This window comes from Cynocephalus volans, chromosome 11 (genome assembly GCF_027409185.1).
Source record: "Cynocephalus volans isolate mCynVol1 chromosome 11, mCynVol1.pri, whole genome shotgun sequence".
Taxonomy (NCBI): domain Eukaryota; kingdom Metazoa; phylum Chordata; class Mammalia; order Dermoptera; family Cynocephalidae; genus Cynocephalus; species Cynocephalus volans.
This window is the reverse complement of record NC_084470.1, coordinates 125,936,736-126,225,093: the sequence shown is the minus strand read 5'-3', so window position 1 is coordinate 126,225,093 and position 288,358 is coordinate 125,936,736. Positions and strand designations below refer to the sequence as shown.

The window sequence follows — 288,358 nt, the reverse complement described above, 5'->3', positions numbered from 1 at the left end:
ACAATGCATAGGACAGTAATGTAATAGTGGCAATGCAGGGAGAAGTGTGCAAGAGACCAAGCAGGACACCTGCACAGGACAGCAGGAAACAGAAGGAAGCAAACACCGTGGGGTGCCACTGAGGACCGGGAAAAAGGGCCCCTCCCTGCACATGAACAGTACGACTGATGTAATTGGCTGTTGTTAAAAACAATTTGATTTAACGTGAGTTATCCTGTCTTAACATTATCAGTGTTCAACTCCCAACCACTCAATCTGCAAGAATAACATAACCTTATTTAGCTCAGTTATTGTGCAGATAAGTTCCTGGTCACAGCACTGAGTAATTGCTGCTCTTGCTGTTAGTAACATATTTGGTGATGAGAAAGAAGAGTAATCCTGTCAGTTTAATCCCTGGTTTGAGACAACAGTGGACTTACCAGTGGAGGACATTTTAGCAAAAAAAGAAAAAAAAAGTGTGCTTTCCTTATATCATAGTTTACAGGTAAATTGTTTGGCAATATCACAAATTTTTTAATGTCTATTCTGGTTTAATTTTGAAAATTAAAAAATAAATGATGTAAAACAAAGGAGGTTCACTTATGATGCAAATTTTAAAATTAATCATTATAAAACAAGATAAAAATAATGTTTTTTCTTCTTCCTCATCACCAAAGACAGTTCCCTATTGTCCTAGCCTTCTGAAGGTGAAACATAGTGTCCATGGAAAATCACTGTATTAATCACTTTAAACATGACCTTCCTGTAGTGGATGAAAATAAGAGAGAGAAACTCTTGTATAACTCTTTTATGCTCAGACTCAAATAAAAGTGCTGATTTTTTTCCTACTGAATACTTGATGCCCCTCTTTACTGAGGAGCTTTAAGTAGGAAGGGAAGCTTATAGACATAAAATCGTCAATATATTAACCATGAAGGAGTGGTGGTAGGGTTTGTGCATAAGTTACACAAGTACAGAGTAATTAAGTATATCTTACACATGTACACTCCTACACATACATATCTTTTATAGATATAAAAGTGTCTAGGAAAGCATGTTCTTTCCAGAATATGGATAACTCCGCAAAGCCAGATAGCAAATATGTTCAGATAAACAATAAGACAGCAGCAAAGGACATGGTTTCTATCCAAGCTAAGAAAAAACTCTTCTGAGTTTTTCTTGTGAAGAAATCCATCAGCTGGGTGCTTGACCCCTGTGCCCCAAACAGTGTTATGGAGATTAGAAAAATAGAGTGTGGGACGTATTTTGAGCTCTTGGAAAAAAAAAAAAAAAAGGATATGTAAATATATTGTAGAATTGATTACACTGGTCAAGCAAAATTGAGACCATTTCAGCAAATTTTAAGGGGAAATTCCCAGCTGAGTATTTCAGGCCAAAGTATGTTTTTCCTGAATTATGTGAATGTTGTTTCAGCTTTCCACCTGAATGGCTTCTGAGTGCTCTATCAGATTGTCAACAATAAGAGTCCCACTTCCTAATTTACTGACTGGAGATCCGAGCAATACATTGTGAACTTGGTAAGGCAACTTCCTCGTCAGTGTATACAGAAGCAGTAAAATTCAGTTCCCCTGGTAATAGCACAACCAGTTGAAAAGCCTGTGCGTTTGGCTTTTGAGGAAATACCTTGCAAAGTTGGGAAAGATGAACCTAAACCTCAACAATAATACCAATGTTATTACTGAACATAGCAAAACTGTGAAAACCTATTTTCTATGTTCAGCACACTAATAGATCATTAATAGTTCAATTATAAATAAATTTGCCAACATAGGTAGACTAGGAAAATAACTTGGTAATTGTCATAAACTTACTAACATATGCAGTTCAAAGTGCACCATCTGTTTAAGAAGCTTTAAGCAACTGCAAAATATTTGGCTCTAATCTAAAATTCCAAGAGTCAAAGCTGAATTTAGTAAAATTATAAAAGTACATAATTATGGAAATACATATCTATTATTTGATCTTTTTTCAGGTGAGATTTTATTAAAACTCTGTTAAGGTGGAGAGATCAGAGAGAATCAGATAATATTATTCTAGAACTGCCTCAAGAGCTAAGAAGCCATAGGACCTTGTTAGTTAGCCTTTCTATAAAATAAAAGGAATGGATTAATAAATCAGTAGTTGCTTGGGACTGGGGCTGGAAGCAGGGGTTGTCTACAAATGGGCATGGGAAATCTCTTTGGAGTGATAAAAGTGGATTGTGGTCGTCTTTTACTCTTCGGATTTTGAATCTCAAATGTCAAGAACTCTTGAATTCTACAAGAACCACTGTCCACTGAGGTACTGAGTGCCATTGACTAAAAAGGAGACGGTTAGGTAGCAAAAGAAATCGCCAGAAAAAAACAAGAACAACTGAAAGTAGAAACATATATGTTACCCTATTTCACGTGTACATTCCGAGATTGGGTCATCAGTTGTCTGATTCTCTGTCACTACTTTAGAAACATTTTTCCTAGCTACTTACCAATGTCACAATGTACATACCTTCGTTTCTTTTCTGGTCATAAGAGACTTAACTTTAAGGTTTTTTTCCCCTACTAAACGAGGTGTGTATCCTTGGTTCACCTATATTGATCCCTCGATCTGCTATCAGTTCTGGTGACTGGTGGTAGACACTTTCCTCACAAGGAGACAGAGGTGAATATTAGAACTTCAGATGTTTTATTAAAATAATGGTTTTGTGTATTAAATGTTACTCAAATTACTCTCGTCTGAATCACTTCCTCCATCTCCAGCCTTCTTATCACAGTGCCTATCACAACTACATCTGGCACAAATACACAAGAAAAAGAGAGAGCAATATTTTCCTCAACTGAAGACCAAAATGTCCACATTCAATGTTTTATCTTCAACAGCTATGAAAGTTTCCATTTGTTGCAGGTAGCATGTACCCCTTTAGTTTTCATGAACAGATTAGAGCCCAAGTCTCCCACCTCATGCTGACAGCCTCCATCAAGGCTGATGAATGCAATGCCCGTAAGATTAGCATATTCCTGAGTAAACCCCTGAATCAGCTCTGAAGACAGCCCATGTGTCATAGTAAGGAGCATTTGGAAAAAAGCTACCCACAAGACCGATTCTGCCACCAAATCAAGACAAAACAAAACCTGAGCTAAAAGCCATTAAGGAGAATCTTTCCACTCTCCTTTTTCTATGAGAAAAGAGAGGCCCAGTGATTGAGCGATTTGTGCACAGCATCACCCAGTTCAGTGCTGGAGACAAGACAAGGCCCAGGATTTCTGCTGACTCATCTTCTGTTCTTCCACAGAATATTTCCAAAGTAGGCGATTTCCTCAAGATGGGGGGACCTACAGAAGATCATGTGGACAGAAATTAACTAGAACCATTCAACTTCATCTGTTTGTTTTTATTTTGTAATCGTCTTTATGCTTGTATATAGGGGATAAGAAGAGCCTCTAAAAGTAATATGGAAAATTAGATTTATGTGAATCATCTGCAGGCTGTGTTAGACAGATCATTTGCCTGTCCTAAATTAACTCTTTTCTTCAAAACTGATACTTTTCAAAATAGCCAATGCTTTTATTAAATTTATGCCTTACTACCAACATTTAGAAAATAAGAACTTAACAAAAATGATGACTGGGTTTTCTATTCCGTTTCAAACAAGCAAAGAAGCCCAGTTCTACACCCAGACCACCAAACGTAACTTCAGGTCTACAAGGAAGAATATTCTACAACCTGCTTCATTATATTTTGTCCATGTTTACTATTGGGTCATTTTTTCTTGTACCTAGTTTATGTATCTCCAGCTTTCATATTTATTTCTTTTGAACATTCAAGATCCAAAACTTAACATGTTTGATTTATGTCCTTTGAACCACTTTAAAATTGGGGGTTAATAAATAAATAGCTAAGAATCCTTAATTATAGAAGTATATGTGTACATGTTTGTGGGTTTACATACACATCCACACATACACATATGTGTGTGTGCATAACATACATACAGTTCTTATTAATAAACACTTATGACCTTGTCATTTGGGGAAGAGCTCACGTTTTTATTTTAGAAATAAAGTTTGGTACTGTCTTGATTCCTTATATGCAAAACCAAAAGAAGGGTATTGTGTTCTATATAGATTTTGAGCTTTTTTCCCCGAGAATTCCTCATTCCATTTTCTGATAACTGTTCTAAAGACATACACTCTTTCTAAGGACATAGAATAGTCCAACTTGAAAAGAGATCGAAACAAAATAACCAATTTTTTAATCATTAACTAGTCTCATCATTTACATCTAGGGTTCCTAGTTTCTTTGATTTTATACCATGCTTCCCAAAGGCTTCTCCATTAATATTAACAGCTTTATGAATCTCATTACTCTGATTTATGCCTTTTCAATTTATTTAAGGTTGTGTCAATATTAAATTATCAGTCTCTTGTGAACAACTTCAATAATGTTTAGACGCAAAATAGTCTTAAGCATTACCTAGCAGGCAAAAATTCATGTTATTACTTATAATGCCATCCTCCATAACAGAATTAACTAATAATTAGTAAGCAGTATACTGAAGAATCCAGAGCCCATCTAAATACTATAATAAAAGTGCCATAAGCTGTCCTGCAACTTTTGCCCTTACTTAACTTCAAATGTACTTGTTCTTGAAAAAAAGGGGGGGTGAGGTGTGCAGAGATCAAAAGATGAATTTCAATGTTTGAAACTACTGCCCAGATATCTAGAGGAAGTTGTACACAAAATTAAATGAATGTTTGGGCTAAAATTTACGTTTGAGGAGACTTCCACTTCTAGGAAGATGGAATAGACATACTTTTCCCTATTCCTCCCACTAAGTACAGTTAAAAGCCCTAGACATTATACATAAAACAAACGGATGAAGACTGAAAGGCAGAGAGAAGAGTCAGGCAAACCAGCGTGGAAACTTAGGATCCAAAGGACAACATAGTAGTGAGTTTCCCGAGTTGTCTTTTTGCCTCATATATCCCAGACTTGCCAATGAAGCCAGCAACCTGAAAATGCCAATGTAGACCAAAAACAAAAAAAAAGGCCCAAGAAGAGAAAAGCTTCCCCCAAAAGCCCCAAGATTTTGGCTCCCTCTAGTCAAAGGAACGGAAGAGGGTCAGCGTAGCAAGACACAAAACTTTTAGACAATAACTGCTCTACTTGAGTCAAACTCCATCAGAAAAGCTGCAAAAACTGCGGACCCACTCATGCCAGCAGAGGCCAAGTGTGGAGCCTAGAGTGCACACCTATGAGGCTGTAATAAGGCACTCTAACATGCCATCTGGAGTGGCATAAGAGAAGACCGAGTAGAGAGCTGGGACTCTCAGCCCCACCTGGGAAAAACAAGCCCCACTCCCGCAAAGTCGGTGGAGGCCATGTGGGAAGCCTGGGCTCACACCTCCACCTGCAGTCATGAAGCATCTTTCTCCCTCCCCACCAGGGTGGTGTTAGCAGAGGCCCAGTAGAGAGTCAGGACTTTCATCCTTGCCCAGCAGTAACATGGTTGAATGCCCTCTCTGCTCCCCCATTCCCATGGTGTCAGTGGAGGCAAAGTGGGGAGCAGCAATGAGGTGCCCCTACCCCTCCCAACTAGGGAGGTATCAGTGAAGGCCTAATGGGGAGCCAGAACTGCCAATCCCCTCTCAGCAATAACAGGGACCATTTCCCCCTCAACACCTTTAATAGTCAAGAGAGACCAAGTGGGGAAGCTGGACAGACTTCCACCTCAACCTAGCATTAAAGAGGCAGTGCCCCCCTTCCCCTACCTGAGTAGTATAAAGAAACCTAATTAAAACAGAAAATTTAAATAAGACCAGAGTCTCATAACAGTGATATCCAAATGTCCAGGGTTTTTTTTTTTTTGTGACTGGTAAGGGGATCGTAACCCTTGGCTTGGTGTCGCCCACACCGCACTCAGCCAGTGAGCGCACTGGCCAGCCCTATATAGGATCCAAACCCACGGCCTCATTGCTCCCAGCGTGGCACTCTCCCAAGTGAGCCACAGGGTCGGCCCCAAATGTCCAGGTTTTAATCAAGAAGCATTTATCATACCAAAAACCAGGGAGGTCTAAAACTGAATGAAAGAAGAAAATGAATGGATGCTAATACCAAGATAATAGAGCTGTTAGAATTATCTGACACACTTGAACAAATAAAGACACTGAAAGTTTCAGCAAGAAACAAGATTCAAGAAGCTGAGCTTAAAAAGATAGATCCAAGAAAACTTATACCAAGACATCACAGTCAGACTTCTGAAAACAAAAAATAAAGACAGAATCCTAAAAGCGGCAAGCAAAAAAATAACATCTTATCTATAAGGGAAAAATAACTCAAATAACAGAAGATTTCTCATTAGGAACTGTAGGGGGCAAAAGGAAATGGCACAATATTTTTCCAATGTTGAAAGAAAAGAACTGTCAATCCAGAATCCTTCACCCAACAAAAATACCTTTCAAGAATGAAGGGGAAATCAATATGTTCTCAGATAAAGAAAAACTGAGAAAATTTGTTGCCAGCAGACCTACCCTTAAAAGAATGGCTAAAGGAAGCTGTTTAAACAAAAAGAAAAATGATAAAAGAAGGTACTGTGGAACACCAGGAAGGAAGAAAGAATACAGTAAACAAAAATAAGGGCAAGTACAATAGAATTTCATTTTCCCTTTGAGTTTTCTAAATTCTGTTTGAAGGTGGAAGCAAAAATTATAACATTGTCTGATGAGGTTCTAAATGTATATAAAGGAAATATTTAAGACAATCATATTATAAACAGGAAAGGGTAAAGAAACATAAAGATAATAAGGCTTTCACACTTCACTCATACCAATAAATAACACTAGTAGCCTGTAATATAGAACCTAGAACAACCACCAAGAAATCTACACAAAGAGTTATACACAAAAATACTATAGATAAATTACAATGGAGTTCTATTTTTAAAAGGTGAGGGAAAGAAAATAAGAAACAGAGAACAAAGAGAAAGCAAAAAAAAAATGACAGACTTAAGTTCTAACATATCAATAACTATATTAAGTGTAAATGGCCTAAATACATCAGTTAAAAGACAGACAGTGGTAGAGTGCATTAAAAAATGTGACCCAAGGATATTCCTCTACAAGAAATCACTTCAATATAACCATATAGACAGGTTGAAAGTAAAAGGATGGAAAGAGATATATCATGCAAACATTATCAAAGGAAAGAGGAGTGGCTATGTTAATATCAGATAACATACACTTCATAGAAAAGAAAATTATGAGAAACAGGAAGAGATGTTATATAATGAGAAAAGGGTCAGTCCATCAAGAAGACTAAATGCATACATACCAAACAACAGAGCTGCAAAATATGTGAAGTGGAAACTGAGAGAACTAAAAGGAAAAATATACATCACCACCATTATAGTTAGGGATTCCAACACCTTTCTGAACAATTGATAGAACAACTAGACAGAAAATCAGCAAGGATATGGAAGAACTCAACAACATCAACCAACAGGATTTACCCAACATGTATAGAATATTCCACCCAACAACAAAAGAACACACATTATTTTCAAATGCCTGTAAAATTTATGGCAAAATAGACATACTCTGGGCCATAAAACAAGCCTCACCAAAATTTTTAAAATTGAAATTATACAGCATGTATTCTCTGAACACAATGGAATCAAAGTATAAATCAATAACAGAAAGGCAACAGGAAAACACCAAATTTCAAAAGAAATCTAAAAATCTAAAAACTGAAAGAAAATTAAAATACATCATATCCAAACTTATGTTATATAGCTTAAGCAGTGCTGAGAATGAAATTTGTAGCATTAAAGCATACATTAGAAAAGAGACAAAGTTTCAAATCAATAATCTAAGCTTCGATCTCAAGAACCTAGAAAAAGAAGAGTAACATAAACCCAAAGCAAGAAAATAGAAGAAAACAGCAGAAATCAGTAAAATTGAAAACAGATAAATAATAGAGAAAATCAATGAAACAAAGAGCTTGTTTTTTGAAAAGATTAATAAAATCAACAAAACTCTAGCAAGACTAACAAAGATAAAAGAGAGAACAATGTCAGTACTGAAACATGGTACATCACTACAGATCCTGCAGACATCAAAAGAGTAATAAAAGAATACTACAAACTACTTCACATATATAAATCTGAAAATTTGGATGAAATGGAAAATTACTCAAAAAATGCAAACTACAACAACTCATTCAATAGAAGATCATTTGAATGGTTCTACAATTATTACGGAAATTTAATTTGTAATTTAAAAACTCCCAAAGAAGAAATCTTCAGGCCCAGAGGATTTCACTAGAGAATTCTACGAAATGTTTAAAGATGAATTAACACCAATTCTATACAATCCCTTCAGAAAATAGAAGAGGAAAGAGTACTTATTTTATAAAGCTAGCATTACCCTGGTACTGAAACTAGACAGACAGTACAATACAAGCATACTTCAAAACGTTCATGAAAAAAATACAATTAAAAGATAATATAAATTTTTCCATGAACTTTTTGAAGTACCCTTGTATATATGTAAAATTCTTTAATAAAATATTAGCAAATAGTATTTAGCAATATACAAAAAGAATTACACATGATGACCAAAAGAGATTCATTCCAGGGATGCAAGGCTGGTTTGATATTCAAAAATCAATCAGTGTAATCTGACATATTAACAGGCTAAAGAAAAATCACATGGTGATATCAGTCAAAGAAGAAAAATTATTTGACACAATTCCATAGGACACTATTGAAAAAATACTCATGATAAAAATTCTCAGAAAAATAAAAACAGAGTGGAACTTCCTTAACTTGATAAACAGCATATTTTTTAAAAAATACACTCAATGGTATATTTAATGGTAAAAACTAAATGCATTTCCTCTAAGACTGAAACAAGACAAGGGTGTCTGCACTTACTACTCTTATTCAACACAGTGCTGGGCGTTCTGGCCACTGCAATATGTTAAGAAAGAGAAATAAAAAGCAAATAGATTGCAAAGAAAGAAATAAAACCATCCGTAATTGTAGATAATATGATTGTCTATGTGGAAAATCTCGGAATCTACAATAAAACTTCTGGAACTAAGAAGTGAGTTCAGCAGGATTTCAGGATACAAGATAAATAGATTAAAATCAATGGTATTTCTATACCAGCAATGAACACACAGACTTAAAAATTAAAAATTAAAAATACAATAGCATGTCCATCACTCAAAAAAATGAAATACTTGCATGTAAATGTGACAAAACATGTACAGGACTTGTATGGGAAAGCACAAAACACTAATGAAAGAAATCAAGGATCTAAATAAGTGAAGAGACATTTGGATTGGAAGATTCAGTATAGTACAGACATCAATTCTCTTAAAACTGATATACAGGTTTTACACAATGCCTATCAAAATCCTTGAAAATTTTTTGTAGGTATGGATAATTTATTCCAAAATTCACATAGAGAAACAAAGAACTAGAATATCCAAAGCAATTTTGAAAAAAGGAGAATTGAGTGAGAAGAATCAGCCTACCTGACTTCACGACGTATTACATAGCTACAGAAATCAAGGCTATGTGGTACTGGTGGAGGGGTGAATTCACAGTTTAATAAAACAAGAGGATATACAGATGGCATGTAACCACATCACGTAATGAGACTTTAAAACCACAATGAAATATCACTACACTCCTAAAAGAATGGCTAAAACATAGTGACATCACCAAATGCTGGATGCAAAAAATCAGTATCACTCTTACACTGCTAGTAGAAATATAAAATCATACAGCCACTCTGGAAAACATTTTTCCAGTTTCTTAAAAAACTAAACATGAAACTACAATATGAACCAGATATTGCACTTTGGGGCACTTATCACAGAGAAATGGAAGCAAAAATATGACTGTTTAAAGCAGTTTTTTCTTTGTTTGTTTTAGCTTTGTGCAGTAGCAGTATCACAGCCAATGAGGTGTATCTGAAGCATGATTATTGCTAAATAAAACAAAATAATTTTTTTTTTAAAAAAAGCAGTTTTTATTCATGCTAGCAAAAAGAGTAGGGGGAAAAAACAGATTTCCTATGATGGGTGAGGGGTTAAACAACCGTGGTACATTCATACCATGGAATACTACTCAGCAATAAAGGAATGCATTACTGACACACTCAATAACTTGGATGAATCTCGAAAGAATTATGCTGAATGAAAAAAGTCACTCTCAAAAGGGTGCATTATACCATATGCTTCCATTTGTACAATATTCTTGAAATTAAAAAATTATAGAAATGGAGAACAGATCAGTAGTTGCCAGGGGTTAAAGAGGAGTGGGAGTGGAAGGGAAGTGAGCATGGCTGTAAAAAGACAACAGGAGGGATCCTTGTGGTGATGGAAATGTTGTATGTCTTGGCTCTGTCAGTGTCGATATCCTTGTGGTGATGTTGTATGAGACTTTTGCAAGATGTTACAATTTGGAGAAACTGGGTAAAGAATGCATGGGCTCTCTCTGTCTTATTTCTTACAGTGGCATGTAAATCTACTATTATCTCAAAATTAAAATAAAAGTTTGATTAAAAAATCAGGTTTTTCACATCCCTCTTCATTCTCTTTCTTTTTTTTTTTTTAATTGAAGCAAAATTGGTTATATGTATTTTTGAGGTACAGCATGGACTGCTATCACCTGTGTAAAATATGCGCCGAACAAATCAATATTATTAGCATATTCATTATTACAAATAATAGCTATTCTTTATTCCCCTTACCCAATTTCTCCCCAACCCCCCTCTTCCCCACCAACTCCACTTCTGGTAACCACAGACTCCTTCTCTGCTTCTGAGAGATCAATGTGTTACTGCGGGTCCTTCCCTCCTTCCTTCTTTCCTCCCTTCCTTCCTTCTCTCTTTCCTTCCTTCTTTTTTCTTTCTTTCTCTTTCTTTCTTTCTTCCCTTCCTTCTTCCTTCCTTCCTCCCTTCCTTACTTCCTTGCCTTCCTTCCTTCCTTCCTTCCTTCCTTGCCTTCATTCCTTCCTTCCTTCCTTTCATTCCTTCCTTCCTTCTTTCCTTCCGTCCTTCCTTTCTTTTGTTCTTTCTTCTTCCTTCTATCTTTCTTCCCTTCCTTCTTTCTTCATACCCACTTATAAATGAGCACATGCAGTATCTATCTGTGTCTGTCTTATTTCACTTAACATAATTTTGTCTAAGCTCATCCATGTTTCTGCAAATGGTAGAATTTCATTTTTTGTTTAGTGGCTGAGTAGTATTTTGTTGAGTATATATACCACATTTTTCTTATCCAGACATCCATTGATTGACATCTGAGTTGGTTCCATATTTGGGCTATTGTAAATAAAGCTGCAATAAACATGGGAGTGCAGGTATCACTCCAAAATAATAATTTCCATTCCTTTGGATATATACCCAGCAGCGGGATTGCTGGATCATTTGGTAGTTCTATCTGCAGTTGTTTCGGAAACCTCCATACTGTTTTCCATGGTGGCTGTAGTATTATGGAAAACATAATGGTTTACGATTATTGTGTGTAGGAGGGTTCCTCTTTCTCCACATCCTTGCCAGCATTTGTTGTTCTCAGTCTTTTTAATAATGGCTAATCTAACTGAGGTAAGATGGTATCTCAATGTGGTTTTGATTTGCATTTCCCTGATGATTAGTGACATTGAGCATTTTTTTATGTGTCTGTTAGCCATTTGTATGTCTTCCTTTCAAAAAATGTCTATTCAGCTCTTTCACCCATATTCAATCAGGTTATTTGTTTTTTACTAAGTTGTCTGAGTTTCTTGTATATTCTGGATATTAATCCCTTGTCAGATGTATATTTTGCAAATATTTTCTTCCACTCGGTAGGTTGTCTTTCCACTCTGTTGATTATTTCCTTTGCTGTGCAGAAGCTTTTTAGTTTGATATAATCCCATTTGTTTATTTTTCCTTTTGTTGCTTGTGCTTTTGGGGTCTTATTCATAAAGTGTTTGCCCAGTCCTACTTCCCAAGTGTTTCCCCTATGTTTTCTTTTAGTAATTTTATGATTTGGGGTCTTACACTTAAGTCCTTAATCCATTTTGAGTTGATTTTGGTATATGGTGAGAGGTACGGGTCTAGCTTCATTCTTCTGCATATAGATGTCCAATTTTCCATGCACCATTTATTGAAGAGGCAGTCTCTTCCCCAAAGTATGTTCTTGTTGCCATTGTCAGAGATCAGTTGGCTATAAGTATGTGGATTGATTTCTAGACTTTCTTTTCTGTTCCATTGGTATGAGTGTCTGTTTTTATGCCAGTACCATGCTGTTTTGGTTACAATAGCTTTGTTATATAATTTGAAGTTGGGTAGTGTTATGCCTCTAGCTTTATTTGTTTTTGTTCAGGATTGCTTTGGTTATTTGTGATCTTTTGTTCTACCATATGGATGAAGTCAACTGTCCCTGTTTGCAGACAACATGATCCTATATATAGAAAAACCTAAGGATTCTACCAAAAAACTCTTAGAGCTGATTAACAGCTTCAGTAATGTTGCAGATACAAAATCAACACCAAAAAATAAGTTGTGTTTTTACACTGCAATAACTAACTAGCAGAAAAAGAAATCAGGAAAGCATACCCAATTACGATAGTCACCCAAAAAAATAAAATACCTAGGAAATGATTTAACCAAAGAGGTGAAAGATCTCTACAATGACAACTACAAAACACTACTGAAAGAAATTAAAGAGGACACAAAAAGGTCGAAAGATATTCCATGCTCTTGTATTGGAAGAATAAACATACAACCAAATGTCCATACAACCAAAAGCTATCTACCAATTCAATGCAATCTCTATGAAAATACCCATGACATTTTTCACAGAAATAGAAAAAATAATCCTAAAAAATTCATATTAAACACACAGAAGTCAATGCTTGGCTCACACAAAATGCACAGTAGATTTTTAAACAGAAGTGAACAGTAATTCAATATGACACAGTGATAGAGTTTGGATGTGTTGTCCCTGCCAAAACTCATGCGGAAATCTGATCCACAATGTGGCAGTGCTGGAAGCTGTTTGAGTCATGGGGGTGGATCCCTAATGAATGGATTAATGCTCTACCTAGGTGGGGGGAGGAATGAGTGAGTTCTCGCTCTATTAGCTCCTGCAAGAGCTCATTGCTTAAAAGACCCTGGCACCTTCTCTCTCTCTCTCGCCATGTGATCTGCTTGCATCCACCAGCTGCGTGCCACTTTCCACCATGTATAAGCCAAAAACTCTATTCTTTATAAATTACCCAATCTCAGGTATTTCTGTTATAGCAACACAAATGGACTAATATACACAGTATTTTAATTGTAGAACATCAAATATCTAGAATGTTTGTCATATTTTACCAAGTCTATTTTTTATTAGGTAATAAAAAAATGAGACAAAACAGAAACTGAAAAGCTGAAAGAGTTAATAAAGAAAGGTTCTCTTCTTTTAAGTCTTTCTCTCTCCCTCCCTAGCTCCTTCTGTTCCTTCCTCCCTTCCTCCCTCGCTTCCTTCCCCTTCCCTTCCCTTTTCCGTCTTTCCTTCTTCCTTCCACCAATCATTCTGTTAGAAGAGCCACTACTCTTCATTTGGAGTGAGACAAATCCACAGTCACAATTTTAAATTGAGAAAGATAATATCATTAAAGAATAATGGATTTAAGACTTAAAACTAGGGAAGAATGAAGAAGGGAAATGAAAAAACAAATAAGTGAAGAAAGAAAAGATGAAGGAAGGAGGAAGCTTTTTCATGCAGGGCTGCTCCGTGCCAAGCATTGTCACACTGTCATCTTCTTCTGTTCCCACAGCCTCCCCGTGAGGGAGATATGACGCCTGTTATATGGATGAGCACACTGATGCCCACAGAGAAAGAGCCAGCTGCCTGGAAGAAAAAATTCAAGGCGGCAAGCATGAAATAAAAGTAAGGTGCTAAAAACTCCACCCTAGTGGTATTTCAGCATATTATATAAATATTTTTAGATTAAATATTAAATATTAAAAAGCAGCTATTTTAACAAACTCAAAAGAGGAAAGAATAAGTCAGAAAATATGTTATTGCTTGGGATCCTTAAAATGACTGAACAGACAGACATGTCATATGTAACTATCTTTGCTGATCTTTGTTGATCTGTCCTTAAATTCTTGGCATTACGGTTATTAATCATTTACTGACTGTGACTATTGTTTTTAAACACTTCCTTTCTCAGACATTTTTTACTTCATACTTTCTTGAACTCTGAATAGTTGAAGCAAAGAGAACTTTCCAGGAATAATCTTCCCTGCCTTCTGCACAACCAAATAAATGCAAGAATAACTGTGCAGTAAGTATGCAGGGAAAATAAATCTCAGTCACCTCTTGACCCACTGCCTAGCCTCGTTGTGAATGCTATATAGGCAAACATATGTTCTGCTCTTTTATTTATGCATTAATAAATATCACAAGCACATGTCAGTCAACACCACATTTGAGGTGAGAAGAAAGCATTGTCGAATCTTTTTATCCACATGGAAATTGTAAAATAACCTGCACTAATCAATTGCTGTACTCCAAATGAAGCATGTGTCCAAAGAGACCATTTGAAGTATTTATTGTCATTGAACATATGGCTTGCTTTCAATATCTTCCTGATTATTTTCAACACAAACATAAATAGGAGAGTAGGGGAAGTTTGTTCTACCAGATTTTAAAACAGATGTCAATTATATTGAAGTGTTCCATAAGGGGCACTAACTTGGTTATTGACATTGTAATGGAGACAGCCAACTACTGTAATTAGCAATCGATCTTAGCAGTATGCAGATTTGTACTCAAGTGAAAAGAACTTGGATTCCACTCACAAGATACATAGCATCAGGACTAATTTGTACTTGTCCAATGTGCCACGTGCTTTAAAAACTACATACGAAACATAATCATAAATAACAATCCTGGTAATTAATTACTAAAGCTATCATTGTAAAGTGGTAAAGAGCTAAGTTGGATGGTCGGGGGGAGAAAGAAAAAGGAAATATGTATCTAGTAACTTAACTGATAAAAAAAACTTTGTTTTCAAGAGACACACCATTATTTCTGAATATTGTCTTTAAACATAAGTAAATTCAATGACAGTAAGAATTTTAAGGATGGATAAAAGTCTTGAGAAAATGGCTGTTGTGGTACAATATATATTTACAAGTAGGGTGAGATAAGTGTACGTTTAGACTTAGTGTCTTGATTATTAAATAATAACCTTTTTCTGAGTTTTTTTTCAATTTTGTTAAGAGGATTGAATAGGATAACAGAAGTAACTTTTTTTAATTAGAGGAGCTGTACTATTATTTCTTAGTAGACTTAAACTTAAGACTTTTAGCTTCAAGAGAAATCTCACAGAAGTAAGACCTTAACTACACCTAATCATCAGAGGAGAGACAAAGAGACAGAGACAGAGACAGAGAAGAGAGAGACAGAAAGAGAGACAGAGAGAGAGAGACCAATTTCATTTCCCGTGGGAATAAAGACAGGCCCTAATGGTTCAGTTGTAACCACACCTTGGAACTACGCCTGCCCCTCATTTCCACCCTCCAACCACATCTCTTCCTGTAGCTCCTCAGACTTGCCTACTTTCCATCATAACTTGATCCTTTCTCAGTCTTCTCCTTCTCAGTAAAAGGCAATATCACCTTCTAGTTGCTCCAGCCAAAGACCCAGGAAGCATCTTAAAGTCCACTGCTCTTGCTCCCCACATAATCCAACAATGAAACCCACCAGCTCCAGCTCCAAACTAGACCCTGCACCCATCCTCTCTTTTTTGTCTAAGTCAACATCATGGATCCTCATGATTGTCATTCTGCTTTCATTCTTGCTACCTGACTCTTCATTCCCAGCAGTCAAGTTATCTTTTGCAAGTATTATGTCTGTCGTGAAGGTGCCAAAGTACACTGAGTGTAACTTAGGTGTGCAGAAGCAGAATCTGGTCTATCTAATGTTGTGTGCAAACCACCCCCATTCACTATCACATCGCCCATTTAATTCTCTTCATAGCACTTAGCACAATTGGTAATTATTTCATGTATCATCTGACACCCCCCACTCCGCCCCCACAACTGGTTTACTTCCATATCACCAGTATCCAGACCAATGTCTGTAGATTGCAAATGTAAAAAAAAAAAAAATTACATGAGCGTCCTTCCCTCTGCCTGTCATCCTCTGTGCTCCCCTTTTCTGACTTGCACACCGCTTTCAGCACCACTTGCTTGAGAGAGTCTTCCTGTCTGCCAGGTCTAGTTAGCATTCCTTTGTCATAAGCCTATGCAGGGATGTGCCTTTGCCTTCACGGTACTCACTCTGGCTGTTGATCATACGCTTATCTGTGGGTCTCTCCACTAGAATGTGAGCTTCTCGAGAGCAGGGCTGTGCCCCTTTTTTGCTCATTGTGTTTTCTCAGTAAAATGGCTGGCACATACCCTATCAATAGTTTTTGAGTGGACGAAAGAAAGAATGAACGTAAATAACGAACATTACTAAGATTCACTCACTTGAAATTCATCACAAGTTTGGGGAGCCCCACCCTCAGGTCCACCAGTCTTTCAGGAATTTATATTCATTTATACAACACAAGCCCATGAGTATCAGTTATTTGAAGGTATCCTATTGAGGGCAGAATGATTGGACAAAAGATAAACAAAAGCCAGTGGCAAAGCCCCAGAAGGAGGCTGAGACCCTTGGTGGGAACAAAACCAAGATCTTCACCTTATTAACACCATGTATGAACCACCTAAGACAACTAGCAGAACCTATTTCTTTGGGTTGAGGATGTCAGATTTTAGTGGCATCTCCAATTTTCCTGTCTCATAACCTCACAAAACTGTTAGCTCTGTGGGTATTTCCATTGTATCTCTATATTCTTTCCTTTGATGTGAGTAATGCATTCACTGCACAGGCCACTAAGTATCAACAGGACAGCCAGCAGGGACCCAACTTCCGAGGTCCCTGAACTATAACAAGAAAGAAATTTTCATTAAAAAAAAAAGAAAGAAAGAAAGAAAGAAAAAGAAAAAAACTACTGCCCTGCTTTGTCATGATTTGTTTTCTTTGGATTGGTTTTCTTTTCAGAGCTTTTGAATTAAGTTGTTCCCTGCCATTGCCCTTTCTAATAAGCCCTAAACTCTGAGCACACCTGCTATTTCTTAATGTGATTCTTCTCTTTCAACTAGGACAGTGGATCCTCGATCTCTTAGCATAATGCTGCAACATTATAAATTTTCTCCAAGCATGTCACAAGTGCCTTGTAGGGCATTTTGTGCAGATTTTTCGGAATGACCCTCTAAAAACAAACTCCTGTGCAGGACGATTAAAAATCCCTCAGGGAACTTCCTTCCTGTAACAGATTTTCCAGAAAACAAGTAAATAAATAAATAAATGTGCTGCGAGCTCTTGATTTGATTTCCTGACCCAGTTAAAATTATCATGGTATAGGACTCTTTTTAATCCCCATTTTTCACCTAATGAATGAATGCCTAAAATGAATGCCTATAGGGCCGAGCCCGTGGCGCACTTGGTAGAGTGCTGCGCTGGGAGCGCGGCGACGCTCCCGCCGCGGGTTCGAATCCTATATAGGACTGACAGGTGCACTCACTGGCTGAGTGCCGGTCACGAAAAAACGACCAAAAAATAAAATGAATGCCTATATTGGCTCCAAAACAAAATAGCTAGTGATATTGGCTGGACTGTCACATCCACATTCATGTCGACTAAGGAAGAAATTGTCCTTTGGTCCAGTCTAAATTGCTGAATTAGAATCACAGAAGTGCTGAATCTTCTGCCTGTTACTCACTGGCTATGTGAACTGGGTAAAAGGTGTTACAGCAGAGATAAGTCGAAAGACTCCCAACAACACAGATGCTTTCCTTCCTTCCCAGGGATGAGATGTTGACTGTTGTTTCTTACCACTCCCCCAAATCAGCAAGTGGCCGCCAACACTTTCCATGGGGACAGACATGCGTATTTTCTTAGATAACAACCGGCCACAGCAAATAGATCCTTATTACTTCAAGGTTGGCACAAGATTTTATCCTCTACTGTTTTCCTATAGAAAACAATGACAGCCATGATGGATTGAATTTGGTCCCCCCAAAAGATATATTTTAAGTCCTAAACCCCAATCTCTCTGAATGTGACCTTATTTGAAAACAAGCAATCAAGTTAAAATGAGGCCATACTGAATTAGGGTGGGCCCTAATGCAATGACTGGTGTCATCATAAGAGAAAGATATAGAGAGAGGAACAGAAGCTAGGACGGACACAGGTACAGGGTTTCCCTCAGAGCCTTCAGAGGGACCATGACCCAGCCCACACTGATTTCAGACTTCTGGCCTCTAGAACTGTGACAGAATACATTTCAGTTACTTTAAGTCACCCAGTTGGTGGCAATTTGTTGCAGCAGCCTTAGAAAACCAATACAACAGCCATTAGGAAATTTTCTTTTTTGCCATTTTTTCTGTCTCTATAACACCTTCAAACACCAGCTGATAAACTAATTCCTCTGTCTTCAGTCCACCATCCCTAAATTAGAAATAATGCTCTTTGACATTGTAATGCTCCTCTTCTTATATAGATTGGGACGTTATTTGACCCAGGATTCTTCCTATTGAGGACCGAACATCACCCTGTTTATGGAAAGGGGTTAGTGTCTGTTATTTTGAATTTTCATCCCTTGAAGGCCCTACCTCAGGATAGGGGAATCAAAAGGTCTAACAGGTAACATTCAAATAAAGATGAGTGAAAACAATCTCTACAGTATGTTTATTTGTAATTTAGGTATTTATTTCAGGCTATCTCTATGATATATGTATGTATATCAACAGGTCAGACCTTAAGGATTCAAATTCTTTGCAGATTATAAAAAACTTGGGATATGAAGATTATGCGATTCTTAGGATTTAATTCTAAAGCATTATCTCAGAAATGAATTATACATTTCTTTTATATCCCACATAGTACAGTACAAGAAACACAGTGAGACAAAAGGATAAATATTGTATGATTTCACCCACGTGCAGTACCTAGAATACTCAAATCTATAGAGACAGAAAGTAGAATGGTGGTTGCCAGAGTCTGGGGAAGGGAATATGGGGAGTTACTGTTTAATAGATTTTATTTTGGGTAAATGAAAAGTTCTGGAGTGATGGTTGCCAGCAATGTGACTGTACTTAATGCCACTGAACTGAACACTTAAAAATCATTAAAATGGTAAATTTTATGTTATGTATATTTCGCCACAATAAAAAAGAAAAGAAATATGTCAGAATCAGTAAATGCAATTTAAGTGGAAATTCTGGATAAAATGGATAGTGTTTTAAGACATTATAATTTTTTTTTAAATTTTATTTATGTTTTCTTTTGAATCGGTAATATCTCCACAGTGTTAAACAATATGTATAAAAATGCACTGTAAAGTCTAGCTCCTGTACCACCCGTGTCCTCTCCATGACCCCTCAAGCCTCCCTGGGTTACCACTCTTGCTAGTTTCTTGCATAGCCTTCCAATCCAGGGTGATAGTCACAAAAGTCAGCAGCTCTCTGACACAGGCATGGACTCAGCAAAATGTCAGCCCTGGTTCAGGTATTTCCTTATGCTGTGAAAACCAAATAAAAATACATTTCCTCATTTTCTCTCTTTTCTCACACCAAAGGTGGCATGCTCCACACACAGTTCTTCAGTAGGCTACCATCTTAAAGAGTCCTACTTTTTCTTGTTTAAGCCAATTATGAGCATAGGAAGAGTACCACATACTGGATGCATAATATCCCATTTCAACCCTGTGAGGTGGGCATTGTCATCTCCATTTTACAGAAGAAACTAAGATTCCACAGCCACAACACAAGTGAGAGGCAGCCTTGAAACAAGTACCCCAGTCAGATTAACTCAAGAAGCTGCCCCCTTCTCAACTAAGTGCAGGGAATTCTGCAAGTAGCTGCAAATGCATAAGTATCTGGATAAGTTCAAAGACTGCTTCACACCTGTTTCCAAGGTAATTTATGTATATGTGAAATGAACAGTGCATGAATAAGGGGGGGTTTTAGAACTTATTTTAAAATAATTTTAGATTCACAGGTAGTTGCAAAAAATGTAGGAGATCCCATGTAGCCTTCGCATGGTTTCCCCCAATGGTATATAGCTAAAATATAATACCAAAAGCAGGAAACTGACATTGGTACAATCCACAGCATTTATTCTGATTTCACTAGTTTTACATGCACTCATTTGTGTGTGTGTGTGCATGTGTGTGTGTAGTTAAATGCAATTTTATCAGATGTGTAAACTCATGTAATCACTAACATCATCAAAATACAGAACTGTTCCGTCAGCATAAGGCTCCCCTAGCAGACCCCTTTATAGCTGTAACAACTCCTTCCCCCCATCCCTAAACTCTGGCAACCACTAATCTCTATAATTTTGTATCAAGACTGTTAAATGGAATCCTACAGTATGTAATCCTTTTTTAATCAGAAAAATTACCTTACGATCCATCCAAGTTATTGTGTCAATAGTTTATTCCTTTTTATTGCTGAGTAGTATTCCACAGGACAGATGTACTACCACAGGTGCTGTAATCATTCACCTGTTGAAGGGCATTTGTGTTATTTCCCGTTTAGGGCCATTACAAATAAAGCTGCTATGAACATTCACATGCAGGTCTTTGTGCAGATAGATGTTTTCATTCTCTGGGATAAATGCTCGAGTGCAATTGTTGGGCTCTATGATAAGACCATGTTTAGTTTTATAGAAAACTGCCAAACTGTTTATAAGTGCCAGAGTGGAGGTACCATTTGACATTCCCACCAGCAGTGTGTGCAGTCAATTTCTCCTCATCTTTACAGCATTTGATGTTATCGCTATATTTTATTTTAGCCATTTTGGTAGTTGTGTAAAATCTCATTGTGATTTTCACTTGCATTCCCCTAATGGCTAACAATGTGAAATACCTTTTAACTTGCTTACATGACATCTGTATATCCTCTTCAATGAAATGTCTGTTTATATCTTTTGTTCATTTTTAAATGTATTGCTTGGTTTTTTGAGATTTTTTTATTATTGAGTTTTCGGAGTTCTTTACATAGTCTAGATACAAGGCACTTGTCAGATATGTGAGCTGCAAATATTGTCTCCCAATCTGCAGTTTATCTTTTCTTCCTCTTTATAGGATCTTTCACAGAGCAGAAGTTTTTCATTTTTATGAGATCCAATTTCTCACTTTTTCCTCTTATTAATCATTCTTTTGGTGTCAAATCTATATACTCTGTGACTAGTCCTAGAATCTAAAGATTTTCTCTTTTTTTTTTTAATCTGAAAGTTTGATAGATTTGTATTTTCTGTTTTGCATGATCTATTTTGAGTTGATCTTTGAGGCTTGGTTTCAGGTTCATTTCTTTACCTTATGCATGTCCAATTGCTCCAGCGCCATTTGTTGAAAAGTCTGTTCTTCTTCCATTGAATTACTGTTGCACGTTTGCTAGGCATAGAGCAATGAACAAAACAAAGTCCATGCCTTGAGAAGTTTATAATCTAGGAAAGGAGACCAACAATAAACACATAAGTACGAAAAGTGTTTATCATAAAGTGAAATAGCGTTAAGCATTACAAAGAAACATAAATTAGGGTAGAGTGATGGAGTGGAAAAGTTTGTTCTTTTAAACAGGGTGGTCTTTGAGGATACAAGACAAAATAAAATGACAAATTAAATTCTGCAAATAGCTGGAGGAAAATTATTCCAGACAGAGAGAATCAAAAGAGAAAAGGCCTCTGTGATAGGAATGTGCTCAGTTTGTTCAGGAACAGGAACAGGACCCTCTGGTTTGAGGAGTGATCTAAGAGGAAGAATGGAAACAGGAAACCAGGGCCTTGTAGAGGTCATAGCCTGAGGCCGAACACCCCAATTTGTCTGTGTATTTTGACCAAGATAGCCAAAGAAAGGCAGCATAATAAAACCCATCATTGTACTTGGTTTTATTGGTTTTGTCCATAACTTGCAACATGACTTGCGAAATCGTTCATTCACTTGATAAAATTTGTTGTGTACTTACCGTGAACCGTGTACTGTGGTAAGTGTCTAGAATGCAAAGCGAAATAGAATATGATACTTAACATTTACCAGTTCACAGGATAGTGGGGGTACAGGGACATTCAGTGCCAGTATAATGCCCGCAATGTGATAATTAGATATTTGTGAACATAGAGTATCTTACATAGAATAAGAATGCCGTGAAAGCACTAAAGAGAAAGTCTTGGGGGGTGTAGAGTCAGGCTAAGGGCACCAGTAACTGTTCAAAGAAATATTTGAATTGGATCTTGATAGGGTGACTATGAGTTTAGGAGAAAAGACAAAGAATATTTTATAGAGAGGCACGTTAGTGGCAAAGTCATGTAACCTCAAGGCTTCATCCTATCTCCATTACTTAACCGAGAGTATTATTCATCTTCCAGTCATGGAAATGTGACTCTGATGACTGGGATTACCTATTCAGCTGAACATGGTTCAATAGAAAAGAAGGCCACGAGAATTAGAAATCCTAACAACATTATCACTCTGAGTTGCATTATCTCAAAATGTACTTAATGTACTCAAAATGCTCTAACCATAGATATAAGCCTACCCATTCTGCTTCGTGTCACCCAACCGCTCATTCATCAGGCAAATTTGCCTGATGTTTCTCCTCTAGACATCGTCTGTGTGATGTATGCCCTGGGAGTAGCACTATAAGAAACATCCTTTCATTGCTGCGACTAACCATGTTCTGTGATCTCAGATTTGAGGGTCCTATCTAACCATTCAAATTAGGTAAACTGCTTTAAAATTATTATTGTTATTATCATTACTATTATTATTATTATTACCTGCAATGTGCCAATAATTGTGCTCTGCTTTGGGCAGGAACAAGTAAAATTTCCTTCTCTGGTCTTACACGGAAGAAACTGACAACATTACTGGAGAGACAAGCCTCAAAATTATGAAATAATTCGGAAACAGTTATGGCCCACATGTTGACAGAGTCGTGCATCTCCTCCAAATGATGCAACACATATGCTGAGGACATGCTAAATAAAATTCTATGAGAGATTCACTTCTCTACATTTTCAGTACGGTTTCTGAAATTCCAATATCCAGGGAAGAATAGGCTTTCTCAGGAAAGTCCTGAAATAAAAGCCCCGGTTGCGTCCAGGAGAAAGACTTGATTTTCAAGTTTCAGATTGCACTGGAAGAGGTGAGCCAGAATGGGCTCCCCACGAGGGTGCTGTACGTGCTGTATGCCAGGATAAGATGAGGTGTCAGAAAGAACTAAGTTGGTACCAGATACAAAATATGCCTTACTCACAATTTTGCATTATTTCATAATAAAATTTACAACTATTTTTAAAAGTCAAAAGAATTTACCCTTTGGACAAGTAACCAAAGTTATTTGTATATAGAATATATGTGCAATCATTATCAATCAGAACTTAAAATATTTCATGACATGGAAAACCATTCATGATAAGTAGGGGAAAACAACTAGAAAACTAGTGCACAACAATCATAATCCAAAGGAAGGAAAATGAGAGGGAAAAAATATATCACAACATTACTGGTGATATTCTATAGGGTATGTTTCCCACCCTGTTGCATTGTTTAAGTTTTGTACAATAAACATGCTTTACTCTAATATTAAGAGAAATAAAAATTATTTAAGTGGAAAATAACAACAAAACATTCTTTCTGACATTCATCCTTATGCCAGCTTCCATGGAGTCTGGAAATAAACCATTATACCCAGTCCCCACTGCTGTGCTGAAAGGTCACCGTAGTGTAGGTTGCTTTACCCCAAGTCAAGGTGTTCCTGCTCCTGGCTGTTCCCCACACATCCTGGGTGCTGGCTGTGACTCAGGGAAGACATGTGACTTGTACTCTGTGGCCTCACTATCTAGCCTAGAATACACACTATGTTCATGATGGAAAGGAATTTTTAAGACTCGTGGTTTAAAGTGATATGATGAAATATTCTAAGGGAAATAAATGAAGGGTGGACTGAATGTTTCTGAACCCTCAAAAGAGAACAAAGTTCAAAAAATAAGTTTCTTTTTTGGTTAAATCTATTATTTATTTTTCCTGAGTATGATATAAATGAGAACAGGAGATTCTCCCAAGCACAAGATATAAAAAGATCTGGAGATCTAATGAAATTTGTAGTATTACAACTCTTTCAGCATATTTTTAAATATTTTAAATATCCAGTGAAAAAGAGTTATCTTACCTAACTTTTTAAAAACCAGAGGTAAAAATAAAGATGAAATGTAAGGTAGTATTTGATGCACATGGTAAAGGAGTGAGCTAAAATTGTTTTGAGGGGTTTGTATAATTTTTAATATCTACATCTCCATAAATATGTATACACACAAACATACACATGTACATATAATATACATACACATATGTATGAATTTAATATATCCACATTACCAACCTTCCATCTACTTTTTCTTTTTTATATGACCAACGAGCACCTGGGCCTACTTAGCAAGTAACTTCAGAACCACTCACAAACACAGACAGTCATGAACAATCTAAGTGAAATGCACAGACATAGCACCATCTGAAAGCCTGATTGCCATTGGGTTCAATCTGACATTGCTCCCACATAAATCAGTGCCTCATTTTGGCTTATGTGCATAATATAGTCAGATTATGCAAAAGGTACACATGGTGCTGTGGCAATAGTGATAAAATCCTATCAGTAACAAGAGACCACAGTAACCTCAAATGAGTAATGCCACGAAACGCAGATCATCAGCATGACTTAGCTTCTCTTCTGGTCTCACAACAATAATCCGCAGTGTTCTGAGTTCTAGATAAACATCGCAGCAGGGGACCTGGCCACAACGATCGTTTGTTCTGATAATCTCCGGTGTGTGCTGTTAGAATCTTCTTCAGGCAAGAAGCCAACCCAAATTTAGGATGATCGGTCATGTAAACAATAACCATGGAAGTAAAGTGCAGAAGGAAATTTACAACAACTCTACAGAGAATATGTACGTGACTGAGAAACCAAAATGTCCCAGGAAAGAAGGTCAGCGCGCCCATCTGTAAAGACAACATTGCACACAATTTTACATAAATGTAAGGTAATTGAAACGTTTTGTTAAATTTGCAGTAGTTGTACAGCATCATACTTCTATTGAGTGGTTTATACTTCATTTCAAATCATGCAATGCTGCAGCAAGTTTATTTTAAAATCAAGAAAAATAACATTAGCGTGAGTCACATATGCTCTATGAATTTTCAAATGTGTTCATGCTTTTCCACTGGACCTTAGATTTTTCTTCAGAAATCAGAATTTGAAATCACTGAAGAGCAAGGAATGGTGAATATGTTTCCCCAACCACTCTCACCTCAATGTTTCCACCTCCCCCCTTCCACACCCACTGCTGTCTTAGTTGGATCAACTTTAGTCCTTATTTGAGATTGTGAACGCTAGGAATAAGAAAAATGACATGAATTAAAGGAGCATAAAATGAGTTCTGGAAATATCCATAAATGAGTCTAATTTCCTAATGGTTAAAAAAGAGAGAGAATACCAACATGACACATCCTCTTTAAAAAAGATGTATTTTCGTTTCTATTTCTTTTTAAGTTTTTTCTTGTTTTTAATTGACATAATAATTGGACATATTCATGGGGTACAGTGTGATGTTTCAACACATGTACACAAGGTGTAATGATCAAATCCGGGTAATTAACTTATCCATCACCTCAAACCTTCATCATTTCTTTGGTACAACAGTCAAAATCCTCTCTTATAGCTATTTTGAAATATGCAGTACATCATTGTTAACTATATTCTCCCTGCTGTGCAATAGAACACCAGAACTTATTCCCCTGCTTCCATTTTTTGAAGTTTTTCCCTCTTTAAATTCTGAACTTCCTATCTTCGAAATGCAGAACATGTTCATGTCCTCTGCTCGTCTCTTATTTTGTAAGAATCATCAAGTTTATTATCCTCTTTCTTAAGCCCAGAAATGAGAAAGGAGTTGCTTTTATGTTTGTTTTAATTTTTTTTTTCTTTTTGTTAATTTCGAGTATCTGTTGGGAAACAAAGCCATGATAAAAAGGAAAAACAGGAACCCAACACCTGACAACAATAAAAAAAAATCTTGGTTTCAAACCTCACACAATTGGCTGACACATTTTTTCCTGTGGGCGACAGCTGCACGGCCCACGGATGCACGTTTTGCCTGCCCTAGCACTGAGAGGGTTGGTGTAAATAGGAAGTGATGAGGAAAATCAATTGGGGGCAAACACGTTTTTTCAAGGCTGTAACAGGAAGAGATAGGAAGCCCAGGAAGATACTCGACAGACATTCCACTCTGCAGGACGGAGGAAGCAGCACGCTGAAGCGCCCGGCCGGTTGTTTTGAGTTGTTGAACGGAAACGGGATACAACAAGGGACGCAGATAGGATGCGTCTTGTTGCATAGCAACGCGCAGGACAGAAGCTGCTGGAAGTGCTGAGACCGTTTGTCTGTACGGAGACCGACGAGAAACGGCTTAGAACAAAGGAAAAGAAGAACAAGGTTAATGAAATAAGTTTGCAACGTATATATGAGGTTCCATATTTCCTTTTAAAAGCATATACTTGTATCTTTCCATGTTATTTCACAGAGTCGGTTTTAACACATGGACTGTGACGCCTGTACTTCCACCTGCCTTCGTACTGCACGCCTCGCTTTGCATCCACCACTTGCCTAGAACTTTCCAGAAAGGTTCACAGGTGGTTAGGCTGGTGTGGCGGGTCGTGTTTCTGAACTCTGGAAGAACTAATTCAGCCCGAAAAGCCAGTGACTCATAAAAATTAGTGGTCAGTTAGCTTAAAAACTATGAGTAGGGTGGGGATGACAAATGGGGGGGCGAGCGAGAGTGCTCGGGCCCCACAGACAGGCACAGTCCACCTCCCGACGCCCACCCCAGCCCCGTCTCCTGTCCACTGGGCTCCCCCAGGGGACTTCCTGGGCAGTAGCTCCTATCAACGACCCCTGACCGAAGATAGAGACGGGGAGCCACATGCAAGAGTATTTCTTTCTTAGGACGCTCTTAATACAAGCAGGGAAATGTGCAAAGTGGAGAAGTTCATCCTCTGGGGGCAGGAAGCTCTCTCCGGAAATAATGCCCAGTTTCCTGCTGCCAGAGCCCGTCAGCCCTGTGGCTGATTCTGCTTCCATAGACATGTAACAGCCTGCTTCCTTCCCTCTACCCCCGATGTCCCTGAAACTTGTCTCTTTCTTCACGTCGAACCATCGAGCTACACTTCTCCAGAGACTGTGCCTGCACTGCCTCTCTTGAGCTGGTTGGCAGCCACAGCCCCACGTCTCTCCTGCAGAGGGGGAACAGGGGACCCATGTGTTCACCCACCAGTGGCACCACTAGGCATTATTTCAGGAAAAATCATGCCCTCCCAAAAAAGAAAGGATGTACTTCATAGAAACTTTCACTTTGGCAGTTCCCAAGGCAAAAACCCACCACCAGCAATACTCTAGACGGAGGATGTCCTTGTATGATATCCTGTGGGGTTGAAGACTTCAGGGAGAATGCCAGAGAATGCAAAAGAGCATGAACCAACGCTGACCTAGGGAAGGATGAGAAGTTGGAGTAAATGTTAGCCTATGTCCCACTGCTATTTTCTGTGGGTAATGTTTTTGTTGTGCAATATTTTTTGAGTATTAACTTTTTGCACAGTGATGTTATAGATACACATTATGGTTAAGACCATGGACTCTGGAATCAGAATACTGGGCTTCATTCCAGTCTCCCCGCTTAGCCAGCCTGATGGCCTTTTGGTTTTCTCATCTGTTAAATGGGGATAATCACACCAGGTATGTCATTGGGTGCTGAGCATTCAGAAAGAAAACTCACTTGAAGCATATAAATGGTACACATACAAATATACAGTAAGCACTCATTAAATATTAGTGATGAGCGTTCTGGCAAACCAATTTTGGAAGATCAAAACCTTAAAAGATCCTAATCCAGATCACCTAAAGTGATGCATAATGTACACTAATCTCTGCATAAAAAAAAAAATGTGGGGGCCGAGCCCGTGGCGCACTCAGGAGAGTGGGCGCTGGGAGCGCCGCGACGCTGCCGCCGCGGGTTCGGATCCTATATAGGAATGACCAGTGCACTCACTGGCTGAGTGCCGGTCACGAAAAAGACACACAAAAAAAAAAAAAAAAAATTTGGAAAATAATTTTCTTCAATGAAATATCAGGAAATCAAGATTACATGATGTGTGCTATTTTTAAAATATATACATACTTAAATTGATAACTGTATACACATATTGAAATTTTTTGTTTTGTTTTGTTTGTTTTTTGGCAGCTGACAAGCCTGTACACAATGCAAACCCTTAACCTTGGTGTTATAACACTACATGCTAACCAACTGAGCTCACCAGCCAGCCCACATGTTGAAAACTGAGCTTCAATTTTTCCTATTTTTTTCTTAATCAAAAGTTGATTTATTATAATACATTATAATCATTTCTTTTTTTGTTTTGTTTTGTTCCTTTTTATTGAAATAGAGTTGATCGTACATATCTGTGAAGTACCGAGTTGAATATCAAAACCTGTATGCAATATGTGATGCTCAAATCACAATAATTATTATATGCAACATTGTACAGTGTAATCATTTTTCTGGACCCTTTATCAATTCTTCCTCTACACACTGTCTTCCTTCCCGTCTCCCACATCTGGTGACCTCAGTTCTGTCCTCTCCTTTTTAAAGTTCAGCACATTATTGTGACTGTTGTATCTTTCTTTCTTTCTTTTAAATGTATTTGTTTTTTAGCTCCCACTTATGAGTGAAGACATGAGGTATTTCTGTGTTTGGCTTATTTCACTTAACATGATTTTCTCCAAGATCATCCATGTTGCTGCAAATGGCAGTATTTCATTCTTTTTTATGGCAGAGTAGTATTCCATTGTGTAAATGTACCACATTTTCCTTATCCAGGCATCTGATTATGAACATTTAGGTTGGTTCCTACTCTTGACTATTGTAAACAGAGCTGTGATAAACATGGGAGTGCAGGTATCCCTTCAACATGATGATTTCCATTCCTTTAGGTATATACCCAGCAGTGGGATTACTGGATTGAATGGCACTTTTATCTATAGTTGTTTGAGAAACCTCCATACTGTTTTCCGTAATGGCTCCACTAATTCACAGTCCCTCCAACAGTGTAGGTGGGTTCCCCTTTCTGTACATCCTCACCAGCATTTGTTATTCTGTCTTTTTGATAATAGCTGGTCTAACTGGGGTGAGAGATCTCAATGTGGTTTTGATTTGCACATCTCTGATGCTGAGTGATGTTGAGCATTTTTTCATGTCTCTTCTGCCTATGTGTATATCTTCCTATGAGAAATGTCTATTCAGCTCCTTTGCCCATTTTTTAATCGGGTTATTTGTATTTTTACTAAGTTGTTTTAATGCCTTATATGTTCTGGATGTTAATCCTTTGTTGGATGCATAGTTTGCAAATATTTTCTCCCACTCTGTAGGTTGCCTTTTTGCTCTGTTAATTACTTTTTCTGTGCAGAAGACTTTTAGTTTGATGTAATCCCATTTGTTTATTTTTTTCTTCTATTGCTTGTGCTTTTGGGGTCATATTCATAAAGTCTTTGCCTGTTGCTTTGCCCCCCACAGATTTGTCACCCATGGGTGATGGAGCCGCAAAGGATTACTCAAAGCCCATCTCTTCTGAGCAGTGAGAAGCCCCAAAGCAGTTAACTTCCCCAGAACCCTCAAACAAGAGGCATTCCTTCCTTGGGAAATTAACCACAAATTGGGGTTTTCTTCCTGCATTTATTCTTTAGCCCAGGAAGTTATAGTAAGAGACATAGGTAGGGTTAAAGTTTTAACAAGCTTAACAATAGAAGCTAGTAACATTCAGTAAAGACAAGTCAGATGACTTTCCATTAAGGCAATTAAGTGATCCACCAACAAAAGCTTAATCTTAGCAAACATTCCTTCTTACAGCAATTTCCCAGTATCTTTACATATTAGTCAGTAACTAGTCTGTCTTTGAGCCAGCAACCTTGCTGTATTCGAATTATTTATCTTACACCAGAGACTTTATAGCCTGAGGAAAATTTCCTGTCCTTTGCAAGGTCAATATTTGAAACTGCAAGGCTTTGGAAAACCAGGCCCTGTGAAGTACATTTGCTTTATAGTGTATTCCACATTTGCCCAGTCCTACTTCCTGAAGTGCCTCTCCTATGTTTTCTTTTAGGAGTTTTATAGTTTCAGGTCTTATATTTAAGTGTTTAATCCATTTTGAGTTGATTTTGGTATATGGCTAGATGTATGGGTCTAATTTCATTCTTCTACATATGAATGGTGCTTTCCCAGCACCATTTAATGAAGAGACGGTCTTTTTCCCAGTGTGTATTCTTGGTGTCTTTGTTGAAGATCAGTTGGCTGTAAGTATATGGGTTGATTTCTGGGTTCCTTATTATTTTCCATTGGTCTGAGTGTCTGTTTTTAGGACAGTACCATGCAGTTTTGGTTACTATAGCTTTGTAGTATAATTTAAAGTCAGGTAGTGTTATGCCCCTGGCTTTTTTTTTTTCCCCCTCAGGATTGCTTTGGTTATCTGGGGTCTTTTCTTTTTCCATATGAATGTCAGGATTGTTTTCTCTATTTCTGTGAAGAACATCATTGGTGTTCTGATGGGAATTGCATTGAATCTATAGATTGCTTTGGATAGTATGGACATTTTCACAATGTTAATTCTTCCAACCCAAGAACAAGGAATGTCCTTCCATCTTTTTGTGTCATCTTTAATTTCTTGCAACAGTGATTTGTAGCTCTTGTTGCAGAGATCTTTCTCCTCTCTGGTTAAATTGATTCCTAGACATTTTATTTTGGGGGTGACCATTGTAAATGGGCTAGCTTTCTTTATTTCTTTTTCTGGTGGTTCCTTGTTGGAGTATAAAAACAATACTGATTTTTGTGTTTTGATTTTGTATCCCACAACTTTTCTGAAATCATTTATCAACTCTAATGTATAGCCTCTTATTTTTGCTCAATATAGTTATAAAGTTTATATGTTATAAAACTCTCATAAAATGGTAAAGGCAACTGAGATACATTTACTGCAGGAGAAGCCACAGGAGAGTACCCAGGTCCCAATATTGGACCGTGCCAGGAAACAGGGCATGGTGTGGTCTAATATTACAAACACTTCTCTTTCTTGCAGGCTAGGATAATGTAAAGAGCTAGGTGCTGGCAGTCCAGAGACCAAGCCTGAATACCAGCTCTACCACCTTTAGCAGAGAAACACTGGTCCCTCTGCCCAAACTCCCGGAATCTCAGTTTCCCAATTTTAAAAATAACATAGGAATACAACTTTGTAGCATAGAATTTTTTTTAATAAAAAATGTTTGGGCATATGAAGGTACCTGGCTCAAAGTAGATGTTCAACAAATGATCGTTTTGTTCCATCCTCCAGTTAATAAAAAGAATTCCCTACGTATTTTATCAGATCCTTAAGTGCAAGGTACTCTGTCCTCTCAGTCCTCAAATGACAGAAATGAAGTAATGATGAATGAGTGAACTGTCTTGGCAACCATCTCTCCACTGCAGAGAGTAGGAGAATTAGTCTTGGTAAAATTCCACATGACTGTCCATACTCTATGGGGAACAGGCTCTACAGGGAACACTCCATGTGTCTAAGTCCCCCAGGTTTAAAGATGAGACAGACATTAGTTTCCATGCACAGTTCCAATCTACGCTTTTTTTTTAAATGTGTTTTTATTCACGAGACATTCCAAAGGATGGCTTGAAAAGTTAGGCTCTTTTTATACATATTTGCTAGTTGCACATGACAAGCTCTCCGCCACATATGTAATACTCTAGTTACATAATTTGCAGACCAATTTATGTCAATATAAATGTGTAGCCCATAGGGAAATCTAGGAGGTTCATACCTGGCATTTGCTAAAAATCCTCACCTCTATCATATACCTTATTCCCCATCCCAAGTTGTAAAGTAATCAAAAAAAAGCTGAAGCTATTACATCATATTGGCTAAGTATAAAGTCATGATTGAATTACTAATTAATAAATGGTATCTGTGTTCCAACAATGTTCATCCTGCCTGGTTAAAAGAAAGCTATACCCCTATTGCTCTGAATAACACTCTCAGTAAGAAGCATGTTAAACATACCTGCTGTCACATGAAGAAATTTTAGTTACAACTCAAAGGCTTTTATTTCTGTAACAAAATTTTTATTACATGAATAACCAAATATTTCAAAGATTTAATATAACATTGAAAGAAATAGGCTTAGTCCACCCAGCCAGTCATATTTTTAAAGTATAGATTTGACGTTGGATCCAACAATGTGTGCACTAAGAAGTTTTATTTGAAACATTCATAATTTATAGCACCCTGAATATCTCAGTTTTAAAAGAGGATTTTTATAAGTTGGCAGGAAAACTCTAATTCCAGTTGGCTAATAATGATAAAACTGTGCTTAATTATAAATACAGGATGGCATATCTGTAAGAGAAAGAAAGATAAACAGTAGAGAAGAAGGAGGAACGGAGTGGACAGGAGGGAAAGGGAGACTAAGAAGTGGGGAGAAAAGGAGAGTGAGGTTGTGGATAGTACAGGCACGGGTCAGTGCTCTGGCTTTGAAGCCAGACAGACAGACATGGGTTCGAGTCCTGACTCTGACCCCTCCAAGCTTCATGACCCAGTGCAAGTCACTGTAAACTCTACATGCCTGAGTTTTCTCTCTTGTAATGGGAAAAATTGGTTCTACTTTGTAAAGCTGCATGAGGATCCCTCATTTTGGTGGCTGGCACAAAAAAAAAGAGGCTCAACAAAGCCAATAGCAGCTACCAGTATCTTTGCATATTGCTTATATACATGTATTCACATGTATTTATCTCAAGTGTCCATTAGATTATTCACCTGTTGAATACATTGTCTACCAATCCCACTCTTCCCCACAGAGCCTAAGATAGTCTTCCATGCACAGTGGGCCATCACAGAGTGATTTTGTGCTTCACCCATATGGTAAGGTAATATGCAACTGAAGTATGCATATTTTTCAAATACTTACGTAATAAAAGCTTGTGTTTGTTCAGAACTTTATAATCCTGTACATTATGTGATATGAACACCTTCCCTATGGGATTGAGTCCCGACATCCCCACTGTGAAGAAAGCAGAATTAGGTTAGTATCCTCATTTTACAACTAGAAAACAGAAGGCCCCAGAGGCTCAGGGATTCGCCTTAGATCTTGCTGCCAGCAAGTGGTCCGGTCTTCTGCCCCTAAATTCTTGCTCTTCCTGGTACAGCCTGGGCTTCTCCTGAGAGTGTGAGTTTTACAGAAGTCGATGCTGCTTAGCACCCAATTTAATCTCCTTCATTTCCGCAGATAGTGTGCATGTGAATAACAATTATCACTATGTACAGTGTAATGGAGCATTTAAAAAAGAAGATACCGTCTTACTCTAATGATCACCTTTCTGCCTGTGGTCAGATTAAAATCTCCAGGAAAAATAGAGTATTTCAGAAGATGAAGCACTAATAGCTTCCCTTGTTCTCAACATTTGATTCCATTTTATTTCCTTTCCCTAATACTGTTTGAAATGAGCATACAGCTAAGCAGTCATTTTCTGAGACATCCAGTGTGTAATTGTTGAGGAAATAACTGTGTTGAATCTGTCTTTGCTAATTTATTGTCATGCACTGTGCTGGGCTGAATTGCTACAAATGGTGGCATCGCTGGGTTCCTCTTGCAGAGTGCTGGGCTCCCCACCCCCACTCCACCAGGGCACCTCCACTTCTGGTGTATATATATTGGGCTTTTACATGAGGATGGTTCGAATAAAAGACTTTGTGGTTTTTCTAAACAAAAGGTGGGCAGGGGGTAAAAACTATTCTTCTGGATGATTATAGGTTTAAGTAAAAAAGAAAGGAAACGGAAACGAGAACCTAAGGATAAATGAGAACAGGACACTGGACGTTAACAAGAATAAAATTTTGCATTTCTAAATAATTTGCTTTCTGGAATAGTTCATTAAGATTTGCAGATATTTAGTTATTTCAGTTTCTTTTAGATAACACAGAAGTTTTATTTCTCTGGTAGAGTTGTGGAAACTGAGGGACTGTGGATGGCAATAAACCTGCAGGAGTGTTTAGGAGCAGCTGTCTGATTCCTGCCCTGCAGGAGATAGAGATCTCTGGAAGAAGAGAGGAGAAGAGTCAGCATGGCAGAAGTGGTCCCCACTCGGGGCTGTAGCCCTAGACAGAGGCTTGACAAGCGCCGTAGAAATCTGCACAAACAGGCCTACCACTCACTGTGCGAGGGAGGGGAGAGCTGATCCAGACATCCACCTACTGGGCGGAGCAGTCTCTACATCCGTTTCCTGATGTGTTAACAATGTCTCCCTGCACTTCCTGACTTTTGCCCTTAATGTCAATGATTTCGCATTCTCATTTTTAACGTTGCCTATAAGAAAAGTTAATAAAAGATAAAATTAAACACAAAAATAAATCCCAGAGCAATGAATTTTAAAGAAAAAAATTATATACAAATTAAATTCATTTATTTGCTGTAGTGGACTGAATTATGTCCTCCCAAGACTCACTGAAGCTTGAACTGTGTCTCCCAAGTGTTATGTATTAGAAACTTAGCCCCCACTGTGACTGTTAAGAGGGTGGGAAATCCTATTACAATAATTGAAAGGTGGAGCCTTGAAGAGGTGATTGGATTGTAGGACCCTGCCGTAGTGAGTGGATTAAAAATGGTGGTCAGGGGCCTGGTTCTGAGGCTTTAAAAGAAGAGGAGAATCTGCCTCTCTCTCTCTCTCTCTGCTTCCACCATCTTGCAATGTGAGACCCCTGGGTCACTGTCACCACCACCAGATGGACTTTGGACTTCCCAGCCTCAGAAACTGTAAGGAATAAATTTCATTTTTCTTTATAAATCACCCAGTCTCAGGTACTCTGTTATAGCAACTCAAGACGAACTATACCATTTGCTCATTAATGTTATCAAGTAAATTCATTTATTTTACTTAACAAATACTCCCTGAGCACCTGTCACATACCAGCAGTGTGTGCCAGCTTACGGCAGTGGACTAAGCAGAGAGAGCCCCGCCTTGGTGGAGGAGTGATGTTTGTGCTAGGAAGGTAAGAGGCTGCAAACGTTAGCCTTGCTTTTGTTTTTTAAGAAAAATCCTTTTTTTAGAATCAAATTGATATGTATCTTACCTATATCAATGGATATTGGCAGAAGAGTTTAAATTTTCACTATGTACTCAAAGGAATTCAAAAGCAACAGGTTCCCTGGGGTTCTTTCTTCTTTTCAATGGAAGAAATTCACCCAATCATGGTGCCATAATAAGATCCTAAAAACTTCCATTATCGTACCATTAGCATTTTTGATACTGTAAGACAGGGGTATTCAAGGAGTAATCCCCAGACCCGCATCATCAGCATTACTTGGAAACTTGTTAAAAATGCATAGGATACTTCAAAAAGTTCGTGGAATAATTGGAATAAAAGATAATACGAATCCTTCCATGAACTTTTTGAAGACCCCTCATACTATCAGGCCCCAGCATAGACCTACCAAAACAGAAACGACAGGGATAGGGCCCAGCAATCCTTGTTTTAATAATTCCTCTACGTGATTATGATACCTATTAAAATTTGAAAACTATTTCTATAAGATAATGTTAGTCAAAGCCACCCTTCATGGCAAGGCTCTATGCCTCAACACTTTGCTATTACCTACACAAACTGCTTAAACGTCATTTATAAGCCAATTTTTAGCACCTCGTCCTTAGGCAAGAAAAATATGAGGACACACTTGAGCTTTGGTAGGATTACCCTCCGAGCTTTGAGTTCTGCTTTGAGCAACACAGCTCTTGGTGTCTGCTCTTGACCAAGCCTGTCCTTGTCACTCAGTTCCAGTAACCCTACTATGTTACCCTTTGTTGAGCCTCTGCCATTGGTCCTACCTAATATCTTGGCCCCCTAAATATTCTAGGTGATTAACCTCCTGGCCCTGAAAACCAGGCTCAAGGGCTACCATTTCACGCTGGGCTGCCAAACTTCAGTCTGACTCCTACTGGCTATAGGATCCTTTGCCTCCTGCCTGCTGGGCAATCTCTGTGATTGGTGTTGCTTCACTTGTTAAATTTTCTACCTGCTGATCCAGCCACTGCATCCCTGCTCACTTGGGCAGGCTCCTGCCTGTGCCCTGCACTGTGACTCTCCTGAGGTCACAGGTATTCATTACAATCAGTTGAAAAATCCACCTGGCCCTTGATGAGAGACCTGAAGTATGTTCTATTTCCAGATCTTAGGGACTAGTAGACAAACACCTTCTTATAATTTTATTTGACAAATAATATTGCATTTTAGGTGACGCATAGGAAATCAGAGGAAATTTCATCTCAGATATCTAACATTCTATAATATACGAAAATCTTATGGGTAAAACAAATGTTGACAATTCAATAATTGACATATTATTGATGGAATAAATATTATCTTCAAAGTACCACCTTGACTCAATTACCTAGACTGAAGTCCCCACAGTCACTGATAGGGCTCATGTCTGTGTCATCCTCTGCAGTATCTCAGTGTCTAGCACAATACATGGCAACATAGCAGGCACCCTAAAAATAGGTATTGAATAAATGAAAGCATAGTCTATTTTCTTTCTCTTGCTTTCCAGCAATTCTATAAATTGGCTTAATTATCTTCACCATGTATTTATTAAATATTATTATAAGAAACATTAGAGCTGAGAATGACTGCTAACTAGACAAAAAGAATAAAGAAAAGGGACTGGGTTACATTAAAACACATGCACACAGTATGTCCCAGGAGTCAGACAACCTAGATTCATCTCCCGCTGATTAACTAAGTTACCTGAGCAAGTAATGTAATCCCTGGGGGTCTCAACTTGCTCATTTGAAAAAGAACGAAGTTAGACTCTTTCTGGCCCTATCATTCTAGGATCTTGCAGTGGACCAAAGCCCCCTGATTTTTCATTGTAGTCCTTAAATAAAGGTAATTATTATAAACTGGACTACCAGTGTTCTATTCAGTTGAGAAAATCATCAATAAAGATTTCTTTAATTTTGAACATTTCTGATACACGTAAGCAAAGTAGAAAACTCCCATTTTTTCTAGCTGCTCTCTAATGCTTATGCATTCTAATTGTTCCAAAATGAGAAGCCAGCCCGATATACATCACCGTACCTAATGCAAGTAGAGATACAGAGAGTACAGGAAAAGGGGAAAACAGAGACACCAAGGATAAGAATTAATATTATTTGGTTTTGATCGCAAAATTTAAAATCAGGTCAGGACCACCTATTATACAATCAAAGCCCTTTAATATAACCTGTCAGGCTCCATACAGTTCGGCTGCTCCTACTTAGCCAGCCTTGTCTCCTACCCATTGCCCTCGCACACTCTAGCCACACTGACCTGCAAGTCCTAGAGGCACCACGCTCGCTTGCACTCCAGGGCATTTGCACGAGCTCTTCCCTCTGCCTGGAACGCCCTTTTCCCTGCACTTGGCATGGCTCACTCCTTCACATTCAGGTCTCTGCTCAGACGTCACCACCTCCTGTCTACATGATTCAATATAGCCTGCCCATGCCCAATTCAGTCACTTTCTATGCCCATTCCCTGATTTATTTATCTCCATAGCACTTATCTGAAATTATAGTATTTGTTTATTTTTAACTTTTTTATTATCTGTCACTCAAAGCCCAATGTATATTCTTTAATGAGAGGGTATATGTTCATCTCTGTATCCACAATAGCATCTGGCACAGAGAAGGTAATGCATAAATATATTTTAAATGAATGAATGAGGGTCTGGGGCTCTGCCTCTCCCACCCTGTCGCCCCTTTGGTCTCTCTCCAGCCTCCACCTCTGCCTGGGGACCGCGGGCTGGTGTTCTCAGAACCGGTGGAGTGGGCTTCGCCTCCTGTGCTGGGCCGAGGCGCCAGTGAGACTTCAGCCATTGTCCCCCACACAAAGTCATTTTTAGAGCCGCGATCAACGAAGAGGGAGGAGAGGGGAGGAGGTGGCTGCCTGAAAAACTGGTTGCACGTGAACCCAGCCCTGTCGCTGTGGGGGGGTGGTGGTGGATATTTTGGAAATAGCCCGCGGATGTCTTAAGGACGTCCCCAACTAGCGTAAATTCCACAGTCGAGTGTCCCACATGTGGGGAATTCAGAGGGATCAGTACATCTGAAGTACGATGGAAAGCCTGGCCCTGGGAGAACCACCTTCATGATCAGGATATCTTCCCTGCCATAAGGATGTCTCAGAACCGCCAACCCATACTCCTGTGAACAGCAACCCTACTAACTAGAGTTAAATACCTCTTCATCCTTTTTTAGCTGGCCAGTATGGGGATCAGAACCCTTGACCTTGGTGTTATAACACCACGCTGTAATCAGTTGAGCTAACCATCTACCTCCACAACTTTTATTTTTAAGCAGAAGCAGACAACTGTTAAATAAGATTGTCTACGGGAACCGGCAGCAGCAGCAGGGGAAGCGGCAGCAGGAGGGGAAGCGGCAGCGGCAGGAGTGACACCCTGCGGTACCGCCCCGTCACCCAGCAGCCCGGCAGAGTCCAAGCTGACCAGAGAGGTGGCTCCCGGGAGAGGCCCAATACCCGAGGCAACCACACACACAAGGCACTAGTGGCCAACTGAGCAGTCACTGAGGTAGCCATACCAAATTGGCAACCACAGCAACATCTTAGTCAGTCAATAGTGTCAAACCTGTAGACTGTGAAACCCCCTGCCACAATGAATAAATATCAAAGAAAGGATACCAGAAATATGAAAAACCAAGAAAGTACACCACCCAAAGATAATAACACTCAAGTTCTAGATCCTATAGAACTCTCAAGCTCTAGATCTCTTGACATGACTGACAAGAAATTTCGAGTGATAATTCTAAGGAAACTGAATGAGATACAAGAAAACTCAGCTAGACATCATGATGAAATGAGGAAAAGTATACAGGACCTGAAGGAGGAAATGTACAAGGAAATCAATGTCCTGAAAAAAAATGTAGCAGAACTTGCCGAACTGAAGAAGTTATTCAGTGAAATAAAAAGCACAACAGAGAGTTTAACCAGCGGGCTTGTGGAAGTTGAAGAGAGAACCTCTGAACTTGAAGATGGGCTGTTTGAAATAACACAAGCAGACCAAAGAAAGAAAAAGAAAAAAGAATCAAAGGCATGAAGAAAATCTGAGAGAGATATCAGACAACCTTAAGCGCTCAAATATCTGAGTCATGGGTATTCCAGAAGGGGAGGAAAAAGGAAATTGCATTGAAAACATATTCAACAAAATCATGGCAGAAACCTTCCCAGGTATAGGAAAAATCACAGATCTTCAGATCCAGGAAGCTCAACGATCTCCAAAGGTATTCAACCCTAAAAGGCCTTCTCCAAGACATGTTATAGTCAAATTGGCAAAACTCAGAGACAAAGAGAGAATCTTAAAAGCTGCAAGACAGAAGCATCAAATCACCTATAAGGGAGCTCCAATCAGGCTAACATCAGACTTTTCATCACAAACCCTAAAAGCCAGAAAGGAATGGGATGATATATTCAAAATACTAAAAGACAGAGATTGTCAGCCAAGAATACTCTACCCTGCAAGGCTATCCTTCCGAAACGAAGGGCAAATAGTATATTTCTCAGACAAACAAAAACGGCGGGAGTTCACTACCACACAACCACCCTTACAAGAAATTCTCAAGGGAATACTGGGTTTGGTTCCTGAAAAATAACTACCACTGCCATAAAAACCCAAGAAAAATCTAAACCCACTAGTATAATAAAAATGTCATTCACGAAGAGAAAACAAGCAAACAAAAAGGCTATCTACAACCTAAGGAACCAACAAACACAGAAAACAAACAGTAAATCAGAAAGCAAGGAACAAAAGACACCTAAGACAACCAAACAACAATCAATAAAATGCTAGGAATAAAACAACACTCTTCAATAACAACTCTTAATGTAAAAGGTTTAAATTCCCCAATCAAAAGACACAGACTGGCTGACTAGATTAAAAAGGAGGACCCAACTATATGCTGCCTTCAACAGACCCACCTCACCCATTAAGACTCACATAGACTAAGAGTGAAAGGATGGGAAAAGATTTACCATGCAAACAGAAAAGAAAAATGAGCTGGAGTAGCTATTCTTATATCTCACAAAGTAGATTTTAAACTAAAAACCATAGGAAGGGACAATGAGGGACACTAAATAATGATAAAAGGACTGATCCATCAAGAAGACATAACAATCACAAATATGTACGCACCCAATGTTGGAGCAGCCAGATTTATAAAACAAACTCTATTAGACCTAAAGAAGGAAATAGACACTAATATCATAATAGCAGGGGACCTGAACACCCCACTGTCAATATTGGACAGATCATCTAGGCAAAGAATCAGTAGAGAAAAACAAGATCTAAACAAAACTCTAGACCAATTGGACATGGCAGATATCTACAGAACATTCCATCCAACAACCTCAGAATATTCATTCTTCTCATCAGCACATGGATCATTCTCCAGGATAGATCACATATTAGGTCACAAATCAAGTCTCAATAAATTCAAAAAAATTGGAATTATCCCATGTATTTTCTCAGACCACAATGGATTAAAACTAGAAATCAATAAAAAACGAAACTCTGGAAACTATACAAACACATGGAAATTAAACAGCATTCTACTTAATGACATATGGGTCCAAGAAGAAATCAAGCAGGAAATCAAAAAATTTATTGAAACTAATGAAAACAATGATACATCATGCCAAAACCTATAGGATACTGCAAAAGCAGTATTAAGGGGGAAATTTATTGCATTAAATGCTCACCTCAGAAGAATGGAAAGATGGCAAGTGAACAACCTAACACTTCACCTTAAAGATCTAGAAAAACAAGAACAATCCAAACCTAAAGTTAGCAGACGGAAAGAAATCACTAAGATCAGAGCAGAACTTAATGAAATTGAAACCCAAAAAACAATACAAAAGATCAATGAATCAAAAAGTTGGTTTTTTGAAAAGATAAATAAAATTGACAAACTATTAGCATGGCTAACAAATAAAAAGAAGAGAGAAGATTCAAATAACAAAAATTAGAAATGAAAAAGGTGATATTACAACTGATTCATCTGAAATACAAGGAATCATTCGAGACTACTATAAACAACTATATGCCAACAAGTTTGAAAATCTGGAGGAAATGGATAAATTTCTGGACACACACAAGCTCCCAAAACTGAACCATGAAGATGTAGAAAATCTGAACAGACGAATAACTATAAAGGAGATTGAAGCCGTTATCAGAAAGCTCCCAACAAAGAAAAGCCCGGGACCAGATGGATTCACAGCAGAATTTTACCAAACATTCAAAGAGGAATTGACACCAATTCTTTACAAACTATTCCAAAATATTGAAACAGACGCAAATCTCCCAAACTCATTCTATGAAGCAAACATCCTCCTGATACCAAAACCAGGTAAAGATATAACCAAAAAAGAAAACTACAGGCCGATATCCTTGATGAATATAGATGCAAAATTCCTCACTAAAATACTAGCAAACAGAATCCAGCAACACATACGTAAAATTATTCACCACGATCAAGTGGGATTCATCCCAGGGATGCAAGGTTGGTTCAACATACGCAAATCAATAAATGTGATACACCATATTAATAAAATCAAACACAAGGACCATATGATCATCTCTATAGATGCTGAAAAAGCATTTGATAAAATTCAACACTCATTCAATGCAAAGACCCTCTATAAGTTAGGCATAGAGGGAAAGTATCTCAACATAATTAAAGCCATATATGATAAATCCACTGCCAATATCATCCTGAATGGGGAAAAGCTGAAAGCTTTTCCTTTAAGAACAGGAACTAGACAACGATGCCCACTCTCACCACTCCTATTCAACATAGTGTTGGAAGTACTAGCCAGAGCAATCAGAGAAGAGAAGGAAATAAAGGGCATCCAGATTGGAAAAGATGAAGTCAAACTGTCCCTGTTTGCAGATGACATGATCTTATATATCGAACAGCCTAAAGCCTCTACAAAAAAACTCTTGGAGGTGATAAATATTTCAGCACAGTAGCAGGATACAAAATCAACATAAAAAAATCAGTAGCATTTCTATTCTCCAATAGTGAACATGCAGAAAGAGAAATCAAGAAAGCCTGCCCATTTACAATAGCCACCAAAAAAATAAAATACTTAGGAATTGAGTTAACCAAGGATGTGAAAAATCTCTATAGTGAGAACTACAAACCACTGCTGAGAGAAATTAGAGAGGATACAAGAAGATGGAAAGATATCCCATGCTCTTGGACTGGAAGAATCAACATAGTGAAAATGTCCATACTACCCAAAGTGATATACAAATTAAATGCAATCCCCATCAAAATTCCAATGACATTTTTCTCAGAAATGGAAAGAACTATCCAGACATTTATATGGAATAACAAAAGATCACGCATAGCCAAAGCAATGCTGAGCAAAAAAAATAAAGCTGGAGGCATAACACTACCTGACTTTAAGCTATACTATAAAGCTATAATAACCAAAACAATATGGTATGGGCATAAAAACAGACACACTGACCAATGGAATAGAATAGAGAATCCAGAAATCAACCCACACACTTACTGCCATCTGATCTTTGACAAAGGCACCAAGCCTATACACTGGGGAAGAGACTGCCTCTTTAGCAAATGGTGCTGGGCGAACTGGATATCAATATGCAGGAGAATGAAACTCGACCCATACCTTTCACCATACACTAAAGTCAACTCAAAATGGATTAAAGAATTAAATATACACCCTGAAACAATAAAACTTCTTAAAGAAAACATAGGAGAGACACTTCAGGAAATAGGACTGGACACAGACTTCATGAACACGACCCCAAAAGCACGGGCAACCAAAGGAAAAATAAACAAATGGGATTATATCAAACTAAAGAGCTTCTGCACAGCAAAAGAAACAATTAACAGAGTTAAAAGACAACCAACAGAGTGGGAGAAAATATTTGCAAAATATACATCTGACAAAGGATTAATATCCAGAATATACAAGGAACTCAAACAACTTTACAAGAAAAATACAAGCAACCCAATTAAAAAATGGGCAAAAGAGCTAAGTGGGCATTTCTCTAAGGAAGATATACAAATGGCCAACAGACATATGAAAAAATGCTCAACATCACTCAGCATCCGGGAAATGCAAATCAAAACTACACTGAGATACCATCTCACTCCAGTTAGGATGGCTAAAATCCAAAAGACTCTGAACTATAAATGCTGGCGAGGTTGTGGAGAAAAAGGAACTCTCATATGTTGTTGGTGGGACTGCAAAATGGTGCAGCCTCTATGGAAAATGGTATGGAGGTTCCTCAAACAATTGCAGATAGATCTGCCATATGACCCAGCTATCCCACTGTTGGGAATATACCCAGAGGAATGGAAATCATCAAGTCGAAGGTATACGTGTTCCCCAATGTTCATCGCAGCACTCTTTACAATAGCCAAGAGTTGGAACCAGTCCAAATGTCCGTCATTGGATGAGTGGATACGGAAAATGTGGTACATCTACACGATGGAATACTACTCAGCTATAAAAACGAATGAAATACTGCCATTTGCAACAACATGGATGGACCTTGAGAGAATTATATTAAGTGAAACAAGTCAGGCACAGAAAGAGAAATACCACATGTTCTCACTTATTGGTGGGAGCTAAAAATAAATAAATAAATTCACACACACAATAAAAAAAAAACGGGGGGGAGGGAGAAGACATAACAACTACAGTTCCTTGAAGTTGATATGACAAGCAAACAGAGGGGACATTGTTGGGTGGGAGGGGGGAGAGGGAGGAGGGAGGGAGGTTTCGGTGATGGGCCACAATAATCAACCACAGTGTATATTGACAAAATAAAATTAAAGAAAAAATAAGAAAATAAATGAATGAATGAATAAATATAAAGTTTTTCATTATATAATGTAGGGGGGAAATTGTAGACAAGCTTTAAACAAGAGGAAGCAAAATAATTTAGATCAACTTCATAAAATAGAGTCTATAAAGATAGATTAGAAGTCTGGGAGTTGCACTCAGAAAAGGTGAAGACAAATTCTATTTTATGAACAATCTTTTCAAGGCTGTGTTTCAAGCTACCAACATTGTTCCAACTTTCTAGAGTCAAAATCTCTGTTTTATTTATTTATTCGACAATTACTGAGCATTTATTATTTTCAGATACTGTTTTAGACACTGTTACTACAGTGATAGATAAACAGACAAATTCCTGCTATCAAAGAGCTTACATTCTAATGAAATATACAGGTCATTCGCAAGTTAAAAATATAGTAAACAAATAAATAAAAACATAACTTCAGATAAGTGCGATAGAGAAAAATAGCAAGCAGCACATGTTACCTATTTATTTCATAGTTATTGAATGGATGGACGAACGGACGGACGGACGGATGGATGGATGGATGGATGGGCATTTGAAAACACTAGGAAATTGCCATCATGAGGGAAGAATCACCTTCAAGCTCTTGTCAAATTTGTCGTCAGCCCATGACAGTTCAAAAAGTTCTGCTCCACCCAGCACTTTGCGTTATTTTCAAGTAGATCGTGTCACGTGACAATTCAATGCAACAGAATGAATTGAAAGGAGAGAACAGAACTGAGGCCACCAGAGGTGGGAAGGGGGGAGACAGAAGGAGGATTAGTAAGAAATTGGTAAAGGGCCACAGAAAATGATTACACTGCGTGATTTTGAATATACTAATTACCCTGATCTGAGCATCACATATTGCACACAGGTACTGATATTCAACACGGTACCCCATAGATAGGTACAATCAACTATGTTTCAATAAATAAATAAAAGCATGGTTTAAAAAAAAGGTTCTGCTCTATACATTTCCTCATTGCCTGTCTTTCATTCTCTCCTCTCCACCTCTAGTGGAGCCAGAGGCAACCTGGAAAGTGGGAGGTGGGAGCTGGTGCAACAGGAGAAGCTGAGCAGACCCTCTCTCCTCACTGTGCGTGGCAAGCCTGAAGTACACCAGACCGGAGGAAAGAGGAATTTTAGCATTTCCCTGAAGTTCAAGATGTTTGATTTTTATAGTAGATTCAACAGATAAGTTGCTGACGTGCTACACAATTTACTTATCTATTTTTTTATTGCCTGTCTTATCTAATAGAAAACAGGCTCTTTAAAGATAGGAATGGGGCTATGTCGTTTGCTCATTTATCCCTGATGCTAGAACAGTTCCTGTTCCATATTAGGTGCTCAATAGACATTTGTCAAACTGAAAAAAAAACAAAAAATCCTGTTCATCAATAAGACGCCATAAAGAAAGCTCAAAGCAAAAGTCCCAAATGGTAAAATATATTTGCAACACATCGAATAAAGGATTAGCATACAGAATATATGGGGGGAAAAAATCATCCTGCAAATGAATGACACAAAGACAACAAATCCAATAAGAAATATAATAAAAATACTCAAATGGGCCCTTGACAAAAGAGACTTATACTCTTTAGTGACGAAGGAAATGTGAAGTAAACGATGATATTCTATAACACATTGTAGAGGACTGAATTATGTCTCCTCAAAATTCATTGAAGCTTGAATTGTGCTCCCAAGTTTTATGTATTAGATACTTGACCCCCACTGCGACTGTCAAGAGGGTGGGAAATCCTATGACAGTAATTGAAAGGTGGAGCCTTGAAGAGGTGATTGGATTGTAGGACCATGCCATAGTGAATTCATTAAAAACGGTGGTCAGGGATGTGGTTCTGAGGGCTTTAAAAGAAGAGGAGAGTCTGTCTTTCTCTGTCTGCTCTCTCCACTTCCACCGTCTTGCAATGTGAGACCCCTGGGTCACTATTGCCACCACCAGATGGACTCTGGACTTCCCAGCCTCAGAAACTGTAAGCAATAAATTTTGTTTTTCTTTATAAAATACCCAGTTCCGTGTATTTCATTATAAGCAACACAAACAGACTAATACGCACACCCACCAAGAGTGACATAAATTTAAATTCCTAACACCACCAAGTGTGGGCCAGGATGGGAGGCAGGGACTCCCCTATACTGTTGGGGATGGGGATGGGGGTGTGATTTAGTGCAACCACTCTGAAAAATATTTGGCATTTGCTAGTAAAGTCATTAATGTGTATGTCCTTTGCCCTTGCAATTTCAGCCTTAGGTATATACCCAAGAGAAACTCTTACATCAGGCCCCATACTGTACACTAGAGGGGAGAAGGGAAAGAGGGAGGGGAGTTAAGGTGTAATTGGGTAAGGGACACAAAGAATAATTACAATTTGTCATGATGAATATGCTCATAATATTGATTTGACTATCACATACTGTACACAAATACTGATAGTCAACTCTGTACCCCATAAATATGTATAATCAATTATGTTTAAATTCAAAATATAAATTTTTAAAAATAAATAAAAATAAAAATAAAAAACAATGTTCATAGAAGCCTTGTTAGCAATAATCCAAAAATGAAAAAAATCCAAATGTTTATGAGCCACAGACTAAATAAACAAATTGTAGTTTATTTATACAATGGAATACAGCAATAAAAATAAATGAACTACAGCTGCACACATCAACATAGACCAATCTCAGAAACACAATGTTAAAGGTGCAAGCTATAAAAGAATACTTATAATATGATTCAATTTACATAAAGACAAAAATCAAGCTACTGTACATTTTCAGGTTGATTTAGGGATTGTTTAGGGGTCACTAAAAAGGGATGTGTCATTGTTTTCTTTTCCTTCATCCAGGTAGAGGGTTCAGAGGTGTTCCTTGCTCAAGGGTGTGGGGGTTGGCTGGTGGTGGCTGCAGACTGTGGGTTGGGTTTGGATCTGCTCCACATGTCTCTTTGTTCTCCCTGGACCAGCACCTACCTGGGCATGTTCTGACAGTAGTTGGCAAAAGCACAGGAAGTCAAGTCAAATCACACAGGAAGATTTAAAACCTCTGCTCACGACACAGCCATTAAGATTCCTCTGACAAGCACATGAAAAGATGTGCAACATCATTAGCCATCAGGGAAACAAAAACCAAAACCACAGTAAGTTACAACTTTACACCCACTAGGATGGCTAAATCAAAATGACAGACAGTAATAAGTGTTGGCAAGGGTGTGGCGAAATTAGAACCCTCATACATTGCTGATGGGAATATAAAATTGTTCATCTGCTATGGAAAACAGATTGGTAGTTCCTCAAAATGTTGAACGGAGAGTTACCATATGACCCAATTCTACTAATAGATATACCCAAGAGAAATGAAAACATGGTCCTGTAAAACCTTGTACACAAACATTCATGACAACATTATTCATAATAGCCAAATAATGGAAACAACCCAAATGCTCATCAACTGACAAACTTATAAACAAAATGTGGCATACTCATATAATGGAAATAATATTTGTCCATGAAAATAAATGAAGTATTGATACATGTTACAACATCAACAAACCCTGAAAACATTGTACTGAGTGAAAGAAGCCAGACAGGAAAAAATCACAATGTATGATTCCACTTATATAAAATGTCCAGAACAGGCAAATCCACAAAGACAGAAAGTAATGTTCACTTGGGATACAGGGCAGGGGGACTGGGGAGTGATTGCTAATGAGTTCGTGGGTCTTTTTGGGGTGATGAAAATGTTCTGGAATTAGATAGGGGTGATGGTTGCCCAACCTTGTGAATATGCTAAAATCCACTAAATTGTGTGCACCTTAAAATAGTGAATTTTATGGCATGTAAATTATATCTCAACAAAAAATAAGATGCTGTTCACCGAAGTAAGTGGACGAAATAAGAAAATATGTATGTTCTGCCTATTTGAGGAGGGATGGCAAAATGAGGATGTAGGATAAATAATCCAACCCAGTAAAAATAATTTTCTGTATCTTCTATGAATTCCAAACATGTCTTCAAAACTTAGAAAGCAGGGAGGGATTCTTACCAAAAAGAAATTTGGGAATGTCTTATCTTAAGTATAAGTATGTAAATATAAACATATATATATATCTCCATATATAAACATAGCACCTGTAGAAATCCTTGTTTTATGAGCTTTTTGAAACAAGAAGGAGATAAACCATAAAACCTCATTAATTAGGGATGAAAAATAATTGAAATTTTTGAAGTAACATTCTTGAAGTTCAGTTTTATTCCTTCCAAATACAAACAACAAAAATTAATCTAGGAGGGAAAAAAAAATCATCTGACAGAGATCTTTAGAGAATTAATTTAGTGAGAAAAATTTAAATTGCAATTAGCACATAGATTATCCACACATAAATTGTGCTTCTGAAGTGCATAGTGGAATTTTTTAAGTGCCTCAAATCATTTTGTTCCATTTACAACTTAAAAATCTCTTCCTACCCTGTGGTCTTATTTACATATTTAATGTGTGTTATCAATCAATTAAATGTTTGTTTGGCAAAATAAACCTCGATACTGCTGCTGACTCAACCATCACCAACTGGAAATTACTCAAGCTCCAATTCCATTTGGTTTTACCCAGAGTAGACCATTGTAAAGCAGTGAATGGGGAAAAAAAGGGATCCTAAATTCAGCTTTCAGAATGAAGGTGCTTGGTTATTCTAATTCCTCACGTAGTGCTCGCTTTCATACACCCAGCTTATGCTGGCCAATGTTTTGGGTTTGGGGTTTTGTTTTGTTTTTTTCCAAGAACATTTATATATCTTTTTAATTAGACTAGCTTTACAAGCAACTCAAGAGCTCTTTCATAATGAAATACTGCTGTTCAAATTACATGACTTCATAGTCTATCTGTATACGAATCCTGAAATTCTTTGCCTACTATTGACAAAGATCTGTGTTTTACAGCTGGTTAATGTGTTGAATAAAAACAGCATTATGAAGCTTTATCTCTAACCAGGATTAAACACATATCGTTTTAATTTTCTTTTAAATAGAGTCCAGCTTGGTGACAAGTTATGGTCCCACTAACATGAAATATATAGATTTTAAATGGATATTAAAGAAAGGGCTATCCTGGTTTCTTGGCCTTTTTACAATAATCTCCTAAGATGTATATAAACTTTTCCAACAAATATACAATTTACCACCTCTCTGGCAAGCACAACCCACAGACAGTAGAATCTGAAACTTTGCACGACTGCAGAGGTACGTATTTGAATAACAACAGGGGCTGCCAAGGTAAAAGGCTGTTGCTGTACATCTGACAATTGAACGAGCCTCCCATCAGCATAAAACAGTTTCTAACCCTAAAAGTGACAGCACTTTTGAGCCGTGGTCTAACGCAGTGTAGACAGATGGCAAAGAGAGCCTGTGCTCCTGGCCTGGCTGGCAGAGGCACTTACTGTAGAGATGTTATGTTATCATCTGGATCGAAGAAGGGGCAGTGCCCCAAAATAACACTGGCATGGAAAAACAACAACAAAGCATCACTTTCTCCTTCAAGTTCTCCCTAGTGAGATCACAACACTGAACATTTAATCCCCACCTAAGTCCACCCTGTCAGTTTCACTAAACAATTTTACATGTTTTACATGAACAACAGCAATCCTTTCATAAAAATTACTGAGCTTTCCATAGAAAAGGTCTCTAACTGAATACAAACTATACAGATGCTGAAACTGTCATAAGTTGAAATACACAGAAATATTTCCATATACTCACATTTTGGCAACGAAGATCAAGGACAGAGATAGAAAACCTAAGTGCGCACTGTCTTTATACCCATAATTCATGCAAATATGGTCACCACCCTTCGAGCTTTGCTGACGAGCCGAGGAAAGTGAAGTGTAAGACGCCCATCCCAACCACTCTTTAAATAACAGAAGTCTGGGAGGCCTTGTGTGGTTTTTCTAAATGAAAAACCATAAAACATAAAAATAAAATTATCTGATTTTTTGCCTTTTTTGTTTGTTTTTCTAAGCTACACATGCATTCTTCTAAGCTAAATATACATTTTTCCATATGATGAGGAGAGGCTGGCCAATGTGAATGCACACCTGAAATAGAAATTCCTCTGGGAAGTATAACTCACTAAATCTTCTTGGCTTTATCTAAAACCAGTGTTTGTGTTATGGTTAGACTCATAATTTTCTCATCTTGCCATAACCAAAATTATCCTAGAGAGTCCGAGGCCAAGGCCTGCAAGTTACCAACATGCTCCAAAGGAATCATTCTTTGGTTCAAGATCCGAGAGGAGCCAGCTGCAATCTCTCCACACGTAGAACCCTACCATCCTGCCATTAGTCCCATCACAATTACTGCAGCAAAACTCAGCTCTTCAAAAGGGGGTGCACAGTGGGCTAGAGAAGCCCTGATTCACAGGTTACAGGGGAGGGAAGAGGAGAGAGAAAGGAAGGAAATGAACACCAAAGAAGAGACAGAAAAGCCAGCAAGGAAAGGAAAGAGCGAGCAATGAAAGTGTTAGAAGCAATTCTTGGGCTAATGGAGAGCAGCAGTACAATAGGTTTTAAGCAACAGAGAGAAGGAACGGAAGAAAAAAATCATAAGAAAAAGCCATTCTTCTGACAGTCAAGCAAAACTGAAAATAGCTAAAGGAAAGAAAAAAGGGGAAGAAACCAACACATGCCTAACAGGAAAAGCATGCAATGTTTTGTCCTGTAAACGGAATTTGGGCAAAGCACCTGATCACACATAGTAAAAACTTAATCACATTTGTTGAATAAATAAATAAGTGAATGACTAACTTTGATGTAACTGCAATAAAACCAAACTCATCATTTTCTCTCCAAAACTAATTATTTTGCAAGCTTCCTTTCTTCTGTTAATGATATAATCATTTTCTCAGTTACCCAAAGCTCAAACCCCTGGAATCATCTGTGCTGTTCCCTTTGCCTCTCCCATATCAGCTTCAGTCCTTCAAGCATAATTACTTCTTTCCTCAGGTCTGTTCTACCCACCCCTTTCTGTGCACTCTGATCAAGTCAGTCCATATCATAATTACAGCCCCAGCAAGGGTTTAGTGTGTGCACGTTACATGTCCTGCACCAGTCTAGTAATTATATATCCTTCACTGGCCTAGCAACTGAAGGTGATTCTTGCCTTCAGTGAGCTCAAATCAGGCATATAAATAAATCATACATATGACAAAAATAACCATGGAGCCATTTACAAGGAAAACGTTGCTTAACCAACTCACAACTGAATTGTTAGCGTAGCCTCCCCTGTCTCTCTCTCTCTCTAGTCTCTTCCCCTTCAGATAATATTTCTACCAAACCTATCCTGAAGGATTACCATGTGCCAGGCATTTCTGTAAGTAGCAAGTGTTTTACACACTTCACCTCTTTTACTCCTCGCAGTAACCCTAGAAGCAGATAGTATTATTATTTAATACCTTCATTTTTAAAATGAGGGAACAATGTTTTATACCACAACTAAAAATAAAAATAAACCAATAAATTAATTTTTTAATGACAGAACTAAGGCCCAAAATGGATAAACTACTTGCCAAAACTTATACAACAGATAAGTAGCCAAGAGAGTATGCCTGAATCAGCACTCCTGCCCTTTACAACTATACCATACCACACATTATCACCAGACTCAATTTCTTAAAATACTGTTAGTCTCTATTCCAAAACCCATTTCCCACAGGATCAAATCCTTGGGAATTCTGAAGGCCCTCTCAGTCTAACCACACCTATTTTGCTAACCTATTTCCCAATACAAACTCCATTCTCTTCAGGATGAACCCTGCATTACCACCTCACATTCTAATCTGTGCCCTTCCCCAAATCTGGCATGGCCTCCTCCTCTCCAACTATTTAAACCTTACCTCTGCTTCAAGACCCAGTTTCAGCTACTTCTCCATTAAAATTTTCTCAACCAGCAGAAACCCATCTTCATCAGGGTCCTATCCTCTGAAATCTCAAATTTTAATACCTGAATCACTAACTGGATGCCCAATTATAGACTGGCTTGCATTGCTATTAATTTACAAGTATCTAAGCCTTAAGCGTGAACTCTAAGTACCAGGGATCCTAATTTTATCATTCTTTATATCCTCTTACCTATGCCTTCTACAAAGAAGATGCTTAAATGATGGAATGAATAAATGAATGAATATTAGGACATTAATAAACAACTCACAACTCGGCTAACACTATTCAAGGGTTATAGAAAGTGAAAATAGAACAATTAGTGCTTGCTGAAAAGATGAAATGCATATCGGCAAGGACAATGTCACTAAATAAATATAGCATTGAGAATGTACACTAACATAATTAATTTTCCAGTAGACGCAAGTATATTTTTGAATATGATATAAGGATAACTCCATTAATGGAAAATGCTGTAAGGAAAAAAATCCAGCCTAAAATAGTATTTAGTTACAGAATTATATATTTTTAATAATATTAGAAGGTGTTCAAATATGTGCTAAAAAGTTTTTTTAAAAAAATAAGTTATCCCCATACCGGCTACCCACCAAAAAAAAACAAAAAAAAAAAGTTGAACTTTTAGAAGTAGAGAGTAGAATTGTGGTTACTAGAGGCTGGGGGGCAGGGGGAAGAAGAGGTTGATTAATGGACACAGGATTGCATCTAGATAGCAAAAATAAGTTCTAGTGATGTACAATAGTGTTAGGCATCTATAATTAACAAAAATTTAATGTATGTTCTGGAATGTTAGAAGACAGGAGCTTAAATGTTCTCATCACAAAGAAATGATAAAGTTTTGCAATGATGAATATGCTAATTACCCTGATTTAATCTTTACACATTGTATACATGTATTGAAATATAACTCTGTACCCATAAATATGCACAATCAATACATTTCAATCAAAAATAAATAAATTCTTCTTTTTAAAAGTGAAACATAAAGAAGAGCTCCCTTATTAAACAATGTACTTCTGAGAAAATTTTTGGAATCACTTTTGTTTAAAGTCTCTAAAAATTGGGATATAGTAATAATCCTTTCAAATGTCCAGGGCACAGATTGGGGGATCTCTCAAGGACCTTTCCAAATTGTTCTTTCTTATCTCCTGAGACATCAGAGTCAAGAACTTTTAGGGTGATGCCCAACACCCCAACCACTGGATCTTCCTTTCCTGCTGCTGGTTTTTCTTCCTGAGCATTGGGAAAACATCATATTCCCAGTACCCATTACCCAAAAAATAGTATCAAGTGAATTAGGGATCACTTAAAGCTCCCTGCACTGTGATGCCAAATCCTGGTTCTCATGTCAAATATTCAGCAATACACCCAACACAGCAACACATGTTTAAGCATTAGTCAGAATGATGAAATTTCTGCCACACAAATAGAACCTACTTCCTCTATAATATCAGTGTATTCTGTTTTCACTAATAATACCTTATTTTATCTGCATAATACATTGCTATTTAGCCTCCCCTGGAAACAAATTGCTTTCTATTTCATAAATTGGTTAAAGAGAGGTCTTTCATGACAAGATTTGATTTATCTGAGGTCCTCAACTATACACTGAGAGCCATGCATCTTAAAATTAAGACATTATATCCAAGGTAAATAGCACGACTATTCTAGCCATTGTCAGCCCTCACAACCTGAGAAAGAGTTGTTCCTTGACACATATGATAGGGGGACATCATGTTGTGGTTTAAAAAAAAAAAAAAAAAAAAAAAAGTAGTATTGAAGCTAAACCACCCTGGGGCCAAATTCCAGCTCCACTATTTATTTGCTATGTGACTTTAGACCAGCTGCTAGGTCCCTCTAAGATTCAATACTTTTATCTGGAAAGTGGGAAGGATAATTGTACCTACTTTGCATTGTAGAAAGGGCTAGAGATCAATATATGTGCAGGGATTATCATTTATTAGAAACCAACACTTAGCTCTCAAAACAGTGTCAACCAAGGAAAATTATGGAATATTATTTTCTGACCATCCCAAGCAAAAAAAAAGATAATGAGAGTGGGGCTCACCCAATTAGACAGTCAGATCCCACTAGCACAAAGAGCGTGGACAGCATAACCACCAATGCTCGCTCATATAGCTCTAAATCAGTGTATTCATTTTCGTTCTTAATTACTAAGAACAACCAAAACTCACTAGACAGCTGAGAAAAAGTCTCCAACATGAGAAGAGTGAGAGAGAGAGAGCAAAAAAGAAAATGAAAGAGAGAGGGTTGGAGGGAGGGGGATCAAGCAAGAACAGAATAAACAAATGGAAAATAAAAACAACTTGAAAGAAACAGATTGTGCCAAGGTAAAAACTTCAAAGAAACTATCATTAATTTCTTCAGAGACCTGAGAGTATAGTGCTACAAGAAATAAGAAAAGATGCTATTAAAAGGTAACAGTCAGAGGAAAAGAGCTCTTGACCATTTTCAAAAAGAACAAAAATAAAGAACTCTATAGAAGCATTGAAAAATATAGTTAAGAAAACATTCCTATAGGTAGAGGAAAAAGTAAAGAGAAGCTAAGGAAATTCAAAAATATTTTATCCAAAATATTACACATCTGAATAATAGGAGTTGTGGAAATAGAGAAAGAAAATAAAAATAAAGAAACCATCACAGATATAGTACAAGAAAATTCTTCAGAATTGCAGGACATGGGTATCTAGATTGAAAGAAGCCATTAACTGCCCAGGACATTTCAGTGGGTGACAATAGACCACATTATGGCACATGATTGTGCAACTTCAGAACATGAACAAAGAAAAGATCTACATTAAGAAAAAAAAAAAGAGGGGGAAGAGGGACCCACATGAATAGCTTTAAATTTCTCGACAGTACTACAAGCTAGATGACAATGGTATTCCATACCATAAGAATGACCAATCAAGTGCCATTTTTAAACATATCAAAATTTATTGGATGAAGGTAAAGCAGTACACGGAAGGGAAATTTTAGCTGTAAAAACCTGCATTAGAATAGAAAAAAAAAATCTCAAGTCAGTATCTTAAGTTTATGCCTTAAGAAACCAGAAACAGATGAGCAAACTAAACTCAAAATAAGGAGAAGAAAGTAAATAATAAAAGTTAGAAGGAAAATCAACGAAATAGAAAACAGAAAGGTAATGGAGAAAAGTCAATGAAAACAAAAGTTGGTTCTTTGAAAAGCTAAAAAAATGACAAACTTTTAGCTAAACTAACCAAAATCCCTATAAGTAACTACTCTGTATGAGCTGTTTTAAACATTTACACATACATTCTGCCTCTGATAGTTTTACATTCTAAGTGACAATAAATCACTTACAGAAAAGTCAATGAGACCAAAAGAGACATCATAAAATGCAAGGTTGAAAATGGTCCTTGACCATAGGAATGATATTCTCCTAAACTTTTAATGCCTGTAAGTGGAATAAAGTCACTTCCAAATACGTAGGTTGGTTTTATGGCCCTTATTTAACCTCTGTTCTCACACATGTATGTGATGAAGAGAGAAGAAAAAGACCATATTTTAAAATGGTAGGCAACAGAGGATTATATATCTATCGATATTAGATAAAATTTATGGTGTACATTTGAATGTCTTTTGTTAATTTTCCTTTCATTGTTTTACGTTTGTATTTCTCCGTCCATAAAGTCTGTGTAGTGCTTAGATGGTTCATTCCATTCTTTCCCTACTTAAATCAGTATTACGACTGATCTTAGATTATTTTAGGAATATCAATGGTGGTTGTCCTAATTTTTATGACTTCGGTTGGAGTTTTGCTTCTTCCTCCATTTGGCTCAAATTCTGGGTTATCTCAGTGATAATCTATCATCTGGCCTCCCTGCCGGTGCCTTGTGAGTCCACATCTTACATTGCATGGAGTTCTCTTGTGGATGAGAAAGGAGAGGGAGCAACTAAAAAGATGAAAGGTGACTTCTGGAAAACAGTGTTTTTTAATACTGTGTGTGTTGTGTGTGTGTGCGTGTGTATGTGTGTATGTATATGTGTGTATACATACATGAATGTACATATACATGGGAGTGCACACACATACATGCACATATGTATGTATGTATACACATGCATACACACACATGCATACACACAGTATAAACAAAAATTACAAGAACGGTTATAGAACAGAAAAGAAAAGGGTTGTAATTGAAGTGAGCCATAGAGGGGGCTCCTATAGTATTGACAGTGATCTATTTCCTAATAGAAATAATTACACAGTTGTTTGTTTTATTATATTATTATTATTTCATTTATGATATTATCTGAAAGACACGTTTTAGATACTATTCTACATGTATGATATAGTTCACAATTAAAACATAAGGAAGTAATGAAAACAAATATCATACCCCAAAATTCAGAAAAAGAAAAAGCACTGTTTATTTTAAAAACATGAAATGCTGCATGATACCATTCATATTTGGAACCTAAAAAAAAAAAAAAGTGGTTCTTATAGAAGGGTAGGACAATGGTTACGGCGGGCAGGGGAAATGGTGGACTAAAGGGTATAGAACCTGGGTGAATCACTGTGCAGTACATGCATGTATTGAAACATGCCAAACCCCACAAATATGTACAAATAAATGTTAAAAAGTTTATAATAAAAATTTTAAAAAGGGAAAAAAATGCTAAAACAAAATTTAAAATAAATGACAAAAATATTAGCTCTCCATCTAATGAAGAGCTATTGGAAATCTTTAGACAAAATATAAATACCCCAAGTGGAAAAAACAAAGGCTGTGCACAGACAAGTCTCACAAAAAGGAGGGGAAAAAAAGTCAACAACCAATGTCTCAGCTAAGGTTCGCTAGAACACAGAGCCTGGACAAGAATTTTTTTAATTGAAGCATAATTGATTGTACATATTTTGGGGGTACAATATTGACTACATCATCACCTGTGTACAACAGGTGATGATCAAGTCAATATTATTAACATTTTCATCATTACAAATCATAATTATTCTTTACACCCCTTACCCAGTCTCTCCCTAACCCCTCCCATCTCCCCTTCCCACTTCTGGGAACCACAGATTTGTTCTGTCCTTCTGAACTGGACAAGATTTGAGCATGGGTGCTCCACAGGGAGATACAATTCCAGGGCAGAGAAAGAGAAGGAAAAGGAAAGGGAAAAGTGAAGGATAAGAGGCATATCCAGCTGTCCCTGCAGCACGAAAAAATGCAGCCTATCACAGGGCCCAACAGGACAAATCATACAGACACTCAGTATCGTAGAATAGTCCACAGGTAGCGTGGGAATAGAGAGCAAATTTAACTCCTCTACCTGGGTTTCACACACTTGACCCTTTCAGCAGCCTCTGAGTGCACTAGATCTCGAGCCCTGCTGTGCTTCAGTTGAGGGGAGCCAGAGACTGGCAGAGCCTCACCGGCAGAACCAGAACCCTGCAGACTGCAGGGTCTGTTGTACTTAGTGGCCCAGGGCCCCCAAGACAGGTGAGGCTAAGGTGACACACAAGAGGCATGCGATGCAACCATGTGCACAAAAAACAATTATTAATCAAAGAATTGAAAATTAGATAGCAATTTTCACTTTCCATATTGCTTTAGTTTTTATGTGTATATCAATTTTTAAATGCAAGTTACAAGTATTTTAAGAGGAAAAGAATTGGAGACAGTGAATATGAAGAATTTTTAAAAGTTTTGCTGTAAAGGGAAACAAAGTTATGGGGGTAGCTGGCAGAAGAAGTGGTGTTATGAAGGACTTTTTTGTTAAGGTGGGACATTGTATTAGTCTGTTTCTGTTGCTTATAACAAAATACACGGAACTGGGTAATTTTAAGAAAATGAAATGTATTGCTTACAGATTCTGAGGCTGAGAAGTCCAAAGTCCAGGGAACACATCTGGTGAGGGTCTTGGTGGTGGCAACAGTGTCCCAGGGGTCTCACAAGACAGAAAATGGCAGAGCAGATAGATACTAACCTCCTCATGGGCTCTCCTTTTAAAACCCTCAGAACCACACCCTGACCACCATTTTTAATCCATTCACTAGGGCAAGGTCCTACAATCCAATCACCTCTTCCAGTCCCCCCCTTTCACTTACCATAATAGGATTTCCCGCCCTCCCAAAAGGCACAGTGTGGGTCAAGTCTCTAATACATAAAACTTGGGGGACACAATTCAAGCTTCAATGAGTTTGGGGGAGGGGTGGCATTCAATCCACTACAGATATGCAACAAGAAGTTAACCTGATGATGAAATGATCCCGTAAAGAGTAACAAATTGATCTTGTAAAAGATGTAAGAATTGTTGAAAGACTGTTTTTGACGGACAAGAGGGGTGAGGATCTGTGTGCATGTGGATGGACTGGCTTAGCTATAGCATAGGGAGTTCATCTGCTGTGGGAGCAAACCGGAAGGTGACGTAGGTGGGAGCAGATGCTCGTGGGTGGGGAGATGTGAGGATGGATGTCCAGGGAACTTTCCTTCTGAGTGCTTTGAGTTTTCTCGGTGAAACAAGAGAAGCATCAGCAAAGACCGAAGATAGAAAATGCAGAAAGTTTAGAAATAAAGAAGGCGTGAAAGAGTCTTCTAAGAGACCAGAAAAGTAAATGGACCAGGAAGGAGCAGTATAAATACCAGATACCATCAAGGTCCGGTTTGTGGTTCAAAGTCATGAATTTAAAGTAATACCAGTCAGCAGAGTTATGTGTTAATATGAGAATATTTATTTTAAAAAATTCAGGCAGTATAGATAATTTATATAAAAAAGGAAGAGGTAGAGAAAAATGAGGTACCTAAACACATTTTATGAGCAAGTTTTGTACAACAGACTTGACAAATAAGATAATTCCCTATAGTGCAGAATCTATAGAAGCTAGAATTTTAAATAAAATGCCTGTTGAAATGTTTGCCACAGAATCCAGTGATTTTTAGACACTGAAAATGACAGACTTTTATTGACACGTGCCCAGGATATAAATTCTAAAAATTATGTTACTGAAAAAATTTTACCTGAATTATATTCCACTTTGCACAAAAAGATTAAAGTATTAAATATCTTCATATTTTAAATATTAGACATGTGAACTTTTAGAAACAGTCAGAAGGTTTTCTGTCTGCATGTCAGCACCATGAATTAATGACAAAATCAACTGTATTTAGTTTTACTTTCATGTCAAAAAATTTTTCAATCGTGAACCCATCTCATGCCTTAATGTGATTAAAGGAATCTTTATAGAATGGAAAATCAGTAAAGGAAGGTGTTGCCGTGACAAAGGAACAAACAAGGCTCCGAGTGGTTTGAGAACCACAGCCATATGTTCTGTTCACGTCCTTCAGCTATGTGTGCTCAGGAAGTAATTACTGCAGAGTGTGAAGTAACAGAACTGCTGGCTGTGGCAGTAATATTGTGGCCACATTCATCATTCTTCTGTAGCCAGTGACATGGAAGAGATTATAGAACTGCCTGATTATGTCCTCACATAAGATGGCCAAACAATGAGCGATGTTTTAAAAAGAAGAAAAAGAAAAAATAAAAATAAAATAGCTGCTTGTTCAAAAGAAAGCCTTAGCATTGTCCTTTGCAGAGATGAGTATCTACAGCACAGAATTAACTAACAACAAGTGGTTTCTTACAGAAAAAATAGTTTGTTGGCAGTAGCCTAGCATGAGAGGATAAGTATTGCATGGTGATACCTACCATGAAGAGTTTTGGTTCGTGCTGCTCCACCAAAGATGCTGAAATTGGTGAGCATGCAGTGAGACAGAGCTGAGATGCAGATGGAAACTCATAGATTTTGCTAACCTGAGAGAGAGTTACATTGCTCCACTGGTACATTTCTAAATCCAAAGCTTAAGGATAAATTTTACCTGCATGATTATATAAAATATCACGTGCATATGAATTTTTTTAAATAAAAAACATGAGCACAATAATTTTTTTTAAGTATTTTTTTCTCTAATCAGGCAAAACGCTTAATTTGTGGAATTGCCTCAGTGAAATTGTATGATTACCAATGACCCAATCCTCAAAGGCAAGATACGAAGACTAGATAAGTCTTTACCTTAGTTGGTTACAATTCCAGAGGAGAGAACATCCAATAACTTGATGGCAACATGACCACGTGGCAACAAATCTGTTTCCCCACTGACCTGAGCTGAAATGAGCATCTCGTTAGTATGCAAAGGTGCAGTCTGAGGACCGCCAGCAGGCCGGCAGCTAAGATGTCCAGATAGGAGGCATTGCACCTGGGCTATAATGTCAACCTTTCAAAATTTTACTACAATATCTTTGATATAAAATTGTAATAATAATTAATCCTATTGATCTCATTTTGGATTTACTTTGATATCCCTAAAATTTATTCTTTGATGGTTACATTTGCCTTTGGCCTCTAGATACTGATCTTAATAATCAACCTTTCCTTCCACATCTGGCCAAAATGTATGTGGTGCTCTTCCACTCCATATGTAAAAGAAACCATTTGTGCATTACACAGGTACAACATGAGAAGAATATTGGCCAAAATATTGACCATGACTTTCTCTAGTGCCAGTAAATTCTTTTCTTCTTTGTACGTTTTTTTGTTTCCCAGTTTATTTCTTCAAAAATGGATAGATAGATGATTGATACTTAGAATAAAACGCTCTTTTTGCAAAATAGCCATTATGTAACAAGTGAGTTACATCCCTGATGGTTTAGTGAGGACATGGGTTGATCCCCAGGAAAAAGCAAAAGGACACCTCAGCTGGAAACAAGCAAGAGCTTAGAGGACAGCGTATGGATCTCATCCCTTTCACCTCCCATCCCCCAGACACACTTCCCCTATTACACGAGATAAGTCAGCTTCCCTCCACACCCAGGTGTGCTCTTGGGGAGAAGTCAGGAGAGGAGCAAAATCTTAGAAGCCTGAGTGCTTTAGTCCGTTTTGTGTTGCTATAACAGAATACCTGAGACTGGGTAATTTAGAAAGAAAAGCGGTTTATTTGGCTTACGATTCTGGGACAGCTGCATCTGACAGGGGCCTCAGTCTGCTTCTACACTCATGGCGGAAAGTGGCAGGCTGCCGGTAGGTATGAACAGATCACATGGCAAGAGGAAGCAAGAGAGAGACAGAGACAGAGAGAGAGAGAAAGGAGGTGCCAGGGTCCTTTAAACAACCAGCTCTTGCAAGAACTAATAGAGCGAAAACTCACTCACTACCCCTCCTCCCCCAGGGAGAGCATTAATCCATTCATGAGGGATCCGCCCCCATGACTCAATCAGTTTCCAACACCGCCACATTGGAGATCAAATTTCCACATGAGTTTTGGAGGGGACAACACATCCAAACTCCATCACTGAGTTAACCTGAAATGGGCTTAACTGGAAGAAATTCAACCAGCATATATTGTCAAAAAGATGTTCCAACACCACCACTCACTGCCACCCAAATAAACATAAGCTACATATTTTTGGCATAATTGGAATTGTAGAATGTTGTCTTTTCAGCAAACTACAAAAGAAAATGAAAATTATTTTGAAGATTAAATGAACATTACTTAATAACAGATTGGATATCAAGGTGTGAGGGAAAGGAAGAAGTCAAATATGGTCCCCAAATATTTGGCTTGCTTGCTAGATAGGAGATAATACTATTAATAAAGATCTAAATATGGAGTGGAGAATAGCTGGGATGGGGCTTATAGAAAAAAAAAAGAATCTAATTTTGAATTTGTTGAATTTGAAGAGTATCTGGTACAGCCTGGTAAAGATGCCCGGGAGGCAGCTGGAATTTCTGATTGAGAAATACATTTCGGAAGCTGATTATTCAGAAAAAGGTAGAATTCCTGTGCTTCTGTATCCAAATCTCTGTAATTAAGCCTTAATTGAGTTGTATCCTCATCCAAATTATAAATTCCAAAAGGTAATAAATAAATAAATGAAGAACATGTCTTACAGATCTCTAATCCCCCTGAGACTGTGCTGAGGGCAGACGAGGCTTCCGTAGATACCCAAGACTGAACTACTGAGTACTTGCTTTCATGGCAGGTGGTAAACAATGAGGAGGGTGGGGGGGTCACAATTCTCAGAATAAAAGGATCTCAGGTTGGCAGAGATAGTTGCTCTCTTTATCCGCCTTCCCTTAAGGTGGTAGGGAACCTGGATACTGTGGAAAACAATGTCTGCAGATCCTGGGAGGCGTTGGGGCATGCTTTCTCTGTCTTTCCCTCTCTTCTCCTTCAGATACTACAATCATGCATAGGTTATTTTGCTTGATGGTGCCCCATAATTCCTGCAGGCCTGTTTCATTGTTTCTTCTTTTTTCTTTTTGCTCCTCTGATCAGGTAATTTTGTATGTTCTGTCACTAAGCTCACTGATTCTTTCTTTCTTTGACCAAGTCTGCTGTTAAGCTTTCTATCAGGCTTTTTAGTTCAAATAGCATATCCTTTATTTCTGCAATTTCTATTTTTTCAATTGATTCTATTTGTCTAGTTTCTCATTCTGCTCATGGGTTGGTTCCCAAATATCATTTAATTTTCTATATATGTTTTCTTGTGACTCCCTGAACTTCTTTTAAAGGATTATCCTGAATTTTCTGTTAGAAGTTTTATAAATCTGTTTTTCTTCTGGGTCCATTGCTGGGAGCTTCGTTGGTTTCTTCTGGCGTGTCATATTTCTCTGTTCTTTCTTGATCTTTGTGTCTGTACATTTGTGGAGATGGCCACCTTTTCCAGCTTTTGTGGGTGGCCTTTGGTAGTGTTAGACATTTGCTGCTCATCGTAGGACTTTATCTCTGGCCTGCAGTTGTTTTCCATTCTGTGGAGGATTTATAACAACAGGTGTGCAGGTACGAACCAAGGTCTCTCTTGAAGTCAGGGGTCCTGAGCTATAGTCTAACCTCCCCTGAATGAGTCATTCACTACTCTTCCTGCTTCTGTTCCTTCCCCACTCACAGGTAAATAGAAGCAAAATGCTTTCAGCTTATCTTAGTCAATATATTGATAGTGCTTTAAAGGCATGATCTGTAAATATCCTAGAGATTCATCTTAAACCACCCCATAATAGAGTGGAAGGCTACTAGGTGTGGGGTCTACCTTGGATCACTATTTATTTAACACTTCAGAAAGTAGTAGACAAAACAAAAAGGCTGCAGTATGTTCAGGAATAAAACATAAATGAGGTTCCAGCCAATGCAGTCACACACTCCTTTTAATTCAGTTACACGGACCTCTTCACGTTTCTCCCAAACCTCTTACTCTCCAAAGCATACTGATTCCTCTGGCTGAAAGACCATTAGATTCCTCTTCCTCTGGAAAACTCCAACTCATTCTTTAAGGCCCAGTTTAAAGGTCTTCTCTTCTGGGAAGGGTTCCTCCCCATGCAGAGTCAGTGACTTCCAACACAGTGCTTCGATTACAGGTTATTTTTTTACATTGTTTTATCACCTATGTATATTTGTTTCTCACCCCTATATTCTGAGGTCTTCAAGACTGGAGCCATGTCATTCATCTTTTTTAAACCCAGAACTTAAGTATAAAAAATTAATACACATTGTTTGCAGAAGGGGATCGACAATTTGAATTATGCCTCTGGTCCTTTGTACCTGGTCTGTAGTCTGATACCTTGGAATAAACTCACACAGGAAGGAAAGAATTAACTCAGGCATGAGCCATACAAATCATTGACTGGAACCTCTCTCTCTTTAGTGGAGAATATAAGACACTTTACTATAAACACCATAATGCAAATTTTTCTTAGGCCCAATCATGATGTTAAAGTTTCCAGAGAAGTACCTCTGATACTCCTGTATATGTTAAATCTTCTGGGTATTTAAAGGCAATAGGAGATGGAGAATATTTTTGGCTTTATCTGGTAAAATTGTCATAATGTAACTTTTGACATTTTTAAAACATATTCAAAACTGATAAAATGAAGATTTTGGATTCTGGCATTGGAGAAAGGCCTTGAATTTCAGCCAATGGATTCCCAAGAGAAATAATAGTGGTTTATATTCAAAACTAGCTAAGAAAATATATTGGACTTTCAAGAACTATTCCAAGGTCTGCAGTCGTTGACTTCACCGTCAGAGGGTACCGTGGGTTGAATGTCCCCCCAAAACTCAATCCCCACTGTAATTGCTGAGGGTGGGAGATCCTGCTATGAAAAGTGAAAGGTGGGGCCTTGAACAGGTGATTGGACTGCAGGACCATGCCATAGTGAATGGATTAATAGTGGTGGTAAGAGGTGTGTTTCTGAGGCCTTTAAAAGGAGAGCACGTGAGAGTCTCTCTCTCTGCTCCACCGTTTCCCTCCATGTGAGACCCTGCACTGCAGTAAAGCCACCATCAAAGAAGGCCCTCACCAGCTGTGTTCCCTGGACTCTGGACTTCCCAGCCTCTGAAACTGTAAGCAATAAATATTATTTCTTTATAAATTACCCAGCTCCATGTATTTTGTTATAAGCAACAGAAATGGCCTAACACAGAGGGTTAAAACATCTTTACAGTGGCAGTGCAGGTTGTATTTCATTATAGTGTTATGTTAGAGCAACCACTCAACAATGGTGTTCAAATGACTGCACTGAAACCAACTGAGAGGCGGACTGCAAATGACTTATTACAAATAATAAAGTACCAACATTTATGAATGATATTTTATATAGAAATAATTGTATATTCAAGATAGGCCCTATCATTACATTATCATTATTATTGCCTGGCATCTGTTATTTTTTTCTGAGTTAAAGACAAAAAGTTATAGGTACAGATAATTCTGCAGAAAATAAATGTGAACTACCACCCACCTTGTCTCCATTGTGGTCCACAGTAAGTACCAACCACTAGGTTAGATGTGAATTATGAATTATTTTAGTGCTTCATTTCTACATAAATTGATGGTGAGAAAAAGATTTTTCAAAGTTTAAGTATGCTCATGAGATTATGTTATACCTATGAATGTTAGTTAATATATGTATTAATACAGAAAAAAAAGAAAAACAAGTACCTCAAACTTCCAAAATGCTTATCAAATTAATGAAAACAATGGCATGGAGGACTAAAGTCCTTTAGCCAATAGTCTTAAGACTGATTCCAGGTTTCCAGTGTTTTAGGATTAGAAGAAGAATCATCTTGAGGGAGAGATATCTAAACTCAATTAAAGTTAAGATAGGAGCTGACAACTCTGAAAATTTTTCCCTTCTCTCCCAAGAGAAAGAGGATTTGTGGCCATGACTCGGCAGTTATAGTTGTGAGTAGACACTTCATAGTTATTTGCAGGGATGCTTGATAGGTCTGTGCCTCTCTGAATATTATCCATTCCCCTGAAAAATATAACAAAGGCAAAAAGATTTGATTTGTTGGGAAAATGGTGTTGGAGGGGAATTTTTCTATTTTATTTTTCACTAACAATCTTTTTAAATTATTTGTGCAATTAAAAAATTAAAACATCACTGTTGTTATTTTAGAGATTTTCTCTCCTCACCTGTTGTGTCTTGCTCTTTGGTGTCTTCAATCTTGTTCATCTTCTCTGGCTTAATGTTGCAACTCTTGTCATCACTTCCCCCTTTTCTTTTGATCCTTTCCATAAACTCCCCCGACTTATTCTGCATATGACATCATCAAGCCCAAGTTATCCCCTCTACTCCTCATTTTCATTCACTTTGCCTTCCTGTGCTTCTCTCTCTGCCATCTAAATCTTGTACCTTCTACAAAATCCTTGACGTCAACACTGAGACTCAAGTGGCAAGAGCTGATGAGCTTTAAATGTCAAATGTTCTGAGAAAAGAGAAGTTTAAAGATGTATTTTATCTCAAAGACTTTTTTCCTTGATATATTTCTACTGTCATAAGAAGGTACAATTTCAAAGAGTTAGAAATCCTTTTATCCACGAAAGATGTCTAATCCTACACAAAGGTCACCAAGCTTTAGGAAATATTGGGAGATGAAAACATGCTTTTGAGAACACAATAAATATATCCAATGGAAAACAAATTTTTCTATACTTTTCCATGATCTTTAATTGCTTCTGATTACTACTTCATTCTTACCAATGTTTTAACTGAAATGTTACCGTGGACCAGCCAACTTCCTTTATCAACTACCTGCTATATACTTGACATAGCTCAAAGCACTGGAAGATATAAAAACAAAAAAATATATAATTTCCGATCTCTTAGTCCAGTAAGAAAGGCAGGCCTGAAAACATAAACAGCACAATGTGATTCACACATAATCCAACATCTGCCAAACAATGACGCAATCATGGCAGGTACTTAGGCGGTACAGAGATAAATTAGGCATGAGCCCTACCCTTAATGAATTTATAGTCTAGCAAAGAAGAAGAGATAGGTACATGACAACAGAGATCAGAAAATGTAAATCTTGTTAAATTTTTGAAGAAGTGGGTTATGAAATTTTGGAATAGAAAACTTTTATTTACATCTAGGGAAAATCAGAAGATTTCATAGAGATAATGACATGGGAGCCACACCTTGAAAACATAGCAAAAAGAACTCTTCTTTCTACGCAACTTTGCTGCGAACCTAAAACTTCTCTAAAACATAAAGTTTAAAAAACAGATCATTGGAAAAGAACATGTATAAATGGACAATAAGAGCATTTAGGTGGAACAGAAAGCCAGGGCACACCAACATCTCAGGACGATTGTCCAGGAGGAGAGAGCCACAAAGGAGAGAAGCAGCAGCCAGAGGATGGGATGCGGCAGGAGGAGCACAGCAGAAGTCAATGGATTACAGAGTTTCAAGTAGAAAGGTGGATCTCTGGTTATTTATGGCCATGTAACAAATTAAGTAGCTTACAACAATAGCCATTTTATTATATCTATTTTGTGGGGCAGAAACTAAGGCGGGTATTGGCTGGAAAACTCTTCCATGTCATATAGGTGGAAGGCCGTCGGTGACATACAGCTCACAGTGGGACAGGTCTGGACAGACCAAGACAGCTTCATCCACATGCCTTGGTGCTGAGACCAGCTGGGGGTTGGGTTCTGCTAAGCCCCACTCTGTCTCCATGTAGTCTCAGGGACTCTGCACATGGTTTCATAGCAGAATAGTTAAATTTCTTACATAGAGGCTCAAGGCTCCAAGAGTAAATCTTCCAAGGGACTGTAAGTAAAAGTTGCCAGTCTCCTAAGGCCTGGGACTAGGAACAGGCAAAGCATCATTTCCATCACATTCTCTTGGTTGAAGCAGTCACAGAACCTGCCCAGATTCAAGGGGAAAGGACAGAGAGACCACAATCCCTTGATAGGAGGAGCGTCAAAGAATTCTTGACACTCTTTAATCTCCCAAAGAAGGCATGATTAACAGCAGCATATGCAGCAAAGAGATCCCTGAGATAAGAGCTGGGAAATGCACGTTGGGTTTGACAACATGAAGGTCTGCAGGAAACATAATGAGATCAGTTCAGTGCAGCAGTTAAGGCAAAAGTCAAGTCCAAGTGTCTGAGAAATGAATTGAAGTTTCTCCTTCAGAGACATTAATAAAAAGGAAAGGGGAAATTGAACTGCAGCTGGGGAAAGATGCCAAGTGAAGAGAGAGTGGTTTTAGGAAGGAAAAACCAAACAAAACCCTGAGAGCCTGAGGGAAAGGAATCAGAGAAGGAAGGAACAACAGAAAACAGGATGGAGAAGAGAGAAACCAGGTCTTATGAGAAGTAAGAAAGGAAAGGAGGGGAGAGCACAGAGAGAAAGTTTATCCCTGAATAAGAGAAGAAATGTTTCCACTTCTGAGAGAAAGGGAGGACCAATATCACCACAGGTAATTTTGTCTCTTTTGCAGAACTTCCCTATAGGTACAGAATTTCACGTTCTCCTGATCATAATTAGGCTCCACCAGTTTTTAGAGCATCCTAGTTAGGCACAGGGAATGGGATACAGAGACCTCCTTGAAAACATTATTCATACCAGATTTTGCTAACCAGAGCACCAAACATACTGGCGAACAGCAAGTGGAATACAGATGCGCTGAAAGATACTGATCTCCTCAGTTCCAGGGCAGCTAGGCTGGCTTGTCCCCAAGCTAGCCATCTCTAGCCTGAAGCAGCCTCCTCTGAGGACCTTCAGAGGGTCGAAGGAGCATGAGCAGAGTCTGACACATCTCAGAAGTGCCTGCAGGGGACAAGCAAAATGACAGCCATCCAGCACTTGCTGCTCCGCCAATCACTAAGCATAGTCAAAAAAGTGTTCTACCCTGTACCGGCCAGCCACAAAGAAAGAAAGGAAGAAAAAAAAGAAAAGGAAGGAAGGAAGGAAGGAAGGAAGGAAGGAAGGAAGGAAGGAAGGAAGGAAGGAAGGAAGGAAGGAAGGAAGGAAGGAAGGAAGGAAGGAAGGAAGGAAGGAAGGAAGGAAAGTGCATGCCTTTTTAGAGCGGTCACTTAGCACATACCAATGCCAATGGACATATAGCTGTATCCAACATATGCAACAACGATTCCGCTATTACCTGCCCAGTACTTGCCCTGTCAGCCTCTCCTCCACTCTCCACCCTAATACCACTGGCTAGAATGCTCCTTAGGAACCTGCTACCTAAACTACTCCAGCAGCAACTTAAGCCCCTTGTTCTGGGAGGTTGGGTGGGGCTCCTGGTGGGCATCGGGCAGGCAGGAGTTGAAATCACTGTCATCACTTCCCCCCTTTGCGGATACATTTGGCAGATGCATCTGCCTGTTTGCTATTAATGAGTCCCGAGTGATCATTCTAACAATGCAAGTGACGCTGGGAGGCCCAACAGTCATCCTCAACCCACCCGTCCCCTTACAGGGTTCTTGGCTCCTCTACAGGAAAGAGTTCAAGAGCAGAGTCACAGTAGAAAGTTACAACAGGTTTAATGTAATGAATGAGAGATAAGGATTCCACAGAGAGAGTGCGGCATAAATCCAGAGACTGAGCAGGGCCCACACCAAGTTTAACACAAAGGTAAGAAAAATACACTCTTAAAGCAGGCTGGCTCAAGAGAGTGAGCAGCTACTTGCTGAAAGTAAGTTTGATGCAAAGCATACACACCTCTGCCAGAGAAGTGTAGGCTGGCCCCAGGAACATGAACAACAACCCCGCCCTCTGCTGGGATTCAGCTTTTATACTCTATCTAATGAATATTCAATTAAGGGGGTGGTTCCCAGTTATGTAACATGGTCTTGCCTATGCTCAGTTGGTCTTCTTTTGGAGCATGTTCATTGGTCAAATTCTATCACATGTACTAGACATATTCAATAATATTCTGTGCTCTTCAGCCCTCCAAGTGGAAGGTCATTCAGCTACCAGGGTTATACACCCCTTCTCTACTGAGCGTGCCCAGCCACTGGATGTGCATAAGCCAACCCCTTGTGGTTTCATTTCCCCTGTGTTGGTGCCGAAAATAAGTCTAACTAGCAAAAGTAATTTTCCTCTAGGGGAGGGACTAGAGGAGGAACCTGAAACTTTGGGTAATGGCTTGTAACCCAGAGGTATGTCCTGTAACCTGAGCCCAGGGAAACTGAGGACCTCCTATCTCACAAGTGCGTTCTGCAAAATATAGCTTTATTATTATATTGAAATACCTGATATGAGAAGGTTTTATAGAAATCACACTATCATAAGAAATCTCAACATTACATGTATAAGTGGAAGATAAAGAAAAGCTGTTATTTCCAATATAATTAAAGTGGTATAAATTTTTAAAGATAAGTGTAAAAATTGGTTTAAATTTTTTATCACATATTTGTGGGAAGAGAATCCATTGTATTGTCGACCATAACAATATTGACAAGACGATTATTAAAAAGTCTTAGTCAGAAATTGCATACAGCCATCCAACTATAACACCTGATATTAAAAACTTACTCATAAAAGCAAGTTTAAGATTGTCATTAATAATTACGAAAATATTTTGTTGGTTTTATATTTAATATCTTTTCTAATGCTATGTACTTTCTTCCCATAATTGTTTAATATAAAAAATAATGAATCCTCCCCCCACCCCACTTCATATAGACACCCTCAAATACCCTTCAGTTCATCCCAGTGCACAGTACAAATACATATCATTTTTCTGTGTGTACCATGCATAAAAACGTTTGGGAGGCACTGATTTACACTGATACAAATTGAACGTAAGATTTGGAGAAATACACAAATGAGGAACATTGGTGGACTCTGGATATCTTTATCACAGCATCCCACGGAAAGGCAAACCCTTCTCTTTCAGCTATTTGGAAATGAAAGAGAAGTCTTCGGATTTATAGAGTAACCTTGATTCTTCAGTTTCTTCCTCTTCCCAATTCCTAATTCTCGTCTAATTCTTTTTGATTTTTTAGGTATTGTGAGGAGATTAATGTATTATCTGCTTATCTAATACACAGTGTTCAACTATGTATCCTGGGAAGAATGAGGAATAAAAACAGATACTTGTACATTGGACCGATCACAAGGGTTAAGAAATGGACTCCCCCAAGGGGGTTTCAAAATGCTCTAAAATGGAAAAGGAGGCACAGAAACAGGTGTATTTGAAGCAGCCTTTGCACAAAGGATGAGGGCAGTGCAGGCCCAGAGTAAACTCGTGGCCTGCTGCAAGAGGGCAACTTAAAATGCAGCTCACAACAAATGAAACTTCTTCAACTAAACTCATAGGAGTAAAGCCCAGGCCAAATCAAAGACAGAAGCCTCAGATCTTGGCCTGTGTAATTTTTTGTGACTCCAAGATCAAGTAAATAAGTAATGGGCAATAACCGACTTCGTTGGGAGCCATTTAAAATGATTGCCTCCTTCACCAGTCATGCAGAACTCCCAGTGCGCAGATCGGACCTGACAAGCAGGCAGGAGACGGCACTGAGCATGAAGGCATTTAGGAAAGAAAGGCGAATGCGGGAAGCACTTGCCTGAAATCCCCAAAGCTTTCTCCATTAATGCCTGTTTTGAAATGCCCAGAGCATTTCTGTGAACTATTAAGGGTAGGCAGAGTTACCTAATGAGGCTGTTAAATTTATTAGTTGTCTGCTTGATCTAGCTCCGTTTCAAATGTGCATTTGAACAAGGCCTAGGATGTTAAATCTGTCAGAGGTCATAATCAATAGCAATGTGGTCACTCGGTCCTCAGCCATAGTGAAAGGCTGAAGACTCTTCCTAAACCCTTTCTTTGAAAATGGGAATAGATTAATTACTGTCATTTGCATCTGTAGCTATGCAAGTTATGATAATGATGTGCTATAATGAAACCTATGCCTCGGGCTATAAGCTGATGACCTGAGGGGCTGAGGGAAGATTTTCTCCACCTGTGTACAGGGATTTCACAGTTTCTAAAGCATGCTGGAAAATTTGGGGAATTGTTCATAACTTAGGGCAAGTTCCTAACTGCACACAAGCTATGCTGGATCTTATATTTATAACTCCCAGGAACTTATACATGTCAGAGCTTGTTAATCTACATGTTGCCAAGCACTCACAACATTTATTTGGGTCAAATACTGTTTTATCAAGATTGGATCCTAATTTATAAGGCTCTATCAAAATCTGTCCATCAAGGACACCTTGATGCAAGTCTATTTTTTATTAGGGAAAAAAAAAAAAGCACGTCTGCCTCTGCTCTCTGTAAAGACAATGATATTCTTGATTCTTTAAGCCAGGTTGTTTTCACACATCTTGGGATCTCAAATTGTATGTTTAATATTTGCTTCTAAGGAATGGAGCTTTCTTTTTGCTAATGCTTTCTTTAGTATCAATTGTATGTTGTACAAAGCAAGCAGCTTCATTAGAGGCTTAAAAAATAGAAGACTATATCTGTGTTAAAAAATTGAAAAGCGAAAAATGTCCATCAATCATTTGGCAAATTGCCCAATGCAATGTTAACTCATCTTGATATTTCAAAATATTTATTTTTCACCTTTCATCCAGAAATGTGAGAGTTGGACAGTCCTCTCTTAGCTGTTTTGACTCTTTCATTAAGTGAATTCTAATTACTGTTTCACCAGTTGCAACTTTGTTGATTGCATCAGTCATGGCAAGACTTGGGAAGAATTTGAAGGTAAAACACACTGGGATTTTTGTTATTCTTGGGACAGGGGGTGTATCAGTCTCTTTCTGTTGCTGATAACAGAATATCTGAAACCAAGTCATTTATATAGAAATGAAATTTATTTCTTCCAGTTTGGGAGGCTCGGAAGTCCAAGGCCCACGGAATATATCTGGTGAGGGCCTTGTTCTTGGTGGTGACTCTCTAGAGGGTCCCATGGAGATACAGGGTATCAATCACATGGCAAGAAAATAGGAAGGGCTTTCTCATGTGCTCCTTATAAAAAGCCACCATCCACACCCCGGATAACTCATTTCTCCATAAATGGTTTAATCCACTCACAAAGACACAGTCCTCCCGACCCAATCACCTCTCAAATGTCCCACCTTTCAGATATCATAAACAGTTTTCCCACCCTTTTACTACCGTTGCACTGGGGATCAAGTTTCCAACACATGAACTCCTGGGGGAACACATTTGACCCATAGTAGGGGGAAACGGTTGCTCATTTTCTTTTTGATTTGAATCCTTGGAAGCTTTAAAAGAAGACTTCTAAATTTCATCCTCTCTTCTCATTCCCTCCTTCCTTTCCTTCACCTTTCTTGTCTTCCCACCTTTGCTGCTCTCTTCTTATATCCTTACTAATAAACATAATAATAGCTACCATAAAGTGAATACCTACTGTGATCCAGTCACTGCATGCATTTATCTAAAGTGTTAGCATAAATGATGACAACGAGAAATTAAATAAACGTGATCGTGGCATTCAGAGTTTGAACCTAGATCACTTTGACTGTGACATCTAGGTCCTCTCTGTTTCTACGCTTTTTTCTTTCTATTGCTCTCAATTCACTTCCTGTGTATATTCTTGTAAAAAGATTTGCATAAAAGTGATCTCAGAGGATGGGAAGCTTAGAACAATGGTGATAAAAAGAGAAAAAAATGACTCTCACCTCCATCTTCACAAGCCTTTGTCGCCAGACTTTTCAGTTTTATACTCTTGAATCATGCTTTGTTCTTAACACATACAAACAAAATTTTTGTACCCATATTTTCATTCACAAAGAACGTTTGCAAGTATTATCTAACACAGGTCACCCCAGTTGATGCAAAAACAGAAAATGTTACCCCCAAAACTGTTACACGTGAAATTTTGTAATAAGATGTTTAATAAATTCTTAAAAATTTAGAGTTGCCAGATTTAGCAAAACATGGGACATCCAGTTAAATTTTAATTTCAGAGAAGTAATAGATCATTTGCTTAGTATAAATATTTCCATGCAATATTTGGGATATATGTATACTGAAAAATTATTTGTCATGTATCTGAAATTCAAATTTAACGGTTCACTCTATATTTTACCTGGCAGCCCTATTAGCAAAGAGTAACCTAAAATTTCTCTTCTGCCCAGGCTTTCTACTTATTTCATAGAGAACACAAGCAGGGTTCCCTTTTTAAAGGCACTTTTTTAGAGAAAATCTTACTAGGAAATGTAATGAAGAAAAGATTTCCTCTCTAAAACAATCATGCCCTAAAGTGTCATTTTTGCATATTTGTGTTTTTGCGTAATTTATTTCTTGAAGTATTCTACACCTTTAAAAGCATAATTTTAAAATAGAAAGAATCACTCTCCGTTTGAGTTTGTTTCAGTCAGACAATACAAAAACACATATTTACAGGAAGATTTAGGCAGCAAAAAGTGATGAACTTCAGTTATAAAGATGAAAAGACATTCAAGCAAATGAGGAAGAAAAACTGCCTTTCCCAGACATCATTTTAATCAACCAGAATATGATTGACTCTGTTATATTCTGTTCTGTAAATAGGATATATCAAGGTCTTGCTCCGATCTTGGCAGAGGGTACAATATTTACATGTGGTAGGCCCAAGATTGTTAAAGCCAGGGGATTCAGAAATCGTGATGCTGTGTGTCTGGGAGGATGACTAGACAGGGTGGGTGCACAGAAGAAATCCAGAGCTGCACGGAGCTGGGAACACGCAGCACGGAGAGGCGAGGGACCACGGGCAGAGGCCGCTCCACTCCTCCTTCTAGAATGCCTGAATCTCTCTCCATCGATTTCTTCTCCACTGATGTGCTCAGAAAAACAGCTCTCTACGTGACGTGATGTGGTGGTGGGTTTGCTTCAGACTGGGCTTATCTGAAACTCCAGTGTTTGTCGGGGTCTTATGTTCAGATGAGAAGCTGCTGTCGCTGACACTATAATCTCAGAATCCTATAAGCAGAATTGACGTGGAGAAGAAAACACTGAGGTCACATTCACCTCAGACCTACACAGTGTTTAGAAAAAGATATGGGTAATGATGTTCTTCCAACCCATCCTTGGGAGGGGGAGGATGCAACTACCCCCAGTGTATAAACATGGGCCATGCCCTCCCCGTGAGTGACGGGCTGAGTGTTCCCACAGACACTGCACACAGGAGACGGCAACTGCATCGCTGGGAAGCTGAAGGCCACCAGTATTCTTTCCAAATTATCGCAGTGGCGACTTTATTTTCCCAGAACTTGCTTGTTTAGAGAGGTTATTCTATAATTGTTTGCATCTCTTTAGAACATGAGGATTGGGACTGACCAACACAAATAACCAAAGGGCAGGTCATTTATTTGAGATAAAACCAGATTAGCAAAACAACTCACCATGTTTAGGATTAGGGTATCTTCTCCATGCAACAATACAAAACAGGAGGGGCTTTTGTTATATCATAGTCGCTCTCAGGAATCTAAAGTCTGCAGCTATTTCTGATGGACACTGAGTAACTAAGTGTAAAAAATAAAATTGCATCTTCTTCTTTAATTGGCACACTTTTAAAAAAAATTCTTTGAAGTTCCAGCAAGCCTGCTTTTGACTCACTAGGAATAGGCAATGATCATCAAAGCAACAAAAAAACACACAGCACTTACCAAGAACTTGGCCACATGCTAGATCCTACGAGGGATAAAAAGACTAACAGAGTATAGTCTAGTAGGGAGTTGGACTACAAAACAGAAATAACTCTGCTGGGGATGAGAATGTAGTAAGTGCCCAAGAAGAAAAGTAAAGTGTTATGAGAACATACAGAAGAACAAGCTTAATTTAGATTTTTCCAGAAGAGATAGCTTCTGAGTCTTAAGAGGTAGGTAGAATTCCACTTGGCAGATTTGGGAGAAAAACAAAAATTCCAAATGCGTTGGTTCAAAAGCATAGAGGTAATAAGTGATGGAGCGTGGTAACAAAACTGATGTAGGACCGCTGAGAAAAACATGTGGATAAGGTTGAGGACAAATTGTAAATAACAGATAGATCGCCCATTGTGGTGGACATTTAGCTTGTTTTAGTTTTGTTGTTTATTTTTTGCTTGCCCAGTATCCGTTTCCAGTGTCCATTTTCCTTGTTCTGGCAACAGCAGCTGATTTTTCCTTTGGGGAACCTCTTCCCCACGACAGTCACACTGCTCCAGTCGGGCTGAAGAGTGCACAGTAGGAAGAAAAGAGGTCTAAGAGAGTCTCAGTAATACTCCAGCCTCTAATAACTGCACAGGAGAAGTTGAACCCACAAAGGAGACAGAACAGGTGCCAAGACAGTGCGAGCAAGATCGGGAGAGTTTGTATCATGGAGCCCAAAGCCAGAAAATGGTTCTAGAAGAAGCAGATAGCCAACAATGTCACAACTGCTGAGAGGCCGAATAGAATGGTGACTGAAAAATACTCATCGGATTTATTGTCAACCTGAGAGAGAAAGAGAATGGGGTGTTTCTAGAGAGTTCTAATGCTGGAAGCTAAATTGAAGAGGATTATCAAGTAAACAGAAGGGGAGGAAATGGAGACTACCAGGATAGACAATGTTTTCAACTCTTTAAAGTAATTTAGCTGTGAAAGGAAGATAACAGATAAGGCAGAGACTCAGAGAGAAATGAGGATTTGTTGTTTTGAATTGGGTATACTTAATAATGATTAAAAACCAATGGGAAGGATCTAATAGAAAGAAAGGGTGAATATGCTTGAGGAAACAGAAATCATCAACAATGCAAGGTTCCTGGAAGGCAGGAGGTGATGTGATGCAAAACACAGGCTGGAAGTTCTTCAGCAGGATGGGGGATGACAAATAGGTGCAGATGAGAAGAGCATGCTAGGTTTGGTGGCAAGGAAAAGAGGGCATTCTCAGACAATGGCTTCTACCTGCTCTGCACAGTAGGAGGTATGAAAGCGATGTGGGAATGAAGCACCAAGTTGGGCAAGTGGTAAAAGGGGAAAACTAAGCTGAAGAGAAGGACGCACTGCCACAAATACCTCCATAGGTTAATTCTGAAAATACTAGTACTTACTTGCCCGTTGATGTGGCGTTCCCATCAAGGCAGCTATAATGGGAGAAATGCACTCGGGAATACTTAAAAATGGTTTTCTCACTCTTGTAAACAGTTTAAGTAAGTTGTAAGTAAAATAATACTCTTAACCCTCTGCTATCAGACAATTTGCAGAGAGCTGGATGAATGTAACTTTTAAATAACAAAACCGAAAATGAGTTTTAAAACCAATAGCTTAATTTCATATTGCCCATTACTATTATCATCACTTAAGAAGTATTCATTTTTATAAATTATATAAGCTGCAGCTAATGGTAACCACCGCAAACATTCAAATTTAATCCGAATAGGGATAAATGGATTATCTAAATAAATAAATAAAATAATGGCTTTGTCTTTGGGGCTTGGCTATAAAAGCCTTATTCCATCACAAATATTTTAAAGGTTATCATAAACAACAATCCTCTTACATAAATCAGAGTGTATACCTTGCAAAGCAATATCACTGATGTCTATTATCTGGCTGTGATTGATTACCTGCTTATCCCAAACTCATCTAAATGCCAATCCACAGTATACAGTGAAATCAGGTTTGGTTCTAAAAATAGGGGGAAAAAACTTTTTAAAGCCAATGCATTTGTGGTTTAGAATTTTTAATTACTCATCTTAAACATATTCAAGATATGAAATAAAAGTAATTGCTAGGTAGTTAAGTATCATAGTAGCCAAAATAACACGGGAGATGCACAAGAGGTCTGCACGATTCTTGAAAAGGAAGTTCCTAGTGTACAATTTCAAAGGCAGCTGTGCTAAAGTGACCTTGAGTAAAAGCCAAAAAAAATGGTCTATTGAGAGATAGACACACATACTTATCTTGCTACATATCAATTTTTCAGGAAATTAATCACTTTATCACTATATTTTAAAAGCTGTCAATGGAGGCGACAAACCAGAAGCAGAGAGTGAGCACCCGACCTGGCACAGCCCTGTGAGTGACCCTTGGCCCAGCCCTGCTCGGGGGGCTGATGCCCACCCAGCTCCCGCCTGCATCACCAGTTCACTCACCGCCCCAGGGCTGCCTCCATTTTCCCAGGTGCTGGCAGCTCCCCCTGGCTCGGCCCCTCACTGAGCCTTCCCACTTGCTTGCCCCTGCGCGGGGCTTCCCAAGGCCTGCGGGCAGGCCTCCCCTCCCACTCCCTCTGCAGTTCTCTGGCAGGGCTGGTGGCGTGGGGCGTCCCCAGCCAGTGTCGGGAGGGCAAGGAAGTACGGGCGGGGCCGACTGTCACTCCACCACACCCTGGACTCCGGCCCCAGTAAACTTCCTGTTACTGGGAGGCAGATACCATCTCTGTGGCCACCAGTTCGGAAAAACGCCTAACCAATTTCTGGTTGGGAATAGTGTGGTAGGAGAGTTCCCAGGTCCACTTGAACCTGCCGGAGAGCTGGCTGCAGGTAGGCGCTAGATTCGGTCTATGCCGGGGGGATACAAAGGTGAACAAGTCCCGAGAAAGATCTACACAGTGCTACAAAGGCACCCAGAGTGACCGGTCGTCTGTGCCTAGCAGAAACTTGGTAGACTTCCTGGGCAAGGCGGTGCTGAGCAGGGTCTGGAAGGCCCAGCTGATAGACGAGGGTTGCAGAAGACACGTCCCAGCCCAGCACAGTGCGCACAGAGTGGAGAGACGTGAGGCCAGGGAGGCGGAGACTCAACAGAAACCACACACCCTGTGGGGTCGCCACTGCATGATCCAACAGCCTAGGCCAGAGCACACAGAACAGGTAGAAGGACTGCACAGGAAGTGAAAGCTCAACAGAGATCACACACCCTGTGGTACGTGATCCACCAGCCCAGCAGAGTCCAAGCTGACCAGAAAGGTGGCTCCCCAGAGAGGCCCAAGACCAGAGGCAACCACACACACAAGGCACTAGAGGCCAACTGAGCAGCCACGGAGGTAGCCATACGAAATTGGCAACCACAGCAACATCCTAGTTATTCATTAGTCTCAAACCGATGGACTGTGAAACCCCCTGCCACAATGAATAAACATCAAAAAAAAGATACCAGAAATACAAAAAATCAAGAAAGTACACCACCAAAAGTTAATAAATCGCAAACTCTAGATCCTATAGAACAAGAAGCCCTTGAAATGACTGACAAGGAATTTCGAGTGATAATTCTAAGGAAACTGAATGAGATACAAGAAAACTAAGCTAGACATCATGATGAAATGAGGAAAAGTATACAGGATCTGAAAGAGGAAATGTACAAGGAAATCAATGTCCTGAAAAAAAATATAGCAGAACTTGCTGAACTGAAGAAGTTATTCAGCGAAATAAAAAACACAACGGAGAGTTTAACCAGCAGGCTTGTCGAAGTTGAAGAGAGAACCTCTGAACTTGAAGATGGGCTGTTTGAAATAACACAAGCAGACAAAAAAAAAAAAAAGAATCAAAGGCATTGAAGAAAATCTGAGAGAGATGTCAGACAACCTTAAACGCTCAAATATCCAAGTCATGGGTATTCCAGAAGGGGAGGAAAATGGAGATTCCATTGAAAACATATTCAACAAAATAGTGGCAGAAAACTTCCCAGGTATAGGAAAAATCACAGATCTTCAGATCCAGGAAGCTCAATGATCTCCAAACGTATTCAACCCAAAAAGGCCTTCTCCAAGACATGTTATAGTCAAATTGGCAAAACTCAGAGACAAAGAGAGAATCTTAAAAGCTGCAAGAGAGAAGCGTCAAATCACCTATAAGGGAGCCCTAATCAGGCTAACATCTGACTTTTCATCACAAACCCTAAAAGCTAGAAAGGAATGGGATGATATATTCAAAATACTAAAAGACAAAGATTGCCAGCCAAGAACACTCTACCCTGCAAGGCTATCCTTCCGAAATGAAGGGCAAATAGTATATTTCTCAGACAAACAAAAACTGCGGGAGTTCACTACCACACGACCACCCTTACAAGAAATCCTCAAGGGAGTACTGGGTTTGGTTCCTGAAAAATAACTACCACTGCCACAAAAACCCAAGAAAAATCAAAACCCACTAGTATAATAAAAATGTCATTCATGAAGAGAAAACAAACAAACAGAAATGCTATCTACAACCTAAGGAACCAACAAACACAGAAACCAAACAGTAAATCAGAAAGCAAGGAACAAAAGACACCTAAGACAACCAAACAACCAATAAAATGCTAGGAATAAATCAACACCTTTCAATAACAACTCTTAATGTAAAAGGCTTAAATTCCCCAATCAAAAGACACAGACTGGCTGACTGGATCAAAAAGGAGGACCCAATTATAGGCTGCCTACAAGAGACCCACCTCACCCATAAAGATTCACACAGACTAAGAGTGAAAGGATGGAAAAAGATTTACCATGCAAACAGAAAAGAAAAATGAGCTGGAGTAGCTATTCTTATATCTGACAAAATAGACTTTAAACTAAAAACCATAAAAAGAGAAAACAAGGGACACTACTTAATGATAAAAGGACTGATCCATCAAGAAGACATAACAATCATAAATATGTATGCACCCAATGTTGGAGCAGCCAGATTTATAAAACAAACTCTATTAGACCTAAAGAAGGAAATAGACACTAATATCATAATAGCAGGGGACCTGAACACCCCACTGTCAATATTGGACAGATCATCTAGGCAAAGAATCAGTAGAGAAACACAAGATCTAAACAAGACTCTAGACCAATTGGAATTGGCAGATATCTACAGAACATTCCATCCAACAACCTCAGAATATTCATTCTTCTCATCAGCACATGGATCATTCTCCAGGATAGATCACATATTAGGTCACAAATCAAGTCTCAATAAATTCAAAAAAATTGGAATTATCCCATGTATCATCTCAGACCACAATGGATTAAAACTAGAAATTAATAACAAACGAAACTCTGGAAACTATACAAACACATGGAAATTAAACAGCATTCTACTTAAAGACATATGGGTCCAAGAAGAAATCAAGCAGGAAATCAAAAAATTTATTGAAACTAATGAAAACAATGATACATCATACCAAAACCTCTGTGACACTGCAAAAGCAGTATTAAGGGGGAAATTTATTGCATTAAATGCTCACTTCAGAAGAATGGAAAGATGGCAAGTGAACAACCTAACACTTCACCTTAAAGAACTAGAAAAACAAGAACAATCCAAACCTAACGTTAGCAGACAGAAAGAAATAATTAAGATCAGAGCAGAACTGAATGAAACTGAAAACCAAAAAACAATTCAAAAGATCAATGAATCAAATAGTTGGTTTTTTTAAAAGATAAATAAAATTGACAAACCATTAGCATGGCTAACAAAAAAAAGAAGAGAGAAGATTCACATAACAAAAATTAGAAATGAAAAAGGCGATATTACAACTGATTCATCTGAAATACAAGGAATCATTCGAGACTACTATAAACAACTATAGTATAGTATAGTATAGCCAACAAGTTTGAAAATCTGGAGGAAATGGATAAATTTCTGGACACACACAAGCTCCCAAAACTGAACCATGAGGACATAGAAAATTTGAACAGACCAATAACAATAAAGGAGATTGAAGCTGTTATCAGAAGGCTCCCAACAAAGAAAAGCCTAGGACCAGATGGATTCACAGCAGAATTTTACCAAACATTCAAAGAGGAATTGACACCGATTCTTTACAAACTATTCCAAAAGATTGAAACGGACGCAAATCCCCAAACTCATTCTATGAAGCAAACATCATCCTGATACCAAAACCAGGTAAAGATATAACCAAAAAAGAAAACTACAGACTGATATCCTTGATGAATATAGATGCAAAAATCCTCACTAAAATACTAGCAAACAGAATACAGCAACACATACATAAAATTATTCAACACGATCAAGTGGGATTCATCCCAGGGATGCAAGGTTGGTTCAACATATGCAAATCAATAAATGTGATACACCATATTAATAAACTCAAACACAAGGACCATATGATCATCTCTATAGATGCTGAAAAAGCATTTGATAAAGTTCAGCACTCATTCATGACAAAGACCCTCTATAAGTTAGGTATAGGGGGAAAGTATCTCAACATAATTAAAGCCATATATGCCAAACCCAATGCCAATATCATCCTGAATGGGGAAAAGCTGAAAGCTTTTCCTTTAAGAACAGGAACTAGATAAGGATGCCCACTCTCACCACTCCTATTCAACATAGTGTGGGAAGTACTAGCCAGAGCAATCAGAGAAGAGAAGGAAATAAAGGGCATCCAGATTGGAAAAGATGAAGTCAAACTGTCCCTGTTTGTAGATGACATGATCTTATATATCGAACAGCCTAAAACCTCTACAAAAAAACGGCTGGAATTGATAAATGATTTCAGCACAGTAGCAGGATACAAAATCAACACACAAAAATCAGTAGCATTTCTTTTCTCCAATAGTGAACATGCAGAACGAGAAATCAAGAAAGCCTGCCCATTTACAATAGCCACCAAAAAAATAAAATACTTAGGAATTGAGTTCACCAAGGAGGTGAAAAATCTCTATAATGAGAACTACAAACCACTGCTGAGAGAAATTAGAGAGGATACAAGAAGATGGAAAGATATCCCATGCTCTTGGATTGGAAGAATCAACATAGTGAAAATGTCCATACTACCCAAAGTGATATACAAATTCAATGCAATCCCCATCAAAATTCCAAAGACATTTTTCTCAGAAATGGAAAGTACTATCCAGACATTTATATGGAACAATAAAAGACCACGCATAGCCAAAGCAACACTGAGCAAAAAAAATAAAGCTGGAGGCATAACACTACCTGACTTTAAGCTATACTACAAAGCTATAATAACCAAAACAGTATGGTACTGGCATAAAAACAGACACACTGACCAATGGAATAGAATAGAGAATCCAGAAATCAACCCACACACTTACTGCCATCTCATCTTTGACAAAGGCACCAAGCCTATTCACTGGGGAAGGGACTGCCTCTTCAGCAAATGGTACTGGGATAACTGGATATCCATATGCAGGAGAATGAAACTAGATCCATACCTCTCACCATATACTAAAATCAACTCAAAATTGATTAAGGATTTAAATATACACCCTGAAAAAAATAAAACTTCTTAAAGAAAACATAGGAGAAACACTTCAGGAAATAGGACTGGACACAGACTTCATGAACACGACCCCAAAAGCACAGGCAACCAAAGGAAAAATAAACAAATGGGATTATATCAAACTAAAAAGCTTCTGCACAGCAAAAGAAACAATTAACAGAGTTAAAAGACAACCAACAGAGTGGGAGAAAATATTTGCAAAATATACATCTGACAAAGGATTAATATCCAGAATATATAAGGAACTCAAACAACTTTACAAGAAGAAAACAAGCAACCAATTAAAAAATGGGCAAAAGAGCTCAGTAGGCATTTCTCTAAGGAAGATATACAAACGGCCAACAGACATATGAAAAAATGCTCAACATCACTCAGCATCCAGGAAATGCAAATCAAAACCACACTGAAATACCATCTCACCCCAGTTAGGATGGCTAAAATCCAAAAGACCCTGAACGATAAATGCTGGCGAGGTTGCGGAGAAAAAGGAACTCTCATACATTGTTGGTGGGACTGCAAAATGGTGCAGCCTCTATGGAAAATGGTACGGAGGTTCCTCAAACAATTACAGATAATTCTACCATACGACCCAGCTATCCCACTGTTGGGAGTATACCCAGAGGAATGGAAATCATCAAGTCGAAGGTATACCTTTTCCCCAATGTTCATCGCATCACTCTTTACAATATCCAAGAGTTGGAACCAGCCCAAATGTCCATCATCAGATGAGTGGATACGGAAAATGTGGTACATCTACACGATGGAATACTACTCAGCTATAAAAACGAATGAAATACTGCCATTTGCAACAACATGGATGGACCTTGAGAGAATTATATTAAGTGAAACAAGTCAGGCAGAGAAAGAGAAATACCACATGTTCTCACTTATTGGTGGGAGCTAAAAATAAATAAATAAATTCACACACACACACACACACACACACACCAAAAAAAAAAAAAAAAACAGGTGGGGGAAGAAGATATAACAACCACAATTACTTGAAGTTGATACGACAAGCAAACAGAAAGGACATTGTTGGGGGGGGAGGGAGGAGGGAGGGAGGTTTTGGTGATGGGGAGCAATAATCAGCCACAATGTATATCGACAAAATAAAATTTAAAAAAAAAAAAAAGCTGTCAATGACTATGAGCTATTTTTAAATGTTCTGACTTTCGCTGTTCTCTTAGATTCTTTAGTCTATCTTCTTACACCTTTTCTTTCAAGTGCAGTTAACTCTGATACCTCCTCTGTCAAAACCCAGTTAAAAAATGCCACCTTCTTCTCTCTGAAGATCTCTCTAACTTCAATTAGTAAATTAAACCTACCCTCTTCTTCATATATCATTACATATTTATTTTTCTAGAACTGAGCATAGTTCCTGAAATTTTAATCTCAATAAATCTAGGATTTTAAAAGTCACTAGAATGTAAGTACATTAAAATAATTGTAATGTAACATTTCAAGCAGCTCCTTAATGTCTCTTTTCTCCACCCCTCTTAACCATACATGTTCTCCTCAGACAACACCCAAAATGCAAGCCCTTCCAGTCACTCACCCTGTTTTGCTTTCTTTTGTTTTGTTTTGGGGGTCGGGGGTGACAGCTCGCCAGTAGGGAGATCCCGAGCCCCCACCTGGGTGTTGTAACACCACGCTCTAACCAACTAAGCTAAGCAGCCAGCCCCTATTCACCCTGGTTTAGACATCCTCAAGCAAGTCTGTGTGTAGAATCTTGTATTCTCATAATCTGACCCCTGTTCCAATCTCTCTCTCTCTCTTGAATTTATTTTTTATTTTATTTTATTTTTTCTAGGAAGTTTACACAATTTCTGAAATATTTATTATTATAACATTTACCCATACAAATACAAATATAATATGGGGAAGATTAAGCATCGATTCGTACTTGACAATACTTTTCATGCAATTCAACATATAAAATAAACCTAATTATTTTTTATCTTTTTTTTTTATTGAATCAAAATTGATTATACATATTTGGGGGGTTCAACATTGAGATATGTTGATCAAATCAATATTACTAGCATATATATTGTTACAAATCATACTTATTCTTTATGCTCCTTGCCCAATCTCTCCCCAACCCGCTCTTCCCCCACCCCCCATAATTACCCTAGATTTCTTCTCTCCTTCTGAAAGAATAACGGTTACTCTGTTGATTTGTTGCCTAGATGATCTGTCCAATGCTGAGAGGTATGATCAGGTCTCCCAATATCACACAGCAGATGCTTCTTCTGTCACTCTGGAATGGGCTTTGTGGAGAGAGACATCCTCTTCTTTTCTTTCTCTCTGCTGGTGACTCTCCTGTGTGAATGCACTCCAGTGGCTGGCAGACCATTTGCATGGTGGTTGTGGTGTCTAGCCACTTTCACAGCAGCCATAGTTATTGTGTGGCTGTGGTAGGCTGCCCACATAGAGGTGATGTTTTTGGCATGCTCCTTTGTGCTGGCAGTGTGCCTGGTTGTGGGGAGTGTCCAGTCCCTGGCTCCATGCCTCAGGTCCCCAGGCAGGCCCCAAGGCACTGGTGCAGTGTGCCTGGTTGTGGGAGGGGTGTCCTGTCCTCAGCTCCATGCCTCGGGGCCCTGGGCAGGCCCCAAGGCACTGGCACAGTGTGCCTGGTTGTGGGCAGGGGGTCCAGTCCCCTTCTCCATGCCTCGGGGCCCTGGGCAGGCCCTGAAGCACTGGTGCAATGTGCCTAGTTTGGGAGTGGGGTACAGTCCACTTCCCCATGCCTCAGGTCCCCAGGCAGGTCCCAAGGCACTGATGTGGTGTGCCTAGTTGTGAGAGGGAGGGTCTGGTCCCTGGCACCAAGCCTTGGGTCCCTGGGTGGGCCCCAAGGTGCTGGTGTGGTGTGCCTGGTTGAGGGGACAGGGGTCTGGTCCCCAGCTCCGTACCTTGGGTCACTGGGTGGGCCCAGAGGCACTGGCATGGTATGCCTGGTTGTGGGAGGGGGCTCCGGTCCCCTTCTCCATGCCCCAGGCCCCCGGGTGGGGCATATGGCACTGGCAGTGTGCCTGGTTGTGGGCAGGATGTCTGGCCCTGGCTGCATGCCCCAGGCCCCTGGGCAGGCCCCAAGGCACTGGCGGTGTGAGTGGTTGTGGGTGGGGTTCCAGCCCCAGACTCCATGCCTCATGTCCCCTGGTGGGCCCTGAGGCACTGGTGGTGTACATGGGCCAGAACTAATCTTTTGTCCTCTGCTTACTTCTAAAACGGGGGACCTTCCTGTGGGAACCAGTAGTTGAGCTCTTTTGCTGAGCTAAATTGCTATTTTGCTGCTCTTTCCCTAGGGAAGGCTTTTTGTGAAGCTCAGTGTTTAATGGTTGAACTTATAGGTACCTCTGGCTCTCCAGGGACCTGGTGCACCTGGTTTTTGTAGAAACTCTGATCTGGGCCTGAGTTTTTTCATCAAACTGCACCCCATGCAATTCTGCATTCCCGACCAGTCTCCTCTGAGTGGTCATACACTGATTGATGGGTGGATTGGCTGTCCTAGCTGTGTCCCAGTGTTCTCCCGGTGAGCTTGTCTCCCCCACTGCCTGTGCTCCAAACACTTCCCCTAGGACAGGCCCTGCACTGGTCCCTTGTGATGACTCACCAGCCTCTGAATGGCTCCCCTTTTTCCGCTGTTCTGGCTCCTCGTTCCTGCATGTGTCTACAGGAACCCTATTAATGGTCTTGTTGTCCTGGGAGCCACCAAAGCCCTCTTCTCCCCGCCACTTTTGAGTAAGTCCATCTGAAGGGCACAGCTGCGACTTCTGCCAGCTCATGCTCCATGCAGTCAGCAGTTCTAGCCTTAAAGCAGCTGCAGCCTAAAACACTCAGAGCAACTTCTTCTTTCTCTCATCATGGTTTCTCCCACCTTCATGAACTCTGTAGGTCTCTCCTCCTCTTCCCCTGAGCTCCAGCAGCCCCAGCTTGGCTAATGTTACATTTTTTATAGTTGTAAATTGATTGATTTGTGGGAGAGTGTGATGCTGGGGACCGTCTATTCTGCCATCTTGATCAGAAGTTCTCTCTTTCTTGAATTTATAACTACATCAGGAGAGGAGGGGAAGTCAGTATTCTCTTAGTTGCTCATTGCTACTCTCAGACTATTCTCCCCACATCTTTATCCACAAAACCCTCTTCCCCTGAAGTTCAGGCTACTTTATTATACCAGCTTCTCCTGCTCCTTGTCAATTTCAATTACCCGTTTCAGGACTGGCACCCAAAAGTCATTGATGACTTTGTCACTGCTTTCATATTTCTTCTCTCATCTCCTACAGTATTACAGGCAACTCCAACAATTATGTGGAAGCATTAAAAAACAGTAAAAATACTAGCTAATATTTATCAAGCACCTTCTATGTGCTGAGCATGTATAAGTGCTTCCATGAATTATCTGATTTAATTTTCCCACCAACCCCATGAGGCATGCGCTCCAATTAACCACATGCTACAGATAAGAAAACGAAGGCTTAAAAACTCTTATTGACTCTTGGCCAGGTTATACAGCTCACAAGTAGCAGAGCTGGGGGTGAACTCAGGCAGCCTGATCACCCCACTGCACTTTAAACCACCACCCTATACTGTCTCTAGATTAACCTAACAGCCTAGGCTCACAGCTCCTTGACTTCCCCAACCAGTGGCCTCTACATCCATAACAAGCTTCTTCTGCTAAATGCAGGAGTCTGTGGATAATGGGAATGGCTCCACATAAGAAATCTTAATCTTCCAAATCCCATTATACCTTATCCTCTCACCCCACCTTACTGCTTACTCTCCTTCCCTTCTTCCTCCACCCCATGGGGATCTCTAGTCCTTCCATCTATTCTCTACTAATCTCCCTTACCTATGCTTTCTAGACCATTAGTAACCATCTAACCAACTCCAACAAGTTAACCCTCCATGTTCCAGCCTTACCTTCTCTCAAAACTCCTAATCATAAATCATTTTAATCATTTGCCTTTCCTCTTCTATATCCAGTCCTCATATTACCTCACCTCTCAGCAGCATCTGCTTGGGATGCTATCCCATCAGTCTATGTTTGGGATTGGGCTCTGTCCCAATTTGTTTTCCTGATTATTTTACTATTTCCTGACCTCACCTTCTAAGAATCCTTACTTGGCTCTTCTGCCCAAACCTTCAGTGTTGGTTTCCCAGGATTCCTTCATTGACTCTTTTATAAATGTTTTTCTTTTATACATTTTAAACGTTTATTATAATCTATTTTAAGAACACAGGAAAGTACAAAGTGTAATACAAAAAATGCTAAAAAGGCATCGCACAGATTTGTCATATTTAAAAAAAAATTATAAATATAATAGAACTTCCTGGGTTAAATCAGTTGGTTAGAGCGTGGTGCTGATAACACCAAGGTCCAGGGTTCTATCCCTACACTGGCCAATTGCCAAAAAATAATAATAATAATAATAATTTCCTTGGGTGGCCCTCAGTGATGCCATGCTAATGCTTCCCTTCCCAGCAATAACCACTGTCTTGATTTTGGCGTCCATCATTCTCATGCATACCTGTATAATGCGTGCAAATTTTTTAAGTATTTATATACACATATAATAATTTTTCAGGTTTTAATACTTTATGTATAAGCTGTACATATATTTCTACAACTTGTTCTTTTGGTCAAATTTTCAACATTAGGGCCGGCCCCGTGGCGCACTCAGGAGAGTGCAGCACTTGGGATCGCAGCGACGCTCCCGCTGCGGGTTCGGATCCCATATAGGACTGGCCAGTGCACTCACTGGCTGAGTGCCGGTCATGAAAAAGACAAAAAAAAAAAAAAAAAAAAAAAAAATTTTCAACATTATTTTTTAGAGATCTAAAACAAGTTTTATCTTTTCCCCCGCTGATAAGACATTTAGGCTGTTCCCAACTTTTTACAACCGCAAATAACGCTACAGTAAACCTTTTTCTACATCTCTCTTTGTTCGCAAGAATGAGAATTTATCTTCAAACTGTTTGGACTCAGGACACCTTTACATTCTTAAAAACTACTAAGGACCCCCACGAACTTTTGTTTATGTGGATTACATCTACCGATATTTATATCAGAAATGAAAATAGAAATTTTTACAAGAATTTACAGCATACCACACATTAACTGTCACAGCAACGATGTCATCATCCGTCCTGCGGTATCTGGAAAACTCCACCCTACTTGAGAGGGAAGGAGAGCGTGGACATCAAATAACTTCATCCGATCATTACAGAAAGTTTTGACCTTACAGATTCCCTAAAGTGTCTCAAGGGCCATCAGTAGTCCCAGATCACATTTTGAGAGCTGCTGGTCTAAGGTATGTGCTTTGGTCTGAATTCAGGCCCCAGAATTCAGATGTTGAAACTTCACCACCAATGCGATAGTGTTGAGAGGTGGGGCCTTTAGGAGGTGATGAAGTCAGGAAGGCAGAGCCCTCATGGACGGGATATGGTGCTTATACAAAGGCTTAAGGGAACAGATCCACCCATTTCCATCTCCCCTGCCATGTGAGGACATAGCATTCTTCCCTTTTGCCTTTCTGCCTTTCCTCATGTGAGGACGCAGCAACAAGACACTATCTTAAAATCAGAGAGATCAGGCCTTCACCAGACTATGAACCTACCCGTGCCTTGATCTTAGACTGCCCAACCCCCAGAACTGTGAGAAACAAATTTCCATTGTTTAAAAATTACCCAGTCTGTGGTATCTTGCTCTAGCAACACGAATAGACTAAGGCAGCATATAAAAGGTTATGAACTTGTGAGTTAACATGATATTGCTGAATTGCTCTCCAAAGTGGTTACACAAAATATACTCCCAGAATCTGGCAGGTCTGCTTATTATTTTTGCCTCACTGGTAGGTATGATGACATCTCATTTCAACTTGCATTTCTGTGATTTTTCAAGGAGGTCATGTGTACGTATGTCTGTGTGTGTGTGTGTATGTGTATAACAGATGGATCAATCGATAGATCCTTTCTACCTTGACAAATCTCCAAGGCCTTCAAACAAACTTATAAATATTTAGTACAGTTTTTCTAATATGCTCAGCGGAAGATTTCTTTTTCTGTACAAGAGTATACTGTTACCAAAAGCAGAAATCAGGTTACATTTACTTTTTAATATTCATATTTGACTTAATAAAATATAAAGTTAACCAATAGTTCTATTATCATCCTGAACAATACAAAGACCTAACATCACTTTGATACCTCTCTTACTTTATCGCTTGTGTTTTTCCAGAACTTTAGTACTTATTTTTATATTTCCCGTATTAGTCAATGTTTTGTGTGTGTGTATGTGTGTGTTTGTGGGTATTCTCTAAACTGTTTTCTGTGTCATTTTCTCAAAAGTATCTTCCAGTTCACTACTTTTCTTTTTGGCTGTGACTAATCTGCTGTTTAACCCATTCACTGAGTTTTCTATTCTCGTGGCTATATTTTTTATTCCTAGAAGTTACTTTTTCTTTTTTTTAATCTATGTGCTTTTTTCTCAGAGAGTCTGTTTTGCGTATTTTTAATAATTTATTTATAAATTTCATCATTTCAAAAATTCTTATTTATGTTTTCTATCAGATTATTTCATTATTTAAAGTTCTTGGAAGTCCCAAAAAACAGCCACCAAAAAAAACCAAATGAAGTTCTAGGAAGTAGAAGCCTGCTTTTTTGAGCCCAGTGAATTTTCAATTCGGTAACTCTTTTTTGGCGGAATTCCTGTGTAACCTCAGTTGACATGAGTCCCTCCAGAAACATTTAACCTTAGCTTGTAATAGGTGCCCCAGGAATATTTCCAGCCCAGAATCAAACTTTACATTAATATTTTGGCTTCGGTAATGCCCAAATCAAACGTGTAGTGTAAATTTGAACACCCAAAGAACTGTATGAATGACCATAGTCTCTTTATTCATAATAGCCCAAAACTGGAAATAATCCAAATGTCCATCAGCTGGAAAATAAACAAACTGTGGTATAGCCATATGAGGGATACTATTCAGCAATATAAAGTAACAAACTACGATACACACAGCAATATAGGTGAATATCCAAAGCATCATCATAAGTGAAAGAAGCTAGATATCAAAAGCTGTATATTGTGTGATTTCATGTATATGAAAGTCTAGAAAAAGCAAAACTGTAAGCACAGAAATCAGATTAGTGATTTCCAGGGGTTGAGAGTAGGTGAAAGGGATTTACTGTAGAGAGACAGGAGGGGAACTTTTTGAGGTGATGTAAATATTCTATATGTTGATCATCTATGATCTTGTATCTTTGGTCAAGGGTCAAAATAATTTAACTTAGAACGATCCAAGCAAAATATGCTTATTATTCTCCTATATGTAAGCCCTATATTATAGACACTCTCTAATGTAGATGTCACTATATGCTGTCCCGTGCTTATCCCACTCCCAGCTTCAGTCTATTTTTTTAGAAAGCATGGGGATAAGTGTACATTATCCTCTCTTAAAGCAAATGGCACTTCAGCATGACCAAGTTTAATGTCCATATAAAAATCAGAAATGCCACAAATTGAGGCATATAGAAACATCTCTCATCTCTCCTTCAGGCTCTGTTTGCCATCTGCATCCTGCATCCCCACTGCCAACCTGCATCTGACCACTTTTAATCTAGAAACCTCATTCTCTGTGGAATACTTGAATCAGAACTAATTACAGCAATAACTAAAATGGTCCTGTGAACGCATGCTCTGCACAACAAGAATACTTTTACTGGATTACTTAGCCGTGGCATGCTGGGTCTGTTAATGTGCTCTGCCTGGCTTCACTGCAGACATACTTCAGAAAATGTAAGCTTGCAGTTAAAGTAATAGAGGGCCAGAGAAACCTGGAGAAAAAGAGAAAGAATCATATTCATCTTCTTTGGAATATGTTTTAAAACAGTCCACTAATGGGAATAGAGATTTAATAGGTTCATTGCCGACCAGATGGCAAAGCAGAGGCTGGGTCAGTTTCAAAGTTTTTATTCACTAGTTGTTTTTCTGTTGCATGAGTTTGATATCAGTTTAGAAAAGGAACATGAGACAGAACTCGGAGCGAAACGTTGTGCTGCAGCTCGTGATGCTCAAACTCCCATAACATGCAGCAACTCACTGAGAAAAGAACAGATCGGCCATTCCCTGGTCTGCTCTCACTCGGTTATGAACTCTGGCTCTCTGAAAAGAAAAGAAAATGTTTAAAAAATAATAATTTCAGTATGATATTGCCAGAGCATAAAAGTAATAAGCTTGCATTGTTCTTCTCTATTTTTTTTTTCCTGTCTTCTATTTCTTTTATCTATGCTCTAATTTTTATTATTTACTTCCTTTGTTAGGTCTTGGCTTAGTTTGCTCTTCATTTTCTTGTTTCTTAAGGTGCACAGATGATTGTCAATTTGAGATCTTTCTTTTTTATTAATGTATGCATTTACATTAAATAAATGTCCCTTTTAGCAAAAAAAAAAAGTAATAATCTTTGTCTTTAACTAATTCCATCGAAATGGAAGGAAATGTGGGAATAAATGGGCAGCAACAGGACAATATCTGAAGACAGCATGACAGTTAATACTTTGGACCATGAATCAAAACAGAGCCGTATTTAAAGCTTCTGTTTTCCATTTATAGCTGTGTGACCTCACCCTCTCAGAACGTTAGGGTCTCTGCCTATAAGAAGAGACTGAAAGTACCTATGTTGGAGGTAATAAGAATTATGTGGGATAAGACAGGTAAAGGGTTTAGGGCAAAACAGTAAGCATTTATTAAAATGTATCTGTTTTATTAGGTTATGAAACCAAAAACTGAATTTTAAGTCTATTCAATTCCATTGAAAAAGACTACTTTTCAAATAAATAAAAGGCAAAAAAGGCCTAGATCAATGAAAAATATTATTTCCCAACAAACGTAAAATCACAATAGATGAATGACTTTGCTATATGCATAAAAACCAAGTTTTATTCCTGCATTTGATTGAATATCTCTCCAAAATTTAATCCCTACTGTAACTGTTGAGGGTAGGAAATCTTATGGTAACTGAAAGGTGGGGCCTTGCAGAAGTGATGAAGTTGATGGTTTAATGGTGGTTGTGGGTGTGGTTCTGGGGGCTTTAAAAGGAGAGCAGATGAGAGTTTCTCTCTCTCTGCTCCTCCACTTTCTGCCGTGTGAGACCCCTGAGTTGCTGTAAAGCCACCAGCAAAGAAGACCCTCTCCTAATGTATTCCCTGGACTTTGGACTTTGCAGCCTCTGAAACAGTAAGCAATAAATTTCATTTTCTTACAAATTATCCAGTTCCATGTATTTTGTTATAAGCCACAGAAACAGACTGATTCAAAATTAGCTATCCTTTTCAGAAAACACTTAACATCTGGACACCTCAAGAGGTTGAGGATTGTGGCACCTAAAAAAGACCAGAATTAGTTCCAAAGTTAGCTGAGGGGTGGCTGGTTAGCTCAGTTGGTTAGAGCACAGCATTTATAACACCAAGGTCATGGGTTTGGATCCCCGTACCAACTAGCTGCCAAAGTTAGTGGAAGCCACGGGGAGATTGTGGTTGATCTGAGGAAAAATTTCAAACACTCCAATTGTCAAATTGGAAGGTACTTCTCCAGGAGATAATCAATTCCCTACATTCAAGCATCGGATGAAGGACCACTTAATTCACTCATTCAGCAAACACCTACTGAGTGCCTACTAAGCTCTAGGCAGTGTTTTTTGTCGTTGTTTTGTTTTGTTTTGATTTGTGGTGGCTGGTCAAATAGGCAGTGTTCTTAATACTGTGCTGGGCACAAAAGTTGGGTGAGTTACAATTCTTGGCCTAGGTAAGTTCACAGTCCTCTTAAGGAGATAAAATACAAGGAGCTCAGTGCTATTAGAAAGCTATAAACAAATTGGTGGAAGAAGACAAAGGCACTTCCTCTCTTGGGATAATCAATGACATTTGACAGAGGAGATGAAATAGGGAAACGTCCAGGCATATCCAAGGAACTTTTGGAAGTTTCGCTGCAGGAAGAGTAAATGTATTTGAAGAGTCAGGAAATGAACGAGGGCTTGTGTGTGTGCCAAGACAAACAGTTTGGTTGGTTTCATGGACACCGGGGAGCCTGCAGATTATCTTAAGTAGAAGGACGTTTCACCCACCACTACTGTGCTTTGTCCTTGACTAAGACAGTCCTTTATCACCCCAGGCAACAGTGTACTCATGTGGGAGATGAGGATAATAATGTCCATTTCTGCCTGTTTCCTAAACCTTAATTTTATTGTTTAGCTCTGACCCCCAGTCTGACTTCTGACTGGTCTTTGGTCTTTGATTCACTGATTTGACACTTGGACTTTCCAAGGACTTGGATTTAGAAGAATGCCTCTGGCTCTTCTCCACCATCTCCATTCAATTAAAGAGCAAACATGATGTAAAAACAAAAAAAACAAAAGTCGTGTGAAACAGGTATCATTGACCAAGGATTAATACTCAGAATATGTAAAGAACTCCTATACATAATAAGACAAAGACCCCTAGCCAAATAGAAACAGGTGCACAGAGAGGAAATCAAAATGTCTGATAAACATAAAAAGACTAGTTACCAGGGAAATGCAAATTGAAATTAGGTAACGTTTAAAAATCTGTCATAATGCCAGAATTTAAATTTGTAGCAATACCAAAGCACGGCAAGTATGGTGATCAACACAAAAATCTCACATTCAGCTAATGCAATGACTTGGCGGAACAATTTAGCAACATCTAATAAAGTCAGAAAATGCCCATACTCTGCCTATAATGCCCGTAGGTATGTGTCCTAGAGAAATAGTCACAAATATATACAATAAGACATGTACGAGAATGTTTGTTTTCACATAGTTTATAATGATAAAAACTGAAAAAGTAATCTAAATGATTACAAAACAAAGTGATTAATTAAGAGAAATACAATAGTTAAAAATTGTATTGACATAGAGCAATCTTAAAAACATAGAATGCAACAAAATAATGTGTAGAGTATAATTCTTCCTATATAAGAAATGCAGAACCTGTGTACAGTATGATTATTCCATAAAGTTTGTAAACATACATGGGAATAAAATTGTAAACCCGGAGTCTTTCTCTCTAGGAAGAGGAGAAAATGTGATTTAGGAAAGGCACAGGGGGGCTTCCACTACACTGATAATGTCTTATTCCATGACATAAAGAAAGAGAACGGAGAAAAAGAGAAGCAGAAAAGAAAGAAACGATGGAAAATACCAAGGTCGAGGAGAAGGGTTGAAGAAAATACTGTATAGCAAAATGTTGAGTTGACTTGAGTGAAGAGTAGGTGCGTGAGTATTTGTTATATTACTCTCTATACCTATCTGAATATTTATAATATTTCATATTTTTTTTTAAAAAAAGAAACTAATCCCTTCTAGTCACATTAGTTCTCATTGACCAGCTGGTATCCTCAAGGCTTGAAAGAGTTCAAATATCTGTGCATCCACACACGTACCTGCACACTCAAAACAACCACACCAGAAAAACCAAGTCAGTCCGCCTGAGTCCCTTGTCTTCTGATCACTGACGGAAGTGGAGCCTTAAGAGGTGAACACATCTGAAGTCCTCCAGCCATTTAACAGTGGTTTGAACATATAGTAATTTTTGTTTGTTTGTTTGTTTTAACTAAGAACTGCTAAACAGAAGTCAGTTCCAAAGAATCATATTCATCAATAAATTTAAATGATCTTAACACTTACTCATTAATAATATGAGGTAGCAGGTAGTATAGGAGCAAGAGGATCTTTTGTTTGTCTCCATTTTTATGAATACTACACTAGAAACTTTACATAAGTGTTAGCGACTTGGCTCAAGGACCAATGCAATGAACATCCCCCCACCTCCTCCCCTGACTCACCGTTTCACCTTCTAGAACACTCAGTGAATCTAGTCTATGACATGTTTTAGCAATCTATACTATAAAGATAGTATCTTTGGAATGAGATTTATAAACATTAGCAACATTTCTAAGATCTTCAAATACAACATTCTATTATATATCAAATTATCATCAATACCAACCATGTAGAAGGTAATAAAAAGCATTTCAACTATGAAAGTTGATGTCAGGAGCTGAAACCAAATTTTATTTCAGTTTAGGTTTGGTTAGAAAACATTTTGATGTTATAGTTCTGTGGTTTCAAACAAAATACTCAGGGTTTGCTCTGGTGTGAATAGTTTGAGAGGGTTTAAAACAAAAAATTTCTTCATTGGTTTGTGGTTAGCCAATGTATTGTTTCAGAAATTGGAATTTGTTAGCCAGCCCCAGGTTTGGTGCCTAGTTCAATTCAGTTCCAGTTCTGGGCAAATGTATGTTTATGATTACTAAATTATCATGTGCTAGATATCACGACTTCCTCAAAAACCGCAAGTCTTCCACAACACTCTCTTATTTTAGTAGGATAATAGAGAAATGTGCTAACAAGAGGCTGCCCACGGTACTAACCCAAAGTTAAACAGAAGTCAAGCAACACCTCGTCTAACAGCAAAGAGGACCCGTACAGTTGTACTCTCAACAGTCACAGGATGATAACTGAACTACGATGTGTACATTTTGGGGCATCAGAAATCTCTACTCTCTACATTGGCAACTCTCAACTGTGATGTCTGGACACAAAGATGCATCCCTTTTAGTTAGGAGATGTGTCGAGTAATCATTTACAAATAATTAAAAATGAACATATCAATACACAAACACATTCATATATAAAATAACTGTGTATATTTATTCATTAATGAATCATTCTCAGTCATCTGTATCATGATAGGCATTCTGTCTAGGGGAAAAATCAGTGAATAACAGGGGGCACACATTTGGGAATGTGCCCCACATATGGGCAGATACTATGGTATGTGGCAGCAGAAAAATGTGATGGCAGATACTTGGTTTGCATTCTCTTATTCCTGTTCATACCATAGGATAAGCTTGCAAATGAAGATGTGGGAACCTGGGCAAGGTGTTGAGGGCTGAGGTGCGGCCACAGGCTTCCCAGGTCTTGGATGCCCTGAAGCATTGGAATGGCCACGGGCAAGCAGCTGAGGCCTATTTAAAGCCAATGTGAGTGGAGAGTAACTAGCTCCAACAATATTACAGGCACCTACATATGACCGCTCCAAAGACAGATTTCTATTTCCATTCTGGCTTAAGAGAAAAATGGGAATATTAGGTTTCCTCAGTGTTATATAAAAGTAGAGCTATTTAGCACAGAGCTCCTAAGTGCTTAGAATTTCCGGAGTAAAAGGAGGGTCTCTCTTATTCATAATGAGCCCCATTTGATCTAACCAGAATTTATGAGATGACTTAGGGTGGGGCCCGCTAGAAAGACCAGGTGATTAGAAGATGGAGCTTTCAGTCCCACCCACCAATCTCTGAGAGAGAGAGAGAGGAGGGGCTGGACACTAAGCTCTAGAAAAACTCTTAAAAAATGAGATTGATTGAGCTTCTGAGTTGGAACCATACCCATGTGCTGGAGGTGCACCCCAGCTCCACAGGAGCAGAAGCTGCTACGTTAGGGTCCCTTCCGGACCTTGCCCTATGTACCTCTTTGTCGGGCTGGTCATCTGTAACCTTTATAATAAAACTGGTAAACATACGTAAAGGGTTTCCCTGAATTCTGTGAGTCATTCTAGCGAATCATAGAACCCAAGGAGGGAATATGGGAACCCCCAATTGAGAGCTGGTCACACAAGCACCGGAGGCCAGGACTTGTGATTTGCATCTGAGATGGGGGTAATCTTGTGCGACTGAGCCCTTAAGTCGTGAGATCTGACGCTAACTCCAGGTAGATAAGTGTCAGAATTAAATTGAACTGTAGGGCTTGCTGGTTAGCTCAGTCGGTTAGATAACACCAAGGTCAAGAGTTTGAATCCCAGTTCAGGCCAGCCACCAAAACAAACAAACAAACAAATAAATAAATTGAGCTGGTGTCAGAGAATTGGTCGGCGTGGGGGGAAAAAAACCCCTGCACATCTGATATCAGACGGGCTCGGTGTGAGTGTAGAGAAACTGTGTTATCAGACACAGCACGCTCTTTGTGTTTTCAATCAGCTTACAAATCCCCATAGCATGAGAGGAGACACGATAAGATCATTTAACTTTGGTTAAATGCAAATTTGCATGAGCTTGAGCAATAAGTATCAAGAAAGGAACCTTCTCTGGTTGGTACAGCTAAGAGGGAATTTAGAAATTCCCTAATTTAACGGCTTCTAAGTCTTGCTGGCCAGAGGAAGAGCTGCAGAGCTTTATAAAAAAAAAAAAAGAAAAGGAAAAAAAAATCCATTAAATAACAACAGGAATCTCCAGTGCTGGAACCTGAAATTTTAAATTTTAGAGAGTTCCTTGGGAAATTCTGATCATCGGTCAGGTTTGCACACCACTGACCTCATCCATTCCTCTTCATCCGTTCAGAATCATGTCAGTGCGGGCAGCACCGCCACTGCGATCAGCAGAGCTAATGTGTAGAGTGCCTACTGTGAACAGCCACTTTAATAGACGTTATCTCCAATCCTTACAACTACCTTTAAATTCATGCTGTGATCACACAACCTCCAATAGTCTCCTTTCTCTAGATGTTCAGCACTATTCTCATGCAGTTTGTCCTACAATATGTTCTTGGTGGATATTATTAAGTGTCCATGTGTTGCTTCACAAGGTCCTGCCATCTAAGCAAAGAAGGTAAAGTCATTGAGTTGCATTTTCCTTCAACAGCAGTTTCTGTAGACCTTTAAGATACACCACACTGTTCTCAGGGTTGTGGCATGGCAAACCCCATGATGATGAAGGAGATTAATGAACTCTTGCAAAATTAACATATTCATTATTCACAAGCTGATAGGAATTACCCAATGAAAACCCATGGTTCTTGCAGTTCCAGGGGCCGGGGCTCCCAGAATTCAACCTCCCCTTCCCACTTCCAGCCATTTCCATGTGGTGCCAACTTATGATTTAGATTGATGGGCCCACTCAAAGCATGAAGACAGCTGGTTGTATGACTAGTTTTTCACACACAAAGTGATTTGGCTTTCATTGAAAATATCCACCACAAAATAATTTTAACTTCAAGCAATTTTTTGCTGATGTTTTTATTGCTTCGTGCTTCCGGAATTTCTAGCAATGAACACTTTGACTTTAATCAAAACGTTTCACTTTTAAAATGATTATTTGGCATCCTACAGAGGGAATTCACCTATTGAGCATAGTTTGCCGCAAGGATAAAATGAAATAAGACAGTACCTGACACTCTCCTAGGCGCCACTCCCACCAGCTCCTGCAGCTTGACCTGATCTACTTTACATAATTTCTGAACCCCAATCAAAGCCTCCCAAGGGAATGTTTTGGCAGCCTGAAGACATAGCTAATCCCCTCATAAATAGTTGTTCTTCTAAATTGCCAGAAAATTGAATGGATTATAACACAATAGAGCTATAAAAGTTAGTGCCTCCATAATAAACGTCAACTACACTTGTGTTGTGATTATTTAATCTCCTTCAGTCAATCATGTAAATTATGTTACTTAAACTAAACTATAGATGAAATAAGAAGGAGACATGAGATTCTTTTACAAGTTAAAAATTTCATGAGTTCTACTTACAGAAACATGGATATTTAGGCCACTTCATATAAGTACCCTGTGCTAACCAATGCACCACTGGAGCTCCCAGGGGACTTCAAAATCATTGGATCGTAGCTCACATTACAGTTTTCCAAGCTTGTTCATGAACATTATTATGCTTGATTCTCACAGCAATCATCAGAGGAAGCAGCCATGGAGCAGTGGAAGAAATGTGCACCAAAGCAGGAAATTTGAGTTTGAGTCCAGATTCTCCAACTTACTTGCTGTTTGATAAAGTTATTTAACCTACAAGAATTTCAATTTCCTTACCTATAAAATGTAGGTGATCCTCGCTGGACCTGTCCTAGGTTTCAGACTTTGACTGTTGGGCTCTTGGCATTTCATAACTGTTTTTCTCTCCAGTACCTTGTTTTCCATTTTTGTTCCAGAAATAATCATAGTTCAAAAAATACACAAAATAATATCTAATGACTGAACAGAAGTAAATACTGTTAATATTTTGGTTTATAACCTAGTTTTTTGTATGCATGTTCATAGTTTTTAAATATTTTTTATTAAAAGTGAAGTCATTCTCTACCTGCTACTTGTAACCAGCTTGTTTCATAACATGTTATTTTCCTGTCATCAAATAATTACACCGATCTTGTAGAAAAAAAAAAATGTGGGTGATGATAGCTACTTTCATTTGCTGAAAAGATTAAGTGAAATAAATATGTAAACACATCTAGCTCAGCATCCAATTTATGCTTTCTCACTAAGCAAATCTCAATGGGAGTTTTTATCTTGACAAATTGATTCTAAAATAGAACAAGTTTACAGAAAGAACTAGTAAATAGTTTTAAAGAACAATAATGGGAGACTACCATGGTGGTATATTAATTGCCTTAATAGCCCCAATTTTCTAGCCCTCCCTAAATCCACTTTTGTTGCAATGTGACTCTGAGCTCTTTCTTTCAAAAAGTAGAGTATGTTTTCTGGCTCCTCGGGGCTGAGTTCCATCACGTGACTTGTTTTGACCAGTGAGATGTTAGAAAACTTCCTACAGGCAGAGGATTGGAAGATGCTTGTGGCTTTGCTTCCTGTCTTGACTCTGCACCTCATTTCTGTACATGTCTTGGCTGGCTAGCCTACTAGAGGATATGTGACCCACTCACACATAGCACCCTAGCCCACAGCCAGCAGACCAACAGCAGGCTCAAGAGAACGTACCAAGCTAAAATCAGAAAAACTGCCCAGCGTAAATCATAAAGCTATAGATTCATGAGCTAAATATGTTTATTCTGTTAAACCATACCTTCTTATGGGGTTTCCATGAGAAAAGTAGGCCCTAGCCCTACAGGAAAATTACTTGAATATCTAGTTTCTCAATTCTCCTAAGATGGTACACAGTTAATTCATTACATGTAATAAACACCTTACAGCTTTAGGGCTTAACTGTCTCCTGGGACCCTTTTAAGAAGTGCTACTTTAAGCCATTGGGTTTCACATGGTGGTTATGAAGCATAATTGTAACAATAGAAAACTAATGCAACCATATATTAAAATATTTTATAAAGGGGCTGGCTGGTAAGCTCACTTGGGAAACTGACACCAAGTGCTGGTAATACCAAGGTCAAGGGTTCGGATCCCCTTACCCACCAGCCACCAAGAAAATAAAACAAAATAAAATACTTTTCAAAGCCATCATTATTAAAATGATTTATCACCAAAAGGACAGACTGATGGACCAAAGTTGAATTTCAAAAAAGTCTAGAATATTAAAAAAATAAAATAAAAGTGACACTTTAACTCTTTGGGGGAGAGATGGAGCATTCAATATAGTCTTCTGGGATGAGCAGCTACTATACAGCAAACAAAAACTTCACTACCTGGCATCTTGCTCTCAAACTCACTCCAGGTGGTTAAAAACTTAATATTTTTTAAAGAAACAGTCATTTCATTTAAAAAGTAGATAATAATTGTGTTGTCTTCTCGTGGGAAAGACCCTTTTAAGCATGATGCCAATAAGAGAAGTCATAACGAAATGATTCACAGATTTAACTGTGAAACTTTTTTAAATCAGTACATATTTAAAAGGCAAACTCAATTGCAAGTTTGGCACAAAACGTTTATTTTTTTGACAAAATTAAAAGCCAAACAAAAAATGAAATGTGGTACTAGTTATTAGGTATATATGTGCATTCATAGCAAATATTTATTGTTTTTTCTGCATGTCAGAACTTTGTACCTGGAGGTAAAATAGAAAGCAGAAACAGGGGCTGGCCGGTTAGCTCAGTTGGTTACAGCGCAGCCTTATAACATCAAGGTCAAGTGTTCTGTTCCCCATACCAGCCAGCCACCAAAAAAAGAAAAAATAATAATAAATAAAGAAAAGAAAAGAAAAAAAGAAAGCAGAAACTGGCACAGGCTCTATTTTCATGGCACAAAGTCTAGTGAAAGAGCCAAGATACAGCAAGTAAATAAATACAGGAGAGTATTCAGTAAGAGGAAACTACATGTGCAAAAGCCCGGTGATGGAGGGGAGTTTGGTATATCTGGAGAACTTAAGAAAGGCAAAGTTGCAAAAGCACAGAAATCAAATGAGAGACTGGCTCAATATGAACTGAAGGGAGAACAGGCCAGAAGTTGCAAGGACTTATAAACCATGAGAAAGACTTTTAATCTCTATCCTATGAATAAAGGCATCTGAAGGGTTTTAATTAGGTGGGTGACATGATCAGATTTGTATTTTGTAAAAACCTTCTGACCGCAGAAGGATAGCTGATTCAAGAATCTGCTGCTAGTGAGTTATTATATCAGGGCAGGCAGGAGCTCTAGAGAGTGGTAGTGAAGATGTTGACAAATGAACGGATTCAAGAGATACTTTAATGGTAAAACACACACATACTGGAACTCGATGACAGATAGGATTAAAGGGGTGAAGGAAAGGTAATTATCTATTGTGGTAGCACGCAGTGCTGTCTTTCACTAGGATAGGGAAAACCAGAAGAAAATCCAGGTGGGAGAGGCATAGATTCTGAGTTTTATCTTAAACATATTACAGCTGAATGGTCTCTAAATCATTCGTATACAGAAGTGAAGTAAGCGGTTCAAGACAGACTGGAGACGTGAGCTAGAGAAACAAGCCTGGGTCGCATCAGCACATACGAGATAACTGAAGCTACGGAGACAGATACTGGAAATTGTGGGAAGAGCCCTAGGAACAGAGAAGAGACGAGATAAGTGGCCCTAAGATAGAGCCGATAGGAACTCCAAGGACTGATGGCCAGCTAGAAGAGAAGGAAGACTAGAGAAAGAACATGACTAGGGTGAAAGGAAAAAAGCTAGGAGAGAGTAAAGTCCTCAAAGCCAACAGGAGAGAATTCCAGGAAGTTGTGGTCAACAGTGTCCAATTCCATGCAAAGGGCAAGTAAAATGAGGACCTCAAGTGTCTGACAGGTGGTATCCTGAGCAAGAATCACGGGAGCAGAGGAGAGATAAGAAAACGGGACAGCAGGCATCGGCGATTCTTTTAAAAATTGGTCTGTGACAAGTAGGAGAGAGACTATCATGGGATAGGAAAAACCTCTACTACTGGTCAGATATCACCTTTCTCCCCTTTTGAGTTTACTGTGTGTTTTATTTTTGTGAACAAAATTTTAAAAGATATTAATACCACCAAATTCAATGCTCCAAAACTTTTGTCAATAATTATAAAATACATGGTTAGTTGAAAATATAAATATATGAGAGATTTATGTTCAACATGGTACATGTTAGGCCTCATCATTGGGGTTTGCAAGCAATAAAAATAAAAAGTAAATTTAATTTAAATATCAAAATGGGATAATACATGTAAATTTCTTAGTTCAGCGCCTGACACAAATATCCATTTTCTTCTCTTTTCTCCTTTATGCAAATAACTCTAAAGTCTAAGACAATTGAAAGATTATGTGCAATGATTGCTGGCTGTTCTACTTTATCAATATCAGTTTTAATTGGATAAATTCTACTTCCACTTACTTTACCTCTTTCTTGTTCTTTTGGTACTTATCCACCTCTATTTTAATATTATAATTAAATTAATATGAATATAATGGGCAATCAAAACAGTTTACAAAATACTATTCAATAGTTTGGGTTGTGTTGTTTTTTTTAAAAAGATATTCAAGGCACAATTTATGCATATGCCCATATTATAGTGGAGAAACAGATGCACCAAAAATTTAACTTTTTAAAGGCAAAGACTGTAATCAAAAGGAGTAGGGAATAAGGTCTTTTTCTGAAAATTTTCCATAGCCTGAAATGCAACAGGAATCAGCATGCCACTTCTCATTATGAATGCATTACATCTAGTGCCATAGGCATATAAATAAATAAACAAGAGTGTTTTCCCCTGCTTTGTTCTTTTATTGGACATAAACCAACACCATTCTGCAGCAAATTCTTCTACACAAGGAAACTTGCCTAATCCCTTCCAAAATGTCCTAAGAAAATAAAATAAGTAGAATTAAAGCTGTACTACGCTAGGGCACATCTATATTTCTGACAACTATAGATTAATCAGTAATACCTCTCAGTGCACCAGGAAGCAGAGAGCATGGAGAACTAATAAAAGTAATGATGTCTTTGTAGTATATGAACTCACTGCTATTAAATCTCTTCTGAGAAACGGGATGAGCCTGCCAAGTTTGTTGGGAGGATGGCTGAATCGTAGGCCGTTGAAGTGAAAATAAGTAGTGTCATGTGGCGACAGTGGCTTAAGAGGGACAATGGGTGTTAAGGCTCAGAAACTGAATGCTTTATCTAGCCTTCAACTTTATTGGGAAGTGATGACGACACAAAGCCAGATTTATCATATTTGTACTTGTCAGCAAAATCTACAGGTAAAATCATAGTTTTATAACATCCAAAGCTTGGGTGTACCGTGTTGCTATCAATATTGAGGAACTAATAGAAATACAGCCACATCAAGCTGGTGGGTCAGCTCGGTTGGTTAGAGCGTAGTGTTATAACACCAAGGTCAAGGGTTCAGATCCCCATACCGGCCAGCCACCATGAAAGGAGAAGAAATACAGCCACATATTGTGAACTTCATATTTTTCATCCAATGACTGATAATCATTTGCTATATCTGTTTAAAGATATGAAAGCCTATTGAAGTGCCTTAGTTATCCAGAATCCCTGAAAAATCATGATGATATCAAAGTGCTACTCAAGTTGTGTATCAAATACTAAGCAGGAAACAGTGCAGTAGTGCAGGAGCCTCAGATAGTAACAGTGGGGCACATTTACCACCTGAGTCTATAGGGTCAAAGCAAGGGAGAGAAAGGGACTAGCTGGTTAGTTCACTTGGTTAGAGTGCAGTGTTATAACACCAAGGTCAAGGGTTCAATTCCCCATACATGCCAGCCGCAAAAAAAAAAAAAAAGAAACAAGGGAGAGGTTATGGAACTTGGAGATAGAACTGGCTGTGCAGAAAAGACTCACCCTACAAGAGCTGTAAACTTCCGAAGAGGGACGTTGCCAGCCTGAAACCACCCTGCAAGGACAGAGATGGAGGAATTATGCCCCAGCTTTTCTTCCCTCTACTCTCCAGCAGGGGCCGCCCATTGACCAAACCCCACCATCAGTCTCTGGGGCACTGAGCAGGGTGGACCGAGGATTAAGAGTGGACTTAAAGGAGCAAATGGAGGTTATCCTACACAGGTGGGAAGACAGGGTTATTGCTTTACATAACCTCTAGTTTTACCTAAGTCTTTATTTTATTGATAATTCCCTAGATGGTATTATTTGCTTGGTTTCAACTCTCACAGGGTCAGTTTTAACCTAAGAGTGGGTGAAAGACATTAAACCCCAACAGTCAATTTCCTTAAGCATTTCCGGGTAACATAATCTCCTGCTTCCCCACATACACACACACACACAAAAAAATCAAGAATTCTCTCTCACTTAAATTCCCAGGAGATATTTATTTTCATCCTACAAAGAATGTCTGATGTTGAGTGGTGACGTTTTTTAAAGAGAATAATTAAACTCTCAGTTTTTTCCTTTTACAAATCAGGTAAGCAATGTACTTACTCTGAACGATGACAGTTTTTTGGCTGCTTGTGAACCCTGCAAATATTGATCAGTTAAAAATATTCGGATGCTTGCATCTCCTGAATTTGCTTACTGCAGCCCTCTTCCTGGCCGGCCAGGAGAGCACCAGCAGTTTTGTTATCATGATAAATTACCCTCCCTGGTAGGTCACTCTTTTTTACCTAAAGTCACAATTTGCTCCTTCCTTTAGGTCACAACCTGATTTTTCAGGGTGACAGATTTATTGCTTGCTTTGTACTCCAAAAACAAATCACCAACATTGCTCAAAATATAGTCCTGTCACAATAACTTTGGATATTTCCCAATGGGAATGAGACTCACATTCCTGTTTGAATGTGGAAGAGAGGGCATTTCCGCGTTTCTCTGGATCAGAAGTGGGAGGACGGCAGGTTTAAGTCACCCTGCCACTTTAAGCAATAGATGAGTGAAGTACAGTATTGTTGGCATCGTCTTGGGGAATCTTTTCCTCTTTTGAGGAAGCTCAGAAAAGCTACTTCTGACCTCTGAAGCAAGCCTTTCTCACTGCTGGCACACGTTTCTCAGCAATTACAAAAGTGTATTTCCCATTAAGTAGCCCTACGACCTGAGAATAAAGCTATGATGTTCCCATGGCTGGGAGACCACGTAGCAGAGTTCTCCCAGTGGAATGTGGACGATTAAAAAATAACTCAAATTCAGTTCATGCTTCCTTCACCCACCTGCCAGCTGAGTATGCTGCAAATTTCAAACCATGTGTCTGGTCCAGCTACTGCTCTATACACTTCTAAATGAAGATCTTCCAAAGAAAGTCTCAGCTCTACACGCACTGGGGTCTCTAATCTCAGCTGAGTCTTATTTAACACAGTCCAGCGTCCTAGGGTCTATACCTAGTAAGTTGACCACTCCCTCTTTTTTTTTTTTTTTTTTTTTAGGGTAAACTAGTACAATTTCCTGCTTTCGATGTGCAGAAATTTTAGATTTGACAAACTTTTCCACATTGTAATCAGATAGACACATAGAATTTCAAATATCAAATACACTCACTGTTAATTCATGCACTTTATAACTTCAGTTAATTCTTCAAATGTTTAGACTTCCGAGCTGCTAATGACACTAAATTCAATGCCACGTTTATTGAGTCTGTCAATCCACTCTGTTCTGGGGAAACCTGCTTCAGCTGTGAAGGCCCCACCCACCTTAGGAAGATCAGAGGCGTCATTTAGAAGAGTCATGGCTGCCTGAACCATGGCTATAGGGGTAGCCACGTGGCCAGCCTCTGCAGAAAACAGTTGACCTGATCCTTTCCCCCGAGTACAGATTCTGATATTTGGTTTATTCTTATCAGTACCAAGGCCTTGGCTATATCTTGACCAAAGAATGTCAGCATAAATGATGAGGCATCAATATGTTTTTGTGTTGGAACTTGTTGTGAAAAATAACCAAAGGAGAAGAGCCATGGGAATTTTATGAGAAGTTTTCTTCCAATGACAACTCTTATAAAGTATAAAAAGAAAAGTCCTGAAAACATCAGCTTAATAATAGAGGTGATGCTTCCCACCATTATGAAAGCAGCATATAGAATGCTAGAGTGGGCTTTGAGCAGAGAGACATCTTTTTCCAGTCTCTGCTGATGACTCTCCTTGTGTCACTGCAGTGGAGTGTCTGGCGGGCTGCCTGCATGGTGGCTGTGGCTCCTGCTGTGGCCTCAAGCTGCTTTGGCAGCAGCTGTGGCTGTGGCAGTGGCTGTCGTGGGCTACCCATGTGGAAATGGTGTTTTCAGCATGTTCTTTGCCTGCTTCCAGACAGAGGGGGCTACCCTTGGCTCCTAGGACCCCAGGCATGCTCTTGCTCACCTCACCACTCCTTCTTTAACCTAAGCTCATCTTCCTTCAGAGAACTAATCCTTTCCTATAGTCTAATGGGACCATAATCACAAGAAAAGTTCCTTAGATCCTTTCCACTCCTTGACTCGTTCATCTGAAAAGTTATCATATCTCCTAAATATGTTCCAGATCTATAAGGGCATGGTGTGTTCCTTTATTGAATAATGAATTCATTCCATTATTCAATGACTAAAAAAAAGGAAGATATACTAATAATAAATGAGTGAAAAATAACTGCAGGTTTCATTGTAGATGAACATCAATAACATAATATTGAAAGAGGGAAAGTCACAAATAAATGCATATTGTAGGATTCTGTTTATATATCATGTAAAAACAGGCAAGGTGAAGCAATATTTCACTCCGCCATGAATAGCATTCTATAGCAAGTTGTATAACAAGGTCAAATATAGATAGCCATTATCTATACCTGTGAGGGACTGAATGTTTGTATCCCTCCAAGATTCATATGTTGAAATCTTATCCCCAATGTAATGGTATTTGGAGGTGGGGCATTTGGGAGGAGACTAGGTCATGAGGGTGGATTGTCATGAAAGGGATTAGTGCCTGTTGGGAAAACAGAATAATTTAATCAGGCCCCCTTGCCTTAGGTATGATTGTGGATGGTGCAGCACATTCTTTGTAAATAAGTTGTGTGTGGGTGGAGTTGGTGCATATGGGCAGTGCAGCCACCTTGGCTGGCATCTAGTTCCTTGGGTGTCTGCTACACATGGCCATGCTATCAAACCTATGGCTTCCAAGGACCTGTCTGCTGGTTACCTAGCTCATAGACCTGCATGTGAGGGGTCTGGTGACCCAACCTGGCACGTGAAGGGTTTGTGACCCAGTCTGAACGGGCTTGAGGGGTGTGTGAGCTCCAGACCCAGCCCTAGCTCAACAGTGCCCTTAAAAGAAGTGGCCAGAGAACTAGCTCCCTCTTTTTCTGCCAGGTGAGGACACAATGAGAAGACAGCAGAGTCTGCAACCTCCCCAGAACCGGACCGTGCTGGCACTCTGATACAAGCCTTCCAGGCTCCAGAACTGAGAGAAATAAATTTATGTTGTTTATAAGCCACCCAGTCTATGATACTTTGTAGCCCAAACTGACTAAGACAATTTCTTTTCTTCCCCACATTATTACTGGCTTCTTAAGAACAGAACCTACCCAGAACACTGACACTGGTATCTACCTAAGCAGATGAGCTTTATAACACAGAAAACCAAGTCAAACTGTGTATTTGATGCCATAAAAACCAAAAACACCTCCAACAAAAATTAAGGTTCTTACTCTACTTTTAAAATGGATTAAATTAAGGCCAGCTGGCTCATTGGAACGTGGTGTTACACCACCAATATCAAGGGTTCAGATCCCTGTACTGGCCAGCCACCCAAAAAACAATACTCATAGCAAAGTCAATGATATGATTTAGATAGACGTAATTCAAGTTATTTGTACTCCCAACCTCTAGAGTATGTTTTCTGCATCACCTTACTAAGCATTTATTAATCTCCTACTGTATGCCAGTCACTGGGCTAGCTCTAATAATACAAATATGATTGAGACAGATCTGTCAGTTATATGTGTTACAAATACCTTTTCCTAACTGTGGCTTGTCTTGTTCATTCACTTTATGATGCACACAGTATAGCTGTTAATCTCAGGAAAATATGAATTTTCAGAAAAGATCTCCTATATACTTGAAAATCAATGTCCTAATAATTAAAGTGAATTATTACAAATAAACTGACTGCCAGCCTTCATAAAACAATTGCTTAATCCTTCCCTTGGCTTTTTACTAAATAAAACTGACCCAAATGTTACATCAAGTTCTTAAATCAAAGTAGATTTATAACTGGTAAGCATCAATAACATACTCAGGAATACACAGAAAAATAAAGCACAATTTCCGCCATCATCAGGTTTGACATCTAGCTATGATGAAGGTGTGAATATGTTAAAAGAGATCTAAGATTACATGGTAATATCATTGTCAGATAGAAAACCCCACTGTATATATCATCATAATTCATTTATATACTCAGGAAACTCATTTCGAAAGTCACACCAACAGAGCAAATTGGTGAAAAACTCATCTCCTGCTGTGTTAATGGGGATCTGTGAAAAGTCACAGTGCCCACACCATTAAAGAACAGATTGCTGTTGCTGGAATTACTAATCCATGCATGGAAAATTGTCATACATTGAGTGCCCAAGAGGATGACCAGGCCGCAGCTAAATCACTGTTCTACTATTGTCCTTTCTATGTGCCATTTATTTATGGTTTCAAATATATCATGCATATTAGACAATTTCTGTTCTTTAAAAAAACTTATTATTTTATTTCTGTAGAAAATGTGACTTCTTCATGAGAGTCACTTGAGATTTTCAAGGATATTTCTACAAAGGGGGATGAGGAGGGAGGTTGGGGATAATTGGGTGGGGGACACGGGGTATAATCACAATTTGTAGTAATGGGCATCCTCCCAGTATGGATCTGCCCATCACATCTTGGGCAGGAGTGGTGACAATCAGCTTTGTATCTCATGAATATTCATAACTAATAAAAAAAGTACTATGCAGGACCGGCCTGTGGCTCACTTGGAAGAGTGTGGTGCTGATAACACCAAGGCCACAGGTTCGGATCCCTATATAGGGATGGCCTGTGGCTCACTTGAGAGACCATAGTACTGACAACACCAAGCCAAGGGTTAAGATCCCCTTACTGGTCATCTTAAAAAAAAAAAAGAAAGGAAAAAGTACTATGCAAATAACTAAACAAATAAGAAAAATTTTATCTAAGAAAAAAACAAAAACAAACAGAAAAAGGATATTTCTGCACAGATCCTGAGGGATAAAAATGCAAGTTTCTTTTAATTATTTTTATTCTTTTTTTTTTCCTCTTTTTAAACATTTTCTTATTTAATTATTTTTATTATTAATCATTTTGTGATTCAAATATGGCCTCTGTGGACTCTAAACATTTGACGTTTAATATGCTTATTTCAAATCAATCCAACTTTGATACTTAGTAACAGCTGTCAGAGAATGAGAAATATTTTAAAACAGTCTTCTCTGGACATTAAACGTATTATTATTTTGCTAATCAAAACATTTCAAATTTCTTTTAATAATTATTAGAAACCAAAAGACCAATTGGCAGGAATAAGTGTTTAAATTCTCACTTATTATTTCAATTCAATAAATATTGGTATTATAATAATAATAGCTAATAGTAAATCAGTGTCTATGTGCCAGGCCCTGAGCAAAGCACTCTATGTAGATGATTTTATGTTACCTTAACAGTTACTGTATGTAGTAGATGTTATTAGCATTTTCATTTTTCAGAGTCTGTCTGAATTAGGACTCATCTATTCAAGTCAATAAATATTTCTTGTGCACCTGTTATGTGCAGGGCACTGTCCTAGGCATTTTGGAGCCTATAAAAATTGCAACACAAGTGATTATGCTACAAGATACTATAGGGCTACGAGGTATCCTAGGGGAAATACAATTGCTTTGGTAGCTCAAAGACAGGCATGACCACAGCTCTAAAGGAATCCGGAAAGGCTTGATTGAATAGATGTTAGTATATTATGGCTTTAAAACCAAGGAAGCCCCTCCCCTTCCTTCCCTCTACTGCCCCACCCACATGGTCTTTTTAACTCTGATTTTGTGTTTCAGTTCTGCTTGTTGTTGGTGTCACCTGCTCAAAAATTGCTTTCCTACGATAGCCTATTCCAACCTCAGCCTGTCCTACATCCCCTGGAAAGATCTGTTAGGATTCAACAGATCATGTCCACAGAAGAACTCTAGGTTCTTCAAAGGGTCATGCTATATAAGGAAATATATGGAGATTTTAAAGTGTATCATATCACTGAATTCAGTTAGTAAAAAATTAAGATAGCAAAAAATATTGGATTGTATTTGGCAGTGGTAACGAATGTGCAAGTCATTTAGGGGAAATATCTTGGGCACATAACAACACGCATGACTCCAACCCACTTGTATTTTATTCAATTTACATTTTGTAGATGATCTGTAATACCATGCCATCAAAAAAGAAATACTACCACAGGAATGAGCAGAATTTTCCAAGATCCCATCCAAACCATTCTGTAAACATGCATAATCTGAGTAACAGTATTCTTTTTCATCTGCCAATCACTATTTGTTTTCTTTTTGTGGCCATCAAAAACTACCAATGCGATAAGCCAGAAAATGTCATGTACAAAGAGGTAATTGAAATGGACTTTGCTACTCCATGGCTTATCAGAAGAAGCCACCTCAGGCATGAAATTTCAGAAGCTGGGGAGTGATTTCAAGCAACATGTCAGAATCCCCTCTATCTCCATCCGTGACTCCTTTTCTGGGCAAGCTCAACTCACAGGGAAATAAACGAAACCTGATCCTGTGATCATAGGCTTTGAAAGTTCTGCAATGAAAATATTCTTTCTTTGTCATCTCTTAGGGAGACTGTGTGGTCTAACGGAGATCAGTAAACTCAAAACAGAAAGATTTGAGACCTACTCTGCTATTAAATAATCATTAGACGTCATCTAAGTCAAGCCTTTGGTTTCTTCCTCTATGAAATGGATGGGGAGTGAACTAGATAACCTCTGAGGTTTCCTCGTGGGTTTTATATTTTTGGACTAGATAACTTTCCATTCTGGACATGCTCATTCTCTTATGCGTCCCATCAGGTGGTAGAAGAAATTCTTAGAGATGACAGAAGTTAGATTTCAGGTCAAAATCTTTATTAAAGATCAGATTTTTCTCTCTGTGAAATCAAGATAAGGCAAGAACCAATTCTCAATTTGATAGAAACAAATTGACTTTCTTCATGATAAACTCAAATCAAACACAAAAAAATTTAAAACTACACTAAAAAGCTTTTTGGCCAGCCCTGTTATTACATCACTGAGTCATTCAGATACTTAAAAGTAAAATGTGCTTATAAGGTACCAGATAAAGAGGCCTATTTCAAGACTGACCATGCCTCTTCTCCCTGTTTACTCTCAGGTTTCTTCCCTAAATGGGGCCTTCCCAGGCCACCCTTTCTAACAACCTATTACCAGAGGCCCTAACCTCACCACTGCTTTATTTTTTTCTTTAGCATTTGCCATCATCTAACATATTAGATGTTAGAGCAGACTTATCTGTCTGCTCTCTGTGAAAGCAGGGTTTTGTCTATTTCATTCACTTCTGTATTTGTACCACCTACTACTAGCACATAGTAGGCACCCAACAAATATTTGTTAAATGCATAAATGAATATTATTTGTTATTGTGATATAACAATTACCATTTTTAAAATAGTGGCAAACATTTGGCTATACCCAAAATGCAGGTAGCCCCTGCTCTCATGATGTTTCCCAGTTCCAGGTTACAAGAAAGGCACACTTACACCCTACCAAAAATATCTAAATTAATGAGCACTACACAATGGCAATTATGACACCATCTGAACGTCTCTGGCATAAATCAAGGGATATAGCTTCAAGATGATAAGAGAATCAGATAAACACATTATTCTAGAGGGTTTTCATTGTGAGTTTGGGTGACCCACTGAAGAAGCAGATATCCTAGAAGGCTTTTCTGATAAAGTAGCATCAGTATGAATGTATCCATGGACTTTGTTCATTAAAATATTGCACAAATTTTTTTTTTTTTTTTTTTTTTTTGTCTTTTTCGTGACTGGTAAGGGGATCGCAACCTTTGGCTTGGTGTCGTGCGCACCGCGCTCAGCCAGTGAGCGCACCGGCCATCCCTATATAGGATCTGAACCCACGGCGGGAGTGTCGCTGCGCTCCCAGCGCTGCACTCTCCTGAGTGTGCCACGGGGTCGGCCCAAAATATTGCACAAATTTTAATGAATAGCTCCACAATAAAAAAATTCTCTAATTTACATTTCAGAATAGAAGAAAATCCAGAATCTCCCTCATGGGGTTTCTCCTACATTATTTCCGAACTCCAGTGGCTTATGCAATCTCGAGGGTAGGGGACAGGCAGTGTCCAGAGGGGACAGGCACTCCAGAGCATGAAAGACCACTCTGATGTCTTTTCTACCTGTTCAGTTCTCAGTTCTCAGTTCTGCCAGCCTCACACACACTTTCTCATCCATTTGACAAGTCTCCTTTATTTCTATATCCCAAAACCTAAGTACTGTCCTTGGCAATAGCACCATATTGGCTCTCAAGCGGCCCAACTTCCCTTTACTCTCTGGAAGTAATACCTTCTTGTCTCATTGCTAATTTACCCCCTCCACTGCCCCCCCCCCCCTTTCAAGCTCATCCTTTTTGTTGGCAGAATTAAGTGCCTTGCAGTTGTGGGACTGGGGACCCTGTTTTCTTGCTGGCCATCAGCCCAGCACCACTCTCAGCTGCCAGAGGCTGCCCCGATTCCTTGCCAGGTGGCTCCCTCCATCTTCAAGCCAGCAAGGGTGCACAGAATCCTTCTTGGGTCTCCTATTTCAGTAAACAGCAGCCAGCAACAGTTGCCAAGCCAAAAATACGGCCATCTTATTTAACACTGTCTCCCTCACTCTGCAATTCTATTCAATTCTACCTCCATAATATCTATCAAATCTATCCACTTAGCCTCACCCCGGTGGCCACTATTCTAGTCGAGCTGCCATCATCTATCATCTGATACTTTGCAACAGCTTCTTAACTCCTCTCCTTGCCTCCCCACCACCCCACAATTCAGTCTCTATATTGCATCCAGGATGTTTTTTCTAAATCATAGATCTGATCTAATTTTTTAATCATTTCCCTGACTGCCTGATGTCCTCAGGATAAAGATCAGATTGCTTCATGTAGCTTACAAATGGCTTTCCTGATTTGAGCCCTCCTTATCTCTCTGATTTCATCTCTTGCTCCTCCCTTACCCCACCCTCAATACAGAGAAGAAGAAAATCAAGGATCTCCCTCTTGCGGCTTCTTATACATTATTCAAAAACTCTCCCTCTCTCTCTGCTCCAGTCTTTCAGAACTACTTTTTTTTTCCTACCCAACTCTTTTCCACTCACCAACAAACCTTTGGACACAAGTCTTATTTTCCTGGAACATCCTGTCCTACCCATCAACTTTCTTAAACTATCATCTTACAAATTATCTCCTTAAGAAATCTTCCCCATCTTCCCCAAATCTTCACCACTCCCATTATGCTGTACTTCACCACACTCCTCTTTGTGTTCTGCTATAATGGCCCCTCTAATTTGTATGCCCATTAGACCATAATAAGCCCTCTAAAATAGGAAACATGTCTTATTCTTTAATGTATTTCTTGTCATTAGAAGGTGACTAGCAAATACTAAGCACCAAATTAAAGAAAAAAAAAACCTAATGCATGAATCCGTTACCAATTGTCACAAGTTTGTTCCTCTGGAAGGCAGATGATAAGAGGTTAGGAATACAAAAGATTTATTGGGGAATAACACCTGGGAAGAAAGGGGGAGAAAGCCAGATGGGCAGAGGGAGAGGTACACCTGACAATGCCTCTGCCAATGCAGCAGGGAACATGGAGCTAAGATTGCCCATGAAAGGAGCCCCATGTTGGGCAAAATGACTGGACCTTGTATGCCTTATTTAGTCATTGGCCAGGGACCACTCCAAGAAGAGTACGACCTAAGTTCAAAAGCTGAGGCTATGTATTAGTCTTTTTCCATTACTTATGACAAAATACTTGGAACTGGGAGATTTATAAAGAAAATGAAATTTATCGCTTACCGTTTCTGAGGCTGGCAAGTCCAAAGTCCATCTGGTGGTGGAAACACTGACCCAGGCATCTCACATTGCAAGATGGTGGAAGCAGAGAGAGCAGAGAGAAAGACAGACTCTCCTCTTCTTTTAAAGCCCTCAGAACCACACCCCTGACCACCATTTTTAATCCATTCACTATTGCACAGTCCTACAATCCAATCATCTCTTCAAGACCCTACCTTCCAATTACCATAGTAGGATTTCCCACCCTCTTAACAGTCACAGTGGGGGCTAAGTTTGTAATACATAAAATTTGGGAACACAATTCAAGCGTCAGTGAGTTTGGGGGAGACATAATTCAATCCACTACAGGCTGGCTCTGAACAAGACAGCAACTGCAGCTGTCAGCTAACCACACTCCCAGCAGCTGGGTCACCAGTACTTTCGGGTAGGAGGATCTGAGCAGAACATCTCAGAGTCTACCCATCAACGAAAGTACCCAAAAGGGTTTGCCTTGGGCTTTGAAACAATACCAAGAGATGGGTTCAAAAAATAGCTTGAGTATTGACATCATCGCATTAAGTATATTTCTCCCGAGGCAACATTTTTCGAGGAAAGGATGCTTTTTGAATACATCTGTCAGCCCTATTTGGTTTTCAAAAATTAAGCATATTACTTTAGGATCATTACTGCTGCATGTACAGGATGTCAAGGATTTTTGTTTGTTTGTTTGTTTGTTTCATTTTATTAACATAAATTATTAGAATTTCTAAATGGACCATTTTTGACCTAATATTTATGTTTTTTAATAACTTGTATAAGAACGGCAACAGGTAAATTATTGTCAGAATATGCTAATATAATCTAATTTGAACTCATGCAAACCAGACTGTGCAAAACATTGATCGTTTAATGGTAATAGTTTGACAAATTGAGTGGAATGAACATATTCCACTAAATTTAATGAAAAAAATGCTTACATTTTTGCTTTCAGCATCTCATGTGTATATTCAACTTGCTAACTGTAAATTTAAAGACAAGGTTTAATAGAATCCAAAAACAATTTTTTGCTAAATTTTCAGAAACCATAGGTAATAGAAATACCCACAAATATTTCAGAAAAAATATTCTAAGGAAGGCAAGGCATTTCATGGGCCTACATTAGAAAATTCTGTAGGCCTGTGTAGAAACTCTATATCCATAATACATAAGCAGTTTCATTAAATTTTATAATTATGCAGCAAAATAGTTCAAACATTCCCAGAACTTCATTTCCAATTATTAAATATTTTTGTGTTCCCCTTTTGAAATCATTTGTTCATTTCTTGAAATTTTAGATTTTTGGTTTTCCTACACTCTGTACACCACTCAAAACTTACTTCTAAAAGGATAGATTCTACATCCTCCCCCAAAAGAAGAGAGTTCTGTGGGTTATCTCTATTTGGAAGACAAAAATTATCTGTGGGGAGAAGAGCAAAACTGATCCAATCCAATAAGCATGTACTTAACCATGACTATGTACAGAGCTCTGAGGTGTGAAATACCAGGATGCACCAACGAGCACATGGCCCACAGCAGATTCCGTGAAGGAGAAAAAGACACATACAGAAACTGAACCCATAAGAAAGCATATAAAAAAGATAAGCAGGATGTAAGCATGAGCCTATCAGAAATAATAAGAGGAGATTTTAACTTTAAGAAGGGGTCTTGGACCAGCCGCCAAAAAAAAAAAAAGAGAAAAAAATGGGTGATTTTAAATAAATGGCCTTAAATCACAGAAGATAGAAAACAGTCGCCTTTTGAAGGCACGGTTGAATAATGGATCTTTTTATCACCATCACCATCTCCCCGTCATCAAAACATGGTTGCTATCAGTCCGTGACAATCAAGGGAGATTCCCTCGGCAACATCTTCAGAAGTTCCAGGTCTCAGAAGCCATATCGCCTCTTTCAGATCCCTGAACGCTTACTCTCGATGAGCACACTTCGAATGTTCTCCATATAAAGGTTACCTTCCTCCTGGAGTGGTGGCTTATGTATCAGGAGAATATTGCTCATTCAATCACCATTTATTGAAAGCCTATTAGGTGTCAGGCTCTCAAGAAGGAAAAAAAAAAAATCACATAAACTCTGAAGGAGTTAATCTTTTCTTCCACAGGACAAAGCCCAGTTTGCAATTAAATATGTGTTTGGGTGGTGATTGTTTACTTGAAGTCTGGCTCCTGTGTTACACTGTACCTTCTTGAGGCAATGTAACACTAACTTACAGTACTGTGAAATCATACTGCCTGGGCTCAAATCCTGGCTCTGCCACTTACTTGCTGTGTGATCTTGGACAAATTACTCAGCCCCTCTGCACCTGTTTCATTATCTGAAAAATGATAACAGTACCTACCTTTTACAGTTGAGAAAGTTAAACAAAATATGATATATGAAGTACTTAGTATAGTGCCTGCCATTTCACCTTGCTTAACAGTATATTCTTTGTCCCTGGTAATCACAGGTTCTAAATGAAATAAATTAGTTCATTTTGGTCATGTAATAGGACATACAGTAGGTACAGACAGCACAGCTGAATTCCTTAATTCAACGAAAATTTGAGTACCTACTATATGCCAGGCATCACTTCAGGCACTGGAGACACAGCAATCAATAAAACAGTCAAAAATCTCTGTTCTTACGGAGCTTATGAAATAATGGAGGAAAGAGATCCAAAACGTAATGGATACAGAAATGCTGTAGTATGTTTGAAGGTGACAAGTGCTAAAGGACAAAACAGCACAGGACAAAGGGCATTGGGAGTGCAGGGGAGTGAGTTGCAAATTTAAATAGGGTGGTTAGAGCAAGCATCCTTGAAAAGGTGCCATTTGAACAAATACTTAAAGGGAGGCGAAAGAGCAAGCTATGCAGTTATCTAGGTAGTGCATTGCCAGTGCAAAGGACCTGAGGCAGGAGCATGCCCAGCCAAGGAACAGTAAATGGGCAGTGGATTGGAGCAGAGTGAGTAAGACGGGGAGGAGCAGCAGATGAGGTCAGAGCTTATGATAGGGTGGGGCAGGGGCCCAAATCAAGTAGGGCCCTATAGGTGTAGACCATGGTGAAATCTTTGGCTTTTATTGAGTGAAATGGGAGCCCTTGTCGAGCAAAAGAATGATATGATCTGTCACAGACAGATATAGATGTAGATAAATAGATACACATTAAAGAATCAGAGCTGGCCGGTTAGCTCGGTTGGTTGGAGCATCAAGGTCAAGAACTCAGATCCCTGCACCGACCAGCTGCCCAAAAAAAAGGAATCAATCCAGTTGTTTTCTTGAGAATAAATTGGATGAGGAAAGGAGACCAGTTAGGCAGCCACTATAATAAACCGGAGTTGGAGAGAAGTGGCCAGATTCTGGATGTATTTGGAAGGTAGAGGCCAGAATTTCCTGACAGATTGATGTGAGTAATGAGGGAAAGAGGGAGCCAAAGGTATCTCCAAGCCTTTTGGCCTGAGCAACTACAAGGATGAGGTTGTCATTAACCAAGGTGGAGAAGCCTGTGAGTGGGCAGAGTTGGGGTCAGGGGGATCCTGAGTTCAGTTCTGGACAGGGCAAAGTGGCGCTGTCTATCACACATTCATGTAGCTGAGCAGGCCTTTTGATGTACAGAGGAGAGTTCATATGGAACTTATAAATGTGGTGAAAAAGACAGATGAAAAAATTAAATCATGTGCATGTTATGGGATGTGAGCAAATACCAGAGCTCAGAATAACTAGGTCTGCCACGGAGGGCAGCGGTGAGCTTTAATATCTTGGAGCATGATCAAGATTCCTGGGTGAAGAAGGGACAAAGGGCATCTCTAAAAGAAGGAAGATGCAGGAGTCATGAAAGGGGCAGAGAACTGCGAGAATCTTCTGTGGTCGAAGGGCCAGACAAGGGAAGGGGGCAAGGAGCAGGGAGAAGGCAGAAAGGAAGATTGTAGCCAGATTACACTAAAGCAAGTCAAGAAGGTAAGAGACACGGAAAACTAACATTAAGAACCATGTTCCTGGTGCTCTGTTCGCTGTCATTTAATGTTGCTTGTTTACAATCATTTAAAATATTGCTTGAGATTGAGATTTCTAATGAAATCAAATATCTAGGAGGGCAATAAGTTTTACCCACTCCTGACTTGCTGAATTTTCACTCATAACGTGAACATGAAGCACAAACATGTTCTTTACCGCTCAGCTCATTTGTCCTTTTGTAGTAAAAGTGAGACGACAGTGGCCATCCCTCTTGGTGAGCCAGTCAGAGCTCAGGACTGTCTCTCCTGGAGGAGAAAATCCTATGCAGGCGTTAGAAAAAGGTGTCCTTTAGATTCTTCTGCCTTTAATTGATTCAGCTGACATTTATTTTATCCAGGCCCTTTTATGCGCTAGGTACTACAGAAGGTCCTGATGCAGATGTAAGGAACAAAACAAAACCCTTCCTTCATGAAGCGTGTTTAATGTTCTCCAACTCTGTGGTTATGCAGAATGACCATCTAAAGGCAGAGCTGCAAATCTGAGCATTCCCAAGGGTTAGTCCTTGAATTAGAAATGTGAGCTGTTAGAAAGGTTTTTCTGTTGTTTGTTCAATCTTTTTGTAAAAAATCATTCAATGGAGGATGTTAACCAGCTAGTCAATTTGACCACTTTCTAGAGCATCAACATGTGAGAAATCAAGATAGAAGGTAATCCCCACAAAACTTTCCTCTCTAGGGAACTCCTGGGGAGAAATTGCCAGAATGCGAGTTTTCTGGTTACAAGAAAAAAAATGTTGCAACTTCTTAAATCAATAAATGATTACTTCCATCATCCCTGTGGCTACAAGTATGGAAATATCCTGGCAGCACAGCCAGTATTTGGGCTAACATTAGCACACTGAAGGAAAATCAAAACATGTTCTTTAAGGCTGCCAAGCCCTCTTAATAGCTTCCCCCTCCCACCATCTCTTAGATGAGACTGGCATATATGCAGGGTTATGCAAGAAAGGCAAAGCCTTTGTCATCCACAGGGACTGTGGCTAAAACTGTCTATAGGATCTCCTCCCCAGATAATTGTATGTTATATCTGCCTAGATTAGCACACAGGAGATTAAGTTAAATAAAGGAAACTCAGTAGATTACACAACCAACCTTTGCAGATCTCAGGCTCTTAGCACCTGGCATTCCCTCTGCCAGATGTTTATATAGCCGGCTGCTTCTCACGTAGCTCCCGAAGCTCAGACGTCATCCATCCGAAGGCCTTCCCAACCACTTCTAAGGAGGGACCCGCCCTCCACAGTGAGGTAGCCATCCTTCCAGGTAACTTGTCACTCTGAAATGTTCTTGATTATTCATTTTTGCTCTCTATCCCACTTGAATATAGACTCTACGAGGACAAGCACCTAACCGTCTGGTTCTCTATTGTTAAGACCAGAGCCCAGACAATGCCTGGCACAGGGTAGGTGCACAATAAGTATTTAAAATCAAATGAGCCAACACACAGGACCTGAATTACCCAAGTGGTGGTCTACTGTGCCTGAAGTCTGAAAATCATTTCTCAATCGCTCCTTTTCAATGGGTTAAATTCTTCATAAGCAAGTCAAAGGCAAGTACCATGGCTATTAACCAGAGCATTTAGATGCAAAAAACTCACTTTGACCTCAAATATCCGTTTCAAGGGAACATTAATCTTTCAAGTTCCTCCAATTCCTGACTTTGCTTTTTATGTGTAAATCGTGCTATAAACAGCTTCTTTTCTTCACACAGTGGGCAAGAGATTTTTCTCCTTCTTCAACAACTGGGAAATTTCAAATTAGTGAAGCACTGTGCATTAGATTTGGGGGTTTTTTTTTTACTCTTCACTTCAGTTAAAAATTGGGAGAATGAGAAGCCGTGTGTTCTAGTCCCAATTCAGCCGCTTACAAGCTGTGGGATCCTGTCCTCTCTGTGCCTCAGTTTCCTCAGCTTTTTGAATGACGACCTTCAGTTAAATAATAGCCAAGGTTTCTTCCATCTCTAAAAATTATGTAATTTTCTATCATTCCAGGATTATAGAGAAAAAAGCATAGCTCTTGTTAAACTGTTCCTTAAATTCGTTTCTTCATCTATTAAACTTTGTTCACCACGTTTCTAAAGTACTGAAGGTAAGCAAAGACACATGAAAAGATTTTATAATCATTCTGTACACACAAAAGTGCTTCAGTTGGATTAAAGAGTTAAATGCATAAGAACAATAGCTAATACTTCTTACCTAGGCTAGCTCACTTAATCCCACACCAACTTTATGAATGAGGAATAATATAATCATTTGTTTTACAAATGAAGGAAACTAAGGCTGGGGGCGAGGAACAATCTTACTTCAAGTCACACAGCTTGTAATGGCAAATGAGGATTTGTTTCAAACCACGTCCTTGGCTCCACAGCTTAATCACCATTCTATATTGCCCCGGAGTACAGGATTTTTCAAAACCCAAAATAGGAAAAGACAATCTAAGCCAAAAAAAAAAAAAAAAGTTATCTAATGTTATCATATGTCGATTCATCTACTTAATAATTAAAACTAAAACTATGTTAGAAAATAGCATGCGTATAATTTAAAAGGCAAATAAAACCTGAGGAAAATGCTTGCAACATTTATGACACACAAACTAACATTCTTTTTCTATAAAGAGCTCTTTAAATGAGAAGACAATGGCTGGCCAGTTAGCTCAGTTGGGTAGTGCATGGTGCTAATGACACCAAGGTCCAGGGTTCGATCCGTGTCCTGTGGCCAACCACAAAAATAAATAAATAAATCAGAAAAAGGCCAAAACCAAAAAGGAAAAATGGGCACAGGATATTAACATACAATCCGAGAAGAATAAATACAAATTGCAAACAAAATTTGAAAGTATCTTCCAAGTCTTGGCTATCAAAGAAAAGTAAATCAGAAAAATAACATTTTTGCCTTTAAATTTATGTTTTTATATTAGCATTTTTACTAAGACAGCTCAAGGACATATAAATTGGCACAACCTTTCTTGGAATTTTTTTTTTTTTTTTTTAGTGAATACCTGGGGTGTTAAAAGTAATCATTCTGGGCTGGCCAGTTAGCTCAGTTGATTAGAGTCTGGTGTTATAACACCAAGGTTGAGGTTTCTGATCCCCATACTGGCCAGCCGCCCCCCAAAAAAGTAATCATTCATTAAATGTGGAAAAATATTGATAATTTTGAATAGCTTGAGAACAACTGAAACTGAGTGGCAGACTCATGAGGGATCATTGTATTACACTCTACTTTTGTGTTCATTTGAATTTTTTTATATTAAAGACATTTTAGATATTTAGATACTTATATTAAAGATATTAAAGATATTTTAATTTAAAATTTTTTATAAAAAAGTTTTACTTATAAATATTTTAATTGAAAAAAATTTTAATTTATAAATATGATAGATATGCTAGTTACTCTGATTTGATCGTCAAACATTGTATATATTTATTAAAATCTCACTCACTACCCCACAAATGTGTACAATTACTAGGTTATCTATTAAAAATAATGTATCTGTTGAAAAAATAAAAATAAAAATATTCAGTTTCTTTTATGCAATAACTCAAAAAGTTTACGTACAAGATTATTCATCTTAGCCTTATTTGCAATAGCAAAAAAATCACCAAAAAGTACTTTTCTAACAATAGAAGATTTTTAAAATTCTGCCAGATTGATATAATGGAATATTAAGCAGCCATCAATAAATCATGTTTACAAAGAACACTCCAGTGCTGGCCAGTTAGCTCAGTTGGTTAGAGTGCAGCCTTATAACACCAAGGCCGTGGGTTCGGATCCCATATAGGGATGGCCGGTTTGCTCACTTCGTAGAGTGTGGTGCTGACAACACCAAGTCTAGGATTAAAACCCCCTTACTGGTCATCTTTTTAAAAAAAGTAAATAAATAAGTAATCATATCTCAATACGTTTAGTTGAGTTTCCTTAAAAGAACTACTATCCTTGAGAGGTGAACAATAAATATGATGTCATGAGACAAATCACTCACCTTGAAACCCACATCTTCTGAAAGGACTTTTCGGTGTGAGTCCATTTCTGTTGCTTATAACAGAAATATCTAGAATTGGGTGGTTTGTAAGAAAACAGAATTTATTGCTCACAGTTTCAGAGGCTGGGAAGCCCAATGCCCAGAGAACACATCTGCTGAGGCCTTCGTCCTGGTGGTGACTCCAGCAACTCAGTACCAGATGGCAAATGTGGTGGAGCAGAGAGAGGGAGAGACTCTCACGTACTCTGCTTTTAAAGCCCTTGGAACCATGCCCTTGAAAACCATTTTTAACCAATTCACTATGGCATGGCCCTACAATCCAATCACCTCTTCTAAGCCCCACCTTTCAATTACCATAATAGGATTTCCCACCCTCTTAACACTGTCCCAGTGGGGACCAAGCTTCTAACACATAAAAGTTGGGGTATGCAATTCAGTCTATAAAATCTTCTCTTTATCAAGTTTTAGAATTTTAGAAGGACAGAATGGCGTTTGACCCAAAAAAAGAGCATTCTAGACTACAAGTTCAAATGACTTAGGAGCTACCATCTGAAAACAGGGTGTCAAGCCCCTGCAGGAGAGTAGAGTGGGGCTGGGCCACAGGTGATGTAATTTAGCCTCAACAGCCTTCACAGATCTGAGGCCCCCAGCAAGAGCATTGGCCGGAAGCAACACGTGTGAGCCTGGCTGCTTTTCCACTGGAGTGTATTGCATGATTATGGAACACTCCCTGGAGGATGGAGACTTTATAAACAACAAAAATAAAATTTGACAGCTGGCGATAGAAATAACCATTTCTCCTTGTATTTCATTAGTATCAATTCCCACTCTTTTTTTTTTTTTTTTATGTACTTTCAAAATGACCCAACGCAGCAAGTACATGCTACGCTTTTTCCTATGGTCAGCAATTGAGTGTTCAGAGCTCAAAGGTGGACAAGATGGTCAGAGTTGCCTCTTAAAATACTCTACTTTTCCAGATGGAAGAAATTTGAGAAAATTCAACAGAATGTCAAAATGTTTATAAGAAATCTGAGATGAGAGAATTTTGTGGTACAGAACAGATACACAAAATAAACGAATTTAGTGCTTTGCCACCTCCTAGGTCTCATTACAAACTTCTTAGCTCCCTGAACTGTGTGCCTAAATTTACTCAACTAGGTGGAGAGTTGAGGTGAACCAAAAACAAACACAAGGAAGTAAGGGAAACCTCAACCTAAAGAAGGAAACCTGCTGACTGCTTTTGGCCTGGCCCTCCCAGCTGTTGACTGACTTCTGCATCATCTCGCCATGGGTAAGACTGTACCTCCCAGGTGGCATCCACTTTGCTGTGTAGAGCAACACATTGACATATGAGACTGGTTGATAAACAGGACTTGATGATTAGGAAGATCCATCATGACTGAGATGACATATTTTAAGGCATATTTGAAAGGTGACATCTCAGTTAACAAACAATAGAAATATAATTATTAGGGTACTACTCCTCCAATTATTTCTAAGAATATGGTTATAAAGAAGCAGAGATGTCATTTTAATCCCAGATAAAAATTCAAATACTTCACATCTTCTTTTTCCCTTAAAGTATACATTTTTTTAATTTCATCTTGGTTATCTCAATTTTTTTTTTTTTTTTCCAGCTGGCCAGTACAGGGATGAATTTAAATTTTTAAAATAAAGAAACCTATCTAGGTTTTTTACCTTCTTGTGTTCTTTTTACCATTTCTTTAATAGACAATTTTTTAAGAGCAGTTTTAATTTCACAGCAAAATTGAGCAGAAGGTACAGATTTTTCTCATATACTCCTGCCTCCACACACCTACAGCTTCCTGGTACATTTGTCACAATTGATGACCCTACATTGACACATCATTATCACCCAAAGTCCATAGTTTACATTAGAGTTCACTCTCCGCATTGCACATTCTATGGGTTTGGACCAATGTACAATGACATGCACCCACCACTGTAGCATCATACAGAGTAGCTTCATTGCCCTAAAAATTCTCTGTGCTGCGCCTTTCTCGGGTTCTTAAAAATCCAAATGAACCTCTCATTGCTATCCTACTCACGAAATACATAAGGGCAACCTACCAGCGCATCTGTAAGGATATCTGGCATCCGAATTCAAAGAGCTGTTGAATAAGATTAAACAGTGAATAAACTCAGTTTTGCTTTAGTTATTCAAGAAAAATGTCTGACACTTAAGGCTGTTCCTAATTAAGTTCAAAGCTCCTCCCTCAAAGTTCTCTACACCAGCCCATCTTTATAAATGACGGCTTCTTCAGCACATTTTGTTCTTTCAAATCACTTTCTCTTTCTGTAGGCCACTCTCACCTGAATGTTCCCCATTCTAGGCCCAGTGTTGTCCAGCCTCACCTAGGAAGCAGCTACTGATTCCTCTAACCTGCAATGATCCCCCCACCACACCCTCTGAACTCTCACTCAGTGACTGTTCCATCATTTGGCTCCAGTTTATATATGGTTTTTACTGCTCGTTAAATTTTCATATGTGTAGGTCTTGTCTCTCCAACTGAACTGTAAACACTTAAAACACAAGGGCTCTGTTCTCCCCTCAGAAGAAAGCATAGTTCCATGCATAGAGAGGCAGCTCACTAAATTCTTTGCACTTCTGACTACATGGCACCTACCCCAGTACTTGGTATTCACACCATAAGAAAAGTAGGTAAGCTCAGAAGACCATAAAGACTATACCTTTATGATTCAGTTGAACTAGAGCAAAACTATAAATCTATATCAAGTCACTTACTATGGCTAATCCAGACTTATCTCCAAGCAAAGCTTTGCAACCAAGATCTAAACACACTGATTTAGATTACTTTACTAGATTACTAAATGACCAACAGCTAACCAGGCCAGCTTTCTCCCAACTCCACATCCAACTGGTTCACCATGTTCTATGGACAGATTATCAGAACTCTATATAACAGATTTTAAAAAAAACCTTTTTGGCAGCTGGCTGGTACAGGGTTCTGAACCCATGACCTTGGTGTTACAAGGATGCATTCTAATCAATTGAGCTAACCAGACAGCCCTACAGACAAACTATTAGCACTAGGACTTATATCTTCTGAAAGCAACCTGCCTTGACATGCTTTAATGAAAGCCACCTCCTTCTGGAAAATAAAGTACTTCTAAACTATTTTTGTACAAACAAATATATTTTTGGTATAATCTGTCATGGAGTTCTATAAATGTGGAAGCAATTGTAACACAAAAGGACTAAATTGAGAAAGGTGTGTTTGTGTAGTAAGGATAACTTGTCTTGGTTGACATAAGACCATTTTCTGCTTAAAAGCCATTTTAGTGCTGGTGTAAGAAACTCCCTCTTCTTTTTCAAACCCATCCCTTAGAAGAAAAGAAAATATGGTTGGTGATCATTAGCCAGTTTTATTTTATTTACTGAGATAAGATTTATAGCTCTCAAGTAAGACTAAACTCTTGTACACTACCCGCAACTACTTGTGACACAGAATATGGTTGCCAAGCTTCTTTGTAAATGCTGAATTCACCCAAGAGAGTGAAAATTCCTGGACACCACTTGCTCCAATGACCTAAAGAAATGGTCAAATCACAGTTCATTACTGAATAGAACAGTTGCACAACTAAAGGCAGTGTATGGAAAATAAGTCATCATAAAACAATGGGAAAGGAAAGATTATTTTTAAATGGTATTGGGATAGTTAAGTAACTCTGTGGACAGGAGAAGAGGGACAAGATAATGATTTATCTTAATGCATAAAATCAAACACCAAAATAGAATACATTAAATAGGTTTTAAATCTTTAAAAATCAACGGAAAACCAAATATATCTTCAGAAGAGTAATGCTAAGTTCCTCAGATTTGATACAATAGAAAGAAATATGAAAGAGATCACTTTTAAATCAAATCAAATCAAATATTTAAATTACTATATTATTAAAAATTTAAGATTAGAAGAAAATCAGTATAAATGTCAAACAAGGAATGTTACCAATATCTTCAGTTTTAAGAATGACTAATAAGTGCTGACTGGTTAGCTTGGTTACAGTGTGATGTTGACAACACCAAGGTCAAGAGTTCAGATCCCCATATCAGCCAGCCACCTCCAAAAATAATAATAACAACAAATAAGACCCCAAGAAAGCAGAAAGACAAAAGATAGGAACAGCTAAGTCACGCAAAGGAAAATGAACATTCAACCTGTTAGTCGTTTAGGAAATAAAAATAAATGCTAATAATAAGAGTAATGGTAATTAGCATTTATAGTTTATAAACATAAATTTAGGCACTGGGCTAACCATTTTATAGGTATTATTTTATTTAATCTTCATAATAAACCTGAGTACATGTTCTCATTGCTGTTTCATAGACAAGGAAATTGAGACTTAAAGATGTTAGCAACTCACCCATGGTCAAATAACTAGTCTTTGGTTATACAGGAATTTGAAGCCAAGTGATGTGATTACAGATCTCCATATACTCGAGGTGTCTGTCACAACCGATTATTTGTAATGTGGGCAGCTGCCAGTGACAACTGATCAGTTTATATATGGATAGCAGCAGTATGAACTGACATAACACTTTTGAAAGAAATGGTAACGTGTATCAAACCATCATGTTGCACATAGTATTTGCATTGATAATCATATTTCTTGCGATTTCATCCTCAGAAAATAATTCAAAAGCAAAAAAAGAAAAAAGATGATTTCATAAAGATGTTTATTTCATATTAACTCAAAATAGCAAATAATTGGAAATCACCATTCTCAGGAAGATAGAAATTATTGAGTAAATGTTGGCAGAAAAACTTGGTGGACTATTAAGCAACTTTTAAAAACGTCATTATAAATATAAAATGACAACATTTTAAAAACGTTAAACTATAAGGTAATATGAAAATAAACAGGTGTTCTTTGTAGAATATCACTATGATTACAGTGATCTAATTAATATGCAAACGGAGACTGAAAGGGAGTACAGAAAAAATGGAAACATCTATATTTAGTTGTTCACAAGCATCTAAAACTGAACATGTCCAAAACTGGATTTATGATCTTTTTAAAAAATCTACAGGGCTAGCCAGTTAGTTCGGTTGGTTAGAGCACGGAGCATGGTGTTATAAGACCAAAGTCAAGGGTTCAGATTCCCGTAACAGCCACCACCGCCAAAAAAACATCTCTGTAAGATAAACCTTCAAATCTTTTCCGTAGAAACAGAGATTAGTGTGATGCTGTGTCTTAGTCATCCTTCTGTTCTTGTTTCATTTGAAACAATGAACTTAAAAACTAACTGGAATAGAGTTAAAAGGTCCTACCAGATGCCTTAAGTTCAAGCAAAACTTCCAGTAACAGCTACATCCACGGTAGTGGAAGCGCGACTTGCTGGATGACAATCCAGTTCACTCTCCCAAGCACAAATATTTGCAAAGAGCTAGCACATTCTTCTTCCACTGCCTTAATGCGGGAATCTCGGTTTTTAATTTGCTGTGAGAGGTGACTTGCTGTGTCTAACATCATGTAATAGGTAGTTGACCTCTAGAAGAATCCTCCGAAAGTAAAAATACCAATAATGGTATAAGCACCAATATTTTCAAATAGCTTCCAAAATTACCCTGATGCATTTCTAGAAGCACAGCACTCAACAATCCCATGAAGTCCACCATATGTTGGATCTTCTTATACTGGAAGAACAATTCTCATCAGATTTGAATCCAGTTCTAAATACTCAACTTGAGCATTAAATTATACATGTATAATTTTTTATATGTGTGTATTATATTACGTATATATAACCTCCAGTATACTGATTCATAATATGCTCCCTTGTTTGCATTCTGGTATCTTGATTCTGGAATCTCTAATTTTGGTATCTCATTCATCTTCATTATCAGAATTCATCCATTCTTTTAATATAATATTTTGGCAATAATGTTAATTATGAAAGCTGATGTGATACATCATCTGCCTACTTCACCTTGGTTATCATTCAGGACTGTAGGCAGCACTGTGCAATTGAACTGTCTGTAGTGACAAAAATGTTCTATATCTGTGCTGTCCATTACAGTAGCCACTAGTCATGAAGGGCTATTAAGCATTTGAAATGTGGTTAGTACTACTAAGGAAATAAATATAAGTGTAATGTATTTCAAGTGTAGTGTAATAAATCTAAGTGTAGTGTATTTAAATTTAAATAGTGGCCAGTGTATTGGACAGTACACATTTATTTTATTTCTAAGAATTTTTTTTTCTTTTTTTTCTTTTTTTAGAGATGACTGGTAAGGGGATCTTAACCCTTGACTTGGTGTTGTCAGCACCACACTCTCTGAAGTGAGCTAACCGGCCATCCCCATATAGGGATCTGAACCCGTGACCTTGGTGTTATCAGCACCACACTCTCCCAAGTGAGCCACGGGCCAACCCTAAAAAATTTGGTTTTGATTATATATATTTATGAGGTACGGAGTTGACTATCAGTATTTGTGTACAGTATGTGATAATCAAAATCAATATTATCAACATATTTATCATTACAAATCATAATTACTTTCTGTGTCCCTTACCCAATTACTCCCTAGCCCCCCTCCCCCTCCCCTTTTTCCACCTCTAGTAACTATAGCTCTATTCTCTCCTTCTGAAAGTTCAGCGTTTTATTGTGATCTTTCTTTTCCTTCCTTCCTTCCTTCCTTCCTTCCTTCCTTCCTTCCTTCCATTCTTCCTTCCTTGCTTCCTTCCTACCTTTCTTTCTTTCTTAGCTTCCACTTATGAGTGAGGACATGCACTATTTATTTCTCTTTCTGTGCCTGGCTTATTTCACCTAACATAATTTTCTCCCATCTCATCCATGTCGCTGCAAATGGAAGAATTTCATTCCTTTTTTATGACTGAGTAGTTTTCCATTGTGTACACATTTTCCTTATCCAGTCTTCTAGTGATGGACATTTAGGTTGGTTCCATATCTTAGCTATTGTAAATAGAGCTGTGATGAATGTGGGAGTGCAGGTATCCCTTCAACATGATGATTTCCATTCTTTTGGGTATATACACAGAAGTGGGATTGCTGGATCGTATGGTAGCTCTATCTGTAGTTGTTTGAGAAACCTCCATACTGTTTTTCATAGTGGCTGTGCTAATTTACAGTCCCTCCCACAGTGTATAAATGTTCCCCTTTCTCCATATCGTTGCCAGCATTTGTTATTCTCAGTCTTTTTGATAATAGCCAGTCTATCTGGGGTGAAATAGTATCTCAATGTGGTTTTGATTTGCATTTCCCTGATAATTAGTGATGTTGAGCATTTTTTCATGTACCTGTTGGCCATTTGTATGTCTTCCTTTGAAAAATGTCTATTCAGCTCCTTTGCCCATTTTTTAACTGGATTGTTTTGGACAGTACACATTTAGAGTATACTTATCCATTTCTACATTGGTTACTTGCTTTCTTTTCATACTTGAGCATCTCATGAAAAGTCATCTTTATGTATTTATATATTTTTTTTGCAGCTGGCTGGTAGCGGTATTTGAACCCTTGACCTTGGTGCTATCAGCACCATGCTCTAATCAAATGAGCTAACTGGCCAGCCCTGGAACCAGAAAAATCATCTTTAATATCAAACTGATGGAGTTTGGATGTGTTGTCCCCTCCAAAACTCATGTGGAGTTTTGATCCCCAATGTGGCAGTGTTGGAAAGTGATTGAGTCATGGGGGTGGATCCCTCATTAATGGATTAATGCTCTCCCTGGGGTAGGGGGGAGTAATGAGTGAGTTCTCGCTCTATTAGTTCCTGAGAGAGCTTGTTGTTTATAGGACCCTGGCACCTCCTCTCTCTCTCTCTCTCTCTCTCTCTCTCTCTCTCTCTCTCTCTCTCGCTTCCTCTCGCCATGTGATCTGCTCGTACCCACCGGCAGCCTGCCACTTTCTGCCATGAGTGAAAGCAGCCTGAGGCCCGTGCGAGATGCAGCTGTCCCAGAATCGTAAGCCAAATAAACCTCTCTTCCTTGTAAATTACTCAGTCCCAGGTAGTTCTGTTATAGCAACACAAAACTGACTAACACACAAACAAATACATGTTAACACAAACTCAGCTTCCATTTCAAAGACACAGCAGCAATTGCTTCAGCCCAGGTTTCAGGATCAAAATCAGTGATATTCCACATACATACTGATGTCAGTTTTATCAAAACTCAGTTGATTTGTTCATTCTAACATAAGCCTACTAGTTTAGGAAGGTAGCATCAAATTAAAAACAGAATGCTTTGGAATGATTAATGGCAATATATGGAATCAACTTCAATATTAAATTAGTATTAGCAATTTACTCATCTCTACTTCACCATCAAAAGCCACAATCTGCAGATGGGTCACACACTTAAATCAAGACACTGGTTTGCATGAGACTGGCATAGATTTGAATGTTCTCTGGAGAAACACAATGCTCTGTAAAACTATAATTTAGTGTTACCAGCATACCAGCACAGTCATATCTTTCCCCACAGGTAGTGAGAGTCTTCACGTTAGCCCAGTACGTAAGAAACTGTTCACGGTCTCCAAATATCCTTTCTGTTCTTCCATTGTAAATAAAATCCTCATTTCTAACTAGAAATGTGATCGTCACAATAAAAACTATGTTTCCCAGCCACCTTTGCCATCATGTGCCCCTGAAGCTAAGGTCTGTCCAGTGGGATGTAAGCAGAAGTTGTGTGTGCAATTCTGACGACGAACAAGGCTGATCCACTCTGAACATTCTGCAGGGTTGAAATGTGGCCATGATGGTTAGAACTGAAGAAGGTATCTCAGACCCTGTGGACATGGCACATACTGAGAGAAATGAGAACACTGGGTCGCTGATGTTCGTGGAGCTACCATACCAGACCTGGATTACTCACATTTGTGTGAGAGAAAAATAAGCTGCTGTCTCATTTAAGCCACTTTATTTTGGGTTATCAGCACTCATAGTTGAGCCAAATCTAAATAGTGCACTCATTATATTTGAATCAAAAAATATTATTCATTTCATTTCTCAGGAGTTGCTTAAGGATGATCTTCAACACAGAGGCATCTTTATTATCACAGAAGAAACTATATTAATGTTTTGGTCTAGGACATCTGTGGTAATAAAAACTGCATTAATAAAATCAGAAAAACTGCCTCTGACTTCCTGAAGCTCTTCTAGAAGGCAGCAAAATGGAAACCTAGGGGATGGGAATGTAGAGCAAAGCTATTTTCTGCTTTACAGGATAGCAATTCTCTGGGAATTCCAAGACTGGTTAAATGCAACATTAGGACTCTTAAAGTAAGTTAAAATGAAGAACAGGCCTGAAAAATCCCTGAGCAGACAAAACCAGTTAAGCCTCATAAGTGACCTAAAATTTGCTCAATTTGCAAAAATAAGGAAAACTTGAGTTATTCTTGCAAATGCCTATATTAAAGAAAAACAGAACTTAAGTTCAACCAATCAGAAGTATCCAACAAGCTTATAATGACATAATGAGGGACTTTCCGATTGGATAGACCAAATAAAGCAACTATATAATTGCAACCAATCAAATAATTTTTTTATTTTGCTCCTGCATTTACCCCATAAATACTTGCTTGCCCCTGATGATTTGTCACCAGAAACATCACACCTCTTTCAGTTTGGTGTTTCCAATTCATAAACTGCTTCCTAAATAAATTATTTAAAAATGTTTGTTGTGCCTTGGTTTACCATTTTTACAGTTTGGTGTCAGAAAGTGGGACCTGAAGGAAGCCCTTGGCAATACCCAGGTAGCATCAAGGAACCAGGCAAAAGGTACCTGCTGAGTCCATTGTGTTCACTGTTTTCTTGTTGCTTCAGGAGGTCCTGAGTAAGTCCCTCTCAAATTTTGAGCTCCTCGGGGCTGGCCCATGGCTTGCTCAGGAGAGTGTGGTGCTGACAACACCAAGTCAAGGGTTAAGATCCCCTTACTGGTCATCGTTAAAAAAAAAAAAAAAAAATTGAGCTCCTCAATTTGCATCCTGAGCTCTCTGAGTTTGAGTAATTTTTTTTTTTATGATTAGACCCAGAGGTCGAACTGGGTGTTTGACAGGAAGTAAACTAGGACAAATCTAGTGCACTAGTTTCCAGACTAGGTCTGGAATCCAGATTGGAATCTGGAGGTCGAACTGGATATTGGACAGAAAAATTGGACTGGGTCCATTTGGAAGCCTCAGGTAAGTAAGATTTTGGAAGGACTGTGTATTATGGGTTTGTCAGAATCTAAAGAGTCTGGGATTCCTCCACCTGGAACTCTAATTCTATATTAATTCTATGTTCAGAAACTATTGTCCCAGAATCTATGCCTTTCTAGAGTAATGAATGGGTGTACCTAAGGAAAATTACTTTTATAATGGCCATGATGGGAAAGTTCTATTCTAGGTGAAATTATTCATCTTTGGGCACATTAGGAAAACAAGGGACTGGGGGTGGGATCCTGAATGCCTCAGATTTTTCTTTTATAGTTCTTTGCCCTGGGAACAGCCTTTAATTTATAAACACTCTGAAAGAGTTATGGCCACCCTAGGCAAAGCCCAAGGAAAGGGAAACAGTTGACCCAATTGCTGGAAGCCTGTCTCTCAGGTTGATGCTTCCGCCATAGACTGCACTGAACTTCCCTCCTACCGACTGTCCCTTCCTCCCAACCAGAGGAACCAATGACTCTTGGAGCTCAAAGCCAGTCCTGGGCCAGTGGGAGAAAAGAGGAGACTGAGCACAAATGGAATTTCAATATGCATTTGTTTACTGTCTCCTCGCCTGGGCTCTAAGTTCCATCAAGGAAGGGGCTATGTCTGAGGTCTTGACTGAATATCTTAAATAAATCAGTGAGCTCATGGTAGGAACTGATAAATACTTTTTGAAATTTTACTCATTTACTTATAAATTTCAGTTCATTGATGAATGAGTTATGGTGGTGAGACTATGTGTATTATAACTTTTTTATAATGTTATAATCTTACAATATTAAAATTGGTAGCTGAAATTCACTTGTGTAATATTTTTCTGGGTAAAGCAAGTATTATAAGGGAAAGATAACATGTTTATCCTCTAAACATCTATTTAGGTGGCTGTTACTTACTAGGAACTGAATTGGGTGTGATGGAGGACACAGGGATACCAGTCAAAAAGTCCTTGCCCTCAAAAAGCTGCTACCATAATACAGAAAAAAGACATGGACATCTACAACTACTACAGGGAAGACGGTGACAAGTGTATGAAAGACAGGATTTACTTCTAGCTAGAGGATCTGTGTCTCTTTGGGCACTCCATTTCCAGTGACCTCTCATATTTTTCTTTTTTTTTTAATTTATTTTTTATTAGTATATTCATTGTTACAAATCATACTTATTCTTTATGCCCCTTATCCAATCCTCCTCCCCACTTCCTTCCCCCTGCCCCCTCTAATGACCATAGACTTGTTCTCTCCATCTGACAGATCAACTGTTCCTCTGCTGGTTTGTTGCCCGGACGATCTGTCCAGTACTGAGTCAGGTGTGATCAAGTTCTCCCCTATTGTGGTAAATCAGATGCTTCTTCTATTATTCTGGTGTGTGCTTTGTGGAGAGAGAGGACCTCTTCTTTTTTTTTTTTTTTTTTTTTTTGGTCTCCACTGGTGCCTCTCCTTGTGTCAATGCAGTTGAGAGTCTAGCGTGCCATCTGCATGGTGGCTGTGACTGCTGCTATAGAGACCAGCTGCTTTTGCAGCAGCCATGGCAATTGTGGTAGCAATGGCAACTGCAGTGGCTGTGATGGGCTACCCATGTGGAAATGGCGTTTGGGAAATGGTGTGCTCTTTACCTGGGCACAGCTGGGTTCAGCGTCCCCCCAGCTCCATGCCTCAGGACCCCAGCGGGGCCCCGGGGCAGTGGCAGTGGTGGTGGCAGCTTGCCTAGTTGCAGCTGGGATGGGCTTCCCCTGGCTCCATGCGGCAGGGCCCCTGGTGGGGCCCTGGGGGACCTCATTTCTAATTAACTGCCTGTTAACTTGCCTGAATCTCGTACTAAACTAGAAAGATTCCTAGAAAATCAGGGTTTATGTCTTATCTACAATAGTATCTCCAGCACCTGGTATACGGACTTAGAGTAAGCACTCAATAAATATTTGTTAAATAAATAAATGAAGGAATTGCAAGGTAACAGAAGCTTTTTATCATGAAACTTTGCCCTCCCTCTTTCATATATGGTCCTGGTTGGTCCCCAAAACAAAGACAAACAGGGCCAAACCAGGTTAAATTTGAAAATTCCGTAGTGAATACAAACTCCAGTTTGAGAAAAACAAAGTAATACCGTAACGATTGTTTATGAAAGGATATATCAAAAAGAGTTAAATAGCAAGAAAATATCCCACAGAGTGTCCCTCTATGGCAGCCAACTATCTCAAACTTCAACTCAGAGTTAGCTCACGCTAGCCTGCAGGTGCAAATGTCCCCAAGCTTTACAGCCAAAATGTAAATATCTCCAAGATAAAGAGCCCTCAGCTTTCCTCCCACAGGTACCAATCTGGCAGTCTGAATAGAAGAGTGAGATTCCACAATATGATTTCACTGACATATAACTGTTGGTGAATTAAGACTAAAGCAGGAAAAAGAGAGGTGAAAAGAGGAACTAAACTGGATCGTTTTCATGTATGTCAAAGGAGAGTATCAGCATGTGGAAAACAACCGCCTTAAGGAATCAATTGTGTTTGATCTTTGACTGATTAAAATTAACATGAGTGAAGTTACGATATTCATTTTCCACATGGTTTGGTATTCTGTGCTCATTATAAGCTTCCAGATCTTATGTCTTTTCTTACAAATCACAAGACAAAGGGAGAGAGAATCACTTAGTGAAGGAATTAGGAGATGAGGATTTCCATGTCGTGCTCTTGGCCCTTCCTAGTGGCTCTCTGTGATCTAAACATTCATAAATCACAATCTTGGCTAGAAGGGCTTGCTGGAATCTTTGAGATCCATTATTAATAATAGCAACAGCTACCACCAGCAATAGTCCTGATAAGAATCACTGGGCTGAGTGATTTAAATATATCCTTCTTAATCCATTTTAAATTGTAAAAGGTGGGTATTATCTTCATTTTACAGGTGAGGAAACTGGGATTCAAGCCAGCTGAGAAATGTGCGCAAGGTCAGACAGCTAGTAAGTGACTGAGTTGGGATTTAAACTTAGATCGGTGTGACTCAAAAGTCTATGCTCTTTCCACAATTTGACATCAGAAAGTAAAAGTTAAATATGCGCTGGTGTCAACCAGCATCCATGCAGTTGCTAGGGAGGATATGCATAATGTCACCCATGCTTACCTTTAGCATCTGTTCCGTAAAACCAGTACCCTGTTTCATAACCTGGAGTCTGGAAAGTTCCACATTCATCCCGTCTTCTGTGCTTTGTCCTCTTCCCTCTCTCTCAGGTCATTCAGGTGGTGATTCCCTCAGGCCATCCTCGGGGGATAAAGCCAAGCTCTCCCAGTTCAGGAACGGACATGGTGTACATTTGTTGCGGATCACTCAACATGCACAGAAAGAGGGGAAGAAGGAAAGCTCGTGTCCAGTGTTTTGTTCAGATCAAATTGGTATGATTTGAAGTGAAAACTCAGAGCAGATGAGTGGATTCTCCTAATTGTCTTAAATACTTCAGGACGGATTTTTATTTATAGGAGTAGAAAATAATTAAATAAAGAGAAGGGGGGAAAAACTCCAGAAACCCGATTCAGTCGGCAAGTTATCTGGTTATTATTAGATGAGGTTAAGCAGTTACAGTGGTGAGGGGCGTGCTGTGAGTTGCTCCCTTCAATTCTGCCATAGTTAAGCTTCCCCCACCTGGAACGTCCATGCCCAAATGAAACGGCTTTATGTTCGCTACTTAAACATTTAGTTCATTTGTTTTTTGCCTGCCACTGTGCTGGGGAACCATGAGATCAGAATCTCCTCCTTGGGGTCATTGACTGCTACTTTCCATCAGCAAGAACTTTGCTGCTAATAAAAAATATATTCTGGAAAGACCTGATTTCCTCTCACCACATGGCTTCATCTGTCTTAGGGCCGGACACTGAGGGAATATGCCAGAGATAAAGATTACGACCTAGACACGTTCGGAGGAAACTGAGGATAGGCCAAGTCGTATCTCTGCTTTCAGCCTCCTCCATGCCCCACCTTCTCCCAAATGCTGTGCTTTCTAGGCCTGTGAAGCTCAGGACCTGGAACCAGATTGCCTGATTACCAGCTGTCTGACCTCAGGCAATTGCTCAGCATCTCTGAGCCTCGGTTTCCTCATATGTAAAATAGAGTAACAGCAGTACTTACCTCTTAAGGATATCATGAAGTTATAACAACTTCACTGAGTTAGCACTCTCGGGACTGTCTGGCATATGAAAATAACCAAGAAATGTCCACTTCTGCAACTGTCAATAATAATAACATTATTATAAAGAGTCCTTAAACTTGGTCTACCATCCCCCAGATCTGTACCCAGTATAAATCTGCCTTCATAGCACTGTCTTCAGAATAAAATCGTAATGGGTTAGTATGTTATGCCCTTTAATTTTAAGGAGGTCCTAGTGGGAATTATCCATTGTTAACTCCTAAAACAGGCACCAAGGCAGATGGGTAAGGACATGTCTAGGAACAGCTTTTTCTGCATTCTTTGACTATAAAGACATTTTTTAAAATTCTAATGTTAACCAGGTAACTTAGAGGCTCTACTCCAGTGATCCACCAATTAATACTAGCAGAGAAATACTTCAAAACTTAAAACTTACACTTTCTCAAGTTATAAATGAGATCAATTCAAATTTCAGTACTATCATATGTGAGGCCCTATGCATCAGGGAGGCTGTAAAGAATTATAAGTCAGAGATCCTTTCCTTGAGAGATTCACAAATAGCACAGGCTTTCCTAAGGAATTCAATTTTTAATACATAAGAATAAATAACAATACAAAACAAGGACAACAAACTGGCACATTATATATAATTGCTAGATGAGAGGCACAGATAATAAATATGTCAAAACATTGATGATCTGGTTAAATAATTTAATCAAAAGCAGCTCATATATTTGTGAATCAGAGGTTTGACTCTCTAAAAGCAATTACTCTGGGAACTGCCTCATGACTCAGAGAGTAAAGTCAGCACTGGACGAGAAAACTGGCTTTTGCTGACTACTGGATCGGGCTGAACCCATCACTTAGTCTGACTGTGTTTCTATTCCTTGATCTGAAAATTGGGGTCAGTCGGTTAAACCAGCCTCTAGATAGATTCTGAAAAATAATTAATCTACCAGAAGGATAGGAAATGGCTTTTCTAATGTTAAAGAAAAAAAATTTACACTATGGCATGAGTTCAAGTGATTCAAAGCAGCATGTGGAAATGAAATTCCATGAAAAAGCAAAAAATAAAAACTACGGAAGTCCCCAAATGGGCTCCTACGTTACTGATAGTATTTCATGATCAACCCAAATAAGGTCAGTTTCACTACTTCAATGGAATGGTCCCTTTATCTTGCATAATAAATTTTTAAAATTAATTAAGCACTCAGGCATTACTTGGATTGTATACCCTCCTGGAAAGTTTACCTTTTTCTTCTGATTGTTGCTCAGTTAAAAATAGAAGAGATAATTCATCAAAATAATTATTAATCTAAGGGAGAAGGGTTTCAGCTACACTCTTCAGTCCCTTATATCATATGAGAAAATAATGTATCCCTTGTAGCTTGTAACTTTCTCAAGGACCATCAGGAAGGGCCCTGAAAATACATACCTAATATCAAACGAATGGTGCCTTAATAGACACTAAGGACTGAGATAGATCAGAGGATTTTACTCAATGAATACAAGATATTGCCACAATTTAACTTTATTCTCAGCCAAACCAACTTCAGAAAACATTATGTTTTTCGGGGACACTGGAATGTCAGCTAAACAGTGTTATCTGACATGGTCAGGTCAAGGCAAGTTATCTGCTTGGTCTAGGGGCATCCTAACTATCAACTCCCAGTTCCTAAATAACCCAGTTCAGCCTGAATCCTTTTCTTGTTTCCTCTAAGCAACCAGTGGAAGCCTATATAATTCTCATCTTATAAAAGAATTCATTTAAAGGTAGTTTGAAAGTTAATGGTTAAACCCATTGTTTGTGGTTCCATGAATATAGGTCACAATAGTAACAAGCCTTTAGACAGAAGGTACATAAAGAGGTAGTGAACAGTTCAGGACCTTATTACAACATGTCTATCAAACCCAAAGGGACAAACAATGTGTCTGATTGATTTAAAAAGAAAGAAAGAAAAAAAAAAAAAAAAGGTCTGGCAGGCAGGTCTCACGGTGCCACTCGCCTCCAGACCTTGCCCCGAGTTAAAACTGACACTCAAGCCAAAGCTTTCCTGACTCTACTCCCCAGGACCAGTGTCCTGAAGGGCAAAGCTCTGTCCCGTACGTGACTCTCATCTTTTCTCCCACAGGTTCAGCTGCTGGTGACCCAGAAATGTCTATGTGTAAACAATTGTCCCCAGGATGGATAGACTTATGATAAGCAAAACAAGACCTACACCCCCTGCCCCCCAAAACACACAACATTAATGCTGCCTTTTAAACAACTTTATCCCAGTCATTGTCTCATATTGTTATGGGAAAGGCCAAATACTGACATAGCAAATGAACAATATGCATGACCCTTTAGTTTAGAGAGAGGAATATAATTTTTCTTTCTCTTCACAGATGGCCAGTATGGAGATCCAAACCCTTGACCTTGGTGTTATCAGGAATATAATTTCTTTCTTTTTTTAAAAAAAAAAAAAAAGATGACCGGTAAGGGGATCCGAACCCGTGGCCTTGGTGTTGTCAGCACCACGCTCACCCAAGTGAGCCACAAGCCGGCCTCTAGGAATATAATTTCTGATGCAGTAATTTTTATTCCCTAAACTGATATCACATCTAAAGTCTTAGCAAAATATCCAACCAAACCAAACCAAAAAGCCCCAGAATAAACAAACAAACAAAAAAAGTCTCCCTTCAAATGTGATTAAGTTCCTTGAGGATAGTGATGGAGTCTTGAGCTTCTACTGTCTTTTCCACGGAAACTACCAATATGCTACAGAATGCTTACTAAACACTCAGGTAATATAAACTGCTCGGTCTACTGCATTTGAGCACGTAAGTCATAACCAGTTCTATAAGTATACCCTTATGTAAATGTTTCATGTGCTGTTTCTTTAAATGTGAACAAAATGAGTCAATTGGAGAGAATTTAATCTCTTTTAAAATGCAGAGATTTTCATCGTGGTGCTTTTTGGAGGTGATAAATAAACTATGAGAATTGCTGGTCAGGGTAATGCTCTCAAAGATGCTTCCATGGCACTGGTGCATCTTGGTTTCTGTTTCGCTTGCAGCATCTTGCACAATGCCTGGCACAAAGGAGGTCCTCAATAAATATGAATTAATACCAATGAGTAAACACGTAAATATCAGCAACTTGATTATTGTGAATTGAAAACCTTTCTTTTTAGGATTTCACCTTCTCTCTTTTGCTTACTTTTGGCACTAAAATATCCCAAGGCTACAAATGCTATCATTAAAAACAAAACAGGACAAAAAACCTCCTTAACTTGAGAAAACTGAGGTAGAGTTGGATTAGTGGTATAAAAGTCTAGTTGAAAGAATCCAGAAACATTTGGAGAAGGAAGATGCAAGGAGCTTTTCGTATTTTGTCAAAAATATGAGAGTGGTAGAGAGATGGAAGAAATGAAGAATTTGGGGTCCTGGATTACTCTTCCAAGCCTTTTATTGTAAAATAAATCAGAAATGATAATCTTATGAGCAAATTTATGCCTAATAACATTGATATGTTTTTGAAGTTATAAGAAAGCTTTATCTTAAAAGATTCAAAATATGTATACACTATGTTTGTTTTTCTAAAATGCTAGGGTTTTTCTTTTTAGGCACAAAAAGTGCTTATTCTCCAATCGCTTAAAAATTCTGGATATCTTATCTCTTTCAATCTTTTGACTAATCTGGTCAAAATCAAGGTATGGTAGAGACTGAGACACAGGCAGCTAGATGTGCTATTGTAATGGGCTTTCTTTTTTGGACGGGCAACGAAAATGGGAACTGAAGATGTCCAGCTTTGCCTGATCATAGGGAGAAAATGCGCCTTGCTGGTAGCCAGTCCCGGGTGCCAAGACTCACTCGGGTCCTGAAGACATAGAGCGAACACAATGGTCTTCTCTTGCCTCTGGTTTCTCTTAACAGAAAAAGGGAAAGGAGGAACCTTAAACCTGGTGTGAGCAAATGGAACACCCTGCTGGTCTCCTTATAAAATGATTTGGAGAGTCTGGGACTATGAAGTATCGTTAACACGTCAGAGGCCTTTCCCACAAGCCTGATTCTCAGCAGTGTCTTGAACAAGATAGAAGATTCAAGGTAGAAGTACAAAAAGAGTGTTTCCACTGAGAGAAAAAGTTGAGTTGTTTAAATGTATTGCTGGTGCAGAGGGATTTTGTTTAAACGCAGCAGCTCTGGCATAACAGATTTGATGAGAGTTGTTTACTCTTTGAAAGATGTTAGGGGAGGATCTACATCTGCTGGTTTTCAGATGTGAAACAAGGAAAGAGAATAACCAAGTTCTTAACGTTAAGGCAGTGTAAAAATGCAGCCAACTCAATTTCAGGCTGAGGGCTCTCTGTGTGGTGTGGCAAGCCAGTCTCCTCTGGAAGGCCACCAACCTCTGGGGAGGGCTTTAGAGGGGTGCTGGGCATGACCACTCCCCCTTGGGATGGTCACCCACTCAGTCTCAGCCTTGCCATTGATTTGTTACTCATGCCTAAGTTTTTCTATTCGTTAAGTAGAGGTAATAATATTTCTCCTGTCCTCATGGTGCAATAGGGAGTATAAACAAATGGCAGTGAAGTGCTGAAATCTGGGGAATCTAGAGAAAGATATTCTTCAGGCTCCCTAGAACACATCTCTGAAGAAAGCATATAAAATATATATACACCAAATCAACAAGTCATGCAGAACAACATTAAGGTAGGGTTTTCATTCCAAGATTAAAAATAGAAAGAAAAGCAATGATAAAAATTAAACATTTAGCTAATTTTCAAAGTGATAAAATTTTTAAATTCCAAGATAGTATTTTAAGTGTTTCTAACACACACACACACACACACACACACACACACACACACACACACTAGTTATAGAAACAGATTTTAAGCTAAGCTACGAAGAGTAAAACATTTAATGTAAATTACAAGAGCTGTAAAGAAAATTTCCATAAAGTAACTTTTATGTTGGATGTAGAAAAGTCATTAAATATGTCATGAAGGACTATGGAATCATTTTTCTCCATTATCCCTTTCAGAGATATGATAAGGCGTATTCATAATTAAATTGGATTTTTATAATTGCCATCAGGTAAAAAGTTGGATAAAGGAAACCACATCATCACAAAAGAACTCAAATTTAAGCTCTTGAAATCCTAGTTCTCAGTCTCTGGGTATAACAAATGAAATTTGTTTTAAAATTTGCAAATTTAATTAAAGTTCTTTGGATGTTTAGAACATGGTACAGAATATTTTTGAAAATTCTATTTCTTTATGAGCATCATTTGAAGCACATTTGATATTATCTAATGAAATATTTAGAAAGTATTAACATAATACTAGTTCCCATAAAACTTCAGAAGCTGCCAACACGATGGGTCTCCCATACCTCTTAGTGACTTTAGAACTAAGGCAGATCATTTAAGTAATTCAAAATTGTCCAGCCACCTTCCAGAACAATGATACTGGTCTAACTGAAACTTAAGATGAGGTACAAGGTATTGTGGACCCCTAAATTGAGCCAACTTTTGATAATCTTTTTACTGATATCAAATAAGATGAAATCAGGAATACCTAAGTTGTTATCAAATTCCTTTGAAACCCATTTTTAAAGAAAATATTTTTAATCTTCTACGCCATTTCACACATGCAAGCATTTCCTGAAGATATTTTTGTCTTTTGCCTTCCAGTTCTAAGCTTAGGCAAATCTCACATGCCTTCACTGATCAAATAATTAATGGATGTGTACTTTCTTTAGTAAATATAATGTCAGCATCTGTAGATGGGAAATAGACGTATAGCTCAGAGTACATGTGAATGCCTTCCGTGCTCTGCCAGTCTCACCCAGTTCTCACAATTACTTGTGGCCAGGTCAGCAAAGGCAGCAACAGCACCCCCCACCCCTAAAAAAGTTCTAGTATCCACTGCCCCCCTTCACCAGACCACTCTCCATATTTTATTTTATGTTGTATCAACTTAGTATCAAAAGGAGGACTGCAAAATGCAAATCTGGTAAAATTATCTTTACCAAAATGGTAATTCTCACCAAGCAAATATTAGAGGGTTTTTTTTTTTTTTGTATTAAAACAAATGCAGGTTTAAGATGAATAAATGATTGTTAGGATCAATTTAAATCAATAGGTTTTTTAGCTCTAGTCAAAAAACTTTCACCTTGGGATGTCTAAGTGGTGTGCAAACAGTGGGGAGAAAGTAATAACTAACATTGATTCTTACTATGTACCAGGCTTTCTGGGTAATTAACTCATTTAATCCTCACAACAATCCTGGGACATAGGTATAATTACTATCCTTATTTTACGAAGGAAGAAATTGAGATACAGAAGGGTTAAGTCACTTGCCCAAGGTCAGCCACCAGAGCTGAGCTTAAATCAATTCGGTGGCTTCTGGTGCCTGTGCAACATGAAGAAGGAAAAAGCTAATTAATTAATATATAGTATAGTTCCAGCACTTTTCTCCCACAGCAAATGTCTCAGGTTCCTCCCCAGATTCCCTCATACTCTCTCCTTACCAGGCATTCTTAGCTATTGAGAAGAAAACACCAAAGAGGGGGTGTTTGTATTCTAGTACTCCCTGGTTAAAGATGGGTTTGTACTGCTACCTGCTAGTGATCTTTGGATGGCATGTCACAGCTCAGAGACTCCAGAATCTCACTTAAACATCACCATCATCCGTCCAGTGAGCTCGGCATTATTACACCCACTTTACACATAGTCTATGTGTATTAATCTGTTTCTATTGCTTATAACAGAATACCTGGAACTGACGATTTATAAGAAAACGAAATTTATTGCTTACAGTTTCAGACACTGATAAGTCCAAAGTCCAGGGAACACATCTGATGAAGGCCTTGTTGATAGTGACAGCGACTCAGGGGTCTCATATGGCATAATGGCGAAGCAGAGATAGTGAACTTCTCACACACTCTTCTTTTAAAGCCCTCAGAACCACGCCCATGACCACCTTTAAACCATTCATTATGACATGGTCCTCACAATCTAATTACCTCTTCGAGGCCCCATATTTCAATCACCATAATAGGATTTCCCACCCTCTTAACACTGTCACAGTAGGGTCCAAGTTTCTAATACCTGGAACTTTGGGGACACAATTTAAGCTTCAATGAGTTTGGGGGGACATTTAATGCATAGCACCACATTGTCAGATATAAAACAGATCTGGGATCTCCGTCCTCTTAACTCCAAAGTCTGGGTCCTGCCCCTCACTACAGGACTAGCCATGATAGAAAAAAGAAAACACGTAACCAAACCACCTTGAGCGTCTGTTTTGGCCACATTTTTAGTCTATCTACATATTCGTCTTCTAAATTTCACTAACAATGACTGGTTTTTAATTCATTTGGAAGTTAACTATAAATGGCCTGTCACCTCTATTATTTCATTGTAATTCAATTTGCGTATCTGTATATTTGGCCTCTCTTAGTAATAGGTAACACACCATTCCCTATTCCCACCCATCCCGAAAGACTCAGGTCTTAATATCACCTCCTCCTGGAAGCCTCCTTTGCGTCATCCCTACCCTGGATTTGTGTTCGATGCCCTCCCTGTGATTCCACAGCCCCCCGAGTTTACCTTTATAAATCCCTCTACACTAACTCCACATGCCTCCTGTTTTTCACGGGAGGGGATGTCCTCAACTTTCTCCTAGAAGGTCTTTTTTTCCTGAACCTCCAGTGCCTAACACAGTGCCTGGCACAAAGCAAATGCTCAGTTATGCTCATTTAATCAGGTAAATAATAAAAACCAGCCTTGGAATCCAGATCTATGGGCTTTATTTCTTGCTCTGCCACTGATGTGTGCTTTTCAGTGAGTCCCTACACCTCTCTGGTTTCTCAGGTTCTTCAACTGTAAAATAAGGAGGCTAAACTCAAACCATGATGACCCTTTCAGATCCAGAGTCTCTCTCTCTCTCTCTCTTTTTTTTTACTTATTATTATCACTCATTTATTTACTTATTTTTGGCAGCTGGGCTGGTACAGAGATCAACTCCTGGACCTTGGTGTTATCAACACCACACTCTAACTGAGGCCCTGTTATTCTGATTCTTTGTGTTCCCCACAAAGTCTAAGACAACTCCAGGAGGACATACTAGGTTTCAGTAAATGTCTATTCATTTGATTTTTTGTTGTTGTTGCAGTTTAAAAATTTTTTAAATATGGCCCAGTGGTTTCAGATCCATGGCAATCCATCTTAGGTTACTGATTTAGATACCTACTTTGTAGGAGTGAGTGTTGGAGAAGGATGGAAAATGAGAGAAGAGAAAGAGGAGAAAGTGTCTACACCATAAATTCGATATCCAAACTTGTTCGCAAACTTTAAGACAGGTCAGCTTGGAGAGTGGACATCAACATTGCGGAAAGATTTTTCATTTTACGAGAGGAATGTAAGTTTGCACTAAATAGCAAATACAATGTTTTCATTTTAATAAATTTGATTTATACCTAAATTTTTAAAAACAAAGCTCTTAAAGCAAAGAATGTCTGTGCTCAATTACATTTGCAAAATTTAACCTGCATTATTTCCAAAGTTTTTGGAATAGCTACCATGAGTTCCATGCTACGGCTCCATTTTATGGCTAGGCCATTTAGAAATTAAGGTTGACCTTTCTAATTAAATATTTTTAGAATGCAAGAATAAAAGGCCTAGTTATGTGGGGTTTTTTGGGTTTTTTGTTTGTTTGTTTTGTTTTTTTGGTGCCTGGCCAGTACAGGGAACCGAATACTTGACCTTGGTATTACAAGGCTGTGCTCTAACCAGCTGCCTACTTCTGTGTTTAAGGGTATTCTAGGTGATTTAGGTACTCAAATGTAATAATCACTGCCTCTAAGGTTATTTATTGTCAGAGAATAAAGAGTCTCCCTGCCACACACACACGCACGCACACACACACACACACACACACGCGCACACACACACAAATGAACAATGTATGATTTCTAGCTCTACAATCATCAGCGGTGTTAACCAGTCTTGCTTGAATTTCCTAGACTTAGAAAACATTGTTAGATGGAGAACAACCATTTAAAAAACTAGTGAAAAAAATCTAATGGTCAAAGAATCAATATCCTCATGTAGTATAATATCCTTTACGAAGGTTAAGTGAAAGCAGTTGGTAAACAAAAACTTATCAAAGTGGCCTCTTTGTCAGGCTCAAGACTCCTAAAAGAGGCAGTAGAAAGGCTATAGTGGCCAGATGGAAAAATAATGGAATCTCACTTTCTTCCATTTACAACTCTTCAACCTCGAGCAAGTTACACAACCTCACCGTGCCTTAGTTCTTCATCTTTAAAACGGGAATGACGATAACAGTACTTACTTTACAGGGGTGTTGAACAAATAAGTTAATTAATATAAAGTGTGTACAATGGTGTCTGGAACATAGTAATTAGTATGCATGTATTTATCTATGGCAGCTGGCCAGTATGGGGATCTGAACCCTTGACCCTGCTGTTACCAGCACTACGCTCTAACCAAGTAAACTAACCGGCCAGCCATAATTAGTATTGAAATGTTTGCTATTATTATTAGCGAGACAGAAGACAGGACAGGAACATTCAGATGAGAAAATTTATATATGTAAGCACCGTGTATGTTTCGTTCTACTTTCAGCTCCCTGTGGATGTTCTGAGGAGTCCAGTTTTATTTTCTCTCTGCATTGTTTCTCTGTGCATCATGATAATGACCGCCAGTTCAATGAACTGGTGGCAGTTTTTACAGCTCTGGATCCCTGGTATAAGGCCCCTGGGGAAATATGGGGTTCCTAAGCTTCTTTATGGCTCCAGGCTCATTTTTGGCTCTCAGGGCTCCTGCCTCTTGCACATCTTAATACAGTTGGGTAGGAAATGATGGTTTGTTGCTAGGTGTGACCTCCAGCTAACTGGCCCGGCTGATCCGTGTACACTTCTCTCACCTCCTTGCACGTGAGTCTCCTTTCTGCCTCGGGCTATTAAATCATCCGCACACAGACTGTTCCATTCTAACCCTGCAAACTTTGTTCTGCCTACTTTAGTGAAATTAATGATTGCTAAGACAACATAGGTGGTAAAGTCAGAAGGAGAACAAAATTTAAGGGACGTGGCACAAGTGTTATTGATTGCTTACCCCAATCCATTCTCTCTTCCTGCCTTGCCAACAGAATCCCGATTTTTTTTCCCCATTGTGGGCTCAGCTCAAGGGTAAATCCTGAACATTCTAACTAATCATGGCCACTCCATTTCTCTTCCCAGTGACTGGTTTAGGGCTGGGCATGTGACCAGCATCTCATCAAAGACATAAAAAGGAACCTGCCAAGGTGTTATTGGGAGATTTCTTTTCTAATGAAAAGAAAGAAAATAGGACACACTCATTTCTTACTTTTAACTCTTTTCTTGGTTTGATATGATTTCTAGAATTGCTGCATCTACCCTGCAACCATGAGAGCTACCAGAGGACAAGTCAACAAGTTGACAGTGGTGGGCACAGAAAGAAGAAGGTGACCTGATGAGGTCACCAAGCCATGAATTCACCAGCCCTGGAGCTGCCCCACCTCTGAACCTCTTACTATGTGCGAGAGAGTATACTTTCCTTAGTGTTGAAGCTGGTTCAGTCTGGGCTTTCTGTTACTGAAGTTTAACTAAACCAAGGGGAAAGTAATGTCTTCAAGAGGAAAATCACTTAAAGATATGCCTGCAGAGAGAGAGAAAAGACAAGAGCTGCACAATGTTGGAGTCAGGACATATTTCAAGCTATTGTTTTAATTTTAAGAATGGCCTGTTCTTTCACTTACATAAAATTTTTGATATTCCCTCAATAAACTTTGTGTGAAAAATACTTAGTGAAGGGACCGGCCGCTCAGTTCAGTTGGTTAGAGTGTGGTGCTGATAATACCAAGGTCAAGGGTTTGATCCCTACCCTGGCCAGCCGCTGGAAAAGAGAGAAAAAAAAAACAAAAAAAACTTAGTGCTTTACTGAATACAAAATTGTGGCCATTACCCAAGGATGGTGTAGATGAAAATCATTCTAAGTTTTTTGTTAAATGCCTCAAGTTTATCAAAAAGCCAAATTAGAAGTCACATCTGGCATCTGTCCCTCATTATAAAGTATGGAGCTTACCTTAGGTGTTATAATGAATGGAAAATCAATGTTAGTTGTTCAAATTATTAGCTCCCGTTAACTGACATCCAAAATCTCTGACACAATGATTAGCTGCAGGCAAGCCTACCTAACCACCACGGTAACTCCCTGCCGAGACTGAATTCGGGAAAGAACATGAAGTGTTTTTACTTTCAATGAACTAAATAAAGGAGAAAGCATTTCTCAAACCTCCCTCCAGTTGGGCAGCCTCTTTGCAAGAAAGTCCCATCAGATCAGAGCTAAGAAATGCAGAATCAGGACCAGCAAGAGTTTGTAGTCACTTTGTCATTCTGCTGCAATTCCCCTGTCAAAATGGACAGCCCAGGGACGTTTCCCTAGAAGTGCAATTAGAAAGCTTAGTACCCTCAGTTGAAAAGCTCTTGTCTTTACTTGAAAGTAGTCTGTTTGCTCCTGGCACTCTGAACTATAGTTATCCTGAAACTCACAAGTTTGCGATTAAAAAAATATACATTCTCAAGCGTTTTAACTTTTAGCCTCTTGGCTGCTGAAAGTTTCAGAATTCACATCTCTTGTTGAAAAATAAAATAAAGTTGGTTTCAGTTTTGCCATTTATCTGGTTACTGTCCCCAGCCTATTTAACTGACATTGTGCTATCCTTCCACCATTAATTATGGAAAAATCTCACCTCTTGTCCCCTGTGTCTGCTCATTGTCCTCAATTTCTGTTTGCCAATGACTCAAAAGCAATGAAATGACATGTGTGACTCTAGACTCGCTAAGCCTCACGAGTGTGGAGGAAAAACGGCACGGCCACTGTGTACCTTTAGCTTGGTACACAGAAACCAGGCTCTTTCTGCTGTCTCTCAAAGGACATTCTGACCTTCTTGATTTGGTTTCCTATTACAGAACTTTGTCTCTTTACAGATCACCAAATAGCACTGTAAGAATGTCAATAACCATCTGCCAAACTATTAAAGGAGAAAATACAGAGAGCCAGGCTGGCTATGCAATTTACCATGGTGACGGACAGGACACACTTGACCTTACTTGACAAACGCTGAAGCCAGGTCTGGCCCCAGCTCCATAAAGGATCGAGGAAAGCAGAGTGATGACTGCTCAGGTTCTAGAACTGGAAAGATGCATGAATCACAGCTCCGTTCCTTACTAGCCAGCTGACCTTGGACAAATAATTTAACTTCACCAATCTCCAGTTTTCTCATCCTTAAAATAGGTCTGGGAGGGAAAGTTCCTCCATAGGAGAATTAATGTCATTTACCTAATGCAGGGTGTTTATAATGATTCAATGAAACAATTTGTACCAGAACTTAGCCCAGTGCCTACCACATAACAGGGACTTAACAGCTGGTGATTAATTGCTCTGTAGAGTAGTCCATAACAGATCTGCAACATAACCAGCGCCACTTTAGACAAGCCCAAGTACAAAATGGTGCCACCGACCTCCTCCCCTCCCCTCTCCCCTTCCCTTTATGAGAAGCCTCCTGACTTAAGCAGAAACCCCTTTACTTCCGCAAGGACACAGTTCTCCACCCCGATCCACGTTAGCATAGTGACCCTCCTTGGTGGCATCACCCAGCTTGCTCTGCCGCCCCCACGCCTGGTGCTGGCCCCTTTGCAGGGCATCCCTGGGCTGCCTGCTCCATTGAGCACAGCCTGACAGATTTCTTTCTTTAATAAAGCTTGAACGGTGCCCGGCATCTCGGCCCAGTTTCTTTCAGTCCGACCCTGCACCCCATCTGTCACTCCTCAGTCTGTTTTTTCCCTAAGTGACCAGTCCCAGTTCACACCAGAGGTGTCCGCCAGCTTCACCGCCCCCATTATCTGTGTATCATCTCCCCTCTTTCCACCCTCTCTATTCCCCTAACAATTTAATCCCGTTCCCCACAATCATTTTCCTTTCATCTTTTTCTTCCCTGTCCTCTTAGGTCTTCCTTCTCACTACCGTTCCCTTGCCAAACATTTAGTGGGTGTCCCCAGAGTGTGAGCCATTGTGCTGAGTGCTGGGGATGGACAGATAAAGGACTCACACCTTAGTGAAGAAGAAAAAGAGCAAAAAGCTATCACAATACAGAGAGATAAGTTCCACGGTAGAGGTGTATGCTGGGTGCTGTTGGAGCACAGAGGAAGAACATTTGAGAGACCAGAGACCTGCTAGGGCCCAGGAAGAACAGATGAGGCCTGCCCTACGTCAGACACCACAGCAGGCACTTGGCGCCTGTCACAACAGTAATATGAGGTAGACATCGTCATCTTCCTTTTAAGAGAAGTGTTCTCTTATAGCCTGCAGAAGGGAACTTCCTAAGAGTGAGCATTTATTGAGTACTTACTATGTACCAGGCTGTTAGAAACAAACATACTTAAGTCGTTCACTCCTTACAACTGCCTTATACTACCACTGTCCCCATGGTACAGATGAGCAAACTAAGAGACAAAAAGATTAACTAAATGGTTCATTGTCACACTGCCAGTCAATGACAAGGCCAGGATTATTCAAATCAGCAAATGCATACACACACACATACATACAACACATCCAACAACAGAAGAATGGTAAGGTAAGTGATAAAGCAGCCACCCAGAGGAACGATAGCCAGAAAGTAAAAATCATGTTTTAGATAAAATATAATGGATTGAGAAAATAATAATCATATAATGGTAAATGTTTTAAAAGGCAGAATACAAAATAATATGTACAACCTGATACCAATTTTAAATATATTTAAATATTTAAGCACATATATAATGCTAGAAAAATACTTCAAAACATTAAGATCTCAGGATGACAGGGTTAGAGATGATTCATTTATCTTTCCTTTTTACTTGTCTACTGAGTTGTTTTAACATCTTTTTTTGATACACATATTCACGTGTACACAGACTTTTACATAAATTCATAAGTGTGATCATATGCCTATACTTTGTTTTCTTCTTTTTTTGCTTGGTTCTCCCATGCATATAACTGCCTTACTTTGCTCATGCAATAATAAATACTTTATATACCTTCCAAACCATCCAGTAAAGCTCTACTTCACTTTCTTTAATGTCTGCGTTACATCCAGAGAAATGCAGGTACTGTAATTTATTCAGCCATTCCCCTATTCTTGGCCATTCCCTTTGTTTCCGTTTGTTTGCCACTATTTAAAAAATGCTCCAGTAATATATCCTTAATCACAGGTGAGGCTCAGCTCCAAGAGAATGGATTTAGATCGCTAAGCGTGCCACAGCCCCTTATGATTCTGCGGCTCTGTATGCGCCACTTCCTCTCAGGAACACCCGGTTGCTTGGCTAACTCTAACTCGCCCTAAGGATGCTTAAGCATCATTTCCTCTGGGATGCCTCCTTGTATCTTTCCTAAGATGGATTTGCAGTCCTGCATGCTCCTCAGCATCCTAAGCTTAGCTCTGATAAACAATTACCATCATTTGTCTCCTTCACCAAATTGAACCTGATTAGGTTGGCTCTGTATTTCCAGCACCAACTATAGACTCCAGCACATTTTACCTACACAAACCAATAAATGAATGGACAAATGAATGAACAGATGAAAGAATACACAGAGGCATGAAACATCATGATGTTCTTGAAGAACTACAAGTAGTTCTTTGTAGAGAGAGCGTAAAATGAGTATGAGGTATGGGAGAAGATAAATTAGAGAGGTAAAAGGAAAAAAAGGTCAGATCCTAAAGGGTCTTGTCTATCAAATTTAAGAGTATACGTTTTATCCTACACAGTATGTAGAACCACTGAAAAATTTTAAGCAGCAGAATATCATTATTAGTTTTTTGAAAACTTTATAGGCAGGAATGTAGAAGATGGCATAGAGGAAGAGGAAGCCAAAATCAAATGCAGACGACAGAAGCGATCAACATGAAAAATGATCAGGGCCCTCTATGTGCCAATCATTGGGCTAGATGTCACATTTATTCTCATTTACCTTCCTACCATCCCAAGGGATGTTTCACATGCATGCACACTGATGAAACAATGTTAAATGGAACAAAGAACTCACTAAGGGTCATGGTGCTAATCACTGATGTGTCTTGACTAGACCTCAAGTCCCCCTGGCTCAAAGCCAGTGAACTTGCCAATGCAGATGTCGCTGAGCAAAGGCAGTGACAGCCTGGGACTAGAGAAGAGGGGATGCCAGTGAGAGGTATTAAGTAAACAGAATGAACTAAGCTTGTCAGTTGAATAGATACAGCATATAAATTAAAGGGAGATGTTTAGGATGACACCCAGATTTCTGATTTAGCAATTTTGCAGTATAATTCATTAAAACAATTTAAAAGTGGCATTCAAAATGAAAAATAATAAGTTTCATTTGGGACATGATGAATTGGACCTGCATTTATGACTTGTTCCTATTTTTTATATGAATACGTTTACTAAGGGACATAGATAAGGACATAATGCATTGCCAACTCTGTGTTTAAAGTTCTTTGAGTTTCCCCAGTGGAAGCCTTCCTAATCAGCATTAACATTGATAATTGATGTTTATTGATTCCCAGATGCTAGGCATACGTATCATTTAATCCACAAGATAATTTTTCATCGTGGAATCTTGTAATAGCTTTAAAATCAGACATGGATCTGAATCCACCTCTATCGTATACTATCTGTGTAGCACTAGCCAAATTACTTAAAATTTCCGAGCATCAATTTTCATAATATGTAAAACATAGGTAACTAAAATAATTATTGAGGATTAAATGACAGAATGCATGTAAAGCTCTTAGCAGAGTAACTGACACATAATATGTGCTCAATAAATGTAGAAATGATATATAAGGATATAGATGTAAAAAGAGGTGAAAAAATTAATCAAAAATCACATTTCTACTACCACAGCTGTTCCAAACCTAATATATCCTAATATTAGTATAAGAAAGTAGAATAAAGCTTTTAAGATCATACTAAATGGAAAAAGGCACTAAATTTAAACACAGCCCAATTAAGTTTTGTGATAATGGAAGATAGTGAAAGAGAGTGAGAATTAAAAATCTCACAATTCCAAATTTTGTATTTACCCATAATCTCAATTTTTCTCTTCTTAGTTATTAGGCAAATACAGAAAAATTGGATAGGTTGTGGCTTTCTGAGAAAAGCAAAAGAAATGGGAAAATCTAAAATGCTAAATATTCAGTATCTAAATAAATAATGCTTGAAAGTATAATTTGTTAGATTCATATAAATAAAAATAGCAGGTAGAAAGTGAGCCTACCTCATCGAAACTCTTTTTGCTTTTGCAGTTTCGTATAGTATAAGGCAATCTTTCTAAGTCTCCTCAGTGTTTTTCAATTAATCCTTTCTTTTTTGGTTTTATCCTTTCTTTCTCAAATATAATGAAAAATATAACATATGTGCATTTATGCCTTTATTCCCTTATAGTCAGTAGACGGATGTTTTGAGTAATCACAGATTGCTGTGTTTAAAGAATAGAGATTTAAAATTCAACTTTATTTGTCATTTTTGATTAAACATTTTCCTGTTTCACAAAGGACTGAGAGGGCAAAAAAAAAATGTCTATTAGAATAACTGAAACACAAATCAAAATTGAGTTATGTAGCTCCATGTAAGATTTAGCTATGTAAAATATTTGTCTAGAGGAACACGTATTATTTAAATGATTGTTTCACTCATGTGGTCTGCCAGATAATGTTAGGCAATATATAATATTGAGTTTTGTGAATTAAGCATGTCTGAGATCTACTTTGTGGCTCTGTGTTTTAATAATAATAATGAAGTGATTTCTAGGGAAATTACTTTGAATGCTCTACAGTTTCCTCTTTTAAAAACAGTTTACACAATTTAATTATTTGCTTAAATGTCTTAAAAGGCCTTAAATAGAAACAAAATGGCACTGAGTTTATTTCATTTACTCTAAATAAAGATATAAACTATAAGCCAGCAGACATAGATCACAAATTGTGATAAACGTGGGGAACTCAGCGCAAGCCTACACGAGAGTAAAGTCTTAAACATTTCAATTGATGCCAAAAGATTGACTAAGTCTCTGTTTAATTATTAGTGCTATAAAAAGTGAGTAATATTTACCCGGCCATATTAGTACTGTGTAAAAGTCACTTATCTTTCCTGCCAGGTGCCACATTTCTCACAGTTATTAAAAAGAATGAGAAGAAATCTTTACTTAGTAACTTCTTTCCAAAATCTACCATTCCCCCGTCTTATATAATTTGGCAGTTGAGAGGATTATTAAAGAAGCCGATTTATAAAAAAAAAAAAATGTGGCAACCCTAACCTAGGTCCTATATAAAATCAGTGACAAATGCCTTTGTTAGTGAAAGGTACAAGCAAAAATGCACTATTAAGCAATGGTTTGGCAGGAACTAACTGGCTCAGTGTTTATAAGCCTTCTGTTAAAACTTCCCCATGTCTGATGCAATCAGTCTATTTGAATGATGAGTAATTTAGGGTGCTTGTTCTTAAGAAACCTAAATTATAAACATACTTAGAGGGCCTTTCTGGCATGTTCATGCAAGGTGCTCATCATAAATCCAATTTTGTGAGAATATCAGTTCCTAACGGATGTTATAATGTCTTAGAAGAGTGTATTCAGGAAGTTTACAGTGACTGTAACTCATTAACTGAACTTTAACATTATCGTGCAATATGGGTTCAGATGACATTGTTGAATGCCTTTTGGATTTTGGCAAAGATGCCTTGGAGTCATTAGCTATCTGTCAATCATTTACAAATCCTTTCTGAAATCAGTTAGCAAATAATGTTTTATCATTATAAACATGTATTCTTGTAAATGTGAGTCATTATGAGCATTGTACGCGGTGATATCTGATGAGTTCAGTGGGGTAGTGAAGGTGTTTAAAACAGGATGCTGTAATGGAAAATGCCAACATTTGCCAAAAGGAAATGGTTAGACTGTACCTGGATTGAAAAAAATAATTACAAAAATTGAGGGTGTGATTTGTTTTGTGTGCCTCCTCCCATAGTTGAAATGTAAATTGCTTGTTAACTGTGGCTGAGGCTGAGTTCTGAGCATCTGTTATTTGAACCATATGTGAATGTTACTCCAGTCCCTCTTTCAGAAAAATATGTTCGTTTCTCACAAAGTACTGAGTGCCTATTTCTATTAAATTAGCCTGATAGATAAACTTCAAAAGACCAAAGTAATTCATTAACATAACGTTTCTTCAGCATGCCAGTAAGTTTTATAGAAAAGTGGGTAAGAGAGTGACAAATAGCAAATAGCATTTTTATTTTTTATTTTTTATTTTTTTTTAAAGATGACCAGTAATGGGATCTTAACCCTTGACTTGGTGGTATCAGCACCACGCTCACCCAGTGAGCTAACCGGCCATCCCTATGTGGGATCCGAACCCGTGGCCTTGGTGTATCAGCACTGCACTCTCCCTAGTCAGCCATGAGCCAGCCCCGCAAATAGCATTTTTAAAAGGTTCTGGTAGGAATTATTAGGCAACCTAGTAAGGTTACTTACCTTTCCTCAACTTTTTTTTTTACATTTAAAAAAATAATTGTGTCTAATCAGAGGCGGAGAGTATAGCATGAAATTCAGTTTCTGTGCTCTTACATGTTTTGTTCACCATATACAAAAAGGAGGAAAAGTAAGGCACATCTCTTTATGGTATTATTAAATTACATGAATCCTATTAGGTCTTCTGTAGGACATCTCATAGTATCCGTGACTAAGGTAAAACTGGTGTCAAAAACAAAACGCAAAAGCAGAAACCGGCATGTCCTCCAAAATTCCATTAAGGAAGATGTGTCTCTCAAATAAGACCCCAAGTCACACAGCCGTATTCTTTTTTTATGACATCTAAACATGTATTGAGCACTTTCTTTCTCTGACATGACACCAAGCACTATATATATATATATATATATATATATATATATATATATATATATATATATATATATATATCCGTAGTGCTCATTTATTTCTCACACAAAAACTATTCGATTCCATCATTTTTATCATTTTTACTTATGAGAAATTCAAGGCTTAAAGAGGTCAAGCTTTACTTTGTCCCCACGCAGAGGACAAAGCAGGGATGGGGGTCATGAACTTTCTGATCCCCAATCCCAGGCTGTTGACCACCCGACACTGCCTTCATTCCCACCGTGATCACATAATGTGTTCACATGCTCACATAGGTTGCAGTTGCATTCACCAACCCAAACTGCGTGGTTTCTCAGGAAAGCAATGAGAGTTACGGGCCAGCGTGCTGAGAGGACTTGATGAGCCATGGTCATTTATGAGCTGAATACTATATATGTAAAGTTTTAACAACTGTGTATCCAAATGCTTTGGCATGAATAAAAGAAGAGCCACATATTCCAAACTAGTTACAGTTGTAAAATATGCCTACAGAAATATATGTCACTTCTGAGTTCCCATTTTAACCAGAGAGAAAATAATTGGTTCTAATAAAAGTCATATTTTGAAATCCACCATATATTTAAAAGAAAAAAACTAATCTGTGTAAATAATACCCAATATGCTGTTAATGCAAAGTAGGTTGGGTTGGTTATGTGTACAGAACAACTTAAAGTTCGTAGGAAAAACAGCATGTTTCCTCGGCTCCACTGACAGCCAGGATTACCAGTTATCTCATTTGGTGCGAATCAGCACCAGACTTTTTTTTAAAAAATATTTAAACTACCTACTTCCCATGAGTGGGTCTCCTCAGCAAAATCTCATTTGATGAGAGTATCTGGATATCTAACTGGGGACATTTCCAACACCCATCCAGACCACAAGTCATGGCCATGGCTACTACTGACCCCGACTTCCAGGAGTCACCCAGACCTCAAGTCACCCAAAGCTGACAAAGGCGAGTCCTCCTCGGGCACGGTTCAGATGGTGGAGAGGGAGAGAGGTGGAGGCCCTTCTTTATTCTCGTTTCCTTCCATCTGGTCTCTCTCCGGATAGCACTTCCATCATTCAGATGCTGTATTTGAATATATCAGCTGAAATGAAGTGAGGCAAGAGAGGAAATGAAAAACAGCAATCAGAGTGAAAAACAAAAAAAAAAGGAACCATAAATTCTGTAATGTGACTCTTCAGACAATGACTGCTAAATCTATTACATGATGTGTGAAATTTTGTTACAACAAATGTCTACACATTGAGCTAAAAATTATCTGTACATATGCACACCTACCCCCATTTACTTAGTTTAAAAGAGGTATCGATATTCACATTGTTTAAAACCCCATAAAGCAGAAGAAAATGTATATACAAAAATACTTCAAAAAGTTCATGGAAAGATTTGTATTATTTTTTAATTCTATTTTTTCCATGTACTGTTTGAAGTGCTCTTGTACACGTGTTTTAGTTACTCTAGATGCAAATTCTCTTCCAGAAAACTGAAAGAATAAAATAAAAATTTAACATTGAAACTAGGTAGTGGTATAAATTTACATTCTAACTTACCCAGTATCCTCATTCAATGAAAATTTCATAAAAGGTCCTTTCCCTCTTTATTAACTGCACAATAAGTGTAACAAACTGAGTCCTTCCTAATCAAGGCACAACTTCATGAGTCCTGGCTAGAGCTAACAGGTGTCCCCTATGATCTTTCAACTCGTTTTGGCCTTTGTAAAGCTTTTTCCTCCATAGGAACTAACATTTGGACTTTCACTTCGTTAACATTCTGATTTAAACATTCTGATGTAATGATGTTCATTGACGGAATATATACACAGTCACCTTCCTAGTCATGTCTTTTCTTCTCAGGTCTAGGCCAGAGGTACATGTGTTTTGACTCGCCCTTCACAAACTCCAAGTCCTTCTACCTAAAAATTTTCAAAGGCTCAAGGAAAATTCCTTCAGTTTTCTAAATGTACTGCCCTAAAGAAAATGAATAAAGCTGTCTATCCAGAAATCAGTCTTCTAACCATCTGACAATGTATCCCCAAAGTGTAAGGAGGTGCGGTTTTAAATAATCTTGACATTTGTTGCAAGAAGGTGAAAAGCCAAAACAGCAGCCAAAATCTTAGGTTCCGAGGATGAATATCCAACAGCTCCATGTTCCATAAACACCTTCACAATACGTTCAGAACGGGCAGCCCCTGGTCAGGACAGTGACCCTGATGAGATTGGGGAAAGTTTCTATTCATAGTAGAAATCTCAACACGCCTCCTTTTCAACATCTTAAGGGGAAAATGGCTCATAATATTTAATGAAAGAAGATATAATCTATTTTAATCCAATTCCAATTTCTTCTCTATTCAGTCATACCCCCCATTTCACAAAATACAAATATGAAAGTTTATTTTAATGACATACCAAGTTAGCAGAACTTTATGTTTTATAAAAAATTTCAAATGGTAGTATTCCCTGACTAGACCATGAGCTAGTGTATTCAATACATGCTATGGGTTGTAGAAATTAACATGCCGCTCTTCAAGAACACAGCTACTTTATAAAGCAAAACACACCTCTGATCAAGCCAAGCCAGAAGAATTCAATTTTCTCCTTGATTGTACTGCCCATAATTCTTCAAAGTTATTCAAGTATTATCTGATAGTTAAATCAAAGTATGAAAGTATAATGGTTAAATCAAAGTATCTAGAAAAAACACTGATGCAATAGTTTGAGCTGTCAGCTGATCTAGTTGCTATTTTTATGAAGCAGTTTTACATTTTAAGAATGACTGACAGACAAACTACAGCTATTCAGACAGGGATATTTTAGAGATATTTCCCCAAATACAAGTGGAGTAAACCTGTTACTTCAAGGAAAATAACTGATGATACAGTTTTCCAATGACAATATCCAAGCTTTCCATTGAAAACTTGGACATTGGAATACTCGTGTCTGCCACTGTGAGTCAGAGAGCTTCCCAATATTCAAAGACACTAATGAGATCGGTGGTGATATTCGTGAATAGAATTTTTGATATTGTAAAATAAAACATGTCAACATCTGGAAAATCTGCAAAACTCAGTGAACCTATATTTTCCAAATTACCGATGTATGATGTTATGAAATCAGGCATATGTAAAAGATGTATTTGAAGCATAAAACAGGCCAATGAATTCTAATGTTACAAAGTGTCAAAACCTCACTGATATGCTTTCAGATTCCTTATTTCAATTAACCTTTACAAAGATACCACATGTGGAGTTTTGGCATAGTATCAAAGAAAAATATCTATAATTATCTGAAAAAGCTATTATAATACTCTCTTTCTAATTTCATATCTGTGACATCCTATTTTCTTATATACTTCAACCAGAACAATATATTGCCACAGCAGATTTGAGAATCCAGCTGTCTTCCACTAAGACATTAAAAAGATTTGTAAAAATGTCACTTTTTACTAATTATTTTGTTTTCAACAATAGTTATTTTTAATTTAAGATATGCTATTTTTACTAATATGTAATGGACTTGTTATTGTTATTTCCAAAACATGAATAAATTAATTAATGTATTTATAAGTAATAAATATTTTTAAGTTTCTCAGTTTAAATTTTTAATGCAGTAAATACTAACAGATATAATTCACAGAAGCAAAAACTTTTTGAAGTCCTAAATAATGTTTACGGGAATAGCTGCTTATAGTGTTACATGTCTTTTTACATATACATGGGTATATTTCTATTAGTGTGCCATGTTATTGTTTGATTATTCAAAGAAATAACAGCAAAGAACTAACGAGAATAATTGTAATCACCCAATCCTTTTTAGTGTGAATACGTATTTACAGCTAAAATACCCTCCTCCCTTCCCACCCATCCTTGCAGCTAAGTGTGGGTATGTGTCTAAGTTTTGCCTAGTGGAATGTAAGCCAAGTGTTTGTGAGGTACTTTAAGGAAGTATCCTTAAAAAGGAGTACGCTTCCTCTCCTGTTCCTCCTTTCTGCTTCCTAGTAGTGATGGCTGGAACTCCAGCAACCAGTTTGGAACATTAGGACAAGAGACAGAGGATAACAGTAAGATGGAAGGAACCCAGGTCCTGGACAACCATGTAGAGCTATTGTACCATCCCTGGATTGCCTACCTTTGCACTTCTTTTATAAAAGAGAAATAAATACCTTGTTTAAACCAGAATTGGTTTTGGTTTTTCTATTATATGCAATCAAATCTAATCCTAAAAAATACAATTTAGAATGAGTGTATAAACATTTGTTTTTCCCAAATAGAATCTGAGGCCAAAAAAAAATTTTTTTGCTCCATTTGCAGCATCAAAACAAATAAGAAAAACAACAAACTCTTCCACAATGTGGGGAAAAACATGCATTGCTCTAAGATCCAGATTTTATTACTTTGACGAATAGGGATATTCAACAAGAGCCTAAAACTATGCTTGGTCATTTGAGCAATGGTTCTTTAATGGTGAAGGGTGACCCAGATTTTCTCCATGGATCCAAGCAAAGAATCATAATTTTAAAATTACAGAAAATGTATTACACATTCATCATTTTGCCAGCACTAATCTCAAAGTGTAGGTTTCACTTTATTGGGGTAAAGAAATGGGTTTCCCTTTTACCAAATGACCAATGTACAAACAAGCTAAAGTTAATTCCTCATCTAATAAATAGACATGATTAAAAAGTTGGTTGACAAAAACATGAATAAATAAATGACAATAAGCTTGGAAATGCTACCTGTAGTGTTTCAAAGTGTCAATCATATTTGCAGTCATCACTTAAAGAATTAATGTCTACCAATGTTATCATCTTAAATGTATTTGCAGAGGTCAGAAGAGCTATGTCTGTCTTTCTCTATGCAAAGGGTGAAGACTTCAAGGGGGTATGTCACAAGCCTAAGTTTAGTTAGTGGATTTAAGCTGGTTTGGAGTTCTATCCACTAAGTATGATCTTCTGACCCCTCAATTTTACAACTTTCCACTCTCTGTGCTGCACAGCACCTCTCCACTTCTGGGTTAATCATTTCTTTGCCATTATCTGCCAAGAGTTCTTATCTCTTTTGCTGTCACTTTATAACAGGGTCCTCTTATCAACCTGCATAAAATCATGTGATCAGCCAAAGCCTATCAAAAGTTTCCATTCTTCTGATTAGAAACCATCATGAAACTGGATACATGGTTTACAGCAGGTCAGTAATGCTGGAAAAAGTACAGAGTCCAGGAAAAGACTTGCTTGTAACTTTCCGAATTCTAGATTTGTGTGTGTGTGTGTGTGTGTGTGTGTGCTTTTTCTTAACTTTCACTAAGAGTTACTGTAGTCTGATGTGTCCTTCCCAAGGCCGCAAAATTTGACAAGCTTCACTTTTTCTTATGCTCAATGATTTCTGCCTTAAGCCAAAGAACTGCCTATAATTTCACTAAGAATGTCTTCTAATTCGGATACTGGGGATTTACAAGAATCTCTAAAGCACGGACTTACACCTGTTGGTAAGTAGGAGTTGCTCTATCACGGATTTATTATTCTACTACTTTAATGCATGCAATTTAATCTCACTGATGGACTTTGTATTTTAAGTCACTGCTTTTCATATTGTGCTTATTAAAAGCACATAGTGAGCCCATTTATACCACACATTTATCTTTCTGCAGTTCAAAAAAGGCAAATGGATATTTCAATATATGAATATTATTCACTATATCCAATGTTTTCAGGTGTCATTCTATCAGTCTTAAAATAGCCAGAAAATAGAATTCATAATGTATCAATTTCATCCTTAATATTTTCTGATAATTTAAAATAAGAAATAATAGGCTAAAATTTGAACAATTTGAAACAAGTCAGTCATATTGAGTGATCGCTGAACAAATGTTAACAGACAGCTTTCAAGGATTTCTGAAGTTTCAAGCCACACAACAGTACGGTGTCTCATTCACTGCATATAATGTAGAAATTTTTTTTTTTTTTTTTTTTGGCAAATGAAAGTTATGAAATGAAAAAAAAAAAAAAAGACCAACATTATGATTAGAAGTTAAGAGTTACTGTTTTTTCAAAACAATGAGCATGTCTTGTTTTTATACATAGAAAGAAATAAATAAAGCTATTTTTATTTTTAAGAGGAACAAAAATGGAAAGGCACAAACTCATTAACTTTGACAGCAAGACTGCATTCAATTAATCCTAAAAGTAGAGGACCAAGGGGAGTGATCCTGAGTGGTCTGTAATTGCCAGTGTGGGGGCAGTCATGCCCTCCTGCCTTTCTCCTGGTTTCTGAAGGGCCTGTGCCTTTTCCTGTAGCACTGTCCCTTTCCAAGCTTTCGGCCTGGAATTTCCCTCAGAATTTGCAGGGGCCTGTCACGAGCTCTGCGTTCCAGGTCTGCTAACAAGAAGGAAACTCAAGGCTTGAGTGTCCCGCTGCCTCCACAGAAGGCACTGATTGCTTTTTTTATGGGCCCACTACACCCTACAGTATGTCAATTGAGGAAATGTTTACCAAAAAAACACGGGCTGTACTTAGGAAAAAGAAAACACGGGGAAGGAGAGCGGAGTGCCAGAGAGAACCAGCGCTCTGCAGACAGAGAAAACACGGGCACGAGGAAGGAGCCGGGACAGAAGCACACAACGGTTTCCAATCTTTTTCGACGGGCAAACCGGCCGCGGCGCGCTCGGCGTCGGTCGGGGACGCGCGGCGGGAGCGCGCTCGGGCCGGGGCTGCGGGCGGCGCGCGCTCGGGGGCTCGCGCCCGCGGGCCGATCGGCGGCTCCCGGCGACTGCTGCCCCGGCCGGCCACGCGGTGTCCCGCAGACCCCGGGGGTTGTCCAGTCCCCGCTGCTACCCCGAGGGAGCGGCGTCGTCCCCGGCCGCGCCCGCGCTCACGTCCCCGGGCTGTGCTGGGACAGAGGCGGGTCCGCCCCACCGCGGAGGGCCGGGAGCCCGCGGACTGTGGGTCCGGCTCGCAGGGGCCGCCGAGGACTGAGGCCTCCGCGCGACACCCTCAGCCCGTCCGGGCGCTTCCGGGCGCCGGATCCCGGACGACAAAATTCCAGCCAATTTTCCGGTAAAAGAAACCTCTTTCCGGACCTCGTTCGCGGCAACCCGCCCCTTCCCGGCCCAGACACACTCCCTCCCCCTTTTCCTAGTATTGCGACAGCACAGGTATTGTCGGATGTCACCATCGGGAACATCCTAGTGTCCTGGAGGCGGCTGCTGGCACCGGGTGTTCGCACCGTGTGGCCTCCAAAGACCGCTTAGCATCATTTCCGGGGCTCTTGGCAGTTCACAGTCATCCAAAGGGCTGAGGGACAGGAAGAGGGGACAGTGTAGAGTCATGAACTGAACTGCTGCATCGAAGGGGCCCATTCCGGTCTTGAAGAAGAGCTGCCCCTTGCATGGCTCTTTCTGATGGCCTAGGGCAGGCCCACTGAGAAGAACGCACAGGTCCAGCTGTAGACTTTCTGAGGTCCCTGGTAGCTTTGACACGGCAAGTTCACAAAACTGCGTCCAGTGTACACAGACATCAGTCAGGATTTCCAACTCTACGTTTAATTCAGTTGTGTTGAACTAGGGAATGTCAGCTTTTTTAAAAAAGCTGTTTCCATGGGTCTTAACTGGGCACAGCATTCTCTTCTGTGTGCATCGATGGTTACATGAAAGTTGTTTATAGATGTCTGTGCTCGTAAAGAAAAGTATAATTAAGATAAAGTTGTTCCTTCTACCTACCTGCAGGATAGTTATTCAGTGTGGTGTAAGAGCAGCAGACTCGGTTATAACCAGATTGTTCCCTTAAAGTTAACTCACTCTGGCTGGATTTTTGTTTTCTGGCCTTGGTTTTTTCATTCTCTCAAATGTGCATGGGGGGTGGGGAGAAATTGTACTGAATGATATACAATACTATCATAACAGACTTTTTATACTTATCTGTATCAACAAAAGAGCCAAATCTATGTGGGAGGAAACATATTACATAATAAGTATTTATTGAGATCTTCCCCCACAATATGCCCAACATTATTCATTGATCTGTGTTAAATTTACATAATTCTCCCAATTAAGTGCATTCACAGAATATTTTATGCACCTTCAATATAATATTGCAGATTATTCACAGAAAGTTATGTCTGCATAGTTAGGGGTGCCTAGTACACAAGGCAAACACTGTATTGAGTCTGTGATATAAGGTTTGCTATCCGGTCACCTGAACACTCTTGGAGTCTGATTCTATTCCAGTTATAACCCCTAGCAAGTTCTGTGTCTATAAGGATCTCTGAAAGTAGATGTTATTCAGTAGAAAGTATGATAGCCCGTTATGTCACCCTGACCTCTAGCCAGCTTTATTTACAGTACGGTTTAGAATGCCAGCCACCCAAGTCCATGTTCTGGTTCTTGCAGCTGGAACTTAGGCTGCCAGTTCCTTCCAAGAAGCTAAATTCTGGACCCTCCTTTTCTTCCCTTCCCCAGCCTGACTCTAAAACAGTGCTTCCCAGATTCCTCTTTTGCTGGCCTAGATCCACAAGTGTGATCAGAGTTAAAGGATTTCTTTAACATCTCTTTTAATAAACCAAGAGAAATCTGTGGAGAAAGGGAGAACAGAGGCTTGGTTTTCTCCTTTACTTGACCCTTCCACCAGATGAAATGTCTAGGGTTATCTTGGATTCAGCCCTGAACTTGAGCTGAGCTGTAACAGAAGGTCTCCGGGACAGACTCCCACCTGGTGGCCCAGCCTTCCCCCAAACACCTCCAGGGATGCTCTAGGTAGGACAAGTCAGACACCTTCACTCCTCCAGTCCAGAACCTACTTCAGGAAAGAACAACTTCTCTGAGTTGCATTTCCTCACTCTGCCTTATTAGAACAAAAACTTCTCTGAGACATCCAGTTGGCTTCAGGGAACTTCAGGAGTTGGGGTGGGGGGGAGCATTGTTTACTGGGGAGGCCCTGGGAAAGAATTAAAATATGACCAGTCTGAGTTTGAGAGATTAAGCCTGGGAAAACCAGTGGACTGAAATTGGCCAGACAAATTGACAAGGACTGCCTCCTACTCTTTTGGGAAGCTCTGTTATGTGTGTTTTTGTGTGATTGATAAGGAAGGAAAGACATGGTTGACTTTTAAACTCCAAATAACCTGAATGCAGGTGACTGCGAGCCATTTGGTGAGCAGTTTTATCTGGCAGTAATGTAATTGTCCTGAGGACTGTGTCAAGCCCTGCAAGACAATCAAGTGAGCAAGCACCTCCCACTAGATGAATCTATTTTTAACCATCACTAAGATGGTTAGTGATCCCTTCCTCATTATATTCCTTACAGAATGATGAGTTTGGGTGAAAGACAAAAGAGAACTGGTACTTACTGACAGCATGGTATGCTGCTTTACTGGCACTCTCATTTAACTATAAAGTTTACTTAGTTAACCACATTTTAGTGATTAAAAAAGGGAATCAAATAGGTTAAGTGATCTACCCAAGATCATTCAGCTTGTCAGGAGAGTGAGCTGTAATTAGAACCAGAGAAATAAGCCGGCTCATGGCTCACTTGGGAGAGTGTGGTGCTGACAACACCAAGGCCACGGGTTCAGATCCCTATGTAGGGGTGGCCTGTTAGCTCACTTGGGAGAGCGTGGTGCTGACAACACCAAGTCAAGGGTTAAGATCCCCTTACCAGTCATCTTTAAAAAAAGAACCCTAGAAATAAAATTCTGAAATCCATGCTCTTTCTCCAAGGTATTAACTACAGTGTTTGCTCTTGTTGATACAAAGGAATTATGATTTAAAAGAAAGTTCGTCTACTCAGACTTTCTTCTAGAAGAGATTTCAGCCTTAAGAAAGATATTTGTAAATGGCTCTTAATCTTTATTTTTATTCCACATTGGAAAACAGATTTGGATCCCTGTGGAATTCAGAAGAGTGGGATTGCAAGTGGTGTATCGGGGCATAGTGGAGGCAGTATCTGGGAGGGTTGAGTTCAGTTCAGAGCCAGGTAGGGAGGGAAGGCACTTCTGGTCTCCTACTCTGGGGTATCCTGGAAAGGATCTCTGGGTTTTGGATGAAGTTGAGCTTGCAGGTGTGTGGTGTAGGGTGGCAACTCGCAGGGGTACCAACAGACGGTGACAAGGAACTGAGAGGAAATTCAGAGCATCTACTTGTTATAGTCAGCGGGTATGAGGAGGGCAGAGAAATCACTCAAATTGAGTGACTGAATTTAGATAGAAGAAACAAGCATACTGTTGTCTCATGGGAGGCGGGGTAGGGAAAGAGACAATTTAGCACTTTTTTTTAAAGCACTTGTGCCGAACCCGGCTGTGCCTCCTGCAGGGAGGTATGCTGGTCCCATGCCTGGCGCTAACTTTCTTCACAGTAAGTGCTGGGTTCCACGCTGGGGGTCTGGACGCCCGGCAGCCTCTGCCCCGCCTCCCGCAAGCTCCACTCCCTTCGAGAGCTCCCCAGGATTGGAAAGAAAATCATTCGGAAGCAGCCCTGGAATCAACCTCCCAGGGTCCCTACAAGGAGCTGCGGGGGAAAGCGAATTGATTTGTCCCACGCCTTGGCTCACACTGGCCCTCGTCTCTGAATCGCAAACGTGGTCTGGAGGTTGGAGGAGAAGCCCACGCCCTTCCCACTGAGCAGCCAGTCTAACCCCCCCGACCCCAACACTTGCCCTAGCTCTGCGCCCACTGCTTGAGAGTGGCGCGACCCCCTAAGTCCCGCCTTTCCAAACTCTCCTATTCTTTGCTGACCAACAGGGACCTAAATTGCTCCACGCGCACATCTCTGCGGCCCGACGCTCTGGCTTCCCTGGAGGAAGAGTCCCGGGTGGGCCCATCCCGCTGTGTAAGTGGACGCGGCACGTTACCCCTTCCTTCCAGAAGCTTCCAGCGTGGCTGGATGCATGTGAGTGGTAGCCTACAGTAATGCACTGTTAAATTCCTCGTCCAGGTTGGGGCGGGAAGAGGGAGGTGTGGGGAGTGGAACTGCCAGGGCTCAGCTGGTTTCACTAAGCGCTTCGTGGCCTGCTGGCGTCACTCGGTGTTCGGGGTAGTCTCCAGGGTGCACAGGGGTGGCTCCAGCGCATAGGGTCTCACCGTTCGAGCTGGAGCTGGCTCAGAGACCCGACTCGGTCACGGGGAGGAAGAGAGAGCTTGGATCTGCCTACCTGGCCGGGGTTACTCCCCCAGCCCCGCTCCTGTGCGTTTCGGAGGGCACCGACTATGCGTAGGCGGGACGTTCCCGGACCCCTGGCGTGCTGCCCCCAAGAAAAGGAAGTCAGAAAGTTCCTCGCTCAAGTCTTTTTATGCAAAAAGACGCAGATTCCGATAATCCAGACCCACCCCTCCAAAAACCCTCCTTTCCCTCAGGGCAAGGATGGGAAATTGCCTGGGGGAGCAGACGGAGAAGGCTGGATTACCCGGACAGCGGCTCAGCTCTCGTCTCCCTGCCCTGGAAAGACGGGGCCAGGATCTATGAAGACATTCCCAGTGATGGTGACTCAATCGCCACGTGCGCACTACCCCTAGCAGGCCGTGCTTCCAGGGCTTGACCGTCCCAACTGGCAGCAGCTTTCCCGCCCACTCCAGGGGCTGTTGGTGATGGTGTCTTAAGTAGTTATTTACACAAGCAGCAGAAAAGGACTTTTTTTTTTTAACGAGGCACGACTTCGCACCGACTCAGGTTTGTTTTTGCAAAGCTTCGGCCAGTACGATGCTCCTTGGCAATTCATACGGCAATACCGAAACTTAACCAGGCTCTTTTTAAAACAAAGCGCTCGGGATGAGGGCCGGTGGAGCCTGGGGTGGGGGCCGATAGACCAGCCCCTGAGCCCAGGAGCGAAACTCCAGAGTCTTCGCTAAACTTAATTTCCAGAGAAAGACAAAAGCGGCTTCTGAATGGCTTTTCGGACGGGAAGGGAGAAAAATTAGGGAGAGCCCCAGCTGACAAACTTGCTTCTGTCCCCCTCGGGCTATCCCGGCCTCGCGGTGGAGACCTGAAAAAAACTGTCTAGGTTTCTTCCGGGGCCTGAAAAGTAGGTAGGTAGGACGAGAAAAGTCATTGTTCTGGTTTCTTAAAGACACTGAAAAGTGTGAGCATGCAGGAGGAGGCGTTAGGATTGTTTGCAAGGACGATGGTTTGCAAGTTGCGCGCGAGGTTAGGTGGGGGACGCGAGGCTGCCTCCAGCCGGGCGCGCGGAACAGGTGCGTGTGCCAGTCTGTGCCGAGCCGGGAAGCCTGAACCGCTCCGGGAAATCTTGCTGTCTCACCCGTCCGCAGCCCGCAGGGTTAAGCGCGCGGGGCTGACCCCCGCTTCTCAGGTCAGGTCAAGGGCGGGCTGCACCCCGGCGCGGTCTGAAGTGCGGCGCGCGCCCGCGGGTAGGTGGAGGCGGGGAGAGCAGCCCCGCGGGTGAGGGGTTCGAGACCGCGTCGGCTGCAGCCGGCTGGGTGGACGGCGCGCACGGCCCCGGGACGCCGAGCGTGGATAAAATGCGCCAGGACTGCGCGTCCCGGGCTCGTCCAGGCTGCGGGAGCCTCCCCGAGCCGTCATCCAACCGTCAATCAACACCTGAAGACAAAGTCAGAACCTGTAAGGGCGAGCCCGGGAGGCCAGTCTTGGCGGAAAGTGTGGGGGAGGTGGGGAAAGGAGAAAAGTTTGCTAGAGGTTGGCAGAGAGCGCGGAGAAGAAACTGAGAACGCGTCTGGTGGCTGGAGCCGGCAGCCGTCTGCAGCAGCCTCCCGGACGCCGGTCTCCGGGCCCCGCCAGCTCAGTTTCCGCAGCGGTAAGGCCGGGGTGGATTGCCAAGCGTGCGCTCACCAGGAGGCAGCGTGGCAGTGGTCGGATGTCCCCAGTGGAGGATGGGACGCATCTTCCCGCCCGCGGCTGGTACCTGTGAGGGTCAGTCGAGACCGTCGCCGGCATCGGCGTTTAGACCACGCAGGCCCTGTTCCACCTACGTCCACGTCAGCTGCCGCCCCTTCCCGCTGCCACTTGGCTCTGCCGCCTCACACTTCGGCCTCAGGAACCCAGAACCATCCCCAGGTCACCGATGTTAGACACGACGGGCTCAGGCACCCCCCACCCCCACCCCCCAGCTCTCCTTTGCAGAGGGCATCCTGGGGGACGCCGGGCCGATTCAAGGTCACAGAGCAAGCAGGTCCCCAGCTTCAGTGGGGGCCCTTGCCCAGCGGAATTGGAGGGTAAAGGGACCAGAATGTGTTCGGAAGGAGGAGGGAGCTCAGAGGGTGGAGAAAGGGTGCACGGGGAGGTCGATAATGAGCTTGTCGTCGGAAGCCTGGCACCGCCTCCGCTCCCTCCGTGTCTGCGGCAGGGTTGGGGACCCGGGCATCTCCCCTAAAGCCCTTGCGGAGTGATCCGGGGAAGGGTGAGCGTGCCCTCCGGCCTCAGACAAAAACCAATTCCAGGAAAAGACTCCCCGCCTCTCCCTCTCCTACCGCAGGCGAGGATTTCGACGTGCCTCGAGGGGGTCTGGAATGCGGCTGGCCCTAGGGACCTTTTCCCTCCCTGCAGGTGAGACCTGGAGCTTGAGGGCAGGGCTTCAGGGCTCGGGATTCCCTCGGTTCTTAAGAGGGCAGTTTTCTCCCCGCTGGAGACCTCCTGCTCTTTCAGTGCCCCTTCTGTTCGCTGCAAAGCAGAGAGATCTGCAGGGCAAAAAGCCACGGGACCTTTCCTCCGTGATATAACTGTGGACTTTTTAAAGGATGGATTTTGAAAACCTCGTCCCCAGCCCCTATTCCCTCCCACCCCCTCCCATTTTGTGACTTTTTTTTTTTTTTTCTTGGAACGTCTACCTGTGGGGAGATAAATGAATGCCAGCTGGCCTTTTGCCGCCATCGTTCTCGGTTGTCTTTGGGGGATGTGGTGGGTAGTCAGACTGGCCTGGACAGAGAAGTCGCTGCTGTGGCCTAAGCAAGTCCCTTCTGGCCCTGACGCTGGCGTTATAAGCATGAACACTACGTTTGCCTCACTAGGTCAGCCTTATCCTCAAGTCGAGGCAGGGTTTCTTGCCACACTACATCCATTGTCCTGCCAGACCCTCTTTCGACTTCTTTCAACTGTCCTAACCTCCTCCTGCTCCATCAAGCAGAGGACCTTCCCTCCTACATTGGGGGCCGCGAGCTCCCTCTTAGAACCGAGAGTCTGGAGTCCTACATCCTTGCCAGACTGCTGTTTGGGAAGGTGCTCTAAAAGTGCCCCCATAAGCTCTTTGAATTACAGTGGGAGGAGGTTGCTCTTATTAAGTTAAGACTTTGAAATAAACTGACTTTCAGAGTTCACCTGAACTCACAAGCAAAGCAGGGCAAGCACTGATTTGGGCCCTGAAACTAACTCCTTTTCTGAACTTTGCAAGAATACATATTCTAAGCCACAATGGTATTTAAAACAACTAGTAGTACTGGAAATGTATTGGTGGTGTCACTTGATACTATCATGAAAATCTGACATTCTTAACAGTCACTAATTTTGGCAACTTCAGCTCACTTCTCCATACAAACTACTGGACGGGAGGGACACTCCCTACGTTTAAATGTTTCCATGAAACTTGAAGATGCTACTATGGCTGAAATTTAAATAACATGTATATTGGAGAACAAAATGACTAATTAGTTTAGAGTCAATAGTGTGTGAATTGCCAGGTGCGGGTGAGTGAAGAACTCATTTCATGTAAAAGTGTAAATTATGCCCTGCCATGTTTGAAATAGTTTCCAGTTCATCAGACCTGACCGGGCAGTTTGAACGTATGATCCCTATGCCATTCAAAGAGAATAAAGTCAGATCTTTTGAGACTCAAATTGACCCCCTTGTGGGGGGACTGTGACAATCACTCGGTTGCACCGCAGACCCTGAATATGAGGCATTTCGCATGTACTTAGGAGGCTGGAAAAAATGTTTTTCCTCTTGCTAGGATGAGATCTGAAAACTTTGAAGATGTGGCTGGACTGGTGGTCGGAGAGCTTAGTAACAGATGGTTCTTTAAAACTTTTTTTTTTTTTTTTTTTTTTTAATGCTGGGCCTCAAGTGGATCCGTTCCACCAAAGAGCCACCAAAATGAGAAAAGAAAGCCCAGACTGAGCATTTCATTCCACATGGAAACACAGTTCACTAAAACTAGGAAGACTGTCGCCGAGATAATCTTGGGCTCTGGGTGAGGGTCGTTGGTACGTGAGAGAAGCATGATGGGGAACTAGGAGTGGCTGCGTTTTCCTCTGATTCCCGGCAAGTGAGTGAACTCCCGGCGATGCGGCTTCTCCTCAGCGAGCTGGGACCCTCGGGCCCTCCAGGGTGCTGGGGACCCACGGCGTGGCCACTCCACGGACTCTGTGCCGTGGGGTGACGGAGCCGGGAGACCCTTGACGACGGGCCAGGTCTGCGTTAGAGAAGAGCGCCCAGCTGCGTTCGACAGCCCATTTCTCCTTCCGATTGTTTCAGTGGGCACTTAGCTCCCGCGCTTGTCGTGGCCCGGCAGATAAGCCAGGGCACCCCCACACACCCCAGGCCCTCTCGCTTCCCCTCGGCTCGCGGGCATCGCCGCGCCGGCTTCTCACGCCTCGCCGCGGCTCGCAGGCAGAGGTAGCTCCGCACGAGCTGCAAGACCCGGCAGTCGTACATCCCCCGCCCCGGGCCAGGGTGGGGTGGGAGGCGGTGAGGCGGGGTGAAGAGGTGGGGGCGGGCGAGGGACTGGCGCCCGTGCCTCGGCCTCATTGGCTGGCGGCGAGTGTCCGACCTGGGTCCGGAACCCGCGTCCCCATTCGGTCTTCACCCCTCCTCGCAGCCTCCCCCACCCCACCCCACCCCACCCACCCCCACCCCCGGTCCTACTTACCTCCCTTCTCCTCCTCGTCTTCCCCCTTTCCTCCCCGGCACCGACACCCTCGCGGCTGGGAAGGGCCGCTCTCGGACACGCCAGAGGACTAATCGAGGCAGGAGGGGGAGGTTGGAACTTCACCACTCCGCACTTGTGACAGCGAGCGACAGGGAGGCCGAGAGAGACCGGGAGAAGGGGCGGAGAGGCGAGGCGAGGCGAGGAGAGAGAGAGACGGGGAGAGAGAGAGAGAGAGACGGGCTCTGCCGATCCCGAGCCGGCGGGCGGGTGCAGGGAGGGAAGGAGTCGCCCGCGCTGTCCCGGAGCAGCCGCGGCGGCGGCAGCAGCCCCGCGAGCGCCTCCTCCGCCCGCCGGGAGCTCGGCGGTGCACGGATCCGCGCCCCGGGCAGCTGCGCCCTAGCCAGCGCCGCCGCCTCCGCCTGGCCGAGCGCAGCCAGGGCGCCCGCACGCCACGGCCTTCGCCCCGGTTCGCAGCCCCGACCTCCTGGCGGGCAGCTCGGGGGCGGCTCAGCGGTCCTGACCCGCAGCCCCGGAGGAGGCGGCGGCGGCACGTTCCGGCGAGCGCGCGGGTGAGCGGGCATCCCGGTCGCCCGCTCCTTCTCCCCGCCGGCCTTGAATCTGTGCCGCCCGTGTTCAGGTGCTGGGCCTCCGGACCGACACGGACCCCCCATTCCCGCCCGCGGCCGCCTTGTCATGCTGCCCAAAGTGGAGACGGAAGCCCTGGGACTGGCTCGATCGCATGGGGAACAGGGGCAGATGCCGGAAAACATGCAAGGTAAGGAGGCGTCGAGCGGCGGTCGGGCCCCCGCGGCTCGCCCACCCCCGAGCTCGAGCTCGCCCTGCCGGCTGGAGCGATCACTGGAGTGGCCAGACCGGGCACCGGTGGCCGCGGGCTGCGGGGCGGCGCGGGCGTCAGGCTCCCTCCCCGGGTGCAGGCATAAAAGTTTATGGCTCTTGAACGATACGGGGCAGAGGTTTTCCAACCAATGTCTGTCTAATTGGCCGCTTCTAATTAAGAAAAGAGAGGCTTCGATCTCTATGGCAACGCGAGCGGGGCAGCTTCGGGTTAAAGTGCTTTAGAGGAACGAGGTCGTTCCCAGAAATGGGGCGTCGCACTGGACACCGCAGCAGGTTCTCCGTCACCGGAATTGGTGCGCGCTGTAACCAGCGCTCTTGTGTGGAGGGAGGCTTCCTAGGGAGGTCAACCACAGAAAGAGAAGCTGGCACCGAAGAGACTTGTCTCAGCGGTGTCGCGTGTGGGCGCCACCAGAAGCCCCGTGGGGCACTGGGAGGCGGCTCAGAGTGGGACCCTTTGAGAACTGCTGGCAGAACTGAAGGGAACCCAAGTCACCCCAACCCCAGCGCCTGCGCGGGGAGTGCTCGGAGAGTGGGGGCCGGGGGAGCAGCGGTGCTTACTGCCCCTCGTTCGGTGCGAGCGCTGGCAAAACAGCAACTCTAGAGCCGGCTCGTCTGAAGCCCTTCGGAAGTTTATCGCATTTGCTCCGGGCCTGGGAGGGAACAATGCTAGGAAAAGTCACCGGCGCTCTTCCATCCTCGCCCCTTCCAGCGCGCAGGATGTGCGGGCCGGCGGGCCTGTGATCCCGGAACGCTTCCTGCCATCCCTTTGCGCGAACTTGAAAGGGCCGGGGAGGTGTTGAGAGCAGAGTTCAAGGCTGGTGCGCTTGGCGGTGCACAGCAGGCGGCGCGCCCCGGGGACCTGACGTCGTCCCGCTGCGGCTGCATAAGGAGTGGCAGGAGGGCGTGCGTCGTGCCCGCGCGGTGGGCTGCCCCCTCGGTGATCCTGGGGTCCCCCCGAGCCTCTAGGGAGGGCTCTGGAAGTCCCCTGGGGCTGAGGCCCCTGATATTAACTCGTGGGTCTGGCTGCTGGGGCCACCCGGTTGGCCCAAAGAGCAGCTTCCTCTAGGCACCGGGGACGCCAGCGAAGTGGGAACTGGGGAGGCAACGTGGGGAAGGCGAGCCAGGGGTCTCGGCGCCGCCAGCCCCGGCGCGATTCTTGGGTCCGAAAGGAAAGTTTTCTGCTTCTCGTTTCGGCGCGGGCGTTTCTGAGGGGCTCGGGGAAAAAAGTTCAGGAAAGTGCTGGAGCAAGAACGAGGGGACGCAAACACAAGGGTTTATCTGGAGGGAGCGCAGAGGAAAGCCACCGTAAGGTGTTCTTTGTAACGTTGGGGAAGGGCCTTCTTGACGCTCCCTGCTGCCCTGAAATCGGAGAACTAGCTTTCCCTGTGCCCAGGGCTCAGGCCAAGCCGCAGGCTGCTCCTCTGGGGCTCGTGGCGTGCCCACGGGAGCCCCTGGGGACCACGACCCCACTCCCGCGCTTTCTGTGGCTCAAGCCTGGGGCATGTCGGTGGTCCGACTCGAGGAGCCTAGAAGCAGCGTCCGCCACGGGGTCCTGGGACAGCGCGACGCGCCCGCCTTCGGGAGAACGTCCCCGCGCTTTTGTCCGAAGCCCTGGCCTTCCAAGGCCCCGCTGTCCCCTTCTCCTTTCTCCAGACTGAGACTAGGGGAGCCCGGGAACTTCTTTGCCCGGGTGGATTCGGTTCTCCAAACTCCTACCCTAGGGCTGCACCAGGGCACGTGAGAATTACTGAAAAGATGCCCCGGCCTCGCACGGTGGCGGCTGTGTCCCCACTCAGCCTCTGTCTGTGCATTTTCCAAGAGGGTCCACACCCCAAGCCTCAGTCTTTCCAGTGTCGGGTCCCCGAGGCCGGCACGGAGTCTGCCGTAAGCGGTTGGTTGCCAATCGGCGCCCCTTAGTGTGAAGTTGGAGTTTGCTTTGCTGGAGGAAGCGAAGGTAGAAAAAACGCACTCGGTAAAGTGCACTTTTCTTCACCCGTGTCCCTAAAACGTGCCCCGAGACCGTAGTCACGAGTTCTTAGGAGAGCGACCGACGTTGAGCGACAGTGCACGAACTTCTGAGCCCTCCTCTGCTCCCAAGCCTCCAGGTTCTCAGAACCCCGGCGGGCTCTCCGGGGCCGGGATCCAGGCCCGCGCCTCCGGCCGGCTGCGCTCGGCTCCCCTTGACTTCTGCTTCTCGGAGCCCAGGCCCCTTCCTCTGCTGGAAGCCCAAGGTGCAGGACGCGGCGAGAGCTGGGGTCCCGGGGGTCTCGCGGGTGGGTGCCCGGGGGACGCGGGCGGTGGCGGGCGGCGCGTTGCAGGGAGGGCCCGGGCCGGGTAGTTCTGGGGTCTCCTGGCCGCTGCCCTGGCCGTGCACCGTTGACCCACGCTCCAGGGGCCAAGGCGCCTTCGCCGGTCTGCGTCGCGAGCCGGGCGGTCACCCGATCCCGGCAGTGAGCGGCGCGTCGCTGCGGCCTGATCTCTGGTGAACTTCAACGGGGCGATCTCGAGGTGTTTACGTTTTGCAATGATGATCAGAAACACGTGAAGTTCATTACGGGGCTCCAGTTCTTTGCGACGAAAGCAAACCGTCGTGCGTATCTGTCCCTCTTCCGTCCACCCCCCGCACGTCCCCGTCCGGGCGTCCTCTCTTTTCTTTTTCCTTCTTTTCATTTTCACAGGAGATTTTCCAACGTGAGCAGCTGAAAGAACCCAGAACAGAAGTGCTGTCGCTGCGGAACTGAGTTGTTTCCACTAACCTAACACATCTGAGCAGTGGGAGCCGCGGGCTGGTTTTAAAGTAGCGCTGCTGTGGAGAAGTAGGGTCCCGGGTTCTCGGTAGAACAGCGTTTGCAAATCGGCGTTGGCGTCCTCATAAGCTAGGTGCACTTGCAGCAGACTGCTTCACGAAGACGGGGATAACGTTTGTGCTTTGGTTCTCTCCCTTAGGCAAAAGGTGACATTCGGGAACTTAACTCCACAGAGATTTAAAAAAAAATTCCAAGTTGTTACTTGATGCAACTCATGTTTCTATTGTGATTTGTTGCTTTGCAGTTATGAGACTTGGGTTAACCAGGGGTCAGTTTGCAATGTTAACAAAAGTTGGAATTATTGTTAAATTTGAAAATATGAAGTGTCTGCTCACTGATGAAAAAGATGTTTTACTTTCACTGTGTAAAAATCGTTCTTTTCAGGAAGACCTGGGTAAAAATTGTTTTTATTTTATATTTTACCTGGTGATATTTGCCCACCAATCACCAAAATGCTTTTCGTTGCAGGATTAAAACCGACATAACAAATTAATTGGATATGTGTACACATGTCTCTTCCTGTTTCAGTGTCTCAATTTAAAATGGTGAATTACTCCTATGATGAAGATCTTGAAGAGCTTTGTCCAGTGTGTGGAGATAAAGTATCTGGGTACCATTATGGGCTCCTCACCTGTGAAAGCTGCAAGGTTTGCTCACACGTTGCTACCTGAAAAATACGATGTTCAAAACCAAAATGAACCATTGGGTTACTTTTTTGAAGCTAAATTTAGGCTGTCGTTTTTAGACTCAATTAAAAATGAAAGAGAGAGAGAGAGAGCATCAGTCTTAGGGAGATGATTCTTAGAAATATGTGTCTGATTCAGTTTAAAAGGCAAAGAAATTTATGCTGTTTAGAAAACTTTGCCAGTCTCGTGGCTTTAAAATATTTTACTGTAGTAAAGTGATGTAGCTGTAGAAAGACCTCCATTTCTAACAGTCCTAAATATTGATTTTGCTTCACTTATATATATTTAAACATCGTTGTTCTTGAAAGGGAACATGACAAAGTATTTCCCAAATACATTTTAACTTTGGAGTATCCTGTGCTACAAGCCTAAACATTTTTTATCCATGGACATAAAAGTCTAAATTCCCAACTGCATGATTTCATCCTGATTTATTCCAAAAGTAATTTTTAAGATTTTTGAAATTTATATCATAAAGACCAAGAAACCAGATTTTAGTTCTTATAATTTTCATAAATATATGATGAAACCTTAAGTGCAAGGAATTTTAATATGTAAAATCTACTATATTACTAAGAATATCATTTACACTTTAAGAATTTATCTCAGACCTTTTTTAAATATTTCCAGTAAATTGAATATTTGCTATTTTTCAGCATTTTTTTAAAGTAGAAAACTCCGTACAGTTACTTAAATAACTGACAGGAAAATCCCTTCATTTGCTATAACAAGTAAGATTGTTTCCCTTTATGGCTAGTAGTATAAACATGATATTATCCTGGGTAAAGCTGCTATTATATTATAAGGCTACACGTTTTATTTTTTGATTAATCCTTTTGAGTGACATGTAAGGAAAGCACATACTCTGTGTGCTACAATTCTTCTCTCTGAGATACATGCTTTTCCTTTCTATTAGTTTCACCTTATTTTTTTTACATGGTTCCCATACTTGAATGTATTCCAGTGGAATTATGAGCCTTTTCCCAATTTACTCTTTAAATCCTTTTGCTTTTAACTGTTTACAGTGCTGACATTTGTAAAAGATGTGAGGTGTTTTACTATTCAGTTTTTCCACTGGCATTTTGCAAGGGTTTGTCACTAAAATCATATCAGACTACTTAAAAACAATGCATATCTAGATGATATGCACTTGGAACATGAAGGTTAATAGCAAAACAGATTTTTTTAAAGTGACTGGTCAATATAGTCTTTATTTCTTCTGACTGCTGGGATGAAGTGATCTGTAGCCAAACTCCTTAAGATTTGACGTAATTCTTCAGGAATATAACTCCGATGCCAAAAAACCTCCACTATGGCCTGGCACTGTTTTAGAAGATTGATCTTGCTGAAATGTAAAAAAAAAAAAAAAAAAAAAAAAAGCAACCACAGACCACATAAGGGCTCAGATGGTGCAATGAAAGGATTTACTGGTGATTTCCTTAAAATGAAACAATGGAAAAGGTGGGTGTTAGATTTATAATAGGTCTCACTATTTTCTCTGTCTTACAGGGATTTTTTAAGCGAACAGTCCAAAATAATAAGAGGTACACGTGTATAGAAAACCAGAACTGCCAAATTGACAAAACCCAGAGAAAGCGTTGTCCTTACTGCCGATTTCAAAAATGTCTAAGTGTTGGAATGAAGCTAGAAGGTAAGATAATCTAAGGACTACTGCCTATTAAAACTCTCCAAGGACATGGACTTTTAAAGCAACATTCTATTTATAATACGGCAACATTATTTTCCCAGGCTTTTAGCACTACTGACAGTAAAGTAAGATCTTTTTATGTTTTATCTGCTGAATTGTCTGAATCTCATTTAAACATGGTGAAAACTATCAGAAAGAAAATTTACATAGAAGAGGTGTTCTCCCCCCACCCCCCTTTTTTTTTTTCCAGTGTCAAATCCATAGATGCATTTGACACTAAGAATGTCAGGTTAGATGAAAACAAGACTGAAGTGATTCAACTGAGAACAAATAAAATTAATTTGCAAAAATATAAAAAATAAAATGTCCTTTAAATTTTCAAATCAGGCTGCCCTAGTAAAAGTTTGATTTCAATCTTTTTTTAATAGATGTGCTTGTCATAACTATTACTATTAATTTCATGGTTCTTGAGCAAGAATTAAAGCATTTAATTGTAAAAAGGAATTTCTCATGTAAAATATTTTTGATAGTGTCAGAAAACACATTTCTTTTTTTTTAAGATAATGACTTGAGTCTGCAATATTGAAAAAAATATTGAGGAGGAAACATGAAAATATAATGAACTATTAAGTCAGTAGGAATGGTTTGACAGGAACAAAAGAGTAGTTCCTTAAAAGCCACACTAAACTTTGTTGAAAGAGCAGAACCTATACTACAATGTACAGATTTGCAGGCAATAATGTTACTATGTGACGGCAATAAATAATTTGTAGTTCAGGAACTAGTATGGTGTCTGGCTGTTTTCCAACCTCTGACCTACTGGCTTTCTATGGATTAAATATACTGCACATAAACTAATAACAAGGGATACACATCACTGATGGTGTTAGATACAAGAGTGTGTTTTATTTGATCAGTGGGGCACAGGCTATTTTTATTTGGAGATTTTCTCTTATATGGAACTCATACTTGATAGAAATACTAAAAAATAAATAAATCCAAATAAATCTGCTGAATTGCTAACAGATTTCTTCCAAATAGAAGTAGTTAACCTTGCTTATTAAGAAGAATGTTAAAGTTAGTATTGCTTATAACAAGAGATCAAGAAAGGAAGTAATTGATGCTTGTTAATTTCCTTATCACTAATCACTTTATTATTTCCCAAATAGTAAAATATTGTGGTAGATGCTTGCTATAATATGAGACTCAGAAAAAAAAATGTTAAAAAGCACATGTTGTGATTTCACATGATTTTTTTCCCAACAAAAGGAAAAAGGTTGTAGTTTTTTACTTTAAAAATTATGCTTTCTTAATTGTATGTAAGTCACTTGTGGTGCATACTCATACTTTCTTAACAGTGATTTGAAACAATTGAATTTTCAACAAATTATCATCCAGATGAAAAACTCCTTATGATCTTGTGCAGTATTCTGGATACCTAGAATTCACAATAAATTTTTAACGTGATGCTAATCCTAAGATAAAAAGCTTAAAAACTTTACCTCCAGCAATTTCAAATGTCACAAGCTGTCAGAGGTTTCTGGTTTTTGTCTAATTGCCATTGGCCACTATGGACTTGCAGAGAACAGATAACTAACTTATTAGACATGGCCTCAGACTGCGTACACCATTGTAGCAGAAGATTCTCTTGACAGCGTTTGAAATGAATTAACTGTACTTATGTACAATTTTGTTTAAATTAAAAACAATACCGCTGGTTATTTGATGAGCTCATCAAGTCCAGGTGAAAATGGTTTTCCAAGAAGAGCATGTATCCAACCCCTTTGCAACAAAGTTGCCAAAATGTCTTAGAGAGAGGAAGATGTCCTAAGGGAAAAATATTCACAATTTAGTCCAGAAATAGATTATTTGATATTTTTTTCTCAAAAAAACAACAACAAAAAAAGCAGTTTGGGTTTCCTTTAAGAATCACAACTTAACTGATATAATAGAAACAGATACTCTTAGTAGGGCAAATGATACTCTTTCTTAGCAGTATGTAATATCCCCTATGTGTAGCAAAAAATATGAAATTTCTTTAGCTCACGAAAGGGTTAATATGTCCCTTTGTATCCAAAATTTTTTTTTTTTTTTTTTTTTTAAAGATGACCGGTAAGGGGATCTCAACCCTTGGCTTGGTGTTGTCAGCACCACGCTCAACCAGTGAGCAAACCGGCCATCCCTATATAGGATCCGAACCCGTGGCCTTGGTGTTATCAGCACCGCACTCTACCGAGTGAGCCACGGGCTGGCCCCCAAAATATTTTTTTGATCATGAAACAAGCACACTCAGAGGAAAGAATTCACAAATAAATAGGACATGGTTTTTTTGTAATCTTTGTGGGCAATTTTAATGAAAACAACTACACCCACACCATTTCTGGTTGATTTTTCAATATTTCTAAATATTTGGAGATCTAGAGAATGCTAATGATTTTGCATCTTATTTCTACCCTTCTTTCCTTTTTTTTTTTTCCTCCAACAGCGGTAAGGGCTGACCGGATGCGTGGAGGGAGGAATAAGTTTGGACCAATGTACAAGAGAGACAGGGCCCTGAAACAACAGAAAAAAGCCCTCATCCGAGCCAATGGACTTAAGCTCGAAGCCATGTCTCAGGTGATCCAAGCAATGCCCTCTGACCTGACCATCTCCTCTGCAATTCAGAACATCCATTCTGCCTCCAAAGGCCTACCTCTGAACCATGCTGCCTTGCCTCCTACAGACTATGACAGAAGTCCCTTTGTAACTTCCCCCATTAGCATGACAATGCCCCCTCATGGCAGCCTGCAAGGTTACCAAACATACGGCCACTTTCCTAGCCGGGCCATCAAATCTGAGTACCCAGACCCCTACAGCAGCTCGCCTGAGTCAATAATGGGCTATTCCTATATGGATAGTTACCAGACAAGCTCCCCAGCAAGCATTCCACATCTGATATTGGAACTTTTGAAGTGTGAGCCAGATGAACCTCAAGTCCAGGCCAAAATCATGGCCTACTTGCAGCAAGAGCAGGCTAACCGAAGCAAGCACGAAAAGTTGAGCACATTTGGGCTTATGTGCAAAATGGCGGATCAGACCCTCTTCTCCATTGTTGAATGGGCCAGGAGTAGTATCTTCTTCAGAGAACTGAAGGTATGCCATCAACTATTACCACTTACAGTACCCCTTTCACGAGAGAACTAACTGTGTCCCTAATAAGTATATTCTTGGTGCTGAAAATACGTTTTCCTTACTTTTTTTCTTTGCATGATTTACAGAGTAGAAGTATTTTTATGACCTTGACTTCAGGACTATTGTAGCTTAAATCTATGAGGCTTTTATTCTGTGTAGCTCTTAATTTGGGGGGATGGCATTTAACGTAAAATATAGGAAACTTGGGTTTTTTTCTGAATAGTAAAATCTTTATTTATTTCCTTTAACTCAAGTGGTCAGTGGCTAAAAGAAATTTAATTCAATGTGAAACAGCACCTAGTAATTTGTTTTTAAAAATTACCAAGTAAAGAGCTATATTACAATGGTGTCATTTTGAAGGTTTCTTTTAAAGGAAAAAATGCCAACTTTTAGTTGTGTTTAGACCCTAAAGAATGCAAATGATAGCACTGGTTAGTTGTATGAAGTAGGTATTTACTACCTGTTTACCTTGACATTAGGTTGGTAAAGCCTTTGTTTTCAGAGCAGATTCCAATAGGATGTTTGCTGTCACTGGATGGGGAATGGGCAAATAGTGAGAGCTAGTCTACTTGGCTTGGGTTTTAGTTCTCATAATTTATGTCTGTTGTTGATTTTAATGGATTGGTACATTGTAAACACAGTATTTGTTTCTATAGGGATCTATGTTCAACTCCATAATTATTTTATCTCCTGAGACTTAAGACTGAGTTAATATGGGAAAGTTTCTTAGAAGTTTGGGATCTAAAAGTGGCTATCAAACCACATTTGGTAGTCAGTGGTTTCATTTCTGTTTTAAAAGTGAATCCTGGATTTACTTTTTTAATATATTCTGTTACAAAATCAATTTCTTCCTTTTGTTTTCATGGGGGGAGATGTGGCTACTAAATATCTGTGGCCTCTGATTACCTAGGACAGTAGATTTTTAACTCTCCGAGAGAAGGAAAATACAAAGCAGACTTGTAATTTAAAGGGTTACTATCAAATCTGGTCTGTTAGATGGACCAGGGAATATGGACCATGTATGCAAATGGAGAATAATGCTTTTCATAGCAGTCTTTATTAAGTACTGTTATTTGTATATGGCAAGAAAACGTTATCTGAACAGATCCGAGTAAGTTGATAGAACACCACCAGCGTGCTGTTAAGGCTGCTGACATATCCAGCTCCTTATTCTCACATACTTTGTTGCTGCATTTAAAGAGGGCTGAAGGTGGAGAGGTTAGGCTTCAGAGGGCAAGCAGAATGCACTGATGAGTTAGCATGGTCAGGCCAGATTTTTTCTAAGTATGTAGTCTATATAACCACACTATAATAATCAGAACATTTTTTTATTTAAAAAAAACAAAAACAAAAAACACACTTTCCTGGTATTTTTCCATTCACAATGGTGTCCTTAAGAAAACAAGTAAGGGTAAGGTATTTGAAAATGATAATTTTAGATACAACTGAAAGATTTGGTAAGGTAAAATTGATGAAAACACAGCCTCTGCAGTCAGATGGACTTGACTTGAATTGTATCTTCACCACTTAGTAACTGTGTCTTCATAGGCAGGTTGTCAGTCTCTCTGAGCCTTAGTTTTCTTATCTGTAAAACTGTAAATGTGGTGTTTATGGAGTATCGAGGCCATAACAGTACTCATTGAAGAAGTTTTGCAGGGAAAAAAACATGAGAATATATAAGCTATGTAGCACCTAGTACTGGGAGTCTGGTTTTAACTACATGCTCAATAAAATGCTCACTAAATTGTTATCGTTGTTTTATGAAAAGTGTGTAGAGTCTTTACATAATACTAAATCCTATATTGAGGAAAAAACTGTGCAATTGTAGTCTCTTAGTTTAACATTGGGAAACAATATTACCACGTGTTATGGAGTAGTATAATTGTATTATAATTAACGGTCATTAATTAGTACTAATTAAGGACCTAAAATTTGCCAAGCAGTAAGTTGGGTGTAAGATGAATACAAAGTTGAATAAGACAAATGTTTCCTGTTGGAGTTTGTGATAAGGTAGTTTCATAAAAAATTATTTTAAAAAATAAGGACAGCTGATGAGAGTAAAGATATATTTTACAAATCCACAAGGAAAGAATTAATGAGTATTATTTACCTGTAAAAAAGAAAACATTATGAAGTAAACATAGGTAGCCACAGGCGGGACTTCAGGAGTGCTGGGAAAATACTCTTTTCCTCCCCCTGCAGCTAAATTCTACAATGGAATTCTTTTATATGGCATGAGGGTAAATATTTGCCTAAAATATAAATACCTTTGGGAATTGAGCATATTAAAGCATTGTCAACCATTTCATGCATTTATCAGTCTTTCATGGAAATATGCATTGAAAAAAGAAAGAGGAAATGTACAAATACTGGGGGCACCTACAAGGGGTGAGAGGTGTCTCCAGGGGAGACAGACAATCTTGACCCACTTCACCTTTTGCCTTGGGCTTACAATGAACAGGAATGATTCAATTTAACTGTTTTTCAGAGAATGAAAAGAATTCAGAGCAACTTGGAGACAGTTTAACTAGAGAGTTGTAAGGTGACTATTCACATTTGGAAGAATTTTTCTTTTGTTTATAAATTTACTTTGTCAGAAAACAGCAAGTTGTTTGAAGTCAGCATTAAGACATCTCCAGGGCTGTGCCTTCCAAAATTTTTAGCCGTGACCTGCAGTAGGAAATGTGTTTTACACTGGGGCATGGTGTACCAAACACATCTCACACACACACTTGCACATACACACATGCATGCACACAGATGCACGGACACATGATGCAAAAACGCATAGATGCACAAACAACTGAACCGAAATTTTGCTAGATAGTATGTAACCTACATGCCAGGCACTCTGATATTTTCTATTCTATTCTTTAATCTAATTTATTTAATGTTTTTTAAAAATTCTGGTCATGACACACTAAATTGATTTCACAGTCCACCAATGAGGCATGACCTACAGTTCAAGAAACGTCTAGGAAAGGTTTTGTAGGCCATCCACTGGGCGTTGCCTACCAGCCACTGCTAAGTACTCTTCCTTAAAAAGGCCTCTTCTCCCTGGCATGGGCTCAAGACATCCCTGAAATCCACAGCCCGAGCCTCCATCCTATCTTTCTGCAAAAGCTGTGATTTTTAAAAATCACTTGGGAAGGTGAATGTTCTGCTTGAAGCACTTGTCTTTTTCTTGTTAACTTCACAGCAAATTAGCCATCACGTGATATACTTGTAGGGCAAATTGCTTATACCTCTACAACCCCAAGATGAAAAGTCACATATTTGCTCCAGGAGAATAACAGTATAATAGGGCAGTTTTGCAAATGACCCCTTGTTCACTCTCCCAGGACAAGTTACACTTTACCATGTAGAAAGGAGAGAACACAGATTTCATTTGCTTACCAGTCAAGAGAACAGAAGGGCTAGAGGAAATGTGATGGTTTGTTTTGCTTTCCTACACATATTTACAAGGTTCAAAAAAGGCATTCTGGTTTTCATTCGAAATATTGGAATGAGGAAGAGGAAATTACAACTCCCAAACTTGCAGCTTGTGAAGCACACGGGGGGCGGGGGTGGGGGGAGAGCAACAGTGTACTTATAGAAACCATGGAATTTCAGAGCTGGAAGAGAAAAGGGCTAGCGGACATGTGTAAGTGAGCTGTTTTGGTTTTTTTACACACCTGTAAGGGACAGTTCTGGTCTCCATCCAAAATAGTGGCATGAGAAAGATAAAATTAATACTCTGAAACTTGTGGCTTTCAAAACAGCATTGGTGCATCAAAACATACTCATGGCGGGCCGAGCTCGTGGCGCGCTCGGGAGGGTGCGGTGCTGGGAGCGCAGCAACACTCCCGCCGCGAGTTCGGATCCTATGTAGGAATGGCCGGTGCACTCACTGGCTGAGTACCGGTCACGAAAAAGACAAAAAAAAAAAAAAAAAACATACTCATGGCCTAGAAACCACAGGGGTTTCAGAGCTAGAAGAGATGGTGGATCTAGACCATTTGATTCCAACTCCTCTTTTTACGTATGAAAAACCTGAGGCAGGAGAGGGACGGTGCCTTGCCCTAGATTATACAGCTACTGAATAACTGAATTGAGACTGAGATTCAGGTTCAAAGAAGCAGTCCTAGGCAAACCCCCTCCCCATCCCCCAATGCACACACACAAATAGACAGTGTAACCTTTGACTCCAAAAACACAGGCCTTTGCCAGTGAGGCTAAAGCAAATCTCTAGGTTATCAGAAGTCCATCACTACCCATCCAATTACTAAATCACTAATAATCAGTGAGACAGATTTTCTCTGAGCTCAGACCACCCCTTGGGAGTGAATGACTCACTTAGAAAGCTACAATAATTCTTTCGGGCCACTGGGGTATCATTCAGTACGGTGGATCTACCAGCTAGCACTTCTGGCCTTGGAAGAGTTTCCAAAGCATTTGAGTGCCTTACCCTCTGCGCGTAGTTTACTGTCCAGGACAATCTGACTCAGTGACGATATAGGGGTTGCACTTGCTAGTTAAAATGACTAAACGTGATTATGTCCTGTGATCTCTCCTTCACGTTGGGCATGTTCAGCCTGGGTTCCTTTTGATGTTTAGGAAGAATGTATGATTATAAACAGGTGACAGATGAGCCACTAATTATAAAATTTTCTGACGTAATACCTTCAATGTACCTTCTCATCTTTAAACCAAATCTGTCTTAAAATGGCCTATCCTCTTGACTTTTTCCTTATGTTTTTGGAAATTAAGAGTGAATTCAAGACTTCCCCATTCTGCTGAAAGAGCTGTCCTTGTGAGTCGAGAAGATTGTACTTTTTCTTTCAGTTCTTTTTTTCTCACCTGTGTCTTGACTATCTCACGAACACAAGATCAGTGAGAAAATAATTCCTACTTTGTAAAACAACTGAATCTGGAAGATCTATTTGATCTTCTAATGAGACCAGATGTCTTAAGAGGATTCTGGGAATGGATGTATAAGAACTTCCCCTCAATGAGTGATTCTTATACATGTAGGAATAAAAAAAAGTCTAAATTAATCCGGACTGAAATTCATAACTAGCTTTTTTGTGAAAAATAGGTCTCAGAGACTCCGGGAGTTTGTGCCAAAGGAATTCAGCCGTGCAGAAGACATTTTCTTGTTTTTTTTTTCTTTTGGAAAAGAAGCAATTCATTCCAAGAATAACACACAATTATTTAAGAAAGTCTGCGTGTGTGTGTCCCTTCAAAATGCATATATTGAAATCCTTACCCCCAAAGTGATAGAATTAGGAGGTGGGGCCTTTGGAAAGTGATTAGGTCATGGGGATGAAGTCTTCCTGAATGGGATTAGTGCCCTTATAAAAGAGGCTGGAGAGAGAACAGATTCTCTGAGTTCCTTCATGTGTATGTATGGATGGATGTGTAAATGTGTGTGTGTGTATATAGATTTTATGCTAAAGCTCAGAAATGTACATGTATATATACATAACATACTTATGCATAAAGAAACTATTTACTAATATGTTGGTATGTATTAGTGACCATATAAACAACATCTGGACAGCAGTTGTTTGTAGTTGCAAAAACAGTTTTTAAGTGTAGTTTTCTGTAAAGTGAGGGGGCAAAGGCAGGGGCAAACTTTCCTTTTTCTCTGGGTCCATTACAGAAGCTATCTGGGCAGAGTTTTATTTATTTTTAACATTCTAGATCCTTTTCCTCAAGCTATCATTCACCTAGTTCATCTTTCCCAACCAATATAGGTCTATAATCTGAGACTTTATTGGATCTGCCCCGATTTTAAGCTATATTCTTTAGTAAACTTACTTAGCTCTTCATTTCTATGGAGGAGACAGAGAGAGAGAGAGAGCTTGCACACGGTCTTCTCACATTCACCTGCCATACGGCTGTCCTTTGTCTTTGCCTGAGAGTTGGCATTGAGAATCATGAGTCCAGCTACAGCATTCCTGCCTGCTCACATGGTGTTCCACAGTCACAGCCAGCCACTTTACTTACTTTTGTTTTCATTTTTGTGGGTGTGAAGTGCCTAATTTTCCAATGAAAATTTGATCTGAAGGCAAATTAAACCATAGATTGGCAGTTCTCTTACTCATCAAAATGATAGCAGAATAAAATAAACCTACCCTACATAGGTGTACAAGGAAATGAGAAAAATGGTTTTTCTCCCCCTGGAGGTGGACATGAAAGTTTTCTAATATCTTTGTGAATTTGGAGAGAACGTTGGAATCAGCAGGTTTGACTTAAAGATCTCTCAGTTCTCTTCAGGTGTTAAACATCTGCTTCTGTGATTTTTTTTTCCAAGCAAACCTTCAATAGAAGCTTCTAGTCTGGCTGATAGTGTTGAGAATTTATATTATTCTAGCCTTACTTGCTTATATATATATATATATAACTGCGTATATGTCTATTATAGATTAAACAAGCCATTACCTTAGCTTTCTTCTTTCTCACTATTCATCGGATGAACCCAGTCAATACCTGCTTGTGATATGGCTAGTTCACTGGTGTGCAAGCTGATCGTGCCCACCTGACCATGGAGATGTGTATTCTTCACCTTCTATGTTCTTAACAGGGAAGTCTTCAAAGTACATCAGATACCCTGAAACTGCCATGCACTAGTTACTTCTTTCTATTAAGGTATAATTTACCTTCCCTAAAATTTATTCCTTTTGGTGTACAAATATAGAACAGTTCTGTCACCTCCCCAAATTCTCCTGTGCCCCTTGGTATAAACTCATCTCCCCACCCCAGCCCCTGTTAATTCTGACCAGTTTTTGTCCTTAGAGTTTTTAGGTACTTTTAAAGAGAATAAAATGTGCTTTAATCAGTGAGTATCCATTTGCAAACTGTAGACTGAGCTTAGACTTCCTCACTTCCTGAAGCTTGGTTTCAGCATGGCCGAGCACCTGCAGTTTCCATGTGAACATATTCTCCATGGGAAGCTGGGATATTTGGTCAGAGTGTAGCAGTGATGATCATAGCTTCACGCTGGATTTGCTTGTTCACACAGCCGATGAGCTTCCTGTTGCTATTCATCTATTTGTTATCTACTAGAATCATGGGGAGATTATGAGAATAGCCAGCCACACCCAAGAAATCCATGTTTAACTAGCTCGGCTGCTGTCAGGTGTCTTAATATGTATGAATGATAACAATAGGGGGAAAATCAGCATTTTCCTTGTTTTGCTCAAGGTGAAGCAGAAGTAATTTTTACGGGGTGCCCACTAAGTGCCCGCTGTAGTGCTGGGTGCTTTCAGGACATTTTCTGGTTGGATTCTCAGGAGAGCCTTGTGAAATGAGCACAGTATGTGGTGTCCTTTTGGTCAGACCATCGCTATTATATAGCAGGTTATTTCTAGAGAACACATCCATCCATCCCACCTCATGCTTAGGGTTGTATTGGTCGGTAGGGACATCAAGTTAATTGATTAATACAAGTTTGCCTGATTTTTTTTTTTTTTTTTTTTTTTTTTTTTGGTGGCTACCTGGTACAGAGATCTGAAACTTTGCTAGCTTGATTTTAACTAACCAATCCTTTTAGTCGAGCAGTTTGTTAGTACAAATAAAATTAACCAAGGCAATTGAATCGGTTTGAGGGATGGGGAAAGGACTGGAATGAGAGAGGATGGGGAAGAAATAAAGGCATGGGGAGTAGGGGAGGGATACCTCAGGGTCACCTTAACAGGTAAGGGTTTAGAGGAGATTCAAGGTCAGCAGAAAATACTTGCATTTCCCCTTGAGTATAGAGTTTGAACAATAGATGATAATAATAATAGCTACCATTTATTGAGCTATGAGTAAGGCAGTTAAGTGTTTTACATGTGTTAGCTCGTTTCATACTAACTGATCTCTGTGCAGTAGGCATTATTTTTAACATTGTGCAAATAAGGCTACCTGACCCAAGTCACATGGCTAATATGTGATAATGCTACTATCAAAACAAAAAGTATATGGAAGTCCTTTGTAAAGTGTAAAGTACTTCATAATTGTTACCATTTTCACTGTGCCCATACATGCACCATTTTCTAAAAAATCTCTAAGGACCTCTGTTACCTTTCACTGCATAGTGCAGTTTTTCATAAGTTGACCCAAGGATATGTAAAGTTATTTCTATTGTTTTAATTAGAGGAAGACATTGTAGGAAACTGTCGAGAACAGTTCAGTAAGTACTCAGAACAGGAACAGAGGCTTGCCATTGGCTGCAGAGGCCTAAGCCTTAGTTTGTAAAATCAGGCTATAAGTGGAGGTGGCACAGAATGGGGCAGTCAGGTAGCAAGTCGCAGTGCATCCTCCCCAACTCGTGAATACCTGGGTGGGCTTTCCCAACCCCCTCCACCCTCCCAGTGCCCAGCACCACTTCCTACTGAATAATCAAGAGAAGCAGTTTGGTCAGCTCATCTGCTTACAAATAGTTACATGCCTGTTTGCTCCAATACTCGTTCTTGCCCAGCAGGGCACACAGATTGCTCACAGATCTTATGGAAAGTCTGCCAGTGTTAGTTCCTAAGTGCTGGGGAGGTAGAGCTCCCTGAGTCCGAGCCCCCAGTTCCCTGTCTGCACATAGTAGCCACTGTCATGCAAAATCAGATAACAGGTTAAAAAAACACAAAACGTGACTCATGTGATACCCCCTCACATACTTTGGAAGGACTTTGCCCTCTGCACCTATGAGGTAAAACAGATCTTTTTATTTTCCAGAATAAGTAAAGAATGACTTTGCTCTGACTTACTCTTCTACAACTTGAGAAGTAGATCATACAAATCTTTGAGAGCTCAACATCCATTTGCAGAAGGGCTGCATGGAAATTGGGCATTTAAACTGTTCTTCACATTAAAGATACCATCAATCTCTAACTCAAGAAAACCACCCACAGTCAGGAACAACGACTTAACGGTGGCATTTCCCATTGGAGGTAGCAGGTCAGCCTCGATAGGCAAGAGCGAGAGAGAATACTGAGGCTTAGGAGGGTGAGTGTTGTGTATGGATCCCGTGTAACTCCACAGAGGCAACTTCTTGTTTCCAAATAGTTGTAAGGGTTTCTGTACATGACGAGGCAGTTTTTCAGTCTCTTAGCTACATCTCCACAGTCCCACAAATGGTCACTAATGTTTTCCTCACTTTTAACTTTCTCTTTGGAAATCATTTTCAAATACCATGTTTCGGACCTACCAGAACCAATTCTATGAATTCTTCACATACGATGTACTCTGAAGGAATAGCCAGAAACTTTGAGGAGAAAAATTAGAAGCCTAAAGCACACAGGGCTTATTAAGCACTGCTAACATTCATTTCCTAAGAAAACTAAAGAAAACTCCGTTGTCTTAAATATTTAGAAATGTCACTCGGGTTGCACAACATTCAGGATTAACTTTACAACCAAACTTGATCCAACCTCTAATTCTGTAAGAATGTTTTTCTTTACCTGACAGATGGAATAATTGGCCAATAGGTCTAAAGTCTGTCCTTTATTGTGCAATAAGAACATTGCAAAGGCAGAATGTAACCTCTACTGGTGCCTTTACAGCCCTGGTCTCTGTCTTTCATTTTGGGAGCGTGGATGTAACTGGCCTATCATCAGGGGTTCAGTAGTGTTGGTTTTTAAAGTCTACAGCAGGACCACCGCCTATGAATTGACTATCACATTTCTAAATGCCCTGTTTACAGAATGAATGTTTTACCTGAGAGAGCAGTATAATTATTTCATTTAAATTAAAAACATATTTTGATGGGAATGAAACACAGTACACACTGGATACATGTTGAATTAATGTGCTTAAGATGTAAAGAAGGGATATAAACTCCTCAGTGGTAAAGGTAATACATATACATTGTGTTTTTACTTTTAAGCAACATTAAGTAAATATTCTCAGTAATCTGAAAATTCCCAGAATGATGTTTTAAATGACTTCTTAATTAGCATTCCTGTTTGTATTCGGGCACACACATTCATTTGCTGCAAAATAATTACATGCATGCACTTTTTGGGGGTCTCAAATAATTCTCCCTGGCAGATCTTGTGTGTGTATCATAGGGTTTTGAGTGCATATCCTGTTTTTAGATGTGTTCTCTGAAATGTTGGCTAATTCTAAGTCCCGTTGTTGTATTTTGACCACTGCATCCTGTTGACACTGAAATCACTTTAAATCCTCTTTGCCACACACATCTTATTATCACACTCATGCTTTTTTGATCTAAAGTTGAGATGAATAAGATGCTTTACTTATTACCTCATTTTTAAAAAAACTTAATGAAAATTACATTTCTCTTTGTAAAATAATGATATAGATTAGTGTTTGTCCAGAAGTGTTGGCAACAGAATTCTTCAAAAGTTTTCCTTTGGGTGATGAAAAGCTGTTATATTATTTTGACTAGCTAATCAAATGTAATTGGGTAGCTTGAAGTGCCTTAGATTTTCCTTGTACAGTTATCAAAGCAGGAAATGTAACTCGTGGAACTGATGAAAGGAATCTCTCACGGTATTCTTTCAATTATAGATCTTACAGAGCAAATAAAAGAACAGCTCTGCTGCTAAAAACTCAGAGGTTTGAAATGCCCCTTAATGTTAACTGCTGTATTAGCTAGTTAACACATTATTACGTACCTTAATTGATTCTTGCTCCAGCTTTGAAGGAAAAAAAAAAAAAGGACCTGTTTGGCACATGAATTAAGCAGGGGTGAGATGGTTGGACACAACATATTGCTGTTTAAACTAGGTTCAAATCATATCAGATATTTGCAGTGAAAACATTCATCCTGGTTCATGTTCGTGAGGAATAACACTCTTTAAAAGCATTAATATTTTGCACTCATGTGTTGTGATTTGTGGTTATGAATGTTACCAAAGGAGTTTTATTTGACCATTGGGAATTACTTTTATGGTTTTATCAATGAAATGTTGCAATCCAAAACATAACTTCATTCCAGTCATATATTTGGAATGGTCCAACTGAGGTTTTAGCTTTTGAAAAGGATCAAAACGCATTATGTCTGCATTTTGCTGAGATATAGCTTTTTTTTTTTTTTCACATTCTCAATGCCACCCCTAAGACATTTCTTCCATAAATGAGTAGTTATGACCTAGGATTAGGTCAGATTCAGGTTTTATTAACGTATTAATTTATTTATTCACTCACTCATTTGTGAAACATTTGTTGAACTCCTACTGTGTGTCAATCCCTATGCTAAACTGCCAGAGATAAAGACAAAAGCAATCTTCATGACAGATGTTAAGTCCTCTGTGGCACTTTTCACAGTTAAAATAGAACACCCACCCCCAAAATTGATGTAGCACTAAACACAACAGCCAACCCCCCGACTCTGAAATCTTGGGCAAGTACTTGGTTACTATGACACACAAATGAGGCAAAACTGGACAGGAGAGCAGGGCGTTTATATGGGGTCTTATATACAGATTTTATTCAAGGCAAAGGGAAGCCACCAGAGGAGTTTAAGCATGGGAGACCCAAAGGGATTGAAAATGAACCATAGTAACTACTGGACATATGCCTGCTGTATAATTTCACGATTTTGATTTTGGTGTGGGTTTTCCATTGTTTGCCAGTATTTAGCTGAAAGTTCATTTCAGTGTTTTCTTTTTAGGTACTGTTTAAACTTTGTGGTGGTTGTTGTAAAGAAGGTATATAGTTGGTATCGTTTATATGCATAGTTATTTTTGATATTCTTTAATTTTGGTTATTGGTGACATGTATATCTTTGAGGGCTTTGTCCTTGTTTCATGTTTAATTTGAACAAATGTGCTATTTTAAAATTTCTTCAGTATAACATCCTTTTTGACCAGACAGTTTTTTTTCTTCACAATCTCAAACTGATTTATTGCTGCTAATTGCACAGTCATTAACGTAATGACGCCAAATCAGCCTTTCAGTGTATGTACACGTTGAGGGGCTATCTAGTCAAATGTACCTAAAGTGATCACGCACCACCTTCTTAAAACTACTTATCCCTGGGTTCTGCTCCAGGCCTATGAACGAATGAATGAAGAATTCATTCATTCAACTTATGTTAATTAAATACCCACAATGTGTCAAGTCCTATCTTAGACCAGATCTGAAAAAGATCAATAAGACACCACTGTTGTTGGCACTCACATTCTAGTAAGAGGGAAGCAGATAATGAACAAGCCAAAAAAGCTAATGTTAACTGGTAGAACAAACAAGTGAGTAGGGTATTCAGGGGAGGGAGAGAGGGAAGGGATAGTTGGAAGGGTTCAGAGAAGACCAGTGAGAAGAGTTGGCACTTGAGCTGAAATCCAAATAGCAAAAATAACCAGCCTTGTCAAGTCTGGAGACACAACAATCCAGGCACAGGAACATCATGTGCAAAAGTCCTGAGATAGAAACTAAGCTGGTATTTTTTAAAACACATGAAGGAAGGCCAGTGCATACAGGAATCAGTGATTGAGGAGGAAAAGTGGCTTCTGATAAGACCAAAGAGCTTGACAAGGGTCAGCTCATGGAGGGCTTGGATTTTACTCTGCCTGAAACAGGAAGTCATAGGAGGATTTTAAGCAATGGAATGACTTCATCAAATTCTCATTAGAAAAAAAAATACTGCTCCGGATGCAGGTGGGAAATGGGTTGAAGGGAAGCAAGAGAGGATGTCACGGTCGGGCAACCCAGGGAAGAGATGGTGGCTTAGACCCCGAGGCATGAGTGCAGGTGGGGAAGTCCGTGGACCCAGGACTTATGTTGAGGTAAAGCTGACAGAATTTGCTAACAGGACTTCGAGAGAAAAAGATGAGACAGGCAAGATAGGTTTTGGGCTTAAGCCACTGGGAGCCATTTGTGGAGAAGGGCAACCAGAATCTCTATGGGCAAGTCCTGCACATTTTCTATAAAGTTTCCTGAACAAATAGAACCAGATACCAGGACTGGTTCTAAGATGCCCCCTTTGGGAATCACTGATTTATCCTTATTTTTATTCAAGAGGGCACAGCTAACCCACCCTACGCTGATAAGAATTTAAGCTCCTCCTCAAAATTTGTCAAGGATGGAGATCCTCTATAAGACCCGAGCAAATCTATTTCAGAGTTTAACAGCAGTCAAGACATTCTTTTATATATAATTTAGATCCTTCCTTCTGCAGTGTATGTCATTCCCTCTGGGTCTGCCAATAGAGATGGAATATGTAGTCACCCTTTGCTTGATCACAACCTTTTTATGGTTACTGGATGAATTGCAACTACATGAAAACCTAAAAATATTCAGTCATTAGGGGATCCATATGTATTTCTGGTTAAGACTGGGCCCCCAAGCAGACACCAACTGACCAGGTTGCAAGTTCAATCAGATTGGCGCTCAGGGAAATAATGTCTGAGAACATTTGATGCTTGCCACAAGTGACGTTTCTGGTTCTAAGATTGGCTCTGAGTGGAAGGAAGCAGGGGACATTGGACCCCTTGTTTTAAAAATGTGAAATGTTGCCTTTCAAAAAGTATTTGTTTTCCTCCATAGACCTTATTTATGAGGGTAGAACTGCTGTATTTTAAATATTCTATCAATCCTTAATTAATCATCTTTGTTGCTTTTTTAAGAACTCTTTCAACTTTCTTTCCTGTAGTAGCATAAGATATCCAGGCTAGAATCTTTCCAAGGCTTCTCTTCCCGAGGGCAGAACAGTGGGTGGTATTTGGATTGTAAAACAAATCCAGGGATTTATCTACAAAATTATAGATGAGCATAAATATGTCATACATATCAGAATCAATAACCCTGCTAATAGCAATGAATGTTTTATCTATTATAATTCTTAAGTCTCCCAATATTCCAACAAGACTTGGTTTTCCACTCCTCAGTACCTTACTTAATTTACTTCCAGGCATTTGGGGAAGAAAAACCCAAAAAACACTGATGTTATTTTATCTAATATCTTTGCAGTTAAAAAAGCTTCTTGCCAGTTCATTTATTAGCCCAAGTCAGTAGTCCCTTGCAGCGGAAGTTGATCCCAGCTTTGTGGACCCGAAGTCTATACAATTTAGGAAGCTCTAAATTGGAATGCAAAAATAAAAATAGGAAGCTCTAAATAGGAATGCAAAAATATCTTTCTTTTGCATGTTTTACAAAAGCATTAGACCTTGTGCGTATACATTGCTTGAGTCCATCGATGAGCCTTGAAAGTGAAGATTTCTGACGATTAAGCTTATTGGTTTAAGGTAAATTTGCTCCGATTTGCAGTTCTGCTAACGTATTTCTTATATCATTTGGGCTAGGAGGAAATGGGAATAAAGATATAAGTCTACAGAGATAGTCATATTTTAAAATTTGATCTAATAGGATTTAAGTCTAAACTACCCAAATTGACTGAAATAGATATTAACCCCAGACACCTTTACTGAATTTTTCTTTCTAAAAATAATTTCTCATCGGCCTTGGGACTATCAAGATAGCCATGCCTGTAGACTACAGAATGAATTTTTCCATGAGCTATGCTCAACATTAACAGCATCATTAGACACTCTCAGGCTATTCAGCCTTAACCATTTCACCTTCTGCTTGCCTCACCCAGACTGGCTGATGCCAGGTAGTCCCCTTACCCTAAGACATTTCTAATATGTGTATCAAACAAGTTTCGATATACAAAACTTTTTCTTTTTGCTGTTTTATTTCAGTTTTGATGAAGTATTCATAAAGAATTTATACTCTGTAATAGAAATAGTATTGCCCTGTAGATACAGGTTTCGTAGTGATCTCATGAGAAAAATGTGGGATGTGCTATAGTAAGATTACAAATCATGTTATAAAGGTTTTGGGGGTCCTAATACTGCAGAAATTCAAATCACACAATAAACTATTAAATAATCACATATTTCGTTTTTGATTTTATTTATGTAGGCTTGCCTTCCACATCTAAGTAAAAAGATTAGAATTCTTAAGTGACTAATAAAGAGGAACATTGAAAAACATAATCTCTAATTATGTGTCAATACCCTATATGTGTCCTTGTGTAAGTAGTTAACTCTAAGATGAACTCGAGTTGGCTTTAAAATGGAATTTAGAGAATATTTTGATGAACAGCTTTCTCTTCAGAGCTCAAACTTCAACGTAAATCAAGAAGTCTTTGAGAAAGTTAAAAAAAACAAAAACGTTATTCACTTTTAAAATTCCCAGAAAAATAAAGTAAATTTCTCAAGTTCTTTTTATTTGTGAGCTGGTATAACTGACATGAATTGTACAGGTACCAAAGGAGTGGTTTTGTATACAGTTCGCTTTAGGTAATTTTTCACAGTTATCTACCTTGCTGTTCACGATAAGTCATCAATATATGTTAATTGAGTAAATGGATAGCAGAGCCCTTTTGTGCATTTGCTGTGGGCTTGGGCTTTTTTATGATGTGATTTGAGGAGTAATTAAGGTAAAGAGAGAGCAGCCTAGCAAATTCTATGAGCCGGTCATATTTCGGAGTCAAGAATATATCCCTTAATGATATATCTTTTAAATAAAATCATCAATCAGGAGGTTTCACCAACTGTTCCTGCATAATAACATTTAGTCAAAAATCTGTTCAAAAAATGAACCGAGTGTATAAACAAGCCTGAAGAAGAGCGGATCTAAGTTGCTGGCTTTTGCTCTGTGAGAAGGTGCCACACCCGGTTATGCAGGTACATGAGCAGTTATGATGCATAGCAGAGTGTCAGGCCGTGTGCACAGGCTCTCAAGTACATGGAGAGTTCTGAAAAGATGAGTAGGGAACAGTAGAAGCATGTTGGCGTACTTTGTTAGAGAGTAAAAATGAGTTTACCTTTTGAAATGAGAACAAAACGACCTACCTTTCCAGATACCTGCCCTTTCATGAGATGAACTTTTCTGAGCAATTGACTTCTTTGGTTTGGAATTATTTACCCAGATGGCCAAGTAGTGAAAAATTGACATCAGTCAAATCATTTGTAGAACTATTTTGATTAATGTTCTTTGATTTCTAAATCAAATATACAGGACGAAATACTTTCAGAGAGGGGAACTACTATCCACAAAATATTATTTCATGTGATTTTGCTGTAGGTTTTTCCACAGCTTTGAGCCCTACTCTACTTCACTTCAGGAGGTAGGGAAAAAAAAATGAATATATCAATGATTAGCTTAGATCTGAAAGCACTTTTCTGCACAGATGTAATGTTTTACAATGTTTTCTGAGCTGAGGAATATTTCTTTAGCTTTAACTTTATCAAAGCAAAACATTAAGTAAAAACACATTGAAATGGCCCGTAAAACAACAACGGTGCCCAAAATCTATTGTTCCATTACGTTTGAGTGTAGGGCAAATCCAGTAGTTAAATTATCCCATATTGAGAATTGGTGAATAAATGTTTACATAATTGCTCCCACTTTTGCTGAATCTCTCAGTTCGATCAGTTTTAGAGCAGAGGAGTAAAAAATATTTTTATTAAAAGAGAGCTTTTGAGATTGAATGCTCTAATTAACAGCTGATTATTTTTTTAAATAGACTCTTTTAGATAAAAACCCTAATTGTCTCTGTCCTAGTGGATTTTGAAGTTGTGATGAAAAGCAGAGCTGATATTCAGAAAGACCACAGGAGCCAGCACCACCTGTGTTACTCAGCCTTTCCCTACACAGAGACAGCAAATCATAATATTTAGCAGGTATTTTTTTCTAAAGAGAAGATCTTAAAAATTGATCAGTTTTAAACTACATGCACACAACCCACCTTGAGTTTGACTTTGTGATGAAAACAGTCTATACTATGTAATAAAGGGCACGATGGATATGGAACAGTGGGTTCAGATCAACAGAATATGCATTTCTGTTGACTTAGATGTGGTGAGGAAATTGATACATGCTTGATATGACTGTTTTCACAAAAATCAAGCAAATCAAGTAAATCTGGCAAAAATTGATTTTTCAAGTTTTAGGTGCTTCTCATAGCAGGAAAAACCCCGTCAGTTTCAAAGGGAATTCCTAGGTGGCACCATTTTTAAGACCCTGTATTTCAGCAAGCAATTTTTTGTGGGGCAGAGGAAGAATTTTTTAATATTATGTTTTCTAACCATTTTATATAGCAATCAGATGTATTTTACAGTGATAGTCTGTTGATTAATAAATACGTGGTGGGTTGGCTATAATAGCAATTTTGCTTCACTATCTAAGAAAAAATTGGAGTGATTTGAGAATGCATGATTTACCAAATAAAGTGAGACTCTTTTAATCAAAACACCTGAAGGTCAAATAATAAGATTTCATATAAAATTTGGAAAGAAAACACAATTGTATACCCCTTCTCCCCCCCCCCATTGAAATCTGTTTTTAGTTAATACAGAAATGGGAGTAAAATATTTTATTGAGTCTAAATATAGGCTTTCATATATTAAAAGAAAAGCTATTTACAACTGATTTGTTACTAAATAAAATCTTGGATGAACATTTTTAATTACTAAAAAGGTAAGGTAACAATAAACACAGGAAATATATATGAATAAAGTGTTCACAGAGTCGTGCTGCTTTCAGGACTATAAATAGCCCCCACAGCTCTGCCACTATTATTAGCAAGTACGAACAAAAGAAGACATCCAGAAATAGAAAGAGGAAGAGCATCTCCATGAGCCTTGTATTCCATGGCATAGGAAATGTTTCTAGCAAGCTCATGAATTTAGGGGGTTAATTGATTTTTGAAAAGGACATTTCCATGCTGTCAGTTTGCCAAGGAAATTCTTTTACTGGCATGTTTGTAAAATTGGCAGGCTGATGTTTCCTCTGAGTAACACAAGGTGTGATGAAGAATTTTATCTTTGCTTCCTTAAGAAAATCAGCACTGATTGCTGGCCTTTTTGTTAACTTATTTGGTTATTATCAGAATACCTCTGCAGAGGATTGGTTAATGCAGGGAAGCTGGACAAAGTAGTGCATAGTGAATAGCCCTGGACCAAGACTCAGGTCTCAGTTTCACCCAAACCACTAATGAGCTCTGTGACTTTGGTCAAAGCATATGTGCGTGTGTGTGTCTGTCTGTCTGTCTGTCTGCACCAGTTTCCCAGTTAATTAATGTGGCAAACATATATGGAGCTCCCCAATATGCCAGGCACAGTGCTAAGTAGTAGGGATATAAGGTAAACTAAAATACCTAGTCCTTGCTCACTAGCCACCCACGGCTGGGGAGACAGACTTGTGAACACATAATTAGAATTTACAAAGGGTGTCCAAGAGATGATCTGTATTGTAAGAAAACAAGGCAGAGCTACTCGTCTGTGGAGGGGGGCACTGGGGAAAACTTTGCAGAGATCGTGCCATTGAATCAAGTCAATCACGAATTCCTCGTATATAAAAAGGGATGAAAATTGCTACACTTCTCTTAAAAAAGGCTTGCGAAGAGCCAGTGATGTGATAAAAGTACACTGAAAAGCATAAAAGACAATATAGACATAGGCTATTGTCCCATATAACACACATAACAAATTTCAATTTGTTCTTATTTTTTATAACAAAAGGATTGACATGCATGAATATTACAAATATATTTCTAATTTTTGACTGCATATTTATTAATTTTTTTCTTATTTGATAACTAATTATGGGTGCATTTATTTGAGAATATAAGATTATAAGACTGTAGTTAAAAATGAGAGAAACACAAATCTCAAGTACTTTTTTTTTTAAATCAGTATGGGCTGGACTAAAATGAGCAAAAAAATAACTTCTACAAATATAGATATATTTTCCCATAAGTAGTAATGATAGACTGAATGATTATTTTTTAAATAGTTATGTTTTTAGCAGTTTCAGCATATGAAATTGTGAAGATGGAGTAATAATTGGATGTTTTCTGAAAACACATGTTACTTATTCATAAACTGTATGTGTATTCTGGTGAAAGATCATCTTCTAGGCAAAATATGTACTGTGTAAGAATTATATGTCTCCAGTAGAAATTTATTATTGTCCTATCTTCAGTCATACAGCTCTGTGATTTTTTAATTTAGTGATCTATTCAACATATATATTTTTTGAGTGCCTATTATGTGTGATGCCAAATGAGGTAAACAGTATCTTATGGAATATATTTCAATAGGTCTTTTTAGAATGAAACACTTAAAAAATACATGCAAATCAGACATTAATTGTATATCCCACTCAACATTTTCTTTAATATAATGATCCCATTTTTAATCACCAAAAAGAGGAAAGCCTCTCTGCAGCAATATTCAAATTAATCTGGAGCATGCAAATCGTTTGAGCATATGTTGATTTAGAATAACTATTGTGAATAACTTTCACTTCCATTATTGCTTTTCTTAAAACTAAATGCCACACAGAGAAAAGCTGTAAAACAGTAGAAGTCTGTTCTGTGCACTTGAGTGGGTATTGATAGACTAACCGTTACTCTTACAGAGCAGGTTCAACTCCCAAGGCAGTGTGCCATGTCTGGGTCTTGTCACCACCCCCCTGTGTATGCCATTCATGTTGGCTTTCCTCCCCACAGCTCTTTGCCCTTGTCCTTTTAACATTGTGGGCTGAGATGAGGATATTTTAGTCAGAAGTCTTTATAAGCCTCGTGTTGCCAGGTTTTCAGAAAACGTAGGCATGGTAGTGTGAATTTAGAAAAAATAAAAGTGTATATAAAAGCTCTTCTGGTTTCATCTGATTTTTTTTGTTAAGAAACAATAGTGTTTATTTATCATGTTTGGCTTAGAATTTCTTTGGGATTCCGTTCTCTCAGTTTCAACCAGAAACTGTACTCAATAACATCTTTACAAAACAAAATAGTTTTCAGTGGAGGGTGGGTGAGGAAGTTATATGAAGATTGAGTGGGAACCTCACCCCAAGGACATAACAGACAAGAAACTATTTTTTTTCTCCCCTTTCTTCAGAAGTAGTCTTCCGCATGGTTTAATGTGCTAACATAACCCCACTTGCAATATTTCAAAAGATACAGAACTTCCCAGCATGATGATAAAGTTTTCCTGTGTTCCAATAATAAAACCTCAACGTACCAGTGATTTCCAGCTCCTTTGTGTCTCAGCAACTTGTGAAGACCAGCTAACTCCTAAGTACCTCGCCTGCAGTATCAGTGTGGGAGTCGGAAACAGATGTTCATGGGACAATGCCATTTGTTGTCACTGTCGATACTATGTGGCAACTTTCCCAAATGAAATTGTTTGTGGATGGAAAAGAATGTAAGCAGAGTGATTCATGCCCAGAATTTTTTTTTTTTTTTTTTTTTTTGGCTGCAGGCTAACCATATTTTATTTGTTTTAAATCACAGAATATTAGTGTATTTAAAATTTTAGGATAACTTACTATGAGAGTATCTTCCATTTTTTGTAAAAGGAGTGACTATTTTAGGTGGCTTACTGAAAATATTAAATGCCTTACTTTTATTTGAGAATTCTGAGAGCAACTGACAAATTTTTTCAGATTTAGTATTTTTGCTATTGGGCAGGTACATAGTTTCCACTTTATATGAATAGAATGTCTCGCTTAGCATTTTTTAAAAATAATTTGGAAGTATAGAGAATTCAAAATAATCAAACAATAAGTAGAAACATATTTACTGGTAATAGTAAATATTGCACTAATTTATATTTACTGTAAGAGATAATGGATCCACCTGTGAGTTAAGTATTAATTATACAGGAGTTTAAAATGTGCTTACAATGAAATAGGTAGAACAAAACTACTTAAAAATTAGGCACAGGTATCATAGGACATGTATACAAAATATTTTTCAGGAAGAAAACCAACAAAAGTTCAAGACATAATAGTTATTATCCTAGTGGTGTTTTTATAAAAACAAATTTTAATCCACAAATGAAAGTTTTAACATTTATTCATACCAAAAGATGCCTAAGGCCATAATTATAAAATGTTTTATGTTTTTTTAAAAAAACATGTATTTCTTGTAATTAGGTTTCCATATCACAGAAAAATTATCCTAAGGGACATAAAACAAAATCTGACTTTTAAACAACAGCCAAAGGAAAGATTGGCATTACATGTACTGGAAGGGGAGCTAGATTAAAAAGCATTAAAAAGCAGTAGTCAGGAGTTCCACTAGCTAATTTCACTATTGTTAAATTTATTAAAATTTATTAAGATTGTAGTTATGTGGCTGCCTCTCGCTGGGCCTTCTCTTTCTCATCTGCAAGGTGGCAGGCCAGGCTGGATGACTTCTAGGGTCCTTTTGGGCTCTTACAGTTTTTGATTCTAGTTTGATAATGAAAACTTTTAGGGCTTCAAATTCTGTTCTCTAGCAGTCAGTGTTAACATTCCTTGGATCATAAACACCTTTCAGTATCTGATGAGAGCTATTATTAATCTTCCCAGAAAAATGCATAAACAGAAAATTTTGCATGCACCCCCTAGGTCTTCATGAACTTCATGAACCCCCTTGAAGTCCAGTGATGCTCACAGGGGAAGAACCCTTGTAGCTAGCTAAGGTTGGTCTCCTCACATTTCTGTAAAGAATTAAGCAGGCATTTGACATTGCTCCAGACATTGGCATCAGAACTTTCTAATTATTAAAAAAAAAAGTTGATTATTTTTATTTTTTAAGGAAAAGACACATCAGTTGGTCCATAAAGACCAGAACGGCACTTGAAAAGAGATACTGTTGTGTGCACAGTTAGAGTTTAGGGCAACGGGGGACGCCAGTTACATCCCAGCTAGAGCTCTTGCTTTGGAACAAGCAATGAATGAACTAAGATGTGTTTGCATCTCACAACCAGTGAATCAAGACTGGTTCTTGTTATTGTTACTTTTAATTTATAAGAAATTCAAAATTAAATGCTCCTACCAAAGAGACTGGGCTTAAGGAGGACTATTTCAAGGCCTCGTTCATTTTCTGAAGCCAACAGAGGATACTTGAATGTGCAAAATGACCGGGGAAAGTTGCAATTTAAGTAATAAATACACACCAGAAATTAATTCTAATTCAGATTTAAGGATATTTAAAATGCTAATTTTCTTCTAATATACATTTCTTTTTCTAAGCCACATGGATAATTCTATTTAACTAAATTATGATATCATTTGGAGAATGCTTTGGACTTTTAAAGTAACCTCATGTGTGTGATATCATTAGATCTTTTAGTTACTATCACTTTTTAAAATTTATGTGTAATACATAATAATAAACATGTGATATTCATTTTAATGAATAGTGTAAGTCTCAAAAAATTTACTAAAGCATTTTGACCTAGAAAATTTATAAGCTATAGTAAAACTTTCCTTTTACCTTTATAACTATAGTTTTTAAGTACTCAAGCTGATGAATTCTTCATGGATTCACTTTTACATCTTTGAAATTCTGTTACTTTTTCTGTATTAAGGTTGAATTAGATTCCTGGCATTGACAGCAACTGTGAGGCATGATCAAGAAAACAGAAATTCTAACTCTGATATTACAGGAAACGTCCCAGTTCTACTTGACAGAAATGATTTCAATTAGGGAGTCCCTGGGCTACCTTTTCTGTTTCACTAGAACAAATGTTATTGGTATAAGGGGACATTCTTGGATACCAGATAAACCTGCTCACTCCATGGAGCAGAGTTACTTAGAGGTCTCCGAATCCCATCTTTGATCTCCGGCGATATTTTTCTCTGTTATGTCACAGAGGTCACCTGGCTCATGTGTGACAAACTGCCTGCATAAGTCACAGTGCCAGTGGCAGAGATTTGTAACCATGCCCCTGGTCCATTGCCTTTGAATTATTTCACAGGCCCGCTGCTTTACATTTACACTCTGTCGGAAGATGAACAGGGGAAGGGAGTAAAATCAAGGGCAGGGTCTCATCTTGAAGGACAAGGGGAAACAGGTGGAAGGTTAATGGCCCTGGAGCGATTCCACAAGCCTCTCAGACTTGATATATGGGCCTTGGGCCTAAAACGGGCATTGGCTTTCAAAGATATATTATTTCATTTGAGGAGAGACATTCTGGAGTTCCTGCATTTGTCTGCTGATAGATGATTCTCTGTCCACAATTGGTTATGGCGTGTGAGTTTTCCTTGGGCCTGCTCCCGTACATAAAAATTTTGCTGAGCTCTCCAACCTTTCACACATGCCTTTAAGAATGGGACGTGTGCAAGCCCGCTGGCAGGCTGTTGGATTTTTGTTGCTGCTATTTTAGTAGTTCCTTTTGAACCATAAGGCAAGTGGGGGATGAAAGACACTTTTGTTCATTCATACATAACTTGATAAGGGTGGCCTTGCAAAAAAGAGAGAGGTGAAAGCGATGTTGCGAATCAAACGTGTGTCAGTCTGCTAAGATGAGCTCAGTCTGAAATTCAGTCACTTGGGTTTCAAAAGTTGCTTACATACAAATTAGATACTATCAGAAAGCTTTTGACTTTTTATAAATGTTTTTGCACTCCCCTCAAGCTTTTAACAAATGACTTATTCTATTTTTTATTATGATTTTCAAAATGTTTTGAGGATTTGAAGAAAGGTAGAGAAAAGACAGTTGGAAAAAGATGCTTTCCCCAGATATCAGTGATTATTTTGCCTAACAAGAACCAGCAGGCAGTGCTACCAAGAAATATATCTAATGGCTCAAATGCTACAAATAAATTGAACTGGTCTCTAGATTAATGGAACCAGTCACTTGAATTAACCTTGTGTGGCCTCTCAAAAGTTGTACTTCAGAGTCTAAGACTGCAAAAATCACTTAACTTTATCCTCCTAATGTTCAGAGATTTAATATTCATGAAAATATTTGGAATCCTAATATGCCTCAATTTATAGTATTTTAAAATTAATTATTAACTCTGGTTTGGGATGTGTATACATAAAATCTTTGGCTTTATAATTCCTGATGACTGTTATATTAGCCTTGTCAGAGAGATAATGCTTATTTTTATGGCAAGCATTAAGTAAAAATGAGTTCTATAAACTCACTATCTAAACAAAAGAGTTGATTTTTCTTTCCAGATCTTTTATAGTTACACGGTCCTTGTATTTGGTGAATTTCACACCACTGTATGAAATGTTAAAATTCTATTTGTGGGTATTTTTATCCTGAATAGCGTTGTCAGAAACAAGTTCTTCACATAGAGAAACTTTGCATTATCATCTTAGGTACATTGGCATTTATCTGTAAGAAGTTAATATTGAACAACTGATACAAGTATCGATAGCAATTTAATTTATGCATGAGAAACACTGTTATGCAACAAATTACAAATACTTTCACATACATTTACAAGGGATCCTTGTCCCAAACCCTATTCATACAAAATAAAGCCCAGCCCTCAGTAAAAAAGATGCGGTATCTGGCTAATGGCCCCTGTTAATAATGGGGTTATAAAGATGGTTTTTTCTTTTCCTTTGGAATATTGCAAAGTACAGATTAGACCTGAAGTGGGAAGACTGGAGAGACAGTACCTGCAGGAAGAAAATGCACTTTGTGAGAGTAAGATTTCAGACTCACAAATTCTATAGAGCTGAATGAGGAGTTTTAGCAGTCAGAAGAATCTGCTTTTCCACTTGCTTGGGTAAGTGGATAAAAGGCTGTCAAGGACTTCAAGCCACCAGTTGGGGGTACCATAGATAAAATACTCCCAACAGAAGGGCAGGTCCCAAACCACACAGGCATGCTTTTCAGTCCCAGAATATAATGTGGTTGTTTTAGTCTTTTTTTTTTTTTTTTTTTTTTTTGATTATGACCAAAATGCCTTATTTCCATGTTTAAAAAGTTACCAACTTAATTTTAGTCATATTTACCTTCCTCTATGGTATTTCCCCGTCAGTAGATTGCAGTTCTTTTGAGTTCTGTCAGTGCAAAGATCAAATCAAAGAATTGCACAGGACTGGTTAAAATGGAAGCTCGTTCTGAATGAGTAAATAACACCCGCCCTTATTTTACATCTGCCAGTCTCCTAGCTCAGATGGACACCCTCATAAGCTAATCCATAGGAAGCCAAATACTTGCAAACAGCCTCTTAATTGCTCATTTGCAGTTGGACAAAATGCTAAACGTAGAAAGACATCAAAGCCAATGGAATCTGCATTGAAAACAGGATCTCAATACACATAGTCGCTTATTGTTGCAAAATTAGAATAACAAATGTTCCCAGCAGGAAGCCAACGTAAACTTGCCTGAGTATTATTCAACCTGAGACATAGTCAACCTTTTTTTTTAAACAGCAGTAGAAGAGGCATACTTAGCACTCTGTTATTCTATACTGTTCATTTTAATGATATATTTAGGGCTCCACCACACTTCGTATCTTTCTGTGTAATTACCCGTATTTAAAAAAAAAAAAAAAACACTCATTAGTGTTCTGTTCCACTGACTTAATTATGCCCCTTAATTAAATCTTGACTAACAGGGGGTCACTGCAATGTCAGTGGGATTTGTCAGTGTTTGTCAGCAGGTGTCTGGTTGCATCTATTTCTGGTTTTCCTATGGTTTGAATCTATTTATGAGCTTGCTTTTCCCCCTAAATGCCAGAGAGAGGTCTCACTGGAGGGAAGAAACAGCATTTATTTGTCAGGCCACTGCTCCCCAAAAGCTTGTTTGTAGGAGAAAATTTTTGTTTTCGTTAGTCTAGAAAAGTTTCTTGATTAGGGGAAAGATACTGAAAACAGACTTGGATATAACAGATGCACCTTTTAAAAGACTGATATGTTTACGTACTGGAAATTATGACCTTATTTATGAAAAGTTCCTTGAAGAACAAAAAATGATTTTTTGTTGTTACGAGAAGCATGTTATATTGGGTGTTTCGTACCAGGGTACTTTATATTAATTATTTGGTTCTCATTCTTCATTTTAAAAATTTAAAACATATAAAAATATGAGTCAAACTGAAACAAAAAATGTCTTTTATGTGTCTAATGTACACACAAAAGTCAATTCATGAGTCTTAATATATTAAGACTGCCATGTCTTCACATTTCATATTAGAATGTTTTAGCCTCATGGTTTTAGTACGTTACTTAGGGGAGGTATAATTCCCATGTTTCTGTATATAATAGGCATCTAATGTTGATCTGAATAATTGATTAGTCCAGTCAGGCTTTTATAATTAGTTGCCAGCTTTTCAACATAAGCCCTCAAAACACTTGCTGTGAATCTACAAAGCTTTTACATTTATTAATCTGTTTTCAATCTAAGTATGTATGCAAACTACCTGAAAAGCACTTATATTTTTTTCTGGAATTAGGATGAACCTTCTAACATAAGCCCTAAGAAACTAAATTCAGATTATATATCTCTGAATTTTGCAGTCTACAAGATTTGGGACTGAAATTGTGATTTTTTAAAAAAAATAATTACACCTATCTTTATTTAAAGGTAAAGAGTCAAAATTTTTATACCAGTTAGTAAGTTTCTCAGAACTTAGGTTTCTAATGTTAATTTAAACAAAACAATAGGTTACAGATATCAAACTATCAACACCTTAAAACAGTATTGTGACCTTATTGTCATTATATATGCAATTTAACTTTTGTTGGTTCACCTACAAATATGGTAGGGACAGAGTAAGAAAAAATGGGTACAATAGTTCAACTTACTATATTTCTGAAATTTAAATCAGTTCACTTCATCCTAAAGAATTCCAACTGCCTCTTCTTAAGTAACAAATATTCTCATTTCTTATCGAAGTAATTCTTAATACGATGCTCATTTGAGGTTTCTCTAAATTCCCTTATCACTTTTTTAGCACATAAATTTAAATATGTACATGGTTTTTAAACCAATTCAAATGGTGAAATGATAAGAATTTGTATGCACTTTGTGGATTCCTAAACAGCCTCTTAATTGTTGCTGGATAACGAAAGACTTGGTGGTGCGTGTATCATAAGGACCTAATATTGAACTCCAGATTTCTTTACATTTACACAATTGAAATAATAATGTACAGTTTAATTGCCACAGGGTTGGTCAGATGTTCTTAAGAGTCCTTCTTTCATTCAGTATGTACTTATCCAGTTTGAGTTGTGTGTCAGGTAACATTTTAGAACTTGGAGATTGAACGTAAAGAGTATAAACAAAATCCCACCTTTTGAGAAGCATGTTTTATTTTATATATATTTTAGCAATTATAAATCTTTACTTAAAATAATTACACTGACATAATAAAAAGCATTTATAATTTAGCGAACCAGCCTAATCTAGGATGGAAACTGTGCAGCAATGGAATGTTTCTGTTCCCCCTCTGTTTAAGTCTTTAAGACGCCTCACCAGTTTTCTCACCTGGTATGTATGAGGAGTTCAAGTACATTTCCCACATAAGTTCAGAGATGATTTTAATAGTTCATGTTTCTGAAGCTTGAGATCAAGGGAAAAAAAGAACAATAGTGATTTAAGGGGAAAGTAAATTTTTAAAGATAAATTTATAGTTACTAACTTTAGGTAGGTGAACTGACAACAGTGAAGGGTGGAAATCATATGAATAAACAGGTTTTTAAAGCTTGATAGAATCTCTAAGAATATTTTTCCATGTTACAGCTAAATGGGACCCATTATGTAGGCTTTCAGATAAACTCACAAAGCTCTTATCCATGTAAACCTCATAGATCTGCCATTATTCTTAGTGAACAGCAAGATATATCATGCAGTTTCATTAAAAATGCATTAATCCCTTTGTGGTAACCTCTTCCTAATTCATTGATTTGATAATACAAGAACAGTAAACATTTCTGGCATAACAAAAATGTAGAATCACCACGTGTACTATATCTATAAATAGAAAATGTAATAGGGAAATTCCTGAAGGAGGATCAGGTTTTCCAGCCACAAAATAATGCTGTGGTTGAACACTGCTAAAATCTAATACATTAAGAATTTTGTCATAGTGCTTCATTCTGAGCCATTTTGCACCAGATCAAATGACCTGCTGAAGATGACAGGTAGGCAAAAGTATCCTGGGCTCTGCCCCCAGGAAGCTCTGGGGTGGATTTCTCCTGCTGCTCTGGAAGAAATGCTTCTGTCTAGTGCGGATGGAAGGAGGAGGATCACATATAGATATGTACCCTTCCCTAATTGTAGGTTATTTACATAGCTCATTTAAGGCTTAGTTTCCTCATCTGTAAAATATGGTGTTACCTCTTACAGAGATTTTATTAGCAATTAAATGACAACACAAATCAAGATCCTGGTAGATAGTATATATTCAAGAAATGTCAATTTATTCCAAGTCCCTGCTACTGTACTTGATTCGTGCAACAAATACTTAGGCTTGGCACAAGGCCCTGGATATATGTTACTTCCCTGTTGTCACAAGAGAGGCCTCCCGATGTGCAAATTAGGTGGGCTTTGGAGTCAAACAAACTTGGCCTCAAATCCCAAGTTCTGCGGCTTGCTAGCCATATGCTCTTAGGAAAGTAACTTAACTCTCATCTTCAGTGTCTTTGTCTGTAAAATAAGGGTAATGCACAATTTAAATGGTATTTAAAAATTAAATAATTGTAGACTGCACTGTGATAGAATCTGGGTACACAGAGATGAATTAGAAATGGTGTCTACCCTCAAAGAGGAGGGTACACGTGTATAAAAATATTAGTGCCAATGCTGTTTTTGTGGGGGAATATGCTAGACTGCAGTGCCTGAACTTATATCTCAACATTACCAAAGCAGGAATTACACATCTGCTGAAGACCAAACACACCGTACTGTTCAAATTAACAAACATGTGTATTTGTGTGTATGTGATGTCTCCTCTGTAGTTGAATAGGACTCTGTGAGAATTTTTTAAATCTTCGCAACTCCCTCCCATTTCTCTTGGGTCTGATGTAAGGTCTTCTTGGTCCTGAGTCTCCCCTGAAGGATAGAGGAAGTAGAGAGGGAAGTGTTTTATTTGTGAATAGTTTGTGAGATTGTCATCAGCCTATCTACATGGTAAAGATACTGAAACCCTGGCTGGAGTTAGGGGGCAGAAAATGAAAAGAATTTGGAGAGTCCAATATGACTCATTTACTGCTGTTAAGTGACTTTCTGCCTTCCTTTCATTAGTATATCAAAGCCCTATTTATGTCAAATAATTAAGTCTATTATTAATGGAAAGGTAAGCGGATGGGGAGAGAATAAGTTCTGGAAACTTTTTTAGAAATCAAAAGCTCAGATAACTACATTACATTACGGTAAGTGCAGTCAGAGAATTCTCCTAAGGAGGGTAAAATCTCAACCAGTATAAGTCCCTTTTTTTCTCTGCAACCCGACCTGGGTTAAAAGTGGGGACAAACAAAAGGTGGACAAATTTTAGTTTCTGAAGTGATTGAGGAGTTTTCTTCGGGTGATTTCTGCCTTTTAGCTCTGACCTGGCTGCCTTTTGTAGCTACATACTTATACTCTTCTTCCAATACATCCACCCACACCCATGCCTCCCCCACCGGCTCACACACCGTTCTGCACCAACTCTCTCTCTCTCTCTCTCTCTCTCTCACACACACACACACACCCACCCACCCACCCACCCACCCTCCCACCCACACCGTCTCCAAACATCTTCTCAAGGAAGTTCTAAACTTGTGCTTTCAGTTCAATACCCATTCTTCTCTTTGCAAGTTTGAGGGCTCCCTTCTCTTCTAATTCTCCCACTTGGACTCTCCATCCCACTTTCTCTCACTTCTGTTTTCTTATTCCTTACAAACATTTAAAATCTTTCCTGCTCCCCCGAATCTCATCTGTCGACAGGTATGTGCAAAGCTTCTCTCCTAAAAACAAAACACCTCCATTTCCTCCATCACCATCTTGCTTTTTCCGATCATGGAACCTCTGCCCTCTGCCCTTTGCCCCACCTCCTGTCCTTGGCATCTCCACAGCCAACGCTGTGTGAGTGGAGTTCTACAGCTGGGCAGTAAGGAGGCTGCACTTGCCCTTCATAGGAAACGCCTCTCACACACCTTAACATTATCAGTGAAGTGACGTTGGCTGTCACCTCTCCCCCAGGGTGATGGAGAGGCAAAGGATTACTCAAAGCCCATTTCTTCTGAACAGTCAGAAGCCCTGAAGGGGTTAATTTCCACAAACCCTCAAGAGAGAGGCATTCTTCAGAAAATTAACACTGAACCGGGTCTTCTCTCAGTATTTATTCTCCAGGCTGGACAGTTACAGAAAAGGAACATAGGTGGTTACAAAAGAACAGTAAGATAATTGTCATGGCAACAACTCATTAGGTTTGGCTGCACCGAGGACATCTGCCCTTGAGCCAGCAATTTTGCTGTGTTACAATTCTTTATCTACAACAGAGACTTTAGCCTGGGGAAAGTTTTTTGTCTTTCACAAGCTTCACATTTCTATGTGTAATTCTAAAAAGTTAGTCTATACCTGAAACTACAGGGCCTTGGAAGCTAGGCCCTGTGAAATCCATTTGCTTTATTAACGTTAGTCCACTCCACACTTGGCCATGTCTTCTCAGCCCTCATCCTCTCTCCGTTTTACATCCCTGGCCGTCCTTGCATCCCTGAAATTTTTTCTGGCACAGACTTCTCAGACACTACTCAAGATTCCCTTCTGACCGTTTCTTGCCGGTGTCTTCGCTGGCCCCTCTCCCTTTACCCAACCCTCAAACAATATTTTTCTCTATGTTTCTGTGGTTGGCTCCACTCCCTCCTCCACACATTGTCCTTAGTGATTTCACCCAGAAACACAGTTGTGCTATATGGTCTCGTCCAGACCCCGCACTAGCATTTTGAGTTGCTTGCTGAACACATAAATGTTCATCACCTCCAAGAAGCCTCCTTTAGTCCTGCAGTGTTTTTCTTTTTTGTACTCCCATATAGCCCTTAATTTCCAGTTATTATCCTGAGTTTTCTGACTTGATCATATCATTTGTGACTTTCCATTGCATATGCAGAAAAAGTTAAAACTTCTCAACCAAGTATTCCATCATCACTATTTTCACATCCCTCCACCTTCCCCCAACCCAAAATCTTTGATTTGACAAATCTAAATGTAGTTGTGGAACTATTTGAAATTGGGACTTTCTGGCAAAATCTGCGACATGTGATGATCATAATCACACCCTTTTTCCCAGCCTGTTTTGTGTTAACTTATATGTCTATCTTCCCAATTCTTCCCCACCCCTTGCTCATCAGTGTTTGCTTCCGCAGACCCTAGAATAGAGTTTTGAACTCAGTAGTTACTCTGTAAAATTTTTAACGTGCAGAAATTCATTTATGATAATATTCAAATGATTGGTATTGATTTAAAGCAGTAGTTCTCAAACCTTTTAGTCTCAGGACCTTTTGCACTCTTGAAAATGATTGCGGACTCCAAAGACCTTTAGTTTATGCAAGTTGTAACTATCAATATTAATGTATTAAGAGTTAAAACTGAGAAATGTTTAAAACACAAGAATTCACAAGCACACATTCTGTTTGCTACCAGACTGATGATGTCATTACATCCCGCAGCCTCTGTATACCCATGAGAGGTGGGGGTCAAAGGGCAAATAACATCTTGGAATAAAATAGTTTTAACCTCTTACACCCCCTGACCACACTTGTATAACCACGGATATAAACTTTACTCTGGTGGGTATGTAATAGAGATTAAAGCTTGATGCCAACTAAATACAATTGCCAAACTGGAATTTTCAAATCAGAAAGTAAGTGGAGTGGTGAGAGAGACACGCAGGGGAACAGAAACCCTTCTGAGCGTCCTGGGATTTCTCTACCAGGGCATGTGAAGCTGCTGTCCTTGGCGGGGAAGGGTATCAGCAAGGCCAGGGACAGCTTGGTGGCAGCACCAGTGTGTGTGTGTGTGTAGGTTACTGACAAACAGGCACGGGCTTTTCTGGTATGTCAGCTTTCGCCCCCTCCCCAACACGAACTACACTCACATGCACAATAAATCCCCTTGGAGTGTGATGTGAATTCTGAGAACCTCAGCCTTATCCTTGTCTGTGCTCTAGTGCCATCCTGGGTCTTGACCACATTGAGTTGCCTTTAAAAAGCAGTGGGTACCATTGCGGTCATCTTGTAAGCCCTCTGTGACAGCTACAGTTTCTTTCTGGTTGGTTAAGAGAATTAGAGGGGACACCATGTCCAAACAAAAGCCTGGAGTTGTTGCTTTCATTATCATTTTGCGTTGAACTCTTATTTGCTTTGTAATATTTGATTGAGCTAGGAGTTAGGAACTAGTTCTTACTTCTATAGAACAGTGAGGTATTCTAATAATAGCTATTATTTATTGAGCTCAAGCCTTGTCCTAAGTTCTATTCATGCATTAGTTCAGTTAACGCTCATGACCGGGCAGGGGAGTGTCAATTTTAATTAGAATTTGACTGCAGCTGGAATAACTTAAGATTCAGAAAGTTAGTCATCTGCTCAACTTCACACTGACCTTCCGGCCACTGGGGGAGCCTGAGTTTGCTTCAGGACTGTCTGATTCCACAGCCACACTAGTGTGGTATTCTCATCCCATATTCCTGTGCCTGAAATTCTGGTGGGTCGGTGGGTGTGTGCCCACACATGCACAGATGGAGAGGAGACATCCATTTGCTGGAATCTTCTAGAGCTTTTTATTCAAAGCCTGGTATATGAACCATCAACACTGGCTTCTGGCCAGCTTTTTAGACTTTCGGAATCAAGTCCCCAGACTGCTGAATCACAAGACCCCCCAGGTGGAATGACGGATGTAAAACTTTGAGAAGCATGGATGTTGAGCACAGGAGAAGATTAAGTAAACCCATTAGTAAGGCTTCCTGCTTAGAAATATATTCAGCACTTTTAGTAAAAAACAAAAACATGCTTCTTAAAAAATATGCTTTATTTTAAAAGCTTGCATTTATGCTATCTTGTCCATAATTTCAGACATAACATTCTAATTCTGCAAGACCTCCTAGTCTGTAAAAATGATGCATTATCAGTTTTGGTAGTCATCTTTGAGGTCTGCCTGCAGTGTGCTTTATTAAAAGCAAGCAAAGATTAAAGGGCCCTATTCAAAAATGTGGTTTGCGGCGGAGTCTAATTTGTACCTCTGGGCAAAGGTCATACAGAGGAGCTCGTTAATGCACTCACTCTGGGATGAGATCGATCTCCATACTTCACCGTATCGATCCGGCAGCTCATTGGCGCTCCCCTCCTTGAACGGGTTAGCTCACGTGTGAGTGGAGAGGGGTAGCTTCCTGAGCCTGAGGGTTCTACAGGGGAGCCACCCATGGCAAAAGGGGGACGTTTTCACCTCCTCATTTAGGAGTCCTTTTGGTTCCTAGTGTTAGGATCTTGTACTTGTTTATCAGTTACTCAGAAAAAAGATCTTAAAAGAAATAAGTTGCTTTTCTACTATGGGTAGGGTTTTTCTTCTGTAGTTTTTGTAAACCATGTGTGCTCAAAGCAGGGATTAAATTTATCTGAATAGTCAACTGACTTGCTTTAAGGTGTAACACAGTGATGTTACTAAAACATAGTTCATTTCTTAATTGAAAGATATATCTGCTCAATGTGATCTTTAGCGCTCAGGAGTCACCCCTCTATTCCTTTTTGTCGAAACTCGCTGTCGTTCGTATATATACATGATCATTTAATTGCAGAAACACGGAGGAAGTAGTTTCTTGGAGATTCCAGCCCATGAAACATTTATGTGAGCTTTGTGTACTTCTTCCTAGAAGTAATGGGTCACGTGACTTCTCGAAATAAGGTAGAAACAAACCAAACATTTTCTATTTTTTAAAAAAAATGTAGATTTCAGATTCGAACTGGATACAGACACACTCAGAGTTCTTCCAACTCTCAGAGGTGGTCTCCAGGAGAAACTGGATATTGGGGAAACAGCAACCTCCACAGCCCCCAAGCCTGGATATTTTCGTTGCACTTGATTACAAACTCCTCGAGATGTGTTTCCTTTTCACCCCTGAACCCTGCCAACTGAAGCACAGTACTGTGCCCAGCAATGAGCAGGTGGCTTTGCACTCTAGACTTCCTTTTCATGGGTTTTAAAGCAAATTTGGCCCTGAGAAAGAGAGTGACGCTTGACTCTGAGGCAAGTATACCTAGGCCAAACTTTTGCAAATGGAACTAAACCTCATTCTTTAGATGGGTAATTTCTAAAATATACATCTATGAAATACCACTTTGAAAGCCAAAATATGACTGTTTTTCAGATGCAAAATATCCTTTTTGGATGGATTAAGAGATTTACTGGTCACCAAAAGAACTTCTAGAGAGAGTAGTATTCCTTTAGAGCCCTCAACACAGGAATATGTTAGATATAACATGATGACTAGACATTTGTCAGGTCCCAAATCTTAGGATATACTTCTCCTGTCCCCCACCTTTGTAAACACAGATGGTCACGATATGGAAGAGAATGCAGTTTACTGTTCATCCAGGCTACATCTGAGCTCCTTTTGAGCAATTGAAATAGCAATGAGAAGCCCAGCGTCCTTAATCTGAACTGCCATGTTCAGGCCACTGGTGAGAAATGTGCAGGCAGTTTAGACAAAGCTGAATGGGACTTCAGGGACCTAGTACAGAATAATTCGGCACAAACTCAACTGACCTTGAGCACCTGGCTACATCTGAATTGGTGGAATATTGTTAGATACTCTCTCCTATGAGTGGGTTAGGATTATGATTTGAAATCTTCCTGGGAAAGGTCCTGAATCATTGTCAAGAAAGATTTTTTAAATATTTTTTGGCAGGAAAGAGTCCTAATTGGTCATTGAGAAATAATAAGAAAAGAACTACCTGTTGGACCTGGAAACTCTTTGCTTTCTAATTTGGGTGTAATGGCCAACATCATTAAGGCAAAGACATATAACAGACTAATTTTAAAAACTTCTGCTTATGTTTCTGCAGTTTTGTTATTCCAAAGATCAGAACCCTACCCACACCATAGTGCTGGTTCCTTCACGTTCAAATACAGTAGGGAGCTGACTGTATGGCCAGCTGTGTGAAAAGAGGACTGTGATATGATTGATTTGTTGTAATAACCATTCTCTAGGACTGTATCTGTCTACACAGTCTAGAAATTGAACTGTTTAATTGAACTATTGGTCAGTTCAATTAAAAAATAAATTGACTTAATGAATTGGATAAATTGCCTTCTAGTTTGATATGAATTAAGCAGCCCACTCCAGCAAAACAGCCAGCCAACCAGCTCCCTCTGTACATGCAGCTTGTCCTCAGACAGCCAAGCATTTAACATGAGGGCATGTGCATGAGAGGCCATGAGGATACCTCTAAAAACACAGATAACCACCCCACCTTTCCTCTTTCTCCACAGAATACTTTCCCTCAAAGAATAGTGTATGCGCATGAAAAATGAGAAAAAAAAATTTTTTTTGTCAGTAGTATGCCCATTTTCTGTGTGATTCATACTTTGAATAAAAAACAAACAAAATCAGCCACATAAATTGAGTGTAACTCCTGTGGTGTGAAACCCAGAGGCAATGCTGAGGAATACAGTTCTCTCATTCTCTCTTCTTTTTGGGGGAAGAAAAAAAGAACCCCTTCCTCACCCACTTCCATGAAAGATGCATTCCTTTACTACAAAGGGTATTTCTCCCACTTTACGATGAGAATACTTGGGAAAATGGAGTTTAATACGTTGCATCTTATTTCTCAGCCACCTTTGCAGGAACTTATATTCTGTACAGCAGTGCCCAAATCCTTCTAGATCTTGATCTTTTGTCATTCTGTTCAGATATAAACCCAATATATTTGTAGAGTTTCCTAAGATGGAATAAAAGAAAGGCTATCTAAAAATATGGAAGACATAAAGGGATTGGCTTGGGACTGACCTACAGAGTCCTTGCTTCATGGGGACAGATCCATCAGGGCAATGCATGTGTCACAGGGCGGGGGAGTGCTGGGGCTGTATGTTGGGTGGGGGTGGAGGGGCAGTGCCACATCATAGCCTGCATGCTCTTCTTCCTCAATCTGGAGTAGAAAGAGTATGAAAGTTGAGGCAATGGGAACTGTATTAGAAGACACACCCTCTTCACACACAGGTGCAGCAGACCTATGTATGTCATTGCTAAAAATCTAGCTCATGTGATTTTGATTCCAAAATTATTACTTCATAGCTTGTATAGGACATTTTCCCCCTGTAACTGGCCAGAACAGGGGAACTAAAAAAGTTGTCAAAATTTGTGCCATACAATATTGGTGAACAATTTTTGTTAAAATACAGTCCCTCATTTTTAGATTTGGGCCCTTTAGTGGGGGTGGGGGGCTCCTATACTCCACCCTGCTGAGCTACAAGCAGTTGGAAGAAGGGACACTGGCAAACAGGGGTTCTCACCTGTGGGTCTTCTGGAACTGGGCCCAGGCCAGGAAGGGGCCACCCAGCCCTGTCAGTGAAGATCCACACACGCACCAAGAAGTAGAGGTTGTCGCAGTGCAGGGGTGGGGGGCTGAAAAGTTCAAAAGGAGGTGGTCTCAAACTCTGCTCCAGCGAGCACAGTCAGGGACAGAAGTTTCCCACTGCTGGCAAAGTGCTGCTCCTTCTGTAGTGACCAACGGATGGTTCCACTCACTACCCCCATCCTGATAAAGTTCCATGTGAGCTACTAGGAAAAGGGCCCCAGGATCAAATTATTATTTGCTTAAATATTTTGAGAAGAGTCTTGTCAGTCATATCATATAATGTAAAACTTTGTGGATTTTCAAAAATACGAAGAGATGGAGTTTGGATGTGTTGTCCCCTCCAAAACTCATGTGGAAATTGGATCCCCACTGTGGCAGTGTTGGAAACTGATTGAGTCATGGGAGTGGATCCCTCATGAATGGATTAATGCTCTCCCTGGGGGAGGGGGGATTAACGAGTGAGTTCTTGCTCTATTAGTTCCCGCGAGAGCTGGTTGTTTAAAGGACCTGGCACTTTCTTTCTCTCTCTCTCTCTCTCTCTCTCTCTCTCTGTCTCTCTCTCTCTCTCTCTCTCTCGCTTCCTCTCACCATGTGATCTGCTTTTACCCACCAGCTGCTGCCTCTTTCCACCATGAGTAGAAGCAGCCTGAGGCCCGTGCCAGATGCAGCTGTCCCAGAATCATAAGCCAAATAAACCTCTGTTCTTTATAAATTACGTAGTCTCAGGTATTTCTGTTATAGCAACACAAAACAGACTAAAACACGAAGACAGTGTAGGTTCTCTAGGTTTCTTCTTCATTTTGATACTTCATTCCTTCCTCAGTTGGGACACAAAACTGACCCCTCTTGGGGTTAAGTGCTAGGTGTCAGTTCATCCCCCATCCTGAATCACCTCCACACTTTTTTCCCAAAATAAGAAAGAGCATCTATCTAGATTTTGTACCCAGATAATTCCAAGGTTCTGTCATTTGTTCTCCATGGTTTTGTATTTTATAAACATCCAAAGGACTTTATTTCCCAAATCATAGATTTCTTTACATTTGAAATAGAGAAATTAAATTACGATTAATGCATTTCCTTGCAGGAAAAAAAAATTGGGGCAGTATTATATTTTTTTATTTTTATTTTTATTTATTTATTTATTTATTTTGTCGTTTTAAACTTATCGAGAGAAAATAAGAACATTACTCTTTATTCCTGTATGAAGAAGGCACAGCGAAAGGACACTGGGCTAGGATTGAGAACACCAGGATTCCCGTCCTGTTTCTGGCATCTGAGCTACCTTATATAAATCACAAGTCATTTAGCCTGACTTTTCTCTTTTGTAAAATGAAGTAATTGATCTAAGGGTAGTACTATGTGTAACTAGGTAGTTCAGCTTTGATGGAGCAAGTGTCAATTAAGCAACTACTGTGAGCCCAGGACCAGAGTGTGATTCACAGCGTTACAGTATGGGGGTGTCCTCAGTCTGGGTAATGAGAGGGGGTACTGTTCACAGTGCCAGAGACAGGAAGTTAGATAGGAGCTGTTACTGTTCACATGCCGTGTTGAGAGTACTGGAATGAATACTTCCCAATATGCACTATTGAGAAATTTTTAAGAAAGCAAAAATTGTTTGGTTTACTTAGAAAGAAATAACCTTTCTGCACTTTGGAGCTGAATTTTTGACTCCTAGAGCTCTATCCTTAATTGCCACTGCTTTCTGTGAATCCATTTCTGGTACCTCTGAAGGCATAGACTGGCAGTACACTAGCACTGTGACCTGGAGGGGGCGGTTTAAATTGTGTGAAAGGACTAGTGTTCTGCGTGTCCCTGGGGAAGTGAGTAGAGGAATTCTCCCAGGGGCCTTTGTACCCAGAGAATTCCCATCACTGAACAGTCTTTAGGGAATTCTTTTTTTTTTTTTTTTTTTTTTTTTTGCCTCTTCTCTAATTTCAGTTGTATTTTTGGTGAGTAATATTTAAGCCACTTGGGTTCTTTTCTCCTTTCGTTGGCCAACTGCCTGATTGAAGAAGCCAGGCAAAAAGGACCCAAGGACAAATTCGCCTCTAAAAAAATTTTTTTCTGACTTTGAAACTCAGAACAGAAGAAGTTGCTTTAGTAACCTTAAGAGAGTCACAGAGCATGCCCTGTAGAATATCCCCCGCCTTCTCCCGTTCGTCTCCACCCTGCTATCCATCCCAAGGACCTCGTCCATTTCACAAGGTGTAGGGCAGCCAAAACCTTCCTTAATTTATGCCATACCCACCCATGTCCAGGGGATGAGCATGCTGCATACCTGGAATTCTCCTTTGGCCGGTGGCATTGTTGCCTTTAAGGAAGTGTCTGGAAAATGAGAATTACAATCATAACCCCATTACCCTATTACAAAAATGATCATCATATTCACAAATGCTTTCTTGACATTCCAAGGAAACCAAAAGAAAATATGTTATTCTTAAAAGGATTTTGTCTTCATTGCTTGACTATTATCTGCTGGGTCAAACATGTTAGAGCATTGCTTTAATTATACATAGGAGATTTCTAACTTAGAGGACAGGAAACAGGTAGTGGTCATAAATGAAACAATACCCAGCAAGAGAAAGCACTGGAAAATATTTCACATTAATCTACTTTAAAATATTTCTCTTTTAGTTCATCAACCTTTTCCATCACCTGAAATTTTTTCCTTTGTACTTCATTTAGCACCTCTCATATTTTGACTTCTTTTATTTATTTTGATTTAGGTTTAACTACCATAAAAGGGGTATCTGCTGTGTGCCGGTCACTGAGCTAGGTACATTTACATTTATCTCTTTTGACAAAAACAAAGGCCCTGAGAGCAGCTGAGGTTTAATGTGTTCTTTCCCCCAAGTTACATAGTAAAGGAGAGTGCCAGAATAGCGCCCATGTGTTTCCTTACCGTGTTCAATGGATCTGAACTCTGCTATTAATAAAGGGACCTAAATATGTGCCTTCTCTCCATTTCTGGATTTTCTCAATTTACCTTTGGAATAAAACAGAACATCAGAAAGTTATGTTGTAGGACCAAATCATCTTGGCTTCTCTTAACGTTGCTATCGGTTTACACTGAAGGCATTAAAAGGAACACTCCATGAAGCTAAAATATTGCATCTACCGTGAGGATGTTGTTAGAGCCTAGTGTACTGCATCCATTGTCTACAATCCTCCTTGGAAAAGTCACAAGAGAGATTTCTCTCAGGAGTTCAGTACTAGGAGAAGATGTGTTGCAAGTAATTGCTTTGATTTTATCTCATGTACTACAAATCATGTTAGTAATGATGCTCTGGCTACAAGGAACGAAATTGTGGCCCATTTCCAACAACTGCAACAACCCTTATGGAGCTGATTTGGGGGACTGATCCTATTCTTGGCTTTGACTTATTTTTGTATATTTATTTCCCCTTTATCTCCATTTTCTCATTTATTTTGTTATTTATCTTTTATTACATATACATATAAACTTCTTCCAAATGTTTAAGGATGTGTGGCATTACGATCGTATGTGTATACATATACACACACACTTGTACATATTCATTTTCTAGTTGTTGGTTCCAGAGAATGTAACACTTTGTGTGCTCCCTTGTGCACTAATAATTCTGCATGGGTATGTCTTGTTTGTTCAATTTATTCATGAGTTTCTTGAGGATAAGAACCACATCTCATATTCATTTGTCTCGACAGCACCCAGCACTAGTATGTGCTGTTTGATTTATTGTTGCTTTGGGTGTACTCATAATCCGACAAAATAAATGACTCCTAGGTTAACCATGCCCTTGCACAAACCATCCTTTTCAATACCCATCTCAAAATCTGGGGCTGGGTTGGCCCTGAAGTTCATCAATATGCAAACTCCTATGTTCTTTACTTTGCAAAAGGCCGCAACTTCATGGAAGCTAACCCCACCAAGCCAGCTGACTCATCATGTCAGTGACAACTCTTAGAGGAAGTGTGAACACAGCTCACCTTCTGTGAGTGGCAAAGACCCTCTTTTCTCCCTGTCTCGTTCCATATGAACATGCTTTGACTCTGAAACAGTGGAATGTGATTGATTTCATAAGCCACAAGCAAAAATAGTCTCATTACCTTTCTGTGCCCACCTTAATCAGATCACATGAATTCCATGTGGCTATATACGGAAACTCAAGAGACAGAAGTCTGCCAGGACTGCTGTGTGAACGTTCCTATTTGACCCCCCAAATATGATGAATTTACCATTAGCTTATAATTAATATTTCAACAGGAAGCTTTTTGAAATGTGGAGGAATAAAAGCTGATCAAAATTTGTCCTTTGGTTTGACAAATTCTGAGAACGTAGCTACAATTCTATTTAAAAAGACACTGATTAAATTACATTATATGCCCAGGTGATGGTATATTTCTCAATAGTGATATTTAGCATTTACATACACTATGGAGTTTTTTCTGTAAACCTCAAAGAACGATGACCTTTGAAAGAAATGTAGTCATTTTTGATGGAAGGCTCTCTAACACAAATCACACCGTCCCCAGCTTCTTAAACAGAGGATATGATGAGGCTGTTCTGATTACTTGTCATGGCCGTGAATGCCCACTGTCCTATGCTTGGTTACAGAGTGGTTCCCTTAGGGGTTCCTGAGGTCCAGGGCTTCTGACTTCCTGCACTAAGTGACTCTGGATGGAGTCCAGAAGTAGAGGATGGGTCTGTTTTGTTTTCTGTCTCTTTCTTCTGCTGACAGCTCTCTTATTCATTTCCCAACTGCTACTCTGCTCTTTCACTTTACACCTAATCATGTGAAGGTGGGGCAGGACTGAGGGGCCCGTACTTACCTGGAGATCAAGGACCTCAGCTGGATGACAGCCACTTACCTCCCTCTACTTCCAGTTTATGGTGCCATTTCCAATGGATAAAGTTTCAAAACTCTGGCCACTCAATCAGTGAAGGATTATTGTATTCAATTTAATTTTCAAAGTTCATCGTCACTCAGGTTTTGAACTCCAACTCTAAGAATTCTGGAGAACCCAAATCAACTAATGTAGGTTAATCTGTTACAAAAGGTTATGAGAATGCAGGAGTGATCAGCGTGGGATGGAGCTGATCACGGAGGGCTTCCTGAAGGAGGCAGCTTTTAGAATGATTTTTTTCAGGGCATAGATAGATATTCTAGGTAAGGAGGGCTTCCTGAAGGAGGCAGCTTTTAGAATGATTTTTTTCAGGGCACAGATAGATATTCTAGGTAAGGGATAGTAACTCTATGCCTAGTTGCTAGGATCACAAATTCTTCAAATCCTGGTTCTTCTGCTTACTAGCTGTGTAACATTTGGCAGGTTGCTTACCCTTGATGCCTGAGTCTCCTCTCTGGTAAAATGGGGAATATAATAAGCCTTGCATCACTGAGTATTTGTGAAGATTAAGTGAGTTCACGTGTGTAAAGTGTTTAGAACAGTGCCTGAGAGCACTATTTATGTGTTTCCTAATAGGAGTAAGTCATGAGTAAGATACCAAAAACAAACAGGTGATGTTTACTGAAGAACTAGGATATAATGCGATGTAAAGTTGATATAAGAAAGGTCATTTAATGGAAAGCTCCTCCATCTTTTTCATTACATGGCCCACATAGAATGTGATAATATTTGCGTGCACACCAGTGTACACAGAGCAGGTTGCTCATGGTCAGAGGCAACCGTCTCCAGTTTCTGGCCACGCTAGGCTGGAGGATCTGCAGGCACACCGATAACCTTTTTCTAGCATACACTGGTTAGGGAGCTCTGGTTCAGTGGAGATCTTTGAAGGGAAGTCTAGGGAATTTGGAAGAAGTTCATGTCCAAAGGAATAGCATGACCAAAATAGATAATTCTAGTAACCATTTATATGATGGATTAGAGCAAGAGGGAGAAGCGTGTAAACTATGTAGGTCCTAGATTCTGGAGGACTATTGGCCATGACCTAGATGGGAGGAAGGGGTCGGTGGGAAAGGAAAAGAGATGGCAGATGTAAGGTAGTTAAATCCCTCTGCCTCCTGCTTCCCTCATCTGAAAGAGAGTTCAGATCCAGGGGAGAAAATCCTTTGTTGCTCTACTGGAGAAAGGGGCCGGAATCGTTCAGTTCCCCGGTGAAGTGCTTGACAGATAGGTTTTTGTATTATGGAACAACCACAACCCAATTAGAAAGCACATTGGAACTACTTCTAAGTTATCTCAGAGCAGGGAAGAACTTCTGGTTATAAATCTATTGGGTATTGTGACAATTGACTAGGGGGTTTTACTGGCTGTTATATCTCTTGTACAGTATTGTTTTTAGTGCTTGTTTAATCATTGTTAATGTGAAATCACTTTTTCTTGGACTTTGTAGCAGTTTATTATAGAGATTGCAGATAATCATCAGTGTTCTTTATAAAAACAGTGAAAGATTAAAACAGCTGTGTGTCTGTCATGCCCAGAGCAGGTTTTCGTTAAGATTTGTTAAATTGATTTTGGTTTGTTTGGGGTTATGATTCTTTTTCTCTCTGCTTCTGAACATACCTCTATATTTTTGTAATAATGTCATCATTATCACAAGAAGAAATGAAGACCCACCTCTAGGGATATTATTTTCTTTTTGCCAGAAAGAAAAAAAAAATCAAATAATAGCTGGATTTCATTTGTTATGATTCTGGAGAATCTTCAAATCATTTGTTTGTTTGTTTTTTAACTGTACTTTGTTCCAAGAATAATTCTAACAGAAGCCACTAAGCTAAAAAAAAAAAAAAAGAAAGAAAGCCTTGGTAAGTGATTGTCCAAGGTTGAGGCCTGCTTACACGCACCCTTCTCTGACCACCGAAAGTCTCCCCAAGAAATGGAGTAGGGTAAAGTGTTCCTGACTTTCTTTTGCACATGAGATTAGTAATAGTGGATTTACACTTCACTGGAATCTGAGTTTCTCTCAGGCAGGAATTGTATTTTCGTCACTTGTTTTCTCCAAGTTTTTATGGGGTTTTGTGGGATTTTTTTGGTGGCTTGCCGGTATGGGGATCCAAACCCTTGACCTTGGTGTTGTAACACTACAAGCTAACCAACTTAGCTAACCAGCCAGTCCACTGCCAGGTTTCTGACACAAGGCCTGGCACACCAAATTTAATGATGAGAAACAAGAAATGGGTTTATGTCCATTTTAAACTACCAGTCCACATTGTAGAATGTTTTCCTAAAAATATCTTTCTTAAAGCTTAATCACAATGACTCATGATGTCAATTTTAAAAAGCCACAGCAAGAGGGAAGGTAAAATAACAGCTGAGTTTCTGGGCTATTAAAAGGGAAAGGGGAGGGGGCAACCAAAAGGTTTTGATAAGTTAAATGTGGGCTTGAGAAAGAGCTACACTTTCTTCTTTTAATCATTTGCCGATTTCACTCTCTTATGGGAAAGCACACGCTTCTAATGATTAACGTTCTGGGTTGTGGGAAGCTGTGCTTCATAACAATATGAGACTTGTATTCCTTTACTCTCTCATCTATAATATCAATGCAAATAGTTTCTCTGATGAGTAACTAGGTTTCTGAGATAAGTCCTTTCTTTTATTACAGCTGATAACAGAGGATTGTATAAGGTGGTATTGCTAACTACTAGCGAGAGGTTTTGATATTTTATAAAACTTATATCCCATTGGCTCCCCTCCTGGGCTCCCAAATTGTTCATTGACAGCATAATATCTAGAGAATGTACTCAAAGTAGATTATTTTTCTTCCCTTCCCCCCTTCACAATCCCCTTTAACTCTGTTTTTCCAAAAAAAAAAAAAAAAAAAACTTCAAAATTGCCAACATTTCTTATCTAGAGATAAGGGACAAGTTGGTTATCACGTTTACCCTGTCTTTTTATTCATAGAGCTGCATAAAAACCATGTCGTCCAAAACACTGTGCAAGCTGCTTGCTCACCAATTTCAAGATAATATAAAATATCACATAATCAATTATGGAAAATAATGAAATAGAATGTTGGCATGGAAAACCTCCTTGGAGAATATTAAAACAAGGAATCAGTTGCTCAGGAGGGGTGTTAAAATTACAGTCAGTGAACAAGTCTTTACCAGGGGTCAGCTGTGGGCACAGACCTGTGGAGTTTGTGTGAGAAGGGTCAGCAGGGTCAGGTGCAAGTCGCTGGTGTGTTCACGGCTGTGTAGAGATTGTCATTCATTCCAAAGACACCAAAGGAGTTTGTTACTTATAGTTTGGGCTAAGTACAGAGAAACACAGGTGAAAAGCAGAAAATGGCAGAAGTGGAGGTAATTCGGTTGCTCATTCCTGCATTTGGCAAGCATTCATTAAGTGCCTCTTTTTTGCTAGGCGCTATGGAAGGCACTTTGGCAGCTGCAGTTTCGGGTTCCGTCCCTGCCCTCAAGGAGGGCAGACAGATAAAGAAACAATTACAACACTTTGTGAAAACAGGGAGATTACAAGAGATTATCCTCTGTTAGACACAAAGGAGGAAGTGAAGTACTAATTATAGGAAGTAGACACAGAATTTCACCTATTCCTGCAATTTCTAAAGAAGCAGAGGAAACGGGATATGCACATTTTGAAAGCATATCTTCAACATCTTAAAGGAAAAGACTGGGGAAAGTCAGATTCTTATCTTAGAATTTTAGTATGCCTTAATTATAGCAAACTCTGTCACCATAACTATTTCTGTCACGTTGTATATGAAGGATAGGAGCTATCAAATGCAAATGAAATGGAAGACCCTGATGAGTTTTCTCTAGAAAATATGCTGCTCTTAATTTTCACTCACCTTTTCTTCTTTTCAACATGGCCAGCAGATAGTCTCTTAGCTCTTTGATTTTCCACCTGCAAAATGGGAATGACCCATTTTCTTGCTGCATAAATAATAGGTTCTTAAGCTGGAATCCCCTTTAGGCATCCATAAATGGGCTTTGGAGAATCTATATTCCCCACCCATCTGGAAACTCTATGCCACATTGACGTGTACGGTAATCGTATCTGGGGAAACAATCCCTGAAAAGAGTGCCAAATAAATTACTAAAGCTTCACATCACGGAAAAAAAATGCACGATGGAACCAAATTGCCATCATAGACTGACAACATTTTTAAAAAGATGCTGGTAGTATACGAGAATATAATAAACCCAGAAGAGCAAAGTGCACTTTGTTCTGAAATCACCCCTTAGCATCTGAGAGAGACAGTTCCTGGAATCTGCTGTGGGTGCGGTTGACATGCACATTGCTAGGACATTAGGCCATAGTTCCTTGGGTTAGCTGTTTGCAGAGAAAGTTTTGATAGATCTACTGAGCTGCTGCCCGCAGCCTGACTTGTAATATCACACGACACCCTGGGGACTTTCCTCTAAAGAAAGTGAACTCGCACTGTCAACTAAACCACTGAGTAGTGTTTAGGTGAGCATTGTCCCCATGGGATTAAATTTTCACAAAGGCAGGGACTGCATTTATCTTGTTTACCATTATATCCCAGGCCCTGGCACTTACACCCACCAAATAATTGGCTCTCAAAAAATAGCCGCTTACTTAATAAATGAAATTCTTTTGGTTAGAACGGACATTGGTTTGAAATATTTTTGATAGAGATGTGCTGGGGGATCACCTTTCCTGATCATAGAGCTTGACTGTAGCTTAAATCTCTGCAGGCACTTTTCTTTCCCTTCTAAACAGAACTAACATGGTCTTGCAGTTGGCAGCATCTGTTTGTTATTGTTTCTTCACGTATTGCTTTACACTTTACAAGGGGTTTTCCCATCCACTATCTTGTTTTATCCTCACAACAAGACTTCCCTTACGTATTTTTAGCTGAGAACATGAGGTTTGAGAATGAAGCATGGCCCACCTTTCACAGCTAGAGTGTGTAGAACTGTGCCTCAAATTCTTGTTTTTACTCTAAGTTCAGTGTTCTCCTGACCATGTTTACCATGTCCTGGACCTATAAAAATAAAATTAGCTGCAGACTCTTCTCACTGCTAATGAATCAGTGGCAATTATCCAGGGTCCCACTGAATGGCCACTTTAAAATGAATTTGTTAAAGTGAATTAAATTAACTTGGTTTAGAAAATTCCAGGATGTCTTGATGTAATTTGGAGACACCCTAGAATCTGAAAGAGAGAGAGAGAGAATTTTTAGGCATGTCCCTGAACTTCTCTGAGACCCCATTTTCTCATCTGAAAACTGAATACAATGGTACCAGTTCTGTTAACTTCAAAGGCATGTTCTGTGAGTCAAATCTAAAATAATACACAAAAACTCTTAAAAATATCACACAACATATGAATGTCAAGTGCTACTTTTAAATGTATAGAGTATATCCAAACATGGCTGTTGCATTTGGGTACACCAAGGTTTTTGGCAGGTGTACATTACAAAACTAAGAGTAAACTCTTACAAATAACCATAGAAATGGATCAATATGCTGTCCACATGTGGCTATGTGGACTGTACATGAGGTGGATATGTTTTTTGAAGAATTCAGCTTCTTGGAGGGCAAGATGGAATATGCATCAGGACAAGGCACTTTGCGTTTTAATCCTCACAGCAGTCCTATAAGGGAGGTACTGTTCTTAGCCCATTTTTCAGATAAGATAATGGAAGTTGAGAGAATTTGTGGATAAATAAGTTGTCCATATCATAAAAATAAATTTAGGTTAGCAGCAAAATCATGCTTGGTTAGTGTTCTATTCAGCATCAACAATTTGGATCAACACTGTTGACAAATAATGGCACTGTGCCTCTGTCTCCAAAAGTCATTTGAGCTGTTGTGTTAATTTCCTTTTATATAAATCCTCTTGGCTTGACAGCTTACTAATATCTGTTTGTTATTTCAGCCTCCGTTCAATGTATTAACCTTTAGATACCTTTGGGGTCATTCTAGCAGTATCTTCTGCAGACAGTCCAAGGCGCCCGTACCTCCCACAACATATTTCTAATAGTTCTATTAATATTAGATCAATCTAATGGAGCGCCTTTTCCTAGCAGGTCATTGATTATAAATACTTAGCTTAAGTATTTATATGTGGCCTAAAAACTATTTGTCCAATTGAAAATAATGATTTTCAGGAACAGTGATGTCAATTCTGAGCATCTGAGCATTGGCAGAGACTTCCTTGCTTATAGTTAGTTCTCATATATAGAAAATTATGCAAAAACAAAAAAATAGTACATAGCAGTGTCATTTTTTCCCATTTCTTTTGCAGGTTGATGACCAAATGAAGCTGCTTCAGAACTGCTGGAGTGAGCTCTTAATCCTCGACCACATTTACCGGCAAGTGGTACATGGAAAGGAAGGATCCATCTTCCTGGTTACTGGGCAACAAGTGAGTGTAGAGACCAAAAAAAAAAAAAAAGTCTTTTTATTAAGTATGTTCAGAATGGCAGGAATTTAACTAGGTCAGAAGCACTCTTGTGCTTTGAAAGGGAGAGATTGGCTGCAAATAATTTAGAAAAGATGACTTGGGGCACTCTGTTCCTGCTCCGATGATTACAGTTAAACTTGTAAAAGCAAACATAATCATAAGCATTCTGCTGCATCCAGTCTGCTGGGATTGAAAGTTCTGCTTCCGAGGGTCCGAACAATTGCTAAATCAAAAGCAATGATTAGTACCCGGGTTTTTTTCCCTCGAGCTTCTGCATGAACGTACCACACTGTTTGTCAGCTATTTAAAAACCTTATAAATTGTGGAATCCTTACTATTTTGAAATGATATTGGTGAAAGAGACTGATTTAAATGTCACATACATTCAAAATGGTTTGCATATAAAAGCAAGTAAGTGAGAAGGGACAGGAGTTTCAGTTCTCAAGAGCCAGTCATTCAAAAGGAAGATAAAATGAGAAAACTATTATTAGGTTCTACTCCTTTCTGAATAGATATTTGTCCGATCAACAAATAGTTATTGAACATCCTACTATGTGCTAGTCTGGGACTTTGGCCTATATTAATGGACAAAACAGGAAAAGGTTCTGGCCCTCATGGAACTTAAACATTGTAGCAGGGAGAAGCTGACGATAATTCTGGTAAACAAACCTGTAATATGTTAGAGGTCAAAGTGCTATTGAATAAAAGAAGAAGAGAAAAAGGAATTACTGGGTAAAAGGAGATAACACACATCCATGTATGTGTGATGCCGTGTGACTCATGGATTGCAGTGTTAAGTAGGAATGGTTAGTTTGGCCTTATTGAGATGGTGACATTTGAGCAAAGACTTAAAGGGAAGTGACACTTGTGGATGTCTGTAGAAAGAGTCTACTTAAAGGACCTAATTCCAGCTGTACAGGATGTGCACAAGTCCCTCCACTTTCTCACCCTCCACTCCACAACTGCTGTATTTTTTAAATAAATGCATGGAACACAGTGATTCCTTTAGTCCATTGGGTCATACCTATTCAGGGCACCTCTGCACTGTTCAGCAATGGTGACTTCAGTATTCAGGCACCGTGATCTTTTATATCCAGCCATAAATGTTTATGTGCTGTGAAACCACAGTAGTGCATATTTGAAAATGAAAGGCTATCTCCACATCATTTGCTGTATTATTAATAAATCATATTTTTCCAATCAAAATAAAGGCAAGCACTATTTCAGAGTTTTTGCAGATTGAATTAGTTCAACCATCTCCATCACTATGGAGAGGTACTTTATGCACCTCTCTTGAGAAGAGCTTTCTAGATGAGAAAATAAAGTCTCAATGGGTTTGACTTGTTGTGCTTTCAAATTGTTATTCAGCATTTTCCTCCTGTGAGCCAAGTCATTGGAGGAAATGTACCCATTTTCAGAGTCTAATCACTTATACGTCTCCCACCACTGCCCACCTAGAAGCTGCATTACACAAGTACAGGACTCGGCCCACAAATTAATTTGATTTCATTTTCTTCTGAGCTTCAGAAATCAGATGGGTCTGGGCTGTTCTTTCTCAAAGCACTTTCATTCCTGCTCTTTAGAAATACTCCTTATTTCACATTTCATTTTGCCTTAAGTGCTGCCCCTATGTAAAAGTAATTACCATTTAAAAAGTAGAGAAAGTGCATTTCTTGCCTCTCTGATTTTCAAAACCAAGAATAGTCAAGGAATAGGTGGTATCTGAGTCTTTAGTATCAATCACTACTTCATTGTGCCACGGGGACTGAATGAGTGACTCCCTGGTGGAAAAACAACCTTTTCCTTCCACCTTTCCTGCAGCCTCATCCTTCTAGCTCCGCCCACCCTTTTAAATGCCAAAGCCCCTCCCTACACTTTTTTCACCCAATCCAAGGGAATAGCCTAATGATGAACTATAGTCAGACATTCTCATTTATGGCAATTTTGGAATAAATCTTTCCTGTTGTGGACTAGGCCAGACAAAACATTCTGAACATATCTGGACTTCCTGCAATTTCACAGGATGAAAACAAAAGTGCTACAAAGGAAGACTTCCAAAGCACATGATCTCTCTAACCAATTGAGAAAGATATTTTAATATACATGCTTCTTTCACATGCCCACAGTACCTACTATAATGCTGAATATTTTAGGCACATGAATATGTCACAAACATTAGCTGATTGCACTAAATGAAAACTATCCTATCTCTAACCTGATTGCTGAACTAAGACAGGTTCATTAGGACTTAAGACCCAGAGTAGTCATCCCCACCACGTTCCCACATCCCATCTGTACCCTCTCATACCTTCCAACTTATTCTCATGGGACAGGGGTGCCAATGGTTTTCCAATAATAAATTGCCCTTTGACTGCTGTAGACTATTTCCTGGAACTCTGTGGCCCAGGGAGATGTGAAAATTTCAAGTATAACTTTCTTAGAATGGTAAATACTTCTCTGATTGCAAGGGCAGGGAAACTATATTTTTGTTAAGACAACAACAATAATAAATTATTTGTTGTACACAAATTTTAAGAAGATAGTTAAAAAGTGAAGAAAGAAAGGTGTATACTAAGCATAAGAGTAAGGCAGTATTCTGGAGGGAAAAAATGATTTAAAAAGAGGAAAAATAAGGGAAGTAATTGAAGAAAGCAAAAAAAAAAAAAAACTGTTTCCTCTTTGTTATTTTTATAGTCTAGCAACAATTGGACTATGGATAGAATATATTTTCATTACCAGTGAAGACTGCTCACTCTTTGGTATGAAAATGGTGTGTGTGTGTGTGCATGTGTGTTAAGTACACACATGTAGTCCAGAGTCAGAATGACCTGTGTTCATATCCCCATTCCAGAATTTAATAACTGGCATCTTGTACAAGTCCCTTTATCTTTTGAACATCAGTGTCCTCCCCTGTCCAGTGGAGTTTATAATGGTATCTACCTGAAAAATTTGCAATAAGAATTACAGGAAATATTTCTGTAAAGTGCTGATGTGAAAACTAGAAGTCATCAAAACTAGGCCAACACAAGACTGACATTTATGGAGCCAACAACCCTATGAAGAAAGCTATTATTATCCCCTTTTTGCAGATGAGGAACTGAGGCAAAGAGAAGAGAAGTAGTTGATTCAATGGGAAAACAGTTAATAAATGGTAGAACAGATACTCAGATGCAGGCAGGCTGGTGCCAGTTTGTGTTCTTAACCAGCATGCATGCCATACTGCTTTCCTGTATAACTCATAGATGCTGCAGAGCTCGCCTTCACCACAGGCTTTTAATTTGGTCTTCATGTGTAATTTCAGTGCATGACAGCCTTTATGGAACTTCCAAGCAAATCGTAGTAATTTTAATTTCTCTTTTACTGAGACTAAATGCATGAACTGTGTTTTTTGTTTGCTTTTTAGGGGTTTTTGGTGGTTTTTTTGTTTGTTTGTTTGTTTTGGTATGGCATTATAAATATATTGTAAAGGTAAATTTAAATTATCCAGAAGCAATTTTAATGTGATTATTACTGCTATCAAATTATCTCAACATTAAGAAAAAACTAGAAATAAGAAAAAAATCACTCATAATGCCACTACCCTAAATCAACTGTTTTTGTTGTTTTCTTCCAATTATTGGAGAAATCACATATTTTAAATGAGGGTTTTTCTTATTTTTTTAAATAAAATAATTTATCTGCCACAGAGACTTATTGACCTATTACCATGGATTTGTGCACAGCATGAACTTTAAAATAATGATAGAAGTCTGCTTGCATGATACATTGGTGTCAAGGCCATGATGTTGATATCATAGGAAAAAATTAAATGATTAAATGATATTGTTCCAGTAAAGCATGTAAAGTTTTCCTATACACAGCTTGGCACTCTCCTATAGGAGAGGAATATATTTTTTTATTTGGTTAAAAAAATATTTCTGATGGCCTGATAAATGAAGGGAAATCAAAGATGTGAGGGGGAAAAAAGTTAGACATAGCCCTGCAGTCAATAGTGATAAGAGATGTAATTCACCCATCTAATTAATGACTGTGATGACTGACTGCCCTTTGCATAGTGCTCTGCACTGTGCACTCTCACAGGTAAGCCCCATGACACAGACTCAGATAAGGTGCAAAGATAGTTCAGAGGAGGAAGTACAAGCCAAATAAAATGGGCACTCAAAGCTGATTATCCACATGATTCAGTCTCTACCAGGAAGCACCTCATGCCTTAAGTGAGAGTATTTGATCGACTCTCCTTTGCAAGTTTAGGGCAGACACCAGTGCTTAAAATTCTTTCAGGTTGAGAGGAGCGGTGACGAAGAATTGCTATATAAAACATTAACTACACCTTGCCACCTTTTTCAGCTTCAGCCAGAAGAACTACAGCACTCCCAAATCACTCATTAGACATTTCCAAGTTTGCTTATAGAATTTTCTCCACTGCCCTGTGGTGATTACATCTGGAACAAATGAAATGATTATTCTGAGTATTTAAAGATTAGCAAATGAAATGTACCAATACCAGGGCCAGAGTCCTGACACAAAGGGAGCCCCAGACAGCAATTTTGTATCACCTTGAAACATGCAGTGGTGTTTACACATTGCCTTATAGTGACTCTCGGGACCAACTGAGGGATACCAGGCCCCAGGTGCTCCATGGCCCAATCTTCTGGCTTTTTCCTACTGAATGCAGCTCACTGTAAATAATGTGAATGTATTACAGCAGAGAGGGAAGAAAAAGACTAGACTGAATTTAAAAAACGAAGGGTACCCTGGAGACTGCCACTTGGAGCTTGAAAAGACAGAGAAAAGTTAGATAATATAGCACAACTTTTCTCTTAAACACACTCTCTAGTAAGTTTGCTCAATAAATGTTTGCAGAATCGAGCCCCCTTGTAGCTCATTCAGAACTAGAGTAACTAAAATAGCCCCACTGCAAAGAAGTGCCCAGGACACCAATGCCTAGTATTGAAATGAGGATCCAGTGTTTTACACCAAATTTTTACTTAACCTTAAAGATAGGTGTTGTGTTTAATTGTGTCTTTTAATCAGGCATGTATAAAAGTGTACATTAAATAACCTTATTAAGTAAAAAAGGAAAGAATGGTTATCACTGATATAAAGCACTGTCAAATCAGTACTCTATATTTAGCATCTTAATATTTATGACAAGAATTTATTTCTATCCAGTATTCTAAATACACACACAGGCAGTCACTCACCCATATACACATATATATCTATTGTATGCAAACAATAACAATAGAGTACTTTGAAGTGGGGTCAGGTATTAGTATTTGCATATTGTAGGTAATTAGCAGCCACCGTAACATCATCCTAAGGGAAAGATCTACCAGCAACTTATTATTTTCTATTATTGCGTATCATATTAAAATGACAGGCATCTTACGGTATACAAGTCATCAAAATTTTGGCGATTAGAATGAAAAGCAATTTAGCTAAAACTGTTTCTACCTTCATGATGAGTGAAATTTATCCAAAGGGGACATCAGCTTAAAGTGTTTCTTCAATATCTCCCTTGAATTTAATGGCATAAAGATTACATGTAAAAGACCAATAAATTAATTTTACTAAGTACATAAAAGACAAGGCCAGCTGCTCCTGAAATGAGCACAGACTCTGCATTCAACAATGAAAATATAATTATGTTTGTAATAAAATGTAAGGAAGTTGCAGATCTTTGTGCTGTTTCAGGAATAAATCACCCATCCTCCTTCACAGCTGTGCAATTTGATAAATTATCCTTGAAAGAAATGTTATTGGAGCCCCCATTTAATAAGCATGTTTGAGCTTTCAAATTAGTATGTAAATAAATGTGTAGCTATAAAGTTGTTGGTATATGCCAATTGATTTTGTGAGGTCCGTCTCACTAAATATCTCTCAGTAAATATATAATCCTGTGAAACAATTTAGATTCCTTTCAGTTATAGTGTTCATTTTCAAGTATGAAATTCTAGTATTTGAACGTATTATAGACCTGTTAGAACTACACACACATCAAAATTTAATTAACTCTGTCTTAAAAATTGATAATACTAACCTATTTGTGCTCTATTTTAGCCCAGTATTCCTGGTTCAGGGCTTAACTAGTGATTTTCACTAAAAGGTACTATGTATTTATGAAGCTGCATCTGCAGTGCATTCAATTTTGATTCCAAGCTTAAATTTGGTAGAATTGTCCCAACTACGATCATTTCTTGATACATCACAGAAGTGGGAGGCATTTATCATCATCATCTATCTTAATTGCCGGATTTAAAGATGAGGACACCAAGGGACAGAGATTTTATATGACTTAGCCAAGGCTTTTCATTTGTAAGAGGCAGTGTTGCCCCCGATCTCCTATCTTGTCCCAGGCTCCCCCCACCACTGTGCACCATCAGTCCTTCCTGCTGCCGTGCACTAATCCATCCCATCTGTCTCTATAGAATTTATATTATTACTATCTGAAGTAGTTAGACCATGGGCAGGTTTTAAAGAATTAAGAGCTCAGGCGCTCCTTGTCAGCAAGAACTTCCTTGAAGTACAAAGTTCCCATGTGAGAGAACTGGCAAAATGATAGTTGGGACATCACTTTGTATATGAGACAAATACCTTCATTGTGCTCCACAGAGTTCAGCAGCTTGTCCTGTCTACTTCCAGCTCAGGGTTCAGGTTGCCTGTGTACTGACCCTTTCTTCCACACACTCCTGTTTCAGAGGAGCTCTTAGCACATTTGATGTTTAAATTTAGTGGACAGATGCCAACACACAGGTAGAGGAGGTAGGACAGTGCATGCTTGACACAAGGGCTTTCCTGAATAGCACATTAGCTGTGGCTTTTTCGTGCATAGTTGACTCTATATAAACTGATTGACACCTTTGGGGGTCGTCTTTCCACTACTCATAATTTTTCTCACTCTTGAAAAAGGTTTCTGTACACCCAGTATTCTCTAGTTAAAGCTGAAAATTCAACTCATCATATTTACACAATAAAAAAAGTCCATTCTGCCTTGTTTTTAATTGCAAATTCTGCTCAAGGGACTAGTTCTCCTGCTTAGGAGGCAGCCCTGTGCCTTCTCCTAGAGAAGCAAGTGCAGTCAATTATGGTAATGAAATGTCAATAAATATAAAAATTTAATACAGTCTGCTCTGGATGAGTGGCAGATGAGGACTTGCCTCCCAGACAAATTTGCTGCTGCTGCAAATATTAAATGCACCTGAAAGAGTATCTTGTTGCCTGAGAGTTCTCCAGTAAAAAAAGCATGGGAGCATCGGATACCAACTGGGCTTTCTCATTACGCCGTAACTGCAGCAGCAAAAGCCAGTACTATCACTGACAGCCATCCCAACATCTTAACTTATTATTATAAATTGAACTTCTTATGTCTCCATGAGTAACCTAAGATTGGTACCTAGCAGCGCTTTTTTTTTTTTTTTTTTTTTTTTATTTAAGTGAAAAGGGAAATAAGCCTTTTCCTTTTTGTTTTTCAGACCAAGGAATTATTATTCTTATAAACAAGGTCATTGCTGTCTTTTAAAAGAAGTGTATTAATCTGACATAATCTAGTGCAATCATCAGAAAATAGCAGTTTTACATGATCACTTTTTAGGAAGCAACAAACTAAAGAATAAATATAAAACGTAATTGTTTCGTCATCCACAGGCATGGAATCTTTAACCACGATTACTTTAAAATGTAGTCTCATAGTACAAACAGAGATGTTATCTCTGCCTTTACTTTCCTCATGCATTAGTTAATATCATTGTATACATATAGAATGCTCTGCTGGATTCACTTTTTATGGATAGTATTTTTTCTTTCAGCTTATTCATGTGAGTTAGAATTTTTTTTATCTTATATAATGTAATTTTATAATATAAAAAAGGTATATATACTTGTAAAATTTAGGCAGCCAAAACATGTTTTCTACAAAACCTATCAAAATGATTAGACTTATCGGAATGATTGTGATGCATTTTATAATAATAGCATATATCTCAAACTACTTTAATGGGGAAAGTTCCTTCTGTTATAAGTCTAAATTGCGGTATGATTTATCCATAATTCTTAATCTCAGATCAAATACATATTTCTCATTCTGATAGTCATTAAGACTGTGGTTCTGCATTGCAGGTGGACTACTCCATAATAGCATCGCAAGCTGGGGCCACTCTCAACAATCTTATGAGTCACGCACAGGAGTTAGTGGTGAAACTTCGCTCTCTACAGTTTGATCAGCGAGAGTTTGTGTGTCTGAAATTCCTGGTGCTCTTTAGTTTAGGTAAGAAATCCTTTCTCGTACTATGTACAACCAAAGATTACTAAATGATGCTGAATTTTGAGTGTCTTCAAGTCAATATGCGAGTATGTTTTTGTTCTACCAAGGTAATGCTCCTCCTTTCAGATCTTCAAAGTATATTTTTATGTATATGTCTACATGACTCATAGCCCTTTAGCCAATAGGTTGGGGTGTAGAAAAAGAGTTATTCAGTTGGAGTCCTGGATTTTCTTTATAATTGACAGGTAAACAAATAAAGCTATGACAGAGATTTAAAGGAGATAGCTTGGAAAGATTTGGGGTATCAAATTTTAGCCATCTTTTTACCATTGATAGTGTATATGTGCCTTTTGTTTCAGCTTACCACCAACTGCTGTTTTTATTCTTCTAAAATATGGATAGTAATTAAAATATGTTTCTAAAATCTCTATCAGGATTAACTAGAGAATGTTTATAACCAAATGCATTACTATGCCAGTATAAAAGATGACAGTTGTCAAGGGAAAGGATGCTTCTTTAGGAGAGCTTTGGAGAAGATAGATAACTAAGCAAGACAGATTAGCTAAATCAAGGTTCTCAGTGAGTCAGTTGAGAAAAAATCGCCACTGCTTGGAATAAAAAAAGGATTAAGGAGATGGATTTTTATTGACTTCAAAGGAAGAGATTTTTTTTGCTTGTCCCTTACTTGATTTCTGTATTTCGTTGGCTTAATAAAGCCAACTTAAATAAACTTTTTGCCAAGTCCATTTATTACTTATTGGCAGACAGCTGAGGGAGGCAACTTCCTTGAATGAAAAACATGCAGAAATCAGATTTACCAACATATGTTTTTTCTTTAGTCTTCAGTTATAAGATAGTGGTGAATTCATATCCTAAGAAATAAAACAATAAAACGAACTGCAAAGTAAAACAGATGTGTCTACTCTCCAAATTCGGTATTTTAGTTTTAAAACTCTTCTTGACAGCACTGCACAACTGTTGCTAATAAAGGAGTGGTTTGAAGTAATAGAACCACTGTTAATTTTTCACATCTAGTCAACATTTAAAATAAAAAGAGAGTTTTCATATTTTGGAAAATGTGATAAATATAGCAAAAAGAAATGTTACTGAAAATGTAAAAAGACAACAGAATTTTATAGATGTAGTGTTCAAAGGTTCACAGTGCCAGGACTGGATCCTGTGTGGTTTCTGTGTTAACTGCAATACACAGGAAAGTTCTATTCAAGTAAATCTGCATCTTTTACCCAAGAACAGATTTCAGAAAGGCAAGAGGGAGATAGCATAGGCCTTTTTGATGTAATCTCACAAATTATTCTGGTTTATGGCAAGACCTTAGTCTTTACAGCTAGTACATTTGATCAGTAATTAAGTGGAAAGTGTGGTAATATATGTAAGAAATCTTATAGCATCTTAGTGATAAAATATTTAGAGAGAGTCATCTCACTTCAATGGTTTTTAAATTAGTTGAAGAACTGTATTACTTTTGAAGATGTGCACGTTAACCATGAGCCATCTTTAGTTTTCATCACTTTTATCTTTCCTTCATTATTTTTCAAAATTATTATATTCTCTGCCAATATCATACGAGGTGACAGGACAGATTTTAAATGCTTTCAACCTTTGAACATCACTAATCATCTTCCTGAACAAATAGGCCATGTGTTTATCAGAACCTCAGTGGCATACTCTGTTGTTTAATGAGTGTGCTGACTGTTTAAGGAGCATAGGGGACCATTCAATAGCTAGTCTGAATGTCCTTTAGAACAATGCCTACTTGCAGCTTAAGGAAGAAAGGAAAGCATGGCTTTCACATCAGAGGTGAATAAGAGTTTGGGCCGAGTTTATTTTTAAAGAAACAGAAAAAATAACTAGCAGTAAAGTTCAGGTAGTTTCCAATATATAAGTCGGAAAGTTTTTTTCCTCACAGAAACAATGTATAATCAGCCTTTTTTTTTTTTTTTTTTTTAATTCCACCTTCATTGAGATATATGGATAGTCAACCTTTAGGTACCCAGGCTAGCCCCTAAACAACTGTTTTACCTGTGATTGAGAATGAAATCACACCAGAGCCAACCTTGCAAGCTGAGCCTAAGTCCTAGGCTTGCACCCCCTGCATCTGAAACCCAGTATGTTCTGATCCCAGCCCAGCCTTGAGCTCGTTGATCCTGGAGAAAATTGAGGATTTTGTGCACTGGTCAAAGGCTAGGAAAATACATTGAGGGAGGACTGCAGCAGTGTTTTCAGACAGGTTTGGTGAGAGAAGGTGGGGTGTGATTCCAAGCAGGTGCAGTATTCTAAGCCAAAAGAATGGCCAGTGCAAATATTGGAAGGCAAGAGAGAGCAAGACATGGTTGGGGGAACTGTTAGTAGGTGAATAGTGTTTGAGCGAAGCAGCAGACATGGCCAAAGAGGTAGGCAAGAGCCTGGTCCTGGAAAGGAAGACCTCAGGTACATTCCACAAATACTCAATGGGCACCTACTGGGTGTCAGGCACTGAGCTGGGCACTGGGGATAAAGTGGCAAGCAAAAGTAGGCATCGTGGTTTTCCTTCTGTTAGGCAATTAGAAAGTAGAGCAGGTTCTTAAAAAAGGGGCAAGGTGGGTAATATAAGTTGATTTGCCTTTCTGGTGGCAACATGGAAAGTGAACTGGAACAGAGGGCAATGCCTGTGTTTTATTTATTTATATTGAAACATAGTTGATTGTACATATCTGTAGGGTACAGCATTGACTATCAGTACCTGTGTGTGATATGTGATGCTCGAATCAGGATAATTAGTATATTCATATTGCGTTACAATGTAATCGAAACACTGCATTTTAATACTACATGGGATGGGGATGCAATGAGATGAGATGAGTATGTATGAACCAGTTATAGGCTGCAAGCTACGGGATGTGACAGAGTTAAGAAAGAGACACCTAGGATGAGTCTTGGGTTTCTGGGTGTTTAGCCAGAATGGACAAATCTCCAGAAATAGAAACTGATCAGTTGAGTCAAAGCAGGTTCCAGTAGCAACCATTCTCCTGAAAGTCATTTTTCACTGAAGCTGATTACTTATTACCCAAAAAGCTAATGACAGGACTAAAGTGAGAAGTACAGCTAGCTAGCATTGTCTTGGTCTGCTATCTGATATTTCCCCCTCAAACTGTATTTGTGAGCAGACATTGATTGGTTAAGCTGGTTGAAAAAGGAAATAAAAGTTAAAAATACCTTGTCAGGATATTTCTCTATGTGTGATATAACAGACTCTGGAGGCCCAATCTCTGCTGGTTGTAATGTTTTTTAAAATCCCATTAAATTACAATATTTTGTGGCCTACCCATGACATAACAAAATGTGAGCCCATTGATAACTTGGCAGAAAAGGTGATATTCTAAGTTGGCTAGTGAAAACCCAAGAGAGGCCAAAATAAAATTTTTGACTTTTACTTATTGGTTTATGCTTTTACCTTCCTTTAAAAAGGAATCAAAGTGACAGATGAGAGGAAGTTTACTGTCCATCACCAAAAATGTAGAAATAATCCTGTACAGGAAGAAGTACGGGGGATCACAGTACTCACATAATATCGTTATGGCATGCGTTCCAGTGAACAGTAGAACACAAACTGCTCTCTCCCGAAAACAGATACAGAATTGGAAAACAATCACCTGGTTTTTAGCTGCAGCATCCTGAATAATGTCATCACATGGTCAAGTCCATCAGAAACATTAATGTGGCTTAAGTGGTCAAAGCAACAAGTTACCAGAATATGCCAACTAAGCTGTTAATCTGATCTTTGGATTTTCTTAGCCTGGAGACTCAGTGGCTGGATACTGCTGGACTCTTGTTATATCCCAGGTGGCAAGAGAAAATACTATAGTCATATTACATCCTAATGAACGCCCTTGATTTGTTTCTAAATTATTCTGTTTTCTGACCAGCTAATATTTCTGAAAGCACTTCTTATATTCAGCTAAGTTAAAGAGAGTGTTATTCTCTTTGAGGAGATTTCCCAAACCAAAACGTGGCTAATATTTGTTTCAAATGTCTTTAAGTTTAGACTCGAAAGAGTCTAATGGACTGAAATGGACTGTTCTGTTCTGCAAGTGCTTCTGTGCAGTAGAATTCAGTGCTCCAGAATGAGTCTTGACTGGGGTTAGAAATTGTGCTTTATGTTTTCTCTGTACCGCAGGCTGCTAGCACATTGCTTGATACACAGTAGGGACTTAAAAAATGTTTACTGATAAAATAGGTAAACAAATGGACTTATTTCAGTTTTAAACTCTAATGAAAGCCTTTACCAAAGTAATCTGTGATAAATAAATAATTTAGCCAGAAGGTCATATTCAAGTGCAGGTTAGTTTTCTGAGACTAGTTTTTCCAAAGAATTCTCTAAAACATATCACCTCAAAATTAAATTATTTCTGTTATTAGTTTGCATTTTCCTAATTGATGAGGGGAAATGCTCATTGACAAGCTCTTTGAAAAAGCTAACTTGAAAGATTAGAAACAGTATTAATGGCTAAAGCCAGGTTAAAAATGCATTTCTGTTCCAACCAAGCACAAAATCATAGGCTTTCAGCCAGGCTTACCTAGCAGTAGTCGAAGAATGTTGTACAATTCTTACTTGGAGCTGCTGGAATCCTGTTTACAGTAACATGAATGCAGAAAATCATGTCTTAGTTCATCATGGTAGCTCTTTCCTTCACCATCAGATTTCCAAATGTTGAACGTGGCATTTGATAATACACTTCCCAAGTAAGATTTGTCCTCATGGAGGTAAACACCGCAGGGAAGATGGATTGTGGTTGCCTTAGGGAATGACTCAACTGGCTGAGACAGAAAAGCTACTGCTGCTAGATGCCCTCACCAAACTGCCACCTCGCCCTGTCTGTGCAGGAGCAGAGGTCATAATTCAAGAGCAAAGCTGACTGAAGAGTGGTTTGCTTCATCCCCAGGTTTGGTTCAGGCATTCTGTAGCGTCTCACCATCTTAAAGGAGTTAAGCACATTATCTCTTTTTTAAATTTATTTTCATTATTATGAATATCCATGAGATACAAATTACCAGAAATTGCTTTTATACCCCATGTCCTCACCCAGTTGTCCCCTGACCACCCTCTCCCTCCCCCTCTTCCCCCCACTCTGATTTGCAGCCCTAGGAATGTTCCCTCCCTCTGTAAGAGCACTGCAATACTGTGGTCTTTCTTTCCTTCCTTTCTCTCTTAGCTCCCACATGAGTGAGCACATGTGGTATTTATCCCTCTGTGTTTTCTTATTTCACTCAACATAAGTTTCTCAAGGTTCATCCATGTTCTTGCAAATGGGAGTATTTTATTCTTTTTTATGGCAGAGTAGAATTCCATGGTATATATATACCACACTTTCCTTATCCAATCATCCATCAATGGACATTTAGGTTGGTTCCATATCTTGGCTATCGTAAATAGAGCTGCTGTGAACGTGAGGAAGCACGTTATCTTAATTGTAACAGATGATCCAAGTAATGACTGAAATGTTCCAGAGAATCAGTATTGTTTACTAATAAACTGTGTGACTTGATCAACAAGTTTGAAAGTGTTTTAAAAATGGATGGGTAACACCTTTAGGTTTTGAAAGACCTTCAAAATCGTAATCTGGAAGGAAAGAAGTGAGGTATTTCTAAGGCAGAGCAGAACATGTTTCTCTTTGTCTATTGTGGCTACTTTAAACTATCCAAGTCTAACTCTAAACAAAGAAGGGTTCTGTGGTTCTAGTAGTCTTAGGAAAGCAAAGGCCTTTTATCTGTTAAATTAATTAGCTATAAGGTCCATGAACCCAGTGCGTGTTTTATTCCTCATGTACTATCTGACGTATGTAGGTTTTTAATAAATATTTATTGCATTCATGATTGAAAGAATGCTTTTTAGTTTAAAAAACAATACAAGAACAAAATTTGAAGAAAGGGAGGCTGGAAAACAGATCCTATAGATAAATATTAGAATTTGGCATTTTTGTTCTCCTTTGTTTTGTTTTTAACTTTAGAGAGTAAAGATATATCTTCACATCATGAAAGGGATCATTGTAAGGAAAATAGAGTCTAAACAGAGTCCTTCTCCTTTTTGAATAAAATAATAAATGGGATTAATTACTGATGATCAGCATTTAGGTTCTATTGAAAATTGTGACACTAAGAATGTCAGATCCCAAAATGAGCCACAGAAGAAAGTGGGGTAATGCTTTTCTTCGGTAGTGTTAATAGTAAGGTAACTTCAGGTGGGTCGATCACTTAGTTCCTCCCTTACAGAGGGAGGGGACTTAGGAGAGCACCTCCCTCCCCCTTTGTGGTGAAGTGGAAGAGAGAGCTGGGTGGTTCATCCAGCATTTGAGGCTCAGAACCAGGTCTAGAACTAACAACCCCACATGCCAGTCAGTGCTTTCTCTGCTACAGCACACTGTCGTCTTTACAGACATTTGAATTCATTGATCAATATTTTTAAAATACTGCATATTTACTAAGCTGCATTCATAGAAGCAAAATGATGTAGGGAATTAAGACAATCACCTGAAGAACATGGGCCTAAAAGAACCAATCTCTATTGGGTAAAATCAGGGAACTGCTTTACATGAATTTCCAATCTTTATTGAATATGCTACGTGATTACATAGCTTTTAATTCCCTAGGTCTACAAATACGTTGTAAGTTTTTGTTTGTTTTTACATCTACGTGAAGTCTGGGTTGCAGAGCTTCAGCGAGCTAGTCGAGAGCATTCGCCTCACAGCTTTGGTACTTCCCTCTCCAAAAACCTCCTCCTTATAGCATACTGTCTTTGGACCGTTCACCAGACATTAGGAAAACGAAAAGATCATAAGCTTTAATTACTTTCACGTCTATTTTAGCATCTATTTTAACTCTTTCTGATGTTCAAAGGAAAAAAATTTAGGAAAACTAACTTGGTCAGCCTCTTCCCCTCTGGTGGTCATTGGCATTAAAAACCCTAAAGTAGAAAAAGAGGTAAAGAGGTGCTAAATGTGTCTGTAAATGTGCACGGGTTCAGGTGGATTCCGTTCCTTTATGGTGGGGGGTGAGGAGAGTGAATATGTACATTCTGTCTTCAGGTAGAACCGTCCCTTTTCCTAAAAGGTTCGACTGTAACTCTGTTTATGCAATACGATGTTGACAGTGTTAATAGTAAATAAAATTGCAACATAATGTTTACCAGCTGAAATACATGGATGAGTTTAGTCTTTTGGGTAAGGAAATTTATTTGCAGTGTTTAGTTTTCTAATAGTCCTTACTTTCTGATGTGATAGCTATTTTTTTTCCTTATTTGAATTTTGTCCAGACATTCTTCTGCTTTGACATTAAAATAAAGATGTAGCACTTGTTTTCCCTTTATCTAAGTATGCTGTTTGTCCTCTGGCTTTTGATATCAGAACCTGGTGAAGATTTGCTATGAAACCTTCCCAGAGAGCAGCTGCTAAAAGCCAAATGCCATTAGGGAGACCGGCCTCGCATGTCCAAGCCCAGTCAGGGCCTCTGTGCAGAGCTTAAGACTCCAGCACAAGCCATCATATATGGGAACTCTCTCTCATCACTGTCAGGACTGTATACACTCATGTGTGTGTGCGTGCACATGCACACATATGAACACACACAGATACACGTCATCTGAAAAATGAAGGCTTTATAAATGGGCAAAGAATTGCAGAGCACCTTTTGATCTCGTATCTCACTTAATAGGAGACAACAGGGACTTGTAGAAATAGTAAACATTCAATCATTAAATGTGGTATACAGAAGGCTGTGTTAACACATCAGAAAAGCACTTCGGTCAGAGCGCCTTTCTGTTTGTCTGTTGTATTCTTCTATAAGGGAGGACACTTCGTTTTTGCTCGATAGGAAAGGCTATCGTGAAGTTAGCACCAAGGTTGGGGGGTGCTCTGCCATCGGGAGAAAAGACTTCACTGCACCCATCTTCATCCCGTCTGCTCTTCATCTCGTCTGCTCAGTTGTTTGCTACCCCTGGGAAGGACGCCCTCATCATCCAGCAAAGGGTGTAAACTGGTGGCTTAAACTGCAGTTCCTTCTGCTAATCCAAGTCCAGGTGTCAGCGTGACATTGCAGTATAAATCATGAACAGGTTTTTCTCCCACCTCCCATGGAGAGGAAACAGTTCCGCAAGATTACCTGACGATCAGTCAGCTTTGGTGTTGTCTGCTTGGGAAAGGGAAGTTGTTCTGGCCTGGGTTGTGCTAGGACTCCTGCATTCTGCCCTTCCTGAGCTGTGAACTCCCAGAAGGGGTATGACGGGGCACAGCAGGAGTCCCAGTACTTCCCCCTCTGCACTTCTGGAGGAGCCTGGAAATATTGTAGACAGCTTTGGAGAACAGCTATCTTTACAAAAAGGAAGAAGAGACTCTTTTTGCCTACTTTTCCAGAAGAGGCCCAGCCACTTGTAGGGTTTGTGGTTTTGGGTTTGTTTGGGTTTTTTTTGCCATCAAACCAGGTGTCCCTATTATATGTGGGGTGAATAAGAGAGCACCATTCTAAACAAAGCAACAAAGACAAAAGGAAAAATGAATTCCCCTTTTGCTTTTTTGCAACCTTAAATCTGTGTAATAAAAGAGGCTTCCAAATCCAGCAGAGGAATTTGATCACAGTGATTAAACTGTGTTTGCAGTGCCTAAAGCAAAGTGAACTATTCATTCACTTTATAAATCAGAGGATGACGGTGCCTGGTGTATCATTTACTGTAAAGCAAATCTACAGCTAACCTAGAAAGCAAACTAGGAGTGCCTGTTCTTATTCCTTAGTTGACTTACCTCCCTCCCGAAGTGCTGTAAAAGCTTCAGAAGGGTTGAAAACCAGTAAAAATTTGTATTTCTGCATCGCAATTTATGTTTGACTATTAACCTAATTCTGAAACAAGCTTGACAGTCTGCATGGCATAAAATTCTTCTTACAGGGTATCTGCATAAAAGGTGGTCTTGAAACAGCAAAAACGAATCTTCCTATTATGTAGTAATTAAGTGACCAACCTAAGGCTGGTCACAATGTTTGCTTTATTACAGCCTTCCTATAAATATATTACGCACTGACTCATACACATGCTATCACTGACTAACCTGCAAAGTCTAGTGCATTCACTTCACATCTTTACCCAAGTGCATTGCTTAAATTGTTTCTCATGAAATCAGATAAGCAAAAGAAATATCCCAGGGTTTTTCTTACAATTAGTATTCAGTCTCAGTTTTTACCTTTTCATATGTGATATTCTAATTTAGAAAAACACTCACTAGACACTTGTCAAATAACTGCACATATCTTCATACTAATGCCTCACTGATATATATGCAGCTGAAGGTAAGGCTGGCAAATAAGCATTTCCTAAAATTTATGTAATCATTTGAAATTCAGAAAGGATTGATTAGCATTCAAGAGATGCCGCTGTTCAATATTTACACCATAGAGATTTGGCAGAAGCGAATAATGGCACATAAAGTTGATGCTTGTCTTAATTAAATGCAGTATAATAGGTGTTGTGTGGATTTTTTTTTTCTTTCAGTGAGCAAAGCAGTTTAGCAATGACTAGATATAATTCATTTTGGAGTTCTAAGCTTGAACTTAATCAATACGTATTTACAGCCATGGAAGAAGTGATTATCATTTGTTATCTGCTGGCACAAGAATATAATTGCCGAAATAGCATTTATTTAAGCATATTTCTGAATAGCCTATGCTGCCTAAAAATATTTATCATATTTTAGTGGTTAATACTAATATTGTCATTTTGCTAACTACTGCTGTTTAGTAAGATGATTTTTCAGAGACATGTTAGCCTGGCAAGCAGGGAATAACCAACAAGAAAAATGAAGTGGGAATGCTGCATGCTCAGGTTGATGTTTCTCCCTGCTTTAGCCGTGCCAGCCCCTCTGATAAAAACTCAGAATAGTGGCCATCTTGGTACTGACTTAGAAGAGGTTGGCAGGTTAACATGGTCAGCTCAGATCCTGCACACTAGTGAGCTCTGGACACCCCAGCGCTTCAGATCTGTTCTGGAATGGAGCATATCAGTGATTCACATTGCAGTTGTCTCATAAAATCTTCCTTCTAGTTTACTAGTAACATCTGCTGAGTCCAGTCTTGAGTTCCGGCTGTGTTTGGTTAAGAAGGTTGAAATCCTAACGAACTGTCTGAGCCAGGTAACAAGGACAAACATGAAACTAAAAGGCTTTTCATCATGTTTGAAATATTAAATTCCATAAAATATATCGAGTGCCTACTATGTGAAACCATTGTAATAGGCAGTGCGTGAACTGCAACATACAGTCTTTCCAGAGAGAAGAAACTTCATCGATATGATACAGGACTGCACAGCGACCCTAGGAACACTGTTTCAGATAAGGCACAGGGCGTCACACGAAGAGTCCAAAACACACGGCATGCCACCAGCAACACTGCACGCAGCTCGTCTCCACTTCTGTTCCTTCTTTCCCTTAAACCAGCGCACATTCCATGCATATGCTCTTCTCTCCAATCATATTTTATCCATGAGAAGGCCTTTGTCACCCCTCACCGTTCACAAATCTGACAGCAGAGGCATGAAAAGAGTTGGGAAACTGTGCGTGGGGTCACCTCCGGGAGCGTCAGCATTGGGCACTGCCCCTAACACCCACACCCTGAGCTACCCAGATTTTGGATAGCAGCTTTGGCCTCAGCCCTAGAATGTTAGCATAGAAAAGAACCTGCAGTGTTGCCAGGTAATCCTAAAACTGGTAAGGGCAGCTGGCTGCTATGAGAATCTGAACCCATAACCTGGGTGTTATAAGGCCGTGCTCTAACCAACTGAGCTAACCAGCCAGCCCTTACCAGTTTTTGGAATGGGATTGCAGTTTTTATCATTGCAAAGTCAAAAGCACTGTTGAAATTATGGGGTACCTATCCTCATGCTGGCTTGCTGACTCTTTGTAGATCTTTTTAATATGAAGAAGCATCTGGTGACCAAATTCCTATTCTCTTACAAATCTTTGTTATGAACAGAATCTAGTAATTGATAAGAGGTTCTTCGGCTGGGTTCTTAGCAGATTCTCCTTTTCCTAATCAAGGAAGCTTCAAACTTAAAGGACTGGACTCAATAGAGTGAGAGAATAGGGAATGGAGATTAAAACATGAATTTGTATATTTTTAAGTATTTTAAGAATATCAAAATAAAAGTCCTTTAGTAGGTTTCCGATATGGTCAGGAGAGAGTTTTAGTAATTAGTCATTTTTTCTAAAATAGAAAAAAAGTTGTTGCTTGCCACAAGAAATTATGGGACAAATTGGATAACCACATGTGCTGGCATTTTTCCAGGACAACCCATATCAAAAGAGATTGCGGTCCATGAATACTGTAACAGTATCATTTCTAATTATAACTTCAAGGAAATTCCTTTCAAAGAGCTAGCTGCAGAAACTTTTTCTTATCTCACAAAAGAACAAGGCTTTTAGGATTTAAAAACATCTTACTTTGTCCTTTTTGCTCCATACTATGTTTTCCAGATTTCTCTTTTGATTCATGTAGCTCTGGAATCCTTAAGAAATCCAGAACCTAGATCATTTTTACTGATCCATAATCATTTTTACTGATCTATAGAATTTCATTACACAATGTACCCACAATTTATTGATTTATTCTCCAGTTGATGAATATTCATTACAAACAATGTTAAAGGAACATTTTCCTCCATGTCTTTCTGCAGTGTATTGTTGGGCAATCACTTTCAATTCTAGAAATTGCCAAATTGTTTTTCAAAGTGGCTGCACCAAGTCACATTTCTAGCCACAGTAAATGAGAGCTCCCATTTCTGTATGTTATCATCAACACTGTAATTTAATTGCTATCGTTCTGTTTTAATTTATATTTCTGATTGCCAGTGAGATTGAGCATCTTTTTATCTGTTTTTCTGAAGTGTCTGTTTATATCCTTTGTCTATTGAATTGCATGCCTTTCCTTACTGATCTGAAGAGCCTTCTTCATAGATGGGTAGATAGATGAATGGATGGATGGATAGATAGAAGATAGATAAATAAAAATAATAGTTTAGGTTTTCTTTTCACTTTAACGTTTCTTTCACAGAAATATCCATATTTATCAGTATTTTCCTATTTACTTTTTGTATCTTTGTGAAGAAAGTCTTCTCAACCTTTGAGTTCATAAAATACATTTTCGTTTAGCTTTTTACAAATATTTTAAATATATGTTTTTCATATGTAGATCTTTAATATGCCCAGAATTTATTTCTGAGTATGGTGTGAGGTGGAGATCTAGTTTTTATTTTATTTTCCTTATTGGCAGTCAGTTGGTTCAACACTGTTGAATAGCTTGTCTTCCCCACTGTTTTTAATGCCACCTTTCCTATATACTTGAGATCTGCAGATGCGTGGGTCTCCTTCTGGACTTTCTATGTTGAGCATTCGTATAATAAATCTGGGTTTCTGACTAAGCAGTCCCTCCACTTTTTATTTCAAAATAGTCTTAATTATTCTTAGGCTTTTGCTTTTTGATATAAATTTCAGGTTTGGCTTACTATCATTCCACAGAGAATCCTGTTGGGATTTTTAGTAGAATCACATTGTATTTATAGATTAATTGGGGGAAGATTATTTTCTTCACAGAATTGAGCCCATGCCATTTGTGAACACAGTTTATCTTTCCTTTAGTCAGGCATACATTGACACCCTTCAATAAAGCCATGTCATTTTCTCCACAGAGGTACTGTACATATATGTAATTGATTTATTCTAGCTACTTGAGAGACTTTGTTGTTATAATGCAAATTTCTTTTCTTTATATATTTTTAATTTTTTTTGGCAACTGGCCAGTATGAGGATCTGAACCCTTGACCTTGGTGTTATAACACTGCACTCTAACCAACTGAGCTAACTGGCCTGCTCCTATAATGTAAACTTTTTTATGTTATGCTTTCTAATTGCTTAATATCCATAGAACTGAATATTTTTATATTGAACTTGTGTTTAACAAACCTGCTGAATGTTCTTATTTGAAACGGTTTTCTGTAGTTTATTTTGGGCCCTCTATGTAGATAATTAGTCTGAAGATTTATGCAGATTTACCTTTTGCCTTTCTGATTTCCTTTTTTGATCTTATTTTATTGGCTAGACAATGTTGACCTGAAGCTGTGATAATAGGCACTCTTGCCTTATTCCATTCTTTAATGGGAAGAATTTTAAAGTCTCACAACTTAGTGTGAAAAGTTTTGTCTGTTTTGCCTTCTTACAAAAAAAGAAGAGATTGTTGGTCTTGGAGATCCAACAGCTATTTTTTCTTTGCCTTCTATTTCAGTAAATCCTTCTTTTATTTTTATTATTCTAGCTTCTCAAATTGAACATTCTGTTAATGTGTTTTCAACCGTACATTTCAGTTATTTGTTTATGAAAGCATTTAGGGTTGGGAAGTTGCCTCTTGGCACAGCCATAGTTCTATCTTCAGTTTTGATGTGACATTCAGGACTGCTGCAGGGTTATGCAAGTCACTCTGCAGGACTCTAGGGGGCACTACTCACATTGGAGTCTATGTCAGTGCCTCCCTTAGAGTTGTGTGGTACACAACCTGAATGCCTTGTCTGATGGCCCTATATTCAACTCCAAATACATTGTGATCTCTATTGTGACCTATTGTGTGTGGTTGTTTTTTTTAAATCCATGATTTAGTCAACTGTGGGTTTCTTACTTTCCAAACAAATGGGGGTTTTTGGATTATAAGTTGATTGCATTATGAAGTTATGCATATTATTGAGGCTTCCTTTGTAACGTGATAATTAGTTAAGTTTTGTAAATATGGCATGTGTAACACAGTCTCTATTTGTTAGGTACCAAATTTTATTTACTTATATCATTCTTGATAATTTTGTTATATCTTCTTGGTGGATAATCTGTTTTATTATTATAGTGTCCCTCATTTTTTTCTTTTTAAGGCTTTTATCTTAAAACCTGCTTTGTCTGATATTTTAAAAGTGTTATCAATTTTTAAAAATTAATATTGGCATTTCCCCCCATGTCGATATGTTCAACCGTTCAGTTGATTTACTGGGTATAGCATATGACTTAACCCAGTCTATAATCTCTTTTTAACTTTATATTTTTAGATCATTATAGATTTACAGAAATTTACAAAAAAAAAAAAAATACAGGGAGGTACCACATACCCTTCATCTAGTTACACCAATGGCAACATCTTGCATAACTGTCGTCAGCATAAAAACCAGGAAAATGGTATAGTCAGTAGAGCTTATCCAGTTATTCAGTTTGCTTATTTCACCAGTTTTACATGCACTCATTTGTGTGTGTGGAGGGGGGTGGTTTCTGTAATTTTGTCACATGTGTAGGTTTGTGTAACCACTCACATAGTCATGATATAGAACTTTTCCGTTGCCACAAGTTTCCTTTGTGCTACCCCTTTACAGCCACACACCTCCACCAACACTCCCCCATTCTTAGCCCCTGGCAATCACTCTTCTATTCTCCATTTCTGTACTCTTGGTATTTCAAGATTGCTTTATAAATATAACTATATAGTATGTGATCTTTGGGGACTGACTTTTTTCACTGAACAATAGTACCTTGAGATCCATCCATGAGTATATCAATAGTTTGTTCTTTTTTATGTCTGTCTAGTATTCCATGGTATGGACGTACTGCAGTTTAACTTCACATGTTGAAGGACATTTGGGTTATTTTCAGTTTGGGGAGATTACAGATAAAGCTGCTATGAATATCTTGTACAGGTTTTTGTGTGAACATGAGTTTTCATCTCTCTTGATGCCCAAGAATGCATTTGCTGGGTCATATGGCAAATGCATATTTACAGTTTATTTTTTAAGAGATGGGTTTAATCTGTTTACTGATAAACCACTATAGTCTTTGTATGCATGAAAATGTTTTAGATTTGGGCTCATCTTGGGTGATAGTTTAGTTGGATATAAAATTTTAGGTTGACAATATGTTCTCTCAACACTTGGGAAGTCTGTTAGACGTCTACTGCCTCTTCTCTTTGTTAGCTTTTAAAGTTTTCTCTTTATTGCTGATACTTTATACTTTCACTACAAGGTGTCTAAGTGTAGATTTATACTGGAAGTGCACATCCAATTAGAGGATACTGAAAAATTTTGTTATTGTCTTTTCCTCTGTGACTTCTATGTAAGTTCCTCTGCAAACTCCTCTTAGGCATATTTTGATGTCTTTCAATCTACCTTCTATATTTCCCATGTTTTATATACCCTTTCACCCCTCTCTCTTGCTGTGCTGCTTTTTGTCTTAACATCTTCTAATTCCATCTTTAACTATATCTACTCTAGCATATCTCCCATCAATAAATTTTTTATCCGAATAATAATTATTTTTGTTTTAAAGATTTCTGATAGGTCCTTTTTATGTGTACCCATTAGTCTTTAATTTTTGCCTCTTTTGTTTCATAGTTTATCTTTGTTTTTTAATGAATAGTATCCCTTTATTTTTTTTCTTAAGACCTCTATGGAAATTCATTTTGAAGTTTTCTTCTGATTCTTCTGTAGAAATAATTTCTTCTAGAGTGAATTGACGTTTTTAACTGTTTTTGTTGGCTTCTTCCTTAGCAACATATCTTCATAGTTTTTCATTTTACAATTTGCAGACTCATTTTGAGTAAGAGTTTTGGTGGTTCCTGTTGTCTGTCTCTTTCTCTTTTCCTGTTTTTGTTCATTTGCCCACTCTGTACTCCTTCCTCATGTAGCATTTCTGTATTTGCTTTCATCTAGCTTTACACGACCCTCAGTGCAGAGCCAAGTCTTATAATGGCATTTAGGCTTCTGTGCTGTGGTACTAGAGATATTTCATATCCAGTCACAGAGACATCTGGGTTAACTGCCTTAGTTCCCAAGCCAGGCGAGGTGTATATTTTCGCCCTGTTACCTTCCCTAGTTCCACCGCTTACCAAATGTAAGCTTACTGCTCAGGCAGTAAATAAGGAATAGTTTCTTTCACTCTCTCTCTCTCTCTTTCTTTCCTTCCTTCCTCTCTTCTTCCCTCCTTTTTACCCATCCCTCCTCCCTTCCTTTTGCAAAAGGAATAAACGCGTGAAATTCCATACCTGCGCCATGCTCTGCTTTAAGCAAGACCTAACTCTTGATAACTGGATTCACGGCACCACAGTCCCCACCACCCTCAGAAGCTGGACTCCAGCTGCTGTTTACCGTTTGAGTCCTGGCCACTGCTCTGCATTTCTGTTCTGTTTCTGATACAGATGTTGTTATTGTTTGAGCCTAGCTACGTCATTTCTCTCTCTTTATGTTGTTACTCATACGTTTGTAACAGAAAGGGTACACCAAAATATGAACTCACCACAGCATTTTGACTGGAAGGCCAGCAGAGCTCTTCTCTTTCCAAAGATCCCAACATGCATTACTTCAATCTCCTCCTTATCTCCACCACCACCACTAACACATGCACGCGCACGCACGCGCGCGCGCTCACACACACACACACACACACACACACAATAACATAAGCTCAGGATCTCATATTAAAGCCCTTTACAGTGGGACTCCAGTGAGCCTCTCCCAGTTTATGTCACACTGTCCTCTACTCCCTTGTCAGCACATTGTGTTCACCAGCAAACTGGACAATTAGATGTCCCAGGAACCTATGCTACATCTTACCACCTTGGCATTATTTTGCATTCTGCTCCTCTTGTGGAAATGCCATTCAGAGCTCCCTCAATCTTTCAAGCTCAGACAAACCCTTCCTCTACTGACTTTCCCAAACCTCCCATTTGGGAAATAATTTCTCTCTCCTATTAACCTATTGAATTTTTCCAATCTCTATTACATTTGTCACAAAACACTCTACCCAGTCTCAAAAAATTAAAATAGTCTTATATTGAAAATGTTAAGAAAATGTTTATTAAGAAACTACTATGTGCTAGGTGCTGCACAGGCCCTTTTAGGTACACTGTCATCTCACTTAATCTTTCACCAATTATGATATGAGGTGGGAATATTGCTCACTTTACAGATGAGGAAACTGAGTTTGAGTAAGTGCCATAGGGTCAGCCAGCGTGTGGTGGAGGAAGGCACTGTCCAGGGCTGGCTCCTGCCAGAGCCCGTGTCTGCCCACCATCCCACTGTGTCTCACACACTTCCCATGACCAGGACGTGTGAGATTCCTGTTCCTGTGACTAAAATGTGAGCCCCCTAGGCCACTGTCCAAGGACCCACCTGTATCACCGTTATCCAGGTCCTTATCAGTACAGCAGATCCCTGGAACCTCTCTTAGACCTACTAAGAGGAATAGTTAAGAACAAGGCCCAGGAATCTGCATTTTAGCCACTCTTTAGGTGATTCTCAAGCACTCCGGTTCTTAACACTGATTAAACCTTTTCGCTTATCAGAATCATCTAGGGCATGGGTTACTAATACCCAGAACTACGGAATCAGAATTTCCAGAATAATGTCAATATTTTTAACAGCTTCTCAGATAAGTATGAAGCTGGTGTACCAATCCCTGTTTGAAAAATACTTTCCTAGGTAAGTGCCTTAAACTGGTGGCCCATTGGTAAAATTTGGACCTTTAAAAAAAAAAAAAAAAAGCTAATCCAACATTTAAAATCAAGAAGATTCACATAAAACATGAATTTCAGGCTGCTTCTGAAAATTTAGAAGGTCTGAGTACACTAGATCCTTATGTTGCAGGTTTCTGGTTCCTTTATGTTATGTCCCAAGTAATGAAAGTGACCACAAAAGGGGCAGGTACTTTATGCCTGAGCATAAAGAACAATCCACACACTGGAAGAATGCAGTTTTACCACATAGATGTGTTCCCTACTTTCAAAAATTTAGTCATGGGAGAATTTGAACTTTCAAAAGAAATACATTTAGAGGATAAGTATACTAGATAAGTGATTATAATTTTACTCTTCAAAAATTTTACTTATCAAAAATTTACTGGAGGCACCTTATATATAACCTTTCCCTTGAATAAAAAGCAAAAGAAAAAATAAAATAATTATAAGATTATTAAATATTAGACTACTCAATACAAGATACAAGATCACTAAATATCAATGTGGTGCTTGAGTTCCTAATTTACTACTAACTTGCAGAAATCTGAGTTTTACGTTGGTATATAGAGAATTCTTCTAAACGAATCTGAGCTGTCTACAGCACTGCAAATATAAACAAGAATAACAATAGTTTCACACTCTGTATCCCTCCTCAGTGGATCCTGTTTCTCTGGATTGCTCTGCTGTGACTACTGTAGGAGATCCTCTGTGGAGGCAAGCACAGGACAGTTTGTTTTTTTAACTTGATACGGCTGTGATTGTAACAGCCTGTATAAATAGCCATTGGTAGGTACCACCCAAACCACCTGCCATTCTTTATCTCTGTCCCAGTGAGTACTGGAACTTTCCTAAGGCCACTTAGGACATATTTAAGATCTCCTTCTCAACTAATAAAAAAAGTTTTTTATGGCTTTAAAACATTAAAATTAAATCAGAAATATGTGTTAAATAGCTACCCATGTGCAAAACGCTAGGATAGGTGTGGCACGGCTCATTCTCTAGGTCTCTGGGAATCATGGTTCCCAAACCTATGGTTCCCACATTGGGGCTGGAACTCAAAATTTATGAACATATCACCTCAAGTGTTTTCAGTACTTTCAAAAATTTGTTTGGAAATTGCACATTTTACAATAAGGTTGCAAAGAGTAAATAATACAAAAAGTTTCTTTAGTTTTTTACTTAACTGTAACAAGTCAGTAGTTATCTCATGTTTAATAGATGTCTGATTGGTAGTTAAATACGTTTTCAATGGGTTACAAAAATGGAAACATTAGCTAATAATGTTAATATAAATATCAGTTAATAATAGCATGTCAGTAAAAATCAAAAACGGGGAGAGAGAATGCAAAAAATGGGGAATCCCTGATATATAACGGGAAATGTACGAATCAAGAATAAAAAAGAAAAGTGAGCTGTAAGTTTCAGCAAAAGTTTTTTTTAAATAAAAATCTTCCTGATAAACTTTTAATTTATTAAAACTGTGTCTTTATGGATGATTTTCTCTTTTCTTTCATACATTTCATTAGCTCGATAAATAATCTACAAAAATAAAATAAATTGATATCCAGGCCTATGGAAAAGTGAAGGCGGGATCTGTGGGCATTTTCTATCCTCATAAGGGTGGAGATTAGTTCTTTATCTTCTTGTCTCCAGCTCCTGGTCCAGACCTTGGCACGCAGTACATTTGTAGACAGAGTCTACTTTGTTTACACTTCATGGTGCTAGATATCTGCACCCCATATTCAAAACAGTGATCATGGGCGATAACATGTGTGGCCAAGAGCACTTCCCGCCCCGACTGGCCCTGAGGACTCTGATGAGCTACGTGTCTTCAGCCCTGGCTACAGTGTGGCTCACCCGTCCTAGCTGGTGGGATTATATGACCAGTGCTGAGGCTAAGAGCCTCTTTTTTTAATTCTGATTGTGATCTATCAAATCAGTCTGCCAGTCACTGAGTCTTGGTATTTGGAAGCAATCCTATGTGGTCAGGTCCACATGTCCTCCCTCAACAGCAAAGTGCAATAGAGGAGGTGAGATTAGGGGAGAAGGACCTTTCTACTAGGGAGAGGCCCAGGCGCAGAGGACCCTGGCAGCTGTCAGGGGCAGTACCTGAGGCCATTTGTAGCAAGGTAGCAGTGCAGACTCAGAAAGCCATCTGTCAGCAGTGTGTGTGCATCACAGAGGCAGGAGCGCACACATGGACATGGAGCCCATCCTGCATTGCTTGTATATCTCAGCTGTACTTAGCACAATACTAACCATACAGTGAGTATCCTTCCCTGTCATGACTTCTGCATTTCTACATTGTGGACTCCTAGTCACATTTAGGACCTATCTAAATGTTGTCTCTTTGAAGATGTCTGCTTGACTCCCTATAGCATTTTGTACTTACCTTCATGTAGCAATTGTCACATTGAGTCATTTGTTTGTAGCAGGGTTTACATCACTTGTCTGAAGTCCATAACCTCAAAGCTTGGCATACAGTAGGTGTCCAAGCAACATATGGATGAATGAATGAATGAATGAAACATTGATTGATTAGAAGCCAGGTCAATTTGAAGAAGCACTCTTTCCTGTACTTTTATTTTTTATTATTATTTATTTTTTATTTATTTATTTATTTTTTTGGTGAGTTATTATTTTCTTTTCTTTTTTTAATTTTATTTTGTCAATATACAATGTGGTTGATTATTGTTGCCCCTTACCAAAACCTCCCTCCCTCCTCCCTCTCCTCCCTCACACCCAACAATGTCCTTTCTGTTCGCTTGTCGTATCAACTTCAAGGAACTGTAGTTGTTATGTCTTCTTCCCCCCACTCCCTGGGTTTTGTGTGTGTGTGTGTGTGTGTGTGTGTGTGTGTGTGTGTGTGAATTTATTTATTTATTTTTAGCTCCCACCAATAAGTGAGAACATGTGGTATTTCTCTTTCTGTGCCTGACTTGTTTCACTTAATATAATTCTCTCAAGGTCCATCCATGTTGTTGCAAATGGCAGTATTTCATTCGTTTTTATAGCTGAGTAGTATTCCATTGTGTAGATGTACCACATTTTCCGTATCCACTCATCCGATGATGGACATTTGGGCTGGTTCCAACTCTTGGCTATTGTAAAGAGTGCTGCGATGAACATTGGGGAACAGGTATACCTTCGGCTTGATGATTTCCATTCCTCTGGGTATATTCCCAGCGGTGGGATAGCTGGGTCGTATGGTAGATCTATCTGCAATTGTTTGAGGAACCTCTGTACCATTTTCCATAGAGGCTGCACCATTTTGCAGTCCCACCAACAATGTATGAGAGTTCCTTTTTCTGCGCAACCTCGCCAGCATTTATCGTTCAGAGTCTTTTGGATTTGAGCCATCCTAACTGGGGTGAGATGGTATCTCAGTGTGGTTTTGATTTGCATTTCCCGGATGCTGAGTGATGTTGAGCATTTTTTCATATGTCTGTTGGCCATTCGTATATCTTCCTTAGAGAAATGCCTACTTAGTTCTTTTGCCCATTTTTTAATTGGGTTGCTTGTTTTTTTCTTGTAAAGTTGTTTGAGTTCCTTATATATTCTGGATATTAATCCTTTGTCAGATGTATATTTTGCAAATATTTTCTCCCACTCTGTTGGTTGTCTTTTAACTCTGTTAATTGTTTCTTTTGCTGTGCAGAAGCTCTTTAGTTTGATATAATCCCATTTGTTTATTTTTCCTTTGGTTGCCCGTGCTTTTGGGGTCGTATTCATGAAGTCTGTGTCCAGTGCTATTTCCTGAAGTGTTTCTCCTATGTTTTCTTTAAGAAGTTTTATTGTTTCAGGGTGTATATTTAATTCTTTAATCCATTTTGAGTTGACTTTAGTGTATGGTGAAAGGTATGGGTCAAGCAACATATGGATGGATGAATGAATGAATGAATGAAACATTGATCGATTAGAAGCCAGATCAATTTGAAGAAGCACTCTTTCCTGTACTTTTATTTTTGCTATTTCAATTCATTCATTCCCCAGAATGATAGATAAAAGACAACCAAAATCAAGTTGAAAACTAAGCTCCTAAACCGTCTTGTGTCATCCTTGGTAGACTCTTAGTAGAGGAAAAATGAAATTGTACTATTCATATAAGGAGTTAATAGGTAAACCAGTTTATCCATCACCAGCTTGTTTTTATAGCAAGTGTTTTTATTTCAACCTGGTGTAAAGACAGGACGATCTTGGACACTAGTAAGTACCATCTATATTTAATGCCTTTCTGCTATCACAGTAAACTCTGTATGATTATCAGCACCACTTAGAAATATGTCTCCTTGTTAAATAATTAATACGTGTGATGGGGGAGCACTTCAAACAATGCTCAAAGCTCTTATAATTAATGGACTAATTACAAAATGCTTGTAAAATGGCTTAAACACTAGAAGTACTGCATAGGTGTAATTGTTTTAGAGTTAACCCTGTGTATATAAATGTCAAAGAATGTTCAGTGAAGATGGGTAAAGGATGGGAGAGAGAGGAAAAGAGATCACAAGCTGTCACCTGTTTAGAGGTCTTAGCTCACTGACGTAAGATTTCTTTAAAGACCGTGGAGGCTGAATGCAGGCCCTCCTAATGCCCCAGATGTTTTTCGAGCGTGTCTCTAATCACATTAAGAGCATCACCCATGAATCACAGGACTCTGGGAACCTTTTCAGAAGTCAAAAACTACTGGAGGGCAAGTCCTTCAGGCCTAGTTATGTTTTCTGACCCAATAACTAAAATACTGTCACTAGCAATGCCCATGTTCCACCAGAGTTCTCTGTGTCCTTCCAGGCCCTTGGGAGATAAGAATTAATGGTAGCTTGTTTTTTGTTTGTTTCTTTGTTTGTTCTCTTAGTGTTTGCTGTTCTCAGAAATGGCCTATTCTGTGAGCCTTCTTAGAGTATACAGCATTTAAGCTCCAGAAAGGGTGTGAGAGAAGGAAAACGCTTTCCCTGACTGCAAAGCATCTAGCTGAAATGTTTCCTACTCACCCCCCTGGAGGAAAAGCCTTCTTTAGAAGATGAAACATTGTCTTGCATCCTTTAGCACCACTCTGGGCAGTCTGTTAGAACATATTGGGCGATTATAGGACAGTCTTTTTAGAGAAAGCCATGGGTTTCGAGTTAGCAGGAACCATCTATCAATTCTTAAGATTATGCCATGATTTACTGTCAGAGCATTCTGTATTCTCTGATTTTCTGCCTCCCATGAAACATCGTGCTTTCCTTTTCTATTGATGTATCAACCATAATAGTTACAAGCAGCTACAGAAAAATCGATAGCGCGCTTTCATTACTGTGTACATCAAGTGGAGAGCACCACACTGCAAGAGCACGCCCTTGCTAGATGCAACCAGTGCAAGGGGCACAGCCCTGAACTGTTCTTGCCCAGACTGAATTAGAGGAACATAGAAACATCAACTACGATAGGGAATTTTTTAAAATACTGTCATATTCTAAGCGGAAGCATAGAGACCCTCGAAAAATCTCTCAAGGAGCATGAACAAGAGACATAATCATGTTTCGAAATGAAAGCAACATTTCCAAAATGAACACGAAGGTGCAATTCCCATGTGTTCTGTCTTGCAATCGTCTTCTTAAGATCATCTGGACAATGGGAGTAAGTACGAGGTCGATATTTACTAGATTGACTCTATCAGCAGAAAGTTACCACTGGACGAATTAGATAGTGTTAATGGTCCTGTCCTCTCCACCCAGCCAAGCAGTGGGGGTCCTAAGCACTGTGTGACGCTCAAGTAGTATCACCACCGTCCTCATCGGATTCAGGAGTTCTAGACAAACATGGGGACAAAGTTTCATTCTCTTTCAAAGCACATGTTGGAAAAAGAGAAGACTTAGGAGTTGAAAGAAACAAATACCTTTATTTGCCTTTGGGAGCACATTAGGTACCAATTAGTGCATGTAAATCAAGAATGCTGGAAAACAAAATGTGTGAGTGGATAGTCTGGGGGACTGCCAAGCCTCAGAAGATCTCTAGCTTTTCAGCATCAATTTGGGCAACATAAAGAAGAGATTTCCATAGCAAATCCTAACAAGTCCTGAATCTGAACCATGTGAAATTACGAACCCCATAGAATTCCCAATCTCAAAACATGTGCAGGGAATGTATTCAGGTCTATATATTTAAGTAATTAGTTCCTTACTTTCTGATAATAATGATCTACATAAAGGTTTCTCATATTTCACTTGGGATTCAATTCCAAAACCCAGTTATTTTTTATCTTTAGAGATAGTATATTTAGTGAAAAGGCAGTAACTTGTACCTTGGTGATTTTTGTGTTAATATAAGAATCTCAAGGAACTACAAAAATATTTTTGGAAATATCACAGCAACATTAAACAAACACCAAACTAAAACCTTGAGTACCAGATCAGCCTCCCCAAAACACCATTTAAAAATATTGATGAATCTGAATGAGTGATTTGATTTCTTTGGGTTTGTTTGTTTTGTTTGGGGGATAAGGAGGGAATATTTCAATGATGAACTTTTCAATTATCCCATTTCCTTTCATAGTTTTTTCAACTTGTGGTTTGTTTGTTTTTTTCTCCCATGTTTTTATGCAACCAGAAATTATGTGAGAATTTAAAATTTCCCTTTGACATTCTAAAAACAGAATAAACTGCCTTTCAGCTATGGGCACTACATTGAGTGTTTGATGTACCAAAAGGTTTGCTCTGCAAGGATTATGAAAAGATTAGTTAGCCCATGCTGGTTACATAAGGGGACACTGAGAAACTAGCGACAGGCTCTCTCTCCTTAAGCACCACTGCCTGGAAGCAGGATCCTCCTTTCCTCAGCTAATCATGTAGCAGCAACATCCACAGGGTTAGCCTTTTTATTTTGCAGTGTCCCTAACAATTAAAACTGTAAAGATAATTCGTATAATGCTGATCTTAATTATATTCTTACTTTCATTTATTTCCCTTGTCACTCTTCTGGCTGGTGTTTTGCATGTTATGTACATGCAGTAGTACTTTTTAGAAACCTACATTAGATGTGGTTGTCTTAACTATAATTGGAGGTCTAAGTGGAATGGAATATCATTTGGATGATTACAGAATCTCTGTGAAATCAGCTAACACTTCCCCCTAGGTAGCACTCATGCTCTTATTAAAAGTACATTCTTTCCACATACTTCTTCTTGCATAGTTAAATAGAAATCCTTCCATGATATACTAAACCCTAAAATAAGCTGGTGCTTCCCCTGAGCTGCCAAGGAGAATGTTCGCTCTGGGAATTTGCAGAGTCCCCCTGCTGCTCTGGTGTGCCGCAGAGAGAAGGCGCAAACCCTGGCAGGAAAACCCAGAGCAGGATATTATGCACAGTAGGGGCTTTCCAACCCAGCTGTTCCAAGCCCTGTAGGGTCAAATTAATGGGGAAATCCAAAATGACAGCAAATTTGCCATCAGTTCATATGGCTCCCTGCCAGAGAGGTTGCTGGTCAGACATCTACACATGTGGTAGGTATTTAATAGATTTTAAAAATAGGTATAGGGGGAAAAAATGCATTTTAAGCAGAAATTGAGAATGTACTAAATATGCAGCAATAATGAATGAGCAAGTAAACAGAGAAAGAAGGAAAGAGAAAGTAAAAGAAGGAAAGAAAGGTAGGCTAGTAGAAAAGTAAACACACCCTAAAACAAAGGCAATTATAATTATTTTATTTCCTAATTATGTAAGATTTTAGTTTTCTTCCTAATTAAGAAAAAATAAAGGAAATTCACATGTTAAAAAAAACTATACTGGTATTGCACTGGCGTAAATGTTATTCTGTGATCCAGTGGAATTTAAGTCGGTGCATTATTTATGCAAATTAGTTAAGAGAAAGTAATCTTGGATATTGGTATGTTTTCCAAGCATACTTTTCACAGTCACTGCATTATTTCTAGAAGCATCTTTCCTTACACAGGGGTTCCCTGTCTGCTCTTGCTTCCTCTAGCTCCTTGATGTATGCCCCCTTCCAATTTGGTTTGGCAGTCCTGAAGCTGTGCATGTGTATGGGTGATTAGAAGTACTATGTGGGAATTTTCTGTGGCCAGCTCGCAGGTGGTGTTATTTCCTGTGCTAGACTTCCCACTCACTCGTAGCTGGGCTCACACTTGACCTGTTTGGGAAAGGGACAGGTCTGTACGAAGGCAGAGGCCACACACCCTCTTGACTGCCTGTAGTCCAGCAACCAGCAAAGGCTTGCAGTGTGGGAGGGAACCCGTGGCTGTGCACTGGTTCAGTTGATGGTGATAATCACCAGCCCTCGTGAGTCACCACAAACCAATGGGGATGATACTCAAGAGCTAGAGGGATCCCTCACCTCTGGTGGTCCCCAAGCTGCCCACCACTTGAAAGTAGATAAGCTGATCGTGAACGGCATTATGAGAATTACATCAGAACACTTAGGAAGGATCTGATCCGAGATGACGGTTCAGGAAGCTGCTTTGTTCACAGGCTGATGTCCAGTTTGTGTTGACTGTTATCTCACCCACACACTCCCTCTTCTGGCATCCGCCTTCGTGGTTAGAAGCTCTTTCAGAAGCTCAAAACGATGGCTTTACTTTATTGCATATCCCAGCCTCCAGAGAGACCCCCTTTGTAGCCTGGGCTTTAGGAATATCTATGTTCATAACTCTGGGAACAAGATTCAACAGAGCTTCAGGAGGCTGGGAGGAAGTACAGCTTGTGAGCTATATCCCTCATCCTGCTGCCACCGAAACCTCAGTCTCCCAATAATAAAATGCAAGGTGCAGTGAAAGAGATAGGGGGGCAAAACATTAGAATCCAGTGGACCTGGGTTCAAATCCCAGTTCTTCCACCAACTAATGCGTAAGTGGAATAATAATAATAATCATATTAGTATTAGCAACACTACTGAGTTGTCAAGCATTAAATGAGATAGCGCCAACATAGTCACTGAAATGTTCGCTGCTGATATTATTAGCTGATAGACAATTCATAATAAACATGAAAGCTGCATACTTTACAAACCGAAAATGCGTCAACAGCCGTTGCAAGGTAGTATATATTTCCGTGCATCAAAATGACTTCCTTTCCACTGTGACTTTTTGTTTTTATCAGAGAAATAAAAACTGTTCTTGATTAGTTATCACTTGGATGATCAGGAATTTGTTTGCTTTGAAATAGTGTTGGAAAAGATAAACAGTCGCTGTGTTCACCTCCCACGATGTAAGATTTATGCACTTTTCTTGTATTTAAAATGTGTGTGTGTGTGTGTGTGTGTGTGTGTGGCTGGCTGGTACAGGGATCGAACCCTGGACCTTGGTGTTTTTTAGGCATTTTCTTAAAGAAACATTTCTGGATCTGAATGAGATATTTATAGAGTTTAAAATAACACTCAAAAGATATAGTTTTCACCTATTAATTATGCAATACACTTGGAGAAAGACAGTCAAGCATCTCAAGAATCTTTTTTTATTGGTTATGAATATTCATGAGATACAAAGCTGATGGTCACCTCTCGTGCCCACAATGTGAGGGCCAGATTCATACTGGCAGCATACCCATTACCACAAATTGCATTTGTACCCCGCGTCCCCCACCCAATTATCCCCAACCTCCCTCTCCCTTCCCCTTTCCCCACAACTCCACTTTGTAGCCCAAGGAATGTTCTGTCCCTCTGCAAGTCCAAGGCACCACTGTGGTCTGTCTTTCCTTCCTTCTTTCTCTCTTAGCTCCCACATATGAGTGAGCACATGCGGTATTTATCCCTCTGTGCTTTGCTTGTTTCACTCAACATAAGTTTCTCCAGGCTCATCCATGTTGTTGCAAATGGGAGAATTTCATTCTTTTTTATGGCAGAGTAGCATTCCATGGTGTATATATACCACAGTCTCCTTATCCAGTCCTCCGTCGATGGACATTTAGGTTCGTTCCATATCTTGGCTATTGTAAACAGAGCTGTGATGAACATGGGAGTGAAGAATCATTTTTTAACAGTGTGTTTAATGCCTTGGAAGAAGTGTTTATTTTTAAATTTGGGAAATGGAAGCTCCTTTGTTTCTTCACGACCGAGAATAACCACATCACAGTTTGCTCCTGGAAGAACCTCACATAGAAGGAGACGGTCACAAGTCACCACTGACTTTGATCACTGACACATCAACTGCCAGTGTGCTGTTTGTGGTATATTTCACTAGGTTGGAACTTAAAAAGCTATCACTTAAGGACGATGCTGAATCCACAGATAATTCGAAAGTCAGATTTTAAACAGTTATTTAAATCCTCTTCTTCACAAGATGAGAACTTTATTACCAACTGCAACTTGGATAACCATGAGTGGTCCCAGGCTGCCCTTGAACTTGATGTGGGTATGTTTGCTGAGCCACCATGGGGCTCATGTGAAAAGTATTTGGTGCATTGTCTTATGTTCTGAATGAGACAGTAATGGTTCCGTAGGACAAACTCGATAGAGGGTTTCCTTGTGGGGGGACGTGGGAGTGGGTGGGAACGTTAGTGAACCTGTGCCCGACCTCCCTCAGGGAAAGCACAGAAAGTGGTCAGAGCAGCTCAGAGTATTAATACTGTTCCTGATGTCTAAAAAGAGCTGCTCTCTGTTATTATAAGCTGACTGACACCTTGCACTCAGGAAACACCATGTCTGATCTTCCCTTTAGAACAGCTCTGGATTAGAAGTTGGACTAGAGGGTGGAGATATTTCTTGTTCAATAAAATCATAAGAGCAGGAGGGTGAAATATTTAATGGTACTTTATGGGCCGGACATTGTCCTACCTTTTGGTAATTATTGTTAAAACACACTTAAAAGATGAGGAAACTGAGCCTTCGAGCAGTTTCCTCATTTCAAGGTACCATGGCCAGTGCAGTGTTTATAATTTAAAATCACTCCTTTTCATTTTTCTGAGCTGTGGAAATGCAGTTATCAGTAATTCCCCTAAATAATCAAGAGCTGACTATAATAAAACTGTGAAGACATAAACATAAATTAATGATATCTGGTTGTGAAAGTTTATGGTGACCACACGTTCTTAGTTTCCTTCTTATACAAGGCTTAGAATTGAGCATGGCATTTATAAAACCGATTGATCAGATGTAAGATATTTTACTATCACTGTCTTAGTAAAATCTACAATTATACTAGGAAAACAAAAACAAAAACAGGATAGCTTCCTTTGCAAAATGTTTCTAAAGTTCTCAGATTAATCTTTCCTGTTATTTTCTTTGCCACATGGTTGCACGAATACAAAACAAATTTTCTGTCTTTCACATACAAATACATACCCCTGAGCAATTGGATGAATTATTAATTTACGTCCAAAAAATGGATAGGTTTTTGGCTTTAATGATCTTGTTAGGTAACCAGTTTCCCTTCCTCTTGACTTCTCTGCCCCAAAGACCCTCTCTTTTCTTTTTTGCCAAATGATTCAGAATAAGTATTGGCCCACTGAATGATTTTTTTTCTCCTTCATTTCAACCTCTGATCTTACTGAGGAGCATTTTAATAAGCTAAAGGAAATGATGTAATAATAAGTCACAAGTATATCTAGCTCTTAAAGGGTAGCTTTATTTTAACTCTACAAGCTAATACAACCTCAGATATTTAGAACGGATGTATATAATAAGAGTTCTCATCGGCATAAAGTTGCAAGAATTTTACTGATTGTAATGTGTTACTTTTTAGCACAAATGGAAACCTTATACAAAGTGCAATAAATCTCACTAATTCAGAACATTTCAACTTGGCAACAAAAACCTGGATATTTATGTGCTTAAAGAAATGCAATTTTAGTGATCCCTCAGCCCTATGCTTTCTCTAAAGTAATGTAATTATCTAAGTGGGGTACAATTAAGAGGGGGTTGGGAATATAAGATGCAGTGTTAAATTACCTAGTTCTCCTTCCAGTCATTGTGTGTCTCTTTCTTAGAAAAGATAGCAATATCAGACCTGCCAGAAGTGTTGGCAAAAGTGAGATAAAATAGATAAGAGCTTTGGTAAAATTTCAAAGAACTAAGCAAATATAAAATATTATTCTCAGACATTTTACAAAGTACCTTTTAATGGTCTTTAACATTTAAAAATTGGCTTTTAAAATAGGTGAAATTCCCTGAATTTCTGATTCTGCTACTGGTTTACGTAGGATTTACTTTTCATGAGTTACATACTCAGAGTTTGAAACAGAAAGGTGTTCATCAAAAATAAAACCCAAATACAATGTCTAAAGTAGCATAGAGTTCAAGTTGCTGAGACTTAATTAATGAACCATCAACAAACACTACAGAACATTAATGGTGCTGTTTTCTATATTCTATATTCCTTGCTGCTTGTAAGGCGAAATGTCCTATCCTGTTATTTATTCTTATGTTGGCTTGACCATAGTGTGTTTTATTCTTTTAAAAAGATTCATACCTATTGTTTCAAACATCAGGTTGTTATATTCATATCTTGGTTTCCAATTTCTGTTGAAATGAGCAAGACCAGAACTGAGATCCAGGGACGTGGTGGTTCTCCAGCTGTTTCACTCTGCTCACATCTAACCACACCCCGATAGGAGGTATAAAGCCAGCTCCTTGCAAAGACGTCCCCCGAGAGCCACCTCACCCAGAGGAGTTGGGGTTGGGTGGGTGCACAGCAGGACCATGAAGATCAATCTGTGTCCTCCTGACACTACCTGGTCCTGCCTGTTTTAGCTTTGCTGCCAGAGGACTAAGTTCAGGAAAACTTTTTATGAAGTTTCTGTCCAATCAACTACTGACATTGAGGTATGAGTAATACAAATCATACAAAATAAACTGATTACTTTATAGAGATTGTTGGATGCCTTTATTCAACATTTTCATTTTGAAAATATTTTTTAAAAAGAGTGCTCTGCTGTTCTTTAGTTGCATGTAAACTTCTCCCCAGGGCACCCATCTCATGCATGTCCCTGTTCTGCCTGAGCTGGTATCCCTTGCTACCCTCTAAAACCTAGAGGATAGAAAACAGCAGGCTCTAACCAGCCTTCTGTGGGGAACAAAGCCTAAAAACAGGAAGCTGCTCCCGGCAATCCAAACTACACCGTGGCCCACGGACTAACATGAGTACTTTAAAAGAAAAGGATTTATTTAAAATGCTGAATTATGAAGGAGTATTGATTGTGTGGGTAGAAATATCTAGACGACTACATCTTTTGTCTTCTAGACTAACCTTATAATATGAAGAAGCATTTTAAGTCAACTGTTTATTCTGAATATGCATCTTGTCTGCTGTGTGTACATTTATATTCTCAAATCTGACCTTTTTTTCTCTCAGAAATAACATCCCAGAAAATCAGAGATCTGTGAGTACCAGCAACACTGAGGAAGTTGAGCTGGGGCTCTTAGCCACACTCACACAAAATAATATTTTAATTGGCTGAGCTAATATTTGATCCAAGTTCATAAAAGTTTGAAATCAAATAATTAAATGCATGTACGGTCTTCATCCCAAAGACGATAAAAATGCCTTTAAGCTAATATTTTTTAACAAGAACTGTTGGACAGGGCTCTCTTGTAAATTTTATCATACCTGAGGCAGTTTCCCCCAGTCGATGAGCTGGAAAGCTGAATTTATCCTGAGGCAAACCAGACATCTAGCACAGGCTAAATTCAACAACCGGAGCTTAAATTTGGCTTAATATATCCCCACTTGGATCTGCCTGTTTAATTCTCTTTCATATGATAACGTTGGTCTATTCATAGTCTTGACTTGCCACCTGAACAAACCAAACCTCATATCTTATTCTAAGAGAATAAGAAAACTTGGCAAAAATCACAAAAGTTCCTGAATGGAAATCAAATGAGAACTTACGGCTCAAAAACTGTTTCCCAATGTGACTACAAGAGTGGGGTGAAGAGCTTTTCTCCCAGGGAGGGCTGCTTTTTATGAATGTTGATGTTTCATATTCTGTAGCGACAGATGGTCTCTATAGCAGGATAAGGACTATGACCCACAGGACCAGTCAGGGCAGCTGCAATTCTGAGTTTTATGCTTGAAAGGCTATTTTGCCAAACACTGTAAGTATTTGGCTTTATTATTATGTCTGTTTTACATATAACTTTATTTGAAGTCTAGAGAGACACCAGGAAACTGCCCCATCTATGCCCCTTTAAATTCTGTTTCCTGACTCAAAACATTCAGTTGACTCTCAGCCTGAGACCTTATTTTTATCCTTTGTTCTCCATGCATTTTAATGTAGTTTTTGCTATAATTTGATCTGTAGAAGTTGCTATAACACGATCTGTTTTGTGGTCTTAAAAGCCCTTCAGTATAGCCTTTCTTCCTTATTTTTATCCCTAAGGATTGTGAGAAACAAATTGTAAATTTGTACATCGAGGGAAGATAGAGATGCTCTATCCCAGCTGATGCGGTCGGTCCCTGAGGTGGGCCCTGGAAAGGTTTTCCTAAAAAAATCAGATTATCACTTCACAAGACCACACATATCAAGTGTTTTTCCTCCTATTCATTGAACTCAATTTCTTCCATTTTGGATCAAATTACACTTTTTCTAGACATAAATGATAGGAAGTACATTCTGCTGTTATATTTGAAATTGTTTATGAACTTAACAAGGTGAGAAACTTTAAAACTATTTGAGTCTGATAGCTGGGGCTGTGGGCACATGGAAAGTGCTCACTATCTCTTTTTCAAATTAATTTATAAATGCTTTATATTCATGGGAGCTTAATACAAATTAGCAAATTCAATGATACATGCGTTTGGTGTCTTATGTGTGTGATGCTATACTTGTGCCATGTAGGAAGTAAGAAACATAAAACAGGCTCTCTGCCTTCCAAGAGAATAGAAGCTAGTGGCGGGGGCAAGGCATAACCTAGTGACGGGATCAAGAAAAGCTTGACCGGGAGGATGGGATTCAAAGTATTTGGAAGATCCTCCAGACACGTACAAGGAGGAAGACTGGTATATGAAATAAACAAAAATACCTTCTTTCATTCAACGAATGTGAAATGGATTCCCACTTTGTCTAGGCACCATGCTAGGTCTGGGGGAGGGTGACAGTTAACAGGGTGGACATATCCTTGTCCTCACAATTGATGGCGAAATGACCATATAATACCCAATGCCCTGAGTGATGGGCAAATGGAACGTGCTATAGAATCACAGCAGAGAGGGGTTCAAGGAGGCTTCCTGGAGGTAATGGTGTCTGTGCTGAGGCCTGGGGGTTAGTAGGAGTTAATCAAAGGTTAGAGGAAGAGTGTCCTAGGCAGGGGGGCCAGCACTGACCCAGGCACATTCAAAGCACTGAAGGAGGTTGGTGGGTGGGGTGAAATAAGACTGGAGAGATTGAGCTAAGTCTCAGAAATTTTGAGTTTGAGATGCCCCCAGCCATCCTGGTAGAGATGTTCAGTGAGCAGTTGTGTATATAGAACCCAATAAAGCCATATTCTGCAGTCTTCATTATGGGTCATTGGGTGAGCTGGTGAAGGTCTTGCACATAAGTAAAGTAAAATGTTCTGCACATAGAAAAGTCCAAAGGATTCAAGGAAAATAGGCAGGCTTGGCACGATAATCAAAGCACCCGGCCAAAATTCCTGTTTGAATCTGTTTCCCAAGAAAGCACAATACATAATGGAGTTTGTGCTTTTCGCTTGCTGTTATGAAACAATTCTATGTGAAACAAAAATAAAGTCTGCCATGAATTTTATGTGGAAGAATAGCAGCATGTCAAAAGCAAAAAAAGAAAGAAGCAAAGAAGAAAAAAGAGAAGATTTGGGGTTTAGGATAATCAGTATTTAATCAGGAAATTTATTGACGTATTTATTGAGGATCGTCTCTGTGCTGAGCTCTGACTCGGTGCTAGAGGTACCTGTCTCTGGCTTCACAGCTTTGGTTCTAGTGGGGGTGTCAGGCAGTTTTAAAAATTAGACACATATACGTATAGTGCAACATCAGTCAAAAACAAACAGTAATACGAATACATAGTTTCGGGATACAAGGGAAGAGAAACACAAAATTCTAGATTGTGGTCATCTCTGCGACATCAGGAATTTGTTCATGGGAGGGAGACACGGCTAGCCTGAAGGGTGCTGGGGACGTTCTCGTTTTTCAGATGAGTGGTAGATTCATGGGTGTTCATTATATTATGTTTAAAGCTTCATATACACTTTTTATTTTTTTTAATTATGTTAAAATACATATCACATAATATTTACCATTTTAAACATTTTTTTGTTAGGTTTTAAAATTTATATGGCAATTTTATTTTCTTCATCTTTTTTGGGGTTTTTTTTGTCGTTGTTGTTAATAGACTTTATTGTTTAGAGCAGTTTTAGGGTCACAGCAAAATTGACTGGAAGGCACAGAGATTTCCCATTTCCCCCCATGATCAACATTCCACAGCAGAGTGAAACATTTGTTAGAACTGACGGACCTGCACTGATACATCATTATCACCCAAAGCCCATCGTTCACATTAGGACTGCTCCTGGTGTTGTACGTTCGGTGGGTTTGGACGAATGTATAATGATATGTCTCCACCATCATAGTACCATACACAGTAGTTGCACTGCCCTAGAAATTCTCTGGGTTCCACCTATTTATCCCTCCCTCCGCCCACCCACTGGCCACCACTGAACTTTTTATTGTCTCCATAGTTTTGCCCTTTCCAGAATATCATATACTTGAAATCATACAGTACGTAGCCTTTTCAAACTCACTTCCTTCACTTAGTAATATGCATTTAAGGTTCCTCCCTGTTTTTTTCATGGCTCAATAGTTAATTTCTTTTCTTTTTTTTTCTTTTTTTGGCAAGGGGGCAACTGGCCAGTATGGGTATCCGAACCCTTAACCTTGTTATAATACCGTGCTCCTGTCAACTGAGCTAACAGGACAGCCCCCTAAATGTAGACTCTGATTAACTCAGTCTAGGGTAGGGCTCAAGATTTTGTATTTCTTGTGTTTTTTGTTGTTTGTTTTGTGGCTGGCCACAAGGATTAAACCCTGGAACTTGGTGTCAACCGCACCACACTCTAACCAGCCAGCCTTCATTTCTTTTTAGTGTTGAATAATATTTTATTGTCTGAATGTGCCACAGTTTTTACTTACACATTCACCTACTGAAGGACGTCTTGGTTGCTTACACTTTTTGGCTATTGTGAATAATGCTGCAATGAACATGAGTGTACAGACATCTCTTTCATACATTACATATATTTTTAAAGAAATGTTTAAAGAAAAATAAGGCAGGACGAGGAGACAGCATGATTTGGGAGTGATGCAAAGGCTTCTCTGAGGGAGGCAACGAGTGAAGTGAGGAAGTGAGTCCTACACAATAAGGGAAGAACTATCCAGAATGAGAGAACAGCAGGTGTCAAGGTCCTGAGGCAGCAACAAGTTTGGCATATTGAGGAAGCAGCAAGAAAGACCAGTGCATCTATACAGAAGTGAGTGAGGCAAAGAAATGTGCCTCATAGGGTTTAACTATGATAAGGAGTTTCAGTTTTATTCTGAGAAGGAAATATATGTAAATACATGAAATATTGTTTCATTCACAGCATTTAGGTAATGCCATGTGTACTCAATTCTGTATTCTGTGTACTCACAGGGAAGATGTCTGACATGTCATAGCACACTGGAGCTAGCCTGGAAACTTCTTCAAGCTTCATATTTGTACATTGCAGAGCTACATCGTTCTCTGTAAAACAGTGGACTACTTTCATGTAAATGACTTCAGTTGCCGTTTTCCTATGGCACATTGTGTCTAATCGTAGCTGTATACTAAGCAAAGTTTGAAATAACTTGTAATTCAGATCAAAAACCATCTTGGAGAATTGAAGTGACATTGAGACAATTAAGTAAAAAAGCAGGTGATGGGTTGACAGGGTGTATGTAGAGCAATGCATGCACCTGTTTGTTAGCAACAAAATACAGTGTCTTCCTTTCAAAACTTTGATTCATAATCACACAGTTGTAGACTATTAAGGCTTTGGGTGACAACAGAGATTTTCAAGTCCACCCCTTGCTATTCACAGATAAGGAAACTTGAAGCCCAAAGTAGTGAAACATGCCCATGACTTCACAGTTTAGATAGACAGAACTAAGACTAAAAATCAAGTCAGTGAGAATATTCTTTCCCACTGAGTTCTCTGCTGCCTTTGGGGACTGCATGTTTTGACCACAAAACTGACGAAAGGATAAGCACCACTGCAGGTGACATTCTTTATGCAACAATATTTCCTATGCCCTGTCTTTTCTGGGCACTATGCTAGGCACTGGATTAGAAGCATTTTGTGCAGAGTGGCTGGTATGTCTTGGGGAAATTTGGGCCTCAAAATCTTTAACTGAAATTTAAGACTTGATTATGTTTTCTTGAATATTCTTTGTGAATGGAAATGAAATAAGCTTGCAAGTAGTCAACTCTGCCTTCCATTAATTTTGGAAATTTGCAAGACTGGAGATTCTGTTTTGTCCATGAAACTTCATGGAGGGGAAAATTGTGATCAGATTGCTGTTTAAGAAGATCACCTTCCAGCTGTGTACTGGAGGCAAACAAAATGTTCAAATTTTATTTGTAGAAGTTTAAGAAAAACAAAGCCTTGTGAGTATACAATACTTGTGCACTTTTAAACGTTGACTCATATTTAAGGTATTATTTTACTTTTAAGTGGTCCTAAGAAATGGAGTTATTTCACCTATTTTGTAGCTGGAAAAACAGGATCAGAGGGATTGAGTGACTTGTTCAACAGAGCTGGTCATTGAGACTACACAGATTAGACCACCATTTCCTTCGAACATTGGTATTGTACCACAAGAGGAAGTGGTCTTCAAACTTTTCAACCAGTGGAACCCTTTATTTGTAACCCCATACATAAAAAAGGCAAAAGTAGAGAAACTCTTATTTCTTAGACCTGCACCTATATCGTTCAAATGGAAAGGGCTGGAGTGGGGATTGCCCAGAGACATCCCCACTAAGATACCCTTTGACACTAGACCATGCTTAGTCTCATCTGTGACTACTATTATAATAATGATCTGTAAATTTAAGATGTTAAAGTTCCTTCAAAATCATCAAAGATCAAGGTGTATTACATGCTATTATAAATGTCAATAGTATATAATTTCATTCAAATTCCGTGGAAACTTTTTATTGACATATCCCTTTAGAAACAGAACTATTTGATTAACCAGCATGCCCCATTCTCCACCTCCAGCAGGTGACAGAAACTTGCAGGCTGACAGGGTGACCAAAAGTTCTAGGACATGGCAGCCATGGGCCTTGCAGGGTTCAGGTTCCAGCTCTGCCAGAGGGAAGTTTTGTGGTGGGAGATTTAAGGGCTTTGGAGTGAGACAGTCTTATTCATAAACTCAGAGCTGCTGCATGCTAGTGTTGAAATCCTAGACAAGTTACTCAACCCCTCTAAGACTCAGTTTTTTCATCTGGAAAATGGGAATAATTAGACCTTCCACATAAAATTCTTGAGGATTCAATGAGAAAACATACATATATATATACTTGGCATATAGACTGGTGCTTGGTAAAAGTTAGTTCCTCCCGCATTTGCTGGGTCTTACTAACATTGAGAACTTGGATGAGTCATTTAATCTCTGAGTCTTAATTTCATGGTACCTGTGATACCACCTCTAGACAGAATCCTTTACAAGTTAGCCTTCTCCAGAATCCAAGTCCTAGGCTTCTTCTGTTCTCTCACTACACATTCTATCTCACTCCTGGGCTTTCACTCATCACCTGTCCATTGATGAGTCCCAAATCTAGACCACCTGCCCACACCTCTCTGCTGAGGTCTAGACCTTTATTTTCTGGCCATCTCCTGGACATCTCCACCCAGTGTCCCATGTGCTCCTTAAATTCAGTATGGCCATACCTAGACTCCTTAAATATTGCTCCTTAAATCTCTTCCTCCTCTTGCTTTAGTGATGGCCACCATCTTCCTCCTTTAACAGACGCCTACAAGCCATCCACAACCATCTTTCTCTCCTACTTTCTATTACTCTAAGGTCAACACACCTTGTTGCATCAACCATCTGATGACTTTCCAGTCCATCCCCAACCCCATGGCTGCCATATTTCTCACCTGTATTCCTGCAACGGCCTCCTGACCAGTCTCCCTTCATGAGCCTGCTTCCTTCTTACCTTCCTGCACACCAGTCCCTTCTCCACACTTCTGGCGGAGTGCTCTTTCTAAATCAGAAAGCTGACCATTTCCTTCTTTCCTAAAACCTTTCAGTGTTTCTGCATCACTTCTAGAACAAAATCCAGACTGTCTGACGTGCAACACTCTTCACAGTCTTAAACCTCATGGCCCCTCCGTATCTCATCCACCTGCTCTCCTTCCATGTAGCTTGAGCTGCTTAAAGTGTTCCAGGGACCTCTCTGTTCTCCCCTTCTCTGGGGCTTTATACATGGAACACTGTCTCCCAGAACACGTTTTCTTCTATGTGTTGCTTGGCTCACTCTGACTCATCTTTTAAAACTCCTCAGGTGTCATCTCTCCCGGAAACTCTTCTTGTCCCTGAGTCCAAGGTTAGGTGCCCATCCTATGTGGCCCCAAGGCACCCCACTGCTTATCTGTATCACATTAAATAAGTTACTCGACACAGAGACTGTGTCCTTTATTCCTGTATCTTCAACACCTGGCTCAGGGCTGTCAGACTTGAATGAATGAATGAATTTATACATTGTGTATACATGAAGGTATAAATCAATAAATAAAGCATGTTAGAATACTTTATAAACTACAAAGCACTGATTACTCCTAAGGGCTTGTTATTTCTAGGTACATAATTGGTATCTTTGCTTTATGTCAACGTTTTAGCACACAGCTCCTGCCAAAGGTGGCATTTTCTTGTTACTTATTTGTATACAAAGGCACTAAATTGTATGTTCTGGTTGGTAAAAATAGCTCTTGGGTTAGGAAGCGTACGAGGGATATTCAAAAAGTTCGTGGAAATATTTGTATTATTTTTTAATTTCATTTCTCCATGAGCTTTTTGAAGTAGCCACATGTGTGTGTGTGTGTGTGTGTGTGTACACACACCTACGTTATTATAAGGGACTTATAGAAATGAGTTTAAAATCTTGGGTTTTAGGTTTTGCTAGAAACTGGGGATAGAATCTAATCTTAGGTATCAGCACCAAAGCTATCCTGCCCGTCCGCCCCAACCAGACCCGACCTGTTGTTTTTTGGTGGCTGGCTGGTACAGGGATCGAACCCTGGACCCTGGTGCTATGTGCACCACACACTAACCAACTGAGCTAACCATCCAGCCCCCAACCTCTTTTTTAAGCAAACTTTGTTCATATGAAGAGCTAACACGTTGCTCTCCAACCTCCAAAAGTTCTTACAAAATTATTCATATAAATTATTCAAATTTAGCCCTTTAAAAAATAATTTTAAAAATTAATCCCTAACAGAAAATTCTCATTTTCTTTCTCCTTTTCTGGCTCATCAAAGGAAAAAGCCTTCTGGAAGCAGGTTGTGTAACAATCTACAAATCATCATCTCTCCAAAAGCCTCAAGGAAAAGAAATATTCTCTAGGTGCAACATAGTACCTCTTCTTCCCACCTTTATGTCTTTTTAAAAATGAGATTTTTTCCCCCACCTGTGGAAGATTAACAAAGCTAATTATCTTCTCAGCAAAAGACAACACACTCCGTTTCAGCACACTGATGCCCCCCCCCAGTCCCCTTGCTCAGTCAAAGACCCATCTCAGAAAAAGTGTGTTAAACAGGGAGGTTTACAGTCTGCGCCGCTGTGGCAGTTACCAGGGAGGCAGGGATAAGTCGTCTTCATCTTCACAGAGAGCCCGAATGCTGTGTCTGAAAAGTCAGCGCTGTAATATATTCAAGAAGACCTAAGGGTTTACTTTCCAATGAGGATGGAAAAAATCTGAGCACCCCACTGTGAGCTTATCCTAATGCTGCTTCATATAAAAGTTGGTAATTAGTCCCTGAGTGAATAAAGTAGAATAGATGATAAGAGATTGATACTTAGAGGAGAAGCACAAAATGCTCTTGCCAGTCATCAAAATTTAAAGGCGATCGAGAAAGGGTTGGGGATGCCTCTGTTTACATATACAATTTCCAACTCAGAATTTGTAATGATAGGGTTCATTAACTAGTGTTTTTAAATTGTATTAAAATGAAGCATATATAAATTTCAAAGGAGCACACAGAGTGCCAAATGCAGGAGACTTTGACATCCGGCATAAAATGCCACAGAAGAGCTGGTGGGAATTTGGTCTCAACATCAGTCTCTCTTCCTCCAGCTGGGGGCCTCTTGCTAAAATCCAGATGTGGTGCCATGCTATATATGGGTACCAAACAGCCAATCTCAAAAACATACATTTCTGAGAACTTCATAACATGTAATTATTTGTCCAAATTTTTTTCTTATGTAATTTAATATCAACTCATTTGTGAATTTCTGGTGTTACAGTCTCCTGCTATGGATGAGTTAAGACTCCCAAGTAGGCCAACTGTCATTCATTCATTAATGTGGAATAGGGCTTGACTTATAGAAAGAACATCCCAGAGAAAATGGTTAAGATTTTCAATTTCTGTTTAAATGGAATTCAAGTTTAAATTTTCATGAAAGGGCATTAATTTGCATAAAAACTAATTCCATGAGTATTGCGGGAACACGCTTAAGCTTCTGGAATCTTCCTAAAAAGTAAAAATGAGGGTAATTCAAAAGTTTGTGGAAAATTGAATTAACAGATAATATGAATCCTTCCATGGACTTTTTGAAGACCCCTTGTACAAGTGAACCACATAAAAGGGAGAAAATTCCAAGTCTGGAAGGTGATATCCTCTTTATTTTAGCATTTACCTTTTCCATGGTTTTTAGGTCCTTGTGGACTATCTCCACTACAGTGGAAAAAACAAGGTCTAGCTGTCAGGCTCAGAGACTCAGGATCCCTAGGACGGATTCCAACCCAAATGAGAATTTAGGCACATTTCCCTTAAAGAAAAACTGGCCAGTGAAAATCTTCGTTTGCAAAACATGCAAATTAAGACTTGATTATTCAGATCACAAAAGTATTCACCATAGGATTGTTTAAATAGAAAACACTGTTACATTTAAAATATTTTATTTCAAGGAGAGATCTATTGTATACTTAAATTTTTAAAAATGAGTTTCTAATTAGAAAAAGAAAGGCTTATAAGATAATGTAACAGTGCATTTCACAATTATATTAATCTTGAACAAATACACCAACAATGTGAAACAAACAAACACTAACTGGTGTATTCTCCAGGGATGTCGTGACTAACGTGCAGTCCTGCCCCTGAGGAGTTTACAGTCTACACAGGGAAAGGGACAGTTAAACAGACGCCACACAGAGGCCGATGGCAGATCAATGAGCCAGCAACTACTTGGCCAATAAATGAGAGTAGGTTAAGCAAAATGTGTTCTTTTTTTCCTTACCATTTTTTAACCTTATAGCTTAAATATCAGGATCATTGCCACCTGACAGACCCAGAGACAAAGTAGACATTCAGTAAGTAAGTAACATTGGGGCAATTAGCAGCATAAATTTTGTTATATTTAATGATACATTCATTAAAATAGCTTAATGGGATAATAAATTCGGTCGTGTGAATTCACCTCTGATGAGCTTTAGGGAAAAGAATTGAGGGACTGGCCAGTTAGCTCACTCACTCGGTAGAACGTGGTGCTGATAGCACCAAGGTCAAGGGTTCGGATCCCCGTGCCAGCCAGCCAAAAAAAAAAAAAAAAAAATTGTGTATTTGACTAAAGTATGGGAAACCTGTATATTTTCCTGCCAGAAAGAAAACTGCATATATTTTCAAACTTTCGGGAGAAAGGTGCCAATTTGAGCCAGTATTCATAGAAATTATCCACTGACTGCTGATAGAAGATTTTATATTGACCATTCTGTAGTAATAGTAAGTGAATAAACCAGATGTGTGATCTATCCTTTGTTCTATGTTTGTTAGTAGTGTTTTTCTTTTTTCTTTTTTTCCTTAATGTAATGGCATAATACATCACAGAATGTTAAACCTAGTTCTCAAAAAAAGGATGTTTCAAAAGCAATGTTCTAAAAAGACTGTTTTTCATTTATCTTACACTTTGCACTGTGCAAATTCCTACATCCTGCCTGTTAATCTCTATGACTATTGTTAGCTTCTCTTGCTCTTGAGACTTTCACCATAGCATAAGGTAATACTGTTTCAAACATTTTTTATAGTTTGTTTAAATCACTGTAACACAACATTGATGGAGATTTTTCTGTCACGTACAACATATTGAAGGTATTTCTGATTGTTTACATTTTGTGATTTTGAATCAAGCTTAACTCTGGATTCACAGCCATATTTATAAGTAATTTAATTTTTTAAAAAATATTTCAAATAATATAGGTGGAAAATGCTTTATTAACTGTAAAATATTAAGTGAACACCAACTTGGCAGACATGTAAATAACCACGAGAAGATGCAGAGCTCTAAATAGTGTAGCGTTTGTCTGTTTGTAGGGCTCATTAATAAATAATCGAATATGTTTGAGCCTCACATCTCACATTAAATAGATGTGGTATCCAACTCTTACACAACATATCTGTTTCAGTACTAATTCCTCACTGTTTTTAATTTGGATCAGAGACTTGGCGATAAAAGGGGGGAGCATGTTTAATGCAAAGTTGTGGCCCAAGTGCAAACACTGAAATCATCCTGAACACATTTTAACAGCAAATGTAAGGCAATCTTATTGTAAAACCACTTAGAAATAACCAAATGGACATGGATATGTGTATAAGCCAAGTTTAATAGTATACAGTGCCAAAAATACTGGATGTGAGTTGCTATAGTAACCATTAACTGAGCTTAGTATGTTTAACATTTTACTCACAGCATTACATGGCTTTTTTCAGAATCTCATTCTTAATCTATTTTTGTCCAATTAGAAAATAAAGGGGGGGAAGGTGGCTGCGTCTGTTTACTTTCTGAACCTGGGTGTATGTAAACATACACACATATCTGTATATTTTTTCCAGGGGCTTCTATATACACATTGTATAAAAGTTGTACAGTTAGCATAAATAAACTCCAGAAGAGAAATTCAAACACACCCTTTTCCCTTGCCCATTGTCTGTGTGTGCGTTTGTATGTCTGTCTTTTTTGATTCTGTGTTTCTCTTATTCAATATTTATAAGGACCTCTGGGGCAGATGTCTTAAAACAACTGGATGATCACCAGCAGTTAGGCAGAATGAATTGCCTGGGTCCATACTCTGTATATGAGTGACCCAGGACCAGAAGAAAGAAAGAAAGCAAAATACCTGACTTTAGAAACCACATTCAGGTTAAAGGGCACTGACCATCCCGGCTTGTATTCTGCCTAAAGGACAAGGCTTTCATTTGATAAAGATCATTAGTCACCAAGATATATATTTTAGAGAGTTCCCAGTAGCGAATATTCCATTGGCAGTCACTGGAGTGTACCAGATGGTTCATTAGCATAGGCTAGACAAGTCAAAGGCTTTCAGAATCATTTAGAAAATGTCAAACAGAAACAAGAACCCTGTCACTTTTTATTAGAATTAACTACATCATACCCTGGACACAGATTTCACCTTGGGTCAGAAAAATTAATACAGAATTATATGAATTGTGTAATATACTGGGTTAAGATAGGTCTTTCTCTAGGGACTCATTTGCTGGCAATATATTATGATCCTTCTACTTTAGGAATCCTCAAACCTTTCCTTTTGTAAGATATGAAAAGAGTTGACCTTGCTCAAAATCCATCGGTGTCTAATTGATTTGAGGTATATGCAGAATTTCAACAAGACATTCTTCTAAAGCTCTTTTGTGATCATTTTCCCAGGAAGCTTGGTGAGTGGGGCTTACTGAATATTCAGCAGTATATAAAGTATGCTTTATGTCAAGAGAAAAATACATCCATTAATTGAACACACTGCTTTAGTAAACAGAAATGAAAATGCCAATGAAATGTTGTTGCTTTTCTTCTTTTTTTTTAAATGCAGATGTCAAAAACCTTGAGAACTTCCAGCTGGTAGAAGGTGTCCAAGAACAAGTTAATGCCGCCCTGCTGGACTACACAATGTGCAACTACCCTCAGCAAACAGAGAAATTTGGGCAGCTACTTCTTCGACTACCCGAAATCCGGGCCATCAGCATGCAGGCTGAAGAATACCTCTACTACAAGCACCTGAACGGCGATGTGCCCTATAATAACCTTCTCATTGAAATGTTGCATGCAAAAAGAGCATAAGTTACAACCCCTGGGAGCTTGGCTTTCAAAACAAAAAGAGATTTGGGGGGGAGGGGGAGAGGGAAGAAAAACAGGAAGAAAAAAAAAAATACTCTGAACTGCTCCAAGGAACACTAATTAAAAACTTGGTTTAAAGATGTTGAATTTAGAAAGGCATAATAATCAAATACTTAATAGCAAATAAATGATGTATCAGGGTATTTGTATTGCAAACTGTGAATCAAAGGCTTCACATCCCCAAAGGATTCCATGTAAAAGATATCGTAATGGAGTGGATTGAACCCACAGATGGATACCAACACTATATCAGAAGAAAAATGGACAGAACATTTCTTGTATATTGAAACTGATCTCCGCTATGAAGAAATTTAGGAACCAATCTGTTATTAATTAGGCTTACACAGTGGGGGATTCGAACTTACAGAATTCCTCCATGGTAAAGCTGAACTGAAACATTCTCAAGAATGCATCAGCTGTACCTACAATAGCCCTTTCCTCTTCCTTTGAAGGGCCCAGTACCTTCTGCCCTGGGATCACAGAATCTGAACTAAGGACCTGTGTTCAGCCACACTCAGTAGTAGCTCCACCAAATCATGAAAAGCCTAATTTTGAATGTCTGTGTCTTAGACCTGCAAACAGCTAATAAGAACAGTCTATTAATATGTTAGCTCACCATTTTAAATATGTTCTGAAGTTTGTTTTGTCATGCGTTCATGATGTTAAAAAGAAAAGCAGGCAGTATCCCTCTTCTATCTTATATAGACATTAATTAATATTAAGGGAAATGACTACAAACTTTTAAAGCAAGTGCTTGATAGCTTAAGCAAGTTAAACCTAATTTCTGCTACTGTTGCTGAAATGTGGCTTTAGCATTGTTGGGTTTCATAAAAATTTCTGGCCAATAGGCTTATTAGGAAACATTTGTCTTTTTAGTCATCACAGTTTGTAGTTCATTTAAAAATAAAACATTAAACATATTTTGCTGGGGTGTCAAATGTAGTTGAAAACAAAATTGAAGCATGTTAAGCTACGCAAAAAGAAAAGCAAAAATGAGCTGATAAATTGATCGGCTCAAGGTGCATTCTTATCGAATTGAATGTCCCCTACTTAAACTTGGGATGGAAACGGTGATTTTTAAATATGGCCTGGAAAGACACTAAAGTAATTCAGTCTTCCCCAAAGGGGAAAAGAAGAGAGTGATACAGACCTTTCTGAGTCGTAGACCAAAGTCGGCTGTAGAACAAATATTGGAGAAAAGAGAATTGCTAACTCTCCAAATGACACTATCAGTATTATTGACATGTGACATCACAGGTATGAGAGTCTTGCCTTATTTCACAATTCTAAAAGGTAGCTGTGCAGATATAGATCAACATTTGTTTAAAATAAAGTATTAATACTTTAAAGTCAAATCAAATATAGTGTTTACATTCTTTAGGTCCTGGGGGGGTGGGAGGAACTGTGATATTACAAAAATAGCAAAAGCAGTAATTTCCTTAATGTTATTTTTCTGATTGGTAATTATTTTTAACAGTACTTAATTATTGTATGTCGTGAGACACTAAAATCAAAAACAGAAATCTCATTTAGACTTTAATTTTTTGAGATTATCAGCAGCACAATCACTTGTAGAAACTGTAAAAAAAATAAATAAAAGTATCTCCTAGTCCCTTAATTTTTTCATGTTTCTGGCTTTTGAATAGTTTATTTATATTGTATATCATAGTTTCAACTGTAGACAATTATGATGCTAATTTATTATTTCTTGGTTTCACCTTTGTATAAGATATAGCCAAGACTGAAGAAACCAAATATATGTGTTTACCGTAGCATGTCTTCAAGTTAGTGGAACATAGTTCAGGGACATAGAAGGGTCTTAATGAATTAAAATCATTCACTTGATTAAATGTCTGTAAATCTTCATAATTCTTAACTGTAGTTTATTTAATATGTATTGTAAATTATGTGACTTGTAGCCTCCTCTGTTTTCAAGTAAATTTAACAAGGTGGAGTCTTACTTGGTTTTCCTTTCCAAGCATTGTAAGTTGTATACCAAAGATATTAGTTATTACTTCTGTGCGTACAAAGAGGATTATTTTATTACTTTTATTAATCCCCTCTCATACTCGTCCACATGAAGGGGACACATGAGCTAAGCAGGGCATCAGCTCACGCAGAGTCTCAATCACACCTGTGTTATCTTCATGGTTCCAAGGACAGTGAAAAATCACTGATCAGAGCTCATATCCAAAGCGTTAAAGAGAAGGGCAGCGCCGTAGCTCTCCCCAGTGACAGACCAAGTTAGCTAGATGACACATGGAGAGCAACGGTGGTGACAATAGTTAATGAAATGGTTCCATCATGTATGTGTGACATGGGTGGAGACTTTATTATGAGATCTGGAAGATAGTTATTTGGAGATTCTTTAACATTGCAAAAAATTCAAATACATTGATCTTAAAACCCAAGTTCTTTTATGTTAAATATACAGTGCTCCCTACTGAGTGTTAAACCTAAAAAAATGTCAAATCAATGTCGTCACCCTAGTAGATTACACCATCAGAACGGTCAGAAAGACAGGAAACACAATGGTGATGACAACAACAGAAGCTGACAAGTGAGAATGTACCACAACCCGCCTCGGTGGCCCATTCAAAGTTGGCAAGTAGAATTTCTCTAACGTTAACTGTTAACCAGTTTGTAACCAGACATGTACTGAGCAACTGCCTTACCAATTACAGGACCTGTTAGTAAAAGCAGACTCAAATGTAAAGGTTTTTGGCTTAGCTCGGTTTATTATAGTTGGTCTGTGTTTGTAAACAGACAATCCGTAGCGTCTGGCGATTGGTATTTCAGATCTTCTGCAGCTGCCTTGGATTTGAATCCGTGCAATGCTTAGAGTGTGAAGTCAGTTCTTTGTTGACGTTTTCTTACTGTATCAGTGAAATACATATTGTCATGTCAGTTCTTGCCAGGAATTTCTCAACAAAATGGAATTTTTTTTCAGTATTTCAATAAATATTGCTATGCCCAGCCTGATGATTTTTTAAAGTTTTTATGTCGTCCTCATTCTGTTGGATACTAAAGCTTCTATGTAATTAAGATACTTGACTTGTAATGGAATCAAAAGGATTCCACAAGGATAGATACTTTTTTCTCTCTAGATATTTTCTGGACTGATCTATTGTCCGTCATTGGATATCTGAAGCATTAAACTCAATCTGTGTGTCTTATCTCTACATGTGAAATAAAGCATTTCATCTCATTTACTGTTATAAACAACTGGAAAAAAAATCTTAACAGTAGCTAAGTCTTTTAAAGGTCTTATGATGCCCAATAACTTCCCCAAGTGTGTTATTCATTCACTTGATCCTCTAAACAGCTCGGCTCCATGAGGATTATTATCCTTGTCTTAAAGTTCCTTGCACAAAGTGATGCGCTCGTCAGAGAACCCAGGCGGTCTGACTCTAGGATCAATGCTGTTAAACACGACACCAGTCTGTCTCTAAACCAGGATGATGCTTAGGATTTGCTTCAAAAGGAAAAGATTCAGAAAATCAGGCATCAGGTTGCCATGAAGTATACAAATATTTATCAATCATTCAAACAAAAGCTTTAACACTTTCTGGAGTTTAATCCTATAAAGTAAGATGCTCATGTTCTAGGAATTAGCCTTCTTCAGTACCACCAAACCTTTGGAGATGTTTAAAGCAACAAAATAACTACATTTTGGAAAGGAATAAAGTTTCTGTTACAAAACAGTGCAAGAGCCACAAAACACTTAACAGTGTTTGTAAAACATTGCGGTCTAGCCTTCCCTCTGTCCCATTGCACCCTTCCTATCCCAACCTTGGGCCAAGATAAGCAGACGGCCTTAGTGTTCTACCAAGTAGACACAGATTTTTGTTAGGGTCCTAGAAAAAGAGAGCAAGGAGTCAGACTCCAAGCACTGCACTGAGAGTCTAGGAGATTATGGAACTAAGATTTTTAAGCAACTAAATAGTGGTCTACAAAACACATCTCCCTTGTCAACCTCTAACTAGGAAGAACTTTTTAAATTACTCTTACTGAGGGCTGGCCGGTTAGCTCAATTGTTTAGTACATGGTGCCGGTAACAACACCAAGGTCCAGTGTTGGATACCTGTACCGGCCGGCCGCCTAAAACATAAAAAAAAAGAAAAGAATTCTGGCTGACATCGCATGAAATATGAAAAAATACATATTTCTATTTAATTGAACTATAACTGACATACAGAAAAGTGTACAGTTTGATACATTTTTACGTATGTATACGCCCAGGTAATCACAGTTCAAGCAAGATGAAGAACACAGAAAGGTGTTTTTTTTATTCTAAGTGGTTATATACATTTTTTGAAATTGCTTTCTTTCAAGCCCAACCTGGCAACTGTCAGAGGTCATTCTGGCGGGAGCAGACGCCTACCTTCCACCACATAGAATAACACTCAGAAAGTTGCTAAATCCATCAGCGTGAGGCAGCCCGAAGAAAAAAAATGGCCCATGCTGGTGTGCATTTGATTGTTATATCTGATATTCAAAATAACTTTGATGAGGTTTGTACCTTTAACTAAGTTTGACATTCAGTTTGAAGCCATCTCTGATGTATATTTTTATGAAAAACATATGGAGAGTTTGTTCAACACAACACAGGTCAAAATGCTACAATACTTAGTGATCTTGACATTTTCCTGGAATAATAAAGACCAATTTTCCTTAACGCTGAACAGGAAGTGTATAGTTGAGTCACTCAAAATAAATATTCTTGCAGTACTTTAACTGCTTCACAAAGGCATTTGTCTTATGTTAAGTTAGAAATTAATAATCCAGTGACTGATATCAGGCTGTGATTGGGATTTTGTTTGTAGAAAAGCTAAGAACCAATCTGTGAAACATTGTATGTTTGTTGTTAGAAAAGAGGGAAAGGGGCAAAGGGGGTGAAATTAGACTAATTGCTGAGTACCCCTGCAACGAGTCTAAAACTAAACTACCGGCTACACTACTCTTGTAGGCTGGAGAATGCCGGGCCCTCTGTGCTCCACTCCTGAGCTGCCCCAGGAGGTATTGTGGAATCTCGTCCGGGCTCCCTAGGACACTTGGTCAGATCTGGGACTGCCCTTAGGGCCACGTCAGAAAGAGCCAAGGAGAGATGCGAGACATGCTCCCAAGGAGACAAGGAGCGGACACCTGATTTGTGTCTAACTCTCCAACCTTAAGGAGCACGCCCACTTCCTTGTCTCGCCTGTACTGGGTGGGCTCAGACACCCCACCTTTGTGAGGGTGAAGCCCAGTCCAGTGAGCTGTGACTGGGTCAGGGCCCGCCAGCACTTTGGCGACAGGAATCGAAGCCCCTTCCAGATTCCCCGCCAGCTCAGGCCTTTCCCAGTCAGGGACCCCCCCAGGTTTTTCTGCCCGCACCTCTCCCTCTTCCCACGTGGCCTCAGTATCCGAGTCCCACCAGTTACTTTTCCTACTTTGCTCTACCGTCCTTTGGCTCCTCTCCCTCCTTCCCTGCAGCGTTAGATAAGGCGTTGGCATTTCTTGCCTGCAGTTATGCAGTAGGCTCCGGGCTGGTCTCCCGCCACCAATCTCAACCCACTCCAAATCTCACTCTGAACAGCGGCCAGTGCAGTCTTCCTACCCCAGAGCTGATCATGTCGTTCCTTCGTTTACAGTCCTCTGATGCCTGGTATCTTTGGGGAAAAGTTCACCCCCTCCAACATGGCAGCAAGGCCTTTCCTGACACAGCCTTCCCCGCCTCCTTTTCCAGACCCCTGCATGCCCGCCCATGCACCAACCACGCCAAACTACTTGCTGCCCTAAGCACAGCCCACTCTTTCCTGCTTCTGTGCTGTTCCCCAGGGCCCAGCAGACTCCAGCCAGACTCCAGCCAGACTCAGAGATGCCTTCCTGGCTGCCCCTCCCCATGTAGCACACCCCCATCTTCTGGGCCCCAGACCTCTGAGGTGAACTACTCTCTGGTCTCCTCGTGTTTGTTTCCCAGCATTGCTTCTCTAAACTGTGAGCATAAGGGCAAGGGCAGGGACTCCGTTATTTCTAAGCCACTGGCTTGGGGCCTGGCATAGAGCAGGCATGTTGGAGTGAACAGGACTGATGCCATGTTGGGACCTAAAACCACATGGGCTGTAAAAGGTTTTAAAAAGACACAGTTTTTTTCTTGGCACGCTTTTCTCTGAGTTCCCTCTTTTCCCATGGTTATTTGATATTCTGAACCTTGGTTATGGGGCAAGATGACATTATTTACATGAAAGTAAAGTTGTTCTCCAGCCAGCCTGGAGCTGCAGACTCACATGTACTACCCAGACCTGGAGATAAGGATGGGACCAGAAACAAGGCAGAGCCTTGGTGCGACCTTGCACCCGAGACCTTGCATGAAGCCCTCGCGACTCACGTGCCCACCCCCCGCTTTTCATTTCCCACGTTCCACTCCCTCACCCCCCTCTTTAAAAGCCCCTCAGTAACTTGTTAAGACAAGTGAACAGATATTCAGGGGAGGAGGGACAGGGAGGGGGGAAAGAGGAATTGGTGAAGGGACATGAAAATCAACTACATTGTATATTTATAAATTAAAATAAAAATAAAAAATAAAAACCCTCAGAAAAGCTGAGTCTTTGAGATGGCTGTAGCCTGGCCACTCTCTTTCAGGTTTACTGGGGAGATGGGTTAACCTGATGTCTCTCTTCAGGTCGCCAATATTCCTGAATAAAACCTCACTTCCATTTTCACCAACATTTGACTTTGTTTTTTGCCTGGGGGCAGGCTGCCATATCTGTGAGTTTGATATCAATTTTGGGGAGCCTTAGCCAGGAGCTGAATGTGCCCTGAAACAGGCATAGCACATGATTTCTATGAAAAAATCAAAGTTTTCTGACTTGTAGACCACATCGTTCCTATTTATCTCCTTGACCTTGGCCATGGACGTCTTAGTGGGGCCCAGATTGGGATAATCTAGTGCTCATCCCATATGCTCATCCACCCCCAACCCAATATCACAAACGGAGTTCATGTTTCCTTCAGAGGTGATTCACATGTGTGACTGCATGTCAGCTCCCACCCTGAGCATGTTGTTAATCCAAAGAACTAGGCGGTGATAATGGCGTCACCCCATTAATGGAAGGGGCTTAGCATCGCTGCACACCATCTGAAGAAAGAGCTGCAAAAGCATAAGAACTGCACTGTGTAGAGAGCAGAAACCTGTATGCGTAAGATAGGTAGCTATTATGGGGGGAAAGAGTTTGATATAACATGAATAAAAAAATCTCTAACAATCAAAATTGTCCAAAAATGGTACCAAGTATGGTAGAGGCTGGTGATCTCCCAGGAACTGTTTCACCTAAGGCTGGACTTGGCAATAGTGTTGGGAATATGACACCTACAAAGGGTGGCTGGGTAAGATTTAATGACCCTCCAGAACTGAAAGTCCAAGATTCTAGCATGGTCAGACAAACGGACTGGTCCAAAACTTCGGGACGGACCTCTTCCCTCACTTCTCCCCTCCAGGGCAGATTTGCTTGTGCCTGCAGAGTCTGCTAGAATGGTAAGATACAGAGAGGCCAGATCCAGCCAGCTTCAAAGACCTAACGTCTAAGGAGATGAGTTTGTAAAGCTCACTTCAGTATTTATTTTGCAGGAGAAAAATCACAGCCTGACAAACACTTTAGACCAATTTATCCTTACAAACAG

General features: G+C 39.2%; 1 protein-coding gene and 1 non-coding gene across 3 annotated transcripts; one reads left to right on the top strand and one right to left on the bottom strand.

The window, feature by feature from the left end:
* Positions 1–38,209: 38,209 nt before the first annotated feature.
* On the bottom strand, positions 38,210–38,369 carry LOC134391457 (U1 spliceosomal RNA). The gene has a single exon (XR_010024989.1). It is a non-coding gene; the product is annotated as a U1 spliceosomal RNA (small nuclear RNA).
* Positions 38,370–161,461: 123,092 nt separating this feature from the next.
* Positions 161,462–280,639, top strand: NR5A2 (nuclear receptor subfamily 5 group A member 2). 2 transcript variants are annotated; one of them, XM_063115126.1, is made up of 8 exons: positions 161,462–161,525; positions 172,494–172,631; positions 176,050–176,168; positions 177,717–177,858; positions 180,341–180,987; positions 228,419–228,538; positions 236,696–236,843; positions 280,392–280,639. In XM_063115126.1, the coding sequence occupies exons 1-8, from the start codon at positions 161,462–161,464 to the stop codon at positions 280,637–280,639; spliced, it is 1,626 nt and encodes a 541-aa protein (XP_062971196.1). The 2 variants fall into 2 exon arrangements, with proteins under 2 accessions (XP_062971196.1, XP_062971197.1); XM_063115127.1 differs by lacking the exon at positions 172,494–172,631.
* The last annotated feature ends 7,719 nt before the right edge of the window (positions 280,640–288,358 follow it).

Excerpts from the sequence above, each read along its gene's own strand:
- NR5A2 (XM_063115126.1), top strand. The coding sequence starts at position 161,462 with ATGTCTTCTAATTCGGATACTGGGGATTTACAAGAATCTCTAAAGCAC. Across the intron at positions 180,988-228,418 it reads TCTTCTTCAGAGAACTGAAG|GTTGATGACCAAATGAAGCT; the intron begins GTATGCCATCAA and ends TTTCTTTTGCAG. Across the intron at positions 228,539-236,695 it reads TCCTGGTTACTGGGCAACAA|GTGGACTACTCCATAATAGC; the intron begins GTGAGTGTAGAG and ends TCTGCATTGCAG.